The 288,358-nt window shown below is 37.1% G+C and overlaps 1 pseudogene; it reads right to left on the bottom strand.

The window, feature by feature from the left end:
* Positions 1 to 51,757: 51,757 nt before the first annotated feature.
* LOC100414930 (ATPase PAAT pseudogene) lies at positions 51,758 to 194,746 on the bottom strand (annotated as a pseudogene).
* Between the last annotated feature and the right edge of the window lie 93,612 nt (positions 194,747 to 288,358).

The raw sequence follows: 288,358 nt of genomic DNA, 5'->3' as shown, positions 1-288,358 counted from the left end.
GTAAACCTGCACATGTACCCCCAAATGTAAAATGAAAAGCTGAAAAAGAAAGAGATGTGGAAATTAGCCAAAAAAATATTTCGTATTATCTTGTAAATACTAAGTAAAAACAATGTGGCAGAAACTATGCCAAATGTTTCATATATGTTATTTCATTTCACTTCCTACAAGAACCATTCGAGGGAAGTTTTATGTCCTCCATTTAAAACATGAGGAAACTGAAGCTGAGTGACATAGTTAACTTTGTTTCTATTGGCTTGCCTAGGTCACAAAGCTGGTAGAAACAGGGTCAGACTGAAAACCAGTCTCTCTCTAAAGCTCATGCCGTTAAAACTACATTAACTAAAACAAGGTATGATGGTTGAGGCCATTTAAACTAGGACAAGGCATAGGCAAGGTAAAGACCAGGGTGAGATTAAACACCCTCTTTCAGACCAGGAAGAGAGAAGTAAGTAAGCTAGAATATTCTGGATTCTCTTCAAACCAGATGCATCTTTTAACTTTTGGTAAGATGAGTATAAGGAGCTCTGCCTAATGGAGGTAGCATCAAGAGTGGAAGATTTAGGAGGCTGTGAGAAGTGCCAAAGTTCATACCCTGTGTTAACAAGTAAAAATTCAGATGGCTGCAGAACTAGGACATTTGATCATTTCTCAGTCCTACCTTATTGCTTTGCCCCAGCTCTGTGTAGGCTTGATAACGAACACAATGAGAAGTTAGGGGAGGTGGCAAGGGCTACAGGGCCATGGCATAATACAGCCTTGGGCTAATTTTCAAAACTCTGGATTTAAGGAAAGTCTTTTGTATAGTATCATGGAAAAAAGTGAACTGAAAAATAACACTAAAAACTTATAGGCTTGTTGTTTACAGAGAAAAGGTGTTCATAAAAATAGATGACCTTTTCTCTTACTGACATTATCAGGAAAATTTCTCATAATTACATAATTCTATTTGGGGTTGAATTTTGAGATTGATAAAAGAAATGATTAAGTTATTATCCATAAGTTGTTGGGTAGAAAAATAATCTTTTTGTGGCATATATTTGTATCAGCAGTTTCAGAAGATCAATACCTGCTCTTTTATTTGTCTCTTATTTGGGTAAGGTGAAAAGAATTATTGTCTAACTTCTGTAAACTAGCTGACCATTAGAGGGGCCAAATATCCTGGTGAGGGGATATTCCAGGACAGTGGGTCCTGGAAGTGGGGGAGGTGCTGTCCATGGTATATTTCCATCACAGGAAAGAAGAAAGAGAGGTCTGGGCTCATGTGCCAGGTCTACCTTTCACTTACTACTTGAGCAATTCATTTCACTCCAAGGAACCTTAGTTTCTTCACCTGAGTAAAGGAGGCATATTAAATGATCCCTAAATAAGAGCATGCCCTTACAATTTTCTGAAAAATTCTAGAGTTAATTCAGGTTCTATTTTTCCAGTAAAAAGGGAGTAAAATAGAGAATTTGAATGAAAGGGAATTTAAGCTTATTGTCTTGGCAGATGTAATTACCAGGAAAGGAGTACTGAACCTTTGTTCAAGAAAATGTGTCTTATTAATTCTTGTGATTTAGATTTTTCCAGGACTCCTTTTCTGAATCACAGCCTCATAATTTCTCCTGCATGGTTCATGTCCCAGCCCTGCTCTGTGTGAGTTCCTAGCCCAAGGTGGCCATTATCAGAGGTGTGGCGGTAACAAAATATCCCCCTTTGTAACACAAGGGTAAACAAACTCTCCTGACTACCAGCAGTACTGGCACCTGTGAACATAGGTTTCCGGCACCTTGTGGCTTTGCAAGTAGCACTGAATTAGTTGACATGAACCAGAAATCCCATTATCAGAGTGAAGAGGCTGGGAGGCATACACCACTTGCTCTCAAAAGAGAGATAAGCAGATGAGCGCTATGAGAACACCCTGCAATTTTAAACAGGTTAAAATCTCCAGCTCATTATTATTAGTTACTTGGCACTGCTGGGTTTAGTGGCTGTTCTGGGATAATTGCTTATAGAAACAAGATTCTATTGCCTTGGGCACAGCTTAACATCTTTTTGTGAGAGTTAACAGTTGATGGAAGGATTCTTGAAACTAATTCTCAGGAGAAATGAAGTACTGAGGTTATGTTCTCCAGTAAGGAGGACAAGACAGAGAGGGAAGAAAGAATAGAGAAGAGAGAAGAATAAAAAGTTAACCAGAGTTAGAAAGCTGCGGCTGGGTAAAAGGGAGGCTGGTATACATGGAAGAAAAGAAGCAGAAGCACTCTAGTGATAAGCTTGCTAGAAAATTGAATAGCGGAATAGGAAAAAAGGGAAATCATGAACTTAACAAAGGTGGAATTCAGAATTTTAATACTTAATTGGCTTTCAAATTGTGATGGTTAATTTTATGTGTCAACTCTACTGGGACACAAGGTGGCCAGACATTTGGATAAAATTATTCCTGGTGTGTCTGTAAGGGTGCTTCTGGATGAGTAACATTTGAATTGATTAGACTGAGTAAAGTAGATTGTCCTTTCTAAATGTGAGTGGGCCCCATTGAATGATTGAAGACCTGAATAGAACAAAATGGCTGAGTAAGAGGGAACTCCTCCTGCCTGAATGTTTTGAGCTGGGATATTGGTCTTTTCTGGTCTTCAAACTCAAATTGAAACATTGGCTCTTCTTAGGTCTTGAACCTGCTTGCTTTTACATGAACCTTACATCATCAGCTCTCCTGGGTCTCCAGCTTGCTGACTACAGATCTTGGGACTTCTTGGCCTTCATAATTGCACAGGCCAATTTCCTATAATAAACCTCTTTGTTAGAAGATCAGTCAATCAATCATCTACTCACCTACCTATCTTATTGTTTTTGTGTCTCTGGAGACATGACTAATACAGATTTTGGTAACAAGAAGTGGGGTTCTGCTGTAACAAATACCTAAACATGTGGAAGCAGCTTTGGAACTGAGTAATGCATAGGGGCCATAAGTGTTTTGAGGTGCATGCTAGAAATACGAACATTAAGGTCAGTTCTGGGGAGGTATCTGATGGAAATAAAGAATGTGTTATTGGAAAATAGAAGAAAAATAGTTCTTGTTATAAAATAGCAAAGAACTTGACTGGACTGTGATCTGGTGTCTTGTGGAAGGTAGAGCTTGTGAATGACAAAATTGGATATTTAGCTGTGGACGTTTCTAAGCAAAATATTGAAGAAAGAGTTTGGTTGCTCAACACCGCTTATAGCAAAATATGAAAAGAGAGAGAGGAATTTTTACACAGAAAGGAACCAGACCATGTAGATGGAAAATTATCAGCATATCTGTATTTCAAAAATGATACACTTTTTCTGAAGAGAACACCAAGGGTGTGGCTGAACAACCATTTGATAAAGAGAGCCAGGTGTGACTCACTGATGTAACCAGCCATATCAGTAAAAACCAGGAATAGAGATGGGATTATACTAACAAATATACTGCCAGTTGGAGCTGAGAAAGGAGGCAAGAGAAAGCAGGACAGAATGGAGAAAGGCTATTGGACTTCCTGGATTTTGTAGGACCAGCTTATGGAGCTATGTGGTTGCAAAAGTGCACCATTATTCAAGGAAAGGAAAGAACGATCCCTAAGGGGATTCAGGGATCATCAGAGCTGCTACAACCACATGTTGTGAACTTAAGGCATGGGCAGAGCATCAAACCAAAGAGAGTTATTTTTTTCTTTTTATTTTTTTATTATTTAAATTTTAAATTATTTCAACTTCACCCTTATTTCAGCAATAAGAGGATTATTCTTGAGTCTACAGATCTTAATGAAATTTGTCTTAGTAGGTTTTAGACTTGTTTGGGACCCATCCCCTTTCTTTTTTTCCTATTTCTTCCTTTTTGAATGGGAATGTCTATCCTATGCCTGTTCCACCACTGTGTTTTGTAAACACATCATAACTTGCCTGATGTCACAGGTTCAAAGCTGGAGAGAAATTTTGCCTTAAGACGAACCATATCTCAAGTCTCATTCATATCTAATTTAGACGATATTTAAATGAGACTTCAGTCTTTAGAATTGATGCTGGAATGAATTGTATTTGGAGATGGGGCCTTTGAGAGATAATTGGGGTTAGATGAGGTCATGAGATCAAGGCTTCTTGTAAGAAGATACACCAGAGAGCTTGCTGGCTTGCTTTCTGCCATGTGAGCACATATTGAGAGGGTGGCCCTCAGCAATGTGGGCCTCACATGACAGTAGCGCTTAGAAGAGAGCCCTCACCAGACAGCAACCATGATGGCACTCTGATCTCAGATTTCCATCCTCTAGAACCAAAAGAAAATAAATTCCTACTGTTTAATTCATCCAGTTATAGTAGCCCAAGCTGACCAATATAGAAACCTAATAAAAATAAATTTTTTAAGTGCCTATTGCATGCAGAACAACTCTTTATGTGGAATATGTACAATTATAATAGTTAACAAAAATCTGTTATAACAAAGGACTTAGGGGAATGACTTTGGGAATGACAGGCAGTCTGGGACACATAGTTGAATTGTGATATATTAGAATTTCTGAAGCATTTTAATATTTTTTCTTTTTCTTTTTTTTTAAGACGGAGTTTCACCATGTTGGTCAGGCTGGTCTTGAACTCCCGACCTCAGGTGATCTGCCCGCCTTGGCCTCCAAAGTGCTTGGATTACAGGCATGAGCCACCACACCCGGCCTAGCATTTTAATATTTATTGACATGGGAAGGAATAAAGTCAAGGCTGTCCTAGAAAACCCAGGAGAAGTTCAGAATTTTTGAATGAATGATCTTGAATATGAGGGATATACATAAGTAGCTAGTTATTTGTTATAAAGCAGATTGCAGTTCAGGAAATAAGAAAAAGGAAATAACTAGTAGATACACATAAAGGAAAGTGGTATGGTTAAAAACTTTCAGATTGGCCTATACCCACCCCTTTTGCTGCCATTCTACTATCCTTCTGTTTGGCCACCTAATTGTTCTGTTGTATACTGTATCTTGGGACATCTTGCTGAAGCGCTACAAACAAAAACAGCAGCCTTGTATGGTATTTTTAGCTACCAATGGTTGGTATATTTGGGATGAGGTAGAAAGAGAAGTGAACTAGGAACCAGAAACCCTGGTTCTGCATCTGGCCTACTTCACTTAGCTATGTCTGGTCAAGTTCATAACCCTTTCCTCTGTTCTCATCTATAAAATAGTGATTATCATGTCTGTTCTTAGCACCCATTTAAAATTAGATATTGTACACCAGATGTGAATGTAACTTTCTTGAATGAATAAATAAATGAATGGGCCTTGCACATCATAAAGTGGTGGCTACCTATGTATCCCAATTATAAGAAGAGTCCCTAGGGTGTTGAGGTAGTGAGAGAAGCTGGTGAATCCAATTTCATCCAATCTCATGCTCTCATTCTACGTGGAAAACAGAGAGGTATTCTCAAGAATTTTTTCCCCTCTCTTTCTTTTACTGGCTGCAGCATGATGTCTTTTAACTCCAGGATTTGTACATGCTGTAGACTCTGAAAATATACTTTCTCTCACACTTTACTTAGCAAATTCCATTGATTTACCCATCTTAATTTAGAATGGTGTTTTAAGGAAGTCTACTCTGACTTTCATGCTGGGGTTAGAACCCCCTCTTATGTGCCCCTGCTATGAACTTATGGTAAGATACTGGAGCAAGGAGATTCCCTCCCCCTTGATCGAATGTGGATCACCTAGAGGACAAAGATAGCAAATCATGTAGTTTTAACTTTTCTTGTATCAACCCCAGTTATTGTGTTTGTCATATTATCCCTTTAGAACATCATAATGTTAGGTCTTACCTCAGACCAATTGAATCAAAATTATTTGCATTTTAACAATTTCTTATCTACTGTCTCATGTGATGGGTTAAGCCATCTTGATATTATTTAGAAAAATAAAAACTTGCTATATTTTAAATAAAATAGTTTTAAAATAAAAACTTCCCACTTGAGTGTCAAGGAGGAATTTTGTCATTGTTACATAAGTTTTGCATCATTTGTTAAATCAATGGTGGTGTGGTATTAAGGCAGAGGTGTAGGTCCAGAGTCAAGAGACTGTGTCTTGTCGTGTCTTTGTGATCAAATACATGTGTCTCCATTAAGTAACTTCACCTTTCTGTGCACTGATTTTCTCCATACAAAAATGGATAAGCTATACCCTGATTTTCTCAAAATAATTTTTAGCATATAAATACTCAATTTTTAAAATATAATATTATTAAAATATTATTGTTTGGTTTAATAGAAGTAATATTTAACGAAGCCAAATAGTTCAAGAATAAAAAACACACACTTTGCATTTGAAACAGTTTAAAGCTAGGGCCAGCTCTGGCACATAGTAAGTATTCAGGTATTCAGTGAATAAATGATTATAACTAATTTAAAAGGGTAAATATTCTAACATTATCTATGTTGTCTCTTCTTCATATATTTTCTTTCTAAAGCAAAGAGATAGATGAGAGTAAGCCTTATTCTATAATTTAGAACATGAGAGTTTAAACTAACTTACTTAATAATGCAAAACACAAACTAAGTTATATTTTTATTGATAAATCAAAACATTGGTTTTTTATTAGCTTCTGCTTCAGCTTAATAATTCAAAAGTCATCACATCCACACTGGTGGTAAGTCTTAATTCCTTTTAGTCTGGCTAAGGAATCGGAGAATGCTTACACCTTTAAAAAAAAACGAATATGATGACATAAAACATCTGAAGACTTCAAATAAATTTGAAAGTAACTAAATTCAGAAGAATTCCTTCATCATAACTTTATCATTTTTTGGTAAGAAAAATGGGATGGGGCTTTTTGTGCCAGTGCCTTTTTTGAGAGGAGTCTGTGATCAATTGGATTATAGAAATGCTTTTTGGAAGAAGGTATCCGTTTGGATTCCACTTTCCTTCCAAGTATATAACAATTGGTTTTTAATTAATTTTTTTTACTATTGACACATTTCATTTATAGTGTTATAAGAAATTCATATCATTAAGTTAACATCTTAATTATGTATTTTTATTCAGATTCCTAAAGAGACTTTTATTTATTGTGGAGGATGCCTGTGATTAATTTTACTTGCTAACCTGACTACGCCACAAGTTGCCCAGACATTTGAGCAAGATTTGTTCTAGGAGTGTCTATAAAGTTTATTTCTAGGTGTTCTTTAAAGTTATGGAGGCGATTACAATTTGAATCAGCAGACTGAGGAAAGCAGATTGCCTTACTAATGTGGGTGGGCCTCATCTAATCAGTTGAAGACATGAGTAGAACAAAATGGCTGAACACGAGGAAATTTTATCTGCCTGACTGCTAAGCTGGGACATCAGTATTTTCCTGCTCTTGGACTAGAGCTTACACCATGGGCTCCTGGTTCTCACACTTATTTGAATTCATACTGGAACTATACCACCGACTTTCCTAGGCATCCAGCTTGCTGACAAGAAATCTTATGAATTCTCAGTCTCCATAATTATGTGAGCCAATTCCTTATGATATCTCCCTCTCTCTCTCTCTTTTATTGATTCTGTTTTTCTGGAGAATCCTGACCAATACCACATCCTTTAGGGCATCTGCCCAGTTCAGTCACTTCCTTTTACTTGGCAACTGTCTTCCGAACTGTACTGCTGGGTTCTACAGTCCTTTTGTCCAATGTGACCCCATCTCCCAGCCACAGCTCTTAGTGCAGAAGTGAACATCTGACCTGAGGTGGGCCCTTTGTATTATTTATCCTGAATATTGAAGTTGGGCCTGAGATAGAGGGAGAAAGTAGAGTTTCTTATCTGGCCAGCATTCAACATTTAGTCTTGAGAGATTTGGTTGGACATTTTCTGCCATGTGGGTAAGAAGCTGAGAAAGTTGATCTGTGAAGAGTAGAGAATGCCACAGATGAGAAAGGAGAAGGGAATCTTGGGAAACCTCCATTCCTAGTTGCCTCACTTCCTGGAGCCTGGGTGCTTCTCTGCCCTTGGTTCCTGATCATGCTACTGTACTGTATCTCCTTCTCACCACCATTTGTTTTATTTTTACTTAGGCTGACAAACTTGGTTTCTGTCAACTCATACAGCTAACACATTGGCCTGGTACACTTTAAACTTCTTTTACTTGTTTGTTAAATAGAATCAAAGAGAAAGTCAATGAAAATATAGAGTGGGAACCTGATCAAGTATAACGAACTGAGAAGGAGCTACAAAATACTCTTTTCTAAAACTTCTTTTTGAGTCAGTTATAGTTTGAAGCCAACATTTTGAAGTATTAGCCTAAAGTACAGCAGCACCTCTTATACCAAGAAAATAATGTCCAATCCAGAATGCAGTATTCAGCTTGGCTTTGAGATGTTGATTTGATACTGTTAGAAGAGACCACGATTGTACTTCAAAAGTTAGGTTTCTCTGTAACTTGTTTGCAATTGTAAATTCAGGATTGAGATTTTCTTTCTTCTTTATTAAATTAAAGCATTTTTTATTTGTTGTGAACATATGTATAAATTCTCCTAAGGTACAAAAACTGTATAAAATGTAGTAAGTGAGAAGTAACTGCGATAACTCACTTTGGGATTAAATAAGATGTGTGCTCAGGACCTGGCATAAATGTTAACTATTATTTTCACATTTAGAAGAAAACAGCTCAAGACTTTATTTAATTCTTGCAATCCCACATGATTTTCCCACACACTACAATAATATGTTGCTTAATGCATTCTGAGAAATGCATTGTCAGATGATTTTGTTGTGTGAACATCATAGGGTATTTATACAAACCTACATGCCATAGCCTACTACATACCTGGGCTGTATAGTGTAGCCTATTGCTCCTAGGATACAAACCTGTACAGCATGTTACTATATTAAATACCATAGGCAATTGTGAAATTATAGCACAATGGCAAGTGTTTGTACATCTAAACACATCTAAAGAAAAAGTGCAGTAAAAATACAGTAGAAAAGATAAAAAATAGCATACCTGTATAAGGCACTCACCTTGCAGGACTGGAAGTTGCTCTCGGGAAGTCAGTGAGTGAGGTGAGTGAATGCGAGGACCTAGGACCTTACTCTGTCCAGTGCTGTAGACTTTATAAAATACTACATGCTTAGGCTACTCTAATTTATAAAATTTTTTTCAATAATAAATTAACCTTAGCTTACTTAACTTCTTAATGAATAAACTTTTGACTCTTTTGTAATGATGCTTAGCTTAAAACACAAACACATTGTACAGCTGTATCAGAATATTTTAAAATTTATATCCTTATTCTATAAGCATTTTTTGTTTATAAACATTTTCTTTATTTTTCATTTTTAAACTTTGTATGTTAAAAGCTAAGACAGAAACATACCCATTATTGCAGGCCTACACAGGGTCAGGATGATCATCACTGTCTTCCATCTCCATATCTCGTCCCTCCGGAAGGTCTTCAGGTGCAATAACACCCATGGAGATGTCACCTCCTATGGTAACAATGCCTTCTTCTGGAATATCTCCTGGACGACCTGCCCGAGGCTGTTTTACAGGTATCTTTTAAAAAAGTAAGTAGAAAACACTCTAACGATCAAAAGCATGGTATAGAGAGTACATAAACCAGCTACATAGTTCCTTATTAGCATTACCAAATATTATGTACTGTTCAGAACTGTATGTGCTCTATATTTATATGACTGGAAGCACAGGTTTGCTTACACCAGAAACACCATAAACACACAGATAATGCATTGTGCAATGTCGGACGTTACAACGTGGCTAAGACATCACTAGCCAATAGGAATTGTTTTAGTTCCATCATAATCTTATGGGACTACCACTGTATACGTGGTCTGTCATTAATCAAAATGTTATGTGGTGCGTGACTCTATTTAAGAATTGTTATATTTTTTTGGCACTTTTCTGCTTGGAAAAGTATTGTAATAGATGTGGAGAAATAAAGCACTGGGACTTCTTGTCAATGTCTAAACTAAAGCATTTCTGCTGTGGAATCTCCAGAGCAGGGCTGTTAAAGGCAAGAACATAAAATAATTCCTTTTAATGGCAAAATGAGAATAGGACTTTGGTGTTCCAACTTCAACAAAAACTTAGAACAGAGGGATCCTCAAATGTTGTGCTTAATCAGTCCCTGTCAGTTCTGCTTTCCCCCAGTTCATTATTGATGGTTGTGAATGGAGCTACTAAAGAGAGGAGGGAAAGGAAAACGCAGGCGGAATTCTTATTAAGGTGCTTCTATTTTTGGCAAATCACTACTTGGCTATGTAGAGCAACACATTTATCTGGAGGGCTTTTTTTTTTCTTAAAAAAGGTGGATATTGCCTTTAATGAATACAAAATAAAACCAATAGAATCTAGATTAATTTTTAATAAGTAGCAGTTGTGTACTGCATGTAATAATATTGAAATTAATACATAATTAAAGTAGATTTGTACAGAATAGTTCACTTGAGAGTTCAATAGTGGAGAACAGAATTGAGCATCTCCAAATGCGACCTACAGCTCTGTATCCAGATTTTTGGGACATGAAGAGAGATCAGTGTTTCCTTGAGTTAAAGTTACACTTTAACCAGAGGCACAGAGAGATCTTTGGGAACTTTGACCTGGGCTAAAACTTTCAATGTTTGTTTACAGGGGTAGAGCTATCTGATCATTACGACAAAACTGGCACATGTCTCAGCTGTGACCAGAGACCTGTCACCATCAAAATGATGTTTTTCCTTCTATATTTTCACTGGATAACAATTTTCACTTTTGTTAAGTCAGGTTGTTGGGTTAAACCTTGTCACTCTAAAAAAGTAAGAAAGCAGTGCAATGAATCACCATATTTTAAATATCATTTAAGTTTATTATATTGTAGATGGTATAATGGAACAATGGACACCCCCAAATGACAACAAAAACACGAGAATACAATGCCTTGCCCTGCAGCTCTACTGCAATTGTTCTAACGAATGGCCATGCATTTGCTTCTGGAGAGGACACCTCTGTGTAGGGAGAAAGCAGCTGTGGATTTCAGCAGAATGATGCCCTAGAGAATAGCTGTTATTTTTCTCCACTCAGCATCAGTCTCCTCTTCCTCTGCTATCTGTCCTTCTATTTCCTTCCCAAACTCTTAATTCATGCATTTCAGATGGGATTGATCTCATTCTTGGCTTCAAGAGCAGGCTTGAAATTCAGGTCTAACTCATTAGGGTGTCACATCCACCTGTCCACCCTGATCGGTTTACAGATGAGCAAGTGACCCAAACGGCACCAAAAGGTCGATAAAACTTGGTTCTAGAATATTATGACACTTCTGGGAGAGAAGCTTTCTTTTTTTGGAGTTTCTCTCGTTGCCCAGACTGGAGTGCAATGGCATAATCTCGGTTCACTGCAACCTCCACCTCCCAGGTTCAAGCGACTCTCCTGCCTCAGCCTCCCAAGTAGCTGGGATTACAGGCATGTACCATCACACCTGGCTAATTTTTATATTTTTAGTAGAGATGGAGTTTCACCATGTTGGCCAGGCTGGTCTCGAACTCCTGACCTCAGATGATCTGCCCGTCTCGGCCTCCCAAAGTGCTGAGATTACAGGCATGAGCCACCATGCTTGACCAAGCCTTCTTTTTTTTCTGTGGATATAGAGCTGAGAAGTGGATCTGGAACTGGGCGCTGTGCTTAAGCACAAGCCCTCCAGAGAAAGAAAAACAAGACAGAGAAAAACAGACTACGGGGTAGCTTTCTTTTTTTTTTTTTTTTTTAATTTTTTATTGGATTATAGGTTTTGGGGTACATGAGCAGAGCATGCAAGACAGTTGCGTAGGTACACACATGGCAGTGTGCTTTGCTTTTCTTCTCCCCTTCACCCACATTTGGCATTTCTCCCCAGGCTATCCCTCCCCACCTCCCCCTCCCACTGGCCCTCCCCTTTTCCCCCCCAATAGACCCCAGTGTTTAGTACTCCCCTTTCTGTGTCCATGTGTTCTCATTTTTCATCACCCACCTATGAGTGAGAATATGCGGTGTTTCATTTTCTGTTCTTGTGTCAGTTTGCTGAGGATGATGTTTTCCAGATTCATCCATGTCCCTACAAACGACACGAACTCATCATTTCTGATTGCTGCATAATATTCCATGGTGTATATGTGCCACATTTTTCCAATCCAGTCTATTATCAATGGGCATTTGGGTTGATTCCAGGTCTTTGCTATTGTAAACAGTGCTGCAATGAACATTCGTGTACATGTGTCCTTATAGTAGAACGATTTATAGTCTTTTGGATATATACCCAGTAATGGGATTGCTGGGTCAAATGGAATTTCTATTTCTTGGTCCTTGAGGAATCGCCACACTGTCTTCCACAATGGTTGAACTAATTTACACTCCCACCAACAGTGTAAAAGTGTTCCTTTTTCTCCACATCCTCTCCAGCATCTGTTGTCTCCAGATTTTTTAATGATCGCCATTCTAACTGGCGTGAGATGGTATCTCAATGTGGTTTTGATTTGCATCTCTCTGATGACCAGTGACGATGAGCATTTTTTCATATGATTGTTGGCCTCATATATGTCTTCTTTCGTAAAGTATCTGTTCATATCCTTTGCCCACTTTTGAATGGGCTTGTTTGTTTTTTTCCTGTAAATCTGCTTGAGTTCTTTGTAAATTCTGGATATCAGCCCTTTGTCAGATGGGTAGACTGCGAAAATTTTTTCCCATTCTGTTGGTTGCCGATCCACTCTAGTGACTGTATCTTTTGCCGTGCAGAAGCTGTGGAGTTTCATTAGGTCCCATTTGTCTATTTTGGCTTTTGTTGCCAATGCTCTTGGTGTTTTGTTCATGAAGTCCTTGCCTACTCCTATGTCCTGGATAGTTTTGCCTAGATTTCCTTCTAGGGTTTTTATCGTGCCAGGTCTTATGTTTAAGTCTTTAATCCATCTGGAGTTAATTTTAGTGTAAGGTGTCAGGAAGGGGTCCAGTTTCTGCTTTCTGCACATGGCTAGCCAGTTTTCCCAACACCATTTGTTAAACATGGAATCCTTGCCCCATTGCTTGTTTTTGTCAGGTTTATCAAAGATTGTATAGTTGTATGTATGTTGTGTTGCCTCCGGTGCCTCTGTTTTGTTCCATTGGTCTATATCTCTGTTTTGGTACCAGTACCATGCTGTTTTGATTACTGTAGCCTTGTAGTATAGTTTGAAATCCGGTAGTGTGATGCCCCCCGCTGTGTTCTTTTTGCTTAGAATTGACTTGGCTATGCGGGCTCTCTTTTGGTTCCATATGAAGTTAATGGTGGTTTTTTCCAGTTCTGTGAAGAAAGTCAATGGTAGCTTGATGGGGATAGCATTGATTCTGTAAATTACTTTGGGCAGTATAGCCATTTTCACGATATTAATTCTTCCTAACCATGAACATGGAATGTTTCTCCATCTGTTTGTGTCCTCTCTGATTTCGTTGAGCAGTGGTTGGTAGTTCTCCTTGAAGAGGTCCCTTACGTTCCTTGTGAGTTGTATTCCAAGGTATTTTATTCTTTTTGTAGCAATTGCGAATGGCAGTTCGCTCTTGATTTGGCTTTCTTTAAGTCTGTTATTGGTGTAGACGAATGCTTGTGATTTTTGCACATTGATTTTATATCCTGAGACTTTGCTGAAGTTGTTTATCAGTTTCAGGAGTTTTTGGGCTGAGGCGATGGGGTCTTGTAGGTATACTATCATGTCGTCTGCAAATAGAGACAATTTGGCTTCCACCTTTCCTATTTGAATACCCTTTATTTCTTTTTCTTGCCTGATTGCTCTGGCTAGAACTTCCAGTACTATATTGAATAGGAGTGGTGAGAGAGGGCATCCTTGTCTAGTACCAGATTTCAAAGGGAATGCTTCCAGTTTTTGCCCATTCAGTATGATATTGGCTGTTGGTTTGTCATAAATAGCTTTTATTACTTTGAGATACGTTCCATCGATACCGAGTTTATTGAGGGTTTTTAGCATAAAGGGCTGTTGAATTTTGTCAAATGCCTTCTCTGCGTCAATTGAGATAATCATGTGGTTTTTGTTTTTGGTTCTGTTTATGTGGTGAATTACGTTGATAGACTTGCGTATGTTGAACCAGCCTTGCATCCCTGGGATGAATCCTACTTGATCATGATGAATAAGTTTTTTTATTTGCTGTTGCAATCGGCTTGCCAATATTTTATTGAAGATTTTTGCATCTATGTTCATCATGGATATTGGCCTGAAGTTTCCTTTTCTCGTTGGGTCTCTGCCGGGTTTTGGTATCAGGATGATGTTGGTCTCATAAAATGATTTGGGAAGGATTCCCTCTTTTTGGATTGTTTGAAATAGTTTTAGAAGGAATGGTACCAGCTCCTCCTTGTGTGTCTGGTAGAATTCGGCTGTGAACCCGTCTGCACCTGGGCTTTTTTTGTGAGGTAGGCTCTTAATTGCTGCCTCAACTTCAGACCTTGTTATTGGTCTATTCATAGTTTCAGCTTCCTCCTGGTTTAGGCTTGGGAGGACACAGGAGTCCAGGAATTTATCCATTTCTTCCAGGTTTACTAGTTTATGTGCATAGAGTTGTTTGTAATATTCTCTGATGATGGTTTGAATTTCTGTGGAATCTGTGGTGATTTCCCCTTTATCATTTTTTATTGCATCTATTTGGTTGTTCTCTCTTTTATATTTAATCAATCTGGCTAGTGGTCTGTCTATTTTGTTGATCTTTTCAAAAAACCAGCTCTTGGATTTATTGATTTTTTGAAGGGTTTTTCGTGTCTCAATCTCCTTCAGCTCAGCTCTGATCTTAGTAATTTCTTGTCTTCTGCTGGGTTTTGAGTTTTTTTGATCTTGCTCCTCTAGCTCTTTCAATTTTGACGATAGTGTGTCAATTTTGGATCTCTCCATTCTCCTCATATGGGCACTTATTGCTATATACTTTCCTCTAGAGACTGCTTTAAATGTGTCCCAGAGGTTCTGGCACGTTGTGTCTTCATTCTCATTGGTTTCGAAGAACTTCTTTATTTCTGCCTTCATTTCGTTGTTTACCCAGTCAACATTCAAGAGCCAGTTGTTCAGTTTCCATGAAGCTGTGCGGTTCTGGGTCGGTTTCTGAATTCTGAGTTCTAACTTGATTGCACTATGGTCTGAGAGGCTGTTTGTTATGATTTCAGTTGTTTTGCATTTGTTGAGCAGTGCTTTACTTCCAATTATGTGGTCAATTTTAGAGTAGGTGTGATGTGGTGCTGAGAAGAATGTGTATTCTGTGGATTTGGGGTGGAGAGTTCTGTAAATGTCCACCAGGTTTGCTTGCTCCAGGTCTGAGTTCAAGCCCTGGGTATCCTTGTTGATTTTCTGTCTGGTTGATCTATCTAGTATTGACAGTGGAGTGTTAAAGTCTCCCACTATTATTGTGTGGGAGTCTAAGTCCTTCTGTAAGTCATTAAGAACTTGCCTTATGTATCTGGGTGCTCCTGTGTTGGGTCCATATATGTTTAGGATCGTTAGCTCTTCTTGTTGTATCGATCCTTTTACCATTATGTAATGGCCTTCTTTGTCTCTTTTGATCTTTGTTGCTTTAAAGTCTATTTTATCAGAGATGAGAATTGCAACTCCTGCTTTTTTTTGCTTTCCATTAGCTTGGTAAATCTTCCTCCATCCCTTTATTTTGAGCCTTTGTGTATCCTTGCATGTGAGATGGGTTTCCTGGATACAGCACACTGATGGGTTTTGGATTTTTATCCAATTTGCCAGTCTGTGTCTTTTGATTGGTGCATTTAGTCCATTTACATTTAGGGTTAATATTGTTATATGTGAATTTGATACTGCCATTTTGATTCTAAGTGGCTGTTTTGCCTGTTAGTTGTTGTAAATTCTTCATTATGTTGAAGCTCTTTAGCATTCAGTGTGATTTTGGAATGGCTGGTACTGATTGATCCTTTCTATGTGTAGTGCCTCTTTTAGGAGCTCTTGTAAAGCAGGCCTGGTGGTGACAAAATCTCTGAGTACTTGCTTGTTCGCAAAGGATTTTATTCTTCCTTCACTTCTGAAGCTCAGTTTGGCTGGATATGAAATTCTGGGTTGAAAGTTCTTTTCTTTAAGAATGTTGAATATTGGCCCCCACTCTCTTCTGGCTTGTAGTGTTTCTGCCGAGAGATCTGCTGTGAGTCTGATGGGCTTCCCTTTGTGGGTGACCCGACCTTTCTCTCTGGCTGCCCTTAGTATTCTCTCCTTTATTTCAACCCTGTTGAATCTGACGATTATGTGCCTTGGGGTTGCTCTTCTTGCGGAATATCTTTGTGGTGTTCTCTGTATTTCCTGCAATTGAGTGTTGGCTTGTCTTGCTAGGTGGGGGAAATTTTCCTGGATGATGTCCTGAAGAGTATTTTCCAGCTGGGATTCATTCTCTTCGTCCCCTTCTGGTACACCTATCAAACGTAGGTTAGGTCTTTTCACATAGTCCCACATTTCTTGGAGACTTTGTTCATTCCTTTTTGCGCTTTTTTCTCTGATCTTGGTTTCTCGTTTTATTTCATTGAGTTGGTCTTCGACTTCAGATATTCTTTCTTCTGCTTGGTCAATTCGGCTATTGAAACTTGCGTTTGCTTCGCGAAGTTCTCGTATTGTGTTTTTCAGCTCCTTTAATTCATTCATATTCCTCTCTAAGGTATCCATTCTTGTTATCATTTCCTCGAATCTTTTTTCAAATCTTTTTTCAAGGTTCTTAGTTTCTTTGCATTGATTTAATACATGATCTTTTAGCTCACAAAAGTTTCTCATTATCCATCTTCTGAAGTCTAATTCCGTCATTTCGTCACAGTCATTCTCCGTCCAGCTTTGTTCCCTTGCTGGTGAGGAGTTTTGGTCCTTTCTAGGAGGCGATGTGTTCTGGTTTCGGGTGTTTTCCTCCTTTTTGCGCTGGTTTCTTCCCATCTTTGTGGATTTGTCCGCTGGTCGTCTGCGTAGTTGCTGACTTTTCGTTTGGGTCTCTGAGTGGACACCCAGAATGTTGATGATGAAGTATTTCTGTTGCTTGGTTTTCCTTCTACCAGTCTAGCCCCTTCGCTGTACGACTGTTGAGGTCCGCTCCAGACCCTGCTTGTCTGGGGTGCACCTCTAGTAGCCGTGGCACAGCGAGGGATGCTACCAGTTTCTTTTTCTGCTCTCTTTGTCCCAGGATGATGCCTGCCTAATGACAGTCTTTTGGATATAGAGGGGTCAGGGAGCTGCTTGAGGAGACAGTTTGTACTTTATAGGGGTTTAATTGCTGAGCTGTGCACTCTGTTGTTCATTCAGGGCTGTTAGGCTGCTATGTTTGATTCTGCTGCAACACAGCTCATTAAACAACCCTTTTTTTTTTCTCAAATGCTCTGTGTTGAGGGGTTTGGGCTTTATTTTTGGATGTCCGATCAGGTGTCCTGCCCAGCTCGAAGGCAGACTAGCCACTGTTTGGCTGCCGAGGCTCCGCCCTGCTGTTGTGTGATTCGCGCTGTTCCTGCCGGCTCTGCTGTGGTCTCCGCCACGCCCTGCGGCGGAGTCTCTTCGTTGTAGCGTGTTGCCTCAGCAAGGGCAGGCTGCGTCAGCAGTGGGCGTGTATCTCAGTAGGGACGGGTTGCCTCGGCAACGGCTGGCTGCGTCAGCAGTGGGCGTGTATCTCAGTTGGGGCGGGTTGCCTCGGCAACGGCTGGCTGCCTCAGCAGTGGGCGTGTATCTCAGTTGGGGCGGGTTTCCTCCGTAGTGGTGGACGCCCCTCCCCCACAGAGCGTCTCGGACCGTCTGCCCGGGATAGTTTGAAATCGCGGTTTTGTTCGTCCCACTGGGTATCCCAAGCGATCTGTCCCTGCAATCCCCTGGGCTGGGCTACTGTGCAAGTCTCGTTCAGTCTCAAGTCCAGCCCTCTCAAGTCTCAGGTTGCCGGTTCAACAAGGCACCCGGACAAGCGCGCCCTGTGGGGATTGCTGGGTAGGGCCGGCCGCCACCGCCCCGGCTGCCGGCTTCGCCAGGCAGACCTACTGCCTGGCGTCCCGTGTCTTTTTATACTTGGGAGTTTCCCCGTTCTGTGGGCAACAAAGATCAGTCTGGAAATGCAGCACTGACTCACCGTTTGCGAATTCAACGCGGGCTCCAATCCTGGGTTGTTCTCACAGCGCCATCTTGAGTCCTTCCGGGGTAGCTTTCTATAACATCGTTTAAATACACAGATCAAGCTGTGCTTGGAATTGATCTGTACCTGGACTTTTCAGTTACATGAACCAATAAATTCCCCTTTCACCTAGTCTATTTTGAGTTGGATTTTCTGCTACAGAAACTCACAGCATAGTTGGCTAACAAAATGGCTAACAAAGAACTGTCAGAAGTCTGAGACTTTTCTCTAGTACTAGCTTAATAGAATTGAAGACACCTCCCTTTTCCAGGTTTATGTGGTTGTTGATGAAATTTGGGCATCTCAGCACTTAATTTGGACTTTGGAATAATCCCAGGCCCCTGTCTCTAAGGGTAATCCCTATGGCCCAGGAAAGTGGGAATGAAGAGAAACTAGGAGGATGTAAAGTTGGAGAAGTTAATGACCCATCAGTTCCACTTTTCTATAGTGCCCAGTAAGAGAAGATTCCTCCAGGGCAGGCTTCTCAAACTTTAAGGAGTGTACAAATCACCTGAAGGTTTTGTTAAAAAAATAGATGATGACTAAGTACATCTAGGGTGGGGCATGTCTGCATTTCCAACAAGCTTCCAAGTGGCCAGGAAGCTGCTGATCCAAGAACCACAGTCTGAGTAGCAAGGCGCTAGGTATTGCTTGGGTCTGGTGTCTGTTTTTTTCATTTCTTCTCTGCTTCAATTTAGTCTAGACTGAGAGCTCAAACTGATAAGAGATTATCTGTTCATTCTTTCTCCTCTCTTGGAATACTGTTGTTCCGAAGGTGTTTTTTTCCTAGGGCTCATGGGTTTATAACTATAGAGGAAGTGTCTAGAAACACTTCCAGTTTCTTGATGACAAATAACCTATTTCCATCTGAAATAACTTACATAACTTATTTAACTGTAAAATAAAAACTCCTGTTTTCATTCTTGCTGTTAATCAAGTTTCCCCAGATACATAGAACTTATTATAGATTATCAAAGGCCAGTTTTGCCCTGACCAGGTTGAAACATACAATATGCCTTTCCTTTTCCCTGGGCAACTGTGAATGTCAATATAGATTTTGCAGACCAACCACTAAGTGGTCCTGGAAGAACCCCAAATCTATATGATAGCTTAGAGAAATGGGTCACAGGTCAGTCCTTTATTTAATCAACACACCAATTCTGAGTGTACAAGTTTGTTTTGTTATTTTTAAACTTGCATTCTAAAATAACAGGGTAAGTATGATGGAAGCATTCTATGTCAGTACTAAAAGTGAGGGAAAGTAAAACAGAAAAGTTGAATAATTTCTGGAACACATAAGTCAGATGGTAGAGGACTGAGGAAATACAAAATAGAGGGGAGGACCCTTCCCTACAACACAGACAAAGGAGGCGCCATTGCAGAAATGATTGGATGCTTCTAGTCTCAAGCTCAGAGATGGTTCTGTGGGAGGTGGGCCAGCGCTTTGCTTTGTGAACTTGGCTGAAACCACCTTTGCAAAGATTATGGCAGCAAGAAATATCTGGTATGGCTGACTCCATCTTACTTCTAGATTCACAGGTTGGGTCTCCTCAGTCCTTCCTGGGTGTAGGCCAAGCTAATCAAGGGAGGAATTTAGTTTATAGTTTAACTTTGAAACAAAGATAATAATAGTCCTTCTCTAAAACTGACCCCCTTTTTGTTTAGAGCCTGAAATTGCTTTTGTAAGACTAATGAAAGGCCAAGAGATTAGGATGATGGAGGGGGCTGGATTCTGCTAAAACGTAGGTGTGGTTAAATAATGTTCAGCCATTCATTCCTTAGGTTGCTTTCCTGTAATTCCTTACTGCTCAGGAGTCATGAAGCCTGAGGTCACAAGATTTGTGACTTCTCCAATTGTTCCTGTAGATAATATCATAATTGTAGACTGTAAAATTGGTCTTTTGAGATACTTTTCTGACTTTTGTATTCTAGAGACTGACTGATTCTGCCCGGACCCAGGACCTATGACTCAACCAGTCCTATGGCTCCCACTCAGAGGCTGACTCAGCACATAAGGACTGTTTTCCACATCCCTACGATTTCATACCCAACCAATCAGCAGCACCCTAGCCCCCTGCCCACCAGGTTACCCATAAAAACCCTAGCCTCTGAGTTCTTGAGGCTGATTGGAGTAATGCATTTTATTTTCTACTTGGCTAGCCCTGCATTAATTGAACTCTTCCTTTGGTGCAAAAACCTGCTGTTAGTGCACAGGCTTTTCTGGGCAGTGGGCAAGATGAGCTCCTTGGGTGATTACATGTTTGGCTGGCTACAGTGGTAAGAGCTGCTTTCTAGAGGAAAAGGGGAGGAATTGCCATGTGGGTGTATGTTCTGGGGCATGGTTTGCTCTGGGCATTGGATTACAAGCTACAGTGTTTTTCTCTGTCTTCAGAGGTGAAGGTATGTTAGTGGAAAACTAGTAGCAGATACTATGTTAAACTAGATGTCTAGGGCAAGTAAAGGCTTTAAAAAATATGGGAGAGACTTGTATATATTTTAATATAATTGGATTTGGCAAAGAACCTGAAGAACCACTGGAGAAAAAGGGAAGAACAGTGAAGTAGACAATTAGGTAGATGTGGAGTAAGACGTTTTGTGTGTGTGTGTGTGTGTGTGTGTGTGTGTGCGTGTGCATGCGCACGTGCATGTGTGTGTATGAGATGCTATAACATTTAGACTTCAGGAATCTGCCTTTACAATTATTAGAATAAGAGACAAGCTTGATTAGTATTCCTACTGGGCCTTTTGTTTAACTTCTAGCAAAGGGCTTTATTTCCCTGAAATATAATTCCAGTATGATGATCATAAGCCTTGCTTAATTTTGAGACATTTCCCTTCACTTATGAAAAAGGGCTCATCAGCAGTCCCTGCCAAAAACTCATTAAAATACATTTTAAGCTCCACTTTAAGGTCATTTTTAGTGTTCACTGCAGTGTTAATTAGAAAACTGCAGTTTCTTTTCTTCCTACCAGAAACCCTCTCCAGTAGCATCTTAGACTGAGTTTGGCATTTTTGCTGACTGCCCTGCTTCCCTGAATTTAACTTTAATGGAATAAATGGCTCTATTTTTGGTTTGCTATATTTTCTTTAGCTCTTAGTTTTGCAACTTCAATCACTGATAAACCTAAAGCTGTCATTTATAAATTTATTGAGCTGCTCTTCACATTCTCCACAGAGTGAGAGAAGATGCCAATGAAAGTCATTACTGCAAAAGTGAGATTGCAGAAAATAAATTTATATGTTCCAAGTACTAACTTGCATCAAGCTGAATCCCAGTGTCCTAAAAGTACAAAGGTCTCATGTAAATTTAATGTATCTTTATTGTTACATCTTTGCAGACATTCATCAAATGTAATTAAGTAACTGCTGTCAATAAAATGCATAGAGGTATAATACGGACTTTATTATGTAAGTGTGTGAAAAATTCATTGAAGAATACACAGGAAGCCTAGCTTCTGGTTCCAGTACATGCCTTCTGTACAAACAAATACTAACCTAGAGTTTATAGAAGTTGGCTAGGTCTCAAAATTACATGGGATCTCTTTAAAAATGCAGCTTTCTGGACTTCACTGGAACCTACTGAATTAGCCTCTCTAGTGTTAGGGTACAGGAATGTGTATGTGTGTAAAGCTTTCCAGATATTCTGATACAGTTATTCCTCTGAACTCTGACAGTCAGTATCTTTTACTAGGAATAAACAGAAATTTTAAATTTGAAAAATTTTATCTCTATTTGCTTAATCCAGGCAAATATATAAAAATAATGCAGGCCTAGCCAGAATCATCTCTTGAGCTTCAGATGGATGAAGGTGAAGCACTTCTTGCCCATGGGTAAGTGATATAAAGTCAGTTGACAGAGACTGGGGATCCTATCCTGGAACATGATTAAGGTTGAACTGGAGTAAAATGTCCAAGACTACACTCTGGAGCAGAGGGCTAGCTCTAAGACAGGGGACACAGTAATAGAGCAGCAATGAGGGACCGGGGGAAAGAGGATCACCATACTGCATAACTCCAGGAACCATTCACATGATACTTGTACTAGTTACTGATTGCTGTGTAACAAATCACCCCAAATGATTTGTTTGGGGTGCTTAAAACAACCAATACTTATTATCTTACAGTTTCCATGGGTCATATATCTAGGTCTCTCATGTAGTTGTATTCAAGCTGTTGGTTGGTGCTGGAGTCATCTAGGGGAGAATCTGCTTCTGAGCTCATTTATGGTGTCTTTTTTTTTCAGACCTCAGATCTTCTCTCAAGCTCCTCAATGTGGTTGCTGACAGGTCTTGGTTCCATGCCATGTAGGCTTGCCTGCTGGCTGCCCAAGTGTCCTTGTTATATGGCATCTGATTTTCTTTGAGTTAGTGGAGAGGGAGACGAGAGAGAGAGAGAGAGAGAGAGAGAGAGAGAGAGAGAGAGAGAAAGAGAAACACTGGGGGCAGAAACCATAGTCTTTTTATAACCTAGTCTCAGAAGTAGCATTCTACATGCTATCACTTCTGAATATTCTATTCATAGAAGTGCATCACTAAGTCCTGCCCACACTTGAGAGGAAGAGTATTAAGCATTTGAAGGGAGGAATGTTAAATAACTTGTAAACCTCTCTTTAAAACCTACACAATAGTCTGTGTCTCCTGCACCCTCTAGCTGGACAGGGCACACCATCCATGTCTATGCATGACAGCCTGGTTGAAAATCATTTGATTTTCAATGGTCAAGGAGCAGGAATAGAATGTGACACAAACGTGAGTTAACCTGAAGAAGTAAGGAGTAGGGATGCATGTGAAGGAATGGAACGTTGTGGCCAAAGGCCCAGGCTTCGGTTTCAGTGTCTTTATCTGTGTGTAAAAGGATTATAAATAGGCAATAATTTTGTCAGCCCTAGAAGGTCACTTCCCACATTAAGTCCTCCAGTGAGCTTTGTTGTTTCTACCACAACAACACATCTCAGAAGTATCCCCTTTTCTCCATTGTCATGGCCACTGCCTTTTCCCCAATCCTCTACCATCTCCTATCTGGATGGCAGTAACGACCTTTCCACTAGTTTCCCCACTTCTACTCTTGCTTATCTAAGGTTCATTCCCTCTCAACAACTGGAATAATCTTTAAAGACTGCACATCTGATCACACCATACTCCAGCTTAAAGCATTCAGTGCCTCCATGTGGTTTTAAAACAGAATCAAAATTTCTCACCATAAACCATAAGGTCCTGAACCATCCAACTCTCACCTACCTTTCCAGATTTACCTTGAACAGTTGTACCCCTGGCATTTTTTCTGCTCTAGCAAGCCAGGCTTTTCCCTAGCTCAGGACTTCTTTTCCCCAGCTCTGTCTGGGACCTCTTCCACCAGATCTTTGCACGACTGTCTACTTCAGTTCTTCAGACCTCAGCTTGGTCATCACCTCCCCAGGGTGACTTTCCTGATTACCAGGCATTTTTTATATCTTCATTTAATTATTTTCTTTCTTTGCACTTACATGATTTGCAATCATCTTGTCATTTTTTGCTTACTTATTGATGCCTCCTCCACTTGCCTGGAAAGCGTGCTCCATGAGGACAGTGCCCTGTCTATTTCTTGTTTGCTGTTGTGCCCTCAGGGGTTAACCTAATCCCTGGATCATAGTAGACTCTCAAAAATAGTTATGGAATGAATAAATATATAGGAAACATATATTAAATGATTCCCCTAGTTACCCTTTGGCACATAGTAAGTGCCAGATATATAAGATAAGTACATATTGGAAATACAGTTGACCCTTGAACAACATGGATTTGAACTGAATGGGTCCACTTATATGGGGATTTTTTTTCTTTTAACCAGAAATGGATTGTCTGCATATACTGAAAGCTGACTTTTTCTATGTGTGGGATCTGCAGGGCAACTACGGGACTTGAGTATGCAGGGATTTAAGTATAAGTGGGCAGTCCTGGAACCAATACCCTGCATAAGCTGAGCAGAGGCTGTACTAACATCTGTTTCACATGGCCGGTGAAGCAATTGATTAGGATAGTATGTGAAAGGCACCAGCTGTAGCACTTAATAGGTTAAATCAACCACCATTTGTTGAATGCCTAGTGTTGTGTTTGTGTAAGGCAGGTAGAGAGAGGGGTTTGGCATATGGCTACTCAACATCTATATGTTTGAGAGCTCCTAGATACTTAACTGAGATTTCAAATTTTCATACTGATATTATTTAGATTTTAAAATCCCACACTACTGAATGTTATGCTGATGTAGATAAATGTGAGACAAGGGAGTATATTATTACTCTGGGCACAGTTTGTACCATAAAGTATGTCACTAAATAGACTTTAATGTTGGAAGCATCATTAACTGAAGCATTCCATTAGCTTGTTCCCTACACTTGACAAAATCAATCTTGTTTGTATTAGAATATTTTTTTCTCCTATAACAAGGATATAGATGAAAACATTTAGATAGTACAGAAAAACCATTAAGAGAAAACAATTCCTTAAATATAAGGGTTGCTACTGGCTTGGGTTTTGTTCTGGGTGCTGAGTCTTCCACTGGGACATCACACATCATGTTCCATGAGGCCAGGCCACCCTTGGTAAAGAACTTGCCACAGGGAAGCTGCTCAATAAATGCTCCTTAAAGAAAAGGAAATGCGAACTAAAGTCTAGACCAACACCAGGCACAGTCTAAGAGGAAAGAAGATGAGATTGAAGTATTGAGGACTGGGTTTAAGTCACTATCCTATTATTTACTATCTTTGCAATTTAGGATGACGTATTTAACTCCCTTGAACCTTGGATTCTGAAACCATAACATGGGAAGGCATTATTACCATTGTGTCATAGGATTGATGTGTTAACAAATGGAAGACAAGATACCTAGTTGCAGGAAGTTGATTATTTTGCTTTCTTCACTTGAAAGTGGCCTCAGAAAGTTAGCTTTCCTTTTCATCTTCTCTAATATTTTCAGCCTCTCTATAGCTCAAACAATCCCTCTGTTGCTCAAAGTGATAGAGTGGCCTATAGATTCTACACAGTCTATTTCCTAGAAGATAAATCTAGAGGCTTTTGATTTTATGCATTGTAATAGTAATCAAAACATCAACGAAAATAGGAAGTATCATATATAATAAGCATAGTCACTGATGAATATTTTATAATCTCCTTCTGAAAAAGTAACTAGAATCTCTGTTAGACTTTTTTTTTTGGTATATAAGTAATACCTCATTTTTTAAATTGCATTTTAGGTTTTGGGGTACATGTGCAGAACATGCAAGATAGTTGCATAGGTACACACATGGCAGTGTGTTTTGCTGCCTTCCTCCCCTTCACCCATATCTGAAATTTCTCCCCAGGCTATCCCTCCCCAGCTCCCCCCCCACACTGTTCCTCCTCAATAGATCCCAGTGTGTAGTGCTCCCTTCCCCGTGTCCATGTTTCTCATTGTTCATCACCCACCTATGAGTGAGAATATGCGGTATTTCATTTTCTGTTCTTGTGTCAGTTTGCTGAGAATGATGTTCTCCAGATTCATCCATGTCCCTACAAATGACACGAACTCATCATTTCTGATTGCTGCATAATATTCCATGGTGTATATGTGCCATATTTTCCCAATCCAGTCTATCATCGATGGGCATTTGGGTTGATTCCAGGTCTTTGCTATTGTAAACAGTGCTGCAATGAACATTCGTGTGCATGTGTCCTTATAGTAGAGTGATTTCTAGTCCTTTGGATATATACCCAGTAATGGGATTGCTATTGGGTCAAATGGAATTTCTATTTCTAAGGCCTTGAGAAATCGCCACACTGTCTTCCACAATGGCTTTACTAATTTACACTTCCACCAACAGTGTAAAAGTGTTCCTATTTCTCCACATCCTCTCCAGCATCTGTTGTCTCCAGATTTTTTCGGGAGCCCCAAAACTCCTGAAACTGATAAGCAACTTCAGCAAAGTCTCAGGATATAAAATCAATGTGCAAAAATCACAAGCATTCCTGTTAGACTTCTAACCTATGCCCTTGTTCTTGGGGAAGGGTTCATCAAACCTCCTATTCTTCTAATCTAACTCCTTGTAGAAGGGACTTTCTTTGAGCAGTTATGAACAGGCAAAGTAGATCAGTAGGTGATTCTCATTGTGACCCGTGGATGATTTCCATTTCTAAGAATGTTTAGCTTGAATGATTTCCATTTTAACTGAGTTTTCGCCCAAACCAGGAAGCGTCATCTTAAACATTCACCACACTGGCTAATGATATGGTCAGTAAAGCTCTGTCTTTGAATTAAAAAATATCTCTAAGAGGGAGGATTTTATGCTGCTCTGGAATTTCCCTGTATTTGTAAGAAAGAAAATTTGACTTGGAAATCTTTTAAAAATTTCAATTTTGAGAATAAGTTATAATTTAATTTACTTCCATTTATCTATTTACAAACATGCTTTGTGATAGGATATTAAAAGACATGTTCCTAATTTCAAAGAGCTTCAAGTAGAATGAGAAAGACGAAGCTGCAAATAAGCACATGCATGACAATTCTATGGCAGAGGCAGGAGGACAGGGCAGGGCTAGTTATAAAGAAGAGAGGAGTTAATATTTCTAGGCTGGCAGATACTAGTTAATAGAGGAGGCTGCAATCAACATGTCAGCTGGGCTGCAGTTATCTTGACTTACTTGACCAGGGAAAGATCTGCTCCCAAACTCACTCATGGCTTGGCAGGATTCGGTTTCTTATAGGCTTTTGGACTGAATGCCTTGGTTACTTGCTGGCAGTTGGGCTTCCCTCAATTTCTGGCCACTTGGGCTTCTGCTTAGAGCAGCTCACAACGCAGCTGCTTGTTTTACCCCAGTAAGCAAGGAACAAGAGGCAGAAAGTGAGCATGAGCAAGGCCAAAGCCATGGTATTTTGTGATCTAATCTTTAAAATGGCATCCCATCCCTTTTGCCATAGTCTGTTCATTAGAAGCAGGTCACTAGGCTCGGTGTACACACAAGGGAAGGGATTACACAAGGGTATGAATACCAGGAGATGGGGATCGCTGTGCACTCTACTGGAAGCTGGCTGCAGATGAGCATTTATCAAGGCAAACTTGGGATGGAGGAAGAGGAGAGGCAAATTTATGGACGAGGAAGTCAAATGAGCTAGCCTTGAAAGCGTGAACAAGGCTTGATTGGAGAATTCCAAAGATTTGACTGGGATGCAGGGTGCAGGAGTAGCATGAAGAGTGGTGATGGTGGTGGTCATAGTAGTGATGGCAGAAAAGGATCTGAGAAAGATAGGTAAGAGATAGTTTCAATGAATATAAAGTTACAGTTATGAAAGCATAATAAGTTCTCGAGATCTGCTGTAGAATGCAGTGCCTACAGTTAACAATACGGTATTGTGTACTTAAAAATTTGTTAAGAGGGTAAATCTCAAGTTAAGTGTTCTTACCACAAAACAGAACAAACAACAAAACCAAAAAACAAAAAAAACCACCCATAGGAATATAAGGAAACATTTGGAGGTGATGGATATTTGTTATTATGATTGTGGTAATGGTGTCATGGATATATGCTTATGTCTAAATTCATCAAATTATACATATTAAATATGTACCACATTTTGTGTATTGGTTATACCTCAATAAGGCTATTAAAAAAGGACAGGTAATGAAGGGCTTTGTATAGAGAAATAGAGAAAATTAAACTTTATACCAAGGGCCTGGGGAATTATAAAGCAATTTTAAGGAGAGGCATGATCACACATTTACCATTAAAAGATTGCTCTTATGGCAGTGTTGTTAAAGAGGTCATTATTCTTGCAAACAGTTGATCCCATTAGACCCTCATAACCAACATGCCTGTCAGCTTTTCTGGCCTATGGAAGCAATGAGATTCAGGGCTACACAATGAGTCATTAATAATTTTTCACATGGTTATGGGGCCGTGTGTGTTGTGTAAGTTGTGAAATGGCAAGAGTAGGCAACTGATCTCTTTTTCTTGCATCAATTTCAAGAAAACTGGGAAAATTTATATCAGAAGCAGTTGTTCCTTTGTCCCTTAGTGGAACAAAATTTAATTAGCTTTTATGGATTGTTTACTTTAGTCCCACCAAATGAGAGCCACCGCACTGTCTCTTTCCTGAAATCTTACTGTTCTATAGTTGGAAAGTTTTGAAAATGTATATGCAGGCGATCTTCTAGAGCTTTAGAATGCTTTTTGAAGTAGAAGACAATAAAGCAATCATGCCTGTTCCTTAATTGTAATGTGAGGGTCTTGATCATGGTAGTCTGTGAGGCCCCACAGAATTCCACATGCTGAAATTTTCTGTAATAGCTATAATTGCTTAGAAATCTGCTTGTTTATTTTACACCTAAGGATTAATTTTAGGGCAGGGTATATTCTTCCCATTTCAGCCTGACATTCTTTGATTTTTTTTTTGGTTATAACATTTTATAAAAAGGCCTTTCTTCTATTATTGTGGAAAAAGGCCTTTCTTATTGTACTATTGCAAAATATTTAGAAAAGCAGTTGCTAAGATAACATCGGAACCTGTGAAATGCTTTTACTTCTCACTATACTGCTGACAGGCTGAACTCCTTTTTTCTTGTCCAGCAGAGAGATTGTTACTTCCAACAGAGAATATATAATGCATGAAAAGACAGACAGCTCAGAGTGATAAGGCACAAGTGGAGGGTCTATTCCACCTTTGTCAGTCAGCTGGGAAGAAAAAAGAGCCCATTCTTGCACCTGAGTTTGCCCAGTCATCCTGCCCCACCCGCCTCTCATGGAGCAGAGCAATGCCCTAGCTATGCAGTGTGGGAGCTAATTCAAACACATTTCTTTTGAATTGGGATGAGGTCTCTGTAGTTAGATAAAGGGGCTCTCTATTTGCCACCACCCAGAGAAAGTTCTTGAGCTTGACATCATGTGAATATGGCAAAAGAATTTGTGGGAAATGACTGATGAGAACTAGGTATTATTTGTTGTACACATTTGCAAAAGGGAAATGTGAGATTCTGTGATCTCTGCAGGTCCTCCTCATTAAAGATGTGGTGAGATCCTCTCCTTAGTACAAAAGGTATATTTTGGGAGCTTCAAATATATTTTTAATAATTTATTTTTAAGCTGGGTTATTACATAGATGTTCATTATATTATTTATGATTTTTTAGGAAAAAAGCATAGGTAGCAGTAAAATTTTTAAACAACTTTGAGATATAGTCAACATACAATAAACACCTATTTAACTTATCATAATTTGATAAGTTTTGACATATGTGTATACCTGACAAGTCATTACTGCAGTTAAGAAAATGAACATATCTGTCAAGCCCCCAATTTTCTTCATGCTCCTTTGTAATCTCTCTCTTCTGTTACTCCATAACCTGCTAACCTGCTGAAACCATGGATTGCCTTTCTGCCACTAGATATTAGGCTGCATTTTCCAGAATTTTATGTAGGTGGAATCATACAGTATGCACCCTATGTTGGCTGGCTCCTTTCACTCAGCGTATTTTGAGATCCATCAATAATGTTGAATGTAACAATTGTTTATTCCTTTTCATTGGTGAGTAGTACTCCATTGTAGGGATATGCCACTATTTATTTATTTATTCACCTGCTGATGAACATTTGAGTTGCTTCACAGTTTTACTTATCATAAATAAAGCTGCTATGAACATCCTTTTACAGCGGGGTGTGTGTGTGTGTGTGTGTGTGTGTTTGTGTGTGTAAATATATTCTTTCATTTCTTTTAGATAAACACCAACAAACAGAATGGCTAGATTATATAGTAGCTTTATATTTAGGTTTTTAAGACACAATAAAACTATTTCTCAGTGTAGCTGTACCATTTTGCATTCCCACCAACGGGACTGAGAGTTCCAGTTCCTCCACATTCCCTCCAATGCATGATATAGTCAGTGTTTATAGTTTTAGCCACCCCAACAGGTATGTGGTCATATCTGATTTTTAACTTACATTTTTCAATGAGTAATGATGTTGTGCACCCTTTCATGTGTATATTTACTCTCTGTATGTTTTCTCTGTAAATTTTGTGTTCATTCTTTTGCCCATTTAAAAAATTGGGCTGTTTGCTTATTATTTGGTTTTGACAGTTCTTTATGTATTCTAGATAGAAGTCTTTATCAGGTATGTTCTTTAAAAATTTTCTTCCAGTTAATGACCTGTCTTTCGATTCTCTTAGGAGTGTCTTTTAATAGTAGAGGTTTTAAATTTGATGTCCAATTTATCATTTTGTTCTTTTATTGATTATGCTTTCCGTGTTGCATCAAAGAAATCTTTGATTAACCCAAGGTCTCAGGGATTTTTTTTTCTCACTTATTTTCTAAAAGTTTTATAATTTTTAGCCTTTTCACTGAGCTATATGATCCATTTTGAATTGCTTTTTGGCCTTTTGACTAAGATCAAGTATAATTCATTTTGAGTTAATTTTTTAATATCATGAAGTATAGTTACAAGAGCATTTTTTTTGCATAGGGGTATCCAATTGTTTTTGTACTATTTCTTGAAAAATTTATCTTTTGACATACATATTTCATTTTTTTCTTCCCACCTGAGCTTTGTCTTTTTTTTCTAACATTGTCTTTTGTAGTATAATAGTTTTGAATTTGACATAGTCATATATATACAAATTTTATAATTTATAATTTGTAATTTGGGGGCTGTATCTAAAAAACCTTTGCTGCTTAAAAATCTCTTGGCTAGAATTGGATCTCCAATCTTTAGTTATCTATTATATGATAATCAAACATGCAAACATGGATGAAATATTTTTAGCATATGGAATATACTAATATTGTGAAGATAATGCATTATTTCAGAAACTATAGAGGCACCAGGGGAGTTGCAAGTGGCAAATTAGGAACAGAAGAAATTACAAAACTTTATTGGGAAGAAAGAGAAAGAAATTGCCAAATGTACCTCTAACTATTTTTGAGAACAGAAGGCTGATATTGGTGGAGATGAGGAGAGGCTTAGCAGTAGGTGCAAATTCATGATGATGACAGTTGATGTTAATATGTTGTGGAGTAGGTGGTGTGTATACTTGGACTTAAAGTGAAAGGTCAACCATAGAATATAACTGTCCATCATCTCATTCCATGAACAATTACTAGAAATTATTTGGGCACAGAAAATAAGTTACTCATGTTCCTTGTCTGACACCAGAAAAAAACCTATCTTGTGATTTGTGTGAAAATTTGCCTTTCTTCCTCTTACATGCAAGGGACTGTCCTTGGTCAGTATCTTTTCCTGTTCCAAATCCCTACCACTTTCCTTGGTCTGGGTGGTCAACTAGCACAGCTCCTGGGTTCCAACAACTGCCTTACATTTTACCTCATTTAGGTCACTGGATGTGTTCTAGTTCCCTGTACCTAAATATGTACATCTATACACAACTATCTCCTCTACCTTTTGCTCCAGTTTCAGACAAAAAAGGAATAATACCCCTTCTCCTTAAATCCAAGATGATCTTCCTTCCTTTTAGTCATTCTGTTTCTCATATCCTTATTGCTGCCTTTCCATTGTCTTCTTTATTTCTTGTGGTAAACAAACATGTTCATGACTCTCTTGTCCTTAAAAAAGTCCTGCATGGGACTCTGAATCTGCCCCCCTTTTTTGATCTTCCTCTTTTATCCACATTTTTTTTCAAATAATAATAATGCTATTCCCACTTCTACTTTCCAGCTTTCTCCTTAATCCAGTGGATCCTGGCAGAGGATGCCTTCATCATTCTATTGAGATTCCTTTCCCTCAATCCAATAGCTCGTTAACTGCCATATCTAATGGACATTTTTCAAGTCTATTGTACTTATCAGTTGATTTTACTTCTTTTTTTAAACTCTACAACCTTAAATACCATGAAATGTTACTTTCTTGGTTCTTCTGTTTCTCAGACTATTTCTTTATTGTCTATATCTTCAATGAATTCGCTTTTTTGGGGTAAAATATTAAGTGACTAATCTAAATGAATGATAAGTATTGTATGTACACTGGAGCTATGTCTTATTTCTTGTCAAGCTTTTAAGTTGGGTCCCCAAATGAAAATCTTACTGTTAACTTCTCTTTTTTATTTGAGTATTTCAAATGTTTTAATTTTATTCAATTAACTTTTTACTTACATAAGGTTAGAGAAAGTATCCTTTTGGATCTGTTTACCTGTTCTTTTTTTGCACAAATCTGAACATTCATTAAATCTGTGCATGAAAACAGCTGAATCCAGAGTATTCAATTCACAGGACAGGAATATAGAGTGCTGTTCTTTAAAAATTAGGCAAACCTTAGAAATCTATAAATGAGAATTAAAATTTGGAGCCTAGAGGTAGAAAATGTAATTAAAGAGAATACAGAAGCCTTACGATTTTTTTCTTTTTCTGGGTAGAAGAAAAAAAAAAAGGCCAAATCTTATTTGGCTTTTTCTCTACCAGATAAAAAGGCAAAACAAAGGCTTAGAAATACAAAGTTGCTTTTGATATTTAAGTATATTATTGGTATACTGTCTAGTAATCCTTGTTGAAGTCAGATGTAGTGTGCAGGCATGGAGTTTAGGATAAATTATTTATACATATGATTTCATTGTCATGTTTAGAACAGCAAGAAAACATTAAATGTGAACATATTTTTCTGTCCATCAATATTATCTTCTTACTGGATAGCATTAATCTCTTAAAAGTCTTGTCTGATTTAAGCCACTTTGGGATATTTTTAAAAGTGTCAATGGTTATTTCATTTGGTCAAAAATTTAGAATATAGATTTTTTTCTTGAGAAAACTATTTAAATGGCATGAAAATAGGTCCATGAAGGCTTATGTAGGATAAGACAATAGCATTTATATCTATTCTTTATCACAAGAGATTTTGTTTTCTTTTGCTTGCTCACATGAAATATAGCTGTTTTTTCCCCCCATAAACAGTGCTAGCCTTCAAAAAGAGAGTGGCAGTGTGCCTGACTAATGGCAGTTTAAAGCCTCTGATGTACAGGGATCAAATTAAATAAGCCTTCTGTGTTGTCAAGATTTAGAATCTACTGATGCACCGACATTTATTCATCCGCTTTTCATTTAGCTTTGAAGGCTCGCAGGTCAGTTGCATCTGATTACTCTGGACTCCTTCCAGAAGTAGCTGAGGCCAAAGGAACAGGCACAGTTACAAGTCCACCAGGTGGCAGTCTTTGACGGAAGAACCTTTATGTACAACCACTGGTTGCTATCCTCTCCCCCTCTCCATCTCTTTCTTTCTATATTTTTGTCTCTCATTCCCAAGAAACATTTCATTTTTTTTATGAATGTATTTAGTATTTATTTATTTACTTTCTGTCATGAATTTCTTTCCTTCTCTGGAATAATGAGAGGAGTTTCAGAACACAATTGTAGCAGGAAGGACTATTCCCCTTAGTAAAAGTACATATATTACATAAAAGGTGACCAAATTAAAAAAAAAAAAAAGAATCAAACGCTAACCTCCCACCCTGCAAAAGGAAACTACATAAAATAACAGAGACCAAATGTATTTATAGTCTATCTTGTATGCCCTAAAAAAATCCATCCTGCCTTTTTTCCTAGAAAAAAGTGGTTGTGAACTGACTACATTTACCTCACTAGTCAAGGGATTGTTCTCTGATTTCTGGAGCAGACAGCTCAGACAAATCTAAAAACCTCCTCATGCCTACTATGCTTTTAACCTTGGAAGGATTATTTATCAATAGGGTATGAGGATGAAGAGAGAGGCCCGGTCTGCTCTTCCAGGACTGTCTGGACCCTGCACAGCAGGTGGAACAGTTGCATAAATCAGTTAACACGGGTTTAACTAAACCACCAGACTAGGTGTAGGTAAGACAGAGTTGACTGAGTCAGATTGTTTTGTTCAATTCTCACAACTGTGCTTTAAATTACAAATGATGAAGCTAAGAATTATGTGAGCCTGCAACTTGCCAAGCCATTTGACTGTCATCATCAGAGAAAAGACCCAGACCCAGATCTGTTTCATGCCAAGACACTAAAGGCTGTCTAGGTTGCCTCCATTTAATTATGCCAGACTTTTCTTCAAATTCCTTTCCTTTCCTCCATATTGAGTCCATTCTCCACATTGTCCACCTCATTTCCTTATTCTTGTATCCAATTTCTTATCCTCCAGACCTTGACCAGATTATCATCTTACCACGGGACACTTCCCCAGATATTCTTAATTTCACAGTTGTTTGACTTTTCATTCCTCTGATTATTGGTGAGATGAACACCTTAAAAGGAATCCTACCTTACTTGTTTTATGAGTAGCCTGTTCATGACCTCCACCTATTCATTTCTCTGCTGGGGAGTCCTCTTTTCTTCATTAATCTCTATAGGTTTTAAAAAAATATCTTAAGTACATGGCTACCTTGTCATATATGCTTCAAATATTTTTAAAAATAATTTTTCCTTTGTCTTTTTCAGTTTGCTTATGGAAACTTCTATGTAGAATATTTTATGCTTTATACATTTGAATCTGGTAGTTATTTCTGTGATGATTCCTAGCTTTGTTATATTGTTTACACAAATGTCTTCATCTCAAAATTGCAAAAAATTTTCCTTTATTTTCTGCTAGGATTTAAAAAAAATCTTTATTGTTTACTTTGAAATCTTTCAGGCCAAGTATGATGGCTCACACCTCTAATACCAGCACTTTGGGAGGAGGACGCAGGAGGATTGTTTGAGCCCAAATTTTCAAGACCAGCTTGGACAACAAAGATTTAAAGGTTCATTCTCAGAGATCTAAGAAGGATAAAACTTTCCTTATAATTAGATTTTTATCCTTATTTTCTTTGCAAACATTTAAAATGTAGGACAAGGGTAAACTTAATGCACTTCCAGACTGAATTATGAAAAAATAAGAGTATCAGACTCAATATATAGCCCGATATAAGGACTATAACATAAACAGAAATATGAATTTACAAATATGTCTATATCTTCCAGACTCAATACACTAAGATATGCTTCACTCATTTCCATGAGATATCTATATAATAACTTTTAAACTCTACCTATCCATTTTTACTTGCTTTTTCTTAAAGGATAATGAGTGGATACTGACATACTCACTGGCTTTCCTGCTTCTCTCTTTCTTGTGACAATGGCCTAGATTTCCTAGTGTTTGGGATGCAATGTGTTGCTTTGAATTCTGCCCAGGCTCATTCTCCTAAACTAATCTCTCACATTTCAGGCTCATTAACTCTATACTCTAACAAGTCAAGTTCATTTGAGTTACATTTGTTAATTTACTCTGTTAGGGAATTACTCACAATTTGTGTTGCTATGAGCTAGTGGTCTGAGGGAAAGATCACTGTTTATTATTTGAGAGCCATTTTGACTCTCAGATGGGGGAAATTTTGACTTCATCAATTTTATTCATAATACCAGAATATCAGCTTTCTATACTTTCTGCATCCAGAAACAACTTTTGAACAAAATAAAATTATCAAAGCAGCAGAGAAAACTAGTTTACCCAGGGGACCTATTATTAAGATACAGATATTACAGCATATAAATTATGAAATGATTGTTTTAAACAAAAGCAGCCATCAAGTGGACATCTCTTTTGATTCAAACAGAATTATTTTCAAACTTTGCATTCTACAAATTGTACTCATGTTTTAAGAATCAGATACTTAACCAAAAAGCTGAAACATACAGAAAATAAAAGAACATTTCAAGACTGCTTTAAGAAATCATGTCTTTGTTGGAGTAAGTTTTGAAAGTGGCTTGTTTTTTGTTTTAAGACCAATATCTAAATTTTATTTTAAAATCTGGCCTCATATAGGATTTGATTTCTGACCCGGTGGGCAATTTTGAGCATGACCTGAGATCATATAGACTGTTTTGAACTATAGAAGCTGGCTGCTTTCTCTTAGCTTTCAAAGAAGAGTATTTTTCTCTGTTTGCCTCTTTCTCTCTCTTTCTCTTTTTCATTTACACACATATACAACCCACCTTAGAACTGTCTTGGATTCTTTGCAATACACACTCAAACTGGAGAAAATCAAACTTCCTTTAGTTTTCAGCAACGTCCAGGTGGAAGACAAAGATATGTAGTAGATAAAGGAACTCAGCTAAACTTTGAAACTTGGGCAACTGTAGCTGAGTACTGAGCATTCTCTGTGAGTACTTAAAAATTTTTTGACACATCAAAGAGCCAATATTTCTGTCTGCAAGCATGGGAAGTGGAACAATATGAATTCAGGGATTCACTGAATCAGGGAAAATTGTAGATTCAGGAAGGGGGAAAATAGGATGATCTGAACCAGGACAGAATTATTTCCAAAATCTATGAAAGATCCTCAAGTAAATATTTTCCCTGCTTTTAAAGAAAGGATTCAGTAGAAGCTAATATTAAAATCACATTGTATATTACATACAGTTCATTGTGTATATAATTGTATTTTGGTAAGTTGTCAAATACATTGTGTGGAATCCATTGTGTGGAACCACTTAATGCCTTATACTTTCTTTTGTTACTATGAAATTCCTAGTAGAATAATTTCTTCCTATATTGAAGATAAATGGCAGAACATAGTAGAATCTTAGTGAAAATATTGAAGATTCTAGGAGGCAGAGAATGTCAGTAGCAACCCCAGAGAATGGCTTCTACTTAAGACCTGTTGCTTGAGTTAATTAAGAAGAAAGAACTTCATAGCACTACAAGCACTGACAGAGACTTCGGATCTCATCTCTAGCCAAATTGTCCTATTTTAAGAAATTCAAAGTCAAGATAGAAAATAACTTGTCCAAGGCCACTAAGAGAACATTGCAGGGATATAACTGGAATATAGATCTCCAAGTCCCATGCCTGGGCTTGCCATCCCCTGCTTCCTAATTTCACCAAATTTTCTTTATTTGGCAAGAGAGAAATCTCTCTTATCTGTTTCTGGGACAAAAATTTTTCTTGCTATTTGCAACACTTCAGATAATAGAAACATAACAAAATTATTGTTTTGCATTAATACTTCAATTTCTAGCCATCTTGGCAATCAATCAGAACTTTTATCTTCTTGCCTGAAGAGACAAGAACATTTAATTCACATCAATTTCCTTTCCCTTTCTCTCAGTGACTCTATTAAATAAAACATGATGGATCACACTCTGCATTTGCATGCCAGCTAAAACAAGGCCAAGACTCTGCTAGAACAGGGAAGATCCTGCCCTTGCCTAAGTGTTAGCACTTAGGTTAGCACTGGGAAATGCTCAAATTGCACACATGAGCATTTCTCACTTAAAGAAAGGGGCCAGGCATTATATAATGTTAAAGGGATCAATGCAACAAGAAGATCTAACTATCCTAAATATATATGCACCCAATACAGGAGCACCCAGATACATAAAGCAAGTTATCAATAACCTACAAAGAGACTTAGACTCCCACACAATAATAGTGGGAGACTTTAACACACCACTGTCAATATTAGATCAACAAGACAGAACATTAAAAAGGACATCCAGGACTTAAACTCAGATCTGGAACAAGTGGACCCAATAGACATCTACAGAACTCTCTACCCCAAATCCACAGAATATATATTGTTCTCAGCACCACATCGCACTTACTCTAAAATTGACCACATAATCACTCCTCAGCAAATGCAAAGAACAGAAATCACAATAACTAATCTCTCAGACCACAGTACAATCAAATTAGAACTCAGGATTAAGAAATTCACTAAAAACCACACAATTACATGGAAACTGAACAACCTGTTCCTGAATGACTACTATATAAATAATGAAATGAAAGCAGAAATGAAGATGTTCTTAGAAACCAATGAGAATGAAGACACAATGTACCAGAATCTCTGGAATATATTTAAAGCAGTGTCTAGAGGGAAATTTATAGCACTAAATGCCCACATAAGAAGTGAGGAAAGATCTAAAATCAACACCCTAACATCACAATTAAAAGAATTAGAGGAACAAGATCAAACTAATTCAAAAGCCAGCAGAAGACAAGAAATAACTAAGATCAGAGAAGGGGCCAATAAACAGCCAGAATGAAAACTGGAAGGTATGATAAAAATTAATAAATACATTTCAGCAAACAAAGAAGATAGTCTTGCCTAATTAAGGCTAGTTTTTAATAACACTTGGATCATAGCAGAACTGGGCAAAATCTGGCCACAAACTCATATTTTTATACTGCTTCTTTGAGTTAATTCCCTCATTCTCATAACAATTAGAACAGAGATGTTTTTGAATCTGCATTTGGAGAGATCCAAGGGTGCTTGTCTTGCATGTATTTTAGAGCAACTCAATATACCTTGCAATCTTTTGCATATGGAGACATTGATCATACTGCTGAAAGGACTATAAAGGAATTGCCCAGTCTAGCCACCTGGTTTTATGAAGACAGAAAATCACATTTTTACTTCTACATAATCTTCCACAGAGAGTTTATGGTTTGCTTGGTAGTAAGGATAAATAGTGAGGTGTTGACTTGAATGCAGGTCTTCTGCTTCTTAGGAACAATAGTGTTTTCATTCATCCATCCATTCTTTCAGAGATCCTATTTTGTGCTGGAAATGTAAAGATAAACAAGATGAAGTATCTTCACACAAGATGTTTACAAACTGTGGGGGATTATAAACAAATAAGCAATAACAATAGTGTGATAAGTAGCATGATGGAATGGACAGGAGATTCTGTAAGAGCACATAGGAGAGGTTCATAATGCAATATGAAGGTTAAGGAAAGCTTTCTGGAGAGAGTAGTTTCAAGCTGCAACCTGAAGAATGGAGAAAAGTTAGTTCAGTGAAGGAGTTGGGAAACCAGGCAGAGGGGTGAGAAAGCATGGCCCATTAAAGTAAGCAAAAGAAAAGTGCCATTTATGCACAGGATGGCTATACCATTGATAATGGAAAGAGAAGCTGGAGAGAAATTGTTTAGGGCTTTATAGTCATGTTAAAGATTTTTGGACTTGATATATATTGCAATGGGAAACCACTGAATCATTGTCAGAATGAGAATAATAAAAATAAGTTAATGTTACACAATAATTACCCAGGTTAGGCTGTGTAGGATGGATTATATAAAATCATGAGAAGCTTGGAAGAGACACAGCTTGGATTCTTCATCTGCAAATTCTTTAGCCACACTTGATCAGAAAGGAAGTTATTCAAGAAAAGAGCAAATGTTAGAAATTCTACTGACTTGGTAACCAAACTTTATCATCTTTTCAAGTTTCAAAAACAGGATTCTCTATTTTACATTGTGAGAGGGTCAAGATAATGTCATTTTGCCTGACCAACTTATCACATCTGGCCTTGTAGATGTCTTACATCTTGTATCAGGGAATCTACAACTCCTCAGTCATATTTCCCCTATGTGCTGGCTGGTCATTACAGCTGTGGTAGCAATACTCACAGCTTCATCAATGAGCTGCATCATAACAGGTTCCCAAGTGAATACTATCTCTTGATGTCTTAGTTCATAAGCTCTTGAATATTCACAGATTCATCAAGTGGCACAGAACTTTTTCCTTTCTTGAAATTTACTGTTGTTTGACTCTTGACTCATGGTTCCTGATTTTAATTCTCTGTCCACTGGGGGAGGAGGCACTATGCCATTCCATGCCCATAAGCCCTCCAAGGACTTTTCAAAGAAGTTTAATCTGACTTTTTCAAAGGGGTATGATCCTGTTCCATGGGGGTCTGCCAATCCATTTTAGGACTATTACACTGACTGCATCTGCATATATGAGAAGTAAATAGTCCTCAGTCATCTCCACAAATAACAAAGGGAAAATAGGAAACAGTCATCTTGTGGGGCTCACTAGCTCCTGCCTCTGAGAAACCCATCACCTTACTACACCTGCATCAGGCCCATGTTAGCATAGACCAATAGAGTTCTCAGGAATAATCCTCACACAAACCAAACCAAGGGGATATTCGTTTGACACTGTCCCCTTTATTATCCCAGTGTGAGTTTAAATTTAGAGGACTAAGCAGATCACTTCCACAGTCAAGAGGCTGCAGCTCATGACCAAAAGGGAGGCAATAGGGAAGGTTTTTGGGGCAGCAGTGACCTCACTGTCCCATGACTGGCTCTTCTTTTTTTAATTCCAGGCAATTTTTCATATTAAGCAGAAAGCATTAGCTCCTATCTTCCTGTATAGGCGTTTATGCTGAACCAGGGGTTTATCTGATCTCAAAATCTCTTAACCCTCTATATGTCACTTATGGAATTGCCTTTCAAAACACTGACCTGGCATTTTATTGGCCTAGATACTTGGAACTACTCCAGAAACAACACTGTTTATTTAGTCAGTATTTCCTGAATGGAATCAAACTTCTAAAGAAGTGAATGACTCAAAATCTCCATATGCAGTTTGCATCTTGCAAACAGTGTCCCCAAGCTAATAGCGGAGTGTTGAGTGGAGGGTATTTACCATGTGGGACCCAGAGATGGTGCAGGCACCAGACTGACAAGGGCCTGTCAAGGTGAAAGTGATGGATAGATTTTCACAAGGGAGGCAGTTATTTTAATAAGGTTTATCTGAGTTAGCTTAGAATAACCAGCTGCCTGTCTCCACGGGAGCACCATTTGACATAAATGAAGACAAGGATGATGATCAAATCTGAAAGAATGTTAATTGAAAAGGAGTAGCCTGCTCTGATCCATAGATTGAGTTTCTTAGAAGGACTGAGGGAAACCAGAGTGAGTCAAATGATTTTACATAAAGAGATTTTCCCTGGGAGACGAAAACATCCTAACTTTATTGACCTCAAATCAGGAAAAGGCAGACATCAGAGCAGCTCAAAGGGGATGAGTTTCCAGGGGATGCATCTCTTAATTGCAGTGTTCATTAAAACGGTGTTTTTTTTTTTTTCTTTTAGAGCTAGTCAAGTTTTAAACATCAAAGGATAAGGGAATGAAAGATTGGGCATTAACTACTTGACTCTTTCATCTTCTAACAAAATACCTCAGACTTTCAATGGAAAGAAAAGTTTGGTTGAGGATTCATTTCTCCATTAATTAATCTGGAAATCAAGAATTAATAAGCATTTGTCTTGGAAGAGCCAACATTTGTTTTGTCTAGTTAACTATGAACTACATACCATGCCATCTAAGTCTGTTCAAATCTTATCTCTTCAGACAAGCTGCATCAGACTACCACCTTATCTACATGAGTGTTCTCATCATTCTCTGTGAATAATTGCTAGGATATATTTTTCTTCAAGATATTTAGGATTAAGTAACATTTAGTTATTTGCCTGTTTTTCTAATCTGGTTCACTGTTACCTCCAAAAAGACAGTAACTTTGCTTAATTTACTACTATTTCTTTCTCTCTCTCTCTCTCTTTTTTTTTTGAGTGACAAACAGTGCAGGTTTTATTCAATGGCCACAGAATTGAGAAGCAGGAGCATAGCTCACAAATCAAGTTCTCAACTAATGAAGAGGAGGGGGTTAAAATATAATTTCTCTAATAAAGGCATTGCACATTAAAGCAAAGGGAGGAATATTCATGTATTTTTTTTCAGAAACGGGCAATTAACTTCTTAAAACTAGAGTGCTGCCTTTTTTGTCCTTTCATGGTTTCCTCTGGTAATTTTCATGGCAATTGTCAACTGCCATGGCACTGGTGGGAGTGTCATTTAGCACAGAAATAAGATTATAATAAGGCTGAGATCTTTTTGAAGTAGTTTGGTCAGCTATCATGGTTGTAACCAGTCTCCACTGGTCTGATTACAAAGGGAACTTTTTATCACAGGCATCCTGCTTCTTAAAGATAAGCAGAGTTAGGGCAGGATAGAAATTCAACTATGCCATGCAGGCATTACGTCAGGTAACACTTTTAAAGAACAAATTTGCCAAAACATTAAATGAGTATGAGACATCCTTCTTCTAAAAGATAAGACATTTGAAGTAAAGATTAGCTGAAAATAAAACAGTTCTGCTAACTAAAGACAAATAGATCCAGAGCAGGGACATTTATTTTTATATGCAAATATATCACTCTTTAACACATATACAACAGTTATAAGATCTGAAAACAAAGTCTACCAGAGAGGATTGCAATCTCTTGACTCATATGTGTTAATCCTTTCATGTAGAGCCTCAGTATTCATGCTCAAAAAGGATTCTGGGGAGAAAAGCTGTATCAGATCAAGGGGAGAGGTTTTCTTATACTCTCTGGGGTTACTGAGGTCAAACAAGATGACGGCCCCTGTTTTATAGGAAACATCAAATCCAAAGTACTAATCCTAACAAGGACTAGGCTGGTTCTGATGTTTAGTTACATACCTGTAGCTCCTCTATAATGAAACAAATAATATTAACATCCCCAGAGTGAACTAATTTTATGCATGCCAAATATCAAATTCATTATCTCAGATAAATAATACAAAATGTAAATTGTAATCTGAATTAAAAGTTCCAAGTCTTAAATATACAATTTTCCAAGATAATTTGAAAAAGAAAAAAAAATCAAATACTCTAAGCATTATTTTTCATACTTCTGACTATAAAATATTTGTATAAATAAAAATTATAATTAAACACATATACAATACACACTAATAAACTGTATTAAAAATTCTCAAGCATTTTAAACACAAGTATACATAAATTTCTGTAAGACTGAAAAATATGAGCAAAAATAATTTGACTGTATCATATTAATTCAGTGTACAGAAATGGATTTAAAATAACAAGTGCAGAGGATTATGATTCAAGATGGCGCTGTAAAATCAGGTCAGTATTGCAGCTACCAGTGAAAGCACAGAGGGTGAGTGGACACTGCATTTCCAGATGGATCTTTATTGCCCACAGACCAGGAGATTCCCAGGTGGAGAAGCCCCACGGGTTGCCAGTGCAGCTGTTTTGGCCAGCTCCACAGTGCAGTGACTCTCCGTACAAAATACACTGGTCTGCTTGCCCTGTTAAACTGGCAATTGGAGATCCAGGAAGGCAGATTAGCCCATTCATCTGATTAAACGAGACTGAAACATAAAGCCAGGCCAGGAGATTCCTGGGCAGCTATGTTGTTTCAGCCAGCACAGTGGGTTGCCGCATGGAAAATACACAGATCCCGGTGCCCTTTCAGCAGCTGACTGGAACACCTGGGAGAGAGGCAACCGTTCAACTTAAAAAAAAAAAGGGATCTGAGGTGGGGAGCCAGGTGATCAGGCTCAGCGGGTCCCACCCCCACAAAAACAAACAAACAAACAAACAAACAAACAAACAAACAAACAAAAACCAGCAATTGGGAATGTTTGGGGTTGAGAGTTTCAAGGCAAGCACAGCTAAACCTGGGACAGTCCAGCTCTGTGGGGGAGGGGCGTCTGCCATTACCAAGGCACTCCACCCCTATGGAGGTAGTCTGCCATTGCTAATGCAGCCTGCCATTGCCGAGGCAGCCCGCCATTACTGAGGCAACCTGCCATAACAAAGAGAGTCCACCATTACAGAGGTGGGCCAACATTGCCGAGGCAGTTCTAACCACACCTATATAAACAGGACTGCAGAGAAATACACAGGGCAGGAGGGTGGAGCCAGCAGCAGGGTGGAACCCACAGCAGCTCAGCAAAGCCTCAGCAGGCAGTGACTAGGCTGCCTCCTTGCTGGGCAGGAGAGCCCTGAAAAAAAAAAAAAAACAGGCAGCAATGCAATGGATACTCATAAATAAAGCCCTAACTCCCTGGGACAGAGCACCTGGGGAAAAAAAGGGGGGTTAATGAGTTCTGCTGCAGCAGACTTAAACATACCTGCCCAGCAGCTCTGAATGAACAATGGAACTCACAGCTCAGCACTTGAGGTCCTATAAAGAACAGACATTCTCCTCAAGCATCTCCCTGACCCCCATGTATCCAAAGAGTCACCTCATAAAGGACTGATCAGACTGACATTTGGCAGGCGTCATTCTGGGACATAGATAACAGAAGAAGAAACTGGTAGCAACCCTTACTGTTCTGCAGCTGCTGCAGGTGACCCCCAGGCAAGCAGGGCCTGGAGTGGACCTCAGCAGTCCTAGGGAAGAGGGGCCAGACTGTTAGAAGGAAAACTAAGAAAGAGAAATAACTTCATCATCAACAATCTGGATATCCTCGCAGAGACCCAATCTGAAAATCAGCAACTACACAGATGACAGGTGGATAAATCCACAAAGATGGGAAGAAACAAGCACAAAAAGGAGAAAAACACCTGAAACCAGAACACCTTACCTCCTACAAAAGATCACAACTCCTCACCAGCAAGGGAATGAAGCTGGATGGAGAATGAGTGTGACGAAATGACAAAATCAGACTTTAGAAGGTGGGTAACGAGAAACTTCCATGAGCTAAAAGAACATGTTCAAACTCAATGCAAAGAAACTAAGAACTTTGAAAAAAGATTTGAGGAAATGATAACAAGAATGGACAACTTAGAGAGGAATATGAGTGAATTGATGGAGCTGAAAAACATAACATGAGAACTTTGCGAAGCATGCACAAGTTTCAACAGCCGAATTGACCAAGCAGAAGAAAGAATATCAGAGGTCAAAGATCAACTCAATGAAATAAAACAAGAAGCCAAGATTAGAGAAAAAAGCGCAAAAAGGAATGAACAAAGTCTCCAAGAAATGTGGGACTATGTGAAGAGACCTAATCTACGTTTTATAGGTGTACCTGAATGTCATGAAAAGAATGAATGCAAGCTTGAAAATATTCCTCAGGATATTATCCAGGAAAACTTCCCCAACCTAGCAAGGCAGGCCAATATTCAAGTCCAGGAAATACAGAGACCACCACAAAGATATTCCACAAGAAGAGCAACCCCAAGGCACATAATCATCAGATTCACCAGTGTTGAAATGAAGGAGAAAATGCTATGGGCAGCCAGAGAGAAAGGTTGGGTTACCCACAAAGGGAAGCCCATCAGACTCACAGCAGATCTCTCAGCAGAAACCCTACAAGCCTGAAGAGAGTGGGGGCCAATATTCAATATCCTTAAAGAAAAGAACTTTCAACCCAGAATTTCATATCCAGCCAAACTAAGCTTCATAAGTGAAGAAAAAATAAAATCCTTTGTGAACAAGCAAGTACTCAGAGATTTTTTCACCACTAGGCCTGCTTTACAAGAGCACCTGAAAAAGGCACTACACATACAAAGGAACAACCAGGAAATGATTCAAGATGGCTGATGGCTAACATCTTGGGATTGCAGCTCTCAGTGAAAGCGCAGAGAACGAGAGGACGCCACACTTTCAGACAAATTTTGGTTGCTCACGGAGCAGAAGATTCCAAGTGGAGAAGCCACACGGGTTGCCAGCGTGACTCTTGTGGCTGGCACAGCAGTTTTGCTGGCACCTCAGCGTGGCAGCTCTGGGTGCAGAGTAAACAAGATTGGTTACCCTTCAGATCAAGGTTCGGAGGAGCTGCACGAATTGCCAGCACGACTATTGTGGCCAGCTCAGCGGCTTTGCCGGCACCTCAGTGTGACAGCTCTTGGTGCAGAGTAAATGGGCTGGTTCCCCTTCTGACTGATGTTTGGAGCTCCAGGAAGGCAGAGTCACCTATTACTAAGTCGAGAAGGAAGCCAGACTAAAGATTCCTGGACAGAAAAGCACCATCAGTCTTAACACCGCTGTTTTGGCCAACGCAGTGGGTTGCTCATATTTCGGCCTTGGGAATTAACAACTTGGACATCCACCCAGAGACCTAATTTGAAAGTTGGTAATTACAAAGATGACAGGTGGATAAATTTACAATGTTGGACAGAAACCAGCATAAAAAGGCTGAGAATACTAAAAATCAGAACGCCTCTCCCTCTAAAGAGGATCACAGTTCCTCATCAACAAGGGAACAAGGTTTGATGGAGAATGAGCACATCCCATTAACAGAATCAGGCTTCAGAAGATGGATAATAAGAAACTTCTGTGAGTTAAAAGAATATGTTGTAGCCCAATGTAAAGAAACTAAGAACTTTGAAAAAAGGTTTGACAAAATCCTAATGAGAATAGACAACTTAGAGAGGAATATAAGTGAATTAATGGAACTGAAGAATACAATATGGGAACTCCAAGAAGTATACACAGGTTTAAACACTCGAATTGTTCAAGCAGAAGAAAGGATATCAGAGGTCGAAGTCCAACTTAATGAAATAAAATGAGAAGATAAGATTAGAGAAAAAAGGATAAAAAGGAATGAGCAAAGTCTCTAAGAAATGTGGGACTATGTGAAAACACCAAATTTACGTTTGATAGGTGTACCTGAATGCGACAGAGAGAATGAATCCAAGCTGGAAAATATTCTTCAGGATATTATTCAGGAAAATTTTCCTAAACTAGCAAAACAGGACAATATTCAACCCCAGGTAATACAGAAAACACCACAAAGATATTCCTCAAGAAGAGCAACCCCAAGGCACATAATCGTTAGAGTCACCAGGGTTGAAACCAAGGAGAAAATACTAAGGGCAGCCAGAGAGAAAGGTCAGGTTACCCACAAAGGGAAGCCTATTAGACTTACAAAAGATCTCTCAACGGGAACTCTACAAGCCAGAAGAGTGGGGGCTAATATTCAACATCCTTAAAGAACAGAACTTTCAGCCCAGAATTTCATATCCAGCCAAACTAAGCTTCACAACTGAAGGAGAAATCAAATCTTTTATGAACAAACAAGTACTCAGAGATTGTATTACCACCAGGCCTGCTTTACAAGAGCTTCTGAAAGAAGCATTACACATAGAAAGAAACAACCAGTATTAGCCTTTCTAAAAATATACCAAAAAGTAAAGAGCATCAACATAAAGAATTTACATCAATGAATGGATAAAACAGCCAGTTAACATCAAATGGCAGTAACCCTAAATTTAAATCGACTAAATCCCCCAATCAAAAGATACAGACAAAACCCAACAGTATGCTACATCCAGACCCATTTCAGATGCAAGGATACACAAAGACTCAAAACAAAGGGATGGAGAAAGATTTACCAACCAAATGGAGAGCAAAAATAAATAAATAAATAAAAAGCAGGAGTTGCAATTCTTGTATCTGATGAAATAGATTTTAAAGCAACAAAGATATAGTGGTAAAAGGATCAATGCAACAACGAGAGCAAACGATTCTAACACCCAGATACATAGAGACTCAGACTCAATGAGACAGAAAATTAATAAAGATACTCAGGACTCAAACTCAGATCCAGAAAAAATAAACTTAATAAATATTTATAGAGCTCTCCACTTTAAATACACAAAATATACATTCTTGTCAATACCACATCACACCTACTCATAGGTTTAAATAAAATATTGATTGGCCATTATTAATACCTATATTTTTTAGAATAAAGCAACATTTCCATTCTCTCTCCCTCTTCTTCTTCCTTTCTTCCTCTCCTTCACTCCTTTTTTTATTCCTTCTCTCAAAAAAAAGGAAAAACCAGTACCAGCCCCTCCAAAAACATACCAAATGCTAAAGAGCATCAACAAAATGAAGACTCTGAATCAACTAATGAGAAAAACAGCCAGATAGAATCAAAATGGCAGGATCAAATTCACACATAACAATATTAACCCTAAATATAAATGGGCTAAATGCACCAATCAAAAGACACAGACTGGCAAATGCGATAAAAAGCCAAAACCCATCGCTGTGCTGTATCCAGTAAACCCATCTCACGTGCAAGGATACACAAAGGCTCAAAATGAAGGGATGGAGGAAGATTTACCAAGTAAATGGAGAGCAAAAAAAGTAGGAGTTGCAATTCTCATCTCTGATAAAATAGACTTTAAAGCAACAAAGATCAAAAGAGACAAAGAAGGTCATTACATAATGGTAAAAGGATCGATACAACAAGAAGAGTTAACAATCCTAAACATATATGAACCCAATACAGGAGCACCCACTTATATAAGGCAAGTTCTTAATGACTTACAAAGAGACTTAGACTCCCACACAATAATAGTGAAAAACTTTAGCACCCCACTGTCAATATTAGACAGATCAACCAGACTGAAAATTAACAAGGATATCCAGGGCTTGAACTCAGACCTGGAACAAGCAAACCTGACAGACATTTACAAAACCCTCCACCCCAAAACCACAGTATATACATTCTTCTCAGCACCACATTACATCTACTCTAAAATTGATCACATAATTGGAAGTAAATCACTCATCAGCAAATGCAAAAGAATGGAAATCATAACAGTCTCTCGGACCATGGTGTAATCAACTTAGATCTCAGATTTCAGAAACCAACCCAGAATCGCACAGCTTCATGGAAACTGAACAACTGGCTCTTGAATGTTGATTGGATAAACAATGAAATAAAGGCAGAAATAAAGAAGTTCTTCAATATCAACGAGAATGAAGATACAACATACCAGAATCTCTGGGACACATTTAAAGCAGTCTCTAGGGGAAAATACATAGCAATAAATGCCCACATGAGAAGAGTGGAGATCCAAAATTGACATCCTATCATTGAAATTAAAAGAGCTAGAGGAGCAAGATAAAAAAACTCAAAAGCTAGCAGAGGACAAGAAGTCACTAAGATCAGAGCAGAACTGAAGGAGATAAAGACACACAAAAAAAATCCTTCAAAAAATCAATAAATCCAGGAACTGGTTTTTTGAAAAGATCAACAAAATAGACAGACCACTAGCCAGACTGATAAAAAAGAAAAGATAGAATAACCAAATAGATGCAATAAAAAACAATAAAGGGGAAATCACCACAGATTCCACAGAAATTCAAACCATCATCAGAGAATATTACAAACAACTGTATGCACATAAACTAGTAGACCTGGAAAAAATGGATAAATTCCTGGACACTTGTGTTCTCCCAAGCATAAACCAGGAGGAAGCTGAAACTATGAATAGACCAATAACAAGGTCTGAAGTCGAGGCAGCAATTAAGAGCCTCCTACTCAAAAAAAGCCCAGGTCCAGATGGGTTCACAGCCGAATTCTACTAGAAACACAAAGGGGAGCTGGTACCATTCCTTCTGAAACTATTCCAAATAATCCAAACAGAGGGAATCCTTCCCAAATCATTTTATGAGACCAACATCATCCTAATATCAAAACCTGGCAGAGGCACAACAAGAAAAGAAAACCTCAGGCCAATATTTATGATGAACATAGACGCAAATTTCTTCAATAAAATACTGGCAAACTGATTGCAACACCACATCAAAAAGCTTATCCACCATGATCAAGTAGGATTCATCCTGGGGATGCAAGGCTGGTTCAACATACGCAAGTCTATAAACGTAATTCACCACATAAACAGAACCAAAAACAAAAACCACATGCTTATCTCAATTGATGCAGAGAAGGTCTTTGACAAAATACAACAGCCCTTTATGCTAAAAACCCTCAATAAACTCGGTATTGATGGAATGTATCTCAAAATAATAAAAGCTATTTAAAACAAACCAACAGCCAATATCCTACTGAATAGGCAAAAATGGAAGCATTCCCTTTGAAATCTGGCACTAGACAAGGATGCCCTCTCTCACCACTCCTATTTCATATAGTACTGGAAGTTCTCGACAGAGCAATCAGGCAAGAAAAGGAAATAAAGGGTATTCAGATAGGAAAGGAGGAACACAAATTGTCTCTATTTGCAGATGACATGAAAGTATATCTAAAGACCCCATTGTCGCAGCCCAAAAACTCCTGAAACTGATAAGCAACTTCAGCAAAGTCTCAGGGTACAAAATCAATGTGCAAAAATCACAAGCATTCCTATACACCAATAACAGACTTAAAGAGAGCCAAATCAAGAATGAACTGCCATTCACAATTGTTACAAAGAGAATAAAATACCTAGGAATACAACTAACAAAGAATGTAAAGGACCTCTTCAAGGAGAACTACAAACCACTGCTCAACGAACTAAGAGAGGACACAAACACATGAGAAATATTCCATGTTCATGGTTATGAAGAATCAATATCGTGAAAATGGCCATACTGCTCAAAGTAATTTACAGATTTAATGCTATCCCCATCAAGCTACCAATGACCTTCTTCCCAGAACTGGAAAACACCACCTTAAACTTCATATGGAACCAAGAGAGTGCCTGCATAGCCAACTCAATTCTAAGTAAAAAGAACACAGTGGGAGGCATCACACTACTGGACTTGAAACTATACTACAAGGCTACAGTAATCAAAACAGCATGGTACTGGTACCAAAACAGAGATCTAGACCAATGGAACAGAACCGAGGCATTGGAGACAACACAACATATCTACAACTATACAATGTTTGATAAACCTGACAAAAACAAGCAATGGGGAAAGGATTCCCTGTTTAATAAATGGTGTTGGGAACACTTGCTAGCCATGTGCAGAAAGCAGAAACTGGACCCCTTCCTGACACCTTACACTAAAAGTAACTCCAGATGGATTAAAGACTTAAACATAAGACCTGGCTGTATAAAAACCCTAGAATAAAATCTAGGCAAAACCATTCAGGACATAGGAGTAGGCAAAGACTTCATGACCAAAACATCAAAAGCATTGGCAACAAAAGCCCAAATAGACAAATGGGACCAAATCAAACTCCATGGCTTCTCCACGGCTAAAGAAACAGTCATTATAGTGAATCAGCAAGCAACAGAATGAGAAAAAATGTTTGCAGTTTACCCATCTGACAAAGGGCTGATGTCCAGAATCTACAAAAAACTAAAACAGATTTACAAGAAAAAAAAAACAAACAAGCCCATTCAAAAATGGGCAAAGGATATCAACAGACACTTTACAAAAGAAGACATACATGAGGCCAACAAACATATGAAAAAATGCTCATCATCACTGGTCATTAGAGAAATGCAAATCAAAACCACATTGAGATACCATCTCACGCCAGTCAGAATGGTGATCATTTAAAAATCTGGAGACAACAGATGCTGGAGAGGATGTGGAGAAATAGGAACACTTTTACACTGTTGGTGGGAGTGTAAATTAGTTCAACCATTGTGGAAGACAGTGTGGTGATTCTTCAAGGCCTTAGAAATAGAAATTCCAATTGACCCAGCAATCCCATTACTGGGTATATATCCAAAGGACTATAAATCGTTCTACTATAAGGACACATGCACACGAATGTTCATTGCAGCACTGTTTACATTAGCAAAAACCTGGAACCAACCTAAATGCCCATCGATGATAGACTGAATTGGGAAAATGTGGCACATATACACCATGGAATATTATGCAGCAATCAGAAATGATGAGTTTGTGTCGTTTGTAGGGACATGGATGAATCTGGAGAACATCATTCTCAGCAAACTGACACAAGAACAGAAAATGAAATACTGCATATTCTCACTCATAGGTGGGGGATGAAAAATGAGAACACATGGACACAGGGAGGGGAGCACTACCCACTGGGGTCTATTGGGGTGAATAGGGGAGGGACGGTGGGTGGGGGAGTTGAGGATGGATAGCATGGGGAGAAATGCCAGATGTGGGTGAAGGGGAGGAAGGCAGTGTATCACACTGCCATATGTGTACCTATGCAACTATCTATCATGTTCTGCACATGTACCCCAAAATCTAAAATGCAATAAAAAAGAAAACAAGTGTAGTAAAAATGAAAACCGAAGTCACTTTATATAAGACAATGATCCTTCAAAGGACATTAAAGACCTGCTTTTCATAAATATTTTTGGGTTTTGGCTTTGTAATAAATATGTAATGAATATCTACAGTACACTGTTTGAGTGCTTATCTTTCTCCATTTGAAAGTCTTTCTCCAGAGTCATGTCTTAGAGGTATTTTAGTGGGTGGGATGTTGGGATTTTACAGCAAGTTCATTAACAAAGCAATCTTATTATTACTGTACACCTGGAGTTCAAATATTTGCTGATAAATATAATCCATAATTTCTTTTCCATCAGTTCCATATTTTTAGAAAGAATCTTTTCCAAGTACAGCAAATAGGTTGCTCTTCTATTTTAACACTAAGAATGCATTCATCATGCTTGGTGATGTTTTCCTGACACTTGGTCTTATTTCCCAGATGGAGATGATTAACTTGATTACATAAATTCTAGAAAAAAGGTAGCAATTCAGAGTTAGGTATATTTGAGTTGTCACTTGCTTTCTTTTATAAGAAAGAGGATATTGCATTATAAAGAACATTTTCAAGAAGGGAATGGTTTTGAGGCATAATGTTACACTCATCGAACTTTGTAGAATTCTCTTTACCAGGTAGCTGTGTACTTTTATCAATGTAAGTTTCTAAGTTTTCAGTCATGTTCCTAGATGTCAATCTAGTTCTAAAAGGAAAAGGTGTGGAGGATGACTTGTCTAAGGCTCCTAAGGCAGATGAGGATTTTAGTCCAATCACAAGCTTGTATACAGTATTGCCCAACACCAACTGAAGCTGCTCTCTAATGGGAATACAACTCTGCTGCTGAAACCTAACCATATCCATCAACTGCTGAGCTCCAGGAGATAACTTTGACCCCATGGACTCCATTACGGTTTGGACCTTGTCAAGGTGTATCCTTGATCCTAGAGCAGGAGAGCTTGTTGAGGAATTTGCCAAAATTGATCTCATGTGTACCACAACTTTATTGACGAACACACACTGCCTTTCACAAAAGGAGAGCAACTTTATTTTACAAGCAAGTGTGGAGGGCTCCAATTGTGGATACTTTTTGTCTAAAATGATCTTCTCATGTTTACTCCATCAGGGCCACACCTCAGGCAAAGGAAGCAGGGGTTTTCATCTTGGTGGTTTAGGCTTCTTTTCAAAATCACCGGATCTTGACCTGGAGCAGGCATTGCCAGCAGCTTTTCTCAGTCGAAGTCACAGGGGCCCAAAGCGGCCTGGGTGAGGAAGAGGCTGTGGGTCAGGGCCCTGCCTGTGTCACCCCAGCACGAGGCCAGCATGGGGCGGCGGTTGAGACTCCCAGTCCTTGGTCCATGTCTCTAGTCTGCTGCCTCTAATAAGCACTGGTCTCTTAAGCACCTACAATAGTGCTTGGCACTGTTAAAATGAATAGTTGAATATTGTGGGAAAAAATGTTCACATTTCTTTCACACAAGCTGTATTTACTTTTTGTTTGGAAAGCCATTTTGTTATGTTTCTTTTATTCTTTTAAGATGAAACAATAATAAAGATATTGTTAAGTGCCGTTAACAATAACCAATAAAAAGCTAATTATACTGGTTAAATAGGAAGAAGAAACACAAAAAATTATTGAGGAAATTTGAAAAAACATGTCACAGAACTCAGCAGCCTAAATATAAATATATAGAAAATATAAGTGAGACAGAGTAAACTATTTAAGAGCTACCATAAATTTCACCATATGACTGGTTTATATAATTCTGTTAGGGTGATCAGCTTTCATGAATAGATGCTACTGTGACTAGCTATGAAGCATTTGCTTAAATTTCAGGTTTTTGGAGATAATTATAGATTTACATACAATTATAAGAAATAATAAAGAGAGATCATGTACGCTCTTTACTCAGCTTCCCTAATGCTAACGTTTTGCACAACTATAGTATAATATCACAACCAGGGTACCAATAGTGGTACAATTTTATTTAGATTTCTCTAGTTTTACTTGTTCTCAGTACTGTGTCTGTGTGTGTTTAGTAATACACAGCTCTATAACATGTGTAGGTTGCTGTATTTGCCACTGTAGTCAAGTAATATGTTTTGGTTCTGTATCCAAAGCTCATGTCAAATTGTAATCCTCACTTGTTGAAGGAGGGGTCTGGTGGGAGGTGACTGGATCATGGGGGAGGATTTTCCCCTTGCTGTTCTTGTAATAGTGAGTCATCATGAGATCAAGTTGTTTTCATGAGATCAGGTGTGTGGCACTTCCCTCTTTGCTCTCTTTCCTTCTCTGCCATGATAAGACACGCTTGCTTCCCCTTTGACTTCACCATGATTGAATACTTCCTGAGGCCTCCCAAGGATGCTTTCCTGTATAGCCTGTGGAACTGTGAGCCAGTTAAACCTGTTTTCTTCATAAATTACCATGTCTCAGGTAGTTCCTTATACATATGATGACACTATTATATATGATGTATTAGTGTGAGAATGGACTAATACATCAAGATACTGAACAATTCTATTACCACCGCAATCCCTTTTGTTGCTTTTTATAGCCAATTGCCAACCTCTCAGGTTCCCCTCCACTTAACACATAGCAATTACTAATCTATTCTTCATTTCTATAATTCTATCATTTCAAAAACATTATGTAAGTAGAATCATATAATCCAACGGGATTGGTTATTTTTTTTTACTTAGCATAATTCACTAGAGATTCATCCAAGATGTCATGTGTCTGATTAGTACATTCTTTTTAATTTCTGATTAGTCCATTGTTTTTATTTCTGAGTTGTATTCCATGGTATGTATGTGCCTCAGTTTGTTTAACTACTCATGAGCTGAAGGACATCTGGGCTGTAAATGCTTTTTGGCTATTTCAAATAAAGTTGCCATGAACATTCGTGTATAGGTTTCTGTGTGAACATAAATTTTTATTTCTTTTATATTCACTTTTAAGCAAAACACACTTAAAGGGAAAAAAGGGGAATATTAGATATTTCTGCCAAAAACATATTGCCAAAATTGTAAAGGTTTATTGAGCTTTGGACGCTGGTGGAGAAACTCTGTGAGACAGACTGTTATCATGTGCCTTCTTTTTTTTTTTTGACTTCAACTTTTATTTTACATATAGGGGATACATGTGAGAGTTTGTTAAATGGGCATATTGCACCCAGATAGTGAGCATAGTAGCCAATAGGTAGTTTTTCAAGCCATGCCCACTGTCCTACATCTTCTCCTAGTAGCCTATAGGGTCTTTTGTTCCTATGTTTATGTCCATGTGTGCTTAATGTTTAGGTCTCACTTACAAGTAAAAAAATGTGGTATTTAGTTTTCTGTTCCTGCATTAATTCACTTGGGATTATGGCTTCTAGCTCCACCCATGTTGCTGCAGAGCACATGATCTTTTTCCTTTTTATGTTTCTGTGTAGTATTCCATGATGTATATATGCCACATTTTCTTTATTCAACCCACCATTGATGGGCACCTATGTTGATCCCACATCTTTGCTATTTGGTTACTACAGACATATAGCATAGTCAAAGTTGAGTAATTTTCTGTCTCAGCTTTGTTCCTTTTGCTTATAATTGCTTTGGCTATTTGGGTTGTTTTTTGGTTTCATATGAATTTTAGAATAGGTTTTTCTAATTCATGAAGAATGTTGTTGGTAGTTTGATAGGAATAACATTGGATCTGTAAATTAACATTGGATTTAAATCCAAAATCTGTAAATAACATTGGATCTGAACAGTATGGTGATTTTAATGATATGGATTTCTTTCAAATCCATAAGCATGGAATGTTTTTTCATTTGTCTGTCTTGTCTATGATTTCCTTCAGCAGTTATGTAAGTCTCCTTGTAGATATCTTTCACCTGCTTGCTTAGCTGTGTTTTTAGGTATTTCATTTTCTTTGTGGCTATTGTAAATGAGATTGTGTTCTTGATTTGATTCTTAGACTGTCATATAACTTCTTATGTGATGCACTAAGACATACATCACTTATGTAGTGTTCCTGCCAAGAACTTATGAGCTGAATCTAATCATGAGAAAGATCAGACAATCCCAAATTGAGGAACATTCTATAAAATAAATGGCCTATAGTCTTCAAAATGTCAAGGAAGTTTAAAGGGGATGAAAGGGACATGAAGACTAAATGCAATGTGTCAACGTGGCTTAGATTCTGAACAAGAAATATGTGTTAAAAAACAAGGACATTATTGAGACAATCGGTAAATTTTTAATAGGATATTTAATTTGATAATAATATTGTATCAATGTAAATTTGCTGACATTGATAATTATACTGTGGTTATATACCCGCATGTCCTTTTTTTTTTTGGTTTTATTTTCTTTTGTTTTTGAGACAGGATCTCACTCTGTCATCTGGGCTGGAGGGCAGTACCATTATCAAGGTTCACTGTAGCCTCAAACTCCTGGGTTCAGGTGATCCTCTTTGTCTCTGACTCTGTAACTGGAACCAATTAGCTGCACACCACCATGTGCAGGTAATATATATATAATTTGTACAGATGAGGTATGGCTATGTTGTCTAAGCTTTTCTCAAACTCCTGGGTTCAAGCAACTTTCCAACCTTGGTCTCCCAAATTGTTGTGATTAAGGCATGAGCCACTACACCTGGCCTACATGTACTTGTTCTTGAAAAATATTCACTGAAATATGTATCTATAATTAATTTTTATATGGTAAAAAAATTATATATACAATGATTGGGAAAGGATTCCCTCTTTTTGGATTGTTTGGAATAACTGTTTACAATAGCAAAGACTTGGAACCAACCCAAATGCCCATCGATGATAGACTGGACAGGGAAAATGTGGCATATATACACCATGGACTACTATGCAGCCATAAAAAATGATGAGTTCATGTCCTTTGTGGGAACATGAATGAATCTGGAAACCATCATTCTCAACAAACTGACACAAGAACAGAAAATCAAACACTGCATGTTCTAACTCATAGATGGGTGTTGAACAATGAGAACACATGGATACAGAGAGGGAGCATCATACATTGGGGTCTGTTGGGGGAGAACTAGGGGAGGGACAGCAGGGTGTGAGGAGTTGAGGAGAAATGCCAGATATAGGTGATGGGAAGGAAGGCATCAAACCACATTGCCATGTATATACCTATGTAACAGTCTTGCATATTCTTCACATGTACCCCAAAACCCAAAATGCAATACTAAAAAAAATTATACATACATATATGGGTATATATATAGGAAGGGAAAGACCGTGATAAGGCAAATGTGGCCAAATTTTAGCAATTTGTGAATCTGGATGAAGTGTCTGTGGAGTTTTTAATAGTGTTAATGCAATTTTTGCTGCACTAGACTGCAAAGCATGTGACAAATCAAATGCATCTTACTCATTTGGGATCCTCCACCCGAGAACAGTGCCTTGGACAGAGTATGGAGCTCAATAAACATTAGGGAAAAGCTGTCAGGCTATGGGGCAACAACCAGTGCTTGCACAAGTGCTTGGTAGTTGAAAAAGATGCTACTTGAAGCACCTTGGAATGGCTTGGAGCTCGTTTTCATGATGTGGCCCCTACCTCCATCTCCAGGACATTTTATATTTGATTTTCACTTAGTAGTCAGAGCTTTCCACAGCATTTAAAAAAAAACTCTTGACTTTTCCTGCTTAAAGTCTCAGAATAGACCCTGGACCATGCTTTTCATCCATGTATGTTAGCATAGATTTGGCCATTTTCTTGTTATACACTTCCTAAAATAACTCTTATTCTTTTATTTTTTCACTAATGTATATTTATTTAGGGAGTATACAAAATATGAGCAAGCATAAAGAAATACATCCAATCCTGTCTTATTGCAATTACCAGTGAGAACATTTGGGTGTCTGTTTTTATGCATAAATGCATGATGCTTAACAAAAATGTGGCCATATTGTTCATGCTGTTTAGTAATCTATTTACTTCCTGTAGTTTAGTTTGTTGTTCACATATTTCCACATAATTACATATTATTTTATAATTCTATTTTTGATGACTTTGTAATATTCCATTATTAAAATGCACAATGGAATTGTTTATTTATCCAGTCACTCATTATTGGACATTTAGGATGCCACCAATCTTGACCTATTATAAATAATATGACAATTAACATTATGTAGCTGGATACTGTCACTCACCTGTGATTTTCCTTAGACCAGATTTCCAGAAGATTTATAAGATTAATATTATAAATATTTCCATAGAGATGCAAAATTACCCCTCAGAAATGTTTGAAAATTATTCTGTTCTCTCTCTAGCAATGAATGAGAATGGAAATTTTTCCTCATCTTGCCAATCTTGGCTGCTAATTTTTGAATCTATGGATACTGATCATTTTGTCTTCAAAGTAATTGTGGATTTTTGTCTATCTGTTTTGGATTAGTGGTTTTTAACTCTGTCTGTATGTGTGTATCCTGGTGAACTTCTAAATAATACTGTTTGAGTCTTAGCTCCAACCAATTGAATCAGTTGCTCCTCTGCAATTCCAATATTCATCCATGTTTGACAACTATTGTTTGGGGCTTGGATCATAGGTGATACAGGAAAAAACTGCTGAAATATTGATTTGGTTCAAAAAAAATCTTAGTAAATCATGATATAACATCAGAAAACATTTCCCCAGTAAACAAACTGGTTGACAAATATTATTTAGTGAGCTCTACAGATAACCAGGGCTTACTACATTTCCAGTGACATTAGTTCAAAGTCAAAACAATGTCTGTCAGTCAGTCAGACAGCTGGCTAAATTTGGGCTTAGCAATCTGGCTGTGAAGCCCTGAGTTCACACTTAGGATCAAGAGCTTAATAAGCATTATCTGAGTTACCAAGAATAAAGGCATGGCTTTTCATAAAAAAGAACAAAATCATCTCCTTTGCAGCAACATGGATGGAGCTGCAGGCCATAATGATAAGTGAATTAACTCAGGAACAGAAAAGCAAATACCAGATGTTCTCACTTATAAGTGGGAGCTAAACATTGAGCACAAATGGACAAAGCATGGGAACAACAGACACTGCAGACTACTAGTGGGGGTAGGGAGGGAGGGATGCATGGGTCAAAAATGATCTATCGAATATTATGCTCACTACGTTGGTCTAATACACCTATGTAATAAACCTGCACATTTACCACTGTATCTAAAAGAAAAATTGAAATAAAAAAATAAATGAGTGACTAGATTAAGTAGTCACCTAAATAAAACAGGTCTATATGTTTATCTGAAAGAAAAAGGCATGGCTTCTTGGAAAACTATGTATATACATATTGTGTGTATGTTAATTAAATATTCTATTGTGAGACAATTGTTGGTTCACATGCAGTTGTAAGATATAATACAGAGAGATCTTGAATATGCTTTACCCATTATCCCCCCTGCTAAGGTCTTGCAAAACTATGATACAGGGAGAGAGAGATCCAAGATGGCTGACTAGCAGCAGCTCAGGATTTTAGCTCCCAGTGAAAGCGCAGAGAGTGAGTGGATATCACACTTCTGAACGAAGTTTTGTTGCACACGGACCAGGAGATTCCCAGCGGGGGAGCCCCACGGGTCACCAGTGTGACTCTTTTGGCCAGTGCGGCTGTTTTGCCGGCACACCAGTGCGGTGGTTCTCAGTGTGGAGTATACGGGACTGGGGGCCCTTTTAGTTGGCATTTGGAGCTCCAGGAAGGCAGAGTTGCCCATTTGGCTGATTGAAGAGGGGACTGAAATGGGGAGCTGGACAGAGAGATTCCCGGGCAGAAAAGGGCCACAAATCTCAATGCCGCTGTTTCAGCTGGTGCAGTGGGTTGCTGCAGGGGAAATTCCCCCACAAAAAAACAGCAATTGGAAGCATTGAGGATTGAGAGTTTCCCAGCAAGCACAGCTGAACCCAGGAAGATCCAGCTCTGTGGGGGAGGCATGTCTGCCAAAGGAAAACTAAGAAACAGAAAAAACATCATCACCAACAAGCTGGATGTCCACTCAGAGACCCAATTTGAAAGTCAGCAATTACAAAAATGACAGGTGGAAAAAATACACAAAAATGGGAAGAAACCAGTGCAAAAATGCTGAAAACACCCAAAATCAGAATGTCTCTCTTCCTACAGGGGATCGCAGCTCCTCATCAGAAACAGAACAAAGCCTGATGGAGAATGAGTGTGATGAATTGATAGAATCAGGCTTCAGAAAATGGATAATAAGAAACTTCTGTGAGCTAAAAGAACATGTTCTAACGCAATGCAAAGAAACTAAGAACCCTGAAAAAAGGTTTGATGAAATGCTAATAAGAATAGACAATTTAGAGAGGAATATAAGTGAATCAATGGAGCTGAAAAACACAATATGAGAACTTCACAAAGTATGCACATTTTAACAGTTGAAATGATCGAGCAGAAGAAATGATATCAGAGATTGAAGACCAACTTAATGAAATAAAATAAGAAGACAAGGTTAGAGAAAAAAGGGTAAAAAGGAATGAGCAAAGTCTCCAAGAAATATAGACTATGTGAAAAGACCCAATCTACGTTTGATAGGTGTACCTGAATGTGATGAAGACAATGAATCCAAGCTGGAAAATATTCTTCAGGATATTATCCAGGAAAACTTTCCCAACCTAGCAAGGCAGGACAATACTCAACTCCAGGTAATACACAGAACACCACAAAGATATTCCTCAAGTAGAGCAACTTCAAGGCACATAATCATTAGATTCACCAGGGTTGAAATAAAGGAGAAAATACTAAGGGCAGACAGAGAGAAAGGTCAGGTCACTCACAAAGGGAAGCCTATCAGACCGACAGCAGATCTCTCAGCAGAAATGCTACAGGCCAGAAGAGAGTGGGGGCCAATATTCAACATCCTTAAAGAAAAGAACTTTCAACCCAGAATTTCATATCCAGCCAAACTAAGCTTCATAAGCGAAGGAAAAATAATTTTTTTTGCAAACAAGCAAGTACTCAGAGATTTCATCACCACATGGCCTGCTTTATAAGAGCTTCTGAAAGAAGCATTACATATAGAAAGGAACAACCAGTATGAGCTATTCCAAAAACATACGAAAAGGTTAAGAGCATCACCATAATGATGAATCTACATCAACTAATGGGAAAAACAGCCAGCTAACATTAAATGACAGTATCAAACTCACATATATCAATATCAATCCTAAATTTAAATGGACTAAATGTCCCAAATCAAAAGACAAAGACTGGCAAATTGGATAAAAAGCCAAAACCCATTGGTATGTTGTATCCAGACCCATCTCACATGCAAGGATACACAAAGACTCAAAACAAAGGGATGGAAGAAGATTTACCAACCAAATGGAGAGAAAAAAAAAAAAAAAAAGTAGGAGTTGCAATTCTCATCTCTGATAAAAATAGACTTTAAAGCAACAAAGACCAAAAGAGATAAAGAAGGATATTACAATTACATAATGGTAAAAGGATCAATTCAACAAGAGGAGCTAATGAACCTAAATATATATGTACCCAATACAGGAACACTCAGATACATAAGAGAAGTTCTTAATGACTTACAAAGAGACTTAAACTCCCACACAATAACAGTGGGAGACTTTAACACTACATTGTAAATCTTAGACAGATCAATGAGACAGAAAATTAAAAAAGATATCCAGGACTTGAACTCAGACCTGGAACAAGTAAACTTAATAAACATTTACAGAACTCTCCACCCCAAATCCACAAAACATACATTTTTCTCAGTATCACATCACACCTATTCTAAAAGTGACCACATAATTGGAAGTAAATCACTCCCCAGCAATTGCATAGCATTTCAGTTTTAAATGAAATATTGGTTGGCTACTTGTTTATTTTCCTCCCTTATTCCTTCCTGTCTTTGTTGTTAAGCACATTTATTGGCATAAAAGAGGTTTTTAATACCCATTTTTAGACTGCATTCTAGCCTGAGCAATAGAGCAAGATTCCCATTCTCTCTCCCTCTTTTTCTTCCTCTTTCTTTCTCTTTCATTCGTTATTTCTTTCTTTCTCTCTTTTTTCTTTCTTGTTTTCTTTTTCTTCCTTTCTTTTTTCTCTTTCAAAAAATCTGATACAATAGTTTTGAACAATATTATAATTCACATATGGACACTGATACAGTCAGGATACAGAACATTCCCATCACCACAATGAATCTACCACATTGTCCTTTTATAGCCATTGTCTTCCACTGAAATCCCTTTTTTTCCTTTTTATTTCTGTGTAGTATTACATAATATGGATACACCACAGTATTTTCTTTTTTATTTATTTATTTTTTCTTTTTATTTTTTATTGCATTTTAGGTTTTGGGGTACATGTGCAGAGCATGCAATACAGTTGCATAGGTACACACATGGCAGTGTGTTTTGTTTGCTTTCTCCTCTTCACCCACATTTGGCATAGTTTTTTCTTTTTTTAACCATTTACCCATTGAAGAACATCTGGGTTTTCAGTTTTTTGTAATTAAAAATAAAGCTGCGATAAACATCGATGTACACTTTTTTTTAATGAGAATAGGTCTTCATTTCTCTGGGAGAGCAATGCAGTTCCTTGGTCATATGAATGTTATATGTGCAGTTTTTTAAAAGAAACTGCCAAACTGTTTTCCAGAGAGGATGTACCAGTTTATATTCACACTAGCAATGTGTGTGAGATCCAGTTTGATATGATTTAGTTTGATATGATTTATGTGTCCACACCCAAATCTCACCTTGAATTGTGGCTCCCACAATTCCCACGTGTTGTGGGAGGGACCCGGTGGGAGGTAACTGAATAATAGGGGTGAGCCTTTTCTGTGCTATTCTCATGATAGTGAATAAGTCTTACGAGATCTGATGGTTTTTATAAATGGGAGTTTCCCTGCACAAGTACTCATCTCATCTGCCACCATGTGAGAGGTGCCTTTCACCTTCTGCTATGATTGTGAAGCCTCTGCAGCCACAGACAACTGAGTCCACTAAACCTCTTTTGTTTATAAATTGCCCAGTCTTAGGTATTTCTTTATCAGCAGCGTGAAAACAGGCTAATACAGTTTCTCCACACTTTCACCAGAATTGATATTGTCACTATTTTCACTTTAGTTATTCTGATAGGTGTGCAGTACTCATCACATTCCTAATTTTATTTCTTTAATGGCTAATAATGTTAAGCATATTTTCATATGTTGGTTTGCCCACCTGTATATCTTCTTTGATGAAATTTCTGTCTGAGAGTTCATTACATACTGTCCTTTGTCAAATATGTGGTCTGCAAATATTTTCTCCAAGGTTGTAGCTTGTCTTTTTATTCTTTTAATTATTTTGCAGAGCAACAGTTTTTAGTGTTGATGGAGCCTAATTTATCAAGTAATTTATAATAGATTATGTTTTTAGTGTCAAGTATAAGAACTCCTGCTTAGGCCTACATCCTAAAGATTTTTTCCCCATATTTTTCTTAAAGTTTTATTTCGTTCTATAGTTTACATTTAAATCTATAATCCATTTGGATTACTTTTTGTATATATTTTTTGTTTTGCTTATGGATGTCTAGTTTCTGAGCACCATTTATTGAGCAGGCTATCTTCACTGAATTACTTTTGTACTTTTGTCAAAAATCAGTTGAGCATATTTATGAGTCTATTGCTGAGTTCTCTGTTCTGTTCTATTGTGTGTATCCCTCTGGCAATATCAAAGTCCTGATTACTGTAGCTATATAATAAATCTTGAAATTTGGTAGATGATTCTTTACATTTTATTTTTCTCTTTCAAAATCATTTTACTATTCTAGTTCATTTTACTTTCCATATAAATTTTAGAAAAACTTGTTTATGTATGAGAAAATATTGCTGGAATTTTGATATAAATTGTGTTAAACCTATATATCAGTTTCAGGAGAATTGATATCTTTACTAGATTTAGTCTTCTAATCTATGAACACAGTACATCTAGATCTCTCTCCCTCTCTTTTCCTCTTTGGCCTTCCTTCACTCTCTCTCTCTCCCTTTCTTCCTTTCCTTCTTTTTCCTATCCTTTCCTTCACTCTCTCCTTTCCTTCCTCTTCTCTCCCTTTTTAAAATTAGTTTTGTAGTTTTTAGCACACACGTCCTGTATATGTTTTGCTAGATTAGCACCTAAATATTTATTTTCTAAGCAATTATAAATGGTGTTGAATTCTTAATTTTGGTGTTCACATGCTCATTGCTAGTACGTAGAAACAGAACTTACTTTGTATATATGATTTTTGTATTCTGTGACCTTGCTGAACTCATTTATTTTATAAGTTTTTTTTTGGATAGATTCCTTGCCATTTTCCAAGTAGACAATCATTTAATCTTCAAACACTTTTATTTATTCCTTTGTGATATTTATGCTTTTTGCTTCTTTTTGTTGCCTATTTCTCTGGCTAGAACTTCCAGCTATGCTGAATAAGACATCCTTGCATTGTTCCAATCTTAAGTATTTAGTGTTAAGTATATTAACTGCAGATTGTATTGTAGATACTGTTCATTAATTTGAAGACATTTCTCTCTATACCTGGTCCCCTTCTTTCTTAATATTCTGAAAAAAAATTTAAAGTCATGAATAGGTGTTGAATTATGTCATTGCTTTTTCTGCATTGCTTTTTGTGATTTTTTTTGTGGAAATAATTTTATTTTGGTGATGATGTATAACTCTGTTTATATATTGATGAATTCTATGTGTTAATATAATGTTGGGCTAGGTATGGTATGCACCTGTAGTGCCAGAAACTACAGAGGCTGAAGTTAGGAAGATCACTTGACTCGAGAAGTTTGAATTCAGCCTGGGCAACATGGTAAGACCTCATCTCTAAACAGAAAACTCCAAAACATAATATTTTGAAGATTTTTCCATCTATATTAATGTGAGGTATTGGTATTTTACTTTTTTGTACTGTCTTTGTCTGGCTTTGGTATCAGAATAATATCAGTTTCATTAAATGAATTGGGAAATGTTCCTTTCTCTCTTACAGAATGTTATATAATATGTTCCTTTATCTTTTATTTTCTAAAATTATTGTGTAGAATCAATGTTAATTATTCTTAGACATTTTGTAGAATTCTCTAGTGAAACCATGTGGTCCTGAAGATTTCTTCTTGAGGAGTTTTCAAAAGTGCAAATTCAATTTTCTTAACATTTATAAGACTATTCAAAATTTCAATTTTATATTGGATGAATTGTGATTTGTTAAAGAAAATTATTCAATGATACATGGTAAGGAAGACTTTATTTAGGATCATTTTGATGGGTATAGGGACCACTGCAATGGGATCTTGCAGTGGGGGAAAGATATTGGCTCTACTCTGAATACAGCAGAAGCAAGGAGAAATTTATAGCCAAGAAGCAGTGTGGGGGTGGGGGGTCAGTGGATGGAAAATTACTAAGAGAAAACACCAGGAGTCAAGAAGATTCTGGCTAAACCAACCTAACAGGATTCTTGCAAGGCAAGCCAGAGTGATCAGATATCACTTGGAAGATGTTAGAAGTTGGGGAGCCTGATTACATATGGAGTATGAGGGATTCTTTTCAAACTGACATAGCAGTGCTCTTTGCTAAAATTGTACTTTACAAGAAAGTACACAGATGGGCCCAGCAGAAGGTTCTGAAGCCTCACTAAAGCTTGGCCAAGTAAAGAATCTTTGTCGATTATTGGAAGATCCAAGATGGCCCTTTAGGAGCAGCTCAGGATTGCAGCTCCCAGTAAAAGCAAAGAGGGTGAGTGGATGCCACATTTCCAGATAGATCTTCATTGCCCACAGACCAAAAGATTCTCAGGTGGAGGAGCCCTATGGGTCGCCAGCATGGCTGTTTTGGCCAGCATGGCTGTTTCACCTGGTGTGGCTGTTTTGCTGGCACTACAGTGTGGCAGCTCACCATAAAAATACACTGGTCTGGTTGTCCTTCTAAGCTGGCAATTGGTGCTCCAAGAAGGCAGATTCACCCATTCATCTGATTAAACAGGTCTGAAACAGGGAGCCAGGCCAGGAAATTTCCAGGCAGCACCATTGTTTCAGCCAGCACAGTGGGTCACCGCATGGGAAATCACATAAATCCTGGTGCCCTTTCAGCAGGCGACTGGAACACCTGGGAAAGAGTCAACTGTTCAACTTAAAAAAAACAAGGTTCTGAGGCAGGGAGCCATGTGATCAGGCTCAGTGGGTCCCACCCCACAAAAACAAACAAACAAACAAACAAACAAACAAACAAACAAAAAACAGCAATTGGAAATGCTCGGGGTTGACAGTTTCATGGCAAGCACAGCTGAACCCAGGATGATGCAGCTCAGTGGGAAAGGGGCATCCGCCATTACCAAGGCACTTCACCCCTACAGAGGTAGTACACCATTGCTGAGGCAGCCCGCCATTGCCAAGGCAACCCACCATAACAGAGAGAGTCCACTATTACAGAAGCGAGCCACCATTGCCGAGACAGTTCTAACCACACCCATATAAACAGAACTACAGGGAAGCTCACACAGCAGCAGGGCAGAGACCACAGCAGCTCAGCAAAGCCTCTGCAGGCAGACAGTGACTAGGCTGCCTCCTTGCTGGGCAGGGCAGCCCTGAAAAAAATAAAAAAGGCAGCAACACAATGAATACTCACAAATAAAGCCCTAACTCCCTGGGACAGAGCACCCGAGGAAAAAAAAGTGGTTTATAAGTTCTGCTGCAGCAGACTTAAATGTACTTGCCTAGCAGCTCTGAATGAACAACAGAGCTCACAGCTCAACACTTGAGCTTCTATAAAGAACAGACTGTCTCCTCAAGCAGCTGCCTGACCCCTGTATATCCAAAGAGTCACCTCACAAAGGACTGATCAGACTGACATTTGGCAGGCATCATTCTGCAACATAAATAGCAGAAGAAGAAACAGGTAGCAACCCTTACAGTTCTGCAGCAGCTGCAGGTCATCCCCAGAAAAGCAGGGCCTAAAGTGAACCTCAGCAGTCCTACAGCAGAGGGGCCAGACTGTTAGATGGAAAATTAAGAAACAGAAATAACTTTATCATCAACAACCTAGATGTCCACTCAGAGACCCAATCTGAAAATCAGCAACTACACAGATGACAGGTGAATAAATCCACAAAAATGAAAAGAAACCAGTGCAAAAAAGAGGAAAACACCCCAAACCAGAACAACTCTCCTCCTAAAGAAATCACAACTTCTCACCAGCAAGGGGACAAAACTGGATGGAGAACGAGTGTGATAAAATGACAGAATCAGAATTCAGAAGGTGGGTAATGAGAAACTTCCATGAGCTAAAAGAACATGTTCTAACTGAATGCAAAGAAACTAAGAACCTTGAAAAAAGATTTGAGGAAATGATAACAAGAATGGACAACTTAGAGAGGAATATGAGTGAATTGATGGAGCTGAAAAACACAACATGAGAACTTAGCGAAGCATGCACAAGTTTCAACAGCCGAATTGACCAAGCAGAAGAAAGGATATCAGAAGTTAAAGATCAACTCAATGAAATAAATGAGAAACCAAGATTAGAGAAAAAAGCACAAAAAGGAATGAACAAAGTCTCCAAAAAATGTGGGACTATGTGAAGAGATCTAATCTACATTTGATAGGTGTACCCAAATGTGATGAAGAGAATGAATCCAAGCTGGAAAATACTCTTCAGAATATTATCCAGAAAGACTTCCCCAACCTAGCAAGGCAGGCCAATATTCAAGTGCAGGAAATACAGAGAACATCACAAAGATATTTGTCAAGAGAGTAACCCCAAGGCACATAATCCTCAGATTTGCCAGGGTTAAAATGAAGAGAAAAATGCTAAGAACAGCCAGAGAGAAAGGTCGGGTTACCCACAAAGAGAAGCCCATCAGAGTCACAGCAGATCTCTCAGCAGAAACTCTACAAGCCAGAAGAGAGTGGGGGCAAACATTCAACATTCTTAAAAAAAAGAACTTTCAACCCAAAATTTCATATCCAGCCAAACCAAGCTTCATAAGTGAAGAAAAAATAAAATTCTTTGTGAACAAGCAAGTACTCAGAGATTTTGTCACCACCAGGCCTGCCTTACAAGAGCTACTGAAAGAAGCACTACACATAGAAAGGAACAACCAGTACCAGCCACTCGAAAAACATACCAAATGGTAAAGAGCATCAACAAAATGAAGAATATACATCAACTAATGGGCAAAGCAGCCAGCTAGCATCAAAATGGCAGGATCAAATTCACACTTAACAATATGAACCCTAAATGTAAATGGGCTAAATGCACCAATCAAAAGACACAGACTGGCAAATGGATAAAAAGCCAAAACCCATTGGTGTGCTGTATCCAGGAAACCCATCTGATGTGTAAGGATACACAAAAACTTAAAATAAAGGGACGGAGGAAGATTTACCAAGCAAATGGAAAGAAAAAAAAAGAAAAAAAAGAGAAGGAGTTGCAATTCTCATCTTTGCTAAAATAGAGTTTAAAGCAACAAAGATAAAAAGAGACAAAGAAGGACATTACATAATGGTAAAAGGATCGATACAACAAGAAGAGCTAACGATACTAAATATATACGCACCCAATACAGGAGCACCCAGATACATAAGGCAAGTTCTTAATGAGTTACAAAGAGACTTAGACTCCCACACAATAATAGTGGGAGACTTTAACACTTCACTGTCAATATTAGACAGATCGACCTGACAGAAAATTAACAAGGATGTCCAGGACCTGAACTTAGACCTAAAACAAGCAACCTGATAGACATTTTCAGAACTCTCCACCCCAAATCCACAGAATATACATTCTTCTCAGCACTACATCCCACCTCCTCTAAAATTGACCACATAATTGGAAGTAAAACATTCCTCAGCAAATGCAAAAAAACGGAAATTATAACAAACTGTCTCTCAGACCACAGTGCAATCAAGTTAGAACTCCGAATTCAGAAACTAACTTAGAACCGCACAGCTTTATGGAAACTGAACAACTGGCTCTTCAATGTTGACTGGATAAACAAGGAAATGAAGGCAGAAATAAAAAAGTTCTCTGAAACCAACAAGAACGAAGATACAACATACCAGAATCTATGGGACACATTTAAAGCAGTCTCTAGAGGAATATATATATAGCAATAAGTGCCCACATGAGAAGAGTGGAGAGATCCAAAATTGACACCCTATCATCAAAATTGAAAGAGGTAGAAAAGCAAGATAAAAAAACCTCAAAACCAGGCAGAAAACAAGAAATAACTAAGATCAGAGCAGAACTGAAGGAGATGGAGACACAAAAATTCTTTGAAAAATAATAAATCCAGGAACTGGTTTTTTGAAAAGATCAACAAAATAGACAGACCACTAGCCAGATTAATAAAAAAAAAAAGAGAGAGAATAACCAATTAGAAAACGATAAAGGGGATATCACCACAGATTCCACAGAAATTCAAACCATCATCAGAGAATACTATAAACAACTCTATGCAAATAAACTAGTAAACCTGGACGAAATGGATAAATTCCTGGACACTTGCGTCCTCCCAAGACTAAACCAGGAAGAATTCAAAATCATGAATAGACCAGTAACAGAATCTGAAATTGAGGCAGCAATTAAGAGCCTACCACACAAAAAAAGCCCGGGTCCAGATGGGTTCACAGCCAAATTCTACCAGACACACAAATAAGATCTGTGTATACCTTCTGAAACTATTCCAAATAATACAAAAAGAGGGAATCCTTCCCAAATCATTTTATGAGACCAACATCATTCTGATACAAAAACCCAGCAGAGACTCAATGAGAAAAAAAAACTTCAGGCTAATATCCATGATGAACATAGACGCAAAAATCTTCAATAAAATACTGGCAAGCCGATTGCAACAGCACATCAAAATGCTTATTTACCATGATTGAGTAGGATTCATCCTGGGGATGCAAGGCTGGTTCAACATACGCAAGTCTATTAATGTAATTCACCACATAAACAGAACCAAAAACAAAAACCACATGATTATCTCAGTTGATGCAGAGAAAGCCTTTGACAAAATTTAACAGCACTTTATGCTAAAAACCCTCAATTAACTCTGTATTTATGGAACATATCTTAAAATAATAAAAGCTATTTATGACAAACCAACAGCCAATATCAGACTGAATGGGCAAAAACTGGAAGCATTCTTTTTGAAATATGGTACTAGAAAAGAATGCCCTCTGTCACACTTCTATTCAATATAGTACTGGAAGTTCTAGCCAGAGCAATCAGGCAAGAAAAAGATGTAAAGAGTATTCAAATAGGAAAGGAGGAAGCCAAATTTTCTCTCTGTGCCGATGACATGATAGTATATCTAGAAGACCCCATTGTCTCAGCCCAAAATCTCCTGAAACTGATAAGCAACTTCAGCAAAGTCTCAAGATATAAAATCAATGTGCAAAACTCACAAGCATTCCTATACACCAATAACAGACTTAAAGAGAGCCAAATCAAGAACAAACTGCCATTCGCAATTGCTACAAAAACAATAAAATACCTAGAAATACAACTAACAAAGAATGTAAAAAACCTCTTCAAGGAGAACTACAAACCACTGCTCAAAACGAAATAAAAGTGGACACAAACAGATGGAGAAACATTCCATGTTCATGGTTAGGAAGAATCTATATCGTGAAAATAACCATACTGCCCAAAGTAATTTACAGATTCAACGCTATCCCCATCAAGCTATAAATGACCTTCTTCAAAAAACTGGAAAAAACTACCTTGAACTTCATATGGAACCAAAAGAGCCCGCATAGCCAAGTCAACTCTAAGCAAAAAGAACACAGTGGGAGGCATCACACTACTGGACTTGAAACTATACTACAAGGCTATGGCAATCAAAACAGCATGGTACTGTTACCAAAACAGAGATATAGACCAATGGAACAGAACAGAGGCATCAGAGGCAACACAAAATATCTACCATAGAATCTTTGATAAACCTGATAAAAACAAGCAATGGGGAAAGAATTCCCTGTTTAATAAATGATGTTGGAAAAACTGACTTAGCTATGTGCAGAAAGCAGAAACTGGACCCCTTCCTGATGCCTTACACTAAAAGTAACTCCAGATGGATTAAAGACTTAAACATAACACCATAAAAACCCTAGAAGAAAATTTAGGCAAAACCATTCAGGACATAGGAGTAGGCAAGGACTTCATGACCAAAACACCAAAAGCATTGACAACAAAAGCCCAAATAGACAAATGGGACCTAATCAAACTCCACGGCTTCTGCATGGCAAAAGAAACAGTCATTAGGGTGAATCAGCAACCAACAGAATGGGAAAAAATATTTGCAGTTTACCCATCTGACAAAGGGCTGATATCCAGAATTTACAAAGAACTCAAACAGATTTGCAAGAAAAAAAAAAAAAAAAAAACCAAACAAGCCCATTCAAAAATGGGCAAAGGATATGAACAGACACTTTACAAAAGAAGACATATATGAGGCCAACGAACATAGGAATAAATGCTCATCATCACTGGTCATTAGAGAAATGCAAATCAAAACTACATTGAGATACCATCTCACACCACTTAGAATGGCGATCATTAAAAAATCTGGAGACAACAGATACTGGAGAGGATGTGGAGAAATAGAAACACTTTTACACAGCTGGTGGGAGTGTAAGTTAGTTCAACCATTGTGGAAGACAGTGTGGCGATTCCTCAAGGACCTAGAAATAGAAATTCCATTTGACCCAGCAATCCCATTACTGGGTATATATATCCAAAGGATTATAAATTGTTCTACTATAAGGACATATGCACACGAATGTTCATTTCAGCACTGTTTACAATAGCAAAGACCTGGAACCAACACAAATGCCCATCGATGATAGACTGGACTGGGAAAATGTGGCACATATACACCATGGAATATTATGCAGCCATCAAAAACGTTGAGTTCATGTCCTTTGTGGGGACATGGATGAATCTGGAGAACATTATTCTCAGCAAACTGACACAAGAACTGAATATGAAATACCACATGTTCTCACTGATAGGTGTGTGTTGAAAAACGAGAACACAGGGACACAGGGAGTGGTGCACTACACACTGGGGTCTGTTGGGGGGAATAGGGGAGGGACAGCAGGGGGTGGGGAGTTGGGGAGAGATAGCATGGGGAGAAATGCCAGATATAGGTGAAGAAGGGGAAGGCAGCAAATCACACTGCCATGTGTGTACCTATGAAACTATCTTGCATGTTCTTCACATGTACCCCAAAACCTAAAATGCAATAAGAAAAAAAAGAATCTTTGTCAGGTGGTTCGTGTTTTTCAAGAAATTCATCAATTTTGTCTAAGTTTTCAAATTTATGTCTGTAGAGTTGTTAGTAGTATTTCTTTTGAAGTCTTCACATATCCTTTGGATACCTTATATTAATAATTTGTGTTTTCTCTCTCCTTTTGTTAATCTTGCTAGAGGTTTGCTAATTGCTTTGACATTTTCAAAGTGCTATCTTTTTGTTTTTTTTTGCTTTTCCTATACCATTTTTCTGTTTCAATTTAATTGCTTTTTTGCTTATATTGTCATTATTTCCTCTTTATGTTTGCTGAGGGTTTCTTTTCTACTTCCTGGTGAAGGCTGAAGGCCAGGATGCCCATCTGGTCTTTGACACCATGTGTGGAAGTGAAAATGGGGGTCATCACCTCATTATTGGTCACTTGGGATGAAAGTTTCAGCTCCCTATTTGGCCTTCTCTGACATCATTTTGGTGGTTGCTGGGGTCCCTCCTTGCAGCCTCTTAAGGGTGGAAGTATAGGCTCTTTACTTAATCTTTGCTAATGACAGTGGGGGTGAAGTCACCATTTTTTTCTCTGGTATTTGGCTGTAATGGACTGGTTATTATCTAAAAATTATTCTAGGCTGCTTTTGATTTGATCCTTTGGCTGATTTTGGGTCCAGCCTTATTTTGGGTTTCTTTTTATTTGTGTGTGACTGTATCTGTTTCCTGGTTGTCAGCCTTTTCAGCTTCAAATCTGAGATATCTGAGACAAAAAGAACATCTAGGAAATGTACCACCACATTTCTTTTCTAATCTCTGTTGTCTATTTTTCTACTCTCTATCTTCATGTGTTGAAAAGTTTTAGGTCTCACATGTAAGTGAGAACATGTGATTTTTGTTTTCTGTGCCTGTCTTAATTCACTTTAAGATAATGACCTTTATTTCCATCCATGTTGCTGCAAATGATGCCATTTTACTCTGTTTATTGGCTGAATAGTATTTCATTGTTGAGATAGATCACGTTTTATTTATCTATTCATTTGCTGATGGACACTTGTGATTCTGTCTCTTAGAAATTGTAAATAGTGCTGCAATAAACATGCAAGTACAGATATATTTTGATATATTGATTTTTTTTGGGTAGATACCCAGTAATAAAATTGCTAGACTGAATGGTGTTTCTACTTTTCTTTTTGACAAATTTTCATAGTGTTTTCCATAGCGGTTGTACTAGTTTATGTTCCTACCAAAAGTGTGTAAGAGCTCCCTTTTCTGTGCATTCTCACCGTCGGTTTTTTTTTTTAACTTTTTAACAATAGCTATTCTGAGTTGTGTGAGATGAAATCTCACTTTATTTTTTATTTTTTGAGAGAGGATCTCTCTGTTGCCGAGTTTGGAGTGGAGTGGCATGATCTCAGCTCACCACAACCTCTGCCTCCTGAGCTCAAGACAACCTTCTACCTCAGCCCCCCAAGTATCCAGGGCCACAGGCATGTGTACCATGCCTTGCTATTTTTTTTGTAGTTTTTGTAAATACTGTGTCTCACCATCGTTCCCCGGCTGGTCTCAAACTTCTGAGCTCAAGTGATCTGCCCACCTTAGCCTCCCAAAGTGCTGAGATTACAGGCATGAGCCACTGCACCCAGCCCCATTGTGGTTTTGATTTGTGTTTTTCTGACCATTAGTAATGTTAAGCATTTTTTTGCATACCTGTTAGCCTCTGTGTGATTCTTCTGAGAAATATCTATTCATGTCCTTTGCCCACTTTTTAATGAAATTATTTTTTTCCTGTTAAGTTCCTTGTATATCTGGATATTAGTCACCATCAAAAGGATAGTTTGCAAATATTTCTATCCATTCAACAGGTTGTATCTTCACTGTACTGATTTTATTTTAATTAATTAATTAATTTTGCTACGCAGAAGCTTTTTAGTTTAATTAAGTCCCATTTTTCTATATTCTGCTTTTCCTGCCTAGGCTTCTGAGCCTTTTTGATTGTTAGTCATAAATTCTTTGCTTAGACCAATGTCCCGGTGAGTTTTTCCTACATTTTTTTTGAGTATTTTTTATAGTTTTAGGTTTACATTTAAATATTTAACCCATTTTGAATTGACTTTTGTACATAATAAGAGATAGGGGTCCAGTTTAATTCTTCTGTATGTGGCTATACAATTTTCTCAGCACTGTATATTAAAGAGGGTATCCTTTCTCCAATGTACATTCTTCTTGGCTTTGCTAAAGATCAATTGGCTATAAGCATATGGGTTTACTTCTGGGTTCTCTATCTTATTTCTTCCATCTATTTGCCCATTTTTATGCTGATACCATGCTGTTTTGGTTACTACAGTCTTGTGATATATTTTTAAGTCAGGTAGTGTGATGCCTCCAACTTTGTCCTTTTTGCTTGGAATTATTTTTGACTGTTTAGGCTCTTTATTGGTTCTATATAATTTTTTTTTCTAATGCGGTGAAGAATAAAAGTATTTTAATAGGGACTGTATTGAATCTGTAGATTGTTTTGGGCATTATGCTTATTTTAATTATATTGATTATTTGAATTCATGAACATGGGATATTTTTCCATTTGTTTGTGTCATCTTCAATTTCTTTCAATAGTGTTTTGAGTTTTTTCTTGTAGAAATCTTTCACTTCCTTGGTTAAAAGTATCCTGGTTTTTAAATTTTTGTAGCCAGAATGAATGAGTCTATCTTCTTAATTTATTTCTCAACTAATTTATTACAGGTGTATAGAAATGCTACCAATTTTTGCACACTGATTTTATAAACTGCAACTCTACTGAATTCATTTATACAAATCTGAGAGTTTTTTTTGTGGGGTCTTTATGTTTTTCTAGATATAAGATCATATTATCAGCAAAGCTGAAGTGTTTGAATTCCCCATTTACATACACTTTTTAGCATTGGTATATACTGGAGAGACATAAAAAGGCTCACAGTTCAACCAGGAAGGCAAAACAAGTTCACAGTTTTTTAATGTAGAATACTACATGGAGAAGTAGAGGTATGAAATAAAGGATCTCATCTTCTTGGGTGGCTCTTTAAAAACAAATTATATTGCAGACGTTATATTTGAAGGACTATTTAAAGACAAAGTTTAAAGCCTAGGCTGACAATGTGTTTGTCTAGAGAGCATTTTGTTTTTACTTAATTCTGCCAAGGACTGGGGGAGTATCTATTTGGAATGACATTAATTTGGTTTTAGGGATAACCTGGGTTTGAGGCTGAGCATCAGTATTGCAAGGGCCAGTCTACCTCTATTTCACCATTACGCCTGGGATAGAACTGCTCCAACCCACTGTGTGAATGCTCCTGTGCTCCCCACCTTACAAGAGGGTTCCAAACTCTAACCCTTATCTCCTTAAGCTTACAGTACATTAAAAAAAAAACTGTGCACTTTTCTTTCCAATGGCCTCTACTGAGTTAACAAATGTGTCTAAGAATAAGCAATACAAAAAGTCACACTTGCTTTTTTTTTTGACGGTTAGAATGGATTCTCTTTTTTTATTGAATTTTAGGTTTTGGGGTACATGTGCAGAACATGCAAGATAGTTGCATAGGTACACATATGGCAGTGTATTCGGCTGCCTTCCTTCCCTTCACCCACATTTGGCATTTCTCCCCAGGCTATCCCTCCCAAGTTCCTTCACTGTCCCTTCCCTGCTATTCCTAGTAGACCCCAGTGTGTAGTACTCCCTTCCCTGTGTCCATGTGTTCTCATTTTTCATCACCAGCCTATGAGTGTGAATATGCGGTATTTCATTTTCTGTTCTTGTGTGAGTTTGCTGAGAATGATGTGCTCCAGATTCATCCATGTCCCTACAAAAAACACAAACTCATCATTTTTAATTGCTGCATAACATTCCATGGTATATATGTGCCACATTTTTCCAGTCCATTCTATCATCGATGGGCATTTGGGTTGCTTCCAGGTCTTTGCTATTGTGAACAGTGCTGCAATAAACATTCGTGTGCATGTGTCCTTATACTAGAACGATTTATAGTCCTTTGGATATATACCCAGTAATGGTATTTCTGGGTCAAATGGAATTTCTATTTCTAGGTCCTTGAGGAACTGCCACACTGTCTTCCACAATGGATGAACTAATTTACACTCACAACAACAGTTTAAAAGTGTTCCTATTTCTCCACATCCTCTCCAGTATCTGTTGTCTCCATATTTTGTAATCATTGCCATTCTAACTGGCATGAGATGGTATCTCAATGTGGTTTTGATTTGCATGTCTCTAATGACCAGTGATGATGAACATTTTTTCATATGTTTGAAGGCCTCATGTATGTCTTCTCTTGAAAACTGTCTGTTCATATCCTTTGCCCATTTTTGAATGGGCTTGTTTGTTTTTTTCTGTAAATCTGTTTGAGTTCTTTGTAAATTCTGGATATCAGCCCTTTGTCAGATTGGTAAACTGCAAAAATTTTTTCCCATTCTGCTGGTTGCCGATTCACTCTAGTGACTGTTTCTTTTGCCATGCAGAAGCCGTGGAGTTTGATTAGGTCCTATTTGTCTATTTTGGCTTTTGTTGCCAATGTTTTTGGTGTTTTGGTCATGAAGTCCTTGTCTACTCCTATGTCCTGAATGGTTTTGCCTAGATTTTCTTCTAAGGTTTTTTATGGTGTTATGTCTTTTTTTTTTTTTTTAATTTTTTATTGGATTATAGGTTTTGGGGTACATGAGCAGAGCATGCAAGACAGTTGCGTAGGTACACACATGGTTGTTCTCTCTTTTCTTTTTAATCAATCTGGCTAGTGGTCTGTCTATTTTGTTGATCTTTTAAAAAAACCAGCTCTTGGATTTATTGATTTTTTGAAGGGTTTTTCGTGTCTCAATCTCCTTCAGCTCAGCTCTGATCTTAGTAATTTCTTGTCTTCTGCTGGGTTTTGAGTTTTTTTGATCTTGCTCCTCTAGCTCTTTCAATTTTGATGATAGGGTGTCAATTTTGGATCTCTCCATTCTCCTCATATGGGCACTTATTGCTATATACTTTCCTCTAGAGACTGCTTTAAATGTGTCCCAGAGGTTCTGGCACGTTGTGTCTTCATTCTCATTGGTTTCGAAGAACTTCTTTATTTCTGCCTTCATTTCGTTGTTTACCCAGTCAACATTCAAGAGCCAGTTGTTCAGTTTCCATGAAGCTGTGCGGTTCTGGGTCGGTTTCTGAATTCTGAGTTCTAACTTGATTGCACTATGGTCTGAGAGGCTGTTTGTTATAATTTCAGTTGTTTTGCATTTGTTGAGCAGTGCTTTACTTCCAATTATGTGGTCAATTTTAGAGTAGGTGTGATGTGGTGCTGAGAAGAATGTGTATTCTGTGGATTTGGGGTGGAGAGTTCTGTAAATGTCCACCAGGTTTGCTTGCTCCAGGTCTGAGTTCAAGCCCTGGGTATCCTTGTTGGTTTTCTGTCTGGTTGATCTGTCTAGTATTGACAGTGGAGTGTTAAAGTCTCCCACTATTATTGTGTGGGAGTCTAAGTCCTTCTGTAAGTCATTAAGAAGTTGCCTTATGTATCTGGGTGCTCCTGTGTTGGGTCCATATATGTTTAGGATCGTTAGCTCTTCTTGTTGTATCGATCCTTTTACCATTATGTAATGGCCTTCTTTGTCTCTTTTGATCTTTGTTGCTTTAAAGTCTATTTTATCGGAGATGAGAATTGCAACTCCTGCTTTTTTTTGCTTTCCATTAGCTTGGTAAATCTTCCTCCATCCCTTTATTTTGAGCCTTTGTGTATCCTTGCATGTGAGATGGGTTTCCTGGATACAGCACACTGATGGGTTTTGGATTTTTATCCAATTTGCCAGTCTGTGTCTTTTGATTGGTGCATTTAGTCCATTTACATTTAGGGTTAATATTGTTATGTGTGAATTTGATACTGCCATTTTGATGCTAAGTGGCTGTTTTGCCTGTTGTTGTAGATTCTTCATTATGTTGAAGCTCTTTAGCATTCAGTGTGATTTTGGAATGGCTGGTACTGGTTGATCCTTTCTATGTGTAGTGCCTCTTTTAGGAACTCTTGTAAAGCAGACCTGGTGGTGACAAAATCTCTGAGTACTTGCTTGTTCGCAAAGGATTTTATTTTTCCTTCACTTCTGAAGCTCAGTTTGGCTGGATATGAAATTCTGGGTTGAAAGTTCTTTTCTTTAAGAATATTGAATATTGGCCCCCACTCTCTTCTGGCTTGTAGTGTTTCTGCCGAGAGATATGCTGTGAGTCTGATGGGCTTCCCTTTGTGGGTGACCCGACCTTTCTCTCTGGCTACCCTTAGTATTCTCTCCTTTATTTCAACCCTATTGAATCTGACGATTATGTGCCTTGGGGTTGCTCTTCTTGTGGAATATCTTTGTGGTGTTCTCTGTATTTCCTGCAATTGAGTGTTGGCCTGTCTTGCTAGGTGGGGGAAATTTTCCTGCATGATGTCCTGAAGAGTATTTTCCAGCTTGGATTCATTCTCTTCGTCCCCTTCTGGTACACCTATCAAACATAGGTTAGGTCTTTTCACATAGTCCCACATTTCTTGGAGACTTTGTTCATTCCTTTTTGCGCTTTTTTCTCTCATCTTGGTTTCTCGTTTAATTTCATTGAGTTGATCTTCGACTTCAGATGTTCTTTCTTCTGCTTGGTCAATTCGGCTATTGAAACTTGTGTTTGCTCTGCGAAGTTCTCGTATTGTGTTTTTCAGCTCCTTTAATTCATTCATATTCCTCTCTAAGTTATCCATTCTTGTTATCATTTCCTCAAATCTTTTTTCAAATCTTTTTTCAAGGTTCTTAGTTTCTTTGCATTGATTTAATACATGATCTTTTAGCTCACCAAAGTTTCTCATCCATCTTCTGAAGTCTAATTCCGTCATTTCGTCACAGTCATTCTCCGTCCAGCTTTGTTCCCTTGCTGGTGAGGAGTTTTGGTCCTTTCTAGGAGGCGAGGTGTTCTGGTTTTGGGTGTTTTCCTCCTTTTTGCACTGGTTTCTTCCCATCTTTGTGGATTTTTTCACTGGTTGTCTGCGTAGTTGCTGACTTTTCGATTGGGTCTCTGAGTGGACACCCAGAATGTTGATGATGAAGTATTTCTTTTGCTTGGTTTTCCTTCTACCAGTCTAGCCCCTTTGCTGTACGACTGCTAAGGTCCGCTCCAGACCCTGCTTGTCTGGGGTGCACCTCTAGCAGCTGTGGCACAGCGAGGGATGCTACCAGTTTCTTTTTCTGCTATCTTTGTCCCAGGATGATGCCTGCCTAATGTCAGTCTTTTGGATATAGAGGGGTCAGGGAGCTGCTTGAGGAGACAGTTTGTACTTTATAGGGGTTTAATTGCTGAGCTGTGCGCTCTGTTGTTCCTTCAGGGCTGTTAGGCTGCTATGTTTGATTCTGCTGCAACAGAGCTCATTTAAAAACCCTTTTTTTTTTTTTCTCAGATGCTCTGTGTTGAGGGGTTTGGGCTTTATTTTTGGATGTTCGATGAGGTGTCCTGCCCAGCTAGAAGGCAGACTAGCCACTGTTTGGCTGCCGAGGCTCCGCCCTGCTGTTGTGTGATTCGCTCTGTTCCTGCAGGCTCTGCTGTGGTCTCCGCCACACCCTGTGGCGGAGTCTCTTTGTTGTAGTGGGTTGCCTCGGCAACGGCTGGCTGCGTCAGCAGTGGGCGTGTATCTCAGTTGGGGCGGGTTGCCTCGGTAGTGTTGGACTCCCCTCGCCCACAGAGCGTCTCGGACCGTCTGCTTGGGATAGTTTGAAATCGCGGTTTTTTTCGTCCCACTGGGTATCCCAAACGATCTGTCCCTGCAATCCCCTGGGCTGGGCTACTGTCCAAGTCTCGTTCAGTCTCAAGTCCAGCCCTCTCAAGTCTTAGGTTGCCGGTTCAACAGGGCACCCGGAAAAGCGCGCCATGTGGGGATTGCTGGGTAGGGCCGGCCGCCGCCGCCCCGGCTGCCGGCTTCGCCAGGCAGACCTACTGCCTGGCATCCCATGTCTTTTTATACTTGGGAGTTTCCCCGTTCTGTGGGCAACAAAGATCAGTCTGGAAATGCAGCTCTGACTCACCATTTGCGGATTCAACGTGAGCTCCAATCCTGGGTTGTTCTCACAGCGCCATCTTGAGTCCTCCTGCCGGCAGTTTGTTCTTGATTTGGCTCTCTTTAAGTCTCTTATTGGTGTATAGGAATGCTTGTAATTTTTGCACATTGATTTTATATCCTGAGACTTTGCTGAAGTTGCTTATCAGTTTCAGGAGTTTTTGGGCTGACACGATGTGGTCTCCTAGGTATACTATCATGTCGTCTGCAAATAGAGATAATTTGGCTTCCACCTTTCCTATTTGAATACACTTTATTTCTTTTTCTTGCCTGATTGCTCTGTCTAGAACTTCCAGTACTATGTGGAATAGGAGTGGTGAGAGAGGGCATCCTTGTCTAGTACCAGATTTCAAAGGGAATGCTTCCAGTTTTTGCCCATTCAGTCTGATATTGGCTGTTGGTTTGTCGTGAATAGCTTTTATTATTTTGAGATACATTCCACAAATACCGAGTTTATTGAAGGTTTTTAGCATAAAGGGCTGTTGAATTTTGTCAAAGGCCTTCCCTGCGTCAATTGAGATAATCATGTGGTTTTTGTTTTCGGTTCTGTTTATGTGGTGAATTTCATTAATAGACTTGCATATGTTGAACCAGCCTTGCATCCCTGGGATGAATCCTACTTGATCATGATGGATGAGTTTTTAATGTGCTGTTGCAGTCAGTTTGTCAGTATTTTATTGAAGATTTTTCATCTATGTTCATCATGGATATTGGCCAGAAGTTTTATTTTCTTGTTGAGTCTCTGCTGGGTTTTGGTATCAGGAGGATGTTGGTCTAATAAAATGAATAGGGAAGGATTCCCTCTTTTTGATTATTTGGAATAGTTTCAGAAGGAATGACTAGCTCCTCCTTGTGTGTCTGGTAGAATTCGGCTGTGAACCCATCTGGACCTGGGCGTTTTTTGAGTGGTAGGCTCTTAATTGCTGCCTTGACTTCAGACCTTGTTATTGGTCTATTCACAGTTTCGGCTTCCTCCTGGTTTAGGCTTGGAAGGACACAGTTGTCCAGGAATTTATCCATTTCGTCCAGGTTTACTAGTTTATATGCATAGAGTTCTTTGTAATATTCTCTGATGGTTTGAATTTCTGTGGCATTTGTGGCAATTTACCCTTTATCATTTATTATTGCATCTATTTGGTTGATCTCTCTTTTCTTTTTTATCACTCTGGCTAGCGATCTGTCTATTTTGTTGATCTTTTAAAAAAAACCAGCTCTTGGATTTCTTGATTTTTTGAAGGGTTTTTCGTGTCTCTATCTCCTTCAGTTCTGCTCTGATCTTAGTTATTTCTTGTCTTCTGCTAAGGTTGGAGTTTTTAAGATCTTGCTCCTCTAGCTCTTTCAATTTTGACGGTAGGGTGTCAATTTTGGATCTCTTCACTCTTCTCATATGGGCACTTATGGCTATATGTTTTTTTCTGGAGAGTGCTTTAAATGTGTCCCAGAGATTCTGATATGTTTTGTCTTCGTTCTCATTGGTTTTGAAGAACTTCTTTATTTCTGCCTTCATTTCATTGTTTCAGTTGTTCAGTTTTCATGAAGCTGTGCGGTTCTGAGTTAGTTTTTGAATTCTGAGTTCTAGCTTGATTGCACTACGGTTTTAGAGACGGTTTGTTATGATTTCAGTTGTTTTGCATTTGCTGAGGAGTGATTTACTTCCAATTATGTGGTCAATTTAAGAGTAGGTGTGATGTGGTGCTGAGAAGAATGTATATTCTGTTAATTTGGGATGGAGAGTTCTGTAAATGTCTACCAGGTATGCTTTTTCCAGGTCTGAGTTCAAGCCCTGGATATCCTTGTTAATTTTCTGTCTGGTTGACCTCTTTAATATTGACAGTGGAGTGTTAAAGTCTCCCACTATTATTGTGTGGGAATCTAAGTCTCTTTGTAAGTCATTAAGAACTTGCCTTATGTATTTGGGTGCTCCTGTATTGGGTCCATATATATTTAGAATCACTAGCTCTTCTTGTTGTATTGATCCTTTGACCATTATGTAATGAGCTTCTTTGTCTCTTTTGATCTTTGTTCCTTTAAAGTCTATTTTATCAGAGATGAGAATTGCAACTCCTACTTTTTTTGCTGTCCATTTGCTTGGTAAGTTTTCCTCCATCCCTTTATTTTGAGCCTTTGTGTATCCTTGCATATGAGATGGGTTTCCTGGATACAGCACACCGATGGGTTTTGGTTTTTCATCCATTTTTCCAGTCTGTGTCTTTTAATTGGTGCATTTAACCCATTTATATTTAGGGCTAATATTGTTATGTGTGAATTTGATACTGCCATTTTGATGCTAGCTGGCTGTTTTGCCCATTAGTTGATGCAGATTCTTCATTTTGTTGATGCTCTTTAGCATTTGGTATGTTTCTGGAATGGCTGGTACTGTTTGTTCCTTTCTATGTGTAGTGCTGTTTTCAGGAGCTCTTGTAAAGCAGGCCTGGTGGTGACAAAATCTCTGAGTACTTGCATGTTCGCAAAGGATTTTATTTTTCCTTCACTTCTGAAGCTCAGTTTGGCTGGATATGAAATTCTGGGTTGAAAGTTCTTTTCTTTAAGGATGTTGAATATTGGCCCCCACTCTCTTCTGGCTTGTAGTGTTTCTGCCAAGAGATCTACTGTTAGTCTGATCGGCATCCCTTTGTGGGTGACCCAACTTTTCTATCTGGCTTCCCTTAGTATTTTCTCCTTCATTTCAACCCTGGTGAATCTGACGATTATGTGCCTTGGGGTTGGTCTTTTTGCAGAATATCTTTGTGGCATTCTGTGTATTTTTTGAATTTGAGTGTTGGTCTGCCTTGCTAGGTTGGGGAAATTTTTTTAGACAATATACTGAAGAGTATTTTTCAGCTTGGATTCGTTCTCTTCGTCACATTCAGGTCCACCTATCAAACATAGGTTAGGTCTCTTCACATAGTCCCACATTTCTTGGAGACTTTGTTCATTCCTTTTTGTGTTTTTTTTCTCTAATCTTGGTTTCTCATTTTATTTCATTGAGTTGATCTTCGACTTTCAATAGTCTTTCTTCTGCTTGGTCAATTCGGCTGTTGAAACTTGTGCATGCTTCGTGAAGTTCTTGTGTTGGGTTTTTCAGCTCCTCCAATCATTCATATTCTTGTTATCATTTCCTCGAGTCTTTTTTCAAGGTTCTTAGTTTCTTTGCATTGATTTCAAACATGTTCTTTTAGCTCACAGAAGTTTCTCGTTACCCACCTTCTGAGTTCTAATTCCATCATTTCGTCACAGTCATTTTCTGTCTTGCTTTGTTCCCTTGCTGGTGAGGAGTTTTGTTTTTTTGTAGTAGGCAAGGTGTTCTGGTTTCAGGTGTTTTCCTCCTTTTTGTGCTGGTTTCTTCTCATCTTTGTGGATATATCCACCTGTCGTCTGAGTAGTTGCTGACTTTTCGATTGGGTCTCTGATTGGATGTCCAGATTGTTCATTATGAGCTATTTCTGTTATTTTGTTTTTCTTCTACCAGTCTATCCCCTCTGTTGTACAACTGCTGAGTTCCACTCCAGGCCTTGGTTGTCTAGGGTACACCTGTAGCAGCTGCGGAACAGTGAGGGGTGATACCAGTTTCTTTTTCTGCTATCTTTGTCCCAGAATGATGCCCGCCAAATGTCAGTTTGATCAGTCCTTTTTGAGGTGACTCTTTGGATATACAGGGGTCAGGGAGCTGCTTGAGTAGGCGGTCTGTACTTTATAGGAGCTTAAGTGCTGAGCTGTGAGCTCCGTTGTTCATTCAGGGCTCTTACGTCAGTAGGTTTAAGTCTGCTGCAGCAGAACTCATAAAACCCATTTTTCCTCAGATGCTCTGTCTTGGGGAGTTAGGACTTTATTTATGGGTATCCATTGCACCTTCCTGCCCAGCTAGGAGGGAGTCTAGTTACTATTTGCCTGATGAGGCTCCGCCCTGCTGCCATTGGGTCCACCCTGTTGCTGTCGGCTTTGCCCTGCTGTCGCGGGTTCTACCCTGTTTGCAGAGTCTCTCTGTTATGACGGATTGCCTTGGCAATGGTAGGCTGTGTCAGCAATGGGAGTGTACCTCAGTAGGGGCGGTATGCCTTGGTAATGGTGGACGCCCCTCCCCCACCGAGCTGCACTGTCCTGGGTTCAGCTGTGCCCACAGTGAAACTCTCAAACCCGAGCGTTTCAAATCGCCATTTTGTTTGTCCCTGTGGGGTCAGGACCCACCAAGCCTGATCACCTGGCTCCCTGCCTCAGAGACCACTTTTTTTTTCTTTTTAAGTTGAACGATTGGCTCTCTCCCAGTTGTCTCAGTCAACTGCTGTTAGGGCACCAGGATCTGTGGGATTTCTTGTGCAGTGACCCACTGTGCTGGCTCAAATGCCTCTTCCTGCAAATCTCGTGGTCTGGCTCACTATCTAAGTCCCATTTAATCAGATGGATATGCTAATCTGCCCTCGCAGATTTCAGGTTGCCATTTTAACAGGGCGTTCTGACCAGTGCATTCTGTGCAGAGTGCTGCTGTGCTGTGGCATTGGCTGAAATGGTCGCATGAGCCAAAACAGCTGCGCTGGCATTCTGTGTCTCTCCTACACCTGGGAATTTCCCCATTCTGTGGGCAACAAAGATCCGTCTGGAAATGCAGATTGAACTCACCCTCTGCGTCTTCGCTGAGAGCTGCAATCCTGATTTGCTCCTACCGTGCCATCTTGGCAGTCCCCCAAAAAACCCACACTTATATCCCACGACTTCCATCTTCTGAAACTTGGCCTGATGATTCTCCAATACATTGTATCTGTGATGTCTTAAAGTAGATTTAAAAATTTTCCCAGATTTTCTACTTTTTCTATATAGGAAAATTAGTTCCAGTCATCTATTTTGCTATTACCAGAAGTGCAAAAATTAATATGGCTTCTTTTTTGGAAGAGCCAAAGTAAAAATAATTATCATAAAAATGCTATTGCCATTGTTATTTTTTAGGCAAGACTCTGCTACTCAGCATGATTGTTTCTTGAACTCCAAACACTATAATTTTAGACTACAGAGTAATATTACTGACCACTTTGTCTTGATCCTTGTTTTACTGAGGATGGGGAAAGAGAAGTGATTTATATAGGAGTGAATAGAGCTAGAATTATTACCAGATCTGAGTATACTACCCCTCAGCTGCCCACACAATGCACCTATTTAATAAAATAAGACACTACCATAGAAACCACCAGTAGTAACTATGTTTGGTAGAATGATTAAACTTTTTATTTAAAACATTACCTGATATGAGAAAATACATACTTCTCAGAAATACTTTAATTCTTCCATGACTACTGTTTTATAAAGATTTCTTCCTGGATTTTTTTGTTGTTGCAGTTTTCCAAGGAATATCTGCTTCCACAATCCAAATATCATCTTAGTGCATAATTCCTTTAACATTAGTGAGAGCTGCTTCTCTACAAGCTGTTTTCTTGGCAGGAGTTTTCTATTGACAGTGTTGCTGCTCTCTTCTTTTTCATATTCTCTTTTCTCTGGCAGTTAATTGTCTTTGATAATTCTATATGAAACTCTTCCCTTCACAAGCAACATTTTCTCTCAAATCTTTCTTCTTTGAAATTTAAATAAATTTTTCCCAACTATAAGGAGAGGGATCTTTATTCTCTAATAAAAACCTATTTAATCCAAATGGTCCATTCAGCCAAATTTTAATAAAAGATAGAAAAAAGTTTCTAAACTAAATAAATATGATGTATAACCGACATGTCATATATATCAGAAATATAATTAAATTGCATGTTACTTACTGACTTCATTATCATAACTGCATAAATGAAGATTATTTGGTTGCTTTTAGCCACATTTGGTTTATAAATTGCCATGCCAAAAAATTTACTTCTTTGCCTCAATTCCTGTAAAATGATTAAAACCTTAGAGGAAGATGAAAATTATAAAGCCTACATATAAAATTACAGCATTATTTATAGCATGAATCTTGGTTTCTGGTACTTCTGACTTCAAAGCTTTGCATAGATTACATAGAAATACTGCTCTTAATCATTCTCTCTGAGACAACTAGAGAACTGTCTTCTAGCATAGCATTTGTCCTAATTACTATAAATCTTCTCTTGTAAAAAGTAGAAGCAATCATTATAGCTGTTTCTCAGAAATTTGGTAAACATATATAATAAGATGAAAGAGAGAAAAATAGCAGACTCTTATGATTATGGTATTACAGAACTGGAAAGTCCCTTGGAGACTATCAGGCTAATGCTATCAGGCCTATTTCCTCTTTTTGTAGATGAGTGAAGTTTCAGAGGATATTGTTTCTTACTGCTGATAATGTTGATTGTCCAAAGACTACCAGAGAGACTTGTAGTCACAAGAATTGGGTAACTTGATGTAATAAGGAAGACATCCCATCAGCAAGTGTGGCATGTCTCACTCTATAAGATGTGGTGGAAGGAGGTGTTATATAATTTGGCTTCATGCTAGATGATTTGCAGGAAGATTTAAGGAGGCAGGTGTTTGCCATGAATTGCTTACAGTCAGGAAATGTGAGTAATTCTATGACTGAGAAACGATAATTTTTATACAGGAGGCAGGAAAAACAAAATGGGGCTAAAGCTGTAATTGCCAAGAATCAGACACTTGTGATAGTTGGAAGAAAGTGTTCATCAATTCCTATCATTTCTGCATGTCCAAATAGTCTCAGAAATAAATTCTAAATATTATTTATATTATCGTTTCTATCAGAAATAAACTCTATTACTTCTTGGTGTACTTAGCTTTTCTCCTATGTACATTGGTTTCTCAAATACATTTATTAATGATAAATAATTATGTACATATTTTGTGATACATGTAATAATTTAATGCATTCACATAATTTATTAAGATCAAGTCAGTTTAATTGCAATATTCATTATCTTAAACATTTGTTTTATACGAAAAGCCTGCAAATAATTATCTTCTAGCTATTTTGAAATATATAATAATAATTATTATTTTTACTGTACTTTAGGTTCTGGAGTACATGTGCAGATCATGCAGGATTGTTGCATAGGTGCGTACATAACCAGGTGTTTTGCTGCCTCCATCCCCCTTCAACTATATCCAGCATTTCTCCTCACGTTATCCCTCCCCACCCTCCTCACTTCCCACTGTGCCTTTCTTAGCCCCTTGCAACTGACCCCAGTGTGTGGTGCTCCTCTCCCTGTGTCCACGTGTTCTCATTGTTCAAAATCTGCCTATGAGTGAGAACATGTGGTATTTGGTTTTCTGTTCTTGTGTCAGTTTGCTGAGAATGATGTTTCCAGATTCATCCAAGTCCCTACAAAAACATGAACTCATCGTTTTTTATGGCTGCATAGTATTCCATGGTGTATATGTGCTACATTTTCTTTGTCCAGTCTATCATCAATAGGCATTTGGGTTGGTTCCATGTCTTTGCTATTGTAAACAGTGCTGCAATAAATGTACATGTGCATGTGTCTTTATAATAGAATGGTTTATAATCCTTTGGGAATATACCCAGTAATGTAATTGCTGGGTCAAGTGGAATTTCTATTTCTAGATTCTTGAGAAATTACCATACTGTCTTTCACAATGGTTGAACTAATTTACACTCCCCCCAACAGTGTAAGAGTGCTCCTGTTTCTCCACATCCTCTCCAGCATCTGTTGTCTCCAGATTTTTTAATGATCACTATTCTAACTGGTGTGAGATGATACCTCAATGTGGTTTTGATTTGCATTTCTCTAATGACCAGTGATGATAAGCATTTTTTTATATGTTTGTTGGCCTCATATATATCTTCTTTTGAGAACTGTCTGTTCATATCCTTTGCCCATTTTGAATGAGTGTGTTTGTTTTTTTTTCTTGTAAATTTGTTTTAGTTCTTTGTAAATTCTGGATATTAGCCCTTTGTCAGATGGGTAGATTGCAATTTTTTCCCCCATTCTGTTGGTTGCCAGTTTGCTTTAATGATTGTTTCTTTTGCTGTACAGAAGCTCTGAAGTTTAATTAGATCCCCATTTGTCTATTACGGCTTCTGTTGCCATTGCTTTTGGTGTTTTAGTCATGAAGTACTTGCCTATGCCTATGTCCTGGATGGTTTTGCCTAGGTTTTCTTCTAGGGTTTTTTTTATGGTGTTACACCTTATGTTTAAATCTTTAATCCATCTGAAGTTAATTTTAGTGTAAGGTAACAGGAAGGGGTTCAGTTTCTGCTTTCTGCACATTGCTGGCCAGTTTTTTAAACACCATTTATTAAACATGGAGTTATTTCCCCATTGCTTGTTTTTGTCTGGTTTGTGAAGAATCAGATGGTTGTAGATGTGTGGTGTTGCTTTCAAGGCCTCTGTTCCATTCCCTTGGTCCATATATCTGATTTGGTACCAGTACCATGCTGTTTTGATTACTGTAGCCTTGTAGTATACTTTGAAGTCAGGCAGCATGATGCTTCCACCTTTGTTCTTTTTGCTTAGTATTTTCTTGGCTATGCAGGCTCTCTTTTGGTTCCATATAAAGTTTAAGGTGTTTTTTTCCAGTTCTGTGAAGAAGGTCATTGGTAGCTTGATGAGGATAGCATTATATCTGTAAATTACTTCGGACAGTATGGCCATTTTCATGATATTGACTCTTCCCAACCATGAGCATGGAGTATTTTGTCATCTGTTTCTGTCCTCTTGTTTTGTTGAGCAGTGGTTTGTAGTTCTCCTTGAGGAGGTCCTTTATATGTTTTCTTAGTTACATTCCTAGGTATTTTATTCTCTTTGTAGCAATTGTAAATGGGACTTCACTCTTGATTTGGCTCTCTGTTTGTCTGTTATTGAGGAGCTGGTTCCATTCCTTCTGAAACTGTTCCAAACAATAGGAAAAGAGGGAATCCTTTCTAACTCATTTATTTTTTATTGCATTTTAGGTTTTGGGGTAGATGTGCAGAACATGCAAGACAGTTGCATCGGTACACACATGGCAGTGTGTTTTGCTGCCTTCCTCCCTTTCACCCACATTTGGCATTTCTCCCCAGGCTATCGCTCCCCAGCTCCGCCCGCCCACTGTCCCTTCCCTATTCCCCCCAATAGACCACAGTGTTTAGTACTCCCTTCCCTGTGTCCATGTGTTCTCATTTTTCATAACCCGCCAATGAGTGAGAATATGCGGTATTTCATTTTTTGTTTTTGTGTCAGTTTGGTGAGAATGATGTTCTCCAGATTCATCCATGTCCCTACAAAGGACACAAACTCATCATTTTTGATTGCTGCATAATATTCCATGGTGTATATGTGCCACATTTTCCCAATCCAGTCTATCATCAATGGGCATTTGGGTTGGTTCAGGTCTTTGCTATTGTAAACAGTGCTGTAATGAACATTCGTGTGCATGTGTCCTTATAGTAGAACGATTTATAGTTTTTTGGATATATACCCAGTAATGGGGTTGCTGGGTCAAATGGAATTTCTATTTCTAGGTCCTTGAGGAATCGCCACACAGTCTTCCACAATGGTGAAACTAATTCACACTCCCACCAACAGTGTAAAAGTGTTCCTATTTCTCCACAACCTCTCCAGCATCTGCTGTCTCCAGATTTTTTAATGATCGCCATTCTAACTAGCGTGAGATGGTATCTCAATGTGGTTTTGATTTGCATCTCTCTAATGACCAGTGATGATGAGCATTTATTCCTATGTTTGTTGGCCTCATGTATGTCTTCTTTTGTAAGGTGTCTGTTCATATCCTTTGCCCATTTTTGAATGGGCTTATTTGTTTTTTTCTTGTAAATCTGTTTGATTTTTTTGTAAATTCTGAATATCAGCCCTTTGTCAGATGGGTAAACTGCAAAAATTTTTTCCCATTCTGTTGGTTGCCGATTCACTCTAGTGACTGTTTCTTTTGCTGTGCAGAAGCTGTGGAGTTTGATTAGGTCCCATATGTCTATTTTGGCTTCTGTGTCCAATGCTTTTGGTGTTTTGGTCATGAAGTCTTTGCCTACTCCTATGTCCTGAGTGGTTTTGCCTAGATTTTCTTCTAGGATTTTTATGGTGCCAGGTCTTATGTTTAAGTCTTTAATGCATCTGGAGTTAATTTTAGTGTAAGGTGTCAGAAAGGGATTCAGTTTCTGCTTTCTACACATGGCTAGCAAGTTTTCCCAACACCATTTATTTAACAGGGAGTCCTTTTTCCATTGCTTGTTTTTTTCAGGTTTATCAAAGATTGTATGGTTGTAGATATGTTGTGTTGCCTCCAGTGCCTCTGTTTTGTTCCATTGTTCTATATCTCTGTTTTGGTACCAGTACCATGCTTCTTTGATTACTGTAGCCTTGTAGTATAGTTTAAAATCCGGTAGTGTGATGCCTCCCACTGTGTTCTTTTTGCTTAGAATTGAGTTGGCTATGTGGGCTCTCTTTTGGTTCCATATGAAGTTCATGGTGTTTTTTTCCAGTTCCGTGAAAAAGGTCATTGGTAGCTTGATGGGTTTAGCATTGATTCTGTAAATTACTTTGGGCAGTATAGCCATTTTATAATATTAATTCTTCCTAACCATGAACATCGAATGTTTCTCCATCTGTTTGTGTTCTCTCTTATTTCATTGAGCAGTGGTTTGTAGTTTTCCTTGAAGAGGTCCCTTATGTTCCTTGTGAGTTGTATTCCTAGGTATTTTATTCCTTTTGTAGCAATTGTGAATGGCAGTTCATTCTTGATTTGGCTCTCTTTAAGTCTGCTATTGGTGTATAGGAATGCTTGTGATTTTTGCACATTGATTTTATATCCTGAGACTGCAGAAGTTGCTAATCAGTTTCAGAAGTTTTTGGGCTGAGGCGATGGGGTCTTCTAGGTATACTATCATGTCGTCTGCAAATAGAGACAATTTGGCTTCCACCTTTCCTATTTGAATACCCTTTATTTTTTTCTTGCCTGATTGCTCTGTCTAGAACTTCCAGTACTATATTGAATAGGAGTGGTGAAAGAGGGCATCCTTGTCTAGTGCCAGATTTCAAAGGGAGTGCTTCCAGTTTTTGCCCATTCAGTCTGATATTAGCTGTTGGTTTGTTGTAAATAGCTTTTATTACTTTGAGATACGTTCCATCGATACCAAGTTTATTGAGGGTTTTTAGCATAAAGGGCTGTTGAATTTTGTCGAACGCCTTCTCTGCATCAATTGAGATAATCATGTGGTTTTTGTTTTTGGTTCTGTTTATGTGGTGAATTACGTTTAGACTTGCATATGTTGAACCAGCCTTGCATCCCCAGGATGAATCCTACGTGATCATAATGAATAAGTTTTTTGATTTTCTGTTGCAATCGGCTTGCCAGTATTTTATTGAAGATTTTTGCATCTATGTTCATCATGGATATTGGCCTGAAGTTTTGTTTATTTGTTGGGTCTCTGCCGGGTTTTGGTAACAGGATGTTGGCCTCATAAAATAATTTGGGGAAAATTCCCTCTGTTTGGATTATTTGAAATAGTTTCAGAAGGAATGGTACTAGCTCCTCTTTGTGTGTCTGGTAGAATTCGGCTGTGAACCCATCTGTACCTGGACTTCTTTTGTGTGGTAGGCTCTTAATTGATGCCTCAACTTCCGACCTTGTTATTGGTCTATTAACAGTTTCAGCTTTCTCCTGATTTAGGCTTGGGAGGACACAGATGTCCAGGAATTTATCCATTTCTTCCAGGTTTACTAGTTTATGTGCATAGAGTTGTTTATAATATTCCCTAATGATGGTTTAAATTTCTGTGGAATCTGTGGTTATTTCCCCTTTATCGTTTTTTATTGCATCTATTTGGTTGTTCTCTTTTTTCTTTTTTATCAATCTGGCTAGTGGTCTGTCTATTTTGTTGATCCTTTCAAAAAACCAGCTCCTGGATTTATTAATTTTTTGAAGGGTTTTTCGTGTGTCTATCTCCTTCAGTTCTGCTCTGATCTTAGTTATTTCTTGTCTTTGAGAAGATTTGAGTTTTTTTGATCTTGCTCCTCTAGCTCTTTCAATTTTGATGATAGGGTGTCAATTTTGAATTTCTCCACTGTTCTCATGTGTGCACTTATTGCTATATATTTTCCTCTGAAGACTGCTTTAAATTTGTCCCAGAGATTCTGGCATGTTGTGTCTTCATTCTCGTTGGTTTTGAAGAACTTCTTTATTTCTGCCTTCATTTCATTGTTTATTCAGTCAACATTCAAATGCCAGTAGTTCAGTTTCCATGAAGCTCTGCAGTTCTGGGTTAGTTTCTGAGTTCTGAGTTGTAAGTTGATTGCACTATGGTCTGAGAGACTGTTTGTTATAATTTCAGTTATTTTGCATTTGCTGAGGAGTGCTTTACTTCCAATTATGTGGTCAATTATAGAATAGGTATGATTTGGTGCCAAGAAGAATGTATATTCTGTGGATTTGGGGTGGAGAGTTCTGTAAATGTCTATCAGGTATGCTTGTTCCAGGTCTGAGTTCAAGCCCTGGATATCCTTGTTAATTTTCTGTCTGGTTGATCTGTCTAATATTGACAGTGGAGTGTTAAAGTCTCCCACTATCATTGTGTGGGAGTCTAAGTCTCTTTGTAAGTCATTAAGAACTTGCCTTATACATTTGGGTGCTCCTGTATTGGGTCCATATATATTTAGGATGATTAGCTCTTCTTGTTGTATCAATTCTTTGACCATTATGTAATGATCTTCTTTGTCTCTTTTGATCTTTGTTGCTTTAAAGTCTATTTTATCAGAGATGAGAATGGCAACTCTTACTTTTTTTTGCTCTCCATTTGCTTGGTAAATCTTCCTCCATCCCTTTATTTTGAGCCTTTGTGTATCCTTGCATGTGAGATGGGTTTCCTGGATACAGCACACCGATGGGTTTTGGTTTTTCATCCATTTTTCCAGTCTGTGTCTTTTAATTGGTGCATTTAACCCATTTATATTTAGGGCTAATATTGTTATGTGTGAATTTGATACTGCCATTTTGATGCTAGCTGGCTGTTTTGCCCATTAGTTGATGCAGTTTCTTCATTTTGTTGATGCTCTTTAGCATTTGGTATGTTTCTGGAATGGCTGGTACTGTTTGTTCCTTTCTATGTGTAGTGCTGTTTTCAGGAGCTCTTGTAAAGCAGGCCTGGTGGTGACAAAATCTCTGAGTACTTGCATGTTCTCAAAGGATTTTATTTTTCCTTCACTTCTGAAGCTCAGTTTGGCTGGATATGAAATTCTGGGTTGAAAGTTCTTTTCTTTAAGGATGTTGAATATTGGCCCCCACTCTCTTCTGGCTTGTAGTGTTTCTGCTGAGAGATCTGCTGTTAGTCTGATCGGCTTCCCTTTGTGGGTGACCCGACCTTTCTCTCTGGCTGCCCTTGGTATTTTCTCCTTCATTTCAACCCTGGTGAATCTGACGATTATGTGCCTTGGGGTTGGTATTTTTGCAGAATATCTGTGTGGTGTTCTGTGTATTTTTTTGGATTTGAGTGTTGGCCTGCCTTGCTAGGTTTGGAAAGTTTTCCTGGATAATATACTGAAGAGTATTTTCCAGCTTGGATTCGTTCTCTTCATCACATTCAGGTACACCTATAAAACGTAGGTTAGGTCTCTTCACATAGTCCCACATTTCTTGGATACTTTGTTCATTCCTTTTTGCATTTTTTTCTCTAATCTTGGTTTCTAATTTTTTTCATTGAGTTGATCTTTGACTTTCGATATTCTTTCTTCTGCTTGGTCAATTTGGCTGTTGAAACTTGTGCATGCTTCACGAAGTTTTTGTGTTGTGTTTTTCAGCTCCTTCAATTTATTCATATTCTCGTTATTATTTCCTTGAATCTTTTTTCAAGGTTCTTAGTTTCTTTGCATTCATTTAAAACATGTTTTTTAGCTCACAAATGTTTCTCATTATCCACCTTCTGAAGTCTAATTCTGTCATTTCATCACAGTTATTCTCCATCCAGCTTTGTTCCCTTGCTGGTGAGGAGTTTTGGTTTTTTGTACGAGGCGAGGTGTTCTGGTTTCAGGTGTTTTCCTTCTTTTTATGCTGGTTTCTTGCCATCTTTGTGGATATATCTACCGGTTGTCTGAGTAGTTGCTGACTTCTTGATTGGGTCTCTTAGTGGACGTCCAGATTGTTGATGATGAGGTATTTCTGTTACTTGGTTTTCTTTCTACCAGTCTAGCCCCTGGAGGTCCACTCCAGGCCCTGCTTGTCTGGCATACACCTGTAGCAGATGCAGAACAGTGAGGGATGGTATCAGTTTCTTCTTCTGCTATCTGTCCAAGAATAATGCCCGCCAAATGTCAGTCTGATCAGTCCTTTCTGTGGTGACTCTTTGGATATACAGGGGTCAGGGAGCTGCTTGAGGAGACAGTCTATACTTTATAGGAGCTCAAGTGCTGAGCTGTGAGCTCCGTTGTTCATTCAGGGCTTTTAGGCTGCTATGTTTAAGTCTGCTGCAGCAGAACTCATAAAAGTTCTTTTTTTTCTTCAGATGCCCTGTCTTGTTGAGTTGGGGCTTTCTTTATGAGTGTTTATTGCACTATCCTGTCCTGCTAAGAGGCAGTCTAGTCCCTGTTTGCCTGCTGATGCTCCGCCTTGCTGGCATTGGGTTTGCCCTGTTGCTGCAGGCTCTTCCCTGCTGCCACAGTCTCCACCCTGCTGCCACGGGCTCTGCCCTGCAGCATAGTCTTTCTGATATGGCAGGTTGCCTAGGCAATGGCAGGCTGTGTCAGCAATGGGAGTGTACCTCAGTAGGGGTTGATTGCCTCGGTAATGGTAGATGCCTTTTCCCCACCGAGCTGCACCATCCTGGGTTCTGCTGTGCCCTCAGTGAAACTCTCAACCCTGAGCATTTCAAATTGCCATTTTTTTTGTCCATTTTGGGGTGAATCCCACCGAGCCTGCTCACCTGGCTCCCTGCCTCAGAGTGCCTTTTTTTTTTTAAGTTGAATAATTTACTCTCTCCCAGGTGTTTCAGTCACCTGCTGTTAGGGCACTGGGATCTGTGTGAGTTCCCATGCAGCGACCCACTGCGCTGGCTCAAACGCTGCTTCCCAGGAATCTCCTGGTCTGGCTCACTGTCCAAGTCCTGTTTAATAAGTGGATATGCTAATCTTCCCTCCCAAGTCTCAGATTGCCAGTTTAATAGGGCACCCGGATCAGTGCATTTTGTGCGGAGTGTTGCAGAGTGCCACTGCACTGCAGCGCCAGCCAAAGCAGCTGCACCAGCCAAAACAGCTTCGCTGGTGTCCCATGTCTCTCCTACACTTGGGAATTTCCCCGTTCTGTGGGCAACAAAGTTCCATCTGGAAATGCGGCTTTGACTCACCCTCTGCGTGTTAACTGAGAACTGCAATCCTGGGTTGTTCTTACCATGCCATCTTGACAATAATTCTCCTTCCTATCTCATTTTATAAGACCAACATCATCCTGATACCAAAACCTGGCAGAGACTCAACTAAAAAAGAAAACTTCAGGCCAATATCCATGATGAACATCGATGCAAAAGTCTTCAATAAAATACTGGCAAACTGACTGCAACAGCACTTCAAAAAGCTTACTCATCACAATCAAATAGCCTATATTTCTGGGATGCAAGGCTGCTTTAACATATGCAAGTCCACAAACGTAATCCATCACATAAACAGAACCAAAGACATAAACCACGTAATTATCTCAATAGATATAGAGAAGGTCTTTGACAAAATTCAACAGCCCTTCATGCTAAAAACTGTCAATGAACTAGGAATCGATGGAACATATTACAAAAATAATAAAAGCTATTTATGACAAACCCACAGGCAATATCATACTGAATGGGCAGAAGCTGGAAGCATTCCCTTTGAAATAAGGCACTAGACAAGTTTGCCATCTCTCATCACTCCTATTCAATATAGTATTGTAAGTTCTAGGCAGAGCAATCATGAAAGAAAAAGAAATAAAGGGTATTCAATTAAAAAAGAAGCAAGTCAATTGTCTCTATTTGCAGATGACACGATTATATATTTAGAAGATCCCATCATCTCAGCCCCAAACCTCCTGAAACTGATAAGCAACTTCAGCAAAGTCTCAGGATACAAAATCAGTGTGCAGAAATCACAGGCATTCCTATATAATAGATTATTTTAAATTATAGTCATCTCACTGATCTATCAAATATAGGTCTTATTTTTTCTATCAATCTTCATATTTGCATCATTAATCACATTCTCTTCATCTTCTACCTCACCCCCATTCCCAGCCTCTGTAACCATAAATCTACTCTTTAACTTTGTTATCATGAGCAGGGAAAGTGGGAGTGAAAATATGGATGCCAAGGTAGAGGTGCCTCCAGTTGTAGGGTTTTAGCGGTAAGGCCAGTGATGGGTTGAGAGTCACAGTGGAAATTTGGGAACCTTATTAAATTAAGGTAGAACAAAAAAGGGGGAATATAGAACCAGACAGAGAGAAGATACACCTTCATCAATAATCTTCTGGATAACTTGCTGCAGCTTCTATATCATTACTTGCTTCTTCACTTTGCATTTTCATGTTATAAAGACAATTCATGAATCAATCTCTGCTATCTTTAAACATTTCTGAATACAAGGAATTAAAAAAATATCTGCAAGTGTCAATACATAAAGAGCACATGTACGTAATATGGAGTAACTGGAAAGCTGCCGATCCCTTTCATCAGCAGTGTAAAGAAGCTAGATAACAGTAAATATTTTCCAAATTTTAACTAAAATAAATTTTCTAACCAGATAAGCTGTTAATCAAGAATAAGGAAGGAATAAAAATATTTTAAGAGAGAGAACAAGTAAAAAATGTTACCTCCATCATCCTCAGCAAACTGACACAAGAACAGAAAATGAAACACCGCATATTCTCACTCATAGGCGGGTGATGAAAAATGAGAACACGTGGACACAGAAAGGGGAGTACTAAACACTGGGGTCTATTGGGGGGAAAAGGGGAGGGCCAGTGGGAGGGGGAGGTGGGGAGGGATAGCCTGGGGAGAAATGCCAAATGTGGGTGAAGGGGAGAAGGAAAGAAAAGCACACTGCCATGTGTGTTCCTATGCAACTGTCTTGCATGCTCTGCTCATGTACCCCAAAACCTAAAATCCAATAAAAAATTAAAAAAAAAAGTTACCTCTTATGCACTTAGTTTTAGCAAACCACTGCTTATGTGTTCCTACATAAACTATGTAGAAAGAAAATGACCACGTAAATAAAAATACTGGATCCAGGAAATTGGATTCTAAGACAGAAGAGCAGAAAACCAAAGTTCCAGTATAACAGCTGTCAAGTAGGACTAAGAAACAAAATTCTCCCTACTGGACCAGTAGGAGGGAGTGCCCTAAGAGGGAGGCCACCAGAATAAGATGCAAATGGCTATTCAGTGGTTATGGCCATGTATTAAACAGGCTTGAGAGAGTATATGTAACAAGCATATGAGTAAAAACAATAAAGTTATTTATTGCAGGTAAACTCAAATGTACAGGAAAGAAAACATAATTAAAGAATATTAATTGGTACGACAGTAAACAGCAAAGTAATAATAATGTAAATCCTGAACATTGATTTAACCAAAATTATACAATTACTATGAAATAATAGTTAGATCAAAGTGGGAGTTATTGCGAAAGCCAAATAATCATCCAGAATTAAATTAAATGTTTAAAATTAATATGCTAGGAAATATTGATGAAAATATTACTTACAAGTATCAAAGCCAAGAAATAGTGAAATAGCCAAAGGGTTAATTGCTACTTCTTAGAGGCAACACTTGTGAAAGAAGAATGTAGGAAAAAGAGAGTTCTGGTTTATTTTCTTCTATAAGACTTTAGGAATATTTTATTCCTAAAATAATGTTCGTGTCTTCTTCGGAAAATATAAAGTTAACTAAAAAGTTGCAAACCACTCTCCGAAAAGTGTGTTATAGGGGCTTGTTTTAAAATTTGCAAGCATTACACAAATTCTAGTTTAAAAAACAAATTTTATGAGTATTTCTGGTTCTAAACAGGATGTATGCTGCCTGCCAGATAAACTAAAACCCTTTTCTACAAAGTCAAGATTCATAAAACAAAAGATAAATAAATAGTACTTTATGAAAATTAAAGTGTAAAAGTTAAACTTCACTGAAAGTTTTTCTATGTGAAGAACTTTGTGAAAGGGATTGAAACACAAGCTACAGATTGGAAAAAATTTTTACTAGCCACATTTCTGAGTTTTCATATCTAAATATGTAAAGAACTTTCAAACTAGCAGTAAAATACCAAACAATCTGTATTACTCCATTCCCACATTGCTATAAAAACTACCTGAGACTGAGTAATTTATGAAGAAAAGAGGTTTAATTGACTACAGTTCTATAGGCTCTATAGGAAGAATGACTGGAAGTCCTAAGGAAAATTACAATCATGGTGGAAGGGTGAAGGAGAAGCAAGCACCTTCTTCACATGGCAGAGAGGGGAGAGAGAGTGAAGGGGGAAGTTCTACACACTTTCAAACAACTAGATCTCATGAGAACTCACTGTCATGAGAACAGCAAGGGGGAAATCTGCCCTATGATCTAATCACCTCCCACCAGGTCCCTTCCCCAACACTGGATATTACAATTCAACATGAGATTTGGATTGGGACACAGAGAATTACTACAGAAATCTATACATGATAACATGGCATAGAAATACACATACACATAGTACCATGTCAATTTACTGATATTACCATTCGATATTTATGGAAGATATAATCTTTGGGGGAAACTGTGTAATGAATCTCTCTTTACTAGCTTTGCATTTCCTTATGATCTTAATGTAATTAATAATGATTTCATATTCTGAAATTATTTCAAAATAAAAAGAGAATCTAACCCACAGTTGGTGAGAACAACATCTTGATCGTATAGACTCTTAAGAATTGCATAGACATCTTTAATGCCTCCTCTTTCATATATTACTTATCACCTTGTAAAAGTCACCTTATTTTCCTGAGCTTCAATGTCTTTATATGAACAACAGCAATGGCACTATTACCTTAGTGGACTGAGCAAAAAAAATCAAATCGAATTAAATAACAGTGTATGAAATTGTCAAATGACAGGGTTTCAATTCATATTAGTATCTTTAGATAAGTGCTGTTTCTTAATTATATATTCTTAATTTTTCTAGGTGGATCCAAAGGATTCTAATCTTTCTGCAGTTTTCAAAAAGTAAAATAGATGACAACTTATTTTGAAAACTTATAGGTTATTTTAATTCAAAATAGATTTAACTTTTCTAATCCTAGAGATTTTGGAATATCAAGTCAATACTTGCAAATATCTCATATTACCAATTCTTAAAATTTAGTGATGTAATTTTTGCATGTTGTTTAAGCTTAGGGAAGAAACCACAAACACAGAGCATATTTTTCCTCTCCCTTGATTTTAAGGGAGTCACCAAGAAATAATACCTACGTTGGTTAGTAAGGTTTTTTCCTTTTATGCTCCTTTTCCGTAGTATATGTCTGTCCCTTATAACTCTCAAGTTGAAAGTATCAAGGATAATCCCCTCCCTGCCACATATTTCAATTCAACTGTTTCCTTGAAAAATTTTCACAAGGTTTGTATTTATGATAGGTATTTATAAAGATTTTTTGGGGTTTCATGAAAGAATACAATTCTAGAAAAATAACAAAACAAAAATGTATAGGTTTAATATGATTAGAAAATAATACTTCAATCATTGCTTTCAAATACAATATTTGTGTATGTTAAATTTATGAATAAAATGGTACACATTTTCCAGAAGCTTTAGTTTTAGAAATCTTTTTCATATTTCATTCTTATAAGACACCTCTCAATGTGTCTTATAAGAATAAAATGTGTCTTTATTTAAAAATTTTTTTTGAGACGGAGTTTTGCTTTTGTTACCCAGGCTGGAGTGCAATGGCACGATCTTGGCTCATCGCAACCTCCACCTCCTGAGTTCAGGCAATTCTCCTGCCTCAGCCTCCTGAGTAGCTGAGATTACAGGCATGCGTCACCATGCCCAGCTAATTTTTTGTATCTTTAGTAAAGATGGGGTTTCACCATGTTGACCAGGATGGTCTCGATAGCTTGACCTCTTGATCTACCTACCTCTGCCTCCCAAAGTGCTGGGATTACAGGCTTGGCCAAAATGTATCTTATAGAAATGAAATATGAAAAAGAATTTTAGATTTCAGAAGACAAATTGCCTAAAGGAAAATGATATTTAGAGATTAATTACTACAAATTGCATTTCTACAATATAAAGTGTCTTTCTTTTATTCTATAATCAAGAAATATTATTAGTTAATTTTCACACTGCCATAAAGATCCTGCCTAAGACTGGGTAATTTATTTTTTATTTTTTTATTTTACTTTAAGTTCTGGGGTACATGTGAAGATCTTGCAGTATTGTTACACAGGTATATACATGCCATGGTGGTTTGCTGTCTCCATCCCTCTGTCACCTACGTTAGGTATTTCTTCTAATGTTATCCCACCCCAATCTCCCTACCCCCTGCTATCCCTCACCTAGCCCACTGCCCCCCCAACGGACCCCAGTGTGCAATGTTTCCCTCTCTGTGTCCATGTGTTCTCATTGTTCAACACCCACTTATGAATGAAAACATGTAATGTTTGGTTTTCTGTTCTTTTGTCAGTTTGCTGAAAGTGATGGTTTCCAAACTAGTCCATGTCCCTGAAAAGGACATTAACTTCATCATTTTTTATGGCTATATAGTAATCCATGGTGTATATGTGCCACAGTTTCTTTAGTCTATCTTTGATGGGTATTTGGGTTGGTTCCACGTCTTTGCTATTGTAAACAGTGCTGAAATAAACATATGTGTGTATGTGCTTTTACAACAGATTGAATCCTTTGGGTATATACCCAATAATGGGATTGCTGGGTCAAGTGGAATTTTTATTTCTAGATCCTTGAGAAATCATCACACTATCTTCCACAATGGTTGAAGTAATTTACACTCCCACCAACAGTGTAAAAGCATCCCTGTTTCTCCACATCCACTCCAGCATCTGTCTCCAGATATTTTAATAATCACCATTCTAACTGGCATGAGATGGTATCTCAGTGTGGGTTTGATTTGCATTTCTCTAATGATGAGTGATAATGAGCATTTTTTCATATGTTTTTTGGCCACATAAATGTCTTCTTTTGAAAAGTGTCTGTTCATATCCTTTGCCCACTTTTTGATGGGACTGTTTTTTTCTTGTAAATCTGTTTAAATTCTTTGTAGATTCTGAATATTTGGCCTTTGTCAAATGGGTAGACGGCAAAAATTTTATTCCCATTCTGTTGGTTGCCAGTTTCACTCTAATGACTGTGTCTTTTGCTGTGCAGAAGCTCTTAAGTTTAATTATATCCCATTTGTCTATTATGGCTTTTGTTGCCATTGCTTTTGGTGTTTTAGTCATAAAGTCTTTGCCCATGCCTATGTCCTGAATGGTATTGCCTAGGTTTTCTTCTAGGGTTTTTATGGCGTTACAACTTATGTTTAAATCTTTAATCCATCTGGAGTTAATTTTTGTATAAGGTTTAAGACAGGGATCCAGTTTCTGATTTCTGCCCATTGCTAGCCAGTTTTCCCAACACTATTTATTAAACAGGGAATCCTTTCCCTATTGCTTGTTTTTAATAGGTTTGTGAGAGATCAGATGGGTGTAGATGTGTGGCATTACTTCTGAGGCATCTTTTCTGTTTTATTGGTATATATATATCTGCTTCGGTACCAGTATCATGTTGTTTTGATTTCTGTAGCCTTGTAGTATAGTTTGAAGGCAGGTAGCACAATACCTCCAACTTTGCTCTTTTTGCTTAGGATTGTCTTGGCTATGCAGGCTCTTTTTTGGTTACATATAAAGTTTAACATGTTTTTTTCCAGTTCTGTGAAGAAGGTCAATGGTAGTTTGATGGGGATAGCATTGAATCTATAAATTACTTTTGGCAGTATGTCCATTTTCATATTGATTCTTCCCAATCATAGCATGGACTATTTTTCAATCTGTTTGTGTCCTCTCATTTCCTTGAGAAATGGTTTGTAGTTCTCCTTGAAGAGGTCCTTTATATCCTTTGTTAGCTGTATTCCTAGGTATTTTTTTCTCTTTGTGGCAATTCTGAGTCAGAATTCGCTCATGATTTGGCTCTTTGTTTGTCTATAGGTGTATAGAAATGCTTGTGATTTTTGCATATTGATTTTGTATCATGAGACATTGCTGAAGCTGCTTATTATCTGAAGATTTTGGGCTGAGACAATGGGGTTTTCTAAATATACAATTATGTCATCTGCATTTAGAGACAAATTGACTTCCTTTTTTCCAATTAAATACCCTTTATTTCTTTTTCTTGCCTGATTGCTTTGACTAGGACTTCCAATACTATGTTGAATAGGAATGGTGAGAAAGGGCATCCTTGTCTAGTGTCAGTTTTCAAGGGAATGCTTCCAGATTTTGCCCATTCAGTATGATATTGCCTGTGGGTTTGTCATAAAAAGCTTTTATTATTTTGAAATATGTTCTATTGATATCTAGTTTATTAAGAGTTTTTAACATAAAGAGCTGTTGAATTTTGTAAAAGATTGAATTTTGTAAAAGACCTTCTCTGCATCTATTGAGATAATCATGTGGTTTTTGTTTTTTCTTCTGTTATGTCATGGATTATGTTTATAGATTTGCATATGTTGAACCAGCCTTGCATCCCCAGGATCATGATGGATAAGCTTTTTGATGTGCTGTTGATTTGCTTTGCCAGTATTTTATCGAAGATTCTTTTTTTTTTTTTTTTTTGGAGGAGGGGATGGAGAGGAGAAGGGAGGAGAGAGTGAGAGAAAGCACAGGCTCAGGTGGTGGCCCAAGCAGAAAGTTCTTGGAGAGGAGAACACAGAGAGCAGAATTAGAGAAAAAATTGAGCTACATATAGCTCTCAATGTCCTGCAGGGGTATAGAGCACGACCAGAATTAATTTTATTTAAAAGGGGAAAAGAGAAAAGAGAGAAAAAAGGGCTGACATCAAAAATTTTTTTTTTTTTTGAAACAGTGCAGTTAACAGTCACATCATGACCACAGGCCAATACTGGAGTATATGGTCACCTAGTTTTATTTTATTTTATTTTATTTTTTTTTAATGTAAGAAAGAAAGAAAGAGAAAGCAAAAAAGGGAGAGAGAACAGGAGTCTTGCTCTATTGCCCAGGCTGGAATGCAATCTAAAAATAGGTATTAAAAACCTCTTTTATGCCGATAATTGTGCTTAACTGTGGAGACAGGAAGGAATAAGGGAAGAAAAAAACAAACAGCCAACCATTATTTCATTTAAGTCTGTGAAATGCTATGCAAATGCTGAAGAGTGATTTACTTCCAATTACATGGTCACTTTCCAAATAGGTGTAATGTGATACTGAGAAAAATGTATGTTCTGTGGACCTGGGGTGAAAAATTCTATTAATATTCACTGAGATTACTTGTTTCAGGTCTGAGTTCTAAGCATAGATGTCCCTGTTAATTTTCTGCCTCGTTGAGCTGTCGAGTATTAACAATGTGGTGTCAACATCTCCTGCTATTATTGTGTGGGAGTCCAAGTCTCTTTATAAGTCATTAAGAACTTCTCTTATGTATTTGGGTGCTGCTATATTGGGTGTGTATATATTTATGATCACTGACTCCTGTTGTTGTATTGATCCTTTTACCATTATGTAATGCCCTTCTTTGTTTCTTTTAGTCTTTGTTACTATGAAAGTCTATTTTGTCAGAGATGAAAGTTACAACCCCTGTTTTTTATTTTTTTATTTTTTTGCTCTCCATTTGATTGGTGAGTCTTCCTCCAGTCCTTCATTTTGAGTCTTTGTGTGTCCTTGCTTATGAGATAGAACTGGATACTGTGTACCAATGGGTTTTAACTTTTTATTCAATTTGCCTGTCTGTGTCTTTGATTGGGGCATTTGATCCATTTAAATTTAGAATTAATATTGATATTTGTGAGTTTAATATTATCATTTAATGCTATCTGGCTATTTTACCCATTAGTTGATATAGATTCTTCATTATGAAAATACTCTTTACCTTTTGGTAAGTTTTTGGGATGACTGATACTGGTTGTTCCTTTCTGTGTATAGTGCTTCTTTCAGAAGCTCTTGTAAAGCAGGCCTGTTAGTGATGAAATCTCTGAGTGCTTGCTTGTTCGCAAAAAATTTTATTTTTCCTTCATTTATGAAGTTTAGTTTGGTTAAATATGAGATTATGGGTTAGAAATTATTTTCTTTGAGGATAGTGAATATTGACCCCCACTCTCTTCTAGTTTGTAGGGTTTCTACTGAGAGATCTGCTGTTAGTCTGATAGGCTTCCCTTTATGGGTAACCTGACCTTTCTCTCTAGCTGCCCTTAGAATTTTCTCCTTTATTTCAACCCTGGTGAATCTAATGATTATGTGTCTTGGGGTTGCTCTACTTAAGGAATATCTTTGTGGTGTTCTCTGTATTACCTGGAGTTGAGTATTGTCCTGCCTTACTAGGTTATGAAAGTTTTCCTGAATAGTATCCTGAAGAATATTTTCCAGCTTGGATTCATTCTCTTCATGACATTCAGGTACACCTATCAAATGTAAATTAGGTCTTTTCACATAGTCCCATATTTCTTGTAGACTTTGCTTATTTCTTTTTACTCTTTCTTCTCTAATCTTATCTTCCTGTTTCATTTCATTAAGTTGGTCTTCGACCTCTGATATCCTTTCTTCTGCTTGATCAATTCGACTGTTAAAACCTGTGCATACTTCGTGGAGTTCTCATATTGTATTCTTCAGTTCCATTAATTCACTTATATTCCTCTGTAATTGTCTATTCTCGTTAGGATTTCATCAAACCTTTTTTCAAGGTTCTTAGTTTCTTTACATAGGGCTAGAACATGTTCTTTTAACTCAGAGAAATTTTTCATTATCCACCTTATGAAGCCTAATTTTGTAAATGTTCTCAATCAGGCCTTGTTCCCCTGTTGATGAGGAACTGTGATCTCCCATAGAGGGAGTGGCATTCTGATTTTGGGTATTCTCAGCCTTTTTACCCTGGTTTCTTCCCATCAGTGTAAATTTATCCACTTGTCATCTTTGTAATTACCGACTTTCAAATTAGGTCTCTGAGTGGACGTCAAACTTGTTGATTCCCAGTGCCAGAATCTGAGCAACCCACTGCACTGGCTAAAAGAGTGGCATTAAGATTCATGGTGCTTTTCTGCCCAGTAATCTCTGGTCTTGCTTCCCTCTTGAGTCCCTTTTTCAATCAGCTGAATGGGTGACTCTGCCTTCCTGGAGCTCCAAACGTTGACCAGAGGGGGACCCAGTCCTGTTTACTCTGCACTGAGAACCGCCACACTGAGGCACTGGCAAAACTGCTGCGCCAGCCACAAGAATCATGTTGGTGACCCATGGAGCTCCTCTACTGGGAATCTCCTGGTCCCTGAGAAACAAAAACTCATCTGAAAGTGTGGCATTCTCTCATTCTTTGAGCCTTCACTGGGAGCTACAATCCTGAGCTGCTAGAGATGCCATCTTGCATCTCTCTCCCTGAAGATTGTTGCATCATGTTCATCATGGATATTGGCCAGAAATTTTCTCTTTTAGTTGTGTCTCTGTCAGGTTTTGGTATCAGAATGATGTTGGTCTCATAAATGAGTTAGGGAGGATTCCCTCTTTTTGTATTGTTTGTAATGGTTTCAGAAAAAGTGGTAACAGCTCCCCTTTGTATGTCTGGTAAAATTTAGCTGTAAACCCCTCTGGAACTGGACAGTTTTTGGTTGGTAGGCTATTAATTGCTGCCTCTACTTCTGACCTTGTTATTGGTCTATTCAGGGATTCACCTTCCTGGTTTATTCTTGGGGAGGTGTAAGTGTCCATGAATTTGTCCATTTCTTCTAGATCTATTGATTTATGTGCATAGAGTTGTTCATAGTAATTTCTGATGTTAGAAATCAGTGGTGATATCCTCTTTATCACTTTATCTATTTGATTCTTCTCTCTTTTCTTTTTTATTAGTCTAGCTAGAGGTATATCTATTTTGCTGATTTTTTCAAAAAACCCGTTCCTGGATTTAATGATTTTTTTGAAGGCATTTTTTTTTTTCTATCTCCTTCAGTTCTGCTCTGATCTTGGTTATTTCTTGTCTTCTGCTAGATTTTGAATGTGTTTGATCTTGCTCCTCTAGCTCATTTAATTTTGATGATAGGGTGTCAATTTTAGTTATCTCCTCACTTCTCATGTGGGCATTTAGTACTATAAATTTCCCTTTAGACACTGCTTTAAATGTGTCCCAGAGATTCTGGTATGTTGTCTCTTCATTCTCATTGGTTTTGAAGAGCATCTTTATTTCTGCCTTCATTTTATTATTTATCCAGTAGTCATTCAGGAACAGGGTTGTTCAGTTTCCATGTGTGGTTTTGAGGGAGTTTATTAATCCTGAGTTCTAATTTGATTGCACTGTGGTCTGAGAGACTGCTTGGTATAATTTCTGTTCTTTTCATTTGCTGAGGAGTGATTTACTTCCAATTATGTGGTCAATTTTAGAGTATGTGCAATGTAGTGCTGAGAAGAACATATATTCTGTGTATTTTGGGTGGTGAGTGGTGTAGATGTCTATTAGGTTTGCTTGGTCCAGATCTGAGTTCAAGTCCTGGATATCCTCATTAACTTTCTGCCTCATTGATCTGTCTAATATTGACAGTGGAGTGTTAAAATCTCCCACTATTATTGTGTCCCACCCTCCCTTGGCTCACACTCCCTGGGATACACCCACTGTCTAACCAGTCCCATTGAGATGTACCTGGTACTTTGGTTGGGTATGCAGAGATCACTTGCCCTCTGTGTTGCTCTCACTGGGAACTGTGCTCCAGAGCTGTTCCTATTCTGCTATCTTGGCCACTCGACTGGGTAATTTACAAACTAAAAAAGTTTAATTGACTCACAGTTCTGCATGGCTAGGGAAACCTCAGGAAACTTATAATTATGCCAGAGGGGAAGGGGAAGCAAGGCACATCTTACATGGTGGCAGGAGAGAGAGAGAGAGAGAGAGAGAGAGAGAGAGAGAGAGAGAGAGAGCGCATGAGTGAAGAAGAAGCGTCACACTTTTAAAACATCAGATTTCATGAGAACTCACTATCATGAGAAGAGCATGGGGGAAACTACCCCCATAATCCAGTCACCTCTCATGCTATCCCTCTTGACATGTAGGGATTACAATTCAAGATGAGATTTGGGTGGGGAAATAAAGCCAATCATATCAGGAATGTTCTGTGGGCACAAGTGTCAGTTGCAGTGCTCTGAGGGAAGACTTGGGAGTACTCACTAGAAAGTAAAAGTGGGGAGACAACTGTACTATTCTTCCAAACTCAGAAATGCTGGATGAGACACATAATATGAATCATTAGTGTAGAGTCAACCTCACAGGAAAGAAAGAGAAATCCTGTTTCTAGACACTGAGAGGAACTCAAGCCAGAGCAACAAGCTAAGACTAAAGCCTGATGAATGGGGGGACTGTAGAAGAATGCTGAAGACCTAGGAAAGGTAAATATGGAACTGCTCCAAAGAGTATCTCCCATGGGGGAAAAATTTTCCACTAAAAATGACCTCTCTGTCAAAAAGTATCAATTTCTTGAGGAAACAAGTCATCCTGAGAAAGTCCATAGAGGTAACAAGTAGATGCTTAAATAGCCTCGAAATTTCCAACAATAAGCAATCTGTAAAATACTTTAACAAAAATCTGTTTAAAGAATAATGAGATGAAAAAAATAGAAACTGTAAGGTTTGAACAGGACATTATGAAAAAAGGGAAAGTTTACATGAAAAGAACTAAGCAGAGGCTGGGCACAGTGTCTCACACCTGTAATCCCACCACTTTGGGAGGCTGAGGTGGGTGGATCACTTGAGATCAGGAGTTTGAGACCAGCCTGGTCAATATGGTAAAACCTTGTCTCTACTAAAAACACAAAAAGTTAGTCAGCTGTAGTGGTGGGTGCCTGTAATCCTAGCTACTTGGGTGGCTGAAGCAGGAGAATCACTTGAACCCAGGAGGTGAAGGTTGCAGGAAGATGAAATCATGCCATTTCACTCTAGCCTGGGCAACAGAACGAGACTCTATCTCAAAAAAAAAAAGGAGAAATTGTAGAAATAAAGAAATAAATGAACATGATTTTAAATTTAAGAGTAACAACAACAACAATAATACATTTGAGAGTTTAAAAGCAAGATGGAACTAAAATATAGATGCTTCTAGTGGGAATAATGTGAGGGGGGCCTAAAATAAATTCTAATATAGTCACAATTAAACAATCAACACAAGTTCAATTACTATCATTTGGGTAACAAGACCAGGTTGTGGTATTTATACAACAGAATACTATTGAGCAGTTCAAAATGATTAAGATCACTATGTAGCAAATATAGATGAATTTCAAAAGCATATTAAGAATAAAAGCAAGTTGTAATATAATGCATATCACCAGATATCATTCATGTTATTTTCATAAACCCATAATATAATATAGTAGGCCCATGGATATATAATAAGTAGTTAAAACATAAAATCATCGAGTAAAAGAATACATTTAAACATCATGTTAAGAGTTGCTTTTGGAAAGAGAATGAATAAAAATCACATTTGGCCCATTTTCAATAGGGATTGTAACTGTGCATCTGAAATGTTTTATTATTTTAAAAAATAAAAGCAAAAATAATACAGTGTTTTTACCCTAGCATATAGGTAGGTATTTGTTATGGTACTTTCTGTACTTTTTGATATGTTTAAAATATTTCACAATTAAAAATGGGGAGAAAAACAAAAGAGATGAAAAACTGAACAAATTTCAGCCGAAAATGGGGTTTACCAAATCTAATATTCTCTTTGTTTCCCTCAATATGGAAGTGACTCTCTTTTAAATGGGAGCCACATTCTCTGAAGTAGAGTGCAGTGGCTGTATATAGAAATAAAAATTCCCCAAGCTAATCGATGCAATCTAAAGATAGGGGAAGAAGAGATTACATTCAAAGAATGTAATGTACTCTTTCTCTGTCTCTACTTGTCCCGTCACTACCATCCCCCACTTTTGTTAGATCTTTTTCAACATAAAAGGACATACAAGTCAAATAAAAAGAGAAATGGTAACATCTTAGAGGCAGAGTACTCATTTGAAGTAACTCTTTTAGTTCTCATAGTAAATAAGTCGCTTTCACTTGAGTTCTTGTTTTATGGTTCAAGGTTGTGTATGACAACTGGGAAAAACCAGATCAACTGCATAGAACTTTACGTTCTGACAAGAATGGAATGAATCTATTTGAAGAATTTATCATTATTCCATATCAATGGGGAAAAAACTTCAAAATTCAGTGACAAAAGAATAGTATGACACAAAGGAAGTATGTTTCTACAGTAAGAGAAAATAGAGAATTTGTAATTAAATCATTTTAGTCAATTAATAATTTAAGAGACAAGTTTAACACATCCTTTGCCTTTGATGTCAAGTAGGTTTTAACATATTAATTGCCCCAGTCTGATGTGAAATAATGCAAATTTAATCTTGCAACTGCTCTTTCTTATTTACTTTTATTGATGAGTCTTTCATGGGTCTCCAGCATGAGATGTTACTTTTTAAAATATTTATGATTGTGCCAAATATGTGTAGATTCTTTCAAAAAATCTCATTTTTCAAAGCAATTAAAAGTTAGAATAGGCCTCATTAAAACTCAGGAATAAAACCTGTCATTAAATGGAAGTAATTTGTGTGTTGAATACTAAAGGAATTTGCAGTTTTAGGATGATGACTCTGAGCCCAGGCTAAAGCAGAGTAACAAGGCTTTAGTGACTGAAACATGAGTTAAAGTGGAATTCTAAAAAGCCACAGTGAACTCTATTTGCATATATGAGAAATAGAATGAGGGATTAAAAAATCATCTTTTGAAATTGAAGTTGATTCAGTGCATGTGAAGAAAGGAAAAGTGCTTGGGGTTTAGAATGAAGAATAAAAGAGTATATATAACAAAAAGAGACAATCTGAGCATATGTCCATGGGATAATGTTTCCATTTCATTTAGGAATGGGTGTTGCATAGTGCAGGTATTCTAAGCAGAATAAAATGATAGTGAATGGCCCCTTCTCTGGATTTAGGCTTGGGAAACCAGAAGTGAAACAATGAAGGTCTTTTAATGTTCTTGTCCAATGCCTGGAAAAATGATTTACAGAACTATCTTGAACAGGCAGAATTTAATTACTCATTGGATTTTATGAAATTTACATATAAGATCTCTTTGTTCTTATGCTTCTCTTATAATACCTATCCTTTTAAAAATGAGGTTAAGGAAGGTGCTGAGATACTATCCATGCATTCTTCATTCCCTGCTACAATTCCCTTATCTTTATTGTAAAAACTTTAAGTCATTGAAAACCTAGAAAGAGGATCTATGGCCTTAACTTTGCATGTGTCACTGTGAATGTTGGGTGGAAGAACTACAGTGTGGATATAAAAATGCTAAGATATTAATATAAACCAGCTCTACATAGGGGATGTGGAAGGATATCTCATCTTGGGATCTCCAATATATTAAATTTACTATCTGACTGATGAGAAATTGTCCAGAGGATATATGTTGGAAGTAAACATTTTATATTTAGCTAGAATTTTTATGACATATTCTGTCCCTAATTCCACTTGTCTCATTGTTGGTGAACTGGGCTGGAAGTCAGGCCCAGCCCCAAGGCCTGATAGTTGCTTCATGCTTCCTTCTCTGGACTCGCCTGACCTTGACATTTCAGGAGACATGATACCATCTGGACATAGGCTGCCACCAACTGCTTCTGGATCTTAAGTAGAAACCAGTTCCAGCTAGATGGGCAATGCCAACCTCCTCCTCTTTCTTCAGAATGCTCCACCCTTAGCCAGATGTAGTACAAAGATTCTCATCCTTAAGTCAGGGTGCAAAGGTAGGGAAAGACCAACATTATTCTTCATTTCACAGATAATTAAGGGAGCACTATATGTGCTAGGCACTGTTGCCAATAAAAGCCTAAGGGTCTCTACCATTCAGAAAATTGCAATCTGGTAAAGTTTAGAGAACATTGAACTTTTTAGGAGATTAATACTTTTGATCTTTTATTTGAGGAAAATAAACATTTTTTCAAACAAGTTCTTAACCAATTGAGAAAGACAAAGTTGACAGGAAGGTAGGATGAAAATATGAGTTTTGGTATGATAGAGATGTTGATAAATACAGCTTAGATATGAGGCAACAACAGAATTTCTAATAATGCACTCAAGGTTAGATAGGTTTAACCTCCAAGTCATAACCTCCCCTGCTCGTCACATGTGTAGAAGGGCAGACCTCAGACTATTCTCTCTGAAGAGTATATTCCTAAGAGGAGTCAATTCCCAAGAAGCTATTTATATCCAGATGATTATTCTAGTTTTACCAATCAGGTAAATTCCTTCTTTTTCCATGAAATAATATGTTATTAAGAGATAGTTTTCTAACATAATCTTCTAGATTTTATCTTGCATGGTCTCCCAAGTAAAAGATAGGCAGTGAGTTTTGGGTCTACCGAAGTAACATCTTTTTTGGTTTGTGAAATCTCACCAGGTGGTGCTCTTGCTCAGACCAACATCTAACCTAGAACTTGATGTCACTATTGTCCTTCATGGCTTCCATTTAACATGCTTTGTCTTGAGTATCCTAATTCCATAAACTTTTTGGGAATGGTCCCAATTTTGTCACCCCACCTTTAATCATAATCTTTTATGACAACTCAGGAAGACTGAGTATTTTTCACTGCCAATCATATGGATTCATCTTCTGTGGCTTTAAAGGAGTATGTTTTGGCAGTTTCCTGCATCCTGTACCCCTCTAGAGGAGTCACTCCAATCTGCTTTTTGACATCTTTCCTTTCTTCCTTGCTAGATTTTGTTTAATGCTAGGGACTCTTTCTGATATAGTCACAATTAAAACAATTAGTCTTCTGCTTAAGCATTGCTTCCAAAGCTTGTCTGCCTTTTGTCACCACCTGGGAAGCTTTAAAAACACCAAGGCCAGATCCCACCTCCAGAGATTCTGTTTTATTTGTTCTGGGATACAGTTTCCTGGTAATTATATCATCAATGTTTGAGTACCACTAAAATAAAATACATTCCTCTTTTCTATACTTTTTAAAAGAGCATTATGGGCCCTTTAAAGGGATAGCATTAGAGAAATATCTAACGTAGATGACGGGGTGATGGATGCAGCAAACCATTATGGTACATGTACACTTACGTAACAAACCTGCGCGTTCTGCACATGTACCCAGAACTTAAAGTATAATTTAAAAAAAGACACAAAATAAATAAAATTTTATGTCCATATATTCTGACCTTGAATTTCTTCTATTTCCCATATCTGTTTAGTCTGTTTGCTAACATCTCAATCATCATCTAAAGTCTCTCTCTTGCTTCTCCTTAACCGGTATGTTGTTCTTTATTTGATTTTCATTTTTCAATTGTTCTCATTACAATAGGAAGACTAAATAATTTGATATACTTTCTTAAGGATCCTCTGTCTTTTTATTTGATAATTAACACAATCTACAGCTTTTTTCTGGATGAACCCTAAGCTGAGTCTTAAAGCCAGTTTCTGACCAAACATTGGGGTGACTCTTGGGCCTATGAAAAAGTTTTATGAATTTAAGGTTAGTTGCTTTTTTATTCCCCTGATAACTGAATAAATAATAGAATTAAGGATTATGGATCAATCCCTGTCTACCTAGATATGGCACTAACATTAAAGCTAGAACCTCATTAGTAATCTGTAGAACTCAGCTGCCCAACAGATCTGCCTGTGAAACAGTAAAATAAAAGAATATTGCCCATCCACTGGTACTTGAGGAAGGTTCATCCACCACAGTATTACATTCAACATGAGGTCCAATCATATGTGGAGTTCCAAGTCAGCTTGCAACTCTGACAGAAGAAGCTTCTGTCAGAGTCCTGCATGACAGATTTCTGATATATTGGTATGGTCTGGTGCCTACAGATCGTTATGTACTTAGTTTTATTTTAAAAAATTGTTTTTTTAGTCATATTCTTGCTCTGCTGCCCAGTCTGGAGTGCAATGGTGTTATCTTGGCTCACTGCAACCTCCACCTCCCAGCTACAAGCAATTCTTGAGTGCCAGCCTCCCAAGTAGCTGGGATTACAGGCACATGCCACCATGCCCATCTAATTTTTGTAGTTTTTGTAGAGACAGGGTTTCACCATGTTGGCCAGGCTGGTCTCAAATTCTTGACTTCAAGTGATCCTCCCACCTTGGCCTCCCAAAGTGCTAGGATTACAACCATGAGCCACCATGCCTTGCTCAGATCATTCTTTATACAAAAGCAATTTACCTGTGGTCAAAGGTGTCATAATTTTGATGACTTAATAAGGTTCAAGTGCAGCATGCTAAAGCCTAAATCTTAAAGTTGTTAATTCAACAGGTATCACTTAACAACAAAACAAAACCCCCAAACCCTCCAAGTTATGTGGTAAAATATAAGCTTCTAAAACCAAAGGTCTAGAAACATGCTTCTCTTGGTGTGCAGCAGGTGCCTCGATCTCCAGGTATTATTTTTTTGTGCCAAAGTTCTTCTCTTTGTTTACCTCTCATGGCCCTTGAACTAGGACATTAGAAGAACCATATCTAATAGCCCCTTTCTCCATCCAATTAGATATCAAGGAATAGGAGGAATGAGATCAAAGTGCCAACTTCTACTAATAGGGCTTGTGGAGAATGTGACTAAGTTGCATGACAACAGTGGTATTTTTAATGTTGCACCACTAAATTAGGTTTATCCAATCACAGGGAACCTAGAAGAGCACAGGGAGCTCTTAAAGTGAAATGACAAGTTTCTGCAAAATAAAAGGCTTAGAAGAACAGACCACAACCTGTGCTTCCCAAAGTTAGTCTGGCCCACTTAGGTTTTGTCCCAAGTTAATCAATCATCTAAGTCACTCTTCTAAAAGTACTCTGCTAAGAGAAGTCCCTTAATATGAGAACTGATCCCAAGGGAGAAGAGGTTTATTCCCTCCAACAAAGGAGATAGGAGGTGGACACAGTGCCCATTACACCAGCAATATATTATATCATTTATACATTAAACATCACTTGCACTTCTTTTCATGGGAATGGAATAAGCACAGGAATGGATGGATGCTTTTCCACAGATGGAAACCTACAGTAGCATTTTTTTCTCTATACCTGGGCTGCAGGATAGATCATTACCTGATTTCAAGATAAACTTGCAGTCCTGCTCAAAGAAAGTATCTTTTTCAAGGCTGTTCCTTATGTCATCACCACCTACCACGTGTAAGAAAGCTGGATGTTCCAGCAGGTCATTGCCACCCTTGTGACTTTTGACAAAGTCTATAATTCAATCACTTGGAACCGCAACTCCACAGGATATGATTCTTATTAGAGGACAAACCAGAAAATATGTTGAATTGGAAGTGCTGGGATTCACTTCTGTGTCATTTGTACACTGTAAAAACCATAGAAAATGTTTTATATGAGATGATTTATAGAATATTAAATGGAAATGTCATTAACTTACAAATGGGGAGTGATTAGCTAATTAAGCCAGGAATGATAGAGCTTACATTGAAATGACAGAATTAAAACAGCACTTCATCTGCAACTTTTCTAACTTATTCTTTGGTGCTGCTGTTTCTGCCAAAAATGCTTCTACAGATGTATTTTATGTTGTATCTCCTAGCCTTTAAGATTTAATGCAGAAAAGCAGATCCAAGATGGCCAATCACTAACAGCTAGGGATTGTAGCTTCCAGTGAAAGCTCAGAGAACGAGATGACACCACACTTTTAGACGAATTTTCATCACTTACGGATCAGCCGATTCCCAGTGGAGGAGCCCCACAGGTCGCCTGCGCAACTCTCGTGGCCGCCGCAGCAGTTTTGCCGGCGTCTCGGCACAGCAGCTCTTCATGCAGAGCAAACGGGACCGCTTCCCCTACTGACCGGAGTTTGGAGCTCCGGGAAGTCAGAGCCGCTTGTTGCAGACTCAAGAGGGAAGCCAGACCAGAGATTCCTGGGCAGAAGAGCACCATCAGTCTTATCGCTGCTATTTAGGCCGCCACAGTGGGTTGCTCGGATCCCAGCACTGGGAATCAATAAATCGGACGTCGACTCAGAAACCTAATTAGAAAGGTGGTTCATCCACAATGAAGGGAAAAAAACAGCCTAAGAAGGCCGAGTATACCCAAAATCAGAACCCATCAGCAATGGAACAAGCCCTGATGGAAAAGGACTCATCAGCAACAGAACAAGTCCTGATGGAAAAGGACTGTGTTCCATTATCTGAAGTAGGCTTTAAAAGGTGGATGATAAGAAACTTCTGGGAGTTAAAGGAACCCAATGTAAAGAAACTAAGAACTTTGAAAAAAGATTCGATGAAATGATGAAAAGAATGGACAATATAGAGAGGAATACAAATAAACTTATGGAGTTGAAAAATACAACACGAGAACTTAGTGAAATATGTACAAGCTTAAATAGCCGAATGGATCAAGCAGAAGAAAGGATATCAGAGGTCGAAGACCAACTTAATGAAATAAAATGACAAGATAAGAATAGAGAAAAAAGGATAAAAAGCAATGAGCAAAGTCTCCAAGAAATATGGGACTATGTGAAAAGACCTAATATACACGTTTGATTGGTGTACCTGAATGTGATGGAGAGAATGAATTCAAGCTGGAAAATACTTTTCAGGACATTATCCAGGAAAATTTTCCCAACTTAGCAAAGCAGGACACTATTCAACCCCAGGCAATACAGAGAACACCACAAAGATATTCCTCAAGAAGACCAACCCCAAGGCACATAATCGTTAGATTCACCAGGATTGAAACAAAGGAGAAAATATTAAGGGCAGCCAGAGGGAAAGATCAGGTCACCCATAAAGGGAAGCCTATCAGGCTTACAGCAGATCTCTCAGCGGAAACCCTACAAGCTAGAAGAGAGTGGGGGCCAATATTCAATATACTTAAAGAACAGAACTTTCAGCCCAGAATTTCATATCCTGCCAATTTAAGCTTTACAATTGAAGGAAAAATAAAATCTTTTAGGAACAAGCAAGTACTCAGAGATTTTATTACCACCAGGCCTGCTTTACAAGAACTTCTAAAAGAAGCATTATATATAGAAAGAAACAACCAGTATGAGCCTTTCTAAAAATACACCAAAAAGTAAAGAGCATTAACATAAAGAAGAATTTACATCAACAAAAGGATAAAATAGCCAGTTAATATCAAATGGCAGTAACCCTAAATTTAAATCGACTAAATCCCCCAATCAAAAGATACAGACAAAATCTAACGGTATATCTAAAGATATACAAAGACTCAAAATAAAGGGTTGGAAAAAAACTTACCAACCAAATGGAGAGCAAAAATAAATAAATAAAAAGCAGGAGTTGCAATTCTCACAATTAATAAAATAGATTTTAAAGCTATAAGGGTGCAAGGGTAAAAGGATTATGTAATAATAAGAGATCTTAACACCCTGATACATAAAAGACCCATAATGAGATTTAGATTCAACGAGACAGAAAATTGATAACAATATCCAGGACTTGAACTCAGATCCAGAACAATAAACTCACTAGAGCTCTCCATTTTAAACACACAAAATATACATTATCCACTTTAAACACACAAAATATTGATCGGCCATTATTGATACCTATTTTAGGAATGAAGTAATATTTCTTTTTCCCTCTCTCTTTTTCTCTTTTTCCCTTTTTTTCCTCCTTTTCTCTCTTTTTCTTTCTCTTTCAAAAAAAAAAAAAAGGATTTAATGCAAGTGCTGTCTCCCTCTCATTGCAATAATCTGGACTCTTTCTTTTTTCCTATGACTAAGGCTTCCAAGTTTGTTTTTATGGTGTTCCTTGTATATTAACACATAAATGTTGTAACTTAGAAACATATAATTAGGAAAACATTATATGACTTTTCAATGATGAAAAAATACTGTGTGTGTGTGACAACACACACTCAACTGTAGTAGAATTTTAGTCTCCCTTACAATTTTTAGTTAGTTAGCTGTCAGGAAAATATAAAACTCTAGAATTATGAGTTATGCAAATATAATACATTAAAAATTCATACCAAGTGAGAGTAAGGAGGTGAGTATAGAGAATGCTAATCATTTTTAAAGGTAATATCTTATTCTTAAATAGTGTTTCTCATTTTCTGGTCTTGCCTGGATCTTTGTCTATATACCTTGACAGTTCCCACAACTGGAAACATTTGGCCACAGACTTTAGGAGATCAACCAAGTCTTTGTGATCTAACATAGACGTGCCCAAATGGGTCATCAGACCTTGATTTTTCCAATTTTGATGACTTATCTGCTGGTCTGTCTCCTTTACCTTCCAGTCTCAGGATTTAGCCTCCACATAGGACCCAGACTTCTGATGAAAGAGTCTGCTTTGCAGGCTCTCATCTTCCTCCCTAGACTACTTTACAGTACCTCTTAAAGCCTTATTATTAGCTCTGTTTTAGACATGAGGAGACCACTTACCTCAGTGACACTGTAGTGAAGATTAAGTGCGATGTAATGCATGCAACACCACCTAGACCCCAGGTACTCAGTGAATGCAAGCCCCTGCCATCCTTTCCTGTCTTTACTGAAAAAGGCTAAATATTGTAACTATTATCCCAAGAATCTAAGTCATTTGGTGACAGATTTTATCAGCCATCTACTATGGCAGTTAGCATCTCCATATATTCAACTACTGCCGAGGATATCCCAACCAAATGTACTCTATCCCTCACTAAAGCTAGCATGATGTTGGATGCCCCTCTAAATAAGATTCTCCAGTAATAATTAAGGGTATGCAAAAATTGCTGGTGAAGCTGGTAACAAAAATATGCATTCTACAAACCTGTTTCTTGCATTTTCATTTCTTGGTCAGATATTTGTTCCTTTTTCCTGTTTTGCCTTAGCTGACTGCTGTGCATTATTTTAGTCTGGTATATGTACTCCTTCAGCAAGTTACTTAACCTTTCTGAAGCTGAGACAGTTCATTAAAAAAATAATAATAATTCATATCTCAAAGAGTTACTGAGGAGCAAATGAGAGAATATGTGTAAAACAGCAGTTCTCAAACATTTTTTGAACTCAAAACTGCCTTATCTTAAAATTATTCAGAATATCATTTTTTTAATTCCTATGGGTGATATCTATGAATATTTGCTGTTAGAAATTAACACTGAGAAATATTTTAATATTTATTAATTCATTTAAAAGCAGCAATAACAAACCCATTAATGTTATCAAAAATAATGTATTTTAAATTAAAATAAGTATGTTTTCCAAAGAAGGCATTAGAAACTAGCATTATTTTTATCTCTTTAATGCCTGGCTTAACAGAAGATAGCTAGAGCTGGTTCTCATATATACTTCTATATTTGATTTACTGCAATATACTGTTTTGCATATTTTAAAATATGTAGCTCAAACATAGAGGAATAGTATTATAGCCTCCCAGATGATTGTGGATGTTCTCCTTTGATATTCCACCCAAACTGAGCAAATGGTGGTTTACAAAGATAAGTTGTAATCTAGAATCTTATATCGATGAACATTTGTACTCTGTAATCTATTGTACTTTCTATGGATTTTTCACCATGTATGACTTATTACACTGCACACAGGTCATTTGGAAAATATTGATCTACTAATTTTTGCAGGTCTTCTTAGCATTCAGGTATTTTATTATAGGATATTAAAAATCATATTTGTTAAACTCATGACCAATCAGATCAGAAAAATCTTGAAGTATTAGAAAGCTGTCAAGATTATGGTGGGACACAAGTTTTCCAAAATTTAAATTTTCACTTGAAAGTTCAAATTTTATCAGTGGCCAAAAATATTACTAGTTGTTTTTCTTTAGGTGAAAGTTTCAGTTAGTTCATTTTCAAGAAAATATCAGCGAAATACCCAAGTCTGAGCATTATTGTTTGTCTGTCAGCTGCCTGTTAGTTAGAAATGGTGTTTTCTGCTCAGGATCCAGAGAATCATTCTGTCACTGCTATTTCCATTGCCCTTGCCACACTAAATGCCCAGGGTCGCATGAACCCACCCTTCCATCCAGTGCACCACTGCTGCTTCCAGTATTCAGGCAAGCCACTTTAAGGCCCAAGAATCAACCCCAGACATAACTGCCATAACAGAAGCCAGTATACACCACCCTGGTGCACAAAGATAGGCACACTCAGTCTACCACTGCCACCACTGGGGCAGAGGATTAGTCTACCTGGAATCCCAGTACCCAGCACAACTTCACTCGAGCCTCCACTAATAATCGCACCCTGAAAAGGAAGCCCACCAAAGAAATAACAGAAACCACTAATGCTATTAACAACAACAACAACAACAACAACAACAACAACTATGATAACAATCATACAGAGACTGCATGCACCCATAATCAAAGCCAAAGTACTTTTCCCAGCCAAGGCTACAGATACATCTTCAGGAAAAAAATCCTTCTGTATGAAAGTAAATTCAAAAATAGGAACAAACAACCATTACACTGGATGTGCAGAAATCAATGTTAAGACATAGAACATATGAAAAAGCAAGGAAATATGATATCTGCAAAGGAACACAATAATTCTTTGGCAATAGATCTTAGTTAAAAAATATGAAATCCCAGATAAAGAATTCAAAATACTGCTCTTACAGATGCTCAGTGAGACACAGAACACCGAAAAAGAATACAAAGATATTAGAAAAACAATACAGGTATGAATGAGAAATTTACCAAAGAGATAGACATTTTTAAAAAACAAATGTAAATTATGGGAATGAATTAATTGAAGAAAATACAAAATACATGTGAAAGCTTCAATAACACATGAGATTAGGCAGAAGAAATAATCTTAAAATGTAAAGATAGGTCTTTTGAAATAATCCAATCAGGCAGAAATAAAGAAAAAAGAATAAAGAAGAAAGAACAAAGCCTTCATGACATTTGAGATACCATAAAGGTAATCAGAAGGCTGCACAGGAGGAGTACGTCAAATGAGCTCTGGCCAACATCCTTTCCTGTCAAGGAAAGTACACCCCAAATGGGTCAGGCTGGGGCTGCTGCCAGGGAGTCCCTCTTCATCTCTAACCACACCTACTAAGTGGAGGTGTTCCCAGGTTGCTCCCAACACTTCAGGCCCCCCCTACTGCCACACTTTCTTAAAGAGGGGGCCTCCTCCTCCTTAGGGCTCCAGGCTGGCTTGCCTGCTATCTTGCCTCCTGTGTGGTGTTGTCTGTGAATGCAAACTCCATCACCCTTTCCAGAACACTGCCAATAAACAGCTATTTAAGGGGGGAAAAGGTATTGAATATTTAAATTGTTGGTATCCTGAGAGCAAAAAAAAAAAAAAAAAAAAAAAAACAAACTTATTAAGACTATTAAATGAAATTATGAAAACTTCCTAAGTTTAGCAAGATATATAGATATTCAGATATAGGAGGCTCAGTGATCCCCAGGAAGATGCAGTGCAAAAAAAATCTTCATGGCATATTACAGTTAGACTATCTGAAGTCAAAAAAAAGAGAAAATCCTAAAGCAAGAGAGACTCATCTAATTATTTTTAAGAGAAACCCCATGTGAATTACAGTGACACTTTTTAAAAAGCAGAAACTTTATATGTCAGAAGAGAGTGAGATAATATATTTAAAGTACTTAAAGAAAAAATTCCTAACCAAAAATACTGTATCCATCAAATTATCCTTTATAAATGAAAGAGAAAAAAGTCATTTCCAGACAAGCAAATGCTAAGAGAATTTGTTACCACTAGACTGGTCCTAAAATAAATACTAAGGCACTTCTAAATTTGGAAAGAAAAGGACAGTATTTACCATAATGAAAACACACAGAAATGTAAATCTCACTGGTAGGTAAAGAAATCACACAAAGGGGAAATAGAAAGGACTCAAATGATACTGCTACAGAAATCTACAAAACCACAATGATAATTAGTAAAAGAAAAAGAAAGCAACAAAGAATATATAAAACATCCAGAAAGCAATTAAGATTATGGGAACCAAGCCTCATATATCAATAATAACCTTGAATGTATTAAATTCTCCACTTAAAATATATAGAATGGTTGAATGGATTAAGATATAATCCAATCATATGTTGTTTATAAAATCTTATCATACCTGTAAAGACACATACAGACTGAAAGTAAAGGGCTGGAAAAAGATATTCAATGCAAACAGAAACCAAAAGTGAGCAGAAGTAGCCCTACTTATATCAAATAAAACAGACTAAAGTCAAGAACAGGAAACAAACAAAACAGAAAAACAACATATATACACAAACACCCAAAGAAGGACAACATTATATTTGATCCCATATAATGATAAAGGGATCAAACCAGCAAAAGGATCTAAGACTTTTAAATCTATACACACCTTACTGTGGACACCCAAATTCATAAATTTTACTACATCTAAAAAGAGAGAGAGACAAGACAATAATAGTAGGGGATGTCAACACTGCACTGTCAGCATTAGACAGATCATCTAGACAGAAAATCAACAAAGAAACTCTGGATTTAAAAGTGTCTTTAGACTAAATGGATCTAACAGACAATTGCAGAACATTCTACTCAACAACTGCAGAGCATACATTTTTTTCATCATCACATGAAACATTCTCCAGGATAGAACATATGTTAGGCCACAAAACACATCTCAACACATTTTTAAAAATGAAAATTGTACCAAGTATCTTCTCATATCACAGAATAAAAGAAATCAATATCAAGAGGAACTTTGGAAACTATACAAATGCATGGAAATTAAATAACATGCTCCTGAATGACCATTGAGTCATCAAAAAAATTAAGATGCAAGAAGATAGAAGATCAAAATAAAGAAAATCAGAAATGTAAATGGAAACATTCAACTGATACCACAGAAATACAGAAGATCATCAGAAAATATTATGACTATACACTGACAAACTGGAAAGCCTAGAGGAAATAGACAAATTCCTGAAAACATCTAACCTACCAAGAGTTAATCAGGAGGAAATATAAAACCTGAACAGACTAATAGTGAGGTGCAAAATTGAATCAGCCATACAAAGTATCCCAACAAAGGAAAACTCAGGACTGGATGGAGTCACAGCTAAATTCTACCAAAAGCACAAAGAAGAATTGGTACCAATCTTCAAGAAACTAGCCCAGAAAATAGAAGAGAAGGGAGTTCTTTCTAACTTATTATATGAGGCCAGAATAATCCTCATACTAAAACAAGATAAGGACACATCGAAGAAAACTACAGGTCAATAATCCGGATGAGCATAGATGCGAAAATCCTCAATAAAATAATAGAAAATTGAGTTCAGCAGCACATCAAAAAGACAATATACCATACTCAAGTAGGGTTTACTTCAGGGATGTGAGGATGGTTCAACATATAGAAATCAATAAATATGATGAATTGCATTGACAGAATTAATGACACCAACCATATGCTCATCTCAATAGATGCAGGAAAAAAACATTTAATAAAATTCAACATCCCTTTCTGATTAAAGTCACACAAACCTAGGCCTATAAAAACATACCTCAAAATAATAAAGGTCATATATGACAGACCTACAGCTAACATCATACTGAATGAGGAAAAGTTGAAAGCTTTTCTTCTAAGAACTGGAACAAGACAAGGATGCCCAGTTTCATTACTCTTATTCAACACAGTACTGGAAGTCCTAGCCAGAGTAATCATGTAAGAGAAAGAAAAGACATCCAAATTGGAAAAGAGGAAGTCAAAATGTCCTCTTTGCTAATAATAAGATCTTATATCTAGGAAAACTTAAAGACTCCATCATAAAACATTAAAATTTGATATATTAATTCAGTGAAGATGTAGATTAAAAGGGAACATATAAAAACCAGCAGCATTTTTATACACAATAGTGATCTAGCTGAGAAAGAAATCAAGAAGGCAATCCTGTTTACAATAGCTTTAAAAAAACCAATTCTGTGAAAAAAGTCAATGATAGCTTGATGAGGATAGCATTAAATCTATAAATTACTTTGGGTAGTGTGGTCATTTTCATGATACTGATTCTTTCTAACCATGAGCATGAAATGTTTTTCTATCCATTTGTGTCTTCTGTTACTTCCTTGAGCAGTGGTTTGTAGTTCTCCTTGAAGAGGTCCTTCACATCCATTGTTAGTTGTATTCCTAGGTATTTTACTTTCTTTGTAGCCATTGTGAATGAAAGTTAAAGCATGATTTGTCTGTTATTAGTGAATAGGATTGCTTGTAATTTTTGCACATTGATTTGGTATCCTGAGACTATGCTGAAGTTGCTTATTAGCCTGAGAAGATTTGGGGCTGAGACGATGGGGTCTTCTAAATATACAATCATGTCATCTTCAAATAGGGACAATTTGACTTCCTGTTTTCCAAATTGAATACCCTTTATTTCTTTCTCTTGCCTAATTGCCCTGGCCAGAACTTCCAATACTATGATGAATAGGAGTGGTGAGAGAGGGCATCCTTGTCTTGTGCCAGTTTTCAAAGGAAATGCTCCCAGTTTTTGCCCATTCAGTACAATATTGGCTATGTGTTTGCCATAAATAGCTTTTATTATTTTGAGATATGTTCCATCAATATCTAGTTTATTGAAGTTTTTAGCATGAAGGGCTGTTGAATTTTGTTAAAGGCCTTCTTTGCATCTATTGAGATAATCATGTGGTTTTGTTTTTGGTTCTGCTTATATGATGCATTACATGTATTGATTTGTGTATGTTGAACCAGCCTTGCATCCCTGGGATGAAGCTGACTTGATCATGATAGATAAGCTTTTTGATGTGCTGTTGCATATGGTTTGCCAGTATTTTATTGAAGATTTTTGCATCTAGGTTCATCATGGATATTGGCCTGAAATTTTCTTTTTTGGTTGTGTCTCTGCCAGGTTTTGGTATCAGGATAATGTGGGTCTCAGAAAATGAGTTAGGGAGGATTCCCTCTTTTTGTATTATTTGGAATAGTTTCAGAAGGAATGGTATCAGCTCCTTTTTGTAATTTTGCTAGAATTTGGCTGTGAACCCATCTGGTCCTGGACTTTTTTTGGTTGGAAAGCTATTCATTTATGAAGCTGGCTGGATATGAAATTCTGTGTTGAAAATTATTTTCTCTATGGATGTTGAATATTGGCCTCCACTTCCTTCTGTCTTGTAGCGTTTCAGGAGATCTGCTATGTCTGATTTGACCTTTCTCTCTGGCTGCCTTTAGCATATTTTCCTTCATTTCAACCCTGGTGAATCTGGTGATTATGTGCCTTGGGGTTGCTCTTCTCAAGGGATATCTTTGTGGTGTTCTCTATATTTCCTGAATTTGAATATTGGCCTGCCTTGCTAGGTTGGTGAAGTTATGCTATCCCCATCAATCTACCATTGACTTTCTTCACAGAATTGGAAAAAACCACCTTTAACTTCATATGGAAGCAAAAGAGAGCCTGCATAGCCAAGACTATCCTAAGCAAAAAAAAAAAAAAAAAAAAAAAAAAAAAAAAAAGAAGCTGGAGGCATCATGCTACCTGACTTCAAACAATACTACAAAGCTACAGCAATTAAAACAGCATAGTACTGGTATCAAAACAGATATATAGAACAATGGAACAGAACAGAAGTCTCTGAAGTAACACCACACATCTACAACCATCTGATCTTTGACAAACCTGACAAAAACAAGCAATGGGAAAGGATTCCCTATTTAATAAATGGTGTTGGGAAAACTGGTTAGCTATATGCAAAAAGCAGAAACTGAATTCCTTCTTTACACCTTATATAAAAATTAACTCAAGATGAATTAAAAATTTAAACATAAGACCTAACATCATAAAAACCCTAGAAGAAAACCTTGGCAATACCATTTAGGACATAGGCACAGGCAAGGACTGAAACACCAAAGGCAATGGCAACAAAAGCCCAAATAGACAAATGTGATCTAATTAAACTTAAATGCTTCTGCATAGCAAAAGAAACTATCATTAGAGTGAACCAGCAACCAACAGAATGGGAAAATTTTTTTTACAATCTACCCATCTGACAAAGGGCTAATAAACAGAATCTACAAAGAACTTAAATAAATTTACAAGAAAAAATAACCCATCCAAAAGTGGGCAAAGAATATGAACAGACAATTTTCCAAAGAAGACATTTATGCAGCCAACAAACATATAAAAAAAAAGCCCATCATCACTGGTCATTAGAGAAATGCAAATCAAAACCACATTGAGATACCATCTCAAGCCAGTTAGAATGGTGATCATTAAAAATCTAGAGATGACAGATGATGGAGAGGATGTAGAGAAATAGGAACAAGTTTTACACTGTTAGTGGGAATGTAAGTTAGTTCAACCATTGTGGAAAACAGTGTGGTGATTCCTCAAGGATCTTGAAATAGAAATACCATTTGACCCAGCAATCCCATTACTGTATATATACCCAAAGGATTATAAAACATTCTATTATAAAGACACATGCACATATATGTTCATTGCAGCACTGTTTACAATAGCAAAGACTTGGAACCAACCCAAATGCTCATCAATGATAGACTGGATAAAGAAAAATATACACCATGGAATACTATGCCGCCATAAAAAATGATGAGTTTATGTCCTTTTCAGGGACATGGATGAAGCTGGAAACCATCATTCTCAGTAAACTGACACAAGAACAGAAAACCAAATACCCCATGTTCTCACTCATAAGTGGGTGTTGAACAATCAGAAACATGGACACAGGGAGGGGGAACATCATACACAGGGGCTTGTCTGGGGTGGGGTGGCTAAGGGAGGGATAGCAGGGGGTGGGGGAATTGCAGGGGCTAATATTAGAAGAAATTCCTAATACAGATGATGGGGGATGGATGCAGTAAGCGACCATGGCACGTGTATACCTATGTAACAAACTTGCATGTTCTGCACAGGTACCCCAGCACTTAAAACAAAAACAATAACAAAAAACCCCAACCAACCTAGGAATAAACTTAGCCAAAGTAGTGAAAGATCTGTACAAGGAAAACTATAAAACACTGATGAAAAAAATGGATGGCAATACAAACATGAGATGGAAGACTTCTCATGCTCATGAATGGAAATAATTCGTATCATTAAAATAACCATATTGGCCAAAGCAACCTACAGATTCATGCAATCCATATGAAAATACCGATGTCATTCTTCACAATCCTGAGTAAAAAGAGCAAAGCTGGAAGACTGATGTTACCAAGCTTAAAAATTTATTAGAAGCTTCTAGTAACCTAAGCAGCATGGCATTGATATGAAAATAGACAAATAGACCAACGGAACCAAATAGAGAACCCAGAAATAAAGCCACATATTTACTACCAATTGATCTTCAACAAAGCTTACAACAAGTTACACTGAGGAAAGGATGCCCTCTTTATTAGATAGGAAAATTGGATAGCCATGTGTAGATGGATCCCTATCTCTCACTATGTACAGAAATCAACTTAAATGGATTAAAGACTTAAATCTAAAACCATAGAAGCATTCAAAGAAAACCTAGGGAAAACTCTCCTGGACATTGGTCTATGTAAAGAACTTATGACTAAAATCTCAAAAGCACAGGCAATAAAAGAAAAACTGAACAAATGGGACTATTTTAAACTAATATGTCTACACTGCAAAGGTAACAATCAATAGAGCAAAGAGACAACCTGTTGAATGAGAGAAGGTACTTAAAAAATAGTCATCTGACATGGGACTAGTATTCAAAATATACTAGGAACTCAATTCAAAAGGAAAGAAAATTAAATAATCCCATTAAAAAGTGAGTAAAGAATATAAATAGACCTTTCTCCAAACATGACATACAAATGGCTAATAGGTTTATGGAGAAATGCTCAACATCACCAATCATCAGAGAAATACAAATTAAAACCACAATGATATTTTGTCTTATCCCAGCCAGAATTGTTATTAAAAAGACCAAAAAATCCCCACAAATTTTGGTGAGCAGGTGAAGTGCTAACTCTTATATGCTCTTCATGGTAATGTGAACTTGTAAACAACACTACAAAGAACACTTTGAAGATTTCTCAATAAACTAAAAATGGAATTACAATTAAACCCAGCAATCCCAGTACTAAATGTCTACCCATATTAGTAAAAATGGGTAGGAAAATAAATCAACACATCAAACGGATACATGAACTGAAATGTTTATTGCAGAACTATTAACAATTATCGAAGATATGGAATCAACCTAAGTGTTCATCAACAGATGAATGGATAAAGAAAATGTGACATCTATAAACAATGAAATACTATTTAGTCATAAAAAGAAATAAAATGTCATATGCATGGATGGAATTAGAGGTCTTTATCTAAAGTGAAATAAGTCAGGCACAAAAGGACAAACATTGCATATTCTTACCTATATGTGGGAGCAAAAAATTTTGAACACATGGAGGTAGACAGTAGAAAGACATAACAGAGACTGGGATGGGTAGGTAGGGGGTGGAGAGTGGGGATGATGAAGAGGAGTGGGTTAAAGTAAACAAATACATAGTAAGATAGAAGGAATAAATTCAATGTTTGATAACAGAGTAGGATAACTATATAACTATTGTTAAATGTGTAATATTTGGGTGATGGACACCCTAAATACCATCACTTGATCACTATGCATTATATACATGTAATACAATTTCTCATGTACCCCACAAATTTGTATGAATAAAAAAATCCCCAAATATAAAAAAGCAGTGTTTCATTAAAAAAGTGACAAGTACAGCTTGAAATTTACCACAGTAGCACTTTTTCTCAAGGTAACCATCATACTTCCATATGCAGCAGATGAATTTTACGTGTATTTCCCTTTCATCATAAGAATACTAAAACGACACAGTCAAGGAGTACAATTTATTAAAATTATTTTATACTGCTTTATGAAGAACACGTGTAATTAAAACATTTTTTTTCCCTGCAAATACGTGACTGTGAATGATCTAATTATTATTGGTCCATTTTTACTCAGTGCCACTGCCTTGAGTTGTGCTGTGTGCCAGCAATTTTACCTGTGATTGATCTTACATCATGAGTGTAAATGTCAATATAATGAAAAAGAAATATAACTTCTTAGCATTGTTACATAATTAATTTGGAGTTTGCAGAGTCTCTAACAGAGTTTTGAGGATCCCAGGGGTTCTTGAACCATACTTGCAACTGCTAAATATGCTTTACATATGGCATTGCCTGAAATGCAGTAGTAACTGTGATGTCTCTCAGCAAGGAATCTCAGTTCCATTATGATGATGTATTACAAATTTTATAATGTGAGTGTGTGTGAGCCTGTGTTTGAACCTATGGCATGGCACTAATTATCATTACAGATGTATGAAAGATGCCCTCTCTCCAAGCTTCTATTTAGGTTGCTGCAAATGTAATTGTGGCACCAATTAATATATTCTAATAATTTTAATCTCTTCCCTTTGTTCCCCATGCTCTAGAAGTGGTAGCTGCTTCCTGCCGTTACATCTTCTGTGAAAACTTCAGTGCTCCCTTTGTGCCTGGTATGGAAATAAACAAAAACCACCTGAATGAAAAAAAAAATAGTTGCTATCTATTCAGAGCTTGTTAATTGGATGGAGTCATCCACTATTACTTGCATTTGGTAGAGGCTCTCAGCAGGCATGTGAGTAGGAAAGTTTTGCAGTGAAAAAAGGGAAAGGCTTCAGATATGCCCTGATTGCAGATTGTTAGCCCGAGGAAGCTGGGGGTGGGCTAACTAGAAGTGGGCATCTTATGTGATTGGTTTGGAGAACATATTTGCTTTTTTCTTCTTGGTCCTGAGTTGAAAGCAGAGGAACAAATAGGGAAGCTGCTCATTACTGACCAAGTCCTCACCATTCTTGGCCATTTACTGCAGAGGTTATGGGTCATAGATCTATTGTTATATATGATCTGGGCATTGTCTGTATATACAATATCTCACTGGTTAACAATTCTTTATTTTAAGTTTACCCCATTAAAATGACTGGTATGTGTACTGCTGCCTGGGTAGACTCCGATAAAAATCACTAAGCTTTTTGCCTGTGATGAACTTGCCACATATAATCAACCTTACAAGGTTGCTTATAATATAGCAAAATTATTGGGCAAGCTATTGGATGAACATTTAAATTATCATAATTTACCACAGAGATCTAAAATTAAGGACAAAGGAGGTGGGTGAAATGCTAGGGTGAACCACTACCTTGGTTTGCTTGGGACTGAGGTGTTTCCAGATAGTAGGAGTCAGTGCAAACATTTGGACAGTTTAGACAAATCAGGAGAGTTGCCTACCCTACGGCAATGCCCACAGGTGTACAGTGCTAATAATCTTTTCTCCCCCACCCAAACACTACAAAATGCATTTGGTGTTCTAATTTTTTTCCCCATCCAAATCAATGAGAACAGCATTCTGTTGGATTCTCTGTGGGGTGGGGAAAATCAAACATCAAACTTGTTGGGGTGGAGGAATGTAAGTAATTTTATAGCCCACCTCCTACTAAAAGTAACCCTCTTTCTCCAGGTAAACAACGATCTGAGTTTTGAGGAGGCAAATGATTCCCTTAACAAAATCAGTTGGTGCAGGTGTTATTTAATCTGTGCCTTCTATACACATAATACGGTTCAATTTATTTTTTAAAAAGCTTTCAGAAAAAACGTTATTTTTAGAAACAGGAAATACTCTTCACCCCCGCCACCTCCTTATATAATGCTGGCTGAAGATAATTACAAACATTCACAGGTGATATTTAAAGTAGGCAAAAGGGTGTATGTATTCCAAAACAACTGAACAAAGGAAACAGATAAACACAAAGTGTTTCATGTTTGAAGACATTTCCTTTGGCTTTCTAACAGAGAGCAATTTAATTCTGAAAGAGTGCATGTATTGATTCAAGTGCTAGTCCCTCAATACTTAACAGATGAATGAAACCCGTGAAAGGGCACTTACTGTTCACATTTCCCAATATGAGAGAACAAGTATTAATAAAGAGAGGTAGTTAATTTTAGAAAATGATACTTCCCATAAAAGATTGCATGTATTGAAAATCTTTTATGAAATACAGTTGTAGGTTATTAGTATGAAAAAATACACGGCTTGTGAGAGAATGAGGTCAGAGAGAACATTCAGGGAGAATGGCTCTGGCTGCTGTGCAGAATAGAGATGACAGTTACAGATACCTGAAGCCAAATTGAGATTAGGGGAGTGTCTAATCTTGAGACGGGTTGTGAAATGTGTGTGTCTGCTTTTCACTTCCAGCACTTCTGCTCCTTCTGCTCACTCTTCATATTTCTAGGCTATAGGTGTCTTCAGCAGGTGTGGACTGTTGTCCATCTACTGGCTGCTAAAATGGTGGCTACAACGGGGCCTGGCTTGAACAATGGGAGGCATGATCTTTCCAGAGATTTTATATCTGAATTCATTCATTAAAAAAATGAAAAAGAATACCGGCAGATTATGTGAGGCTTCTTAAATGGAGTGTCTGATATCTGTGACATGTAATGTATAAACAGGTAAATCACCTTGTTGTTAGTTAAGTCACTGGCCAAGGAGATGAGTTAGGAAGAAGAGGTGTTAACAGTTATTTATATGGTCAGGTTCTTTGGGCAATGTGATAGGTTTTTAATAAACATTAGTGCTTCTAATCGTTACAAAATTTCCATGTTAATATCCATGATTGAAAGGGTGAGTAGATTGAGGGTTGGAGAGGATAACTTGTTCAAGAGTGTTCAGAATGCTATGAATTGGCCCAATCCTTTTGGTCTGTCTTAACTATTAGGTTCTTTTCAATAGATAAGGGTATCCAGTGTCAAAGAAAAAACTGCACCGGCTACATTAACAGGCAAAAAATAATTTATTGAAGGCTATTACAATATAGTAGAGAGACTAGAACTATGGTTGAGCTCAACTCTGCTGAAACAAAGAGCTGGGATAAGTTGATCTTAGGCCAATTGATTTTGTTAATTGACCTCACCCAAAAGAAAAAAGAACTGCCTAGTATCTTCATGACAAGGGGTAGTTTTACAACTTGAAATAAGGCACCTGATAAAGTTAATCTACTGTTCTCCCAGAGCATCTGGGAGATAGAGTGCTATCTTCCTCGATGATTACTTTTGAAAGCAATGGCTCTCTGGTCTTTGAGAAAGACATTCCTAGTTGTAAAACTGGGAAGAGGCTTTTAAAAATATTTGCATCTTAAAAAGGGCAGAGAAAATAATCTACAATTACAACTTTTCCAAAGCAAATAAATGCCATTGGAAGGAGGTTAGGTGCCTAGACAGGGAAAAAACCTGTCTAAAGTTTAGTCAAACTGAGAAGAATATTAAGTTCATCTTGATCAGTTGTCTGTTTTGTTTAAAGAAAACCGGGCATCCCATTGAACAACTCAGCAAAGCTGTTTTATGCAGTTGATTTCATCAGATTTTTTGTTATTGAGAGATTAGTTGAACCACTTGCTGAGTCTTGGCAGTAGAAGATATTTACCATGAGCAATCAGGCATTTAGTGAGGGGAATTTCTATGGAAATCAAAAGGAAAACAAAGAACTATTGGAGCAGATCCATTTCTGAGTCTAGAGGGCAGCCAGTGAAGATATATAGAAACTGGGCTTTAGGCTTCTTAGAAGGTAGTATGAAGACATCAGTAGCAATCTGAAGGATTTCCCAATTTGAATGTTTTCATTGATGGCATAGACATCAGAGAGGATTTGGTAAGATTGTCCAGTCATAGTTATTTTCTGGAGTAGACAGATGATGGAAGATGTGGAAATTCTGGTAAACTCCCTGAGTGGCCCACATAGAGCAGATTCAGACACAAGTTGCCCATACTTGATTCACTGTTGTGATGAGTCATTTGAAGTTTATATCAAGCCATATGGCTTCAGTTCACAGGGTTTCTTCAGGTCCTGGTGAAAAGGTCAGCTGAAAGACGGCCTAGAGTCCCATTAAGGACACAGGCAGTTAGGTTTTATTTTTCGATGATATCACATCAAAAAAGCGGTAAATTATCCTCAATCACAAAATAAGACAAAGAATAAATTTGGTTTGATTATTTACATAGTTGTAGCAAAATGGTAATTATATACACCTTCTCAATTTTGCTTTGCTGTAAGTTTTCATAACAAGTTTCAGATTGCACTTTTAAAAGTCTTTTGAGGCTAGAAAGTAGTTAAGAACTTGTCACCAGATTGCACCAGCAGTACATATATATTTGGATGAATTTCTCTCTTTTTGAGGTTTTCAAACTATTTTGACGTTCCTGGGCCTGCCAGGAAGTGACTTTTTCCTTAAGTTACTTCACCTCTAAGGCTGGGAATCCTATAATGCAGGCACTAGGATGGTTTTTCCAAGAGGGCTTTGTTAGCATTGGCTCCATAAAGTCAACCATCATTCCTTAAAAGTGTCTGGTCATATTTGATTCCATGCATATCATGCCCAAATATGATGTTCCAGGGAAAGTCTTGGTTATATAATCAATGTTTCTAATTACCAGGAGGACAGATTCTTACTGAACCTATGCAAATAATTATATTGCCATGAAAATGAGAATTCTTCCCTTCACACACTAGTCCAAGGTCTCTCTGTCCATTCTGTTTCTCACACATGCCAAGATTTTTCTAACTGAAGACACTTATACTTAATCATGACACAATTCTCAGGATTATCATTGACTTCTCTCTTTCTGTCATACCCCACATTGATTCCATTCGTAAATGTTATCAACCCTACTTTCAGAATGTATCCAGCCTCTAATCATTCTTAAACCATCTATTCTACCACCCGGTCCATGCCAGCATCCTCTTTTGCCTGGATTATTGTCATAGATTCCTACCTAGTCTTTCTCCCTACAGTCTCTTCTCAACAGAGTAGCAGTCAATTTGTTAAACAAAATTCCAGCTTTGTCATTCTTGGCTCTAAAATTTCTCAACTTGTTATCCTGTGCTCAGAACTCTCCCACTTCACACATAGTACAAGTCAATTGTCTATAATGTGCACATCTCCCTGAATCCTATTCTCATCTGCCTGTCACCCATTTTCACTCCATCCAAATGGGTGTTATTGGGGTTCCTTTACCATGCCAGATACCCCTTCTCTCTCAGAACATTTGCACATGCAGTATTATCTGCCTGGAATGTTCTTCCCCCAAATAGTCACATAGTTTGCTTCTCAGTTCTTTTAAGTCTCTGCTCAAATGTCTCAAAATAAATGTGACCATCTCTGATCACCTATCTAAAACAACCCCTTCTCTGATCATCTTACACTAGTATTCCATGGCTTTCTAACACTACTTCTATCCCTTACTCTGCTTTATTTTGCTGCTTAGAACTTTCACTTTTTAACACATAATACTCTTACCTATTTATTCTGGTAGTCAATAAATCAACTAAGGCTTTGACAATTCTGTGACATAGAAACAGAACTGTAGAGCAGAAATCTCTGAGAAGTGAAGGGCGGGGAAGATTAGAGCTGAGTGCCCACTGTAGGGAACTATCTCATATCAAAAAGAATCATTCAAAAGTCAGTGCAAGCATGGGTACTATGGTTTGTTTGAATAATTTAGGCAGCTCTACAACCAATGCACCAGAGGTGGGTAATTTTCTGCTCTATTTATTCAGAACTTGAGATGAAGCTATCACTGACATTATTCCCACTTTCAAAAATGTTCATGAAAAGGCAAATCTGAGATAAGTGGCACAAAAGCAAGCTTGTGGTATTCACTTCAGGTATTGCTGAGCTATTTAAATGAGAGTAAGCAATTTGGTTCTCTCATTTGGACTATTTTACTGAAAGTAGAATGTGAAATTTTATGTCTTGTTTTTAAAGGTCTTTTGGTTTCTTTGATATGATTATTTTTCTGCTTTGCTGAAAAAAAAATAAAGCTTTCTTAACTTATTCTGTACCTTTTTCAAATGTCTAAATAGATTTAACGTTGTGGTAATAACTCGAGCTAAAATTAAACTGTGCTAATTTTAAAATCACATAAAATTTTTCTAATATCTCTAGCTAGAGATATTTAAATACACACATTTTCTGGTAAAAGAGGAGTCTGTGTTAAAAATATATTTCTGGTGATAAACATTGATGGGAGTAGAAAATATAAGCCTTATTTTAACCCTCCACTCAGAAACTTTACACACATCCCACAGGAAAACCAAGTGAAAGAGAGGCAAAACCTCCTTGGAACAAATAAAGAGTAGTTTTTCCCCATCAAGTTTGAGGGGATCAACTTCGTATCCTTTCCAGTCCTGGAAATGTTATAGAGTACTTTCATATACCTAAAATCACTTTATTTTTTGAAAATTCTGTGGCATTGACAAGATAGCTATTTTTGTCCCCATTTTATAGTGAAATAATGATATCCAGAGTGATTAAATTACTTCAATAAAACCACATATCCAGTAGGTATGTATCCATTTAGCAGAAAATAGCCATCCAATCCTACTTCATGCTGAAGACTGAATTTACCTGTTGCCCAACTTCACATAAAAGTGGAGTGCCCTCGCTCCAGAAAACTTTAGCAGGATAATTGATATTTATAAGCAGATTTTTTGGGATGGCAGAGGAATTATGAAATGGGGTCACAATCCTGGGGGCCCTTACATATGCAAATAATCCACCAGAAACATGAATGAGAACTACTCAATTATCTCTTCTAACATTTGTGCTTTGAAACATGTCCTTGAAGAAGAAGAGATCAGATTATTCACTTGTTTAGATGGCAGGTGGACCATATTTTTGGAAATTAAAGTAGGAAGGCCTAAGTTGAAGTAACATCAAGCTGACATCTCCAAATGAAATCAAGAACTGTAGACCAAGCATCATGATTTTTATTCTTGGTGCCCTCATTACCCTTCTACATATTTCTGTAGAATATCTAAGTGTAAAGTGCTTTCAAATAAAAATAGCTATATGCAGTCAGGATACCTGGAAATCTAAATTTACTTGAAAGAAGAAATAAAAGTTTGAAACTTCACAGTCTACTTCTAAAAATAGAAAATTTGGTGAACCAGCCTCATTCTGTGGACTATTTTAGAAAAAGAACAAACACAGAGGAATCTCAGCAGTATCAGCTGTCATCAGCAAGTTCAGACTTGAGTGTTTTTCTTCAGGATCTGCCAAAAATCCAGATGGGAGACGTAGTACTACATGACCTGTGCTATTCTATGTCCTTTAGATACTTCAAATTCTATCCCTAAACACAGCCACTAAACAGTAGAAAATGGTTGTAATTCTCCTTAGTACATAGTTTCACTTGCTTTAATGTTTTCTCTAATACTTTATCAAATATTAGTAACAGCAGCAGCAACAACAAAAATCCAAAAGGGCTATATAGAATTTCTGGCTACAACATTCTGTGGTTTACTCACAGTATATCTTTAGTGCCTTGGACAGTGCTACACAGACAATAGCTGTTCAGCAAATATTTGTTGAATAAAGGTTTCTTTAAGGGTTTTTTATCCTAAGCTCATAAAATGCTATTGAAATGTTTTCAAGGGAGAGGCGACATGATAAGAATTGCATTTTATTACATTTACTTTTTCAGCTACCTGTGAAATGGATTAGAAAAACACAAGAATTTCAAAAAATTATTAAAAATATTGTTGATCTCAGCGATTCTTGTTTTGAGATAACAGTTTTACTAATGTGTATAATGCAGGCTTTTTACTTAAATTTATACTTTTTATTACCATGGGGAGAATTCCCTCAACTTATTTTAGTTGTTTTAGGTAGGACATTTAAACACGTCATTGAATGTTGCCAAACGTTTTGAGAAGATACTTTGAAGGTATGTAATAGATGAAAAAAATGAGGAAAAAAGAAAATAAATGGTGTGAAAGAAAGAGACTAAATGCACCCAAAGTATGATTCTACACGTGTATTAATAACTGGCCATACATACCTAGGCTTCATTGCAGATGCAATCCTCATTTTTGTTCACTCAAGGACACAAAAGCCCCCTTAATAGTTGGATATCAATACATCTTTGTAGAATTAGCTGTTTAATTAAGTCATTCTTATATTTTCCAAATGTTCTCATGTTCCATAAAGGAAGCTATACTGGAAATATTTTACTTTTGTTCCTTTCTGTTGCCTTTTCTATCAGAGCAGAGATGACTATGAGGTTCAAGGAGCTATGGATTTTTTGTGGGGAAGGAGGGTAAAAAGCAATAAATACAGCGAAATGGTCTTTTCCCATCATGGAATTGATTTTGTTTTCCTAGGTTCATTTTAGTGTAACTTTATATACTTTTCTAGGCTGGAAAGAAATCAACTCTGAAGTTTGAAATGAATAAATTCCATGATGGTTTCCTTAAGAAGAACGAGAAATAGTTTGCCTGCATATAAATTCATGTTTGCCGGCAAAGGCAGAGGAGAATGTAGCCTACATTTCTGTCCTGTTGTCACTTAGGTGGCTCATTTGCACTGATAATAGCCAAAACTGACTTATTAATCCCTCACACATATTTGTCTGGCAATAAAATGTTCCTCTCTAATTAGGGCCATGCACAAAGTTGGACAAGAAGTGCCTCAGGCTGTCATTCAACACTATCACAGCCAGACCATCCAGCAAAATCCGTCAGAAATATTCTCCATCTCCTTCACATGCAAAGTATCTGCAGCCAAATTAAGATGCTAATGACTATGCTGATGACTCCAGCATGAAGATGTTGGAGTGCCACTGAGAAGGAAATGTTTCTTCGCTGCCAAATCTATTTAGACTATTTCAAATAACTAGACATTTTATTTCTGTGAGGTCTCCTGCTTCACAGGTTTTGAGTATAGAAAGATAAATTTTATTTTTTTAGCACTGAAGGTTGTAATTGTGATGGGTCAGATATGAAAATGGGGTGTTCTAAATGTCATTTCAATATCGTTCTTCCGGCTGCATCAAAAAAGAAGCTGCATAGACCCTTTTACCTCATCAGGACTCTGTCTGAAAGAGGAGATTCCAATATTTTGTTTAGGTCCTTGCCCTTCATCCCTGCTGTCTCTAGTTACTCTCCTGTTACGGCTCATCTGTTTTCACAAAGGTATGCCTTACTACAAAGTACTTTCCTTCATTGGAATAACAAATTATTGTATGCGAAGTGTTTTTAGAGTAAGTTTACTATAAAACTAAACAAATTCTCTCATTCCCATTCCACATACGCTTCTCCCTCCCATTATACAGTCTTCTTTCTCCCAATGATACCTCCACCTTACATCAAGGCAGAAACAAGAATGTCACCCTTGATATCTCTATATCTTCACTACCCCCCACATCTGTCCATCAACTGCTCTCAATCATAATTTATAAATATGTCTTAAATCTGAGATTTTCTTCATTTCCACTATTACCACTCTATTACGAGACCCCTCTTCTTCCAATTGAACTTATGTAGTAGCTTCTTAATGGGGTAATATCTAAATGGTTAAGTCTTAAAAAGTCAAATGCAGTTTCTGCTCAAGCGTTTACTCTCAACATTTATAAGACTTCATTTGTATTTGAATTTGGTTGAAGTCAGTTCAATATGTCAATCATTACCTCTAGAGTTTTTTCAAAGCAAGGTTCTCCAGATATACTCTGTATCTGTGCTTTCTTTTCTGTCTCTGCATCATTTCTTTCTCTGTCTCTCTGTCCTTCTCTCAGCCACCTCTCTCTCAACAGCCACCTCTCTCTCAACAAGAGCTAAATTGCAGGCGTCAGACCCCTTAGGAATGAATAATTCTTTATTCTCATCTTTGCACTGAGTAATTTTATGCAATTGCAAAGTTTTGTTGAATGTTTTTCCTTAAGGTCTTTTTGTTTATAATATACATTTTATTGCTTATAACATATGAAGATTTGACATTTTTGACTTTGGATATTTTTTTCTTTAAATTTAGCCTTTTCAACATGGTAAGATCCTAAATTTCTAGAACCTCCTCTTCTTTCTTTCATTTCACTTGCAAATAATTAAGTTCCTTTTTGAGTTCTTTCTCATGTAATTCATTGACAAACATAGCAAACAAACAGCACATACTAAGCAGGGTCTAGTGTCCCACTGCTTCTCTTAAAGCTACAAGTTTATTAAACAAATAGCCTGCCTTCCAAGAACATTTTCTTGTTCCCTTAAAGTCTGCTGCCTTCTAGCCACCTCTTCAGGGTGGTTGCTTTTTGTACAAGAACTTGGCTCTCTGGGCAGCTGTGATATCCTAATAGGAGACTTACATGTTCTTCTTAGTAGAAGGGAGCTCCAACTAAGGAGTGGAATCAAATACCTACTCTTGTCTACCATAATGTGAAAGTGATAAATGTCACCTCCTTTCTCAATACTTTGGCCAGAATTAATCATATCGTGCTGCCTAACCACAGGGGGACTAGGAAGTATAGTGTCATCTGTGCCCTGGTAAAGATGAGAGGCAGATATTATTGAGCACTAATAATGTCTACCTCATGATATATAAATTCTAAACACATTAAAAAATAAGGGAGGAGTGATAAAGATAACTTCAACAGAAGCCAGGAAAGGAAAAAAGAAGAAACAGAGACCCTAAAATTTTGAGGAATGTAATATATATTAGAGGTAGAATTTCAAATTAGTTAGAAAAAAATATATTATTTTTTTTCCTCTAAGTAGTAGTAGAACAATTGGCTTTTCACAAGGAAAACAAAATGAAAAATAAAATTATGTTCTTACTTCATACCTTACTCATGTGTTATATGAGATAACATTAAAAGGTTGGGCAAAGCCAATTCCTCTAGGTCTATTCAAGCCATGGTAAGGAATTTGGATTTTATTCTAAGAGACATGGAGAGTTACTTGAGGATTTTATTGATTTATTTATCTATCTTTTTATTTCTGAACCCAGGACAGTGCTGAGAATTTTCAGGCAAGCAAATGAAGTAAACAGATTTATGATTTTCAAAGGTTGCTTTTAAAAAAGTAAATAGACAGTTGAATACACTTAGAAAGACTATTGGGAGAAAAGTACAGTAATCCAAGTAAGAGATGAAGGTGGTTTTTACCAGAGAATTGGCAGTGAATGTAGAGAGAAATTCAATGCAGCTTAGGCTAAGAAAGCATATCCGGTTTTACTTTGTATTTAGGGAGCAGAAGTGAGGAACAACTGGAGTGATAGAGTAACAGAAGAGAAAGAACTACTGTGAGTTACCTTACTGAGCTGGGTGACCGCTAAGTGCAACTGTTAGGTCTGTGGGTCTACACTGATAAGAAGGTAAGTAAGTTGCATCTTAGAATCATCCCCCCAAAGGTCAAGAAGGATAAAAAATCATGCACTGGTTTACATTTTATCTTGGTGTGCTGAGCTCCCTGAACTTCTAGGTTGCAGAAGTCTGGGCATGGGTGTTGAGCAGGATCCTGAGCATTGGGTCAAGAGACCAGAGGTACAGGGATGAAAGGAGGAGAGACACTGTCAGGTTGCATCTGCATAAATTTGAAAATTTGGTCAGAATCCAAGCAAAGCTAGAACAAGAAACAGGTGGGGCCAAGAAGGTCTTAGGTGGTACATAAGAGGCCTCTGTTATGGAAAAATTTGTTATAAATTTGGGAGATAAAAAGAATAGACAACTTTTTAAATTAAATGGTGATGTAGTAGGGTGATAAGGGAAAGGAAGGAAGGACTTGAGATTAGGTGGAGACAGATCTGATTACATGCAGTAATTGTGATATTAGAGCATGAATAATGATATACCTCAACCACACTCAGGCTTCCCAGAGGAAATAAGGGCTGACAAAGAGTTAAACAATCAAATAGGTTACTGAATATGAGAAAAACAAGCGGTGACAAGATACAATTTTCCAAGACCTAGAGAAGCCCTGGAAACAAAAGTTGGGCGCATGAATCAATTGTGGAACAGTATGCCTGGAACAGAGAAGCTGGATGATTAGGGAGGAAGGTTGTAGGGAAACATAAAGGGGGAAATATAGGAGCAGAAATTCTGTAGGGCCTCCTAAGCTATGAGTAGGGTTTGGGTTTTATAACAATAAGACTCCATTAAATGTGATCTTTTAAAGATTTTTTTGAAAAATAATTCTGCTTATAAAGTGAAAATAGATTAGAGAAATACAAGATTGGAGCAACAATGCTGGTTATGTGGCTGTTAAAACAGACTAAGTGAGAGGTGGGAGTGGTCTGAACTAGGGTTATGACAATAAGATGGAAATTAATCGATCAATTCCAAGAAAGATGTAGGAAGAAGAATGAGCCAGAAATGTAAGGAAAGGGGAAAAAGAGGAGCCAAGGATGATGCCAAGACTTCTGGCTTGAATAAGTGGTTGGATACAGGCTTGTTGGAGACAATATATGCTTTAGATAGAGTGAGTCTGAAGGGCCTGCGATACATCAAGTGGCAACATTTAACAGATAAAGGGCTGCTGAACGTCATTGACAATCCAAGTTTTAAAACTAAATTGATCCATAACATGGGTTTGTCAGCGATTGTCATAGAAGAATAATCAATGTTCTTGGGAAAAGACTCAAATATATGTTGGTAAAAGAGTGTCATTCATAATGGGCAAAGAAATCTAAGCTAAATTAAGACAGAAGTGGACAGAGTAAAGGGTTGAAGAGAAGAAAATAAAATACCACATTCCTGGCAGTCCCTATGGAGGGGAGGAGGAACTGCTTTTTTTCTTGTGGATCACAGGGCTTCCTTCATAGAGGCTGGCCAATACATAGTTGGGCAGCTGGAATTGTACTTTCAGAGTATCTATGCTATTAGCATAGCACAGAGTATACTGATGCATTATCCCCTACATCCCACCCACAGGAGCTCTGGAATATTCATGAGAGATAACACTGTGAAGTTTATTATGGCTTACTGGCCGCTTTTACCCTCTGACTATTGGGAACCAAAAATATTTCTGTTGTCAGGATCATGGAAAACAAAGACAAGGTAAAAGAAATAAAAGTATGAGATGAGTGTAACTTTGACAGGTGTTACTATCAATAGTGACCTCTCATATATTCAGGGGAAGCACCACCACGTGGTTATCAACATTATTATATAGGTGTTATTTTGTTATACATGAAGACTATTAAACGAAGACTAAATCTGAAATACTAGAGTATTAATGAAAATAATATCTCGACTAAGGGTCCTGATACAGTATGATTTGATTTGCTTCATTAAGGGCCAGATGGCAATATTTTTCTTCAAATTTTTTCTTCAAATTTCTAGTAGAGAAATTTCATAAAGTTTCATCTACTGTCACCTTTTAGGAGGTGACATATTTTAATATTTTCCAGGTTGAAAACTCTTGAGACATGCCCATGGAAGTTTATCTCCCAATATGACCCCTTTACCACCTTAATACAAAATACTGCATAGCTGGCTTTCTGTTATAGTGCATAGCATTCACATCTCAGGGGCTTGTGGCTCCCATAACAAGTCCTAGCTGGAGACGGAGAGGAGGGAGGGATAACAGTTGGGGTGGGGAAGGCAGGGAACTCTATACAGTAACCAGAGTCCAAGTAGTATCCATGTTTCATACTTGGTTGCTGAGATCCAAAGTGCAAAAGGAAAATCAAACTGTGTATTATTTTATTCAGAGAGGAACATTAATAACAGAGGATGGGAAATAGAAAGTGTTCCCTGGGCTAGTCTCAATACTAGGATAAACAAGATAATTGTATTTCTGTCTAGTTCATCTTGAAGTCATACCTTTTCTAACTAATTGAAAGCTATTGCTAATGAGCAAAAATGGGCACACAGCCTCCTGTTTTTTAATAGTACACAAAAATCTTCAATGTTGTCCTGAGTGTGATCCAGTTTATATAAGCTAGTACCACAAATGTGGCAGCCATCTCCAGTGGAGATGCCATGTAATATGTTAAGTAGTTGGCTCTGGTTTTACAAATGACCTCGTTCGGAACTAATCTCCTTGTGTTCAATCAGCCCTTTTAGGAATAAGTCACTCCCTTTCCCTTATAAATCCAGTGGGAGAATGTCAATGCTGTTATGAAGCCATTCACATTAGGACATTGTATCTTGTCATTATGCATAAAAGACATTTTTTTTCCCTTAGTTTTTGATGCAGATCTGTGAAAGGAATACAATTAATGAGAATATTGGTTTCACAGAAACCTCTGAGTCAGAAAGTCTATAGATGCCAGCATTGTGATTATGGCTTCATCACTTGATAATCACAGAGATGATTTTTAAGGGTTCCCACATGAGCATATTGCACATTACAATTTTTTCCCTGTAATCTTGAATCAGCCCAGAAAGCTTGTTAATTGCTTAAAGTACTCCAAGCTTGTTTGGATAGAAAATCATGCTGACATCTATTAGCTCACTTTTCTCTCAGCATGGCCAGTTAAACAGACCTGACAATCAGATCCAGAAAAGTTATTTTTTAAAGGATGTCATTCAATATTTCTTCAATTCTCAGCACACTTGGTGGCTTAAAAATATCCTCCATAATTTTGTTAACTGTGAAGTATATATAAGCAAATCTAATTCCTTGTTAGATGCTAATTGCAACAGCTCTATAACTGTGCCTCTGACACTTCCTAGAAACATTATCCATATGTCAAGGTCTTTCCCTAACTACCTGATTACTCTAATGAGAGAATTATTTCTTCTTCCTCCTGCTGCCCACAACCCATCTATTTTGTAAGCGAAATACTCTAAACCAAAAATAAAATCCTATGCCCCATCATCTAAATGAAAGGACTCCCCTTTGGCCAAGGGTACCCCAGAAACCTTGAAACTGAGTTCCTAGCCATAGCAGGATGATAGGTCAACATGCCTCATTATACCTGTTCCCTTTTGCAGTTTAGACAAAACAACAGACCAGAATTTATATAAAAATAGAGGTCATAATGCTGACAAAACAGACTCTTTGTGACAATAAAATACCAAATTATAAACAGGACCTAAAGCCATGCCAGGCAAGGGTTAATTTATGCACCTTTTTTCCAACCGAAAAATGTGGCACATATACACCATGGAATATTATGCAGCAATCAAAAATGATGAGTTTGTGTCGTTTGTAGGGACATGGATGAAACTGAAGAACATCATCCTCAGCAAACTGACACAAGAACAGAAAATGAAACACCGCATATTCTCACTCATAGGCGGGTGATGAAAAATGAGAACACATGGACACAGAAAGGGGAGTACTAAACACTGGGGTCTATTGGGGGGAAAAGGGGAGGGCCAGTGGGAGGGGGAGGTGGGGAGGCATAGCCTGGGGAGAAATGCCAAATGTGGGTGAAGGGGAGAAGCAAAGCAAAGCACACTGCCATGTGCGTACCTATGCAACTGTCCTGCATGCTCTGCTCATGTACCCCAAAACCTAAAATCCAATAAAAAATTAAAAAAAAAAAGTTGAAAATCAATGAATAATATTTAAGTAAAAAAAAAAAATTTATGCACTTTTACACTTAAAGGAAAAACTATGTTCTAACTGCCACAGTTTTTTTTCCTTTTTTTCTAGAAGCTAAACAAGCACTGGTCTTGAGACAACAATGTCAAAGCATCTGCAGCTTGCCAACCACCAGACACTGACTGAGCCCCCTGTTCCATAAGCCATAACTATAGCGTCAAGCAGACAAGAAACTGATTTCAGGAACTATCTCCTGATAAGAAGGCCATTGACCATGGACTGGTCCTGGCTGGTTTACAGAGGTTGCACACTGTGTGCCTTCAGGTCCTGAAAAGATCTTTGGAAGGGTATGACCTAATTGTAATACATTTGAATGTTAATTCTCTGCCCCAAGGTGAACATGAGGTGCATGTAACATGTGTGTTTGCTTATCACTCAATCACATGACCCCCTTTTCATGAATATTCATAGCTCCTCCTATATCCTGTTAAATATGCCTACTTGGCTAATCCGCAGAAGCTTAAATTCCTATCTTATCCTTCCCCTCCTCAAAGTGCTTGCTTTCTGTTTTAAGCCAGAGGCTGTGCTTCCTGCCTCCAGGTTGTAATCCCCTTCAAAGAAATAAAGCTCTCTTTTCTAAATTTGTATATAGTGCTAACAATATCTACTATAAAAATCGTGTCGTTTGTAGGGACATGGATGAATCTGGAAAACATCATCCTCAGCAAACTGACACAAGAACAGAAAATGAAACACTGCATATTCTCACTCATAGGTGGGTGATGAAAAATGAGAACACATGGACACAGAAAGGGGAGTACTAAACACTGGGGTCTATTGGGGGGAAAAGGGGAGGGCCAGTGGGAGGGGGAGGTGGGGAGGGATAGCCTGGGGAGAAATGCCAAATGTGGGTGAAGGGGAGAAGAAAAGCAAAGCACACTGCCATGTGTGTACCTACGCAACTGTCTTGCATGCTCTGCTCATGTACCCCAAAACCTATAATCCAATTAAAAAAAAATATTATCACAAAAAATAAAATGTGTGTGCCAAAAAAAGAAAAATATCATCAGCGTAACTCCAGATTATCAGCAATAATGCACCAATTTCAGGTCCAGTGGTCATAATTGTAATAGGATGGCCTGGAAAATCTTCAGAGGCATAGGTTTTGTGAGCTTGGAAAATCTTCATTTTTGACATGTTTTTGAATTAGCAAATTTTACCTGGTAGTTTAGGAAGCTTCTGTAATACAAATAAAGCCAATGATCAATGTTCTTACATATAGAAACATACCGGAAGGCTTTGAGGTAGAGGGGGATGGTATGATGCAAAAGTTCAAGGAAGAACCTTAGAACTGAGGAGAGAATCTAGTCTGAGATTAGGTTTGATATGTAAAGCTAAACTCAAATTCTCAATATTGTTGGGGAATAATAGTTCTTCATATAGTATAGGGGCTCTTCTTTTAATCTGACTCAGTGTAACAGACACTGAAATATGATGCTCAAACCCCCACTTTAGAACTTTGCCCTAGCTGCCAGAATATTGTCTGCCAATGACTTATAGCTGAGCCTGCTTCCTGATACCACTTCTGGCACCAAATGTCTTAGGCTGAGTCTCTCTCTGGAAATTTCCCTCAGAAGAGAAGACCTGCCTTAGTGAAGTATATACCCCAATCACTGAGTAATTGGCTGAGGTCTCTGTTGCACTGCATTGTGATTTGATTTTTCCCTTTGCCTAATCCCTCTTTCCTTGCTCCCTTTCGGGTGATAAGGGATTAGGAGATCACAGTCCCCAGTAGTCATTCTGCCACAAAGTGTCTGAATCTGAAATAGATGCAGGATTGCTGCTAATCTGGAGTTGTACTGGTGATATTTTTATAGCAGATATCTAGCCATTTACTTGGGTAACTATTAGACTTGAGAGAAAAGGAATACTCAGATATTTCAAAGACTGTTGGCCATAAGGTTCCAACTGACATGGATATCTGGTGACCCAAAGTGTTATCATGACTTCTTGGTTAGAGTTGAAACACAGATGGGCCAGGTAGCAAATGAAGGAGTTCTGGGCCACATTTGCAGAGTGTGTCCATGGGCCATGCACACATTGGCTCTATGTGGAATATTGGAATGGATGCACTTAATATTTGTCAGAAAACTTACTTTTATTTCTTGATGAGTGGGCTAAGAATTATTATGGTGGATAAGCCCAAATCCAAGCAGTTCAACTTCATCTGTGTAGTCCTGGCTCCTTTTGGGCTAAAAGAGAAGGCTCTTTTTCAGACAGTGGTGTGCTTGTAAATATTTAACAACTGTATCCCCAGTGAGAAAAAGCCTGTAATTATTAAATTTGCCAATTTCTAAGATATCATCTCCCACCATGGCCAATTTAAAATTACTAACTTGCTGTCATTGAGTACAAAGTTGGCAAGAGATGTGCATAACAGCAAGTGGGTCCAGGTTGGCGTCAGCCCACTATTGCAGTGTGGTTTCTGAGTGCACTCCTCAGGTTTCTCCATTATAAAGATACCTGCTCTGAGTTCACTTCTGGAAAACTCTATCCAAAATATCCAGCTGTTTCTCATGTTGCCTACAATCTAATATGAATGGTATATCTAGAAATCTGAAACATGTCAAGGTCCAAGTCACCATATTATAGGATACAGTTTTGTAAAACTCCATGCAAACTGGGAATATTCACTCCCACACCCATTTTTTTTAGTGCAGTGACAAGCTACAATCCTGGTGCTATGGGTGTGTGAAGAAACATGCTAAGCATGGCAGGTGTCTTAGCTAAACAGTAGGTGATGAATCTGGAACAAGTATGAATGGTAACTTGAGCCAGAAATGAAGCACTGGAGAGTCCTACCTACATATACTCAAAGATGACGTGTTGTTACAGGTAGCAGCATGAGGTATTGGCTGGACAGACTCACTGCTGAGGTCTGTGGACTTTGTGTTCCACCGTGATTGTAGCAATTATATTTCAGTCTTGTGCTATGCTTTTTATATGCATTACCTATAATTTTTAAAACAACACTGCACAGTTGGTGGAATTATCCCCACTTTATAGATGCAGAAAATTAAGATGTAGAAACTGAGAGAAGTTAATTGATTTGATTAAGGACATTCATTAAATACAGCCAGTAAAAGCACACTTGAAATTTTATTTCAAATCTCTCTCTTGACATGTTGCATCCACATCTCCTTCCCTTTTTACCCCTCTGAGTGTTTATGGCTGCAACATGGTTGAGGAACTGTGAAAACTAAAATGCCTATTGAAAAGGGTAATGATATTTCAGTTCATGTAAGAATTCATGGTTCCTACTTTGCTTTTTAGAAGTTTGGAGCATCTCCCTTAAGAGAATAGAAAAGGGAAAATTAAAATTTATGTAAGATGAAAGATGAAGGGCTATATGATCAAAGTCCATAAATCATGAAAGGTACACACAGAGATTTGCCCAAAACAGGAGTATCAGGAGATGTGGGATTGGCTTTCTTTTTAAAGGAAGACACAACTTATGAAAGTGAAGTTATATATCTTTTTATGCAAGGACAGGTATTAAGTATGAAATATGAATATATTTTAGAAGATGTTAGATATCCCTAGATATTCATATCTGATATACCATTTTGGGTGACAAGGATTCCAGAGTGTTAGAGCCAGATTAATGCTAGTGTTAGTGCCACAATACCCTAAGACCTTGGGCTGATGTGAGGGTGGGGTATAGGGAGACCTGGGAGGAATCAGTAAGGCTGCAGGGACAAAAACAAAAATGAAAACAAGCTGTCAGTCTACATGGTAGCATTTAGAAAGAAAATCTGCATATAAGAAACATAGTAGAATTTTGTTGTAAATGATCCAGGGAGAGGGCTAAAGACAAAAATTCAGATAAATTCCTTGACTCACAGGACTTTAACTGACACCTTATAAGGTGCCTAGAGCCTGCCTTAAGAGAGAAAAAGAAAACCTGTTAAGGGCCCAGTAAAGGAGAAGGAAATCCTATCTGGCAAGTGTGGGTTGGTCTGAAGTGACCAATGAGAAGCTTAGAAATGCTTTTGAAGGGTTTTGTTTTGAAAAGTCATACAATTTTGAATTCCTATTTATAATATTATCATGTTTGTTTTGTTTCTGAGAAATATCAAAATAAAATTATGTCTCCAGGAAAATGTGTAGTGAATATGTTCTCTAGGTAGCTCCTAGCACTTTAAGGAATTTCTCACCTCAGTTTCTGAGAAGCAGACAGGATAATTTTGGTTATTTAATATAACTGGGACCATGCATTATTGCCATTTTTGTTACTACTCTCTATGTCTATTTTTCCTCCTAAATACCACTCTCATTTCCTTTCAAAGAATTACTCTTCTGTGTTGGACACAGTATGGTGAGGTGTTAGGTGACGAGTCTCCATCAGCTCAGAGTAGGCATTGACATGAACTTGGCCAAAATAAATTCCATCTTGCATTTAAACTTACACAGAGTGACTGCAAATAGTGAGTGTCTGTTGATTCCATTGGAAGGACTGACTACACAATTCCTGCTATGGTACTGTTCCTGTGATTTTGGCTTCCTTACTCTGGGACATCCCTGGGTTCCAAGCCAACTTTTTCAGGTTTTCCCAGAGATTCTTCAAATTTCCTTTATTTGTCCAATAATTTCCATTTACTTAAGTTTGTTCTGCTAAAGAATAATCAATACTAGGTATTTTTTCTTTGCTTTTTTAAAACTTGGCAAGAAAGAGGAGGGAACAATTTTGCTTACTTTGCAACTCTTGTTTTCAAATTAGAATAATAAACTACACGGTTGGGTGTGGTGGCTCACACCTGTAATCCCAATACTTTGGGAGGTTAAGGTGGGTGGATCACTTGAGGTCAGGAGTTTGGGACCAGCCTGGACAACAGGGTAAAACACCATCTCTACTGAAATACAAAATTTTTCTGGATGTGTTGGCATGTGCCTGTAATTTCAACTACTTGGGACTCTGCAGCACCAGAATTGCTTGAGCCTGGGAGGCAGAGGTTGCAGTGAGCCAAGATCATGCCAGTGTGCTCCATCCTGGGTGACAGAGTGAGACTCTGTCTCAGTAATAATAATAATAAAACTACGGAGTATATCAACTAGGGAATGCTGAACCCAGGGAGGGTTCTTGTTTGTTAATTCACTTCTTGGCCAGTGAATAGCCCTGAGGCACAGACTTTGAGACCCCAACCAGTGGCATTTTAATTCACCTTTGAGACCCCAACCAGTGGCAATTTAATTCACCAGAATTCTGATGGAAGGAACAAGAGAAAAAGCCTCTTCTATTAATAACAAAAGATTTGGAGTCAGGGCTGACAGAAGATCAGAACAAGCAAGGGATGTAACTGACATTCTTCTGTCTCACAAAAGAGAGGAATGGTCCAGAGGTCAGAATTGGTCAAGACTAATCAATGATGCTACTCTGGTCGTTTGAGGACTAGGAGCAGACTCAGGAGTCTGAGAAACCTGATCTGGACATAACTCTCAGTTATGTCATTACTCACGGTCTAAATTTAGGCAAGTTATTTGAACCTTTCTACGTTTCAGCTTTCAGTTTCACCATTCATTGAAAAGAAGTCAACAATGCTTAACTCTAGGCTTCTTGTAAGGACTAGAGCAAGAGAATATTAATAAATATGGTGAGAAAACATTACACTGTCAACAAGATGATAGCTGTTAATATATCTATATGTCAAATACTGTGCTTAGCATGTTGCATATATGATTTGTTCTATTAATTCCATACCACACTTTATGATGTAAGTGTATTATTACTCCAATTTTACAAATAAAATATCTGAGGCTTTGGTATAGACATAGGAAAATTATGGCCTTTAAGTCAAATCTAGTCTACTGCCTGCCTTCTATTGTTTTGTTTCTTTTGTTGTATTTTGCCAGTAAGTACATCTTTGATTGAGCATGATAACCACAAAACACAGAAAATTCCAAGTGTTGAAAGAAAGGTGGAGACAAGAGTCTTCAGAGGGGTATGTGGGGAACCTAGTCAGACTGTTCTTCTTAAGGACACAAAGGGCCATTCTATTAAGGGAAAATACCAATCTTAGGTTAGTAGAGTGTTAGAAATGTAACACCTATTCGCCAGGCATGGTGGCTTATGCCTGTAATCCCAGAACTTTGGGAGGCTGAGGTGGGTGGATCACGAGGTCAAGAGATTGAGACCATCCTGGTCAACATGGTAAGACCCCGTCTCTACTAAACATACAAAAAATTAGCTGGGCATGGTGGCACATGCCTGTAATCCCAGCTACTCAGGTGGCTAAGGCAGGAGAATTGCCTCAACCCAGGAGGCCAGAGGTTGCTGTGAGCCGAGATTGTGCCATTGCACTCCAGCCTGGGTAACAAGAGCAAAACTCTGTCTCAAAAAAAAAAAATAAATAAATAAATAAATAAATAAATATATATTTATATATATATATAAATATATATATACATATCAACTACTTAAAGTGTTGAGCTATTATTATTACTCTTGTTGCTATTACAATAATATTACACCTTCAAGCAGGAGCGTAGCTATGGATATGGACTCTGAAACTGCCTGCTTTTATAAATAAAATTTGATTGGAACACAGCCAGGGTCTTTCATTAATGTATTGCCTATGGCTGCTTTTGCATTACAAAGACAGGGTTGAGTAGTTGCAAAAGACAGCAGATGACCTGCAAAGCTTAAAATATTTACTAAATTTGCCAATCCCTGCTCTGGAAAAATCAATAACTGCTTGAGGTTGTACTTCTATTCCTTCTTTGGATACATTAATCTATTTGATCTAAAAGGAGACTCATCAGCAATGGAAACAAAGAAAAAAGATTGCAAAGACACAAATTGTAATGTATATCACATGGATATAGAAATATTTATAAAATTTAACAAGTATATAAAGGTAAAAAAGTGTATCCATTTAAAAAGCATGTCTGTAGAATAATCATCTACCTAAAAAGTTGTTACCTCTTGTAGAACAAAGAAAGGTTTTTATTTGGTGGTTAAAGGGGACTTTGATCTTGAATTTTTTTTTGCTCTAGATGAGAGTGAATTTGTATATGATTTTTGTGTGTGCAATTAACTTTAAAAAAGTAAATTAGATTATAAAAATTGTTTTGTATCTTTCTTTTTTTTTATTTGTCAAATATTTATTGATGTTAAATCCACATTATACCAGCACAACAATCCAAAGTAGTACGATAGTACTTTTTTTAAATTGTATCTTTCAAAGTAGAGATGTGGTTGGGTATTGTAGAAAGAAATAATGTATGTTAATTTTCTATATTTCATACAAAGAGTCATTAAATAGGATTTTCTCTTGAAATTTATATTTCTTGAACTGAAAGGTGACCGCTGGTATATATGAAAAAAGATATCTATGTTTAGAATGGGTATGGATAATAAATGAGAGAAAACATAGGTATGTATCATACAATGTATAGTAAATGAAAGTTGTATACCATTTATAATTTTCACATTTAAATTATATACTACCATTCCTTCAATGTGGGTAAAAAAATCAAAGTCAAAATATAGTTTTTTTTTCTTTACATTTTTTTCCCCCAGAGGTATACTAACCAGAGTGACTTCATCTTGAATAGAAGTTGAGTAAAATTAGGCCTATTTGAGACCTTTTGGGATGCATTCCCAAGACGTTAGGCTTTCTTACTCACTGGATGAGACTGGAGGTTGGCACAAAGTATAGGTCACAAAGACATTGTTGATAAAACAGTATGCAGTAAAGAAACTGGCCAAATCCCATCAAAATGAAGATGGAGAGGAAAGTGACCTCTGGTCATCCTCACTGCTCATTATTTGTTAATTATGATACATCAGAATGCTAAAAGACACTCTCACCATCGCCACCACAATTTAAAAACGCCATTTCAATGTCAGGAAATTACCCTATATGGTCTAAAAGGGGGACAAATCCTCAGTTCCTGGAATGGCCCATTTGGAAAACTCATGAATAATCTACCCCTTGTTTAGCACATAATCAAGAAATAACCATAAAAACGGTTAGGCAGCAGCACTCTGGGAAGCTCTGCCTATGGAGTAGCCATTCTTGTATTCTTTTGCTTTCTTAGTAAACTTGCTTTCACTTTATGGACTGGCCCCAAAGTCTTTCTTGTGTGAGATCCAGGAACCCTCTCTTGGGGTCTGGATTGGGACCTGTCTCCAGTAACAAAAGCACACCTTAATGACCTACAAAGAGACTTAGACTCCCAGATGATAACAGTGGGAGACTTTATCACTCCACTGTCAACATTAGACAGATCAACGAGACAGAAAATCAACAAGGATATCCAGGACTTTGATGCAGAACTGGAACAAATAGACCTAACAGACATCTACAGAACTCTCCACCCCACAGCCACAGTATATACATTCTTCTCAGTCCACATTGCACTTACTCTAAAATTGACCACATAATTGGAAGTAAATCACTCCTCAGCAAATGCACACACACACACACACACACACACACACTCACAAAAGGAAATCATAACAGTCTCTCAGACCACAGTGCAATCAAATTAGAACTCAGGATTAAGAAAATAACTTAGAACTGCACATCTTCATGGACACTGAACAACTGGCTCCTGAATGTTGACTGGATAAACAGTGAAATGAAGGCAGAAATAAAGATGTTCTTTGAAACCAATGAGAATAAAGACACAATGTACCAGAATCTCTGGGACACATTTAAAGCAGTGTCTAGAGGAAAATTTATAGCAATAAATGCACACATGAGAAATGAGAAAAGATCTAAAATGGATACCCTATCTTCAAAATAGAAAGAGCTAGAGGAGCAAGATAAAAAATACTGAAAAGCTAGCATAAGACAAGAAACAACTAAGATCAGAGCAGAGCAGAACTGAAGGAGATAGAGACACAAAAAACCCTTCAAAAATCATTAAATCCAGGAGCTGGTTTTTTGAAAAGATCGACAAATTAGACCACTAGCCAGATTAATAAAAAAGAAAAGGGAGAAGAATCAAATAGATGGAATAAAAATGATAGAAATACAAACTACCCTCAGAGATTACTAAAAACAACTCTACACACATAAACAAGTAAATTGGAAGAAATGGATAAATTCATGGACAATTGCACCTTCCCCAAACTAAACCAGGATGAAGTTCAAACTCTGAATAGATGAATAACAAGGGCTGAAGATGAGGCAGCAATTAATAGCCTACCAACCAAAATAAGTCCAGGTCCAGATGGGATCACAGCTGAATTCTACAAGACATACAAAGAGGAGCTGGTATCAATCCTTCTAAAATTATTCCAAACAACACAAAAAGAGGAAATCCTCCCCAACTCATTTTATGAGATCAACATCATCCTGATATTAAAACCCGGCAAAGACTCAACAGAAAAAGAAAACTTCAGGGCAATCTCCAGAAAAAACACAGATGCAAAAATCTTAAATCAAATACTGGCAAACCAATTGCAACAGCATATCAAAAAGCTTATTCATCATGATCAAGTAGGCTTCATCCCGGGGATTTTAGGCTGGTTCAACATATGCAAGTTCATAAATGCAATCCACCACATAAATAGAACCAAAGACAAAAACCACATGATTATCTCAATACATGCAGAGAAGGCCTTCAACAAAATTCAACAGCCCTTTATGCTAAACACTCTCAATCAACTAGGTATTGATGGAACATATCACAAAGTAATAAAAACTATTTATGACAAACCAACAGCCAATATCATACTGAGTGGGCAAAAATTGGAAGCATGCCCTTTGATATCTGGCAGTAGACAAGGATGTTCTCTCTCTCCACTCTTATACAATATAGTATTGGAAGTTTTAGCCAGAGCAATCAGGCAAGAAAAAGAAATAAAGTGTATTCAGTTAGGAAAGGAGAAAGTCAAATTGTCTCTATGTGCAGATGACATGTTTGTACATTTAGAAGACCCTACTGTCTCAGGCCAAAATCTTAAGTTGATAAGCAACTTCAGGAGTCTCAGCATACAAAATCAATGTGCAGAAATCAAAAACATTCCTATGGGTCAATAACAGACAAACAGAGAGCCAAATCGAGTGTGAACTCCCATTCACAATTACTACAAGAAGAATAAAATATCTAGGAATTTTATCTAACAAAGGATGTAAAGGACCTTTTCAAGGAAAACTACAAACCACTGCTCAAGGAAATAAGAGAAGCCACAAACAGATGGAGAAACATTCCATGTTAATGATTAGGAAGAATCAATATCATGAAAATGGCCATACTGTCCAAAGTAATTTACAGATTCAATGCTATCCACATCAAACTACCAATGACCTTCTTCAAAGAACTGAAAAAACTAAACTTCATATGGAACCAAAAGAGAGCCCGCATAGCCAAGACAATCCTAAGCATCATGCTGCCAGACTTCAAGCTATACTACAAGGTAACAGTAATCAAAACAGCATGGTTCTGGCATCAAAACAGAGACACAGACCAATGGAACAGACCAGAGGCCTTCAGAGCCACACCAGACATCTACAACCATCTGATCTTTGACAAACCTGATGAAAACAAGCAATAAGGAAAGGATCCCGTTTAATAAATGGCATTGGGGAAACTGGCTAGCAATGTGTGGAAAGCAGAAACTGGACTCTTTCCTGACACCTTACACTAAAATTAACTCCAGATGGATTAAGGACTTAAACGTAAGACCTAACACCATAAAAACCCTAGAAAAAATTCTAGAAAAACCATTCAGGACATAGGCATAGGCAAGGACTTAATGACTAAAACACCAAAAGATATGGCAACAGAAGCCAAAATAGACAAGTGGGATCTAATTTAATGAAAGAGCTTCTGTACAGCTAAAGAAATAATCATTAGAGAGAACCAGCAACCAACAGAATGGGAAAATTTTTTGCAATTTGTGCATCTGACAAAGGGCTCATAACCAGAATCTACAAAGAACTAAAATAGATTTACAAGGAAAAATCAAACAAACCCATCCAAAAGTGAGCAAAGGATATGAACAGATGCCTTAAGAAGAAGACACATATGAAGCCAACAAACATATGAAAAAATGCTTATTATCACTGGTCATTATAGAAATGCAAATCAAAACCACATTGAGATACCATCTCATGCCAGTTAGAATGGTGATCATTAAAAAATCTGGAGATGGCTGGGTGTGGTCGCTTAAGCCTGTAATCCCAGCACTTTGGGAGGCCGAGGCGGGTAGATCATGAGGTCAAGAGATCAAGACCATCCTGGTCAACATGGTGAAACCCCATCTCTACTAAAAATACAAAAAATTAGCTGGGCATGGTGGTGTGTGCCTGTAATCCCAGCTACTCAGGAGGCTGAGGCAGGAGAATTGCCTGAACCCAGGAGGCAGAGGTTGCAGTGAGCCGAGATCACGCCATTGCATGCCAGCCTGGGTAACAAGAGTGAAACTCTGTCTCAAACAAAAAAAATCTGGAGACAACAGATGCTGGAGAGGCTGTGGAGAAATAAGATCACTTTTACACTGTTAGTGGGAGTATAAATTAGTTCAACCATTGTGGAAGGCAGTGTGGTGATTCCTCAAGAATCTAGAAACAGAAATTCCATTTGATCCAGCAAGCCCATTATTGGATATACACCCAAAGGACTATAAATCATTCTATTATAAAGACACATGCAAGTGTATGTTCATTGCTGCACTGTTTACAATAGTAAAGACCTGGAACCAACCCAAGTGCCCATCAATGATAGACTGGACAAAGAAAATGTGGCACAGGGAGGAGGGAATCAGGATGGCACGGTGAGAACAACCCAGGATTGAAGCTGTCAGTGAATGCACGGAGGGTGAGTCAGGGCCGCATTTCCAGATGGATCTTTGTTGCCCACAAAACGGTGAAATTCCCAGGTATAAAAGAGATGCGGGACACCAGGCAGAGGTTTTGGCTGGTGCAGCTGACAGCCGGTGCAGCCGGCGGCTGGTGCTGTAGCGCAGCGGTTCCCCACAGCGCTTCGCACCAAGCACACTGGTCCGGGTGCCCTGTTGAACTGGCGATCTGAGACTTGAGAGGGCAGATTGGCATATTCATCTGACTGAACAAGACTTGGACAGTGAGCCAGGCCAGGAGATTCCAGGAAAACAGGCGTTTGGGCCAGCGCAGTGGGACAAACAAAACGGCAGTTCCAAACGCTCTGGTTGGAGAGTTTCACTGCCAGCACAGCTGAACCCAGGATGGTGAAGCTCGGTGGGGGAGGGGCATCCGCCATTACTGAGGCAATTCGCCCCTACTGAGGTACGTGCCCATTGCTGATGCAGTCTGCCGTTGCCGAGGCAAGCCACAACAAAAGAGAGACTCTGCCGCAGGGCATAGCCCATGGCAGCAGGGCAAAGACCGCAGCAGCAGGGCAGAGCCGCAGCAACAGGGTGGACCTCACACCAGCAGGGTGGAGCCTTGGCAGGCAAATAGTGACTAGACTGCCTCCTAGCTGGACAGGAAAGCGCAACTGACACTCACAAAGAAAGCCCCAACCCCCAGAGACAGAGCATCTGAGAAGAAAAGGTTTTTTTTTTTATGAGTTCTACTGCAGCAGAGTTAAACGTAGCAGCCTAACAGCCCTGATGAACAACAAAGCTCACAGCTCAGCACTTGAGCTCCTATAAAGTACAGACTGTCTCCTCAAGCAACTTCCTGACCCCTCTATATCCAGAAGACTGACATTTGGCAGGCATCATTCTGGGACAAAGATAGCAGAAAAAGAAACTGGTAGCATCCCTCACTATTCTGCAGCTGCTATAGGTGCACCCCAGACAAGCAGGGCCTGGAGTGGACCTCAGCAGTCATACAGTGGAGGGCTAGACTGGTAGAAGAAAAACCATGTAACAGAAATACTTCATCATCAAATATCTGGGTGTCCACTAGGAGACCCAATCAAAAAGTCAGCAACTACTCAGACGACAGGTGGATAAATCCACAAACATGGGAAGAAACCAGCACAAAAAGGAGAAAAACACCCAAAACCAAAACACCTCGCCTCCTACAAAGGACCAAAACTCCTCACCAGCAAGGGAACAAAGCTGTATGGAGAATGACTGTGACCAAATGACAGAATTAGACTTCAGAAGGTGGATAATGAGAAAATTTTGTGAGCTAAAAGAACATGTTTTAAATCAATGCAAAAAACTAAGAACCTTGAAAAAAGATTCGAGGAAATGATAACAAGAATGGATAACTTAGAGAAGAATATGAATGAATTAAAGGAGCTGAAAAACACAAAACGAGAACTGCATGAAGCATGCACAAGTTTCAACAGCCGAATTGACCAAGCAGAAGAAAGAATATCAGAAGTCAAAGATCAACTCAATGAAATAAAACGAGAAACCAAGATTAGAGAAAAAATGCAAAAAAAAAAAAAAAAAAAAAATGAACAAAGTCTCCAAGAAATGTGGGACTATGTGAAGAGACCTAACCTACATTTGATAGGTGTACCATAATGTGATGAAGAGAATGAATCCAAGCTGAAAAATACTCTTCAGGACATTATCCAGGAAAATCACCCCCACCTAGCAAGGCAGTCCAACACTCAAATGCAGAAAATACAGAGAACACCACAAAGATATTCCCCAAAAAGAGCAACCCCAAGGCACATAATACTAAGGGCAACCAGAGAGAAATGTCGGGTCACCCACAAAGGGAAGCCCATCAGACTCACAGCAGATCTCTTGGCAGAAACCCTACAAACCAGAAGAGAGTGGAGGCCAATATTCAACATCCTGAAAGAAAAGAACTTTCAACCCAGAATTTCATATCCAGCCAAACTGAGCTTCATAAATGAAGGAAAAATAAAATCCTTTGCGAACAAGCAAGTACTCAGAGATTTTGTCACCACCAGGCCTGCTTTCTAAGAGCTCCTGAAAGAGGCACAACACATAGAAAGGAACAACCAGTACCAGCCATTCCAAAATCACACTAAATGCTAAAGAGCATCAACATAATGAAGAATCTACAAGAACTAACAAGCAAAACAGCCAGCTAGCATCAAAATGGCAGTATCAAATTCACACATAACAATATTAAGCCTAAATGTAAATGGACTAAATACACCAATCAAAAGACACAGACTGGCAAATTGGATAAAAAACCAAAACCCATCTCACATGCAAGGATACACAAAAACTCAAAATAAAAGGATGGAGGAAGATTTACCAAGCAAATGGAGAGCACAAAGAAGTAGGAGTTGCAATTCTCGTCTCTGATAAAATAGACTTTAAAGCAACAAAGATCAAAAGAGACAAAGAAGGCCATTACATAATGGTAAAATGATCGATATAATAAGAAGAGCTAACGAACCTAAACATATGGACCCAATACAGGAGCACCCAGATACATAAGGCAAGTTCTTAATGACTTAAAAAGAGACTTAGACTCCCACACAATAATAGTGGGAGACTTTAACACTCCACTGTCAATATTAGACAGATCAACCAGAAAGAAAATTAAGAAGGATACCCAGGGGTTGAACTCAGACCTGGAACAAGCAAACCTGATAGACATTTACAGAACTCTCCACCCCAAATCCACAGAATATACATTCTTCTCAGCACCACATCACACCTACTCTAAAATTGACCACATAATTGGAAGCAAAGCACTCCTCAGCAAATGCAAAACAACTGAAATCATAACAAACAGTCTCTCAGACCATAGTGCAATCAAGTTAGAACTCAGAATTCAGAAACCAACCCAGAACCACACAGCTTCATGGAAACTGAAAAACTGGCTCTTGAATGTTGACTGGATAAACAATGAAATGAAGGCAGAAATAAAGAAGTTCTTTGAAACCGATGAGAACGAAGACACAACATGCCAGAATCTCTGGGACACTATTAAAGCAGTCTCTAGAGGAAAATATATAGCAATAAGTGCCCATATGAGGAGAATGGAGAGATACAAAATTGACACCCTATTGTCAAAATTGAAAGAGCTAGAGGAGCAAGATCAAACAAAACCTAGCAGAAGACAAGAAATAACTAAGATCAGAGCTGAACTGAAGGAGATTTAGACAAGAAAAACCCTTCAAAAATCAATAAATCCAAGAGCTGTTTTTTGAAAAGATCAACAAAACAGACAGACCACTAGCCAGACTGATAAAAAAGAAAAGAGAGAACAACCAAATAGATGCAATAAAAAACAATAAAGGGGAAATCACCACAGATTCCACAGAAATTCAAACCATCATCAGAGAATATTATAAACAACTCTATGCACATAAACTAGTAGACCTGGAAGAAATGGATGAATTCCTGGACACTTGCCTCCTCCCAAGCCTAAACCAGGAAGAAGTCAAAACCCTGAGTAGACCAATAACAAGATCTGAAGTTGAGGCAGCAATTAAGAGCCTACCACACAAAAAAAGCCCAGGTCCAGATGGGTTCACAGCCGAATTCTACCAGACACACAAAGAGGAGCTGGTACCATTTTTTCTGAAACTATTCCAAATAATCAAAAAGAGGGAATCCTTCCCAAATCATTTTATGAGACCAATATCATCCTGATACCAAAACCCGGCAGAGACCCAACAAGAATAGAAAACTTCAGGCCAATATCCATAATGAACATAGATGCAAAAACTTCAATAAAATATTGGCAAGCCAATTGCAACAGCAAATCAAAAAACTTATTCATCATGATCAAGTAGGATTCATCCCGGGGATGCAAGGCTGGTTCAACATACGCAAGTCTATCAGCGTAATTCACCACATAAACAGAACCAAAAACAAAAACCACATGATTATCTCAATTGATGCAGAGAAGGCATTTGACAAAATTCTACAGCCTTGTATGCTAAAAACCCTCAATAAACTTGGTATCGATGGAATGTATCTCAAAGTAATAAAAGCTATTTACGACAAACCAACAGCCAATACCATATTGAATTGGCAAAAACTGAAAGCATTCCCTTTGAAATCCAGCACTAGACAAGGATACCGTCTCTCACCACTCGTATTCGATATAGTACTGGAAGTTCTAGCCAGAGCAATCAGGCACGAAAAAAAAAAAAAAAATAAAATAAAAGGTATTCAAATAGGAAAGGTGGAAGCCAAAGTGTTTCTATTTGAAGACGACATGATAGTATACCTACAAGACCCCATCGCTTCAGCCCCAAAGCTCCTGAAACTGATAAGCAACTTCAGCAAAGTCTCAGGATATAAAATCAATGTGCAAAAATCACAAGCATTCCTCTACACCAGTAGCAGACTTAAAGAGAGCCAAATCAAGAAGGAACTGCCATTCACAATTGCTACAAAAAGAATAAAATACCTAGGAATACAACTCACAAGGAATGTAAGGGACCTCTTCAAGGAAAACTACAAACCACTGCTCAACGAAATAGGAGAGGACACAAACAAATGGAGAAACATTTCATGTTCATGGTTAGGAAGAATTAATATCGTGAAAATGGCTATACTTCCCAAAGTAATTTACAGAATCAACGCTATCCCCATCAAGCTACCATTGACTTTCTTCACAGAACTGGAAAAAACCACCATGAACTTCATATGGAACCAAAAGAGAGCCCGCATAGCCAAGTCAATTCTAAGCAAAAAGAACACAGTGGGGGGCATCACACTACTGGATTTCAAACTATACTACAAGGCTACAGTAATCAAAACATCATGGTACTGGTACCAAAACAGAGGTATAGACCAATGGAACAGAACAGAGGCATTGGAGGCAACACAACATAACTACAACCATACAATCTTTGATAAACCTGACAAAAACAAGCAATGGGGAAATGATTCCCTCTTAATAAATGGTGTTGGGAACACTTGCTAGCCATGTGCAGAAAGCAGAAACTGGACCCCTTCCTGACACCTCACACTAAAATTAACTCCAGATGGATTAAAGACTTAAATATAAGACCTGGCACCATAAAAACCCTAGAAGAAAATCTAGGCAAAACCATTCAGGACATAGGAGTAGGCAAGTACTTCATGACCAAAACACCAAAAGCATTGGCAACAAAAGCCAAAATAGACAAATGGGACCTAATCAAACTCCACAGCTTCTGTACGGCAAAAGAAACAGTGATTAGAGTGAATTGGCAACCAACAGAATGGGAAAAAATTTTTGCAGTTTACCCATCTGACAAAGGGCTGATTTCCAGAATTTGCAAAGAACTCAAACAGGTTTACAGGAAAAAAATAAACAAGCCCATTCAAAAATGGGCAAAGGATATGAACAGACACTTTACAAAAGAAGACATATATGAGGCCAACTATCATATGAAAAAATGCTCATCATCACTGGTCATCAGAGTGATGGAAATCAAAATCACATTGAGATACCATCTCACACCAGTTAGAATGGCAATCATTAAAATATCTGGAGACAACAGATGCTGGAGAGGATGTGGAGAAAAAGGAACAATTTTACACTGTTGGTGGGAGTGTAAATTAGTTCAACCATTGTGGAAGACAGTGTGGCAATTCCTCAAGGCCTTAGAAATAGAAATTCCATTTGACCCAGCAATCCCATTACTGGGTATATATCCAAAGGACTATAAATCATTCTACTATAAGGACACATGTACACGAATGTTCATTGCAGCACTGTTTACAATAGCAAAGACTTGGAATCCACCCAAATGTCCATTGATGATAGACTGGATTGGGAAAATGTGGCACATATACACCATGGAATATTATGCAGCAATCAGAAATGATGAGTTTGTGTCATTTGTAGAGACATGGATGAGTCTGGAGAACATTATTCTCAGCAAACTGACACAGGAACAGAAAATGAAATAGCACATATTCTCACTCATAGGCGGGTGATGAAAAATGAGAACACATGGACACAGGGAGGGGAGTACTAAACACTGGGGTCTATTGGAGGGAAAAGTGGAGGGCCAGCGGTGGGGGGAGCTGGGGAGGGATAGCCGGGGGATAAATGCCAAATGTGGGTGAAGGGGAGAAAGGAAGCAAAACACACTGCCATGTGCGTACCTATGCAACTGTCTTGCATGTTCTGCACATGTACACCAAAACCTAAAATGCAATAAAAAAAAAGAAAATGTGGCACATATACACCTTGGAATACTATGTAGCCATATAAAACAATGAGTTACTGTCATTTGTAGGGACATGGAGGAACCTGGAAACCATCATTCTCAGCAAACTGACATAAGAACAGAAAACCAAACACTGCATGTTCTTACTCATAGATGGGAGTTGAACCATGAGAAGACTTGGATACAAAGCAGGGAGCATCTCACACTGGGGTCTGTTATTGGAGGCTATGGAAGGGATGGTGGGAGGGAGTGGGGAGGAATAATGTGGGAAGAAATATCAGTTATAGGTGATGTGGGGATGGTGACAGCAAACCACCTTGCCATGAATGTACCTATGCAACAATCTTGCATGTTCTGCATATGTACCCCAGAATCTAAAGTGAATGTATTTTAAAAAAAAGGTTATTTGAAACAGATGGTATTATGTAAATACAATATGCCACTCATTAACTTTTCTATTCCATAATCTATAAATCTTATAGACTGAATCTTGTCTTTATTTGAAAGGTAACTTTGACCTTTATTTGAACAGAATATTTCATTTAGTGTATTAAATATTTTTATGAAATTGATGATAAGTATAATGAAGAACATCAACAAAGTGAGATGTGGTAACACACTTGTCGAAGAAAAAGCTTATATGTTAATCTTGACAACGTCAACTTTCAAGATTGAAAGTTGATCACACCTTCTATTAAAGCAGTTCATTTTCTATGGTAGACATCTGCAAAATGGATCCTATTTTCCTTTCACAGAAATAGAGCAATGAGTATTACATTGAATTTGCCATTTAAAAAAAGGTAGAGAGAGAGCTAAGATGGCCGATTAGGAGCAGCTCAGGATTGCAGCTCCCAGCAAAAGCATGGAGGGTGAGTGGACGCTGCATTTCCAGACGGATTTTTATTGCCCACAGACCAGGAGATTCCCAGGTGGAGGAGACCCATGGATTGCCAGCGTGTTTGTTTTGGCCAGCGTGGCTGTTTTGGTTAGTGCTGTTTTGGCTACTGCGGCAGTTCTCCACTCAAAATACATGGGTCTGTGCACTGTTTTAGCTGGTGATTGGAGCTCCAGTGATACCAAGTCACCCATTCAATTGATTAAAAAAAGGGGATTAAAACAGGAAGCCAGGCCAGGAGATTCCTGGGTAAAAAGTGCCACGAATATCAGCATGGCTGTTGCAGCTGGCAGAGTGGGTTGCTGCATGGAAAATCACACAGATCCTGGTGCCTTTTCAACAGGCGACTGGAACACCTGGGACACAGAGTCTCCCATTCAACTCAAAAGAAAACAAAAAGGGCTCTGAGGTAGGGAGCCAGGTGATCAGTCTTGGCTGGTCCCACCCCCACAAAAAAAACCAGCAATCTGAAATGCTCTGGATTGAGAGTTACACAGCAAGCACAGCTGAACCTGGATGGTCCAGCTCTGTGCAGGAGGGGCATCCACTACTACCAAGGCAGTCCACCACTATGGAGGTAGTCCGCCATTGCAGAGTCAGCCCGCCATTACAGAGAGAGTCTGCCATTATAGAGGTGGGCCACCATTGCCAAGGCAGTTCTAACTATACCTGTATAAAAAGGACTGCCAGGAAGTTCACATGGCAGCTGGGTGGAGCCTGCAGCTGCTCAGCAAAGCCTCTGCAGGGAGACAGTGATTAGGTTGCCTCCTGGTTGGGCAGGGCAGCCCTGAAAATAGGCAGCAGCACAACCAAAACTCATAAATAAAGCCCTAAATTCCCAGGACAGAGCACCTGGGGGGAAAAAAGGGGGGGCGGTTTATGAGTTCTGCTGCAGCACACTTAAACGTACCTGCCCATCAGCTCTAAATGAACAAAAGAGCTCACAGCTCAGCACTTAAGCTCGTATAAAGGGCAGACTGTCTCCTCAAGCAGCTCCCTGACCCCTGTATATTGAAAGAGTCACCTCATAAAGGAGAGCTCAGATTAACATCTGGTGGGTATCCTTCTGGGACAAAGATAGCAGAAGAATATAAACTGGCAGCAACTCTTATGTTCTGCAGCAGCTTCAGGTGATCCCCAGGCAAGCAGGGCCTGGAGTGGACCTCAGCAGTCCTTCAGCAGAGGGGCCTGAATGTTAGAAGGAAAACTAAGAAACAGAAAGAAACAACTTCATCATCAACAAACTAGACTTCCACTCAGAGACCCAATCTTAAAGTCAACAACTACAAAGACGACAGGTGGATCAATCCACAAAGAAGGGAAGAAACCAGCACAAAAAGGATGAAAACGCCTGAAACCAGAACACCTCTCCTCCTACAAGGGATCACAACTCCTCACCAACAAGGGAACAAGACTGGATGGAGAATGAGTGTGATGAATTGACAGAATCAGGGTTCAGAAGGTGTTTAATAGGAAACTTCTGTGAGCTAAAAGAATATGTTCTAACCCAATGCAAAGAAACTAAGAACATTGAGAAAAGATTTGATGAAACGCTAACAAGAATAAACAACTTAGAGGGGAATATAAGTGAATTGATGGAGCTGAAAAATACAACACGGGAACTTCGCAAAGCATGCACAACTTTCAACAGCCGAATTGACCAAGCAGAAGAAAGGATATCAGAGGTCGAAGATCAACTCAATGAAATAAAATGAGAAGGCAAGATTAGAGTAAAAAGGGTAACAAGGAATGAACAAAGTCTCCAAGAAATATGGGACTATGTGAAAAGACGTAATCTATGTTTGATAGGTGTACCTGAATGTGACAGAGAGAATGAATCCAAGCTGGAAAATACTCTTCAGGATATTATCCAGGAAAACTTCCCCAACCTAGCAAGGCAGGCCAATATTCAAGTCCAGCAAATACAGAGAACACCACAAAGATATTCCTCAAGAAGAGCAACCCCAAGGCACATAATCGTCAGATTCACCACGGTTGAAATGAAGGAGAAAATATTAAGGGCAGCCAGAGAGAAAGGTTGGGTTTTCCATGAAGGGAAGCCCATCAGACTCACAGCAGATCTCTTGGCAAAAACCCTACAAGCCAGAAGAGATTGGGGGCCAATATTCAACATCCTGAAAGAAAAGAACTTTCAACCCAGAATTTCATATCCAGCCAAACTAAGCTTCATAAATGAAAGAAAAAGAAAATCCTTCACCAACAAGCAAATACTCAGAGATTTCATCACCACCAGACCTGATTTACAAGAGCTCCTGAAAGAGGCACTAAACATAGAAAGAAACAACAAGTATGAACCAGTCCAAAAACACACCAAATGATAAAGAGTGTCGATAAAATGAAGAAACTGCATCAATTATCAGGAAAAACAGCCAGCTAGCATCAAGATGGCAGGATCAAGTTCACACATAACAATATTAACTTTAAATGTAAATGGGCTAAATGCCCCAATCAAAGGACACAGACTGGAAAATTGGATTAAAAGCCCAAACTGATCCATGTGCTGTATCCAGGAAATGCATCTCACATGCAAGGATACAATAGTATCAAAATAAAGGGATGGAGGAAGATTCACCATGCAAATGGAGAGCAAAACAAAGCGAGAGTTGCAATTCTCATATCTGATAAAATAGACTTCAAACCAACAAATATTAAAAGACACAAAAAAGGACATTACATAATGGTAAAAGAATCAATGAAACAAGAAGAGCTAATGATCCTAAATATATACGCACCCAATACAGGAGCACCCAGATACATAAAGCAAGTTCTTAATGACTTACAAAGAGACTTAGGCTACAACACAATAATAGTGGAAGACTTTAACACCCCATTGTCAATAATAGACAGATCAATGAGACAGAAAATTAACAAGGATATCCAGGACTTGAATTCAGACCTGAACCAAGAAAACCTACTAGACCTTTACAGAACTCTCCACCCAAATTCACAGAATATATATACATTCTTCTCAGCACCACATCATGCCTACTCTAAAATTGACCACATAATTGGAAGTAAATCACTCCTCGGCAAATGCAAAATAATGGAAATCATAACAAACAGTCTGTCAGACCACAGTGCAATCAAGTTAGAACTCAGAATTCAGAAACTAACTGACAACTGCACAGCTTCACAGAAACTGAACAACTGACTCTTGAATGTTGACTGGATAAATGATAAAATGAAGGCAGAAATGAAGCTGTTATTCGAAACCAATGAGAATGAAGACACAACGTACCAGAATCCCTGGGACACATTTAAAGGAGTGTCTAGAGGAAAATATATAGCAGTAAATGCCCACATGAGAAGCAAGGAAATATCTAAATTCGACACCCTATTGTCAAAATTGAAAGAGCTAGAGGAGCAAGATAAAAAAAAACTCAAAACCTAGCAGAAGACAAGAAATAACTAAGATAAGAGCAGAATTGAAGGAGACAGAGAAATAAAAACCCTTCAAAAAAATCAATAAATCCAGGAGCTGGTTTTTTGAAAAGATCAACAAAATAGACAGACCATTAGTCAGGTTAATAAAAAAGAACAGAGAATAGTCAAATAGATGCATTAAAAAACAATAAAGGGGAAATCACCACAGATTCCACAGAAATTCAAACCATCATCAGAGATTATTACAAACAACTCTATGCACATAAACTAGTAAACCTGGAAGAAATGGATAAATTCCTGGACACTTGCATCCTCCCGAGCCTAAACCAGGAAGAAGTCGAAACCATGAATAGACCAATAACAAGGTCTGAAGTTGAGGCAGCAATTAAAAGCCTACCACCCCAAAAAGGCCCAGGTTCAGATGGGTTCATAGCCGAATTCTACCAGACATACAAAAAGGAACTAGTACTGTTACTTCTGAAAGCATTCCAAACAATCCAAAAAGAGGGAATCCTTCCCAAATCATCTTATGAGACCAACATCATTCTGATACAAAAACCTGGCAGAGACTGAGCAAGAAAACAAAACTTCAGGCCAAAATCCATGATGAACATAGATGCAAAAATCTTCAATAAAATACTGGCAAGCTGATTGCAACAGCACATCAAAAAGCTTATCCACCATGATCAAGTAGCCTTCATCCCGGGGATGCAAGGCTGGTTCAACATATGGAAGTTTATAAATGTAATTCACCACATAAACAGAAACAAAGACAAAAAAACACATGATTATCTCAATTGATGCAGAGAAGGCCTTTGACAAAATTCAACAGCTCTTTATGCTAAAAACCCTCAATAAACTAGGTATTGATGGAACATATCTCAAAATAATAAAAGCCATTTAGAACAAACCAATGGCCAATATAATACTGAATGGGCAAAAACTGGAAGCATTCCCTTTGAAATCTGGCACTAGACAAGGATGCCCTCTCTCATCACTCCTATTCAATATAGTGTTGGAAGTTCTAGCCAGAGCAATCAGGCAAGAAAAAAAAATAAAGTGTATTCAAATACGAAAGGAGGAAGTCAAATTGACTCTATTTGCAGATGACATGATTCTCTATTTACAAGACCCAATCGTCTCAGCCCCAAATCTCCTAAAATTGATAAGCAACTTCAACAAAGTCTCAGGATACAAAAATCAATGTGCAAAAATCATAAGCATTCCTATACACCAATAACAGACTTACAGAGTGCCAAATCAAAACCAAACTGCTATCCACAATGGTTACAAAGAGAATTAAATACCTAGGAATAAAACTAACAAGGAATGCAAAGGACCTCTTCAAGCAGAACTACAAACCACTGCTCAACGAAATAAGACAAGACAAAAACAGATGGAGAAACATTCCATGATCATGGTTAGGAAAAATAAATATCGTGAAAATGGCCATTTGGAAGAGAGATGGTCAAACAGGTGGAGCATGGAAAGTTTTTTTTTGGGTGGTGAAACTCTTCTGTGTGATATTGCAATGGTAGACACTTAACACTGCATTTGTCAAAATCTATAAAATTTTACAGCACAAAGAGTAAAACTTAAAGCACGTGAATTTTCAAAAGCCGTTTAGGAGAACAGGGGATCCCAGAATGGAATGCAGACTATGACAAAGGAATTTCCATGATAGTATATCTAGAAGACCCCATTGTCTCAGCCCCAAAACTCCTGAAACTGATAAGCAACTTCAGCAAAGTTTCAGGATACAAAATCAATGTGCAAAAATCACAAGCATTCCTATACACCAATAACAGACTTAGAGAGAGCCAAATCAAGAATGAACTGCCATTCACAATTGTTACAAAGAGAATAAAACACCTAGGAATACAACTAACAAGAAACGTAAAGGACCTCTTCAAGGAGAACTACAAACCACTGCTCAGCAAAATAAGAGAGGACAAAAACAGATGGAGAAACATTCCATGTTCATGGTTAGGAAGAATCAATATTGTGAAAATGGCCATACTGCCCAAAGTAATTTACAGATTCAACGTTATCCCCATCAAGCTACCAATGACCTTCTTCACAGAACTGGAAAAAACCCTTAAACTTCATATGGAACCAAAAGAGAGCATAGCCAAGTCAATTCTAAATAAAAAGAACACAGTGGGAGGCATCACACTACCGGACTTCAAACTATACTACGAGGCTACAGTAATCAAAACAGCATGATAGTGATACCAAAACAGAGATATAGACCAACGGAACAGAACAGAGGCCTCGGAAGCAGCACCACACATCCACCACACATCATCTTTGACAAACCTCACAAAAAACAAGCAATGGGGAAAGGAGTCCCTGTTTAATAAATGGTGTTGGGAAAACTGGCTAGCCATAGTGAACAAAGCAGAAACTGGACCCCTTCCTGGCATCTTACACTAAAATTAACTCCAGATGGATTAAAGACTTAAACATAAGACCTAACATCATAAAAATCCTAGAAGAAAACCTAGGCAAAACCATTCAGGACATAGGTGTAGGCAAGGACTTCATGACTAAAACACCAAAGGCTTTGACAGCAAAAGCCAAAAGAGACAAATAGAACCTAATCATACTTTACAGCTTCTGCACAGCCAAAGAAACAGTCATTAGAGTGAACCAGCAACCAACAGAATGGAAAAATTTTTTTGCAATCTATGCATCTGACAAAGAGCTAATATCCAGAATCTTCAAAGAACTAAAATGGATTTACAAGAAAAAAAAAAAGCCCATTCAAAAGTGGGTGAAGGATATGAACAGACAGTTTACAAAAGAAGACATACATGAGGCCAACAAACATATGAAAAAATGCTCATCATCCCTGATAATTAGAGAAATGCAAATCAAAACTACATTGAGATACCATCTCATGCCAGTTAGAATGGCGATCATTAAAATATCTGGGCAATCATTAAAATATCTGGAGACAAGAGATGCTGGAGAGGATGTGGAGAAATAGGAACACCTTTACACTGTTGGTAGGAGTTTAAACTAGTTCAATCATTGTGGAAGACAGTGTGGCGATTCCTCAAGGACCTAGAAACAGAAATTCCATTTGACCCAGCAATCCCATTACTTGTTATATATCAAAAGGGTTATAAATCATTCTACTGTAAAGACACATGCACATGAATGTTCACTGCAGCACTGTTTACAATAGCAAAGACCCAGAACCAACCCAAATGCCCATTGATGATAGACTGGATAGGGAAAATGTGGCAAATATACAACATGGAATACTATGCAGCCACAAAAAACGATGAGTTTGTGTCCTTTGTAGGGACATGGATGAACCTGGAAACCATCATTCTCAGCAAACTGATGCAAGAACAGAATATCAAACACTGCATGTTCTCACTCATAGGTGGGTGTTGAACAATGAGAACATATGGACACAGGAAGGGGAACATCACACACTGAGGTCTGTTGGGGGGAAATAGGGGAGGGACAGTGTGGGGTGGGGAGTTGGGAAGATATAGCATGGGGAGAAAGGCAGCAAATCACACTGCCATGTGTGTACCTATGCAACAATGTTGCATGTTCTTCATATGTACCCCAAAACCTAAATGCAATTAAAAAAAGAAAGTTGTAATTATTAAATGTTCTTCATTTAAGCACTTGCAAAGGTTAAAAAAAAGGTGAGTTTTTGCTTTAGTGAAACTTTTGTGTAAACATTGGTTTTTGTGGAAAGTTACAAAGAATTCACACCAAGAAATAATAGTTGAATTTGAGATTTCAAAGGTTATTGCAAAAGCATATACCATTGACATTTATGATTAAAATGGTGAGCTGTTTTAATTCCTAAATGACTAAAACTAACAATGTGATTTTTCCATGTGTGTGTTTGCGATAAAAGAAACATTTTCCAAAGAGTCCCAATTACTGATATATCTTTCCTACAATTTCACCTTTGTGCCATGTCACATCCTCTTTAAGAAAATGAATTTAACAATTTTCCAGCTTGCAAATAGGTGAATTAGGATATACATTCATGAAGTGAATTATGAGGTAATTGAGAGCACTTACAACCAAAATTGATTTATAAAACTCAATTTATACTAATTGTTTCAGACACTCAGCCACCAGATGACACAGAACGGTAAGTAATAAAAGATAAGGTTCTACGGAAATAAATTGAAGGTATCACCAAGTATAGGTGAATAGCCTGATATTGTGGTCAGAAAAACTTTGAATTAGAGAATGAATTCTGTGTATATAAAGGTCTTTCTATGGGTTTGCCATTTAAAAATGTTGTAATTATTGAATGTTCTTCATTTAAACACTTGCAAAGAGAGAAAAAAGTGAGTTTTCTGCTTAACTTAACCTTATAGGAAAGGCCCTTTTTAGTGTAAACATTGGTTTTTGTGGAAAGTTACGGTTATAGAGAATTGTGATTCCTTATTGGATGGCAGTTAATCTCTTATTAGAAATAGTATTCCTAAAGATAAAATATATTTTAAAAGGCATTTTGTATGATTTTAGATAGATTCTTATAGAAAGAATCCATCCACCATCCAATTTAGATGGATTCTTGTAGAAAGAAGATCTTTCTATTCTTGTAGAAGATCTTTCTATAAGAATCCATCTAAATTGGATGGTAAAATAAATTCCATGGTAAATTCAGCAAATGTTTCTGATCATCTACATTTTAATGGTTAGCAAACAGAAACAAAGGTATTAAAGGGCTTCTCTTAGGATAGACAGTTTATAACAATAGTGTCTTTCCATCACTTAAGGAAAGTATAAGCAACTGAATACTTCCAACTGCAACTTGTCCTGCCAAGTTTACAGAGTAACGTGGTGGCAGAATGAAAACTAAAAGTTATAAACATTGAATATTTAGAAAATGAAGTTACAGGACTTTGGCTATTTAGAAAACATTTTCTAGAAAAACTTCTTGTTAAGGCTAGAATTCAAATCTACCATCTGTTTACAACAGAGTCCTGAAATATTTATCCTGAGTGCTGTGGCTTATTCCTTCCATAAGTATTAGAACATTGCCCTTTCCTCCTTGAGGCCATAATTGACCAGAGTCTTTCTCATGCAGTGCTCTGTCTCCTGCCATTGGAGTGGAATTAGCAGAAAATGACATCCTCCAGGGGATAGGCAGTCACCGTGCCTCCTTGCCTTTTTGCAACTGTGTTTCTCTGCAGCATCGACTTCTTTGCCCTGGAAACTGCGAAAGCTCAGCAAATGAGACTGACTTAGCAGAATTTTGTGTCAGTTGAATCTAAACACCAAACTATTTGATATAACCATAGGCAGCCTAACACTGTAATCTTGGAGGAATTGACAACAATTGTAGGACTGATAGGAATGGGTTTAGAAAAACAATTCAGAATACAGCAAATGATGTTCACTGGCTTCAATTTATGGGCTGTCTGATAGTTATATATTTCTTTGTGATTTAAGGCATTTATCTTTTTTCTGTCTTTTGATATTTTAGTAAGATGTTGAAAGGAGTTGCATTGGAGGTTACTGAGCCAGTTGCTAGAATGAACTGGTAATACGTATTTACCATCTTTTCTTAAAGAACAAAAATCCTAAGTTCCATTAATTCACCAATGTATTCTAATCCATTTGTATTTCAAAATGAGATAATTTTACTTTTGCATTAAAATGTGTTTTACTCTTAAAAATTTTCCATACTGTTAAAAACTAAACACCTTTGCCTTAGTCTTTGAGGAAAGTTGAAGTCTTTCCTTAAAAAAGATGCTTTGATTGCGTCTCTTACAGAAGCACTTTCATAGCACAATAGGAGCTGTGGTTTGAATTACTCATCCATAAGAAAAAGAATCTGCCATAAGATCTGTAGATGCTTTCAGGTAGAGGAAGGGTGGAGAGTGTTGGCAGTAATATTGTATGCAGTTACTATTTCCCCAAATATTTCTCCAGAAAGAATATTTTGGGAACTATATCTTTCAGAGGGCTCTTAAAAACACTTTCATTATGAGATTATGCTAAAAATCTAATTTTAAAAATCCACACAATATTCTTAATTTTGTGAATAAGAAGCTAGGGAATTCTGCTAAATCCACTTTTTTTTTATCTAAAAATTCTCTAATTTACTGAAAATATTGATAGGAGGAGAAAAGAGATGTGTGAGAGAGGGCGGGCAGAAAGAAGACAAAGCTCATGTTCTTACCCTCAAAGTCCTCTGGAATCCCTGTCACCAATGGACTCTGGCTTTATTACTGGTTCTGCTGAGACTTCTGTCTCCCAGTTCTTAAAGTTGCATTATGCATATGTTTTCTCCTAAATATTGCCTTCATTATAATCTCCGGGAAAATAGATGATTCATCTTTCTTAGTATTGGGAAGAATGTGCTTTTTGTGTCTATTAACAACCAAACTAAAACCTGGAAAGTTACGGAAGAAGGAAACACAGAAGGCTGATGCTCAAGACACTTCTATGTTGAATGATGTATTTCATTTTACTTATGCCACAATATTTTGTGCAGAGTTTAATAATAATGGTAAGCAACATGTCAAGGCAGAATTTAAACATTATTTGGGAATCCATTATTTAAAATTTCCTATCTGTTTAAACTCAAAATGTTCTTCTCTATGGTATTCTTCTGCTTCTCTAAGCAATTATTTTCAAGGTTGCAAAACTTGGATCACAATGAACTGCATCATCAAAAAATCACATGCTTAGAGTAGAGTTTCATTAGCTATGTTACTTGAAGCTGATCTGTTCATACAGCTCTATTCCCACTGGCCCTCTTGCTCCTCCTTCACATTTTAAGTTGCATATCTGTGGCAGAGTCTTTGCAATGCCCATTTCTTATTCCTGGGGCACTTTTCCCCAGATCATCGCCAAAATCATCACTCTCTTCCTTCATCCAGGTTCTCTGCCCAAATTGCACTGCCACCTCGGAGAGGGTTTCCTTTACCACCCTATCTCAGAAAGCACCCTGTTACACTCTCTCTCCTCTTATGCTGCTTTTTTCCAGCATTATCACTACTTACTATATCTGTTTACTGATGGATTAATTGCTTGTTTATACACTAAAGTGTAAGCTCTTTGAGGACAAGGGCTTTGCTTTGTTCACTGTACATTCCTAACACCTGGGGGAAAAAAAGTACCTGGAACTTCATAGGCAGTGGGCAATTTTAAAAATAGATTTAATGCTTGTACATTCCACCTTTCTTTCAATAATTGCCTTTTGAAAAACTGCCATTATGAAAAACACTCAAAAGTAATTCAAATGCATCTGGCAGTTTTAACCTGGAATTTGACAGAAACTGCACATTGCTGTAATGTATTCTTTTGCTTTTAAAACATTAAAGCAAATTTTTAATAGACAATTCATGTTACATTTATGAAGTGCAATGTGATGTTTTGATATGTGTACAATGTGAAATGATTAAACTGAGCTAATCAACATATCTATCACTTTACTTTTTAACTTTTTTGTATTTATACATTTGAAACATACTTTTTATTATTTTGAAATATATAGTACATTGTTATTGACTGTACTCACCCTGTTGTGCAACAGATCTCAAAACTAATTCCTCATAATTGAAGCTTTGTATACTTTAACAAGTTATTTACTTCCCATTCCCTCACTCCTTCACTCCCTCACCCCAGAATCTGATAGCTACCATTCTTGTAATTCTATGAGTTCAACTTTTTTGCAATTCCACATATAACTGAGATTATGCAGTATTTGTCTTTCTGTGCCCGGCTTATTTCACTTAGCATTTCTTCTAGATTTACCCAGGTTGTCCCAAATGACTGAGTTTTATTCTCTTTGAGGCTGAGTAGTGTTTCATTGTGTAAATGTACTACATTTTCTTTGGCCATTCATCCATTGATTGACATTGATTCCATACCTTGACTAGTGTAAATAATGTTGCAATGAACAGGAAAGTACAGACATCCCACTGAAATATTTTTTTCAATTCCTTTGGATATATTCTTAGAAGTGTGATTGCTGGACCATGTGATAGTTTTATTTTTAGCTTTTTGAGGAACCTCCATACTGTTTTCCATAATGACTGTACTAACTTACACTCCCATGACAGTGTACAGAGTTCCCTTTTGTACATATCCTTGCCAATGCTTACCTTTCATCTTTTTGATAAAACTCATTCTAACAGGCATAAGGCAATATCATGTTGTGATTTTAATTTGCCTTTCCTTGATGAAATGGAGCTGAGCATTTTTTTCATGAACCTGTTGGTCATTCATATGTCTTCTTTTGAGACGTGTCTGTTCAGGTCCTTTGCTTATTTCTTAATCGAGTAATTTCTTTCTTTTACTATTGAGTTGCTTGAGTTCTTTATATGTTTTGGATATTAGCCCCTTAACAGATATATTAAAAGTTTGCAAATATTTTTCCCAGTTTGTGTGTTGTCTCTTTGCTCTGTTAATTCTTTTTTTTTTTTTTTTTTTGCTGTGCAGAAGGTTTTTAGTTTGATGCATGTAGACATGTAGATAACCAGTTTTCCAGCACCATTTGCTGAGTGTATTGTCCTCTCGCCATTGTGTGTTCTTGGTATCTTTATCAAAAATCAATTTATTGTAAATATTTTGGTTTGCTTCTGGGTTCTTTATTCTATTTCATTGATCTATGTGTCTGTTTTTATGCTGCTACCATGCTGTTTTGGTTATTACAGCTTTGTAGTATATTTTGAAATCAAGCAGTGTGATGCCTCCAGTTTTATTGTTTTTGTTCAAGATCATTTAACCTATTTGCAGCTTTTGTATTACTATACAAATTTAAGGACTGTTTTTTTATTTTTGCAAAAAGTCCTGTTGGAATTTTAATAGGGATTGCATTGAATCTATAGATTGCTTTGGGTATTATGGACATTTTAACAATGTTATAATTTTCAATCCATGAACACAGGATATCTTTCCATTTATTTGTGTCTTCTCCAGTTTTTTTATTAGTGTTTTAATAACTGAATTGATGACTCTTGATATTCCTAAGTAGATCAGATTTCTCTTTTCAATGTTTCCTAAAACTTATAGTCTGTAAATTATAGGCTGTAAATACAAAAAATTACAGTCTGTAAATACAAACTAACATTGGTATACAGGGGTGTGTGTGTGTGTGTGTGTGTATACAGAACCCCCCTCTTTACAGTCTTTGTAATAGATACCTCAGACAACAATGTTTAAGAAGTTTAAACAAGACAGAAGCTTCCTACTCTTGGTGTAATAGCCCACAGGTAGGCTGTCCCAGGGCTGGCAGAGCACTTTGATGCATGCGGTCATCCAAGGACACAGCTTCTATCTTGTTATTGAATCATCCCACAGGCATAGTCCTCCTGTGTGCCTAGATAGCCATCAGTTACATATGCCTGCCAGCAGGGAGAGAGATAGGAGACAAAAAGGGCAAACTCTCCTGTAAGAATGTGATAATTTTCAATAGCGAGGGAATCTGGGAAATGGAGTGTTCATTATACCCATATAAAAGTTCATTTATCAAGGAAGACAAAATAAATTATATTGGAGGACAAGTAGCAGGCTCTGCAACAATCTCTTTATGTAAGAATTTAATTATTGCTCCTCTCTATCACTGAACCATTGAACACCTATGATTTTCCTGTTTAATCTTTGAGTCATAGCACAATGCCATTACATGGTAGTCCCTCAGTAAATATATAATTATTTTATTGATGATGCAGGTATCAGCTGGGAATATTCACTTATCACATAGAAAATTTTTCAAAAATAAGTAAGGTAAGAAGGTTATTCTATTAGTCTACATGAGAGGACAGGAAAGTTGAAATAGGGGAGTGTTGATAAAGATGAAACAGAAGGATCTGAGAAATTTGAGGCTTTACAGGATAATGGTGGGAACTGAGAGTGAGAACTGTGAGGAATTTAGGGAGAGGGAGGTGATAGGATCTTCTACAATGGTCACTAGGCCTTTCCTAGAAGAAGAATTGGAGGCTCTTGGAGGGTTTCTGGGGACTCTGGAGGTTCTCAGAATGCCTCTCTTTCCATTTTATGAGCTGCCCAGATTCTTAAAAAAAAAATCACCATTTTTGTGAAGCTTAGTTCCCATTATATTTCTTGCCATTTCAAACAAATGAAAAAGTCCTGACTTACACATTACTGAGAGAGGGGTCTTGAAACTTGTACTTGGATTCGTAGATAACCCTTTGTTTATATGTAGACATCTCTAAACATCCCGGTTTATAAACAAATATTCTTGGAATATTAAAAGAAACATATTGCCAGTGTAGTTAAGCTTAACGTAATAGAAAAAATACATACTGAAAATGTGTAGGTACATTACAAAGATTAAAAAAATGAGTGCTGTTGAGTGAGATAAATACTATCTATTAAAAGTAATATTTTTGGTGAAAAACCTTAATTTCTACAAAATGCAATAGCATAAAATAAACTGTGTATAGGGGTCATGTGAAAATCATAAAAACCTGTTTTACTTTGACGACTTCATATACCTAAAATAATAACAGTAGTCAGCAATGATCGTAAAACAAAACAAGGCAAATTAAAAAAAAAAGTTTTTCTAAAAATGATGATATTAACTTCAGTGGGGAAAAAATGACAAAGACAAAAGGCATTTTAACTATCAGGCTTTTATCATGTCATCCTCATAAGATTAAGTCAGCTTTGCGTAAGGTAGAGGCAGTTTCACACATTACTTTATGTCTCATAGTAAAAACTGCAACAGAAAAAGGTCACTTTCACAACAAATTGATCCAAGATGAAAAGTGAACAACAATAAGGCCAGGATTATTTTGCTAAAGTCTTCTGTGAATTAAAAGTAGCAAAATTTATGACTAAATATGTGGTTTGCCACGTTGGTATCATATTGATGTTTGAATCAAGAAATCTAAAAAAAAATTTATGTGGGCGATATTCAGTGTAAATATGTTTTATGTAGTTCTAGTATATTACAGGATCAATGTTTATAGTTTTTATGCTTAGTATTATCTGATGCTTCTCACCTTTTTCAATACTGTACTTATTTTGTGTAAAAAATTTGTCTGGGACAGCTTATGATGGGCGATGTATGACATTCTAAATAATTTGAAAATTGGTTGGAAATACTGAGATATATGAGTAACAGGGGAGTAAAATAGTATGAGTCTGCTTTCAAAAAAATTACTCTGTGTCAGTGAGGAATATTAATATGAGGCAACCAGGTTGTAGGAAGGAAAATTTGGAGATTTGACATTTGAAATTGCATGTGTTCTTTCTCTATACATTAAGGTATTTGCTAAATTGCTGTTTGAACTTTTCCTTCCTCTCCTTGTCCTCCTTTTCCTTTTGTCTTCAGATTGCAGTTAACTTTCTTGTCTTATTTATTTATTTTATTTTATTTTAATTGCATTTTAGAGATTGCAGTTAACTTTCTGAGGGATTATTTTTACTCAAAACCTATGCTGTTCTAGTGGCAGAGCTTTCAGGAATCAGGACTAAGGACAGATTTGAGTGACTACTATTGTGTTCAGAGTTCTTATTCTTCACCACCAAGTAAACATTGGTATTGGGTTAAACTACTCAAGCTAACCTCCTCCTTAAGTAGGACAGATTTGTTTCTGAGTGTTCAGGTTCCTGCCTAAACAGATGCATCAGTTTACCAGACATGCCCACATAACTGGGCATGTCCAGTTATGGACAGAACTGCACAACCCCAGAAACTGATATAATCAGGATCCTTCTCAGGTGGCTCCTCAGCCCTGTAAATAGGGTTCTGACAGGTATAGATGATCAGTTTGCAAAACCTGCCTAAACCTGCCTGAATCCCAGCAGTGAGCGGGACTGTCTCAAACTAAGCTACTAATTTACAGGTAAAAATAATACAAAACAACATAACTGGACTGGGTCTCTTTGTATCAAATTTAATACTTCTCAATGAGTTTTCACATACCTCATCTTCACAAAAACACTATGAGTTACATTGGGAAGATATTTCTTATAATCCCATTTCCAAATAAAGCAAATAATAGGAAACATGAAGCAAATAGGAGGGGCAAGGCTGGAGAGTAGCTTTCTGATAATTGACATGGGAGATAATAGGAAATTGAACTGATTTTGTAGCTGCAAGAGCAGGAGAAGAGGCATGTGAAGTGACATGAAGATAACTGAAGGCCAAAAAGACAGAGAGTACAAACTTAATTCAAGGAGATGAAAGACATGAAGTCTTTGGTGGAGAGGGTTGTGGTGATGCATGACTGTGAAGAGAAATCCTCCCTACCTCATATCCAGAATCAATATGCGGTTTCTGGGGATAAGAATATAATGAAACAAATTCATTCTGAATTTGCTTTCAATAGATTACAGAGGGAAATACTTCAAATAGTTAAGATCATTTAGTCAAACACTGTATCTGTCATATCTAATCATGTTTGTAGAACTTTAGTGTTTCATTAACACTGCATACTCATGTACCATACTGAATATAGGTTATACTTTATGTGTCACTAAAATTTGTTTTAAATGCTGCCAATTAATATGGCAAGCCCATAATTATAACATGTGTCTTGATTTCAGAGCTGATAAAATATTTAAGAATGTGTCTTAGATTAATTTAATGTCATTAATCATATTTTCCAAATACATTTTTATGTGAATGATAGAAATCTGTGCACATTAGTTGATGAAGCTCATTGTACAAAAGACAATCTTACCTAGGGCTAATGATCGCAATCACTTGCCTTGTGACAATCTGGGGAGAAAAATGAAATTTATAAAGTGTCACAAAGAATACCTCTATATTTAGAGTATTTCATTCCCAAAAAATATTTTATGTAAGTTACAATGGAGGAGATAGCCAAAGCATGTTATATACATATTGTGATATTGATTCTTTCTATTCATAAGGATGGAATGTTTTTCAATTTTTTCGTGCGTGCTCTCTTATTTCCTTGAGCAGTGGTTTATGATCTCCTTGAAAAGGTTCTTCATGTCCCTTGTTAGCTGTATTTCTTGGTATTTTATTCTCTTTGTAACAATTATGAATGGGAGTTCATTCATGATTTGGCGTTCTGCTTGTCTATTGTTGGTATGTAAGAATACTTGTGATTTTTGCACATTGATTTTCTATCCTGAGACTTCACTGAAGTTGCTTATCAGCTTGAGGAGTTTTGGGGCTAAGATGATGGGGTTTTCTAAATACAGGATCAAGTCATCTGCAAACAGAGACAATTTGACTTCCTCTCTTACTATTTTTGCCTATTGCCCCGGCCAGACTTCCAATACTATGTTGAATAGGAGTGGTGAGAAAGGACATCTTTGTTTTGTGCCAATTTTCAAAGGGAATGCTTTCAGCTTTTGCTCATTCAGTATGATATTGGCTGTGAGTTTGTCATTTATGACAACAGCTTTTATTATTTTGAGATATGTTCTATCAATACCTAGTTCATTGTGAGTTAACAGAAAGGGATATCGAAATTTTATTGAAGGCCTTTTCTGCATCTATTGAGATAATCATGTGGTTCTGTCATTGGTTCTGTTTATGTGATGGATTATGTTTACTGATTTGCGTATATTGAACCAGCCTTGCATCCCAGGGATGAAGCTGACTTGATCACGGTGCATAAACTTTTTGATGTGCTGCTGGATTTGGTTTGCCAGTATTTTATTGAGGATTTTTGCTTCAATGTTCATCAGGGATATTGGCCTGAAGTTTTCTTTGTTGTGTCTCTGCTAGGTTTTGGTATCAGGATGACACTGGCCTCATAAAATGAGTTAGGGAGAGTCTCTCATTTTCTATTGTTTGAAATAGTTTCAGAAGGAATGGTATATCAGCCTCTGGTAGAAGTTGGCTGTGAATCTGTCTGGTCCTGGGCATTTTTTGGTTGGCAGGATTAATTGCTGCCTCAATTTCAGAACTTGATATCTGTCTACTCAGGGATTCGACTTCTTCCTGGGTGTATGTATCTTCAGAGGTGTATGTATTCTGGGTGTATGTATCTTCGGAGGTGTATTAGTCTTAGGAGGGTGTAGGTATCCAGGAATTTATCCATTTCTTCTAGATTTTCCAGTTTATTTGCATAGAGGTGTTTATAGTATTCACTGATGGTAGTTTGTATTTTTGTGGGGTCAGTGGTGATATCCCCTTCATCATTTTTTTATCGTATCTATTTCATTAGTCTCTCTTTTCTTCTTCAATAGCCTAGTTTGCAGTCTATCTAATTTGTTATTTTTTTCAAAAATCCAGTTCCTGGATTCATTGATTTTTTGAAGGGGTTTTTTAATGTCTCTCTCTCCCCCAGTTCTGCTCTGATCATAGTTATTTCTTGCCTTCTACTAACTTTTGGATTTGTTTGCTCTTGCTTCTCTAGCGCTTTTAATTGTGATGCTAGAGTGTCGATTTGAGATCTTTCTAGCTTTCTGATGGGCATTTAGTGCTGTAAATTTCCCTCTTAATACTGTATTAGCTGTGTCCCACATATTCTGGTACATTGTCTCTTTGTTTCCTTGCAATGTTTCTATTAAAGAATAGAAGAAACATATGATAAGCCCCTCCACTGAGAAGGAAAAGTTTTCTTTGGATAATATTGTCAATCAACTAAAGCATAAAAAAAGGACCATTGATCAGATCATGTACAAGAAATCTAAATAAGAAAGAAGCTCTCTTTAGGCTATCCCTTGATATAAAAGAGGTTTTTAGTTTGCTTAGATATATTTAAAAATTCTAAAAAAAAACCCAGCAAAGACATTAGAAACTGATGTGAATAATAACTAATTAAAATTTAATGTTATTTTTAATGAAAAAGAGTGATCAAACCAATGATCCATGTGTCTGATGTATGTTTGCAGAAATTATGAGTATTTTACTGTCTTCTTGAAAGAAGAAAGAAGTATACCTGACCCTTTGACTAATTAACCCTCTGAAAAAAGTGAAAAGTATAACTGCTAGGAATCTTCAGACCCATGTTCCAGTCCTGGGGTTTCCAATAAGCCATTATATGATAGACAAAATTTCTTAACTTGTGTAGGCTTCATGTTCTTCTTCTGTAAATAAATAGACCAGAGTAAGCTGCATAATGTGAAAAAAGATTCCTTTCTACTCAAATAATTACAAATACACAGAGGCAGTGAATAAATGGTCCATGAAAAAATTAACTAAATTTTTGTAACAAAAAGATAGTATAAAATTATGCATGGTACTGGTACCAAAACAGAGACATAGACCAATGGAACACACCAGAGACCTTGGAGGCAACACCACATATCTACAACCATCTGATCTTTGACAAACATCATAAAAACAAGCAATGGGGAAAGGATTCCCTGTTTAATAAGTGGTGTTGGAAAACTGGCTAGCCATAGTGCAGAAAGTAGAAACTGAACTCCTTCCTGACACCTTACACTAAAATTAACTCCAGATGGATTAAACACTTAAACATAAGACCTAACACCACAAAAACCCTAAAAGAAAATCTAGGCAAAACAATTCAGGACATAGGAGTAGGCAAGGACTTCATGACTAAAACACAAAAAGCATTGGCAACAAAAGCCAAAATAGACAAATGGGACCTAATCAAACTCCACAGCTTCTGCACAGCAAAAGAAACAGTCATTAGAGTGAATTGGCAACCAACAGAATGGGAAAAACTTTTTGCAGTTTACCCATCTGACAAAGGGCTGATATCCAGAATTTACAAAGAACTCAAACAGATTTACAAGAAAAATACAAACAAGCCCATTCAAAAGTGGGTGAAGGATATGAACAGACACTTTACAAAAGAAGACATACATGAGGCCAGCAAACATAGGAAAAAATGCTCATCATCACTGGTCATTAGAGAAATACAAATCAAAACTACATTGAGATACCATCTCATGCCAGTTAGAATGGCGATCATTAAAAAATCTGGAGACAACAGATGCTGGAGAGGATGTGGAGAAACAGGAACACTTTTACACTGTTGGTGGGAGTGTAAATTTGTTCAACCACTGTGGAAGGCAGTGTGGTAATTCCTCAAGGACCTAGAAACAGAAATTCCATTTGACCCATCAATCCCATTACTGGGTATATATATCCAAAGGATTATAAATCGTTCTACTATAAAGACACATGCACACAAATGTTCATTGCAGCACTGTTTACAAGAGCAAAGACCTGCAATCAACCCAAATGCCCATCGATGATAGACTGGACAGGAAAAATGTGGCACATATATACCATGGAATAATATGTAGCCATAAAAAATGATGACTTCGTGTCATTTGTAGGGACATCAATGAATCTGGAAACCATCATTCTCAGCAAACTGACACAATAACAGAAAATTAAACATTGCATGTTCTCACTCATAGGTGGGTGTTGAACAATGAGAACACATGGGCACAGGGAGGGGAGCATCACACACTGGGGACTGTGTGGGGGATCTAGGGGAGGGACAGTGTGGGGTGGGGAGTTGGAGAGGGATAGCATGGGGAGAAATGCCAGATATAGGTGATGGGGAGGAAGGCAGCAAAACACATTGCCATGTATGTGCCTGTGCAATAATCTTGCATTTTCTTCACATGTACCCCAAAACCTAAAATGCAGTTTAAAAAAAAAGAACTTTCAACCTAGAACTTCATATCCAGTCAAACTAAGCTTTATAAGCGAAGGAGAAAGAAAATCTTTTATGAATAAGCAATTGCTGAGAGATATCCTTATCACCAGGCCTGCCTAATAAGAGCTCCTGAAAGAATCACTAAACATAGAAAGGAACAACCAGTACCAGTCACTCCAAAAATATACCAAATGGTAAAGACAATTGATACAATGAAGAAAATGTGTCAACTAATGGGCAAAACATCCAGCTAGCATCAAAATGGCAGGATCAAATTCACACATAACAATATTAACCCTAAATGTAAATGGGCTAAATGACCCAATCAAAAGACACAGACCAGCAAATTGAATAAAATGTCAAGATCCATCAGTGTGCTGTATTCAGGAAACCCATCTCATATGCAAGGACACAGATAGGCTCAAAATAAAGGGAGGGAGGAAGATTTATCAAGCAAATGGAAAGAAAAATAAAAGCAGGAGTTGCAATCCTAGTCTCTGATAAAATGGACTTTATACCAACAAAGATCAAAAGAGACAAAGAAGGGTATTATATAATGGTAAAAGGAACAATGCAACAAGAAGAGCTAGTGATTCTGTATATATACACACCCAAAACAGGAGCACCCAGATACAAAAAGCAAGTTGTTAATGACTTACAAAGAGACTTAGACTCCCACAAAATAATAGTGGGAGACTTTAGCACTCCACTGTAAATATTAGATCAATGAGGCAGAAAATTAACAAGGATATCCAGGACTTGAACTCATATCTGGACCAAGCAGACCTAATAGACATCTGCAGGTATCTCCACTCAAAATCCACAGAATGCACATTCTTCTTGGCACCATATTGTACCTACTCTAAAACTGACAACATAATTGGATGTAAATCACTCCTCAGCAAGTACAAAATAATGGAAATCATAACAAACAGTCTCTTTCACCACAGGGCAATCAAATTAGAACTCAGGATTAAGACACTAACTCAGAATCGCACAACTTCATGGAAACTGAACAACTGGCTCCTGAATATTGTCTGGATAAACAATGAAATGAAGGCAGAAATAAAGATGTTCTTTGAAACCAACGAGAACAAAGATACAACATAAACTGATTTTTGATTATGGCAAGTGGATACCTAGTGGTCTGAGGGAGTTAATGCCCCCAACCTAGCAAACCTCCTGCATATATACATACTAAAGACTCCCTGTAATCCAGGTTCCTCCTCCTTCAAGGTTACTCATATTATTTTAATGTGTTATGTAAAAGCTAAATAACAATGTAATTTTAATCAGCAAAAAAATTATTTATAACATATCTGGGGGAAAATACTTGGTTAACTCTGCCTCTCAAACCTGTCCCTCCTCCCTCAAGAGAATAGAATAATTTTATTGAAAACTTGTAAGAGAAATAAGGGAGATCATCACTTTCTAATATGATGGAGTATCTTGCAACCTCTCCAATCTCCCTTTGAGGGAAACATGATTAAACCAGATTTAAAAAGACAGAGATTCCAAGCATGAAACGAAGCAAGGAATGATGGCTAAGCAGAGTTTTTGCTGGTCTCACAGGGCAGGAAGGCAAAGTGAGAGACCATGGCAATGAAGTGGAGATACCAGAGAGAAGGGAAGCGCAGAGAAGCCAGGACACCCTCAGCATTGCTCTTCACCTTGAGGAATTGCTGGTTAGTATTTGACCCATTCTTAGAGCATAAGCCAAGGTAAAGACTCAGGTAAGAGGCTGAAACACTAGGTAGAGTCTTCAAGGGTCTTATTCTGGGGAGATGAAAAGTAGAATTCAGGAACTGCCAAAGAACAGAAACCTATGCAGAGCCCAGGAGCAGGGATGTAGGTAAATTTAAATGAGCATTATCTGTGCAGAATAATAAAAGTAATGACATGTTGCATTAAATATTTATGTTAAATGTAATTAAATATATAACACATAGTGATATAGTTTGGCTGTGACCCTACCCAAATCGCTTCTTGAATTGTAGACATAATTCCCACATGGTGTGGGAGGAACCTCGTGGGAGATAATTGAATAGAGGTGGTTTCCCCCATAATATTATTCTCATGGTAGTGAATAAGTCTTATGAGGTCTGATGATTTTATAAGGAGTTTCCCCTTTTGCTTGACTCTTATTCTCTCTCTTGCCTGCTGCCATGTAAGATGTGCCTTTCATCTTCAACCATGATTGTGAGGCCTCCCTGGCCACATGAAACAGTAAGTCCATTAAAAATATTTTTCTTTATAAATTATCCAGTCTTGCATATGTCTTTATCAGCAGCATGAAAACTAACTAATATGCATAGATTAATTATATAATTAAAGCAGCAAATACTCAAGACACAGATTTAGTGTTCTAAGGTCATAACATTGTCAGGCAAGTGAGATAATTACTAATATATAATAGACCATAATAAGTAAAAGATACATGTTTTAATCTCAAAGATATCATTAAAAATAATAAATAAGCTAATAAAGGAGGAAATCAAAATATAAAAATACTTGATTTTCAAAAAGGACAAGAAAAGAGAAAAAAGAAAAAAAGAACCTCTAAAAAATATAACAATATTTCAATTCAAAGACATTGATACTAACATTAAATAAAAGAAGACTAAATATTCCAGATGAAAGGCAAAAATTATCAGTGGATAAAAAGAAAAATACCTATAATTCTTCTTAGAAGACACATAACTTAACATAACTTAAAATGAGCAAGTTGTAAAAGTTAAGAGTTAAAAGGTTGAAGAATCTGACATACAATGCACATTCTGCCTGCTTTTGTTTCCCTGCTCCAACCAAACTAACCAAAACCAAAAGCTGGTAAGGCCAGATTAATATAATACCATTCAACAGGATTAAATGAAAGGTACATTACATAAGATAAACAGATTCATTGCATATGGGTCATTTCACCTGAAAGATGTAAAACTCTAAATTTGTTTTCACCTAATTATATAGTTTTATGATATAAAAACAAACACTAACAGATAGTCAAAGTGAAATGGAAAAATTCAAAATCACAGAGGAAGGCTGTATAACCTGTGTCTCTTAGTAATGGGTGGAACAAACAGGCAAATTTAAAGAAGATTTGAACAAAATGATGCACAATTAGGAGGAACTGAACTATATGAGTGCTAGTTCATGTCAGATACAACTCCCAAAGTCAGTCTTTTGAAGTGCACATGGAAAATTTACTAAAATTAACTACATACTGGCTCATAAAGCAAATCACAACAAATTTTGAATAACTAGTAAGTATAACAAGTATGTTTTCTGACCCCAAGGGAATTAAAGATAGAATGTCATAACAAAAAGAGATACAAAATTCCTAGATGTTTTTCAATATAAATTAAGGGAAGAGAAGAAAGTCACCAAGTAAATTTAAAATATTTTCAATGAGTTTAATAGGTTGTCTACAGTTTTTATTTTTCTGCAGGACCGTGTCTCACTGTACTGCCCAGGCTGGTCTGAAACTCCTTGCCTCAAGCAATCCTCCAAAGTGCTGGGATTACAGAAGTAAGCCACTGTGCCTGGCCTACTTTGTCTATAGTTTTAAGAAAGATTTTCTAGGTATACAATCATGCCATTTGAAAATCACAGCAATTTTATTTGTTTTTTCCCTTTTTGAACTTTACGTTCTGTGTTTATTTTTCTTGCTGCTAGCACAATGTGAAGGAGTATTGTTAGCAGGCATCTTTGACTATTTCCTGATCTTAGGAGGAAAGTTTTCAATATTTCACCATTAACTGTAATGTTTGTATGTAAGTTATTTTATTATTATTATTATTATTTGAGTCAAGAGTCTCTATCTGTTGCCCAGGCTGGAGGGCAATGGTGCATAGCTCACTGTAACCTTGAACTCCCAACTTCATGAATCCTCTCACCTTGGCCTCCCAAAGTGCTGGGATTATAGGTGTGAGCTACCATGTCTGGTCATAAATTTTACTTCCATATGAACTTTAGGATCAGCTTCTCAAAAAGCTAAAGTATAGTCAAATCTTGAAAGAAGCAGAAACCTGGAAGACTTACACTATTAGAAACCAAACATTATAAAGCTGCAACAGCCTGTAATCCCAGTACTTTGGGAAGCCGAGGCGGGTGGATCATGAGGTCAAGAGATCGAGACCATCCTGGTCAACATGGTGAAATCCCGTCTCTACTAAAAATACAAAAAATTAGCTGGGCATGGTGGCGTGTGCCTGTAATCCCAGCTACTCCGGAGGCTGAGGCAGGAGAATTGCCTGAACCCAGGAGGCGGAGGTTGCGGTGAGCTGAGATCGCGCCATTGCACTCCAGCCTGGGTAACAAGAGCGAAACTCTGTCTCAAAAAAAAAAAAAAAAATAAAATAAAAATAAAAAATAAAGCTGCAACAATTAAGGAAGCACGTTATTAGACAAAGACAGACAGAGGGACCAGAAGAGCAGGATACAGTATAGAAATAGATTGAGATGTATATGGTCACTTGATTTTATGACAAAAATGATGCTGTGGTTTGGCAGAAAAAAGATGGCCTTTTCAATAAATGGTGCTTGGTATTTGAATATCTGTGTGAGGAAATAGTGACTCCTGATCCCTGGTTTGTAGCACAAATAAAAATCTATTTCTAATAAATTAGATTATAGGTCTAAATGCTATAAGTAGAACAGAAGAATATGAACTTGCAGTAGGTTTTTTTAAAAAACAGGATATAAAAGCACTAATTATAAATGAAATCTTCAATATCAGACTTCATCAAATTAAATACTGTTGTTCATCCAAGTGTTAAGAAAGTGAAAAATTGCTAGGCACAGTGGCTTGTGCCTGTAATCCCAGCACTGTGGGAGGCTGAGGTGGGAGGATCATGAGGTTAGGAGATTGAGACCATCCTGGCTAATACGTGAAACCCCGTCTCTACTAAAAATAAAAAAAATTAGCCAGGCATGGTGGCACGTGCCTATAGTCCCAGCTACTTGGAAGGCCGAGGCAGGAGAATTGCTTGAACCCAGGAGGCAGAGATGGCAGTGAGCTGAGATCATGCCACTGCACTCCAGCCTGGGTGATGGAGGAGATGCTGTCTTAAAAAAAAAGAAAAGAAAATGAAAAATCACAGACTTGGAGAAGACATTTGCAATACATATATCTGACAAAAATCTTATATACAGAATATATAAAGAACTCCTACAACTCAAAGGAAAGATAGACAACCCAAACTGTCTCAATTATATACAAAAAGATGTCCAAATAATCAACAAACAAGCAATAATGTGCTGAACCTTATTGCTTTTCAGGGAAATGGAAGTAAGACTTCATAATGAGATACAATACGTTAACCAGAATGGCTAAAATGAAACACTGATGATATTAAAAGTTGATGAGGATGTGGAGCTACTGGGGCTCGCATGGACTACTGCTAGGAAGTTCAAAATGGTAGAATCACTTTGCATAACATTATGTAATAAAACTGAATACTTCCCATCTGATCAATTTTACTCCTAGGTGGATACCCAAGAGGAACAAATGCATACACACGTGCACCAGAAAGATTTACAAGAATCTTCACAGCAGCATTTGTTAATAGCTTCAAACTGGAAACACCTAAAAGTTCTAGAGATAAATAACTGTTGGTATATTTATACAATGAAATAACATACAGCACTAAGAACAAATGAACCAACTGCTACATATAACAACAGAACGGAAGCTTACAAGCATAATATTGATGGATGAAAGCCAATAAATATATATTGTAGAATTCTAGGAGTTCAAAATATAAATTTATTTATGATGATGGATAATGGCTACTTCTGGTGGGACTGCTAATGACTTGGATGCTGGAGAGAGTGGGCTTTTGGGTGCTGTTATATTCTGTGTTTTGATCTTGATAGTGATTACATTGATGTGTTCAATTTGTACATTTCTTATACTTAAATAAAAAATTTTATAACTGATTATGTCCTAGATAACATAATTTATTTTTAATATTATCAAAGAAAAGGTCAAATCTAAACTAAAGATTCATAATGGAAATATTAGCAGCCACCAATCTTACCTTCAAATAAAATATGAACTACCTTTGAATGTGAGGCAATAACTGAGATTAAAATATATAGTCATGTTGCAATTAAAAATCTGAAGATTAACCATCTATGCACAGTGTAAATCAGGGTACAGGGATTATTTGAAGAAAAACAATCTAGACATAATGCACCTTGAGATGGTAAAGTGTCAGATATGATTACAGGCCTAGATTTAGATATCTGTAAAATATATGGAATAAGAGTCTTTATTCCAAATTGAGAACAAAACTGCTTAGTTTCTTTTACAATTTTAAATATAAGGTATTCTTTTTTTTTGAATTTTATTTTGAGATAGAGCCCTGCTCTGTCACCCAGGCTGGAGTGCAGTGGCTTGATCTCAGCTCACTGCAACCCCTGTCTCCAGGGTTCAAATGATTCCCCTGCCTCAGCCTCCCAAGTAGCTGCAATAACAGGCATTCACCACCATGACCGGCTAATTTTTTTGTATTTTTAGTACAGATGGAGTTTTACCATGTTGACCAGGATGGTTGTGAACTCCTGACCTCAAGTGATCTGCCTGCCTTGGCCTCTCCAAGTGCTATATAAGGTATTCTTGCAGTTTGCTAAATCATACTTGAAAGATGGATTAAACATATGCATCTTTGAACTAACTTTTAGATGGTAATCTGGCAAAATATTTCCCCTGTATTTACTGAGTGGGAAAATGCATGGAATGCCTAAACCTCTTTCCAGAAACAGTAGGCTGCGTGTTGTGTCTTCACAGCCTTGTGGTGGAGTGATTGATTTCTAAGTGAAGGTCTCTGGCAATCTCACCAATGTAAAAGGATGATCTGTATCATGACAACAGTTAGTGATTACCCATCAATGCTGGTAAAATTAAAAAATGAATGGTATCAGATATTTTACTAGTAGAATCCACTAAAATATTAAAAATACTGCAGAGACATAAATCATTTTGATTCATTACAAATGTAAATATCAATAGTTTTTAATATTGGGCTGTGAAGATATTTTGTAGCAGATGGAAATAGTCTTTGGGTATTTTGTAATTATGAGAAGCTATAACGCTTGTCTATTCATCTCTGAAGGGACAGAAAGAGAGAGAGATTGAGAGACTTGATAAAGAGTGTGTGTCATTGCTTTTCTCTGTCTAGAGGAAAAATGCAAAGGCAATTTCTAGTTTTCTTGGAAAAATCTTTAAAAATAGGAAAGAAAGCTGAGAGAGAAAATCTCATTATTCCAAGACTACAAAGACTACTGAAGATCATTTTATGTAAACAGTTGTATTAGCATCTCACTTGCTATGACTGATGTCAAAGCTCCCACTTCCCCCCATCTGCCTGCACTGCCACCCTTCCTGACAAGTCACCATAAACTCCCACCTGGAATCCTGGAAGAGTCTTATAAAGATTCTGCTTCTTTCTGCTTTACCCCTCACCAATACTTTATTCATTCAGACCCAAAGTGATTATTTTAATGCCAAAGAGCATCATGGAATTCCCTTGCTTAATACCCTTGAGCAAAGTCTCACTGCATAGAGGAGGGCAAGTGCACAGGTCTGTGTGATGCGGTCCCTGCCAGCTTCCCCAGCCACATCTCACAGTGCTCTCCCCTTCTCATGCAGCTCTGACCACAGCAAACTTCTTACAGTTTCTGATAGGCTCCCTGCTCTTTCTTGTCCCAGGGAATTGGCTCAGTCCTGAGACCATCTACCTCCCCCACCTTTATTTCTCATCCAGTCTAAATCAGGTCTCTCCACACCCTTTTCTTTTCCATAACACATAATCTCTGTATTTCTGTGTTTATTACAAATATATCTATCCCTGTACACTAGAAACTTCACGAGGCATAGGAATATCATTATTTTGGTTTTCATATTTCTAGTATCTAAGACAGTGACTGACATATAGCAAGCAAGTGTTCAATAGATATTAGTTACATAAACTAATAAATTTGATACAACTAATGAATCAGAAAGTAAAATTACTAGTTGTATCTTGTTATCTGTTCACTTAGAGTTTTAAATTTATTTGTAATAAAAAAGTTCCATTCTGCTTCTTCTCCATTTAATGCCTATGGTTTAGAATTCTGAAGATAGAAGAAAGGTAAATATCATTAAGTTTAAAGTTTTCATTTTATTGATAAGAAAAATGAGACTCAGAAAAGGCCAGGAGATACTGACTAGTTTGGGCCTATCCCATTCTAATTATCTTGTGAAATATAGTCAAAGTTGTTTGTCCATGAGAATCTACTTGAATTCTTGTGAGAGGCAAGGATAATTACAGAGGAAGTTTTTCATATTTTAGTATTACATTTATATACAAAGTATACAGGGAACAAATTAACCTTTGCTCATTCAGACATATAGCAAAGCGCTGTGCTTTAAAAACACCCTGTGTTACAGCAGACAAAATATTTAGAAGATAAAAACCCACAATCATGCACTTCTAGGCTTTTAGGCATAATCTCTGTTTTCATTAATTCAAGCTGAACATCACCAATTAAATCAGACAGTTTCTTTCCAGGTGCTTTTCAATTTGTCTTTGGTTGATGTTTTAATTATACCTTTAAAAACTTCCCTAATACTTAGGTAGCATTTGTTCATTTCCTTTAAAACGTGCCAGTTTTGTTGTAGAGTTTTAGCACCACTATGCAAAGAATAGGCTTGTCTTCCCAAACTTTGGGATGCTTACATTAGGGTATCTGGACCAGAGGTTGGCCAGGGCTCAGGGTCCTTCTTTCAGAGGAAAAACAGCACCTAATCCCAGCATCCTCCAGAACTTGCTGTTTTTTTTCCTGTTGGATCCTGTAGCATCATGTGCCCGCTCTACACCTGTGCACATGCTGCTACTCCTGCTCTCAACATCATTCTTGTCCACTCCATTATGCAAAGCTAAACCTTACTCATGGTTTGAGTCAGAGAATAGGTATCATATTGCCCTGATAATGGTGTGGCTCCTCAGGGACACTCCACAATTACATTCTCAGAGCTCTCATACTTCACCATCACAGTTGATATCAAAGTGCACTGCAATAAAATCAGTCACTTCTCTGGTGTCACGAGAAGTCAGAGTTTTATTGAGGGCATACTCAGAGTGTTTGCTCATTTGGTACTTAACACAGTTCTCCTTATATTGCCCAATAAACATTTGTTGAATGAAGAAACTGGCATTTAACAGCATCATTTAAAAAAGAATGCAATGCAAACATTCATTTTATAGAAATAAACATCCTACAGATGAATACAAAATGAGCATTCTTAAAAAAAAAACAACAAAAAAACACTGTTAAAAGGGCAGCAATCACCACAACGTTCACTAACATTTGTTGGTAGGTAGGACCTAACAACTCACAGGATTTGTATTTGACTCTAGTACCAATTTAAAGTTGTAAGGTAAAATGTATACTTTTAGATCAGACCAATAAAAATATAAGATCAGAGTATAAATTAGTTTTAGATTTGAATATATATGGTATTCTTTAACTTTTTTCTAATTATTAGTGACACCTACAGCAACAATTGGAAAGCGATAACTCACTGGCATTTGAATACTCACTTCTCTTCTCTCTTGGCCACAATTGATTGGTAGAGGTATGTTTTACAATCATTTCTTTTTTATATCTGTGATGTGTATTATAATGAGTGTGATAATATATTTCAGTTTTCCCCTATTGTCTTGGAATAATAATTTATAGCTTTCCCTTTTTACTCTCAAAAGTGTCCTTAGTTGAATGACAAATGATGTGGTCATTCTAATTATACAATCAAAATCAGAACCAAAAGAAGAGGCTGAATTATTTACCTTGCAGTTTTACTACATTTTTCTTTGCTGATAACAGATGGGGGATGTGGATTCAACTGCAGGATGGCAGAAAATGATATCTTGCCATGCCAATAGTAGAACCATTCAATGCTTTAAATGCTTAACACAAGGGCTAGTTGTTGGCTCCAGGCTAGTGTTTGACTAGATCAGAGGTAAGTGACCATGCCCTCACCCAACACACTGCTGGCACCTTGCACATCCATGAGAGAGTGTGAGGGAGGCTAAGAGGAAACATAATTGATTGAGGGCATAATATCCTCTGTGCCAGTCATCCACCATGGACTGGGGCCTTTGCATCATCACCTCATTCGATTTTCCCAACTCTCTGAGGTACATATGTTCACATCAGATTTACAGATTAGGAAACTGAAGATTACCCAGCTGATGCAAATTTCCAGTGCCAATGGCCACACACATTAGCAAACTCATATTTGAAGACTCATTTTATTACCTTGGGATATGTATGTGGAGAGAAAATGAGTGGTACTGGTGTGTAAGTTATCATGTGAAAGGTATTTGCCGATGTTTCTTTCCCTCAAAGCTAAGTGTGCTAGATGCAGAAATGTACTTCAACTGTGCTTTCATTAGAATTACAAATTCCCTCAAGAATGAACATTTTTTTTTCCTTAAAGGAACCTGCTGGCTTCTGGTTCCCTCTTCAGACTAATCTCACTCCTACACACACCTCACTCTATATTCCAGCCACCCTGGAGCTCTTGTCAAAATTCCCCCAAGAATGAACATTTTTTTTTCCTTAAAGGAACTTGCTGGCTTCTGGTTCCCTCTTCAGACTAATCTCACTCCTACACACACCTCACTCTATATTCCAGCCACCCTGGAGCTCTTGTCATCCCTGGAACCAAACACGACCTGCCTACTCCACACACTTGCCCATGTTGCCCCCTCCATCAGTAAGTCTCTTCTGCAGCCTCAGCTTGTGTCTCTGTTGGTCCCTTCCCGAGTTATAGCTTCCCCAGCAAGGTCTCCTTAGGCTTCTCAGACTACAGCAGTCCCTTTGCCACATCCTACTACAGCATCGTATTTCCCTTTTGGTAAGGTGCATCACATCTGTGACTTCTTACAAACTTTACAGTGGCCATGGTGATATATGTACAAAACACCACTGAACTGCCAGTGCCCAGCACAGACCCTGGCACTGGTATATACTCCTCGTGTCCTTGGAAGTGTTAAATATTAATATTCATTCCTCAGGTAACATTTTATCTGCTTGAATATGTTTAAAATTATTTTATCTGACTATACCTTCATGTCTAAACTGTAACCGAACACATTTTATAAAAACTTAAAGCATTAAATAATCTGTTCATAAAAACAAACAGAAAAAAATGCTTTGGCTATATTTGTTGAACAGACCTTACATGTATTTGAGTCCATGAAGATTAAAAAAAGTAAAAATAAATGCATATGCCTCTATTATTATAAAATTGCTTTGTTTTATTTGCAAGAATGTTCACCAAAGGAAGCTTAATTAGTACTCTTTAGACCAAAGAAATAATGGCTGACATGATTCACCTTCTATCTAGAGTAAAATTAAAAAGAAAAATGTAAGGTGTGAAGAGTTGGAAGCACTCAGAATGTATCAATTATTTACATTAACATTCATTATCTGACTAAAAGGCAGGATAAAGGCTTTGGGGAAATGGTAGGGTTCACATAATTTTTCTCTAATTATTCTAATTTACTATAATTAAGATACTAAAATAATCCTGAGAGAAAGCAATAATGTCTTTTAATATCAACTCAGAGAGGAAAAAGCTGTTCTGCATTTTTAGCTTTATTTACTATAACGTTTTAATGTGACAGAAAGACTGATCTTGACCTGTAAAAGTTTTTAACGTTATGGCTTTTAGAACTCCTAACATGAAACTCGAAATTCTAACAGTTAAGTCTATAAAGTGTTTATAAATTCATAAAATTGATCACATCAATGCTATATAAAAACTCTATCAAGATTATGCTTTTCGAAAAAGGGCACCTTTAAGATACATTCTCAGGATTTCAAGAGTAGTAAAAAATACAAAGAAATAAGTATGAATTAGAAATAAGTATGAATTAGAAATAGGTATGAATTAGAAAGGACTCTGCAGAAGTCGTTTCTTCATGGTAAAAAGACTTTGGAAAGCAGAATCACAATAGACATAAAGGATGATATTTATTATTTAATAAACCCACAAAAACTATGAAATTACTGCCGTATCACATTTTCCTCATATAATTATGAGCCAATTCCAATTGCAGTTGGGTTGTTTTAGATTGAAAAAAAAAACATAGTTTAAAATAAAAGTCCACACCATTATTACTAAACATAGGTTAAGCTACAACTCGAGTAGCCGCCTCTGGGGCTTGAGAATCTTGGAAATAATGGAAAGATTTCAGGGGACCCAGTCAGGGGAGGATGTTCAGCATGAAAATGTGACCAATTTCTGATATTCAAAGACCTTTCAAAAAAAGGTGAATTGAGAATTTATGTTAAATTCATGAGGTATTTTTTATAACTTCTCATATGAATAGTGTTAATTCCTAGCAAGCCAGAGAAAAGCTACATTTCTTATCTTTCTCTCCCTAGAATATTCAAAGCAATATCAGCTAGAACAATGTTTACTTTTTGAATTTTTTGTTACTGTGAAACAAACTGTCTGTATCAGGGGTCCCCAATCCCTGGGCCACAGACTGGTATTTGTCCATGGTCTGTTAGGAATTGGGGAGCTAGGATCCCTCCTGTGAGAAATCTAGGTTGTGTGCTCTTTATGAGAATCTAACTAAAGCTTGATGATCACAAGTTGAACAGTTTCATCCTGAAACCATCACACTCCCCTCCCCCTTGTCCATCCATGGAAAAAATTGTCTTCCGCAAAACCATCCCTGGTGCCAAAAAGGCTGGGGACCATTTCTTAACATAAAGTATATATAACATATAGTTTCGAGAATACCACTATGCAACTAACACCAATATACACACCACCCAGTCCTTTTGAAACCCTCCATAGGCTCCTTCAATCATTCTTTCCTCTTCTAACTATTGCCTAGAATTTAGTGTATTCATTTATTTGCTTTTCTTTTTCACCTGAAAGGTGGGCAGCCATAGACAATATATTGTTTACGTGTGATTTTTGGACTTCAGAAGAATGGAAATATAAGATGTGCTTTGCAACTTGCTTTTTTCCTTCACTCAACTGATGTTTCTGAGATTTATCTATGCTGACATGTAGTTCAATTCATTTACTGAAGCTATTACATGAGTATACATAGTTCCATTGCATAATCTGTTAAAAGTCGATTGTCTACATTTCACTGAATGAATATACACAATTTATTTGTTCATGTTACAGTTGCTGAACATTTGAGCTGTTTCTAGTATTCTACTTCTACAACAATGTAACTATAACCACTAGAAACATTCCTGTACACATCACTAGGGCACACCTGATGGTTTTCCAGGGACGGTGTTTTTTTGTAGTCAGAAGCAGAATTTCTGGGTTGCTAGGTATATGCATGCTCAACTTTACTGCGAAATGCCAAACTGTTCCCCAAATTGTTTTTTAAAAAACAATTCTCACATGAATTAGGGCTGCTCAAATGTTTCTATTATTTCATATGCTTACCAATACTTGATAATATATTTTCTTACTGTTGCAATGGACTGAACATTATCCAAAAAGATGTAAAGTGTACATATATTTATGTTTGGGATAGATTAAAATTAGTACAATATACACCTGTATATTTGAATAGAGAACTAGAATCATGCTTGAGTATAAAAGTGCTCAGCTCATGGCACCAAGATTAGTCTATAAACATGGTAGGCATTGATTTAAAAGAAGAAAAATGGGCTAAGGTAATATTACTGAGACAGCAAAATCCTTCTGCTGCTTGCAGCTACATCCAAAAATTGTAGAGACTTGTTTGGGGAGAACTTAGGCTTTATATATCAGAAATTCTTTTAATTAAATGACATGATATCTTTAATATAAAATGTATTTTAGCAGAATGATCTTGTATATTTGGCTATTGAGAATGAAAGACATATATTGGAAAAGGGATATTTATGAGCTGCTGTCTATAACTTGATGCTTTAGCCTTTATAACATGATATATGTGTGTCTGTGCATGTCTATGTGTATATATATGTGTCTCTGTGTGTGTTTATAGATACTTACATGTATATTTTCTTCAGCTGATGAGATATATATGTCAGATGAATATATATGCATATATTTCATCAGATAAAGAATATCAGGAGTATTACTTTATACACAGTAGATGAGGCATGTAATTAATTTGCCAAATCTGTAACAAGGAAATTGATAAATGCATAGTTTTATCAAATTCTAGCTTGGGATTCAGAATAGCCCTAAATATTTGGTCAGATTTTCCTACTTTGAGATAGAGGGCATACTTTGCAGTTGTCTAATAAATATGAGCTTTATATCTACTTCTTTAGCTTTATATACAGAAACATCCTGTTGTTGAGAATGAACAATCTATAGCACTCAAGATCTGTAACAGTTTTTGAATTATCAAGGAAATAAAACAATATTTAGACCTGAGTCTGCATCACAATTCACGTATTGTTACATTGAAACACTAGTTGTGACAGAACAAAATTTCAAATTGTTACTGCTAAGTATTATTATTCCTTTTAATTTTGGAGTTTTTGTAAATTATAATAAAAAAAAATTATGAATATTTTAATCATTAAAATATTGTATGCTCTCTTTTATACATACATACTTAAATATAATTGTATATTTTAAAAATTGGGCTTGTAAAGTAGATACTTACCAAGTACCAGCTCAGCCGTAGAGACCCCTACCCAGGCGGTACTGAAGGAACTGAGAGGCAGACACCCAGATAGAACAGCAAAGTGCGTCTATTTGGGGGGCCAGCAGCCTTCCAAACTGAGAGCCTAAGGGGCTGACTGCATTCAGGGCTGAAGGCCCCAAGCAGATTCTGATCCACGTAGTGTCTCTGAACAGGTGATTATTATTAACAAACAGGTGTTCTGTAATTTTCTCATCATACAAAAATATACCAGGTAGGCAGCTGTTGCCTCCTTACCACTGATTACAAACAAGTTAAAAGGTGTTCTCCATGAGGGAGCCACAGGGTCAGGGTCAGATATCTTAAAGAATTGTTTTAACCTGTGTATGATATCTATACATTATCCTGCCACTTTGGAATGCCCCAAGTAGTTTTCTACTCGGGGGAGGGGGTGGTGGCTAGGTTTTCCTTGCCATTGTTATTCCTAGCAAACAATATATTCTATCATACACTCAGCATTCATAAATTTTCATAAACTTAACGTTTCTCAACAGATACTAGTTTTGGCTTGCTTTCTTTTCATTTAATACATGAGATTTTTTTCCATGTATGTAATAGCATGTGATATGAAACAAAACTGCCTGAATTCTATTCAAAGGGGTGAAGTGATTAAAGTTAAAAAATGCTTTATTATTAGATACTTGGCTTTTAAGACACATTTTCAGGCCAGAGTTGTAGGGAAGCTCTGATGGGTTTTGGGGGCCCAAATCTTTAGTGAACTATTTTTAAAAAGAAATTATTTTATACTCTGTTTCCTGAGATTGTTGTAACAAATTACCACAAACTGGGTGGCTTAAAACAACAAGAATTTATTGTCTTACAGTTCTGTTGTCCAGAAGTCCAAAATTAAGGTGTTGCCAAGGCTATGTTCCTTCTGAAAGCTCTAGGGGAAGATCTGCCTTTATCCTTCCAGCTTTTGGTGGCTGCTGTGTTTCTTGATTTCTTGACTTCTGAGAGCATCACACCAATTTCTACCTTCATAGTCACATTGTCTCTTTCTCTTCTCTCTGTCGAATCTCCTTCTTCCTTATTCTTATAAGGGTTATTGTAGCTGGATTTAGGACTCACCCAGATAACCCAGGATAACTTCTTCATCCGAAGATCCATAGTGTAATTATATCTCTTAGGGCATAAAGAGAGTGAGAGAAAGAGTGAGACATGGCATTCTTATCTCAAGATAAGCAATGGGGCAGGTTATTTCATCAGGCTTCAGTATAATCAGAAAACAACGTCACCTGGGAATAATCACTTTTGGCTCTAATATTATGCTTATTTACAACTGTCTCATTTGTTTTCCCAGACATTTCAGTGGCAAGGAAGGAGAATTCTGGATGACAGACTTTAGTTTCTCAAAATGGAGATCTTATTCTACTGAGTGATAAAATTGTATCATTGTTTATAAAATGCGTAGGTGATTTAGGTGAAAGTTGACTTGTTTCTAATCCTTTTAGATGTGTAAGAAAATGCATGCTGTACATTTGGGACACTTTAGGACTGATGATATTTGGTTACTTATGATGTTCCTAGACACCTATTCCTGGATAATATTTATGTTTGTAGTAGATTTATGGAAATTCTACCCCCTCCTGCTATTCACAAGTTTTGTAATATAACTCTGCAGCTCCTCACATCAGGAGGTAGAGTATATTTTCCCACCCTTGGATCTGGACTTGTCTTGTGACTTATTTTTGGTAACAGAATGTGGTTGAAGTGACAGTAAGCCAGTTTCCTTCATGTTTCCATTCTTGATCTTGGAACCCAGACACTGCCGTAAGTCCAGAATCCTTCTAGAAAGGTGAGCATCACAAGGAGCAGTGCTTATCACTAATATTACCTCCTTCCAAGATTTTCTACGAGCCCTTCCTAACCTCACAAGTAATTCCCATCTCTTCCCGATGCTTGCATTGGAATGGATCCTCCCTTTTCTGGGTCTATATTGAGATTTTTCGTTTCTCTATTTTAGCACCTGACTCAACCTACTATCACACTCTGGGTCTGTGTGAGGGAAGTTGCATTTTGAAGGGAAGATAGCATGGCTGTTATTTTAAAAAATGCTGCAGCCCTTGGACAGAGCAAAAAAAAAAAAAAAAGGCAGAGTTATATCAGAGCTGTCACTCCCCTTAGGTGTCCAGTCCTCAGCTTTGCAGGTGCAAAAGATCCAAGCTGTCAGAATCCCAAAAGGGCTTGTTTCAGATAGGTGGATTTGCAGTAATCTGACTGTTATAAAGAGCACTACATTAACTCATTATTTCTCAATGAAAAATGAGAAAGTCTTCTAGAAAACAGAAAGTCATCTAGATCACATATTCTGAGCCATCTTAAGGGCATACTCCTCCCTGAATTAAAGTTTCAAAGACAGTGAGACTATCATCAGCTAAATATTGGCAATAAGCTAAAAACTCTGGTAACAAGTGACACCAGGTGATAATTAATGCATGACCCTTCCTCCACTCTGGCACTGCATCTGACTCAGGGCCACATTCTTTCACTTGTTAGGAGTAGTTTCTTTTCTCTAGGGCAGTACTGGGGAGGGGATATTACTAAATTCTACCTCAGTTGATCTTATTTTCTCATGGTTCCATACTAAATGAGTGCTTTCTGTTGATTTCTTTATCCTTTAGATAGTTTTTCTTTTGCTCAATGATATGGTTAGGCTTTGTGTCCCCACTGAAATCTCATCTTGAATTGTAATCCCCAGGTGTTTACGGAGAGAGCTGGTGGGAAGCAACTGGATTATGGGGGCAGTTTCCCCTATGCTGTTCTCATGATAGTGAGTGAGTTCTCACGAGATCTGATGGTTTTATAAATGGTAGTTTTTCCTGTGCTGACACATGCTATTTCACCTGCTGCCATGTAAGATGTACCTGTTTCACCTTCTGCCCTGTTTGTAAGTTTCCTAAGGCCTCCTCAGGCATATGGAACTGTGAGTCAATTAAACCTCTTTCCTTTATACATTGCCCAGTCTTGGGTATTTCTTTATAGTTGTGTGAAAATGGACTATTACACTAATTTAATTTTAAAACATTATATTAAATTACAGGAAGAACAGAAAGAATTGATTTTAAGTGTTTCTTTGTTAATTCTGAGAGTACTTTACCCTAAACCCTTGGCAAAAATTACACACATTTATTTTCCATAAACACATAATAAATTTCATAGGAAATAATGTATTTTACATATTGTTTTTGCACTGCCATATACATCTAGCAAAATGATTTACATATGGTAAGAACTCAATATTTAATTTAAGAAGATTTTATTATACATATCTTTGAGCAAGAATAATGGATTACAAATGAAAACAAAACAAATTTGAAGTAATAATATCCAGAATTCTGTGATTTCCAAAAAATATAATCCCCATATTTCTGCTTTTGGTTATTGTCTGTTTGAATAGCTATTTTGCAAAAGTAAATAAAAAGTATAATTTTGTACTTTTGGTTTTGCTTTTTTCCATTCAATTATGTCAAAATATTTTTACACTGTGATAAATTTTTATAATTGTAATGGTTGCCTAATATTCCATGGGGTGGAAATGCCATAATTTATGTAGCTATTCTTACATTATTAGACATTAAAATTGTTTCCAGCCTTCATTAATATAAAGAACACTGCAATGGATATGTTAATATTCATAGATTTTTATTTTTAGGTTATTACTTTGAGATATATTTGCAAAAGTAAATTTTCATGCAATTGAACTGTGTAAGATTTAGGGAAGTAGTTGAAAATGACTTGAGAACTGGTTTCTCACAATGAGAAGTTGTATGTGTAGGCCCTAGCAGGCCTACTGCAGGATGAAATAGAAGCTGGTAGCAGAGAGACCCTTGATGGGACCCTCCTGTAGCTTAACAGCATAGTGTAAAATACAGTGAGGTCTGTGACCTAGCTGGTTCCTGGCTCTATGAAGATGACGTATGATCATCAAACTGCAATCTTGCTTGTGTGAGAAATTCCAAAGACAAGAAATCTGCATAGATTCACTCACTGTACTATCAACTCATAACTAATCTTTGCACCATTGTTTGCTTGTTTTAAAATGAATCAAGGTGAATATGTTTTCAATAAGGCCAAGACACTTTTTCCACCAGTCACAGATGTGGAGCAGGCTGTATATCAGGCCCCGCTCAGGGTGTCATTATATGACAATGTGAGGATGACATTGTGACAGCATTTGGAAAGGGTCCTGGTGGTAGGCTATATTCAACTACAACTACCATTCCTACTAGGTGCCTGAGTGGAAGAGAGCGCTGTACAAAGATGCAAAGAAAGGCAACACATGGCTGGGGATTTGGCTCTAAGCCCCATCACAGTGCTGGTAACCTAGGCTGAGGTATTCCTGTTCCAAAGTTCAAAAGAAGTCTTGGAGTTACTGTTCCAGTCTCAGCAGACGTGAAGCCCTGTTTGTTACAATTTAAGCTAGATGTGATTAAAAAATAAAGGAAGGTGTGCCAATTCATCAGCATTTTTTCTCTATTATCTCTCTCCCTTTGGAAGATAAAGCACTAACTGTACTAATCTTCAGAATTACATAGCATCTCTTTCTCTACATATTTATCTATATAGAGATATCTATATCTAAACAGATATAATAAATCTAATGAACTTACTGTCTTGATATCAACTCCTTTACTTAATAACTTGTAGACCTTTTTCTTTTTCAATTCTAATCTATGAGGTCTTACATTATCCTTACAAGGGTTTCAAAATATTCTATTGAGAACTACACTGACATATTTCTTATGATTTCTTTTGTTTCCCTAGAGTAATTCCTCAGAAAATGTTTTCAAAGAGTGGAGTGAATATGATATTTTCTGAATTCTGATGTGTCTAAATGTCTTTCTTTTGCCATGTACATGGATAAAATTTGTCTGGGTACAACCCCATGGCCACAATCCTTTTTATACGGAACTATGTAACATTGCTTTATTATTTTCTAGCAGAAATCTTGCAGATGAGGAATATAAAGGCAGCCTAATTTTCTTCCATTTGAATACAACCTATGTTATTTTTCTTTATGGAAGCTTGTGGGATTTCTTTTGTCATTGCAATTCAGAATTTTCCCTAGGATATGTCTTAAATATGTACCTTCCATCCATATTAATGTTCTGCATTCAGAGGGGCCCTTTCTATCTAAAGAGCCAAGCACAGCCATATTTCCTTTAATTATTTTATTTAGTATTGTCTCTACTTCACACACTTTGCCTTCTCATTCTGGAAATACTTTTAGGAGCTTGGGCAGCATGGTCAGGGCTCTTGCTCCAGTGTTATGAAGGTCATTTCTATGTTCTCTTAGCGGTTGTTCTAACCTCAGATGTGTCCTATCCTCTGAGTTCCAGAGCTTTAATCCCATGGAGAGTTAAAAAGAGCCTTAAAAATATCATTATGTCAAGTTGCAATAATTTTTTAGAAGAACTTTTAATTTACTATTTTATTATTTGATTAAATATGAGCTAAAACAGTGATTAAATGTAACTGATAACTTTTTTTCCTTTTAGTATAATCAAGTGATTATTATTTCACCTAGGGTGTGCAGCTTCATGAAGCATCTACATGGGTATGGCGTATTTCTGTGAAGTAACTTCTGCAAATAAATCTGCCTATTTGGAAAATGGTTATATTTCTAACACTTTCTAAGATGACACCATGCTGATCTTCTACATTAATATAATAATTCATATGTATGTCTATTTTAGAGAAGCCAATTTATATCTTCTTAGGTAAGTATCTCCCTTTGACACTTTTTTTGCTTTTGCTATTAGAAAAGAACACATTTTACATAGTCTGCATGGTTGTACCATCCAGATCTTTTCTGTATACCTTAGATCAGTAATTCTCAACACTGTGCATTAGACTGTCTAGAGCACTTTTAAAAGTGCCATTGCTCATGCCACATCCCAGAACAATTAAACTTGTGAATCTGGGGCCTGGGCTTCAGAATTTTTTAAAAGTTCCTCAGATTATTTTGTTATGTATCTGAGTTTAGAACTACTGTTTTGGTAAAATAGGAAGAGGAATGATTCTACATTTGTGTGTCTGATTATTATTTGGTTTTGTGCAAGGAACTGTTATGGTGGCTGTATATTGCAGAAAGGACATGAGGATAAGATCAGCAATGCTCTGTGCTGTGGATCAAATCAGTTCCAAAGGTTTGCAGCAGCTATGCAGAGCTATGCAGTGCAATGTAGAGCCATGCAGACACATGTAGAGCAATGGCCATGCACAGTTGTCAGACTGTGTACTTTGATGCAAGTCTATCACTCAGGCAATATGGCACATTGGAATTCAAAGATTATGTTTAGTATTTATTCACATATAAAGAATATTTTATTCTAGGAAACAAATATGAAACACAATTTGAATTGTTACTTCCAAAAAAATCACTGTAAGTACAAACTCTACTTTAAAATCTCACAACATAGTTTACTCATGCAAAGAATTTCTGCTCTAAAAAAATTTCAAATCTAAATTGCTACAAGGACAGTACATAATATAGTTTTGTTTGAGAATATCTCATATAACCTCATAAAGTCACTGATATGACAATGACTGATTTTATATTATAAATATTTCTAAAGAAATATGTTCAGATGATCCTTCATGTTGATAAGGCAATATATTTTGTCAGTTCTCCAAATAAGATAACATTTCAAATTTTTATTACGTGGTATAACATGAAATAGAAGCAACATATATATAATTCTCCTCCACTCCTTCCTCTTTCCCACCTCTTTTTTCCTCTTGTCTTCCCACAAAGTTTAGATGATAGATGTAAATGAGAAAATACTAAGCTGAATTCTGCTTACTTGATGTCTCAAGTATCACATTGTTGTCGTAGTACTTAAAAGTTTCAAAAAACTGAAATATTTTGTTATTCTGCAGGGTCTAGGAATATATCTTATCCATAGGAATATATATATGCCAGGCTTGGAATTATTCATGCTGCTCATAGCACTACTCCTGCTAGTATAACAGCTTCCACTCCTCCTCCCTCACTATTATTACCATTACTACTGATACTAATGATGATAATAATGGAAACAGCAAAAATGTATGCTGTGCTTACTATTTGCAAGTCATTATTCCAAGCACTTCACATATATGAACTCACTTAATCATCAGAACAACCCTGGGTAGATAGGTACAATTCTTATCCTCATTTTACAGATAAGAAAACAGGCACAGAGAAGTTAATGACTGCCAATGTTGAGGGCAGGAGTTAGGATTTCAAACTGTGCTTTTCACTGCTATATGCTACATTTAATTTATAATTAAGTCTATAACTATACTTTAATTAGAAATATAAAATGATATTTAAAGATCTTGGAAAACACAGTGGGAAAATGTGCTCAGGACAAGGAACTTTAACCACAATGAATGAATGAATGACTGTCCTGAGTTATATGGGTTTGAATTTTCAGAGTGCTGCTAAATTTAATATTGGAACCTAGGTAGCAGGATAATGAAACACTGTATTTGTGGAACTACAGAATGTAATAAAATAAAATTGGTAACTCATGGAAACCAAATTTTAATTCCAAAAGCAGTACCTTCATGCCTGTTAATTGCAATTATTAAGTATTATGTTCAGCATTGTAATTTTTGATGAAAATGGAGTAAATTCAAGAATGTGAATAAATTTTTGTTTGCCAAAATAGTCCCTTTTTTTGTGTCACAAAATTTCCCATTATTTCCTTTTTAGTCCAGAGGCACTGAAGTGGCTACCATCCATCTTTATTATTCTATTGATCTTACTTGAAGTAGCATTACTTTCTTTGCATCTTTGCTGTTGTACATTTATTTAATTTATAAAATATGACAATCATTAAAAAGATAACTGATAAATTAATTTTTAAAATTTGAAAAAATTATGAATAAACATCTGTGCACCCCTTCCAAGGTTGAGGAAAGGATGATTCCCAATACCATTGTAACCCCTTCCATGCTGCTCTCTAGTTGCTACTTCTCCTTGTTTCCCCATTCTCATGGAATCTTATGTCTATCATACTCTTGCCTTTCTAGATCAATACATACACATATAAACAATATAAACATTATAGTGTTAGTTTTTGTTTTCTATAAAATTTAGATAAGTTGTATCATACTATATAAATTATTCTGCAACTTGCCTTTTCCAATGAACCATATATTTTTAAAGATGTTTCCATGTTCACTTGTACAAAACTAGTTTACTAATTCTCACTCCCCTATGATGTTTTATTGTGTGAAGATATAAAAATAATATACTCTTTTTTATTATTTAGGTTTATTTATTATTTTAAATTTTATTTAAATTTTTTCTAGAAACAGGGTCTCACTCTGTCATCTGGGCTGGAGTGCAGTGGCATGATCCTAGCTTACTGCACATCCAACTCCTGGGCTCAGGAAATACTTCTTTTTTTTTTAAAATTTTTTATTGCATTTTAGGTTTTGGGGTACATGAGCAGAACATGCAAGACAGTTGCGTAGGTACACACCTGGCAGTGTGTTTTGCTTCCTTTCTCCCCTTCGCCCACATTTGGCATTTCTCCCCAGGCTATCCCTCCCCACCTCCCCCTCCCACTGGCCCTCCCCTTTTCCCCCCAATAGACCCCAGTGTTTAGTACTCCTGACCAAACTTCCTGATAGTTGGGACTTCAAGCGTGTGCCACCATGCTCTACTAATTTTTAAATTTGTTTTGTAGAGATGGAATCTGGCTATGTTGTCTAGGCTGGTCTTGAACTCCTGGCCTCCAGTGATTCTTCCCACGGGGCCTCCTGAGGTGCTGGGATTACAGGCATGAACCCCTGTGCCTGGTCTTCTTTACCTTATTATGTGTCTTTTCCCCCAGTTTTTCTGTATCAAAAGTGAGGCTGTTATGAATTTTCTTATATATATTTTCTGCTGTTCCTCTGAAGTAATTTCTAGGGGTACAACTGATGGGTAATAATATAAGTATATTTTGAGCTTTTCAAGATAACACCAAATTGCTTAACAGAATATTGAAACAGTGAGCATTCCCATGGTGATTAAGAACTCTCCTAATTTTACTTCTTCACCAATATGTGGCACTGTCTGAATTTTAATCTTTCTCAATCTACTCAAAATAAAAGTTTACCCCACTATGATTTTAATTTGCTTTCTCAGATATTAATACTATGTTTATTGCTAATTTGTGTTCCCTCCTCTTTGAAAGACGTTTTCTTATCCTTTAAATCTTTTTCTGTTGCCCTTTCTTATTTTTAAGGATTAAAAAAAATACATGCTAGAAATATAATATTTGTTCATAAGAATTAAAATTATTTTCCCAGTTTTGCCTTGTTTTCACTTCTTCTATGCTGTAATTTCAGGAAGAGAAATCAATTTTATTATAAATTTATCAGTTTATGGTTTTTAATTTTATGCCATGTTAATATTTCTAATTATAAAAAGTAATACATGTTCAGTACCCAAAAGGTGGAAATGAACAAAAGCACAAAGAAATAAGAAAATTAAAAGAAGGAAGTCAGAGGAAGTAAATGTTTTAACTTTAATTATTATAATAAACAGGAAGCTTTAGTATGTTTTCATAGGCTTGTTGGTGTTCACACTCTTTCTTAAATTTCCCATTGAGGTCTTTGGTACACTTTATATTGAACAGTTAAGGATTTTTATAAATTATTTATCCAAACTCTCTATATATTCAGGCTATGTGCCTTTTGCCTATCAAATTTAAATCATGTTTTCCTATTTGTTTAATTCTATGGTGGTTTATAATATAAAGATTTAAACTGTCAGAATTCAAAATTTAAATCTACGAATCATTTTTGTTGTGATTGCTTTTTCAAATTCATAAGGTCCTATGATGTCTGGAAATTTATGAAAAATTGTTTATCATTATTCTACACTACATTATAGACTAAGACACACACACACACACACACACACACACACTTTTATTGTGATTGGAACTTTAGTGTATTATATATTTAACTTGAATTTTGTTCCTAAAACATATATTGAATAATCTGCAACATCTGTCAAGATTACTATTTTTCTTTGTTTTTAAGTAGAGACAGGGTCTTGCTATGTTGCCTAGGCTGGTCTCAAACTCCTGGGCTCAAGTGATCCTCCTGTCGTGGCCTCCCAATGCTAGGATTACAGGCATGAACTACCACACCCAGGCAAGGTTATTTTTCACGTAATCAAGCTCCTGTATGTACTCTAATCTATTTTAGGTCTACCCAATTTACTGCATGAGTATGCTACTTTTGATTCTTGAACAAAGGCTACTTTTATTTGCTTACATTTAAAATATGTTTTCATATATTTTGGGTCATTCCTTAAATTTAGAATCCTTACACCTAAAATTGGGTTTCACTATATTTGGAAGTATTAAAACTTGAAGCAGAAATGGCTAGAGGAGAAAAAAATGGCTTTCTTTATAAAGTATCTGGTTGTTATTCTAATTCTGTTCCTAGTGGTGGTTGCTCAACATCTGTCCCTTGCCAGAACTACTAGTGGTGTCAACATTTGAAAAAGTCCTCCAAAAATATTTTGATATAACTCCCTCAATGCTCTTAAATGAAGAGATGTCTCGGGGAAGAATATCATGGATGTTTTTGGTGTATGGAATGAGAACATCTCTTGGGATAATTGATGCCAGGCATACCTTTGACTATTACACAAAAGGTCTTTTCTTCTACCAAATGTGACCCATTTCCACTTTAACCTTTGCTTTCAGCAACTAAGAATATACAAAGTACCTCCAGTAATAAGAATGTCTTTAGGACTCTATTAGTCAGGGTCTTCCAGAAAAACATAACCAAGACACGCACATGCACGTGTGCACACACACACACACGCACGCGCGCACACACACACACACTCTCCTCCTCCAGATATTTATTATAAGGAATTTATTAACATGATTTTGGAAATTGAAAAGTCCCAGGATCTGCAGTCAGCAACCTGGAGACCCAGGGGAGCCAATGATGTAGTTTCAGTTCAAGTCCAAAGGCCTGAGAATCAGGAAAGCTGATGGTGCAGTTCTAGTCCAATAGCTGGTAGGCTTGAGGCCCAAGAAGAGCCAATGATTCAATTTTAGTTTGAAGGCAGGAAAAAAGCTCAACAGGCAGGCAGAGGGAGTTTCATCTTACTTGTGGTAGTCAGCCTTTTTGTTCTGTTCAAGTTTTCAACTAACTGACCCTCAACTGATTGGCCTTCACATTAGCAAGAGCAATCTGCTTTACTCAGTTCTATTGATTAAAATGTTATCTCATCTAAAAACACACTCATGGACATGCACAGAATAATCTTTGACCAAATATCTGGGCACCCCAAGGCCCAGAGTCAAGTTGATGCATAAAATTAACCATCTCAAGGACTGTATCATCTTCTGCTACAAGAAGGTTACATAAAATTTTATGAATTACTAACATTCTTAGTTTATTTTGATATTTCAAAGTGTCTTTGCTATGGAACATTAACAGTGAAAGTATATTTATAAGATATTTCAAAACCACTAAATTGGTTTGTTGGAAGGAGTTGCTACTTCTTAAACTATGATCTGTCCATGAATTACTAGATATCTTGAAGTCTAAGGAAATATAAACTGCAGCACAGCAGATCAGCTAGAAGCAACAGAACTGTCAAACACTTTACAAAGATATGTTTGGGAACTAGAAGTGCCAAAGAAGGGATGAGAAAACAATTGTGTTTCTGCTAGAGAAGTCGACATTTTGAAATCCGTATTTCTCCTCAGAGAAGTCAACATGACGTCTGTAATAACATTGTTCTGAGTGAGGGAGTTAAAGAGAGGAAAGACAAAATAAATTATTAAAAACTTTTTCATACTCAATCCCAAGTGAATGATGGTCAGAAAGATCTAGCTTATATTAATGACCAGAGAACAGATACTTAAAAAATCTATTACAATTTGCATGCTTGTATAATGAATTGTGTATATGTTTTCCCCAACGAAATTAACTTAAATACTTTAAATAACAAATTTTCAGAGAACGGTAGATACCAGAATATTAAAATTTCCCAAGCTAATTAAAAAGAAAAGCCAGACTCCAATTCATTTAAATTCTTTTATCTATTCAGTAATATTTATTTCCTACATGAATAGCATTATTTCATGTATCTGAATCATGTCTGTTAGAATAAAGAGAGGGAGAAAGAGAAAGCATAAGTATGTAGAAGTGATGTGTATAAGTACATAAAAATGTAAATTATTTGCATCAAATTTTATAATGGCTTTTTTGCTGAGAAACAGCAGAGAATCGGAGCGGTCATTTGACTTCTTACTTAATACTATGTGGAAAAAAAGGCAGAATCAACAAGTTTATAGTGATAAATGCTTACATCAAGAGAAAAGAAAGATCTCAAATAAACAGCCTAACTTCACACTTCAATAAACTAGAAAAAGAAGAGGAAACTAACCCCAAAGTTAGCAGAAGAAATAAAATAATGAAGATTAGAGCAGGAAGAAATGAAACAGACAGAAAAAGAAAAGATAAATAAATTGGGCTTTTTTGTTTTTGTTTTTTTTTGGTAGACACAGACCAATGGAACAGAATAAAGAAAACAGAAATAAATTCACATATTTGTAGCCAACAGATTTTCAACAAATGCACCAAGAACACACACTGAGGAAAGAGTCTCTTCAATAAAAGGTTCTGGAAAATCTAGATATCTATATATAGAAAAATAAAACTGGGCCCTATCTCTCACCATATACAAAAATCAACTCAAAATGGAGCAAAGACAAACACGTAAGACCCCAAACTGTGAAACTACTAGAAGAAAATGGAGGAGAAATTCTTCGGGACATTTGTCTGGACAAAAATTTTATTAAGACCTCAGAAGCACAGGCAACAAAAATAAAAGTAGATAAAAAAGCAAAAAGCTGTTGCACAGCAAAGGAAGCAATCAAGAGAATAGAGAAAACTTACAGAATGGGAGAAAATTTTGCAAAGTATTCATTTGACAAATAAGTAACACCCAGAATATACAAGGAACTCAAACAACTCAACAGCAAAAAATAAAATAATTTAATTTAAAAATGTACAAATGATTGGAATAAACATTTCTGGAAAAAAGACATACAGATGACCGACAAGTATATGAAAATGCTCAACATCACTAATCATCAGGGAGATGCAAATTAGAACCACAATGAGATGTCATCTTTCCCCAGTTAAAATGGGTGTTATGAAAAAGGCAAAAAATGACAAATGCTGACATGAATGCAGAGGAGAGGAAACTCTTTTATTGTTGATGGGAATGTAAATTAGTACAGCCATTATGGAAAAAAATATGAAGGCTCCTCAAAAAGTAAAAATAGAACTACCATATGATCTAGTAATTCTACTCTATTTATATATCCAAAGAAAAGGAAATCAGTATGTTGGAGACATATTTACACTTCTAAATTTAATGAAGTATTAATCACAAAAATCAAGTTTATTTCAGCACTGTTCACAATAAACAAGTTGGATAGATAAGGAAAATGTAGTGTGTGCAAATACAACAGAAGGTTGTATTTTTTATGGTGCAAATTCAGCCATAAAAAAAGAAGGAAATCGACTGGGTACAGTGGCTCACGCCTGTAATCCCAGCACTTTGGGAGGCTTAGGTGGGTGGATTGCCTGAGCTTAGGAGTTCAAGACTAGCCTGAGCAACACAGTTAAACCCTGTATCTGCGAATTTCAAAAATTAGCCGGGCACAGCGGTGGGTGCCTGTAGGCAGGAGAATCACTTGAACCCGGGAGGCAGAGGTTGCAGTGAGCTGAGATTGTGCCACTGCACTCCAGTCTGTGTGACAGAGCAAGATTTTGTCTCCAAAAAAAGGAAATCCTGTCATGTGCAACAATATAAATGAACCAGGAGGATATTATGCTAAGTTAAATAAGCCAGACACAGACAGACAAATAATATATGGTCTCATTTGCATGTGAAGTCTAAACAGTTGAACTCATAGAAACAGAGCATAGAGAAGTGATTTCCAGAATTTGGGGGCAGGGGAAGTGGGGGAGATGTGGGTCAAAGGGTACAAATCTTTGGTTATAAGATGAATAAGTTCAGCATGGTGTGTATGGTTAATAATACCGTATTGTTATTTGAAATTTGATAAAAAATAGATTTTAAGTGTCCTCACCATCCCCACAGCCTCCCCTCCACCACACACAGGTATCTATGGATACTGTTGAACACATTAATTAATTGTGTTATAATCATTACGCAATGGATATGTATATCAAATCATCATGTTGTACACCTGGAAAATACGTAATTTTTAAATTTGAAAATTATGCCTCATTAAAGCTGGAAAATACAGTAGAAAATAGCTAAAAATAATACATGGTGTGTGTATATTATCATTTACTCTGCCTGCTACTGTGCTGGGTACTAGGAGAATCAATGGTGAATAAAGGAGCCACATGTGCTGGCATTATGGAATGAGGTGGAAACTAATTACATTAGACTGTGAGATGATTTTACTGCATACTGTGATCTTAATTGAATGCTATTCATCTTTTGCTTTGACCATAAAAAAACTATTAAAACCATTTAGATTTTCTTGGAACTATTGGACATGAATGTGTAGAAAATCAGCATTAACAAGAAATATCTAGTTTCTAAGAAATATTTTAGGAATAATTTTTCAATATGACTCATGACATAGTAAATACTCATCTACATTAGTGATGCCCATTTATCTTTTGTCTAATGCATTTTTCATGAAATAGAACATTTCCAAACACTCTTATGGCACATTTCCAGCTGATTTTCTTTTAAGTTGTTTAATTCATTCCACTGAATCACTCATTCATCCATGCATTCAGGTCAAACTGATTAATTAGTACATGTATGGTTCCTTAATGGGAACTGCACAAAAGAAAAATAAAAAATGAATGAGACAGAAATTGAGTTTTATGAACCTTATTGACCAGTCATGTAGTGATAATAGGAGACATCTACTTAAGACATAATTATGATAAAAAAGTGGTGCCATAAAAGAATAATTGGTGAAATTCTATTTTACCTAAAAAACTATTTCCGCTTATTCCATTATAGTGATGAGGATATTTGACAAAACCTCTTTACATCAATATTTTGGCAAATGGATTTGGAATAGGGGGACAGCCCCTCCTGGGAGAGAGAACAATGAAAACCAAAGAAAGGATAATCTGGAATGTGGTATTCGGTTTTTGTGGTGAAGACTGGTAAGACTGGGGACAGATATGAAGGCCTTCAAAAATATCTCAAGGTATTTTGTGTGCTTGTTTTCAGTATGCAATGGGTAACTGTTAAAGATTTTTGAACAGCAGCATCTTTAGCCTGAATGACTGAAGATATATTGCTCCCATTACCTGGAATTGGGAATACAAGACCTGTACACATTTGAAAAGTTGTGTACAGGTTAAAGAATCCAAATTTCTTTCATGAGGTGCTTCATTCAGGCAAGTGTATATGCAAGACCAGAATTTACTAGAGAAGCATGACCTATGGTGGTATGTATCAGAGTTCCTGCCATGGATGCTAGTGCTAAAAGTATGCAACTGGATGAGATTTAGGAAGAACAGCTCGAGTTTATGTAGAGAAAATGAAAATATTTAGGGAATTACCCTGAAGCAGGAGGGAGACAAAATAACAACCCAAAATCAGAGGACAGGAGGAGGAAGACAACCCCCAGGAAGCAAGTCTTTGCAGTGTTAAAAATAGAAACAGAAAAGTAGAGAAGCATTCCACAGACGTTAAGAAAGAAAAAGATTGACAGAAAAGGAGATAAAGCTGTCAAATGCATCAAAGAGATCAAAGCGAAGAAGCACTAAGGAAATATTGATATATGAACCTGTAGAAGGTAAGAATTTTTATAAATGATATGTACAATTCCCTGTCCTTTCACTGTTAGTTACAGGCAAACTCTTAAGTTCAGATGTCAAAATATGTTACTCGAAGTGTGCAATCCATACTTCATTCAGAAATAACAGTGCTATTTGGGCGGAGGATGTGATGTTTATATGTTTCTGCTCCTGGGCAATATTGTGACCCTACACCTCATTTCTAGGTCTATACATTGTAGGGTTGAATGAAGTACTAGGAGAAAGTTCTCAGTGCCTTTGCAAGAAAAGAGAGACAGACAGTGTTTTGTGTATTTCCTGCAGGAGTGTGAGTGTGAATTGGTTACTATGTTTCATTGGTCTGGGCATAGTCTTCTCTTTCTAATGTTTTCTATGAGTTCCTTTTAAAGCTAAGACATGTCATATTTGCATAATAAATGTAGTGAGTAGATCTGGGATGCCACTGAAATACTCTTTCTTTTATCCAAATTCTACTTTTTTAGGACAGTTTTTAAAAATAATTTTATCATAAATAGTAGCAAAAAATTAACAAAATAGGAAATGAAAGAATAGGGATCAGATACATTTAGCAACGCAATGTTGATCCAATCATATACATTAGAAAGAAATTTAATAGGTTTTGACCTAAAATAATAAGTAGCATGAATTTCTTTTTCAATCTTTCCAGTTCTCATATTCTTTTTGATCAATAGGTTAAGTGATTTTCCTTCTGTTAGCCTCTGATATTTCAGAAGTGGAATTCTCCCCTGCTGAGGTTTCTAAGCTTGAGACTGAGGGTAGAAAGAGCTGTATGCTCTCTTGCACGACCTTCCTGAGTACCACCTGGTTAGTCTGGATTTGCTTTGTTTGACAGAAACAAGAATCTCCCTCAAAAACCATGGTATTAAAAATGTAGAGACTTATTTTTCTGTAAGGATGATCTGGAAGTAAGAGGTCCAGATCAATTTGTGCAAAATCCACAGAATCAGAAAACAAGAAACTTTCTATTTTATTCCTCCACTCATATAGCTTCAATTCTCAAGGTCACCTCATAGTCCTCTATGGCTGCTCAAACGCTGCTATGTCAGAATTCCCAGTAGCAAGAAGGAAGGTGGAAGAAGTGGGACTTTCCACCCTTTTAAGGAGACCTCTGGAAATTATTCACAACACTTAAATTTCCTTGGCCAGAAGCTGGGCATATGGCCAAACCTGGCTGCAGAAGAAGCTTGAACGATATAGTCTTTTAGGTGGGTGTCAATCTGTCTTTCAACGACAGCCAGAAAAATCATGTTATCTTTCTATGCAAAATCTTTTCATAAAACTCCCATTAATGAATAATTAATTAACAATTCCTTGGTTTGGCGTTTGACTCTTTATAATAAAATTCAGACAAACTTTTACAAATTTATTTTGCACTGCACACACACACATACAGATGTTTTAGTCATACTGAACTAAAAAATGCTTTGTGAACACAATTTTGCTTTATGTTTTCATCGTTTCTTTATAGTTTTTTTCACCTATAGTCTCCTCTCTCCACTATTGCTTAATTGAAATTAAGGATATGTGCCTTTAATATGTGTCTCAACCCATTTATTGACCTACATATTCCCTGAAACACCTAACTTCTGATTTCTGCATGAGGTACACAAAATAGAGCTATAAAATTTAATTGAAACTAAATTTACACAGAAGTTTTGGTCATTTCTTAAATTCAATGGAAAAGAACAAAATCAAATGGAGAAACTTTTTTAGAATTAAGATTATGGCATATTTGAAATATGGATTGTGGACACAAAGCAGAGGACCAAGGATATCCTGATTAAAGTGGTTAAGTGCTGCAGTGGAAGTGAATGTCCTTATCCTCCTCAGGGAGGAGAGAGGAGTCCATTTGTATGTGGAACCCAAAATTTCAGGAAAGGTATTCAAGCATGTTTGTAGAGGTATCTAGCCTGTGTCTCACTAGTTCATCTAGAAAGAGATTCTCTCCCAGCCAGTGTGATGATAGCATGAGCTGTTATCTCCTGTGATAATACCCTTTTCTGGAATACTTCCTAAAGGACCTGCATGAGCCTGTTTAACAGGTAATTATTTTTTAATAAATAGAAGGAGTACACCTAAAAACAGTGAAAGTTATGGTAAATATATAAGCAAGTAACATAGTTATTATTATTATCAAGTATTATGTACCATACATAATTGGATATACTATAATTTTATACAACTGGCAGTGCAGTAGATATGTTTACATCAGCATCACCACCAACACATGAGTAATGCATTGCTCCATGACCTTAGTACACAGCTACGACATCATTAGGTGGTAGTGATTTTTCCATTCCATTATAATCTTTTGGGTCCTCCATTGTTGACCAAAATACTCTTACGTGGTACATGACTGTATTTAAATATTGAATGCCGTAGATTAAAAATTAAAGCAAAAATCTTGCAACGTCACAGGGTCAAGGTAAGGCCAGAGAGACTGGCCCCAAGAGAAATGACAAGGTAGAGAGGTTCTTTTATGGATCTACATACTATTAGACCTGTAGTCGTTGTGATCCATACTCCCTGTCTCAGGCACCCTTATTTATAGGGCAATACTGTGGATCAGAAATCCTTCTCTGTATGGGCAGGAAATTCTTTCAAAAGAAAAGGGCGTTAGTCAGGTCTGTGTACTCACTTAACTCTTTCATTACTTACCAATTGGGGTGGAGATAGTAAAGAGACACTGAGAGCCCAGGGATATTAAAGCATAGTTTGATCATATGGTCATATATATGGTCCTTCCTCACTTCCCTCTCAGTCCCATAACTGTCTTTCCAACTTTGTGAAGGTCACTCCCTCAAACCAACCACTGCCCACTTGTATCATTCCTCCTGGGAGCTCTGTTGAGTATTATATGCTTTGTCCCTAGGCCACTGTGCAGTGGTTCAGAAGAATACATTATTACATCATCCCCATAATTTAAAGGCTGATGTTTTATACCCTGTTCTATATTTTATCCAAAGTATGTGCAGCCACATTGTCCAATGCAATCATATAAGAGATTCTGCATTAACAATAAGTGCTGTAATGAAACACATAAATACCTTCCATTAACAAAATGGCAGTGAGAGTCATCCCAAATTTGTCCTCTGCATTTATTAAGTTCCCTAGGAGAAACTGAAGTTCAAAATTAGAATCCCCTTACACTAATGCCAGAGGTGATAATTTGAAAGTTTTCAAATCTGAAATGAAATTGTCCTGTCCACATAAATAAAAGCACCAAATTCAAAATTCTTAGGTCAAATTAAAATACAAAGTCATTCTCTCTGGTCTGTTATTCTGTTCATTCTTAGCTAGAGGTTCTTGCTACCTGGGTAAATTTTGAATTCCTCCCACAGTTACAACCTGGAATATAACTCATTGGAATGGACATTGTTTTAGGGCCTCAGAAGCTGTATTAATACAATGGATTCTCCTTGAAGAGGTCCCTTACGTTCCTTGTGAGTTGTATTCCAAGGTATTTTATTCTTTTTGTAGCAATTGCGAATGGCAGTTCGCTCTTGATTTGGCTTTCTTTAAGTCTGTTAACGAAATCAGAGAGGACACAAACAGATGGAGAAACATTCCATGTTCATGGTTAGGAAGAATTAATATCGTGAAAATGGCTATACTGCCCAAAGTAATTTACAGAATCAACGCTATCCCCATCAAGCTACCATTGACTTTCTTCACAGAACTGGAAAAAACCACCATGAACTTCATATGGAACCAAAAGAGAGCCCGCATAGCCAAGTCAATTCTAAGCAAAAAGAACACAGCGGGGGGCATCACACTACCGGATTTCAAACTATACTACAAGGCTACAGTAATCAAAACAGCATGGTACTGGTACCAAAACAGAGATTTAGACCAATGGAACAAAACAGAGGCACCGGAGGCAACACAACATACATACAACTATTCAATCTTTGATAAACCTGACAAAAACAAGCAATGGGGCAAGGATTCCATGTTTAACAAATGGTGTTGGGAAAACTGGCTAGCCATGTGCAGAAAGCAGAAACTGGACCCCTTCCTGACACCTTACACTAAAATTAACTCCAGATGGATTAAAGACTTAAACATAAGACCTGGCACCATAAAAACCCTAGAAGGAAATCTAGGCAAAACTATCCAGGACATAGGAGTAGGCAAGGACTTCATGAACAAAACACCAAGAGCATTGGCAACAAAAGCCAAAATAGACAAATGGGACCTAATCAAACTCCACAGCTTCTGCACGGCAAAAGAAACAGTCACTAGAGTGGATCGGCAACCAACAGAAAGGGAAAAAATTTTCGCAGTCTACCCATCTGACAAAGGGCTGATATCCAGAATTTACAAACAACTCAAGCAGATTTACAGGAAAAAAACAAACAAGCCCATTCAAAAGTGGGCAAAGGATATGAACAGATACTTTACGAAAGAAGACATATATGAGGCCAACAATCATATGAAAAAATGCTCATCGTCACTGGTCATCAGAGAGATGCAAATCAAAACCACATTGAGATACCATCTCACGCCAGTTAGAATGGCGATCATCAAAAAATCTGGAGACAACAGATGCTGGAGAGGATGTGGAGAAAAAGGAACACTTTTACACTGTTGGTGGGAGTGTAAATTAGTTCAACCATTGTGGAAGACAGTGTGGCGATTCCTCAAGGCCTTAGAAATAGAAATTCCATTTGACCCAGCAATCCCATTACTGGGTATATATCCAAAAGACTATAAATCGTTCTACTATAAGGACACATGTACACGAATGTTCATTGCAGCACTGTTTACAATAGCAAAGACCTGGAATCAACCCAAATGCCCATTGATAATAGACTGGATTGGAAAAATGTGGCACATATACACCATGGAATATTATGCAGCAATCAGAAATGATGAGTTCGTGTCGTTTGTAGGGACATGGATGAATCTGGAAAACATCATCCTCAGCAAACTGACACAAGAACAGAAAATGAAACACCGCATATTCTCACTCATAGGTGGGTGATGAAAAATGAGAACACATGGACACAGGGAGGGGAGTACTAAACACTGGGGTCTATTGGGGGGAAAAGGGGAGGGCCAGTGGGAGGGGGAGGTGGGGAGGGATAGCCTGGGGAGAAATGCCAAATGTGGGTGAAGGGGAGAAGAAAAGCAAAGCACACTGCCATGTGTGTACCTACGCAACTGTCTTGCATGCTCTGCTCATGTACCCCAAAACCTATAATCCAATAAAAAATTAAAAAAAAAAAAATACAATGGATTCAAGGTTAGTTCTATTAGAATATATTTTGTGCCCTTGGATGAAGTTGATCAATGTTGCTTTGACAAATCTGATCAATAACTGTTAAAGTTAGAACCTCATTAGTGCCTGGTAAGGTAGTTTGGAGTCAGCTCTCTGGCTTTTCAAAGAAAATATTGTCCCATCTCTGAGATACAGCAGACCTGAGTCAACTTTTCCTGTGGATGGATCTCTCCATAAGGCTCACTCTGTACAGCATTCCCATTTCTGCTCAGAGGTCAGCTCCTCAGAGAGGGCTGTCGGGATCCTCATTTCAAATTGCCCTTAACCACATCTCTAACTTTTCATCACATATTACTGTCTGATGTTATATGTACATCTGATTTATCATACTTGCTATTAGAACATAAATGAAGGGTAAGGTCACTGTTGTCTTATCCTTGGCTTATCGCCAGTGATATGTATGAAAGCAGCTCCTTGGACATAAAAGCCAACCTATCAGAGTCTGTGAAATGAGTGATTGGAATAAAATCAAAACTCTCCTGTTAGATCCTCCCATACACCAACATCTTATCTCCATTCCTAAGGCAAAACTTCCTTTAATTCTGTTTAAATTTTTTTTCTGTTTATTATCTTTATTTCTTGATATATTAACTTAGGATATTATTTTTGACAACCTGCTATAAGTAATGAGGTTTTTTAGCTCAGTTTACCTATCTTCCTATTGTTAGCATTGTTAGTTTGAAGGCCACAAATTATGTACTAAAAATTATTTTCCTCATGATGGCAGATAGTAAGAAATGATTCACTCAATACCCATTTCCAGAAATGGCATATAAATTTTTAATGTGCACAGGAGAAAATCACAGAGTAATTATACTGTCCCAATGGAGCTTAGATACCTATATAGTCTTTGTTCAAATGGGAAGGGGCAGATGGTGAATATAGTCAATATCCATTTCTTTTTAAATTTAAATTTTTATTGGGGTACATGTGCTGGATGTGCAGGTTTGTTACACAGGTAAATGTGTGCCATGGAGGTTTACTACTATCAACCCATCACCTAGGTATTAAGGCCAGCATGCATTAGCTACTTTTTCTAATGCTCTCGCTTCACCCACCCCACCCACCAACAGGCTCTAGTGTGTGTTTTTTCCTTCTCTGTGTCCATGTGTTCTAATTTTTCTCACTTGTAAGCGAGAACACGTGGTGTTTGGTTTTCTGTTCCTGTGTTAGTTTGCTGAGGATAATGGCTTCCAGCTCCATCCATGTCCCTATAAAGGACATGATCTAGTTCCTTTTTATGGCTGCATAATATTTCAAGGTGTATATGTACCACATTTTTTTATTCCATCTATCATTGATGGGCATTTGGACTGATTCCATGTCTTCGCTATTGCGAATAGTGCTGCAATCAACATAACCATATGTATCTTTGTAATTGATTTATATTCCTTTGGGTATATAGCCAGTAATGAAATTTCTGGGTCAACTGGTATTTCTGGTTCTAGATATCTGAGGAATCCCCACATCATCTTCCACAATGGTTGAACTAACTTACATTCCCATCAATGGTGTAAAAGCTGTTCCTATTTGGCTGTGCCCCGTCCTGTTGTTTAAATTTTCATTAAGCTAGGAGTGGCAGCACATTTTGTGACCCTGGAAGAGAAGACAGTCAGATTCCAGATCTTCATTAAATTATTGACAAGGTGAACCAGCTCAGGAATAAGACAGGCACACTCATGTGTATTCTCATTATTCTTAATCCTTGTTTTTTTGTTACTTGTAGTGAACACATTACTAACTGATGTATTATTTAGTCAGTTTTGGACATAACTCTTGGCTACCTGTTATGCAAAATTAGGAAATAAGGCTGCCTATATTTCTCTCCAGTGCTCTCCTATGCCAATTTCTCTCAGCCATATCATTATTTTGCTATCAAAATTTATAACTCTTACACAATGTTCCATTATGGTAATCAATCCTCCCAGGATATGCCTTTAGAGTTCATCTGAAATTTGATAAATACTGAACATCAATATAATTATGTAAACATCAATCACAATTAGAACCTCATATTGTGATTGGATTCAGAAACAAAAAATATATCTCACAAAACCTGTGCAGCTCAAACGAGAATCTCGAACTTCAGTAAAATGTAGTCTTACAGTTGGTTTGTTGCATATATTAACCATGACTTTCCTTTACTGTTTTTTTCTGAAGTTTTTGTCTTTATTTTTATTATCATAAAAATGCATTCTTCATCAAATCAAATTTTTAACAGAGTTTCTCAATCAACCTCCCCTTTGGATGTAAGTATTCAAGATTATTTTCAAATTTACCCATAGAGTTATATGAGTTCATTCTCCCAAGACCAGCAGATAACATTGCATTTTCTTTACCGTCCACTCTACCACTAGAGAATTTTTTTTTGTCTTTGTCTACTTGGTAAATGTAAAAATATTTTAGAATTGGATTGTTAGTCATCAAATATTCTAAAATATTTTAAAAATTTTAAATTTCTCTTCTTTTAATTACATGTTTGTGGCTTATGTGCATTTTCAACTTAAGATAGCTATCTTTCTCCTGATATTTATAATTATTTTACGTTAATTTTGATAGGCAACTTTGTCATCTCATTACAAATATTTTGTTTTCTCTTTGCCTTCTGTTTGTATAGACTTGTTTGATTGCATTGCAGTCTTTGTTTTTGATTTACTTCAAAAGTTTTAAGATAGAAGTTTATGAAATTAACAAATCTTTCCTTTATGATCCACGTCTTGATATCGTTATATCTGAACTTGAAAATTAACTTTAAATGATTTATTTCACCAACATTCATTCATTGTGCTTCAGTTACAAGGTAAGTAATTTTTTAGATACAGAAAACAATGATGTATAAAACAATGTATTCATTATCTTCAAAATTAAGATTTTAAAATTTGTAATTCAAAGATCTCAAGTTAGTTTATGAACACCGATTTTCACCTATCTTTCAAGGTAATATTAGCAGGCTCTTGAGTTTAGGCTTATGATGATTATACAAATGGAAGCATACGTCTCTCCTGTGCCAATTTCTGGCAACTCTCTTGATCCACAGTTAAAGGAATTAAGTAGTCATACAGACACTTTCATTGGATAGGTATTAAAATTTTAAAGGAGTCTATATAATGTGTCAATTAAAATAAGTAAATAAAAATTTAAGAAAATTTAAAATAAAATGGTTATATTTTCATTTCCCTTTTCTCCTGTTAAGAAAATGCACAGAACCTGCCCCTTCCCATCCCCCATTACCCATTACCCAATACACACACACACTCAAACACACACACTCACTCTTGTAATCTTACCAGACAGCTTTATTTCATCTCCCTTAAAATTAAATTTAAATATCTATTAATTTTCCAAATTATCATGTTCATATTTAGTATTTTTGCTTTGTTTTAAGAAGTTAAATTTTAATAAAGCAAAATAACTGGGCTGGGCGTGGTGGCTCATACCTGTAATCCTAGCACTTTGGAAGTCTGAGGCAGGCAGATCCTTTAGATCAATACCAATCTGGGCAAAATGGTGATACTCTGTCTCTCCTAAAAAATACGAAAATTAGCCGGGCATTGCAGGGTGTGTACCCGTAGTGCCAGCTACTCAGGAGGCTTAGGTAGAAAGATCACCTTAGCTTGGGAAGGTTGAGGCTATAGTGAGCCATGATTGCACCACCATACCCCATTGGGCAGCAGAGTGAGACCCTGTCTTAAAAGAAAAAAAATGTCTTATGTCTTAATAAAAAAAATAGATATATCAAACAGTTTTTGTTTGCTTATATATTTTTATTTGAGATTCTAAGTCTTTAGAAATATCAGAGAATACACCCTGATAGACTTAACATTTATGTGAATATTTCTAAAATGCAATTGTTAGCCATTTTAACTCAGAGAAGAACAACTGGACTTCTGTCCTGGGGTCTCCACAACTGGCATGGTGAGTTAATTTTTTTACTATATTGCCTTTGAAATACAATTATAGTAATAACTATCTTATGAATGTTTTTGTGAAGTCTAAATAGGAAGAGACATAAAGTATTTAAGACAAAGCCTTGAAAATATGCAATAGCATATTCACATTTATTATCATAAATTACTTTTAATAACTGTATAGTTGCAAGGACTTATTACAGTAATTTCTATTTCTATACAACTTAATTAAGTGAAACTTCTTTATAAGCATGTTCAGGAAAAATATATATATGCATATATATACATATGCTTATATACATATATGATTTTACTAATTTAAAAAGCAAATGTTTTTTGAACAGAAAATGAAGAAGGCATCAATCTGAAAATTCACCAAATAGGTTTTCTACCTATTTGCATATACTACCTCTATACTACTTCTATACATATTTTATTAAAACTGACCATTCCTCTGGGTATTATTACATACCCAGAATAACATAACATTCCCTCCCCTGTGAACACATAATCATTTCTTTGCCCTGTAATGTATGCAACAGTATGGTGACTTTGAATAGTTAGCAATAAATTCTCCTTTTAGAATTTTATGCAGACCTAAACACAGTGTAAGTGCTTTATTTCTTGCAAATATTTTTGATTAGCAATTTTAGCAAAAACAAAGAAGTTACTAAGTCACTATCACTATATAGAATAATTATCTTAATTTTCTTACATATGTGTTCACAGATTACTTAATGGTTTCCTTGGTTGCAAATCTTTTATTTTATTTCTCTTAGTAAATGAAAGATATGTTCAAACAAAAAACTTCAGTGAAACTGGCACTAACGTGGCAAAAATAAAGTCTGAGATGGCAGCCAGTATCATGTGGGAAGAGGTTCCAGACAAAACTGAATGAATTTAAAAAACTTAACACTTGCTAACTTTTTTATTGCTTTAAATTTACAATCTGCCTTTTCTTCAAAGTATCAACATATTGAGTATTGAAATGATAAAAATGAATATAATTCACATTAGTAATTCCTTCTATGAGCTATTTGCTATTAAAAAAATGTGTTTGGAATGTAGGTAACTTAGTTGACTAAGAAAACACCTTTATATTGAGAAACAAGATGAGTGTGTGAAGACCTGACTTGGAATTTAACAATGCCAGATGTTATCCATCCTCTGCACAGGAATGGTAGTATTCTGGACCTTTCTGTGAATGGGGAAAAACATTTTTTCAGCTAGGAGCTTAGAATACTTAAGAATTTTGATGATGATTGAGATGAAATCATAAATAATTAAAGAGATAATTTTTTGCTCTAGAAATTTTAAAGATAATTCTTCTGTCAGGTAGATTTATTCAAGAATTGTGGCACTGGAAGGAAAGGATATGGAAATACATGAAGAGCAAATTCTTGTTTCATCTGTAACTTTAGCAGAAACAGATGGCACATATACACCATGGAATATTATGCAGCAATCAGAAATGATGAGTTTGTGTCGTTTGTAGGGACATGGATGAATCTGGAGAACATCATCCTCAGCAAACTGACACAAGAACAGAAAATGAAACACCGCATATTCTCACTCATAGGCGGGTGATGAAAAATGAGAACTCATGGACACAGAAAGGGGAGTACTAAACACTGGGGTCTATTGGGGGGAAAAGGGGAGGGCCAGTGGGAGGGGGAGGTGGGGAGTGATAGCCTGGGGAGAAATGCCAAATGTGGGTGAAGGAGAGAAGCAAAGCAAAGCACACTGCCATGTGCGTACCTACGCAACTGTCTTGCACGCTCTGCTCATGTACCCCAAAACCTAAAATTTAATAAAAAATTAAAAAAAGAAAAAGAACAAGAAGCAAGCGAGCAAACAAATAAACGCCAGTATGTTGTGTTAGTTGAGGGGAAAGCATTCTGTTTACTATTTTTGCACAACAAACAACTACAAAACTAAGTGTTGTACAACAATGACTATTTTATGTTCACAATTGCTATGAATCAGGAATTTGGACATGGCATAGTGGGGATGGCTTGTTTCTGTTTTATAATGCCTAGGATCTTGAAGGCTGAGGGCTGGAATCATCTGAAGACTCACTCATGTGTCTGGTTACTGATTTGGGATGACTGGAAGATTGGACCTGGAGCCTACATATGACCTCTCTGTGTGTCTTAGTTTCCTCAAGGATGGCCACTCTAGGTAGTCACAGTATATGAATGGTAGTCCAGAGATACAAGTATCAGTATTCCAGGGAACAAGGTAGAAGTTGCATCACATCATATGACATGATCTTGAAGCCACACAGTCTCTTCCCCTGTGCTCCATAGATTGAAGCAGTCACAAGCCTTCCCAGATTCAAGTGGAGGGGGCTTAGATAGCACTTTTTAATGAAAGACTGGAAATCTTATGTAGAAGAACATGTGAGATGGGAGATATTTTGGGGAACATCTTAAAAATACCTTTGTGCTTTAGAATACCTTTATGTTTTCAAAGTTACTGATTGTGTTCTTGATTATGTAACATGTTAAAATAAAGATTTTAAGCACATTCAGCTTAAAGAAGAGAACAGTAAAATAAATAACAATATGTATATTTTTCAAATAGAAAGATTCTACTGAAGTTAACCACTTTTCAACTAAGAAACATAAAAAGAAGTGAAGTTAAATTTTGTGTGAGTGAAATTGTTCTGATACTAAGAGCTGTTGAACTTTGACATAAGCCTGAAGGAGTTTGCAGAATCAAATTAGCATAGCCTGAAGTACTACTCTTTTCCTACTCTATAATTGCTTTACAAGGGAAAAGCAGACAAAGTCATCCACCTTATGCTGTATCGCTCACTCTCACGCCTAAAAAGGAAAACAATTTTTTTCTGTACTTTTTCTAGATTAATAAATACTTAAGTTTTAAAAACTTATAACTTTTCTGCAAAGGGTAGTCACCTTATGATAAGAAAAACTGAACAGACTGCTGTCTCTCCACGGTGTCTATTTCACTTAGCTTTGCAAGATGAGGCAATTAGTAGCATGAAAAAAAACCATGCAAAATTGTCTGCAATTTTCATATAAATAGACCTTAGTGTAGGGGGACAAAGTCAAGTGCTTTCCTAGTTAAAGTTCTGATGAATTCTTTTTTATTTTTATTTTATTGCACTTTAGGTTCTGGGGTACATGTACAGAACATACAGGATTGTTGCATAGGTACATACATGGCAATGTGGTTTGCTGCCTCCATCCCTGTCACCTATATCTGGCATTTCTCCCCATGTTATCACTCCCCAACTCCCTACCCCCTGCTGTCCCTCCCCTAGTCCCCCATAACAGACCCCAGTGTATGATGCTCCCCTCCCTGTGTCCATGTGTTCTCATTGTTCAGCACCTGCCTATGAGTGAGAACATGCAGTGTTTGATTTTCTGTTCTTGTGCCAGCTGAGAATGATGGTTTCCAGATTCATCCATGTCCCTACAAGGGACACAAACTCATCGTTTTTTATGGCTGCATAGTATTCCATGGTGTATATGTGCTACCTGCTACATATTCCTTGTCCAGTCTATCATCGATGGGCATCTAGGTGTTTGCTATTGTAAACAGTGCCACAACAAATATATGTGTGCATGTGTCTTTTTAATAGAATGATTTATAATCCTTTGGATATATACCCAGTAATTGAATTGCTGGGTCAAATGGAATTTCTATTTATAGGTCCTTGAGTAATTGCCACACTGTCTTCCACAATGGCTGAACTAATTTAAACTCTCACTAACATTGTAAAAGTGTTCCTAGTTCTCCACATCCTCTCCAGCATCTGCTGTATCCAGATTTTTTTAGTGATCACCATTCTAATGAAGTGGAGACCAGAATTTTTTGGGAGCTGTGTTGGGGAAGGATGGGGAATAGAAATAGGGCGATGAGGGTATCAATGGGAACACTACCGGGGCATACTAAGGGGTACTGCATTTACTTTTTAGGTACAGATGGAAAACTTAGGAAAACCAAAGCTCTCTTACAGCATCTATCCTGGGTTTTTCCTCCTGTAACAGACAAGCGTACAAACCAGTATCTGGGACTGCTACAGAAACAAAAACCTTGTGGGAACTCCGTTTTACTTGACGATTGAATGAGATACCTGCCTATCTCTGAGCTTCAAGATGGAAAGGGAGAGGATGTGGGCTTGTGCTTTATAGGCTAGTTTTCATATTCTTGAAAATCATGTGGAAACTCTAAAGCAATTGTTCTTGCTATCTCTTTTGTCAGTAGAGTTGAGCATACATTCATTGAAATTAGTGTAGGAAGATACCTGAACAAAAACAGTTGTATGTAGTAGAATGCAGACGTTTGGGTGTTAGACTTATGCTGTATTCTCATCTACTGCTTATCAGCTCTACTTCATCGAACAATGTATTATAAAGAAAAGAAATTATTTATGATACTTGCTCAAGATGACAAGGCAGGTTTTATTAAAGGACTATATTATTAAGTATAGGGAGCATTGCAATGATGTCTTGCAGTAGGGCAGAGAGATTGGACTCAATTTTTACTCCAACAAAGACAAGTGAGAATTTATAACCAAGGAGCAAGGAGGTGGTCAGTGGATAAAAATTACTAAGAGTAAACATGAAGGATAAGAGTTTTCTGGCTAAATTGATTATTGCTAGTCAGATACCAAGGGGAGGAGATTTTAAAAACCCACTTAGAAAGATTCTTGCTCAAACTAGATTCAATGAGAACAAAGAGGAAAGCCCAAGTCTGAGTCTAGTGAAGCCTAGTCAGAAAATCCTGACTAGTTTTGGTTGAATAGTCGTTGTCAACATTTAACTTCCTTGAACCTCAGCTTCCTTTTCTATAAAACCATAGAGTGATACGGATTAAAATTAAGATGATGAAAAGTGCTTGGCCCATAATATAGACACTTAATGGCATATGTATTTGTCTTATTATTTTATATGCAAAATGCTTTTATATTGGTTTTTGGAAAGAATCACAGAGTTGGATATATTATGGACATAGAAATAAAAGTACTTAAAGCCATTCTGAGCCAAATTCCTTGATGTCTCAAAAGAAAAAGTTAATTGTTCTAAATTCTATCAACAAGTTTATTTTTATTTCTTGAATTCCCCATTCATTCTCCTGGCCTTGATATAATTAATCCATACAAAGTTTTATTACAATTATTTTACAAGTACAAATTAATAACAGAAAGGACTCATAACACTTTTGCACATTATTTTTTAGAATGTTCTTATTCTACAAATACTTTTGCTCTCTGTGAGTAGTAAACAATTTAAAAAAATCTTCTTATATAATTATTTGTTTTGGAGGAAGAATGAATATTAAACGTCCTTTTTTTTTTTTAAGATGTCAACTAAGTGAGAATTTTGTCTCTCATTACCAAGTATTTAGCATTCCAGAAACAAAAATGAAAGAATAGACTATAATATTCTGGGATATTAAAAAAAATCTCTTTAGCAAAGTCATGTGGATTTCTCTTTGACAATTATAGACCATAATTTAAATTTTTATTGTTCTTTCTGAATTGTTCTATTCTTAGCACTTTCACAAAGATTAAAACTCTCTATCCCTGGACTCAAGAGACATTTAAAAAAATTTTAATTGAACCTCTTAAAGCTGAAAATTCCATTAAGTACTTTTAAACTTACCTAATAATAAGTTTAGCAATATGTAGTCTACTTTTCTCATTTAGATTTAAAGAAATTGAAAATCTGAATAAGAGTATATTTCAATAGGAGACAAGCAGAGGCTTTTGTATAGTGAGAAAATATTTTGTGTAAATTCAGATTTTAAATGTTTAATGCTTTTAGGTTTCATTTGCCTCAGTATAATTTTCATAATAAGAATATATTCAAAGCTTTAAATATGCTGTTATTTAATTTAGTGTTTTCTTTTGTTTTTGACATTCTAGAGACATTTATTTCTTAGAATATTATTTCAAGATACTGCAGAGAGTTCATGCTTTGATATACCTCCTTTAGTATAAATATATAACAATAATAGATAGAATATAAAAAGAGAAAACAAACAGAAGGTAGGTATAAATATACATAAAAGCAAAAGCAAGTCGTCCTGGTATAAACTATCCAAAACACATTTATTTGAAATATCAAATACTGTAGACTAAGAGAAGGTTCTCAACTGTCAGGTAGGAAAAAATAGGCTACACACAGAGAAGTACAAATTGAAATACCTTTGCTCTTCCCTATAGCAGCACTAGAAGGTATTTAGACAATGACTTCCAACATTCTGAAAGAAATGATATCTCTAACTACAATTATATACTCAATCAAAATGTCAATAGTGTTAGTAGAAAAAATAAAGACATGAAGCTCCTAGAAGACATAATCCACCAAACGAGGAAATACACTGAGAGAGAAAGGAACAAATATAACTCAGGAAACAGCATCTAAAACACAGAAGTCAGAGAATCTACAGGATGATTGTGAAGAGAGACTATAGCATGTAAGCTGTGCACTAGAAAAGAGAGTAAACATTTCAAATGACTTCAAACCAGAAAACTCTGGAATAGATTCAGAATCATGAAACTAATGGAATATTTAACATATTTCAATCTCACGAGAGAAAAGTAAATCAACTAATAAAGACATTGAAAAAAAAAATGGTCCCTTCTTCTCTACTAAGGAAAAGTAGCCATAGTTACCTGATGTGAAAAGCCTGTGCCAGTCATAGGCATATGAACACTCAAAATTTATGAAACAAAATTGTAGTTATTGGGGAGGTTGAGAAGGAGAAGTGTCCTAGTTTTCTACTGCTTGTAACAAAGTACCACAAATTTAGCAGCTTAAAATAATACCACTTATTATCTCACAGTTTTCGTTGGTTAGGAGTTCAAGCTCAGCTTACCAAGATCCTTTGGTTGGATTCTCACAAGGCTTCATTTAAGGTGTTGGCTGCACGCATGGTCATCTGAGGAAAGACCCACTTTCAAACTCCTTCAGGTTGTTGGAAGAGTTCATTTCCTTGTGGCTGTAGAACTCATTGTGGCTTGCTTCTTCAAGGTCATTAGGAAAGAATCTTTGACCTCAGGGAGTGCCCGTTCCCTCCTGTAAATAATTTCACCTGATAAGTCAAGACTACCCACAGTATTCTCTCCAAACCCATTTTTTCAGGGGCCTTAATCACATTTGCAAAAATCTTTCACCTTTGTCATATTTTATGGGCTGGAAGAAGGCCACAGGTGTTTTTCTTGCACGTGGGGTGAGATTATATAATAGTGTAACTCATAGGGGGTTGCTTTAGGGTATTAGTCCATTTTCACACTGCTGATAAAGACATAACTGAGACTGTGCAACTTACAAAAGAAAGGTTTATTGGACTTACATTTCCACATAGCTGGGGAGGCCTCACCATCATGGCAGAAAGTGAAAGGCATATCTCACGTGGCGGTGGCAAGAGAGAGAATGAGAGCCAAGCAAAACAAGTTTCCCCTTATGAAACCATCAGATCTCATGAGACATATTCACTACTACAAGAACAGTGCAGGAAAGACCCATTCCCATAATTCAATCACCTCTTACTGGGTTCCCCCATGCCACATGGGAATTGTGAGAGTTATAATTCAAAATTAGATTTGGGTGGGGACACAGCCAAATCATATCAGGGTGTGTCTTCCACAAAAGGCTATGTGCTTGTGTGTCATGAAGGCAAAAAGAGGAAGGAAAGTTAAATTTTTACCCTCTGTAATGATAATATTGATAATGTTTAAAGCTGAAAAAAAGAAGAGGCAATATGAGCTTTTTATTGAGAGGTGTGGAGGCAAATACTAAAATATATGCTCAGAGAGGAAAAAGTGGTTTTCCTTGAAAAGAAAGATATGGGAGTGCAATGATGGCAACTGTTACTTTCTCAGAAAAGTTGGTGTAACCATGTGAATCTTTTAAATTAGATAATGGCATACATGTTCCTCCCTCACCCCTCTCTCTCCTTCCTTCTTTCCTTCCTTCCTTCCTTTTCTCCTTCTTTCTTTCAACAGGTTCTTATTCTGTCACCCAGGGTGGAGTTCAGTGGCACAATCACAGATCACTACAGCCTCAACCTGCTGGGTTCAAGCATCCTCTTACTTCAGCCTCCTCAGTAGCTGGTACTACAGGCATGTACCACCATACCCAGCTTTTTTTTTTTTTTTTTTGGTAGAGATTTGGGTCTCACTATGTTGTTCAGGCTAGAAATTTGATAAAAATAAAAATGTTAAAGGAATAGAGTGACAGACTTTTCCATAATTCAAGAAAGACTGAAGTTCTTAGGGAAGATATATTTCAAATTACAAGCAGGAAAAATAAAAATAAATGTAATAAGATGGATATCATTGGAGCTGCAGAATATTTGTAAAAGCACAGAGGCTTCTTATATGAATTAAAATATATGTTTCAAAAAATGCTTGGCACATAAATGTATACAATTAATAATATCAAGGATAAGAAAAAAACCTCAAAGTTATTACACATAAAAATAGAATTATGTACCAAAAAGGACAATTAGATTAAGAACAGACCTCTCAATAAAATAAATGTCAAAAGAAATGGAGAGGCATATTAAACTTATCTAAAAACTGTTAACCTATTATTCTACACTTACACAAACTGGAGTTCAAGAATTAGGTTAAAATAAGAACATTTCTAGACATGTGAAGATTAACAGTGTACCACTCAAATATTTTTTACTAGCAGAAATATTAAACACAGAGAAAGTGTGGAATATAAAAACTGCTGTGAACATGAAAATTAAATTTTTATATATAAATTAATTATATTATCAATTATAATTTCCAGTAGAGAAGAGAGACCCAAGATTAATAATGATCAACATTTATATAACCATGAAATACCACTTCAGACCTGTTGGTTAGAAGTAGGAAAAATAGAAAGAAAACCAAATCTGGCAGTACTGATTATTGATGAGCTTGTGGAAAACTAGGAATGCTCATTCAAAACTGAGGTGGATGAAGATATATTGTTTCTACCATGTTGTAAAGCAATTTGTCATTAATTAATAAAGTTGGACATATGTATACACTCCCATCAGCTGGCATAACACTAAAGAAATTTTGATTTTACATTCAGAGTCTGGTACAGAAATGTTAATTGCAATATTATTTACCATATTGCAAAACTGGAAGCAACCTCCATATCACATAGCATTAAGTTTTGAAGGTTAATACAATAAAATATTATACAGTGCTGGAAATGAATAAATGTTGTCTGTAGATAACACTAGAAAATCACAGACATAATTTTGGATAAAAAATGTGGCTACAAAATTGTACATAAAATATGACACCTTTATGTAAAGGTATGAAAAAATACAAAATAATATTTCACAGTATCTATGGAAATTGCATTTGTAGTAAATATATAAAAGATTCATGAGAATGATGAATATCAAAATCAAATGAATAGTAATTTCTAAAGAATGAGAAAAATGGAATTGGGTAGACATAGTTTCAATTTAACCTATGTAAAAAAAATAAGAATTTACTCAAAGTTAGCTAAGGCCAAGAGATAACCAGTGATTAAAAAACAAACAAATTTGGCTGGGCACTGTGGCTCATGCCTGGGAGGAACTTTGGGAGGCCAAGGCAGGCAGATCATGAGGTCAAGAGATCAAGACCATATTGGCCAACTTGATGAAACCCTGTCTCTACTAATAATACAAAAATTAGCTGGGTATGGTGGTGCACACCTGTAGCCCTAGCTATTCAGGATGCTGAGGCAGGAGAATCACTTGAACCTGGTAGGCGGAGGCTGCAGCCAGCCAAGATTTCACCACTGCACTCCAGCCTAGGCAACAGAGCTAGACTCTGTCTCAGAAAAAAAAGAAAAGAAAAAAAAGCCTAATTTCAATGAAAAGATACACAGAAAATAAAAGTCTCCTTTAAAAGATAACCAATATTTAAGACTTAGATTTGTTATAACAATCAAGGTAATCTGAAATTTAAAATAATGCTAGTATCATCCCTCGTGAGGATAGGTTTAATCCAACCTGTCTTCTTTCTCGCAGAACCTCATGTCAATGTTTCTGTTTAACATTGCTTTTTACCTCAGGTACTGAACTTTGTGAACTGTATTAATCCATTCTCACACTGCTATAAAGACACACCCAACACTGTGTAATTTATAAAGAAAAGAGGTTTAATTGATTCACAGTTCTGCAAAGGTAGGGAGGCCGTAGGAAACTTAAAATCATGGTGAAAGGGGAAGCAAAAACGTCCTTCTTCACATGATAGCAGGAAGGAGAAGAATGAACAAAAGGGGAAAGCCCTTTATAAAACCATCAGATCTTATGAGAACTAACTCATGATCATGAGAACAGCATGAGGGAACTGTCTCCATGATCTAATCACCTCCCATGAGGTCCCTCCCCCAACACGTGAGGATTACAATTTGGATTACAATTCAAGATAAGATTTGGGTGGAGACACAGAGCCAGACAATATCATGGATATATCAATTAATTGGATGAAAATTCTTTTATATAAATTGATATAGTTTGGCTGTATCCCCACTCAAATCTCATCTTGAATTCCCACATATTGTGGGAGGGACCTGATGGGAGGTAACTGAATCATGGGGGCAAGTCTTTCCCAAGCTTTTCTCATGACAGTGAATAAGTCTCATGAGATCTGATTTTTTTTTGGTTTCTTTTTTTGAGACAGAATCCCGCTCTGTCATCAGGCTAGAGTGCAGTGGCACAATCTCACTTCTCCGTAACCTCTGCCTCCCAGGTTCAACTGATTCTCCTGCTGCAGCCTCCTGAATAGCTGGGACGACAGGTGTGCACCACCATGCCCAGCTAATTTTGTCTTTTTAGTAGAGATGGGGTTTCACCATGTTGGCCAGGGTGGTCTCAATCTCTTCACCTTATGATCTGCCTGTCAAAGTGATGAGATTACAGGCATAAGCCACTGTGCCCAGCCAAGATTTGATACCTGATTTTTTTTTTTAAAATAGAACTTTAAAAAAAAATTGTACTTTAAGTTATGGGGTACATGTGCAGATCTTGCAGGATTGTTGCATAGGTACACACATACCATGGTGGTTTGCTGTCTCCACCCCCCATCACCTACATCAGGCATTTCTCCCAATATTATCCCTCCCCAACCTCCCTACCCCCTGCTGTCTGTCCCCTATTTCTCCATCCCTTAACAGATCCCAGTGTTTGAAGTTCCCCTTTCTGTGCCCATGTGTTCTCATTGTTTAACACCCACCTATGAATGAGAACACAAGGAGTTTGGTTTTCTGTTCTTGTGTCAGTTTGCTGAGAATGATGGTTTCCAGATTCATCCATGTCCCTGCAAAGGACATGAACTCAGATCTGATGGTTTTAAAAAGAGGAATTCCCCAGCTCAAGCTCTCTCTCTTTACCTGCTGCCATCCATATAAGACATGGCTTGCTCCTACTTGCCTTCTGCCATGATTGTGAGGCTTCCCCAGCCATGTGGAACGGTAAAAACAGTTAAAACTTTTTTTTTCATAAATTTCCCAGTCTCTGGTAAGTCTTTATCAGCAGCATGAAAATGGACTAATACACAAATGCTTTATGAAATAAGTTGGCAAGGCCTCCTTCTCTTCCATTGCTAGAATATGAAACACTTGTGAGATTATTTGAACAAGGGAGAAAAAAAACTGTCAAGATGTGGCAATGGGAAGATTGGTTCAAATGTGAGGACAAATCCCACAGTGCTGCAAATGTACAAATGGCAGAAGAAACTTGGCACAGGTGCCACAGGGAATTGGATGTTGTACTGCAGTGGGAACATCCAGGTGGGTCAAAATCTCTTCCAACCCTTTCCATTTGGGTCAACGGGTAATGAGCAGAGATGTCTGCCATTAGGCATGGGTACTGAGTGTAGGGCTTGAGAAGGCAAAAAATACAGAGTCTTGGGTGACTAGTGTGATGTCAGGAAGAATGGGGAGCACCAGTGCCAGAAGACCAGGTAGTGGCACATGGTCTGCACACTAATATGGGACTCACTAACTCAAGAATAGAAGTCACCTCAGCAACTAGCCAAGTTCAAAACTAGGAAACCACAAAACTAAATGGCTTTCTCTGAGATTTGAAACACTCAGAGAGTTGAACACATAGCTATGTAGTGTTCAACTCTTAACTCTGAAACAAAAACATATTCTACAATAGGAACTTTTTGGAAGCTGCAATTGACAGCAGCTCAAGGTCATTCCAGAGAGAAATTTTGTTTGTGGTAGATCTACTTTACTAATCCTTAGCGAAGCTTGGTGTTGGGTTAAGACTTCAGATACAAGGGAGTTTTCCTTCACCATTCAATTATTTGAATTGGTCGAGCAAGAACTGTGCATCAGATTCATTGGAACCTGCCACCACCTTGCATTTGTTAGATGGGGAAACTGAGGTATTCAGACAGCTAAAAAGTAGAGGTAGAAGTAGGGTACAAAACAGGCATTCTCACCCTGGAGCTGCTGCACTGAAACACTGAAAAGATGGCTCAAGGATTAACACAAGTTAGTAGCTGAAAACAAAGAAAGTAGGAAAGTTCTTTGAAGTGACATAGATTTTCTCTGCTGAGGGTTAGTGAGGTGAAATAAGCAGGGAACTTAGGCAGAGTTTTAACTATTAAACAGCCACCCTAGGAAATGGGAAAAATAATTAAGGAGCTGTTAAGATTGGTTGAATGCCAATAAACACTGAGACTAAATAGAATTTATTCAATGTTATTATCCTGACCAAATTAAAGTTAATCCATCCTGAATTTATTTTGGCTAAGAAAACTTGGATGCTTTGATCACCAAAACAAATATTTTCACGCATGCATTTCATAATAACATTGTTATTTAGTCTGTTTTCATGAGGATATATTTTTATATTTTGTAACATATTCTTTGTGTGTGTATGTGTGTGTGTGTGTGTGTGTGTGTGAATTTGAAATGATTGACAAGTTCCTTAGTTTCAGGATTTCTCAAGTAATTGGTGTACATATCCAAATAGGTCATTTGACCCTAGCTAATGCCTATTTTCCTGCTGTCACATATCAGATTCATTTAGTGGTTTATATCTGAAATATTTCCTTTAGGCAGTTCAGAAACGTATATGATATTTTCTATTTCTCTGCTTTCAGGATTTAAGGAGTTCTATTAAGAGATCAAAGAGGTGGATTACACTGATAAGTAGTAGGTGGACAGGAGGTAGTAAATCAATGATTAAGATGGGTTTATTGGAAACTAGTGTATAAGCCTCATTACTTCTAGAAACCTGTGTTTGATTACTTGATAAAGGTATACTAAATTATTTGCCTTTTTTTATAGATGTTGGAAGTCTCATTTAAATGACAACATTTGCTGTAGTAATTAGGAAACATTAAAAATACGAATTTACTTTTAACACAGAATTCAAGCACATTTTAAATATAATTGTAATTATGTTTTCAAGGTGAGGAACATTTTCAAAATGAAATGTTACACGCTGAAATATTTTACTCTTCTACCCTGATATTATTTGAGGACATCTAATCTAATCCCTCTTTACATTTTAAAATAATTTTGTGCAGATGGGGAAAGCAAAGCAGAAGGGTTTTTGCTTTAGCCTAAATACCATGCTTAGGGCATCATCACTCTTACTTGCATTCTAAATTGAAATTACTTGAGTTTATTTGAGCAACATTTATACAACAGCATCTGAAGATAAACAAATGCTATGATCATCTTCCCAAAGAGGAGGCAAATTGGTTTGCTAAAGAGAGACAGAACAACGTGCCAGGAACTGTAACACGTTTCTGATTTTGCTGCTGATAGAGCGTAAGTCCCTAGAGCACAGGATAATGTTTGAAGTGAGGGAACACATTTTCCCATTAATTCTTCATATCACCACCCACATCAGATATACTCTCCAGTTTACTATTAGTTGTACACATGGAATTTAAATGGCTAAGGGCCTGTTCTCCTTCCAGAGGATATTGCAAATCTCATGACTACTAATTGAAATTGTATGGCGAGGTCAGCCTTCCTTCTCCTGCTACTTTGCTGCAGTGTTACATATGCTGCCTTACCTAGCAATCACAAAGAGCAAGATCCAGGTAAGGATGCATGGGTTTTTTGTTTCAGTGCAGGCTGAAAATGGAACAACTTGCAGCATTCATATGATATCAAGTATTTTAACATAAAAAATACTTAGGAAAGAGGATAGATTCTATCCTTTTATGGTGCCATTTTTGATTAAACCAGTATTCATAGGGTCTATCTTGTGCTAGCACTAATCTAGGCACTGAGAAAAAACAGGAAAACATAGAGAAAGGCAAGCCTCATCCTCACGGAGTGTGTGCTAAACAAAATATCAAATAAAGCACATGTTTAGGTTATATAATATACAGTATAAATTCAATGGAAGGAAGGACTAAAATGGAATGTAGAATTTTTCTCTGGAGAAAAAGGAGTTAGAGAAACTGAGCTAGAGATATAAAATTGGAAGTTATCTGTAGTGATGGTATTTAAGTCTTGAATATGGACTTGATGGTATTTAAGTCTTGAATTGGAATATGATCACTAGGTAATTTAGTGTAGACAAAAGAGACGAGATACAAAGATTGAGCCTTAGAGTAGCTGAATTTTCAGAGATTAAGTGAATGAAGAGAAACCTGCAAAGGAGAGTGAGAAGAAATTGCCCAAGAGGTAAAAGGAATTCCAGAAAATTGCGATATCCTGGAAACTATGTGAAGAAACTATAGGGTAAGAATGAATAGACTGCTCTTTAAGGTTTTGAGAAATTAATGCTGGCTTTCGGTGTAAATTATTAAAATTTAGAAAATATATAAGTCTATACACAAATATTTTTTATGTAAATTAAAAACCTTAGAGGTATATTAAAATGACATTTCTCAAATGATAACGGCATTTTCATCACATGTATTTCAGCTGTTCTCACTCATCTGAAACTCAACTGCGACCATCTCAGAAGACAATTTATAATTAAGAATTGGGCACATTTGCATCTTCACAGTTTAACATCTTGTATATTGTCTATCTACATGGTATACTCCCACAGAATTCAAGTGTCAGGAAGGAAAGGTAAAACTTATTTACCCCAAGAAGTCCAAGTTTCCACATAAAGCAAAAAACAGTTAAAGGAAACCAACTAGTGATTCTAAAATGAGATTGTTCCCTTGACCCCCTTCATGAGTGGAAACTGGAGAGTCTCCTTTCACTCAGCCCTCAGCTGGCCATTCGTGGTAAAAGGGAGAGGGTGAGGAGCAAGTGTGGAAACCAGAGAGAACGAACGCTGGAACTGGCCAGTTAACTCCTCTCTGGTGGGAGCAGGCTCTGTGCAGGCCCTGCAGCACCCGTGTTCTTGTCCTGTGTCCAGAAAGAATCAAGTCATACAAATGGGTTGAAGAGTGGTGTATGTGGAGGATTTTATTGGGTGATGGCTCTCAGTGGGATGGGGGCACCTCCTGCGTAAAACCCAAATGGTCAGAAGGATCGTGAGGCCTCACTTTCGTGGTCTGTATTAGTAATGAAAATCCAAATTAAGTGAGCTTTTGCCCTTATGCTCCACGGGAGGTTTCTGACCTCCCTGAGCTCATCTTAGGAGACCTGCATTATCATAGTTGGAAAAGGGATGGTGTAGGAAGAAAGTGATCTTTCCCTGAAGCTGTACTGTCTAAAGTTAGTCACGTCTCCCCACAGTCTCTCGCCTTAGTTGCTGCTTCTCTGCTGCCACTCAGACACTTGTATCCCCAAAGCTCAGCAACTTGTATCCCTGACCGCTTGCATTAGCTGCTTGTCTTTCTCTGCTAGCTGAAGCCTTTTTCTGGGCACAGGATAGGGGTATAGCAGGCCCAAAAGCCCACATTTAGGTGGAAAAATGAGGCCGGCTGTTTCCACTGTTCCAGGCTTAAGGATGAGATTTAGCCAGGAGCTCAGCCATTCTGTATCAATTCCTTAGGAAAAATTCATAAATATGATGATTTAAAGGCAGGGGTGCCGAGGGGCACTATCAGTCCATCCCAAACAATTAAAAAAGGGAGAAACAAAAAAAAGGCACCTGGGAACCCACATGAATTTGGGAAGCATATTTCTAGCAATTGCAATTAATTTAGAGAAGATATTTAGGGATAGATAGCAACTGTAGATTATTTTTCACGGTGTTAAAATTCTTACTCTGCCATGTCATTAAAAATATTTAAAAATAACTAGTAATTAATTTACTTAAGTAAAATTTTTCAATAAACTTATTTTCTTGAGTTTTTATTGACTTAAGTTTTTCAGCTCAGTGGAAATCTCACTTTTTCTGAAGATATTCATTAATTGTTATACAAACATGTGTGTGGTAGATTTCAGTAATTAAATTATTTTGCTAAATGAGCTATTGCTATGCAAATGATTGACTTCAGAACCAAATTCAGTGCTAAATTAGTGAAGTGTCTTCCTATGGGACTTGAATTAGAAAGCTAACATGGATGATGTAAATTATAGAATAAAATTTCTATTTTCTCATTACTAGTTTTAATTATCTGCATACAAGGGCCAAGGTACCTAATAAAAAATTGTTATTTAAAAATTGATTCATGGCTGGGCATGGTGGCTCACGCCTGTAATCCTAGCACTTAGGGAGGCTGAAGCAGGACTGCTTGAGTCCAGGAGTTTGAGACCAGCTTGGGCGACATGGAGAAATCCTATCTCTAGTAAAAATACAAAAATTAGCTGGACGGGGTGATGCATGCTTATAATCCCAGATACTTGGCAGGCTGAGAGTGGAGGATGGCTTGAACCTGGGAGGTGGGTGCTGCAGTGAGCTGAGATCCTGCGACTGCACTCTAGCCTAGGTGACAGAGTGAGACTGCCTCAAAAAAAAAAAAAAAAAAAAAAAAGATTCTTAGGGGGAAGTTTGCTTTAAGAAGATAAACGGAGTTAGGTAATATTAAAACTGTTGAGTAAAGATTTAAGGCTTAATGAAATTGCATATTATTCTGTATATTTTTTGTGTGGTAAATAACCATTTTTTGTTCAGTGGAAAAGATAACATCAAAGATAAGACACCAGCCAGTTTGGTTTATAATCTAGCAAATGAACTCTACTATTATTTTATTAAACTAAAAATGAAGTCTTACTATCTCAAGATGTACTTTGAACCACTCTTAATATTTTACTGTTTTCTCATTAATGAGTTAAACTCTTTAAATGTGTATGAGTAGCTGGGATTACAGGCATGCGCCACCATGCCCAGCTGATTTTTGTATTTTTAGTAGAGACGGGGTTTCACCATGTTGGCCAGGCTGCTCTCAAACTCCTGACCTCAGGTGATCCACCCACCTTGGCCTCCCAGAGTTCTGGGATTACAGGCATGAGCCACCACACTTGGCCTGAAATTACATTTTAGTAACAGTAAACATTAAAACTAGCAAATGATAAAATGATGCAGTCAGAATACTGTACTGCTTCACAATTCCTAATGAATTAAAGTATATAGGCAATAATCATCAATTGCTGCTATACCGGCTATGAAGCATTTTGCCGAAAATACTGAACCTGGAACCTGAAGACATGGGTCAATAAATAAACTAGGTTTCAGGAAAATTTGAAGCATACTATTACTACTATTAATATAAAAGATAGTCTTTTTAAATTTCACCCTTTCTCTGTCCTTTGCTCTCCAAGCTGGCAATGTTCTGCAGGCTACCATTCTCCAGAGCTTTGTGGGTATCTTAGGTATGTTTTGGGATTTACTTCAACAGTTATCTCCTCTTCCCTGATATTTCCTGGAAAATCCCATCTCTATTCCTGATATCTGCTTAGATGGTTGAGTGGATTTATGAATCCCATGATTAATCTTCTCAAGGAGACTTGAGTGTGACTGAATACTTTAACATGGTGATTTCTCTGAGGTATTAGTGAAAAGATTTGCAGTCACACCCTCACTTTTTTCTCTAAAGCAATTTTTTTCAGAGAGCAAATCTCTTAATTTAAGCATCTTTTGAAATCTGATTAGACAAAGAATTTCCTAAAGTGTTAAGTCCTGGTTCTTGTTTAACAGTTCTTCCTCAATTATCTCTTTCCTCTCATATTTTCAGATGAACATCAAGAAACCTATTCACATCTTCAACATTTTATTTGGAAATCTACTCAACTAAATATCCAAGTTGATTACTTACAATTTTGGCTTTCCACCTAACTGCAGGACACAATTCTACTAAGCCACTATGTAAAAAGGATTTTCTCACCTGGACATTTAAAGATAGTCTGCAGATTAATGAAAGAACAAGAAAAATAAATACTGAGGGGTGCACAGTTAAACAAACCGCCAGCCTCCCCCAACCCCCAACATGTTTAATTTTCTACAAAAATTCAGGAATTCACTGTGTTCTATCTATACACTGTATTCTGTTTATACATAGAAAATGAAGAAAATGTAATAAAGAGAATGCTGAAAGAGCTGAGGATTTCCAATCTAGGTGCTCATTTCCTCTGAGTCTTCACCCGCAGTTCCTTCAGTGTCTACATTTCCGCCAGCAGTCTGCTGATGGCTTAGTATTCTCTCAAGTGGTGCATGTCTTTACCAACCATGTTCCTCAGTTCCTTGTGAATCCTTAATAGCAGAATGATTATCATCCATATTTCTGGTAAGGGTCTATTAAGGTACTCCAGGCTTTTTCTATGGTGTTCTTTAAAATTCTTCCAGTCTCTGGCCACTACCCAGTTCTAAAGCCATGTTCACATATTTACATATTTCTTACAGCAGCATTCTACTATTAGTACCAAACTTTGTATTAATTTTCTTTTGATGTTGTATCAAATTACCACACACTTCATGATTTAAAATAATGTGGATTTATTGTCTTAATAATTGTATGTTAACAACCCTACACAGGTATCATTGGGCTAAAATCAAGATGTCAGCAGGGCTGTGCTGCTTTCTAGAGGCTTTAGGGAATAATTCTTTCCCCAGTTTCTGTTTTTGTGTGTTTTGTCAAAGATTAGTTGGTTGTAAGTGTTTGGCATTATTTCTGGGTTCTCTGTTCTGTTTCCTTGGTCTATGTGCCTACTTCTAAACCAGTGCTATGTTATTTTGGTTATTAATAGCCTTGTAGTAGAATTTGAATGTAAGTCTGGACTAATGTGTTGCCTCCAGATTTGTTCTTTTGCTAGGATTGCTTTGGCTACTCAGGCTCTTTTTTGGTTCCATGTGAATTTTAAGATTTTTTTTTTCTGAATTCTGTGAAAAATGACATTGGTATTTTGATAGGAATTGCATTATCTGTAGATTACTTTGGGGGGTATAGTGATCTTCATGATATTGATTTTTCCAAGTCATGAGCCTGAGATGTATTTCCATTTGTTTGTGTCATCTATGATTTCTTTTAGCAGTGTTCTGCAGTTTTCCTGGTAGAGATATTTTCCTTCTTTGGTAAAGTATATTCCTAGATATTTTATTTTATTCTTTTGTAGCTATCATAAAATGATTGAATTATTAATTTGATTCTCAGCTTGATCATTGTTGATGTATTGCATTGCTACTGATTTGCGTAGATTTTATAATGAGAGTTTACTGAATTCACTTATCAAATCTAGGAGTCTCTTGGAGGAGTCTTTAGAGTTTTCTAGGTATAAGATCATATCATTGGCAAACAAAAGTAGTTGACCATCTTTTTTTCCAATTTGGATGTTCTTTCTTTCTCTTTCCTGATTGGTCTGGCTAGGACTTCCAGTACTATGTTGAATAAAAGTGGTGAAGGTGGGCATCCTTGTTTCTTAAGGGGAATGTTTTCATCTTTTCCCCATTCAGTGTAATGTTGGCTGTGGGTTTGTCATATACAGTTATTATTTTGGGGTATGTTCCTTCTGTGCCTAGTTTGTTGAGGATTTTTATCATAAAGGATACTAAATTTTGTCAGATGCTTTTTATGCATTTATTGAGATGGTCATTTGCTTTTGTTTTTAATGCTGTTTATATGATGAATCACATTTATTGACTTGAATGTGGTGAACCATTCCTGGGATAAAACCCAATTAATCACGGCAAATATTTTGATGTGCTGTTAGATTCCTTTTGCTAGTATTTTGAAGATTTTTGCATTTATGTTCATCAGGTATATTGGTCTGCAGTGTTTTTTTTTTAATGTTATGTTCTTTTCTTGTATCAGGGTGATACAGGCTTTGCAGAATTAGGGTAGGTTTCCTCCTCCTCAATAATCAGGAATAGTTTCAGTAGGATTGTTACCAAATTATTACTGATTCAATCTCACTACTCGTTACTGGTCAGTTCAGGATTTCTATTTCTTTTTTTTTGTGTGTGGGAGGTTTCTATTTCTTTTTGATTCAAATGAGGGGGGCATTTTATGTTTTCGGGAATGTATTCAGTTCCTCTAGATTTTCTAGTTTGTTTGCATATAGATGTTCGTACTAGTCTCAAACGATATTTTGTTTTTCTGTAGTGTCAGCTGTAATGACCTCATGTTCATTTTTATTGAGCTTATTTTAATCTTCTGTCTTTTCTTGGTTAATCTAGCTAGTGGTCTATGAACTTTGTTTATCTTTTAACAAAACCCACTTTTAGTTTCACTGATCTTTTGTGCTATATTTTTGGTTTCAATTTCATTTACTTCTACCCTAATCTTTGTTACTTCTTTTCTTCTGCTATCTTTGGGTCATCAGAATAAACAGGCATCCCACAGAATGGGAAAATATTTGCTAACTATGTATCTGACCAAAGACTAATGTCCAGAATCTTCAAGGAACTCAAACAAATAAGCAAGAATAAAGACCAAATAATCCACCTGAGCGAGGCGACTCATGCATGTAATACCAGCACTTTGGGAGGCCGAGGTGGGTGGAACATTTGAGGTATGGAGTTCAAGACCAGCCTGACCAACATTGTGAAACACTGTCTCTACTAAAAATATAAAAATTAGCCAGGTATGGTGGCACATGCCTGTAATCTCAGATACTTGAGAGGCAAAGGCAGGAGAATTGCTTGAACTCAGGAGGTGAAGGTTGCAGTGAGGTGAGATTGTGCCACTGCACTCCAGCCTGGGTGACAGAGTGAGTATCCATTAAAAGAAAACAACCAAAAAGCACTAAATAATCTCATTAAAAAGTTGGCACAAATGATATGAATAGACATTTCTCAAAAGAAGATATACAAATGGCCAAAAAACATATGAAAATATGCTCAACATCACTAATCATCAGGGAAATGCAAATTAAAACCACAAGATACCACCTTACCCCAGCGTGAACGGCCATTATTTAAAAAAATAAAAAAACAATAGATGATTGTATGGACGTGGTGAAAAGGGAGTATCTATACATTACTGGTGGGAATGTAAATTAGTACAACCTCTATGGAAAATAGAATGGAGGTTTCTCAAAGAACTCTAAGTAGATCTACCATTTGTTCCAGCAATCTCACTACTGGATATCTACCCAAAGGAAAAGAAGTCATTATATCAAAAAGACACCTGCAAGCATATGTTTATCACAGCACAAATCACAATGGCAAAGATATGAAATCAATCTAAGTGCCCATCAATTTATGACTGGATAAAGAAAATGTGGTATGTATATATGTAGATATACACCATGCAATAATACTTAGCTATAAAAGATGAAATTATGTCTTCTGCAGCAACTTGAATGGAACTGGAGGCCATTATCCTAAGTGAAGTAACTCAGGAATGGAAAGCCATATACTACATGTTCTCACTTATAAGTGGGAGCTAAACTATGGATACACAAAGGTATACAGAATAGTATAATGGACACTGGAGACTCAGAGGGGGGAGGAAGGTGAAGGATAAAAATCTACCTACTGGGTACAATGTACACTACTTCGGTGACAGGTACATGAAAATCCCAGACTTCACCACTATAAAATTCATCCATGTAACCAAAAACCACTTGTACTCACAAAGCTATTGAAATGAAAAAAATATAAAAGTCATTGCCTCTGTTAATGTAGAATTAGGAGTGGAGAAGAATGACTAAAGGGATGGGAGTAATGGTTAATTTTCATTATGAAGCCTTTATATTAGTATGTGGCTTTTTTACTTAGGGATAAATTAGGAAAAGAATGTTAAAGCTGAAAGAGAAGGATCTATCTCCCTCACTTGTATTACCAGTCAAAATATGGATACCTGTATATTGTGGTGCCTATAGCTTCAAAACCTCTGGAATAAGAACTAAAGGATAAACGTAATTAGTAGACTAAAAGTGCTCTTCAACACTTAAGTTTATATGCTAAAAACAAGATTAGATATAAATGCTTTCATGTTGCATATAAAATGACTATTCTGGTGACTGAAATGTATCTTGGTAATTAAAACCTCCATGTGAGCAACAATTGAACCTTATCTGGATTGGCGAAGGAAACATATGGCAGTATGCTTATGGTGACCTTATTTGAGTAGTGAGCACGGCCAAGACTGAGTGCAGAATTTGTAGGAGTAGACCTATAGGAATTGTCAAAATACAACCCATTAGTTGTGCATAGTTAGACTAACAGCTTGATATTTCCGCAGACTTCGTTTAGATTTCATGCATGAAGGCTGTGTGATGTAAGTGTAGAGTCAATATTTAAATTTACAAATTTAAATCCACATAACCAAAAACCACTTGTACTCTCAAAGCTATTAAAATAAAAAATAAAAAAGTCATTGTCTCTGCTATGTAAAGTTAGGAATAGAGAAGGATGAGGGAAGGGAGGGGAATGATGGTTAATTTTCATTACAAAGCCTTTACATGTCCATTGATGGCAAAACAGACACAATAATTAATGTGTTAGGAGAAATGGGGAAAATTGTAAATGGAAAGCCCTCATAGTAACAGAACTTAAGAGCTCCCAAACTTTTAACTTTCTAATTTTGAAATTTTCAGGAACCATCTGCATTTACCAGTCAGAACAGAGAATAGAATGTAGAAAACTATGAACTACTGTTGTTTAAATTTATAAAGAGATATATTTGGGAATTGCACACTGATAACCAAACATTAAAATCAGACCAGGGTTCATTTTTCACAAATTGGCATTATGATTTTGTGTGGTTTTGCTTTGGAAGTACGATGGTGATATCTCAAAAAATCCTTCAGCTTTGAAGAAAAAATATTTTTCCTTCCTGCCAAAACACCACCCTGGCATTCCAGCTCGGACCCCTGCTCCTTTTAAAACAGCCAATCAGAATTAGTCTAGCTTGTGGGTCTAACCCTAGCCAATAGGGGATGACACAGGAGGAGGCAACCCCTCCCATCAGGCGTAAGTACCCCTTCCCCACTTGTCCAAGCATTTGGCAGCCATCATTGCTCCATCAGTGTGCCCGACACCCATCTGTAGAAGTAAACTCTTGCTGAGAGGACTATATATATAAACAGAAAAGGGTTTTATATATTATATATTATTATTATATATATATAATATAATTTATTATATATATATATTATATATAAAGTCCATATTTTTGTTCTGGAATATATTCTTGGTGCCACTTTGGGTCAAAAGATGAGTTTGATTAGAAGCCATGTTTGTCTTAGAGTGGATTCTATCATCATAACTCTGAATTTGGCTTAGGGACTTTAGTTCAAATTGCTAGGAAAGTGAATTGGCTACATTATATTCAGATTTGTTGAGTGTATACTTTCTACCAACTGACTGAGAGAGTGCAGTCAAGAGACTCGTGTAATTATGACCTGCTTTCAAACAATTATTTAGCACAGAATAAAGGGATATAAAATTTTTTATTACTATGTATTTATAAGGTAAGACACATTTGAAACAAGATTAAATGTGAACAAAGCAAACTGTTGTTAAGTGAATGCGTTTATATTACCTAGAATAAAGGAAGGCATTATGTAATTGGGAATCATCATTAAACAATCAAGTATGGTAGATTATAAATCTTGTTAAAAAGAAAACATTATTAAATGATAAGGGCAAATGTTATAATGGTGAAATAACAACTGAATTCTAGAAGTTGACGGGATACCATGTGTGGGAGAAAAAATAAAAGATAACTTAAAAATTGGGCTAAAAGAACCTTAAAATGATCTGGTTGACTATGATAGGGTTAGAGAAAATTTCTAAACATGTGAGAGGGTAGAAATATTCATTTAAATTAAATTTGTATATTTATTTCATCAAAACATCTAACTATGGTTTACTTTATAAACTATGAGGAAGACACAGATATTCAAAATATTTCCAATATAATTTGAAAAATGAGTTGATTCATGTCATACATACTTCAGAAACACAGTTTTGTTCCTAATTCTATTACTTCATACATTGATCTGTAAAAATTGAAACATATTTACCTCTGATTTTCTTTCTTTTTTTTTTTTTTTGAGACGGAGTTTCGCTCTTGTTACCCAGGTTGGAGTGCAATGGCGCGATCTCGGCTCACCGCAATCTCCGCCTCCTGGGCTCAGGCAATTCTCCTGCCTCAGCCTCCTGAGTAGCTGGGATTACAGGCACGCGCCACCATGCCCAGCTAATTTTTTGTATTTTTAGTAGAGACGGGATTTCACCATGTGGACCAGGATGGTCTCGATCTCTTGACCTCGTGATCCACCCGCCTCGGCCTCCCAAAGTGCTGGGATTACAGGCGTGAGCCACTGCGCCCGGCTCTGATTTTCTTTTCTGTAATATCACAATCTATACTAATAAATTAGTTTTTCTGCTGCATCTGAAATGTGGCCATTTTATCAAAGTACACAGTACACCATGGAAAGTGGCTTTCATGGTATCAGAGCACAGTCTAATATGCAATGCTCCTTTATGAGCTAATTTTTAATAGAGATTTTTCCTGTAGTTAAAACAAGGCACATGAAATTTTGAAACAAGAAGAATTAGTTACAATTTTTAAAATGCAGTCTTCTCTTACCATCGGTGTGTATTACCAGGCATTGGATATAATTAGATTAGACAATTCATTTTGTGAATGCAATTCTCTCTGTGAGAAAACTGCCAAGATTTTCTTTTTCTACTTTTTATATAGAAAAGATGAAAACATATACAAAGCAACAAAATAGTGTACCCATTACCCAGGTTTATCAATTATCTAGTGATTTTGTTATTCTTGTTTTGTCTATATCCCCATTTCCATCAGATTTTTAAAATAGTTTTTAAAGTAAATATTTATAATATTTATATTATAAATAAAGTCAGGTCTATACCTACTCTGTTATTTTAACTGCAGGGTTTTAATTCAACATTGGATACGTACACATTTTTGCTCATGCAGATATGCAATCAACAACAGGTGACATTGCTTTGGTATTAAAAAAAAGGTTTGATGTCAAACTGGGTTAAAAATGTGTCCACTTTGTGAGTTAGAACAGAGGAAAACATTAGTGGGATTTATAATTCCATGAATGTTATAACTGACATAATTTAAAATTTCACATTCTACTTAATTGAAAAAATCAGAATCCACTGAAGTTTACATGTAACAGTTAAATATTTGTAAAAGAAATATTGCCTCTGTAAATGAAAGTTTGGAGAAAGATGGGGGAATACATTTTAAGTTGTTAGCACAAAGAGGCCTGCATGACATAGAGAGAGAGCAATCACAGAATGTGAAAAAACATTGCTTTAAGACATTTATATTTTTAGGTTTCAGGCAAGTCCAGAGTTAGCTGCAGTCTCCTCCTCCTCCTGGTGCTTACCTATTTTGAGTTGTCACTATCCTCCTCAACTCCCCCTTCTGTTTGGCACACTGACCCTGCTAATGGGCTGCTCTAGGCCAGCAAACTTTTTATTGTCCAAAGCCTTGGGATCTGCCTTTTGCTCCTAATTTCTATGTCACCGAGTTTCTAAATTTCAGGGCAGTTCTTCCCAATTCCCTGTCCGCATGTGTTTTCTTCCCAAGGGCTAAAAGTATTTTTTAATTTTCACTTCTTTTTGGATTTTTTTGTTTTGCTCATTACTGTAGAAAATTGGGGGTTGACACATTGAGATACCATCTCACGCCGGTTAGAATGGCGATCATTAAAAAATCTGGAGACAACAGATGCTGGAGAGGATGTGGAGAAAAAGGAACACTTTTACACTGTTGGTGGGAGTGTAAATTTGACCAACCATTGTGGAAGACAGTGTGGCGATTCCTCAAGGCCTTAGAAATAGAAATTCCATTTGACCCAGCAATCCCATTACTGGGTATATATCCAAAGGACTATAAATCGTTCTACTATAAGGACACATGCACACGAATTTTCATTGCAGCACTGTTTACAATAGCAAAGACCTGGAATCAACCCAAATGTCCATTGATGATAGACTGGATTGGGAAAATGTGGCACATATACACCATGGAATATTATGCAGCAATCAAAAATGATGAGTTTGTGTCGTTTGTAGGGACATGGATGAATATGGAGAACATCATTCTCAGCAAACTGACACAAGAACAGAAAATGAAACACCGCATATTCACACTCATAGGCGGGTGATGAAAAATGAGAACACATGGACACAGGGAGGGGAGTACTAAACACTGGGGTCTATTGGGGGGAAAAGGGGAGGGCCAGTGGGAGGGGGAGGTGGGGAGGGATAGCCTGGGGAGAAATGCCAAATGTGGGTGAAGGGGAGAAAGCAAACAAAACACACTGCCATGTGTGTGCCTATGCAACTGTAATGCATGCTCTGCACATGTACCCCAAAACCTAAAATGCAATAAAAAAAAAAGAAAATTGGGAGTTGAATACATGAAAACATGGATTCAAACCATCAATATAAATCAATAATCCACATTTTATATTGTTTAAGAAAGAATTTTTACATAGAATTTAAGAAATAATCACGATGAATTCCAAGCTGTTATGTGTGCTCATACTTGGATCAGAGAGAAGTTACTGTACTTTAAAACTTTCTTTCCTATAGTTGAGCCCACTCATCTTTAATATAAGCAATAATGTTTAAAAGAATCATGCTGTTGAACATAACTTTTTGATTTAATATCCTAATAAAACTGGCTGTATAAAAAAAAAATCATTGTGGCCTCTGTAATGACTGCCAGAAATTAAGTAGTAGTCGACAATTAGTTGGAATCCTTGAAGTCTTGAGAATTCATTGCACCTAGGAATTACAACTCTATCTTTTCATTTCTCTTTTATGTAGAAACCAAATCAAATTATAAGAAATATTATTAATTTGCTCATGAGCCAAAGGAACAATTTGAGCTCATCACTGCGTTTAGGAAAATTGTCACAATTGTTATTAATTATAAATGATAAAGTTAAGTTGACTTATTTCTTTAGATGTACATTTTGATTTTGAAATTCTGTTATTAAGAAGAATGCCTAGGATGATCAAGGAAATCCATTCAATTTGTGGATGAGTTCAGAAAAAACTCTGGAGATTTAGCCAAGGAGCCTGTAAGGGCATACTGTTTCTGTGTAGTGTCTGCCCAGCCCTTCCACTGGTCTGCAGTATCTCCATGCCAGAGTTCTTCACAGGGGACGGAGGAGTCCTGCAAGTCACATGAGGAAAGTGTAGTAGGGAGGAGAGGAGAACAATTCTTTTATGTGCTGTTGGGCTTCAGGTAAAATGAGGACAGAGATATGGTCTGTAGATTAACATGAAAGATATCACTAATGACTAAACAGAGCAGTTTTGGGGAACTATGGGGATATTTAGCTGGTTGAGGAGTGCTTAAGAGGGTGTAGAAGAGGAATTAGAACAAGCAAATACATACTCCTCTTTTGAGAACTGTGATAAACAGAAGCAGAGAATAGTTCCCCAAATGTCATTGTAAACTGGAAAATAGCACAGCTGAGAGAAAACCTAAATCACTTTTTAGTTTTACATTTTGCATAACAGAGAGGTGAAACAACCATAAGAAAGGTACAAAAAATAGAAGCAATATAGGTAAGTAATAAGATGCTATCCTTGGCCAGGCACAGGGGCTCACTCCTGTAATCCCAGCACTTTGGGAGGCTGAAATGAGCAGATCGCTTGAGGTCAGGAGTTTGAGACTAGCCTGGTCAACATGGTGAAACCTGTCTCTACTGAAAAAAAAATTAGCTGGACATGGTGGTTGGTGACTATAATCCCGGCTACTGAGGATGGAGAATCACTTGAACCTAGGAGGCAGAGGTTGCAGCAAGCCAAGATAGCACCTCTACATTCCAGCCTGGGCAACAGAGCCAGACTGTTTAAAAAAAATAAAATAAAAAGATGCTATGACATTATACTCTTAGTACTTTTACTATTTTCACACTAATTTATACCTATATATTTAAGAAAAACAGCTTCAATGAGGAGCTTGTATAAGGTAGGATCTTTGACTTAGGTAGATATTAGAGTTGGATCATTCAGAAAAACAGTCAAACTTTTGATTTGAAATTTAAATAAATTAAACTGACTGAGTTTTCTAGGTAGTACCATGATTTCACCCATTATTGTAGATGGTGCACCTGCTGATATTTGGAGGATCATGAAAATAATGCTAGGTATTATTTTTATTTTTTTTACTTTGCAAGTGAAATAAAAATGGCTTGAACGAGAATAAGCACGTTTTATTGAATTATGATTTTAATTATATCTTCCATTATTATAAAACATCACACAATGTTGCATTATTTTAGCCACTCAGTGGTAAATGGAAAGCAATTCATAATTAAATTAATAAAACCTAGCACCAAGGTGACCTTTCAGTAATTCCTTTTACAGCTGAACTGCAAGTTAGATATAAAATGCTGTATGAACTTTGACATATATTGTGGATTTAAATAAATTAAATGGAATTAATGTAATACACCTGCAGTTGAAAGAGTGTGGAGATAAGGAATATTGTTACTTGTGACCTTCTTAATTAGGTAGTAAAATAGGCTATTAACAAAACATATATTGTCTTCATTATTTTGCTTTGGATAGAGACTAGAACTAGAGGAAAGGCTCCAGTTAAAGGCTCTATTAAAATCTGCCATAGCTTACTCCGGGCTTGTTGTTTAATCCAAAGTCTAAACAGGAAGGGGAATGTCTATATTTTGCTGTTAGCATAGTCTTCAAAGACATTTCTGACACCACTATATTTTTTTATTTAAAAAAATTATGGATTTAGGAGGTACACATGCAGTTTTGTCACAAGGATATATTATTGCCTAGTGGTAAAGTCTGGGCTTTTAGTGTACCCATCAACCAAATAGTGTATATTATACACAGTAAATTTCGTATCCCTCACCCCTATCCCACCCCCCACCACCCTTTAGAGTCTCCAATGTCTATTATTCTACTTGGTGACGGTTCATTAAGAGCTCATTAAATTTAAACAAAGGTGGTGATTGTTATTAATGACTTACTTTTCTTTTTGTATATACATTTACTTGTTTACTTACATGTATATGAGAAGATATGCCATCCATTGATGCCAATACTAAATATTAGTCCTAAGTGTAAAAATACATTAGATAATATAATATAAAGATATTTATCAAATACTTATTTTTGTTTAGAACCAAATTTACATTATTGTGATTTTCACTTTGTAAATGGACGAGCTAAAGTTTTCTAAACCTTAAGGTAAAGAAATGCTGGTTTAATTTTCCCTCCTTTTGAAAATGTCTTCATTGGGGACATGGTAGAAATGTCCAAGAGTGTAACATTCAGTGTTTAGCTTGTCTATTTGAAAAATAAAATCAGTTCTGGTTTTGCTTGAGTTGGGGAAAGATTCAGAAGAAATTTTTTTGCATCTACTACTGTGCATTCTTTCCCAAGTACTTTTAGCTTGTTGTAGAGACTAAGAGTACTCTCTTGAAAACATTACCCTCCTGACTCTTAATCTCGGCTGCAGATTGAAATCACCTGGGAAACTTTACAAAAAATAGTGATGGCTTCAAGGTTTTGGGACTTACTGTGCCCTCTACCTGGCATGCTCTTATCTACTCGGATAACTGGCACATCATCACCTTCTAGTCTTTCCCAGAAAGTTGTCTGTTTCAGTGAACATTCTCATAACTCTTCCATTTCTCCTAGTGTACTCCCCTCATTACCTTTCTGTGAAGGGATCTTTATGTATTTTGTTTGTTGCTTTTCCCACATGTAGAACAGTGCCTGGAAGTAAGCACTCATTGATGTTTATTAAATAAATAATGCAGAATAAGTGGGGAGTTATGGAGAGTACATCAGTGTCTAAATGAAGTACACAGTATCATGGAATCACCTAGAGCCCTTGCTGAAAATACAGATTTTCTTCCATCTTCTTTCAACTATGAAATAAAAGGTTAGTTTCCTTGAACTATGGTTTGCCATTGTCATATTAATTAGTTTTTCATTATTACAAGTTGAACATATTCTTAGCCATGAATATTTCAAATTTTTGTTCATTTCTTTTTCAATTACTTTGCAATTTATCTATTAGAGATTTAGCTGTATTTTTAAAAATCAATTTGCATAAGCATTTTCTACTTTAGGGCAATAATATTTTAAGGCTTCAAGTATTTTCCCACTTTCTTCTTTGTCTTCCTGAGGTGTTTTTCATATAGTGAAGATTTTAATATTAAGAGGAACCCTTTTATATTATTTCTTCAACTGTGCTTGAATTTAGAAATTACTACCCTTCATGCTATAGAGTCTTCAACAATTCTTATGGTTTATTTTTCCACAAATTGCTGCTTAACAAACATTTTTTTTCTTTCTTTAGAGGTAAGATTTTTTTCTTCTATAGAGCTACACAGTTCTAGTACTTATTGAATAATACTATTTTCTAAATGTTTTGCATTGTTTTTCTCTTCCATATAGAGATTATAGAGAAATAAGATAGAGATATGAATAGATTCTGGCATAGTGGATTGGAGTTCTTTTATTCTGCTCTGTTGATCTGTTGCCTTGTTCCTGTTTGCAGGACTAAACTTTATAATTATAGTTTTATAGTATATTCACTACGTGACAGAGAAAGTCAACATTTTTTATTTTTAGAAAAATACTTTACCTAGTCTAAAATGCTTATTTTTTCCTGAAATATTTCTAAATAATTGTTAACTAAAAAAAAATTGCTCAAAAATGTACTATGCTTTACATGAAAAATTATTTTTAGGGCCGGGTGTGGTGGCTGACGCCTGTAATCCCGGCACTTTGGGAGGCCAAGGAGGGTGAATCATGAGGTCAAGAGATCGAGACCATCCTGGTCAACATGGTGAAACCCCGTCTCTACTAAAAATACAAAAAATTAGCTGAGCATGGTGGCGTGTGCCTGTAATCCCAGCTACTCAGGAGGCTGAGGCAGGAGAATTGCCTGAACCCAGGAGGCAGAGGTTGTGGTGAGCCAAGATCACACCATTGCACTCCGGCCTGGGTAACAAGAGCAAAACTCCGTCCCCCCCCCCCAAAAAATTATTTTTAGGTAAATTGGCATCTTTACAATATATAATGCTCTCATCCACAAACAAAGTCTATCTTTTCCATGAATGTACACTTAATTTATACTTCAGAGTATATTTTTTAGTTTTTTTTCCTCCAAGACCTGAAGATTTAACACAATTACTATACACACACAAATACATTTGGTGTGAACTCTGAAAGAATCACAATATATTACCCTACTTTGTATTTTTTTAGAAAGTTCTTCAAGCTTCTTATCACTGTCCTTACTATTGACTGGTATTTTCCTTTTCATTTTTTTTAAAATTCCTCTGATGCCGACATTCAAAATGGTTAGAAGGAGCTTATTATATCCTAATATAACTCAGCTCTGTCATGTCAAAAGTGACAAATGGATATAATTCTTGAATTGATGAAGGATAATCACAGTTCCTCTACTATGATAGAGAAGTCATATAAAGTGATTTGTCCACCATTATAATTCAAATATAGTAGGATTTATGACACAGATTCTCAATACAATATAAAATCTGATAATAAATCATTTTATGTTTTGCTTCACTTACCAAGCAAATTACTAGCTATTTCCCCCAAGCTCACCAAGTTACATATTGCATTTTACAATTTGCATTGCTTTTTATTATAGATATAAAAGTAAAATCCTTTAAGAATATTTATAATAATGAGATAGCCATAGTATAAAAACAGAAAGAGTTCAAGTTTTATGATACACAGTGTAATTAAACATAAAAAATAAAACATTGAGACTAAATGTATTTCATAATCATATATTTTGATAACAAACATAATCTTTGATGAAAATAATTTGTCATCATGAACTAAGATTGGAAGCAGTTTTTGTTTAGTAATATACTCGATTTGGTAAAACTCCGGCTAAAAAGAACATTATTATGGGTTATATACATATAATTTTATGATGGAGACATTAAGTGTTTTCTCTCAGAAATTGTAATATACTTTTATATTCTCAAATCCACTTTATAAATAATGTTTTACTTAACTTTGTCTATGTTTTAAAATGCATTTTAGGAAAAATTTCAAGCATATATAAATACACTAAAATTTTTTGAAATTTTATGAGCAGAAAGTCATAAGAAAGGATTCTCCTGTGTGAGAAGTGAGATTGTAGTTGAGGAGTGATTCTGGCCATCATCAGAATAGTGTGGCTACAATTTGAAATTATAGTAAGTACAAAGGCCCACATATAAACATCTTGTTTGAGGAATCTCATAAATCAAGTTTATACTGAAGGCACTGCCTATTTTTAGTTTCAAGGAATTTCAGCATGTCAAATGTTAGGTGGGTAACTTTTCTTTGACAATCATGAATTCAGATACTAGAGATGAGAAATAATTTCTACATTGGGTAAATAAAAATGTTTTACTTAAGTTACAATCACTGTAATTCTACTATTTTAACCATAAAAGGAGTGAAACCATCTACTAACACATACTACTCTAGGTGGAATCCTTGAAGAATTAACACACCTACTTTGACTTGTAGGTTGTAGAGTTACTTTATTAATGCTAATAGTAATATTGCTTGAACTAGTGATTGTTTGCCATCAGAATTTTTTTTAATAGTTGCAGTACATTTATATAGCTATTTCCCCTAAAATGTTCAAATCACATAGCATAGTTTAATCATTCATTATTAGAAATTTTTGGTAAGTTCAGAAATTAACTGAATGCTAAACACATTCATAACTCTCCAAAATTAACAGCAAGGTCTTAAGCAAACACTTGTGTTCAGAAATCTTGCCCCTGCTCTAGAAAATGCCTAAGTTCATGGGTAAGAAGTGGTAGTAGTGATGGAGTTAATTAAACACATGCTATTCTGAAAATAGAGATTCCAAAGTGCTTAATATCCCACTAGTCTTCTAGGTTAGCTATGTCTTCAGGTGCTCCTGAGTTTCATACAATAAATTTTGTCCCTTGAAGGTTAAATAAGACAAATACAAATTTCTCCCACACTCACTCACTCTCCCTGTTCTTTGCTGATTTTAGGTTTTACCTGGCTGAAGACTGTTCCTAGTGTTTTCTAGAGTTCTAAGTCTACACTTGGATAGAATTGAAAGTGACTGCAGAGTATGCAAACTTCTAGAACTTTCCCTCAGAGAAGTAATCAGGAGTTAGTTCTTTACCGAGACTGTGATTCTAACAATTCTGGTACTCAGGGTCTGGGGTTTCTTCTAATATAATGCCAAGATAAGTAAGTTTCAGCTGAGGATATCTGCTAGGGGGTTGTCCATCACTCAAAGTCCCTCAAATTTTCTTATACAGGTTGTGAAAACATAAAACAAAAAAATGTCCCTGTAGCAGTTCAGCAATCTTATTGTGTTAATCCCTGCTGTGGCAAACAGTCATAGCAAGAGGAATGTAAATAAATCAATACACCAATAAATAACACCTCCTTTTGTGTTTACTCCTTCATCAGACCTTATTGGCACATATAGAATCAAACTATTGTCCTGTGCACTCTGGGAAAGCTGATTGCTAACACTTGCTTTCAAACATCAAGGAGCTATAGTTTCATGGGGGGACAGAGAGAGAGAGAGAGAGAGAGACAGAGAGAGAGACAGAGAGGGAGAGAGAGAGAGAGAGTTGGGTAAATAAAAAACATTTTAATTTAGTAATGATAACTAATTCAGTTGAGAGATGATTGGTGAAGGGATATGAAGCTGAAGGGAAAAGTCATGAGCACGAGCATGGAGGTGTGGATGCTTGTTGAATGGTTAGGATATGGAAAGTTATCTGATAACACAGAAAGCAGTAAATATGTAGTAGATGTTAAAATTGGAAAAAAATGAGTGGAACTTGTGTGTGGTGAGTTCTACATACCATAATGAGAATTTGGGACTTTTCTTTAGGCCATAAAAGGCTATCAAAAGGTTTGAAGAGAGTAGCCACTGATTGTGATTTGTCTAATGAGAAAGATTGTCTTAAATATTGTAACAGAGGTTGAGATACTATGAGAGCTCATCTGGATCACGTAATATAAATAAGAGAGGCTAAGAATCAAAATGAAAATAAATAAGCAACTTCTTCCCCTAATATATGAGAAATTGAGAAGAGGCTCAGTCTAGACAGGGATAAACGTGGGAATAGCATAAGGGACTCAATTTAGGTTCCTGCAACCTTTAAATAATGTAGCCAGCAAGAAAATTGGGTAAGTTTGAAGGTTTCCAGGAATGGTTTGGGAAAAACACAGCAGCGACAAAAACCGAATCAAAACATGATTTGGTTTAGACTGTGCTTAAATACAATGCTATTTCAAATCAACGTAATAATGAGTCAAATGATTCCCTGAAACTCAGAATAGGTGGATGGAAAGAGTCGAGGGGACCGTGTAGGGTACTGAATCATCCAGGACATTGAGAGGGAGTAGCCCCATAGAAAGCATGAAACATAAGCCATATATTTAAGAAATTAGTTTTTTGAGGAAGAAATTCTGTTTGTCTTTGGGGGTAACAGCAGAAATTTACTCAATGGTGAATAACATCAGAAAGACATCTGCTTTGGAGCAGATGTGGCCTTGTTACCTCTGATCTTGATTCTGCATGGTGTGTCTCCTCCCTGTGCTCTTCCTTTCTCGGTCTTCCCTGTCATCTTGGGCTACCTAGTTCACAGTGTTCTACTCTTTATGTTTAAATTGAGAGACAGACAAGATATATATAAAATGGGTGACTACTTAGTGATAGAAAAGACTCACATTCAGAATTATATTATGATGAAGAGCAGCAACTGGAGGACGGGGAGGATGAAACACAGAGAAGGTGCCATAGAATGGTGTGTTTGTCCTTGCTGGTATGAGAGAGAACTAACATGTAATATGCACCTACTAAGACTGGTCAGTGTGTTTATCACTTTACATATATCATGTCTTTTCATCCTAAAAACAACTTCACATGCAGGTATAAATATTCCCATGTTACAAACACTGAAAATAGAAATAAAAAATGTCAGAATGCTTGCCTGCTCATCCAACTGGATAGTTGCAATACTGAAGCTTGAACAAAGTCCGGTTGTTTCAAAGACTATGTTCTTTTCACTATACTATATGTATACCCATGTGAAATGAAATGTATTTTAAAAAAGCTGTCATTCAAGCTAATCCTAAATTTTGGAGCATTTGTCAGTAAAACAATGTATTTCTATACTCTGTTATATGTCATTTTTTAGTGGCGTATTACTATAAAACTTTAAAGTATTTTCAAGAAGATATAAAAATGATGACTATTGTTATTGCCAAGCCTTATGCAAGGGGAGTTCACTAAAATTCTGTTGTAACTCTATTAACCCTGTCTTCCCCATGGAAAAAAAATCATGTTCAAATTGGCACATAAGCAGCTTCGTACCACATCAAATCACGTGTAATTTTCAAAATTTCTGCTAAGAAAATCTGTTAACCTGCTGAATACATGGATAAAATACTTCTCTGCCCTCTGAAGAGAAGCAATGTTGTCAACCTCTTGAAGAAACTTGACAAACTATCAAGCTATAGTGATTATTGGATTTCCCGTGAAAATTTCCTTCATAGCCTCTGGTACAGTGAATCACCCCCCTTAATGTCCAATAGAACATTGGTAGGCAGAAATCATACTCAAATTTAATCATGACAACATAGTGCCATTTCTATACAGGCTTGTAATATGACTAGTATACAAGAACTGATTAGCCATCAGTGGTTTGGTCTAGTAACCCCTCCAGATACTTTCCTTATACTTACTATATTTATGGTGAGAAAGACATGCTTCAAAATGAAATGTGTGACTTTCTAGCTGAAAACAACAGCTGTCTAGAAAAGCTTAGGAATTTCAACAGGTAAGAAAAAAAATATTCCCTCCATTGAAGGTGCTGTGCAACCTTGGCAATATTGATATTCCAGTAAGGATGAAGATGTGCCTGAAGCAAAGAGGCTGAATTCATAGAAGGCAACAACCATCAACCACAACTAGTGAGAAATAAATATTCTGTGATAAAAAGATTAACCTTATCATCTTTAGCCTCCTGGTAGATGAGGCTGTGTATGACTTACTCATGAATATTGCAGACAGCATGTGCGTGAAATCACTCAGCACAAACCTCACAGGTCTAACTGTTCTTTCTCTGCTGTCTATCTTCTTCCAGAACAGCATTTTTTAGCCAAAGGGGATGGCATGAGAATACTTTAATTCTTGGCTTTTCAGTGATTTATCATATCCTCTAGGTTTATAGTTCATTTATTCATTCATTTAGTGATCTCTTTTAGGTTCTAGGAGCTAGGACAGGCACTGTGCATATGGAGATTAATAAAACAATTTATCTGGTTTTAAGAAGCTCTCAATCTAGATAGAGAGACAGAGAAACAGACCAATTGAAGGAGGGTTTTAATGTAAGAAGCATGAAAGAAGTAATGAGGGAGGACAGGTAAAGAACGTTCTGCTATACATGCCTAGTATATTAATACTGGGAAGAGATAATTTTTAATACCTTTTTTTTTTTGAGATGGAGTGTCTCTCTGTCACCCTGGCTGGAATTCAGTGGTGTAATCTTGGCTCACTGTAAACTCTGCCTCTGGTGTTCAAGTGATTCTCCTGCCTCAGCCTCCTGAGTAGCTGGGATTACAGGAGCCCACCATCACGCTCAGCTAATTTTTATATTGTTTTAGTAGGGAGGGGGTTTCACCATGTTGGCCAGGTTGGTCTCAAACTCCTGACCTCAGGTGATCTGCCCACCTTAGTCTCCCTAAGTGCTGGGATTACAGATGTGAGCCACTGCACGTGGCCATATCACTCTTCTATATGACTATTTTTAAGTAGTATAAAATATATTTCATATGTATATTAAAAGTTGTACTTATCTGTCAAAAATATTGTATTAGTAGTTTGTATCCTGTTTAATTCACAAAATTTACAAGGAGATATAGAATGACAGAATTGAAGGTACTCAAATGATTTCATTTTCTTTACAATCATTACATAATCATTGTTGATTTCACAGTTTCTGTTTCAACCCAGGAATACTTGTACTTAGTTTGACAGGAGTTAGAGACATAATCTACACCCAAATTTAGCACAAGATGTTAAAAGTTCTAAAGGGCTACAAAATAAAGTTAAAATGAATGAATATATCTGACTCCCTGTGTTACATGAGCCTAATGTATAACCGTGTTCTCTGATTTAACTTTTCCGCAAAAAGTAATGTTTAGTAAAGAATAAATAATAAAAGCTGTGCTAATTACCCATATACATGTTATTAAAACTCAAAAGTAACAGAATTGTTTAAAAGGTAAACTAAAGGAATTATTTTTTAAAGATGTTTTCATTACTGAAATTACTATTTGTCCTACTGATTGGCAGGTTTTCTTTTTTAATTGCATTTTAGGTTTTGGGGTACATGTGCAGAACATGCAAGACAGTTGCATAGGTACACACATGGCAGTGTGTTTTTGTTTTGCTGCCTTCCTCCCCTTCACCCACATCAGGCATTTCTCCCGAGGCTATCCCTCACCAGCTCTTCCCCACGCTGTCCCTCCCCTATTCCCCCCAAAAGACCCCAGTGTTTAGTACTCCCTTCCCTGTGTCCATGTGTTCTCATTTTTCATCACCTGCCTATGAGTGAGAATATGTGGTATTTCATTTTCTGTTCTTGTGTTAGTTTGCTGAGAATGATGTTCTCCAGATTCATCCATGTCCATACAAAGGACACGAACTCATCATTTTTGATTGCTGCATAATATTCCGTGGTGTATATGTGCCACATTTTCCCAATCCAGTCTATCATCAATGGGCATTTGGGTTGGTTCCAGGTCTTTGCTATTGCAAACAGTGCTGCAATGAAAATTCGTGTGCATGTGTCCTTATAGTAGAATGACTTATAGTCCTTTGGATATATATCCAGTAATGGGATTGCTGGGTCAAATGGAATTTCTATTTCTAAGACCTTGAGGAATCGCCACACTGTCTTCCACAATGGTTGAACTAATTTACACTTCCACCAGCAGTGTAAAAGTGTTCCTATTTCTCCACATCCTCTCCAGCATCTGTTGTCTCCAGAATTTTTAATGATCGCCATTCTAACTGGCGTGAGATGGTATCTCAATGTGGTTTTGATTTGCATCTCTCTAATGACCAGTTATGATGAGCATTTTTTCATATGTTTGTTGGCCTCATGTATATCTTCTTTTGCAAAGTGTCTGTGCATATCTTTTGCCCATTTTTGAATGGGCTTATTTGTTCTTTTTTCCTGTAAATCTGTTTGAGTTCTTTGTAAATTCTGAGTTCTTTGTAAATATCAGCCCTTTGTCAGATGGGTAAACTGCAATAATTTTTTCCCATTCTGTTGGCTGCTGATTCACTCTGGTGACTGTTTCTTTTGCCATGCAGAAGCTGTGGAGTTTCATTAAGTCCCATTTGTCTATTTTGGCTTTTGTTGGCAATGCTTTCAGTGTTTTGGTCATAAAGTCCTTGCCTACTCCTATGTCCTGAATGGTTTTGCCTAGATTTCCTTCTAGGGTTTTTATGGTGCCAGGTCTTATGTTTAAGTCTTTAATCCATCTGGAGTTGATTTTAGTGTAAGGTGTCAGGAAGGGGTCCAGTTTCTGCTTTCTGCACATGACTAGCCAGTTTTCCCAACACCATTTATTAAACAGGAAATCCTTTCTTCATTGCTTGTTTTTATCAGGTTTATCAAAGATTGTATGGTTGTAGATATGTTGTGTTGCTTCCTATGCCTCTGTTCTCTACCATTGGTCTATATCTCTGTTTTGGTACCAGTACCATGCTGTTTTGATTACTGTAGCCTTGTAGTATAGTTTGAAGTCTGGTAATGTGATGCCCCCTGCTGTGTTCTTTTTGCTTAGAATTGACTTGGCTATGCGGGCTCTCTTTTGGTTCCATATGAAGTTAATGGTGGTTTTTTTCCAGTTCTGTGAAGAAAGTCAATGGTAGCTTGATGGGTTTAGCATTTATTCTGTAAATTACTTTGGGCAGTATCGCCATTTTCACGATATTAATTCTTCCTAACCATAAACATAAAATGTTTCTCCATCTGTTTGTGTCCTCTCTGATTTCATTGAGCAGTGGTTTGTAGTTTTCCTTGAAGAGGTCCCTTACGTTCCTTGTGAGTTGTATTCCTAGGTATTTTATTCTTTTTGTAGCAATTGTGAATGGCAGTTCGTTCTTGATTTGGCTTTTTTTTTTTTTTTTTTTAATTTTTTATTGGATTATAGGTTTTGGGGTACATGAGCAGAGCATGCAAGACAGTTGCGTAGGTACACACATGGCAGTGTGCTTTGCTTTTCTTCTCCCCTTCACCCACATTTGGCATTTCTCCCCAGGCTATCCCTCCCCACCTCCCCCTCCCACTGGCCCTCCCCTTTTCCCCCCCAATAGACCCCAGTGTTTAGTACTCCCCTTTCTGTGTCCATGTGTTCTCATTTTTCATCACCCACCTATGAGTGAGAATATGCGGTGTTTCATTTTCTGTTCTTGTGTCAGTTTGCTGAGGATGATGTTTTCCAGATTCATCCATGTCCCTACAAACGACACGAACTCATCATTTCTGATTGCTGCATAATATTCCATGGTGTATATGTGCCACATTTTTCCAATCCAGTCTATTATCAATGGGCATTTGGGTTGATTCCAGGTCTTTGCTATTGTAAACAGTGCTGCAATGAACATTCGTGTACATGTGTCCTTATAGTAGAACGATTTATAGTCTTTTGGATATATACCCAGTAATGGGATTGCTGGGTCAAATGGAATTTCTATTTCTAAGGCCTTGAGGAATCGCCACACTGTCTTCCACAATGGTTGAACTAATTTACACTCCCACCAACAGTGTAAAAGTGTTCCTTTTTCTCCACATCCTCTCCAGCATCTGTTGTCTCCAGATTTTTTAATGATCGCCATTCTAACTGGCGTGAGATGGTATCTCAATGTGGTTTTGATTTGCATCTCTCTGATGACCAGTGACGATGAGCATTTTTTCATATGATTGTTGGCCTCATATATGTCTTCTTTCGTAAAGTATCTGTTCATATCCTTTGCCCACTTTTGAATGGGCTTGTTTGTTTTTTTCCTGTAAATCTGCTTGAGTTCTTTGTAAATTCTGGATATCAGCCCTTTGTCAGATGGGTAGACTGCGAAAATTTTTTCCCATTCTGTTGGTTGCCGATCCACTCTAGTGACTGTATCTTTTGCCGTGCAGAAGCTGTGGAGTTTCATTAGGTCCCATTTGTCTATTTTGGCTTTTGTTGCCAATGCTCTTGGTGTTTTGTTCATGAAGTCCTTGCCTACTCCTATGTCCTGGATAGTTTTGCCTAGATTTCCTTCTAGGGTTTTTATCGTGCCAGGTCTTATGTTTAAGTCTTTAATCCATCTGGAGTTAATTTTAGTGTAAGGTGTCAGGAAGGGGTCCAGTTTCTGCTTTCTGCACATGGCTAGCCAGTTTTCCCAACACCATTTGTTAAACATGGAATCCTTGCCCCATTGCTTGTTTTTGTCAGGTTTATCAAAGATTGTATAGTTGTATGTATGTTGTGTTGCCTCCGGTGCCTCTGTTTTGTTCCATTGGTCTATATCTCTGTTTTGGTACCAGTACCATGCTGTTTTGATTACTGTAGCCTTGTAGTATAGTTTGAAATCCGGTAGTGTGATGCCCCCCGCTGTGTTCTTTTTGCTTAGAATTGACTTGGCTATGCGGGCTCTCTTTTGGTTCCATATGAAGTTCATGGTGGTTTTTTCCAGTTCTGTGAAGAAAGTCAATGGTAGCTTGATGGGGATAGCGTTGATTCTGTAAATTACTTTGGGCAGTATAGCCATTTTCACGATATTAATTCTTCCTAACCATGAACATGGAATGTTTCTCCATCTGTTTGTGTCCTCTCTGATTTCGTTGAGCAGTGGTTTGTAGTTCTCCTTGAAGAGGTCCCTTACGTTCCTTGTGAGTTGTATTCCAAGGTATTTTATTCTTTTTGTAGCAATTGCGAATGGCAGTTCGCTCTTGATTTGGCTTTCTTTAAGTCTGTTATTGGTGTAGAGGAATGCTTGTGATTTTTGCACATTGATTTTATATCCTGAGACTTTGCTGAAGTTGTTTATCAGTTTCAGGAGTTTTTGGGCTGAGGCGATGGGGTCTTGTAGGTATACTATCATGTCGTCTGCAAATAGAGACAATTTGGCTTCCACTTTTCCTATTTGAATACCCTTTATTTCTTTTTCTTGCCTGATTGCTCTGGCTAGAACTTCCAGTACTATATTGAATAGGAGTGGTGAGAGAGGGCATCCTTGTCTAGTACCAGATTTCAAAGGGAATGCTTCCAGTTTTTGCCCATTCAGTATGATATTGGCTGTTGGTTTGTCATAAATAGCTTTTATTACTTTGAGATACGTTCCATCGATACCGAGTTTATTGAGGGTTTTTAGCATAAAGGGCTGTTGAATTTTGTCAAATGCCTTCTCTGCGTCAATTGAGATAATCATGTGGTTTTTGTTTTTGGTTCTGTTTATGTGGTGAATTACGTTGATAGACTTGCGTATGTTGAACCAGCCTTGCATCCCTGGGATGAATCCTACTTGATCATGATGAATAAGTTTTTTGATTTGCTGTTGCAATCGGCTTGCCAATATTTTATTGAAGATTTTTGCATCTATGTTCATCATGGATATTGGCCTGAAGTTTTCTTTTCTCGTTGGGTCTCTGCCGGGTTTTGGTATCAGGATGATGTTGGTCTCATAAAATGATTTGGGAAGGATTCCCTCTTTTTGGATTGTTTGAAATAGTTTTAGAAGGAATGGTACCAGCTCCTCCTTGTGTGTCTGGTAGAATTCGGCTGTGAACCCGTCTGGACCTGGGCTTTTTTTGTGAGGTAGGCTCTTAATTGCTGCCTCAACTTCAGACCTTGTTATTGGTCTATTCATAGTTTCAGCTTTCTCCTGGTTTAGGCTTGGGAGGACACAGGAGTCCAGGAATTTATCCATTTCTTCCAGGTTTACTAGTTTATGTGCATAGAGTTGTTTGTAATATTCTCTGATGATGGTTTGAATTTCTGTGGAATCTGTGGTGATTTCCCCTTTATCATTTTTTATTGCATCTATTTGGTTGTTCTCTCTTTTCTTTTTAATCAATCTGGCTAGTGGTCTGTCTATTTTATTGATCTTTTCAAAAAACCAGCTCTTGGATTTATTGATTTTTTGAAGGGTTTTTCGTGTCTCAATCTCCTTCAGCTCAGCTCTGATCTTAGTAATTTCTTGTCTTCTGCTGGGTTTTGAGTTTTTTTGATCTTGCTCCTCTAGCTCTTTCAATTTTGACGATAGGGTGTCAATTTTGGATCTCTCCATTCTCCTCATATGGGCACTTATTGCTATATACTTTCCTCTAGAGACTGCTTTAAATGTGTCCCAGAGGTTCTGGCACGTTGTGTCTTCATTCTCATTGGTTTCGAAGAACTTCTTTATTTCTGCCTTCATTTCGTTGTTTACCCAGTCAACATTCAAGAGCCAGTTGTTCAGTTTCCATGAAGCTGTGCGGTTCTGGGTCGGTTTCTGAATTCTGAGTTCTAACTTGATTGCACTATGGTCTGAGAGGCTGTTTGTTATGATTTCAGTTGTTTTGCATTTGTTGAGCAGTGCTTTACTTCCAATTATGTGGTCAATTTTAGAGTAGGTGTGATGTGGTGCTGAGAAGAATGTGTATTCTGTGGATTTGGGGTGGAGAGTTCTGTAAATGTCCACCAGGTTTGCTTGCTCCAGGTCTGAGTTCAAGCCCTGGGTATCCTTGTTGATTTTCTGTCTGGTTGATCTGTCTAGTATTGACAGTGGAGTGTTAAAGTCTCCCACTATTATTGTGTGGGAGTCTAAGTCCTTCTGTAAGTCATTAAGAACTTGCCTTATGTATCTGGGTGCTCCTGTGTTGGGTCCATATATGTTTAGGATCGTTAGCTCTTCTTGTTGTATCGATCCTTTTACCATTATGTAATGGCCTTCTTTGTCTCTTTTGATCTTTGTTGCTTTAAAGTCTATTTTATCAGAGATGAGAATTGCAACTCCTGCTTTTTTTTGCTTTCCATTAGCTTGGTAAATCTTCCTCCATCCCTTTATTTTGAGCCTTTGTGTATCCTTGCATGTGAGATGGGTTTCCTGGATACAGCACACTGATGGGTTTTGGATTTTTATCCAATTTGCCAGTCTGTGTCTTTTGATTGGTGCATTTAGTCCATTTACATTTAGGGTTAATATTGTTATGTGTGAATTTGATACTGCCATTTTGATTCTAAGTGGCTGTTTTGCCTGTTAGTTGTTGTAGATTCTTCATTATGTTGAAGCTCTTTAGCATTCAGTGTGATTTTGGAATGGCTGGTACTGATTGATCCTTTCTATGTGTAGTGCCTCTTTTAGGAGCTCTTGTAAAGCAGGCCTGGTGGTGACAAAATCTCTGAGTACTTGCTTGTTCGCAAAGGATTTTATTCTTCCTTCACTTCTGAAGCTCAGTTTGGCTGGATATGAAATTCTGGGTTGAAAGTTCTTTTCTTTAAGAATGTTGAATATTGGCCCCCACTCTCTTCTGGCTTGTAGTGTTTCTGCCGAGAGATCTGCTGTGAGTCTGATGGGCTTCCCTTTGTGGGTGACCCGACCTTTCTCTCTGGCTGCCCTTAGTATTCTCTCCTTTATTTCAACCCTGTTGAATCTGACGATTATGTGCCTTGGGGTTGCTCTTCTTGCGGAATATCTTTGTGGTGTTCTCTGTATTTCCTGCAATTGAGTGTTGGCTTGTCTTGCTAGTTGGGGGAAATTTTCCTGGATGATGTCCTGAAGAGTATTTTCCAGCTGGGATTCATTCTCTTCGTCCCCTTCTGGTACACCTATCAAACGTAGGTTAGGTCTTTTCACATAGTCCCACATTTCTTGGAGACTTTGTTTATTCCTTTTTGCGCTTTTTTCTCTGATCTTGGTTTCTCGTTTTATTTCATTGAGTTGGTCTTCGACTTCAGATATTCTTTCTTCTGCTTGGTCAATTCGGCTATTGAAACTTGCGTTTGCTTCGCGAAGTTCTCGTATTGTGTTTTTCAGCTCCTTTAATTCATTCATATTCCTCTCTAAGGTATCCATTCTTGTTATCATTTCCTCGAATCTTTTTTCAAGGTTCTTAGTTTCTTTGCATTGATTTAATACATGATCTTTTAGCTCACAAAAGTTTCTCATTATCCATCTTCTGAAGTCTAATTCCGTCATTTCGTCACAGTCATTCTCCGTCCAGCTTTGTTCCCTTGCTGGTGAGGAGTTTTGGTCCTTTCTAGGAGGCGATGTGTTCTGGTTTCGGGTGTTTTCCTCCTTTTTGCGCTGGTTTCTTCCCATCTTTGTGGATTTGTCCGCTGGTCGTCTGCGTAGTTGCTGACTTTTCGTTTGGGTCTCTGAGTGGACACCCAGAATGTTGATGATGAAGTATTTCTGTTGCTTGGTTTTCCTTCTACCAGTCTAGCCCCTTCGCTGTACGACTGTTGAGGTCCGCTCCAGACCCTGCTTGTCTGGGGTGCACCTCTAGTAGCCGTGGCACAGCGAGGGATGCTACCAGTTTCTTTTTCTGCTCTCTTTGTCCCAGGATGATGCCTGCCTAATGACAGTCTTTTGGATATAGAGGGGTCAGGGAGCTGCTTGAGGAGACAGTTTGTACTTTATAGGGGTTTAATTGCTGAGCTGTGCACTCTGTTGTTCATTCAGGGCTGTTAGGCTGCTATGTTTGATTCTGCTGCAACACAGCTCATTAAACAACCCTTTTTTTTTTCTCAAATGCTCTGTGTTGAGGGGTTTGGGCTTTATTTTTGGATGTCCGATCAGGTGTCCTGCCCAGCTCAAAGGCAGACTAGCCACTGTTTGGCTGCCGAGGCTCCGCCCTGCTGTTGTGTGATTCGCGCTGTTCCTGCCGGCTCTGCTGTGGTCTCCGCCCTGCGGCGGAGTCTCTTCGTTGTAGCGTGTTGCCTCAGCAACGGCAGGCTGCGTCAGCAGTGGGCGTGTATCTCAGTAGGGACGGGTTGCCTCGGCAACGGCTGGCTGCGTCGGCAGTGGGCGTGTATCTCAGTTGGGGCGGGTTGCCTCGGCAATGGCTGGCTGCCTCAGCAGTGGGCGTGTATATCAGTTGGGGCAGGTTGCCTCCGTAGTGGTGGACGCCCCTCCCCCACAGAGCGTCTCGGACTGTCTGCCCGGGATAGTTTGAAATCGCGGTTTTGTTCGTCCCACTGGGTATCCCAAGCGATCTGTCCCTGCAATCCCCTGGGCTGGGCTACTGTGCAAGTCTCGTTCAGTCTCAAGTCCAGCCCTCTCAAGTCTCAGGTTGCCGGTTCAACAAGGCACCCGGACAAGCGCGCCCTGTGGGGATTGCTGGGTAGGGCCGGCCGCCGCCGCCCCGGCTGCCGGCTTCACCAGGCAGACCTACTGCCTGGCGTCCCGTGTCTTTTTATACTTGGGAGTTTCCCCGTTCTGTGGGCAACAAAGATCAGTCTGGAAATGCAGCACTGACTCACTGTTTGCGAATTCAACGCGGGCTCCAATCCTGGGTTGTTCTCACAGCGCCATCTTGAGTCCCCTCCCGATTTGGCTTTCTTTAAGTCTGTTATTGATATATAAGAATGCTTGTGATTTTTGCACATTGATTTTATATCCTGAGACTTTGCTGAAGTTGCTTATCAGTTCTAGGAGTTTTTGGGCTGAGGCTATGGGGTCTTCTAGGTATACTATCATGTCGTCTGCAAATAGAAACAATTCGGCTTCCATCTTTCCTATTTGAATACCCTTTATTTCTTTTTCTTGCCTGATTGCTATGGCTAGAACTTCCAGTACTATATTGAATAGGAGTGGTGAGAGAGGCCAACCTTGTCTAGTGCCAGATTTCAAAGGGAATGCTTCCAGTTTTTGCCCATTAAGTATGATATTGGCTGTTGGTTTGTCATAAATAGCTTTTATTACTTTGAGATACGTTCCATCAATACCGAGTTTATTGAGGGTTTTTAGCATAAAGGGCTGTTGAATTTTGTCAAATGCCTTCTCTGCGTCAATTGAGATAATCATGTGGTTTTTGTTTTTGGTTCTGTTTATGTGGTGAATTACATTTATAGGCTTGCGTATGTTGAACCAGCCTTGCATCACCGGGATGAATCCTAATTTATCATGATGGATAAGTTTTCTGATGTGCTGTTGCAATCGGCTTGCCAATATTTTATTGAAGATTTTTGCATCTATGTTCATTATGGATATTGGCCTGAAGTTTTCTTTTCTTGTTGGGTCTCTTCCGTGTTTTGGCATCAGAATGATGGTGGTCTCATAAAATGATTTCTGAAGGAGTTCCTCTCTTTGGATTATTTGGAATAGTTTTAGAAGGAATGGTACCAGCTCTTTCTTGTGTGTCTGATAGAATTCAGCTGTGAACCCATCTGGACCTGGGCTTTTTTTGTGTGGTAGGCTCTTAATTGCTGCCTCGACTTCAGACCTTGTTATTGGTCTATTCACAGTTTTGGCTTCCTCCTGATTTAGGCTTGGGAGGACACAGGTGCCCAGGAATTTATCCATTTCTTCCCGGTTTACTAGTTTATGTGCATAGAGTTGTTTGTAATATTCTCTGATGATGGTTTGAATTTCTCTGGAATCTGTGGTGATTTCCCCTTTATCATTTTTAATTGCATCTATTTGGTTGTTCTCTCTTTTCTTTTTATCAGTCTGGCTAGTGGTGTGTCTATTTTGTTGATCTTTTCAAAAAACCAGCTCTTGGATTTATGGATTTTTGAAGGGTTTTTCGTGTCTCTATCTCCTTCAGTTCTGCTCTGATCTTAGTTATTTCTTGTCTTCTGCTAGGTTTTGAGTTTTCTTGATCTTGCTCCTCTAGCTCTTTCAATTTTGATGATAGGGTGTCAATTTTGGATCTCTCCACTCTTCTCATATGGGCACTTATTGCTATATATTTTCCTGTAGAGACTGCTTTAAATGTGTCCCAGAGATTCTGGTATGTTATGTCTTCATTCTTGTTGGTTTCGTAGAACTTCTTTATTTCTGCCTTCATTTCATCGTTTATCCAGTCAACATTCAAGAGCCAGTTGTTCAGTTTCCATGAAGCTGTGCGGTTAGGGGTTAGTTTCTGAATTCTGAGTTCTAGCTTGATTGCACTATGGTCTGAGAGACTGTTTGTTATGATTTCCATTTTTTTGCATTTGCTGAGGAGTGCTTTACTTCCAATTATGTGGTCAATTTTAGAGTAGGTGTGTTGTGGCACTGAGAAGAATGTATATTCTGTTAATTTGGGGTGGAGAGTTCTGTAAATGTCTATCAGGTTTGCTTGCTCCAGGTCTGAGTTCAAGCCGTGGATATCCTTGTTAATTTTCTGTCTGGTTGATTTGTCTAATATTGACATTGGAGTATTAAAATCTCCCACTATTATTGTGTGGGAGTCTAAGTCTCTTTGTAAGTCATTAAGAACTTGCCTTATATATCTGGGTGCTCCTGTATTGGGTCCATATATGTTTAGGATTGTTAGCTCTTCTTGTTGCATTGATCCATTTACCATTATGTAATGACTTTCTTGTCTCCTTTGATCTTTGTTGCTTTAAAATCTATTTTATCAGGGATGAGAATTGCAACTCCTGCTTTTTTTTGCTCTCCATTTGCTTGGTAAATCTTCCTCCATCCCTTTATTTTGAGCCTTTGTGTATCCTTGCATGTGAGATGGGTTTCCTGAATACAGCACACTGATGGGTTTTGGTTTTTTATCCAATTTGCCAGTCTGTGTCTTTTGATTGGGGCATTTAGCCCATTTACATTTAGGGTTAATATTGTTATGTGTGAATTTGATACTGCCATTTTGATGCTAGCTGGCTGTGTTGCCCATTAGTTAATGTAGATTCTTCATTTTGTTGATGCTCTTTATCGTTTAATGTGTTTTTGAAATGGCTGGTATTGTTTGTTCCTTTCTATGTGTAGAGCTCTTTCAGGAGCTCTTGTAAAGCAGGCCTGGTGTTGACAAAATCTCTGAGTACTTGCTTGTTTGCAAAGGATTTTTTCCCCCTTCACTTATGAAGCTCTGTTTGGCTGGAGTTGTAATTCTGGGTCGAATGTTCTTTTCTTTAAGGATGTTGAATATTGGCCCCCACTCTCTTCTGACTTGTAGAGTTTCTGCCGAGAGATCTGCTGTGAGTCTGATGGGCTTCCCTTTGTGGGTGACCCGACCTTTCTCTCTGGCTGCCCTTAGTATTTTCTCCTTCATTTAAACCCTGGTGAATCTGACGATTATGTGGCTTGGGGTTGCTCTTCTTGTGGAGTATCTTTGTGGTGTTCTCTGTATTTCCTGGATTTGAGTGTTGGCATGCCTTTCTAGGTTGGGGAAATTTTCCTGGATAATATCCTGAAGAGTATTCTCCAGCTTGAATTCATTCTTTTCATCACCTCTGGTACACCTATCAAACGTAGGTTAGGTCTTTTCACATAGTCCCACATTTCTTGGAGACTTTGTTCATTCCTTTTTGCATTTTTTTCTTTAATTTTGGTTTCTTGTTTTATTTCATTGAGTTGATCTTTGATTTCTGATATTCTTTCTTCTGCTTGGTCAATTCAGCTGTTAAAACTTGTGCATGCTTTGTGAAGTTCGTGTGTTGTGTTTTTCAGCTCCTTCAGTTTATTCATATTCCTCTCTAAGTTATCCATTCTTGTTATCATTTCCTCGAATCTTTTTTCAAATCCTTTTTCAAGGTTCTTAGTTTCTTTGCATTGATTTAGAACATGTTCTTTTAACTCACAATAGTTTCTCATTATCCACCTTCTGAAGTCTAATTCCATCATTTCATCACATTCATTCTCTGTCCATCTTTGTTCCCTTGCTGATGAGGAGTTTTGGTCCTTTGTAGGAGGCGAGGTGTTCTGGTTTCTTGTGTTTTCTTCCTTTTTGTGCTGGTTTCTTCCCATCTTTGTGTATTTATCCACCTGTCCTCTGAGTAGTTGCTGACTTTTTGATTGGGTCTCTGAGTGGACATCCAGATTGTTGATGATTTGGTATTTCTGTTACTTGGTTTTCCTTCTACCAGTCTAGCCCCTCTACTGTACAACTGCTGAGGTCCACTCCAGGCCCTGCTTGTCTGGGGTACACCTGTAGCAGCTGTGGAACAGTGAGGGATACTACCAGTTTCTTCTTCTGCTATCTTTGTCCCAGAATGATGCCTGCCAAATGTCAGTCTTATCGGTCCTTTTTGAGGTGACTCTTTGGATATACAGGGGTCAGGGAGCTGCTCGAGGAGACAGTCTGTACTTTATAGGAGGTCAAGTGCTGAGCTGTCAGCTCTGTTGTTCATTCACGGCTGTTTAAGTCTGCTGCAGCAGAACTCATAAAACCCCTTTTTTTCCTCAGATGCTTTGTCTCGGGGAGTTGGGGCTTTCTTTATGAGTGTCTGTTGCACTATCCTGCCAAGCTAGGAGGGAGTCTAGTCACTATTTGCCTGCCGAGGCTCTGCCCTGCTGGTGTGGGGTCCGCCCCATTGCTGCGGGCTCTGCCCTGCTGCCATGGTCTCCACCCTGCTGCCACAGGCTCCGCCCTGTGGCGGAGTCTCTCTGTTATGGCAGGTTGCCTCGGCAATGGCAGGCTGTGTCAGCAATGGGAGTGTACCTCAATAGGGGCAGATTGCCTTGGTAATGGCGGACGCCCCTCCCCCACCAAGCTGCACAGTCCTGGTTTCAGCTGTGCCCACAGTGAAACTCTCCACCCAGAGCTTTTCGAATTGCCATTTTGTTTGTCCCTGTGGGGGTGAAACCCACTGAGCCTGCTCACCTGGCTCCCTGCCTTAGAGCACCTTTTTTTTTTTTAATGTTGAACGGTTGGCTCTCTCCCAGGTGTTTCAGTCACCTGCTGTTAGGGCACCAGGATTGGTGTGATTTCCCGTGCAGCGACCCACTGCATTGGCTCAAATGCCGCTTCTCAGGAATCTCCTGGTCTGGCTCACTGTCCAAGTCCCGTTTAATCAGATGGATATGCTAATCTGCCCTCCCAAATCTCAGATTGCCGGTTTAACAGGGCACCCGGACCAGTGTGTTTTGTGTGGAGTGTTGTGGTGTGACACTGCTCTGTGGCACCGACCTAAGCGGCCGCAGCAGCCAGAACAGCTGCGCTGGCGTCCCGTGTCTCTCCTACATCTGGGAATTTCCCCGTTCTGTGGGCAACAAAGAGCCATCTGGAAATGCGGCTTTGACTCACCCTCTGCACGTTCACTGAGAGCTGCAATCCTGAGTTGTTCTTACTGCGCCATCTTCGATTGTCATGTTTTGCTTTGTTGTTTAGAAGACGTGTTACTGGTTGCTTACAAATTTACAATTGTTATGTCTTCTTGTTGAATGGGTTATTTTGGTATCACAAAATGTCTCTTCTTTATTTCTGGTAAAGAAATATGGTGATACCAATAAGCTTACTGTTTACATGGTATATCATTCTCTATCCATTTACTTTCACCTATCTTTATCTTTATTTAAGATAAATATATTATAGACAGCACATAGCTGGGTCTTGTGTTTTTTTTTCTTCAATTTTTACTTTAAGTTTTAGGGTACATGTGCAGGATGTGGAATTTTTGAATATGGTAAATGTGAGCCATCGGGGTTTGCTGCACAGATCAACCCATCAACTAGGTTTTAAGCCCAACATATCCCTCAGCTAGTCTTCCTGATGCTCTCCCTCCCCCAACAGGCCCCAGTGTGTGTTTTTTTCCTACCATGTGTTCTTGTCATTCAGCTCCCACTTATAAGTGAGAACATGCAGTGTTTGGTTTTCTGTTCCTGCATTAGTTCATTGAGAATAGTGGCTTCCAGCTCCATCCATGTTTCTGAAAAGGACATCATCTCATTCTTTTGTATGGCTACATAGTATTCTATGGTGTGTATGCACCAAATTTTTAAAATCCAGTCTTTCATTGATGGGCATTTGGGTTAATTCCATATCTTCACTATTGTGAATACTGCTGCAATGAACAAATGCATGCATGCATGTATCTTTATAATAGGATACTTTATACTACTTTAGGTATATACCTAGTAATGGGGTTGCTGGGTCAAATGGTGTTTCTGTCTTTAGACCTTTGAGGAATAGCCACATTGTTTTCCACAATGGTTGAAGTAATTTACACTCCCATTAACAGTGTAAAAAGTGTTCCTTTTTGTCCACAACCTCTTCAGCATCTGTTGTTTCTGTACTTTTCAATAATCACCATTCTGACTGGCATGAGATTTTGATTTGCATTTCTCTAACAATTAGTGATATTGAACTTTTTTCATAGTTTTTTTGGCCACATGAATATCTTCTTTTGGGAAGTTTTTGTTTGTTTTCTTTCTTAGTACTTTTTGACAAACTCTGTCTTCTAATTAGAGTTTTAGATCATTAATATTTAATATAATTAACATTTTGGTGGATTGTATCACCAAACATTAAGTCAGGGTCTTTTCTTTTAAGGCAGAGTTTCACTATGTTGCCCAGAAATTACATATTTCAGTTCTTGATTTTCCATTTAGTTTTTCTTCCTTTTCTAAAGTGTCAGTTTTTCTACTGAGACTTCCCATTTCTCTGTTGAGTTTTTAAATACATTCAAGCATGTTTTGTTTTGCTGCACTGGGATTAGTAACAAAAGACACTTTAAAATCTTTAACAGTTAGTTCTAAAATCTGGTTGGACAATAAGTTTGCTAAGTTGAAAATATTTTGGTTTAAAATTTTTATTTTATGAGCCTTTTCATAACAGGTATTTTTCTTGGCCGCACTTGAGGGCAAACTCTTTTTCTTGTGTGACAGCTGTAGTCTCTGTTCAGATCATTTGCCTTCGCATGGATTGCCTTTAGTCTATTCTATGCATGCATGTTTTAGGGTTGTCTCATTGATATGGGTAGAGAAAGTTGATAGAGCCCTTCTCTGGTTATTTATGTCCTGGGACTCCCTCATTCTCTTCAGTATTTGCACTCTCTTCACTTCTCCAGGCCAGAGAAACAAACCTTTTTCTCTTTGAACACAGATGTTGAGTTGCCTGTCTTTTCTTCTTAGGCAAATATGCTCTCTCTACCAGAGTGTGCCTGCTTCTGTTCATAGTCTGGCAACTTCAAGATTGCAGCTCCCATCTCATTTCAGTTTTTGTCTTTGGCTGAACTACCTTGAGTTGGTCCCATGCATGGGTGGAGATCAACCAGAAATATGGATGAGGGCTTTTGTGGAAATCATTGTCTGGATCTATCTGTTTTAGGATTTCCCCTTTATAGTTTCCTATTCACTTTTCTGATTCTCAGCACCAGAAAGATTGTAGATTTTCCCATGTGTATCCTCTGCAGCTATATTTTTTGGGGAAATTGCCCTAGTCCCAGGCCCAAGCCAAAGAGATGAGAATTTTCTTCTATAGCTTTCAATTTCCTTTCCTCCAAGAGGAAAGGAGCTCTAACTGCAGTCTGCCTGCTCTGTTTCCTCCCCAGTACTTTAAGATCATTGCTTTTGTATTATGTTCAGGTTTCATAGTTGTTGTTGTTGTTTTAATAGGGAGGGAGGTCATTTGGTGGAATGTTAGTCTGTTATACTAAGAAACAGAAACTCAAAAACTCACATGGTATTAGCAAAGAGCAGACAAACTTTTAGTTGGTTTTCTTGCTGTTTTAAAATTCTCTGTGGGCAATAAACCCATTATTATTTGCATGCATGCTATACTGCTTCAGACACCATCCCCCAATCCCTAGCATGCCACAAAAACAGAATTAATATTTTCACCTAGTTTAGAATAAAACTTGATGTATAAAGTATAAACACACGTTTGAAATTAAATCCACCCAATTTCAATAAAACACGAACTATTTAACTGCAACTTGTTATAATTTCATTTGAATAAGAGTTTCTAAAGTAGTAGTGTATTATCATATATAACAATATGTTTGTGATTTTTTTGGGGTAGTAATGATTAGAACTATTTTATTCATGGCATATTTGGTCTTGCTCATTTTTAAAGGCATATATATTAACCTGGAGTTATTGGCACACTCTAGTTATGCAATGTAGCAAACAGCTTCAAAAAGGAAGTCTGCCCATGTGCATTCACCTCTAATACTCATTACTGATAAGTTGATCTCTTTACCATTTAAATTATGTTTTATAATTTCCTTTGTGAGATAAAGTATCATGAGTTGATCTGTGCTTTTAAAATTTTGATTGGTTCTGTCTTTATTTCGGTGATATTTATAGGCATAGTTCATAAACATAAGGAATTATTTCAAATGTTCCAAACGTCATAAACAGACAATCACTGTTGCTGGCCTTCATGGAGCTCACACCAATAGCACCATGCCCTCACAGGAGCCACAGAGAAGTCCTGATAGGGAAGCAGTCCTGCCACCTGTGTTTTCTGTGATAAGGGAAAAAGTGAAGACTTGGACTGGAGTAAGAGAAAGGCAAACGGTGATCAGAAATTTGCCTGAGGAGACAGAAATCACAAAGTGCATATTTTTTGCTGGTGGTTTGGCACTCAGTAGGAATGGAAGGAACTTACAGAATAAAGAGAGGAAGCTGGAAATTGGGATATTTCACCAAACCTCTCCATTCAATCATATTTTCAGTAGTCTCCTGATTTTTTCCGATGCTGTTAGTCCACATTTTCTTTGTGCCCTCTAAGGTATTGCTAGAATTTGGTCCTTGTGTTGGCTCAAACCCCTTTATCAAGTACCACAGCCACTGACATTATGGAGGGACTCCAAAGACAGAATTTGGAGAATTGGACTGTTTCTTTCTTAACTTCTGTTCTTGTCCTACAAAGCATCATCTGAATTCTTGCAATAATCCACCTTCCATCATGATTTTAGGTTTCCTGAGGCCCCCCAGAAGCCTAGCAGATGCCAGCATCATGCTTCCTGTACAGCCTGTGAAATTATGAGTCAATTAAACCTCTTTACACAATTTGATAAAGCTTTAACATCATCTGTGCTTCTAAAATGTAAAAAAAAAGGGAAAACCTCATTTGCCTTTATTAGTGATGTTTCTCATTACACAGTGCACTTCCATAATTTTAGGTCTACCCATATGACTGAAAAGCTATCTGTTTTTTTCTATCAATCTTCCAAATTTCTACTCAATTAAATAATGCTTAGAGCAGTGCTTTTGTGGTTCCCCAGAGTGCTTTATTTCAGTAAGTCTCATTAAATATTTATATATTTTAAGGCACAATTAATATGATTACACTTTACCGTTAAAAGGAGATATGCCACAAAGCATTTACCTGTCAGAGGGTAAATATGATTTTAAGCGAATATTCCTTATTTTATTTTCCTATTAAATTTCAGGAACAAGGGACCCAGTGTGAATTTTATATCATTTCCAAACAAAACAAGGAAAGGACTTATTACATGTATAGACTATAAGTAACAAGAAGCAACTCTATAATAATTACACAAAGTAAAAGATATTGCTCATTAGATATGGTGCTAAAATGAAATAAAATGTAAGAATGATTTAATAAGGACAGAATTTTCAAAAGAAAAATCCATATTCATGATAGAACTTGAAATACAGTTCTTAAAAACAAAGTGATTAAAAGTTAGCTGAGAAAAAAAATCTCATAAATTAATGAGAAAAAATTGTGTAAGATACAGATATCCCTAACATATTAAATGGAAAAAGAATTTGTAATTTACACATAGGGGATTATGGGAGCTAAGGGTTTATGATATGAAAAGATCAGCAGTATCATTGGTCTGGTCAGAGGTAGGTAAAATTGTAATACACATACATAGCAACAGATCATTAGGATCTGTGTTTCCACCAATTCTCATGTCGAATTGTAATCCCCAATGTTGGAGGAGGGACCTGGTGGAAGGTGATTGGCTCATGGAGGCAGTTTCTTTGGAATGGTTTATCACTATCCCCTTAGTACTGTCCTCACAACAGTGAGTGAGTTCTCTTGAGATCTGGTCCTATAAAATGTCTGGCACCTTCCCCCTCTCTCTCCCTTTCTCCTACTCTGGCCATGTGATGTGTGTGCTCCACCTCTGCCTTCCACCTTCCATCATGATTTTAGGTTTCCTGAGGCCCCCCAGAAGCCTAGCAGATGCCAGCATCATGCTTCCTGTACAGCCTGTGAAATTATGAGTCAATTAAACCTCTTTTACTTATATCCAGTCTTAGGTATTTCTTTATAGCAATTTGCAAATGAACTAATACACTCACTGTTAGTTCTTGCAGGTCTATATTGTGCATGGTAGAAATAAGTCCTCAAAAACACAAAATGAAAACCAAATTTGGAAAGCAGATGTTTAAAAGTGAAGTCAAAGTGTTCTTTTTCTGTCTTTTCCTAATTTTTAGATGAATGCCTCCTTCCAAAGTAAGACCATAATACATAATACTGGCCAAGTAAATTACCTATTTGTGCTTCAGTTTTAAAGTCTCTGGCATGGACAATTAGTCTGCCTCATAAAGGTAATGAGGGAGACTGTTAGATAATATTTGTGAAAGTGCTCAGATTTGTAGATCAATAAATGTTAGTTGTTTGCAATTTTCTATCTTGTTAAATCTGGTATTTTATCTACATTTTGGGAAAAAGGAAGTCAATATATATTTACAAATACCATAAACCACATATATTTAACTTTCTAATTTTTATCCCATATTTAATCTTATCTTTCAATAAATTGTCTTGTAGTCACTTCCATTGAAATCTAGGCTTTAATTTCTCTAAATTGTAATAAGAGGCCAGATATGGTAGCTCATGCCTGTACTGCTCGCACTTTGGGAAGCCGAGATGGGTGGACCGCTTGAACTCAGGAGTTCAAGGCCAGTTTGGGAAACAGAGAAACCATGTTGTTAAAAAAACGACAAAAATTAGCTAGACATGGTGGCATGTGCCTGTAGTCTTAGGCTACTTGGGAGGCTGAGTTGGGAGGATTGCTTGAGTCTGGGAGGTTGAGGCTGCAGTGAGCTGTGACTGTGCCACTGCACTCCAGCCTGTGCAACAGAGTAAAATTCCATCTCAAAAAAAATTGTAACAACAAATTAATATACAATCCATGTACATTTTCCTTACTTCTGACTCACAATAACATTTATATCATTTTAAACTCCTTACAATGACCATGAAAATATGACAGAAAGTGATTTGGTGAGAATAACAAAGGAGAAATCACCCCTTTCTCTCTTACTGCCCTTCACGACCCCAAATACACGACCTATACTTAGAGAAAAGTCCTCCACATCTCTTGCCCATTTCTAGGATAAAATTTGATTGTGTCAGATATAAAAGAAGTATCAGAGAGTCAGTAAATAATAGGACCAAAGTGATATGAATCAATAAACAAACCAAATCTGTTTTGACAAAAGAGTAAGTTAAACATAATAATTTAAATTTTGCTTGACACATCAGAGTATCTTCTTTTGCATTAGAAAAATCTTTCTTGATGTCCTGGGACAATATTAAGAATGATCTTCTTTTGAATGCCCTTGTAACTAATCCTCTTGACAGTTTTATCATATGTTATTTAATCATTAGAAATAAAATAAACTTTTCCTTTGTTTTAATATTTTGTCAAGACATTCGAACTAAATTTCAAGCATAACAATAGCTAGGATGTGTAAAACTATATCATAGTTATGTCTCAGTGGATTACAATCTACTTTAACTTTTACAAAAGTAGGCATAAATGTTGGACTCATTTAAATAATTCCAAAGAGCAGCAAGTTTCATGTTTTAACTTCGTGTTAATACTTTGTTTCAAACTTCATTCCATTTCAGGAAGGAAAACATGTCACAGCACATAGCACAATTTGGATAATAACCTTAGCTACCGGTTGGTAGTGATAATTCCTGGGAGTACAGAAAACTGTTTGCATTTTCTGTGTACCTGAGTATCAAGGGCTACCACTGATGGCTGTGCAGGCCTGGTAATAAATGACAAATGGTGAGTGTTATAAATACATTTGTAAAGGTAAGACCCAGCAAAACATATGCAATAATATTGACTCTATTGGGAGGAACTTTATTTTAGGTTACTCAAAAACTTCCAAATTTAATAAATTGTAGGGATATTTGAAATCATCTCATATCAATTCCTCATTTTACAGAGTGCAAACATAGATACTGGACAATCTCTTAAAGTATGTATTTTTGTCTGGTTTGATCTGAGAGAGACTGAGATGTTTAGGAGTTCAAAATATTGTTTCCAATAATTTCTCCTGTTTCTCTTAGTTTTGGTTTTCATATTCTAATGCATTCTGCACACACTCCTTCTCCACCACATAGATGAATTCAACATCTAGAGTTTCAAGAGGAGTATATCATTAAAATATTTAACCATAACTAATAAAGTACACTTTGATCGCATGGATACATTTTTTAATGGATCCTCATTTGCAATCAATTTTGATCTTGGGTGTATCTGTGAGGATGTTGCCAAAGATTAATATTTGAGTCAATGGGTTGGGAAAGGCAGAGTTAGCCTTAATCTGGGTGGGCACAATCTAATCAGCACCAACACAGCTAGAATATAAGCAGGCCAAAAATGTGAAAAGAGAGTCTGGCCTAGACTCCCATCCTGCATCTTTCTCCTATGCTGGATGCTTCCTGCCCTCGAACATCAAACTCCCAGGGTCTTCAATTATGGAACTCGGACTGGTCTCCTTGCTCCTCAGCCTACAGATGGCCTATTGTGGGCCCTTGTGATTGTGAGTATATATTTAATAAACTCCTCTTTATATATGTCTATTTAATTAATTCTGTCCCTCTAGAGAACCCTAACACAGTCACCTTTTTCTATATTTCTTTTTTTGCCTGCTGGATTTTTGCTCATTAGTTTTTACTTGTTGCTTTGTTTTATGTGTAACACTCTAAAAAGGGAACAAGGTTGTAATTTTAAAACATCTAAAAATATTTTCCTTTGGTTGCCTAATTTTATGTTGCCTTTAAAAATACACTAAATTGTTGTTTCCTTTGATTGCTCTTTTTATAATATTATAATTATCTAGAATTTTTCCAGTTTTGAAGATACATATTTGTGTTCAAATCTACTAGTGATTGTGTTTAAGTTTTTCAAAATGTTACTTTGTAAGGAGCATAGGCATAACCATTGATTGTCAGACTGGATTTCAGGGCATGTGAAATTTAGAAACGGGAAAATGGATTTGGTATAATAGTGGTATTTTGACAATAAAAACTGATCTGCCATCTCTGGTAACAGCATATAAAATGTACTTCTAATTTCAATCATTCACTCATAAAATTCACGATTTTGCCACAATTACATACTACTATTTGTACTGCCATTTACTTAATATTTCTGTTAAATCAACTTATTTATAAATATAAATATTTAGTTTATAGCATTGTCCTAAGCAATAAAATCTATGAAATCATGGGACTGTAATGACAGGTTCGTTATTTAAAAATATGATAAAGTAAATCCAGTGCAATTAAAATGAAATATTGTTCACATGAGTATCCTATAAGATCATCTTATATACCACATGTAGTAGAATACTGATCTAGCATACATTTCCCTTATTACCAAAGTATAAACAGGGAAGGGCATGGGTGTAAAGAGAATGCAAAAGACAAATAAATGAATGAAAGTGAGGATCAAAAGACAGAAAGAATAGGAAAGACAATGAAAAGTTAAGGATGAGGCACAGTGGGAGAAGAAATGAGTGGTTGTGGATATATAGTATTTCTTATAATATTTTTCTCCCCTGTAGTGAATATCTATTATTTTTGCTGTCCATTATTCATTCAGCATTTATTATGCAATAACAAGATTTTCTCCAAATATCATGCTGCTCCCTGGTTGAATAATGTTTATTCAATCCAGAAATTCTCATTTTTATTAGCATGTGGGTTGGTTAACTTCTAGGGAGAAAATTTGGCATTCACAAACAAAACTATAAATATGAATCGGTTTTGACCCATTAATTGCTCTTTTGGAATGTATCAAAATTGAAGTAACACAAGTGTCCTCACTGGGGTGTGATGGTTGCTGTTTTTTTGTTTTTTTTTTTCTTTCTTTCTTTTTTTTTTTTAACTGACCTTCCTGGATCAATTCTATTAAGTGTGCATACTTAATCATAAGTGACTTCTGAATTTCCTACTCAGTTTTTACTGGGCAGCTAATGATTGGACAAAGGTTTGTCCAATTTGTCAATTTGGTTGCAATCTAGTGGTAGATATGGGTAGATTAAAATGTAATAAAGGCCGTGCGCGGTGGCTCAAGCCTGTAATCCCAGCACTTTGGGAGGCTGAGGCCGGTGGATCACGAGGTCAAGAGATCGAGAGCATACTGGTCAACATGGTGAAACCCCGTCTCTACTAAAAACAAGGCAAAAAATTAGCTGGGCATGGTGGCGCGTGCCTGTAATCCCAGCTACTCAGGAGGCTGAGGCAGGAGAATTGCCTGAACCCAGCAGGCGGAGGTTGCGGTGAGCTGAGATCGCGCCATTGCACTCCAGCCTGGGTAACAAGAGTGAAACTGCGTCAAAAACAAAAACAAAAACAAAAACAACAACAACAACAAAAAAAACAAAAGAAAAAAAAGTAATAAAAATTAGATACGAGCATATAGAAAATAAAAATCACAATAAATTGCCAGTTTTTAAAAGCTGACATATTCTCCCTTCAACATCATGATACCTCAAAATTAAATGCTTCTATAATGAATAGGCTACCATAACTATAATGCTTTTTATCCCGCCTGCATTCTTGACTGCATACTCATTGATCAACTCTTCTTAGGACAGTGATTTTGTAATATAACTTTCTTTAGAGAGAACAGAAAAATAATTTTGTCATTCCTCCATTGTCGTTGATGTATATTTGTTCGCAAAATTGATAGTTTGGTTAAATGAAACACATGGCTGCATATAAACAATACTATATCCTTCAGTATTTGTGAGGGATTGGTTCCAGAATATCCCACAGATACCAAAATCTGAGGATGCTCAAGTCCCTCATGAAAAATGACATAGTATTTTCTTATAAGCCATGCATATCCTCTCATATACTGTACGTCAGCTCTAGATTACTTATAATACCTACTGCAATGTAAACCCTATGTAAATAGCTGTTATAGTAGATTGTTTAGGGAATAATGACAAAAAACATCTGTACATGTTCAGTACAAATGCAATTTTTTTTGCATATTTATGATCCATAGTTGGTTGAATCTATGGATGCAGAATTCACAAATATGGAAAGCCAACTATATTTGTTATTTGGAGAAATCTTACAAGCTTGTGTCCTATAAACACACAAATTCTGATAATTTATATTTGATTTCATTTCTATAATAAAATGATGACTATATGGTGGGTTTGAAATAATACATGCTATGTTATTGAGTATATTTCTGACAGGAAAGAACTTCTGTTTTAACCAGGTGTTGCTGAACACTAAAGCTTCACCTTAACTTTTATACAAACTGGCTTCTGGCTTCTGGCTTCTGGGTCCAAATATTTCAAACATTGCTTCTCTTCTACGACATGTGCATTTCTAGGTGTCATAGGGCATATTTATACCACAATATAATCTCTAGTTCTGCCCCTTCATGTAATATTTCTGGGTGAGTCCACACAGTAGGCCATAGGAGTATTCCTGGAAGTTGTTCCTATGCGGGATGGATAGTAGTAACTAATTAGCAGTAACTAACAGTCATGGAAATGACTGCAGCCCACATAAAACATGGTCTACTAATAAAAATGAAATATATTGCCAACTTAATTCTCAAAAATGCTTACAGCTATTGAAAAGTAGATAGTATGATGAAAGTGTATTACAAATAGACATTAGATTTAACTGATTGTGGTTTAGATCACTTACATTTGCTAATTTTACCAAATCATATGTGAACAGATTACGAGCGTGCCCTCCACCCATTCCCCAGAGCAAGTTGTAGAGGCTCATGCACTAGAGATTCCTAGACATCTAGCTTCTTTGGCCTCACTCAGAAGCCACCTATGGATAAAGTCATAAAATAACTTTATTTTACAGTTAGAGGACTGAAGGTTGACTATAGGAGCACAATGAATACCTGCCATTATTCTAATGGGTCTTCTCTCTAAAACAGTAAGTAGAAGCATTCCTGGTTTTCTTAGACCAAGCATTCTTTTTATTTACAGGCAAACATCTTGACAAAGCAGCCTACAATTCACATCTTCCATTTTTCACCAAACCAACTCAAGTCCTGGAATCTGACTTCTGTCTAAATTGTAGAACAAAAAGCAACTCTTCTACAATGACTGTGCAATGGCCAAGTGTAATCACCTCCCTGAATTATCATGTTATTCCATTATATCATAATATATTCCATAGTAAGCTATCTTTAAAAATGAAAACTATCTTCTCTTGGTTCCTGTAATAATGTATTCTTCTTGAGCTCTAGCTAATTTACTATTAATCTTTTCACTTCTCTTTTCTTCTGCCCATACTTTAGGTGATTGTCTTTCATGTAATGATTAACATGCATTAAGAACTTACAGCAATGACTGCCACTTGTAAATCACTCTTATATTGTACATTAGACATATTAAACCTCAATCCTTACAGTATGCTTGCAAGGTGTATAGTATGTCTTTTTTATCTATGAGAAAACTCTGTCATTGATGGGAAAAAAGTAATTTGCCCAAGATCATGCAACAAGTAAGTGTTGAAGCTTGATAGTTCTTTGATAAAATTATGCTTCTCTCATCTTTAGTGATCCAGTTAAATATTTTATATCATTGTGAGTATATTTTAATTATCCTTTTTTCCAAATAAAATAATATATTGTTCAGGCATTTTCACTTTTATCTTCATTGACTTACAAATTCTTTAATTATAATGAATAAATCATTTTTCATTTTTGTTCCTAATATTTTGCTTTATCTATCATCGGCTTTAACCTTGCTGAAATTTTATGTATTTTGTAGATTATTTAAAAAATAGGCCTTATAATTAATTTTAAATCCCACTATTAAAATGGCTTCTATTTCACTAATTTCTATATTTACTTTTTAAAAATTCTTTTTTTGGCCTTCTCTTTTGTTTGTGTCTTCTTCTGACTTCTCAAGTGGAATCTTTAGTTCTTTCATTTTTGTTCCCTCTCTATTTAATAATGAAAACACACAATGCTATGAATATTTCTCTTAGTATAATTTTAGTCACATTCCATAAATTTAAATATATTATATTGGGTTAATTTCTAATTAGTCTGTAACCGATAGTTTGACATTCTTTTTATATAAATAATTACTTAGGAAAGTGTATTGTTTTTTGAGTTTTATTTTCAGAATTTTCAATTAGTTTCATTTTATTTGTTTATCCTTTACTTATTAAATTCTAGCACTTTGCATTATAGCAGAGGATATTGCTATTACATTATTTATTTTAAATATTTATTATATACTCGGTTTCAAAAAAACCTCAACAAATCTTTGGTAAATATTAATGGATGTTAAAAAAAGTCTTCTCAATTGGAGCTAATCTTATTGACACTTTCCTAAAAGATAAAGAAAGTGGAAATCTTACCCAAATCATTCTGTAAAGCCAGTATCACCCTAATATCAAAACCGGGAAAGGAGAAAACAACAAAATAAAACTTCAGAACAAAATCTCTGATGAACACAGATGCAAAAATCCTCAATGAAATATTGACTAACTAAATCCAGCAGCATACCAAAATATAATCAACCATGTTCAAGTGAGTTTCATACCAGGGATGCAGGGATGGTTTAAGATCAGCAAGTCAAACAATATGATAAACCACATAAACAGAATTAAAAACAAAAATTACATGATCTTCTCAATAAATGCAGAAAAATTATTTGACAAAATCCAGAATCCCTTTACAATTAAAATCCTCAGCAAAATCAGTATAGCAGGGACATATCTTAAGGTAATAAAAGCCATCTATGACAAACCCACAGCCAACATTATACTGAATAGGAAAAAGTTAAAAGCATTCCCCCTGAGAAATGGAACAAGACAAAGGTGCCCACTCTCACCATTTCTATTCAACATAGTACTGGAAGTCCTAGCCAGAGCAATCAGACAAGAGAAAGAAATAAAGGGCATCCAAATCAATAAAAAGGAAGTCAAACTCTCGCTCTTTGCTGATGACATGATCATTACCTAGAAAACCCTAAAGACACATCCAAAAAGCTCCTAGAACTGGTAAGTGAATTCAGCAAAGTTTCAGGATACAAAATTATGTACACAAATCAGTAGCCCTGATATACACCACCAGTGACCAAGCAGAGAATCAAATCAAGAACTCAATCCCTTTTACAATAGCTGCAAAATTTAAAATACTTAGTAATATACTGAAACAAGGAGGTGAAAGACCTCTACAAGGAAAACTACAAAACACTACTGAAAGAAATTATAGGTGACACAAACAAATGGAAACACATCCCATGCTCATGGATGGGTAGAATCAATACTGTGAAAATGCCTATACTGCCAAAAGCAATCTACAAATTCAGTGCAATTCTCATCAAAATACCACCATCACTCTTCACAGAATTAGAAGAAACAATCCTAAAATTCATATGGAACCAAAATATAGCCCACATAGCCAAAGCAATACTAAGCAAAAGGAACGAATCTGGAGACATTACATTACCTGACTTCAAACTATAATGTAAGGCCATAGTAATCAAAACAACATGGTACTGGTATAGAAACAGGCATACAGACCAATGGAACAGAACTAAGACACAAACACACATATTAGCCTAAGCCTACACAGGCTCAGGATTGTAAATATTGTCTTCCATCTCCACATCTTATCCCACTGGACGGTCTTCAAGAACAATAACACATATGGAGTTTCCATTTCCTGTAACAATGCCTTCTTCTGGAATACCTATTGAAATCCAGCCTGAAGTTGTTTTACAGTTATTTTTTTTGTAATAAATAGAAGTACACTTTAATATAATGATAAAAATTATAGTAAATACATGAACCAGTAACATATTTATCACTGTTAAGTATTTATGTATGATATGTAATTGTAAATATTTTTTATATTACTGAAAGTGTATGTGCTTGATTATATTAGCATCTCTACAAACATGTAGATGATGTACTGTGCTACATGTGGGCACTGCATTATGCTATGATGTCAGGAAGTTACTCGACGATAGGGATTTTTCAGCCACATTATAATCTTATGGGACTGCTATTGTATATGTGGTCTGCTGTTGACTGAAACATTGTTATGCAGTGCATGACCATTTGTATATGTATACGTGCATATGCAAACACACACACACACACACACACATTGTGGGTCAGTATGTTTCCCATGTCAATTGATAACAGATGACAAGCATTAGTGCAATTTTACATAAGCCTGTTTTTCATTTTATTATGAATACTTATCTTGATTTTAATGCTAAAAACTAAATTTGTCTGTTAGGGTCCTTTGTAAGGTATTTGATAAATTTTGGAAATGTTGTGACACTTCCAAAGAGCAATAGACTATACCATGTAATTTAGGAAATTGAAGATAAAATCACTAGAGAAGCTTATGTGATCTGATAACATGTCTAATATGAAAGAATAAAAATTTCTATGTTTCTAAGTTTTCTAAGTATAATAATTACAAGTCTACAATTTTAGTAATAATTAATTTTATCAATTGGATCTTAAGTGCCTTTTAGTACAGGTAGATTATTTTAATTCTCATTATAGAATGATTAATACTTTCATTAATGATTCTGTTCTGCTTGGAGAATTAGAGAATAAAGAATAAAATGTATATATAAGACACAGCATCTATAATGCATTAGCTTAAAATATTCATCACCATGCAATTTTATTGTTATCTTTGTTATTATTATCCTTGTTATAGAGCTTTTCCAGATCTTAATGCTCCAGATTTCATAGTATTCTAAATTTTAAAATTATAAAAATATTTAAGTTTGAAAATATTGGCTTTCATAGAGAAACATGCTGTTTAGGAGACAGCAAGGAATAGTTTTATTTAACAACTGGAGGAAAATGTGAAAAATGTACTTTGCTGAAAGGTAGCCCTTATTTGATTCATTGGGGGGTTGGGGATGGAGGGGATGGGGGAGGGATAATATGGGGAGAAATGCCAGATATAGTATGCACCTAAAGTTAAGTAAATAAATTTAAAAAAAAGAACTTTAGTAGTCATGTATGATTATTGTAATAATGATAAACACATAAAGCCAGGGCTCTTGGAGAGGTAAAATTCCAGGGGTAAAAATACTGTAATGAGAGTCATATAAATCAACTTGCTCTCTGCAGCTTTGTTTCTGGAGAAAGTAGAAAGATATTCTTGATTCTTCATAATGACAAGTCAGCTGTCACATGAGTGGGAACAAAATGTACACAATTATGATGGCTTGAATAAACTCTGAAGAAGAAAGCCTGAAAAAGCAGTTTACATTTAAAACCAATTGGTAGTTCCAGAAGGCATGTGATAGAAACAGATGCAGGTTTTGTCTGTAGGAAATTCTTAAATGCAGGCTTCAGAAAATTTTCAAAGTTATGTCATCCAGAGGAAAATGAGTTCACAATCAAACATTTCAAAATAAATAAGAAAATAATTCACCAAGAATAAAAGTCATCAGTAAAAAATAAATATTTACCCACAGAGAATAAGTCTTAAGATTATCACATACATTATATAAAATAAGTATGTTAACAAAATCAAGGTACAAAAATCAGTAGCATTTCTATACACCTATAACATTCAAGCTGAGAGCCTAATCAAGAATGGAATCTCATTCACAATAGCCACACACAAAAATAAATACTTAGGAATACATCCAACCAAGGAGGTGAAAGTTCCTTACAAGGAGAACTACAAAACATTGCTTAGAGAAACCATGGATTGCACAAACAAATGGAAAAACATTTGGAAAAACAATAGCCATGAAAAAATTAAAATATCCAGGAAGCACATAAACAAGGGGGTCAAAGAGCTCTACAAAGGAAACAAGTCACTACTGGAACAAATAGAGAAACATTCTGTATTCATGGATTGGAAAAATCAATATTGTCAAAACAGCCATGCTGCTCAAAGCAATGGATAATCTCAGTGCTATTCCTATGAAACTGATGACAGTGGTGGGCCATCTGGAGCAGCTGCTGCCACTATGCTGGGGCTGCACATTTCATGGAGCCAGCTGGAGCT

The sequence above is a fragment of the Callithrix jacchus genome, chromosome 1 (assembly GCF_049354715.1).
Source record: "Callithrix jacchus isolate 240 chromosome 1, calJac240_pri, whole genome shotgun sequence".
Classification (NCBI taxonomy): domain Eukaryota; kingdom Metazoa; phylum Chordata; class Mammalia; order Primates; family Cebidae; genus Callithrix; species Callithrix jacchus.
This window is presented reverse-complemented; position numbering and strand designations above follow the sequence as displayed.